The 255,509-nt window shown below is 34.5% G+C and overlaps 1 protein-coding gene and 1 non-coding gene across 16 annotated transcripts; one reads left to right on the top strand and one right to left on the bottom strand.

Annotated features, from left to right (window-relative positions):
- The first annotated feature begins 93,048 nt into the window (after positions 1-93,048).
- On the top strand, positions 93,049-202,211 carry Csnk1g3 (casein kinase 1 gamma 3). 15 transcript variants are annotated; one of them, XM_078048310.1, is made up of 15 exons: positions 93,049-93,433; positions 119,084-119,509; positions 127,114-127,154; positions 131,326-131,395; positions 145,289-145,437; positions 147,152-147,386; positions 166,014-166,099; positions 166,227-166,311; positions 168,201-168,349; positions 169,753-169,848; positions 179,655-179,750; positions 186,182-186,288; positions 186,803-186,826; positions 194,592-194,659; positions 195,852-202,211. In XM_078048310.1, exons 2-14 carry the CDS (start codon positions 119,332-119,334, stop codon positions 194,638-194,640), a joined length of 1,365 nt encoding a protein of 454 aa, XP_077904436.1. In that variant the 5' UTR covers positions 93,049-93,433; positions 119,084-119,331; the 3' UTR covers positions 194,641-194,659; positions 195,852-202,211. The 15 variants fall into 15 exon arrangements, with proteins under 15 accessions (XP_077904436.1, XP_077904437.1, XP_077904430.1 ...); XM_078048289.1 differs by lacking the exon at positions 194,592-194,659 and adding an exon at positions 111,498-111,598 and having other exon boundaries at positions 93,052-93,433; XM_078048286.1 differs by lacking the exon at positions 194,592-194,659 and adding an exon at positions 111,498-111,681 and having other exon boundaries at positions 93,052-93,433.
- A 34,926-nt stretch (positions 202,212-237,137) lies between these two features.
- On the bottom strand, positions 237,138-237,270 carry LOC120885985 (small nucleolar RNA SNORA72). The gene has a single exon (XR_005728770.1). It is a non-coding gene; the product is annotated as a small nucleolar RNA SNORA72 (small nucleolar RNA).
- Between the last annotated feature and the right edge of the window lie 18,239 nt (positions 237,271-255,509).

The raw sequence follows: 255,509 nt of genomic DNA, 5'->3' as shown, positions 1-255,509 counted from the left end.
TTAGATAAGACTAGGAAATAAATTAACAATAAGGAAAGTACAAAGAGTGGTAGAAAACAGTGCTTTGCATTAAAACTGTAGACAGAGGGAGGCCCAAGCAATGAGACCAAAGGTTTCTAATGGAAAAGTACCCCAGGAGATCAGGGTTGAGGCTTTGCCATTTACAAGCTGGGTGACCATAGGCAAATCACTTTATCTCTTTCTGCCCTGGAGCTATAAAATAATAGCATACTTCTTAAATGTAGTAAATGATTTTGAGTTATCTCTTTATATGAATAATCTCAGGCCTTAAATAGTAACTACAAAAGAACCAAGAGTGCTTATCGATACATCTTGCTGTTTTTCTTTAGGATATCCGATTTAAAACCTAGATTACAAACCATTACAGCACACTAGAGAATAATAAATCATAAAAATCTGATGAATCATTAAAATAAGATGGTACAGCGCTTGCATAGAATGTGTGAGGCCATGGGTTCATTCCCAGCACCACTGAAAAACAAAAACAAAAAAATATAAATTAAGAAACTTTTTCACATAGTAAAATTTTGACATGGCTCCCTTTATACAGATTTCCTTCCCAAACAACATTATTTCTAAAATCATCTCTTCAGAGGTACTGAAAAGTCATCAACTTAATTTGCATGGTGTTTTATAGACTGTACAAAATTAATTATTTTAAATTTCCCATCTAGAAATGGAATTAAAATTCTATCATCATCTATATCTGTTATTCCATAATCTAATTTCTTTTCATATGCTATATTAAGCATCAGTAACTTCAGTTCTAGCATAAATCTTCACATTTTAGCTTAAACTCATGAGAGAAAATTTTATTATGGGTTTATAAAGTACCAATTATTGTTTCAAAATACATAAGAAAAACTAATAATATATGTAATTTTTATCTATTAGATGATGTGAGATTCATTGCCCTATAAACCTATAAGCATGCAAATTCAAACTGAATTCATTCAGTCAACATAATAGCTAATCATATTAGAACTATTTCTATAAGAACAAAACAAAGCATTTAGATTCCTTTAAAGCTTTTCTTTTTCTGTAGCTATTTTACCTTTTGGAGAAACAATTTACTTTGTATTGCCGCTATATTTTTTTGCTTATCAACAAATTCTTCCCAAGTATAATGGTATGCGCCTACAATCCCAGCAGCTCCGGAGGCTGAGAGAGGAGGATCACAACTTCCAGGCCAGCTTCAGCAACTTAGCATGACCCTGTCTCAAAATAAAAAATAAAAAAGGCTGAGGACGTGGCTCAGTGGTTAAGCACCCTTGGGTTCAATCCCTGCCATGAAAAAAATAAATAAAAGAAAAAGAAAAGAAGAGAGAGAGAGAGAGAGAGAGAGAGAGAGAGAGAGAGAGAGAGAGAGAGAGAGAGAGAAACAGCATCCATGGCCAACCACTGAGATACCTACCATGCATTGGACTGGGCTTATATGCTTCTTTCCCCTGTATGTACACAGACTCATACACACGTTTAGTAAAATTTAAAGCAAAGCCCCAGGGCAAACAAAATTATCATATTTATTGAATAACTGCTATTTGTAAATCATATTCCAGACTCTGATCTTCAAGAAATGCTTAGAAAACAGCTTCTCTTTAAAAGGAAGAATAAAACTTGTAAGTAATACTTACTGCTTAGTACCAAGATAACTTAGCCCTTTCAATCCAGGATCTGATATAATTAAGCTTGACAATTAATTTGCGTGCCTTTAATCTCTTGAGGAAGAGCCATAAACATCTATTGTAAGAGAGACAGTATCAAAAAGTCATAGACAGCTGAATTCCCAGTTCCATGACTTATTGTGACTTGGCCGAGTATTTACTCTCTGAGCCTTGCTTTTAAAAAAAAAAAAAAATCTATAAAATAGTTTTAATAGTCCTTACCTCATATGGTTTCTGTGAGGATTAATTGGGATTGTTTCTGTGAGGGTGCTAGGCCATGTTTTTATTGATATTGGAGAGGGACCATTTGTTTTGGTATTAGTTAAAGTAGTCAGATTCTTTGTATTCCTTCACCTTGGCCTATACTTACACCCTAGAAGTTATATCCCCTAAATAGCCCCTCTTCCTGACTTTCATGAAAGATTACAGTAGAGCCTCCCAAAGTCAAACACACCTGCAGGTCAGACAGGTGCTGGAAAAAAGTGATGTGGGCTGGGCAGGATCTGTACAGGATCTGTGTAGAAGTGGAAGACTACATCTTCCTAAGGGGCAACCCTTCTCTACTGCAGCTCCCAGGCAGTGAAAGCCAGGATTTCTGAATTTTTATACAAAGCTAGAAGTACAGATTGCCATATGAACTCACCAGCTTTTAAATGCTGGTAAAAGAATTTCAGTTTTAAAAACAATACTCCATACAGGTTAGTATCCTTAGCCCAAGTTCACTGAGGTAGTTATAGTAAGTGTTACTGAAGGGCGGAAAAAAGAGAGCAGTTAGGAAAAGAGAAAGCATTGCCTAAAACTAGGAAGAAAAGGGAAGAATGAGAGTGTGGTGGAGACTTCCATTCTACTTTGTGGCAGAACCATGGGGAGAGGCCAGAACAGCTACCAGACCCGTGGAATATCTACCAAAGTGAGATCTTGGAGCCCAATTTTTCATCCTTGGCACAGATTCCTATGCCTTAGTTTGACACAGAATCAACAAACTCAATAGACTTCAAGAAATCAGGTTGGCTTGGATATTGGAAAGTGTATGAGTGACCAGCAAAGCAAAACCTGGCAAGGTCTCCTCCATATTTGTTCTTTTTAAGAACGCCAGAACTTTTGAACAATACTATGTGTGTGGAGGGGAAACCCCAATGATCATCAAGATTAAATTTTCTGTTGACTGGAGCTTGGAATTGAGAACATATAGCTAGGCCAGGAAACTAGAGTAGAAATAGAGCACATTACTATTGTGGAGCAACAATGTTAATCAAAGATAATGAATGGTAACTATTAAAAGTTTGGTTTTTATTTAAAACAAATATGAAACCATTATATGGATACAGTAAACATTTGCATGATTTTTAGAGATGAAATATAATACCTTAAGGGAATTTCTTTGATTACATCTTCAATCTTCACCCTACCAAACCCTGACTGTGTCAACCCTGCCCTCTTCGGAAGGGGTCACTTCGTGGGCCTTTAAGAAGCTCATCACCTACATTCTTAAGCCAGATTCATATTTAAAGCTGTTTAGAATAGTCAAAGGAAATAACAGTATGTCTAACAGGAAATGATGTCTTATGTCCACATGATAATGCATGGGGTTGGAGAAGATTGAAATTATTATCCTAATTACATGTTGAAATCAATCATTGTTTTATAATGTTCGCATAGACATTATAGTTATTCCAGATGTATTCTTGGGGTGTTAATGATCACTAAGAGGCCACTTATAATTGCTGAGGATGGTAACAAAATATTTATGCTCTATAAATTGTTAGAAATGTTACTTTTTTTTTTTTACAAAGAAAATGTTCGAGATAGAACTGAACACAAGGCAAAACCAGTGATTTTTAAGTTTTTGGCTAAAATGTTCATCATCAACATTGACTGGCTTATCATAACATTAACCAGAAACATATACTATTCCAAAAATTGGTAAATGTAAATTCTATGACGTTAAAAATGTTTTACTTATTATCATATATCTTTAAGTGTCTTGAATAAATTTGTAGTAAAGACTTTGTAAATTCTTATCTGATAAATAAAAAAGCTAAATTTACAATGTTAGAAATATTGCTTCACTAGTGATAGACAGTAATACTGATATAATGCTTATATATGTAGAGTAATAATTAGATGCAGATCAAAAAAATGTTGCTGTGAGATAGGATCATTCCAACTGCTTGTGAGAAAATCACCAGCCATTCTCTGATACATTGATGAAAACACTGTAATCAGTTTAATTTCAGAAACTTTTAAAATAATATCAGAAGAAATTATTTATTGAATTAGAAGAGAAGAAAGTTGACAGTGGTGCTTTGGAAAAAGGCTTGAAGGTTAAGATGGCCATGAACAGATGATGTTGTAGGGATGTCTGGAATGAGGGTGAGGAGGTGAACTTTGTAAAGCACTGTATGTCTATTCTACAAATGTTAAGAGGGAACAAGGAAAATAGGAAACAGAGAGAGATATAATATTAAACTTCTGTGTTACTTTAGTGTTCTTCCTTGGCTGTCCCACAAGAAGCCTGACAATCAAAGAGGATCACTCCATTAGGGAGCAAGCTGGGGACTGGAAGAAAAGAAAGCAAGCAAAAAAGGGAAATTAAAGATTTTGACTTCTGCAGATTTTAAACCAATACCCATGGATACAATGAGAAATATTTTATAAATAGATATCTTAAAGGTAAGTATTCATCAGTTAATTCTAATAATTCTTATTTATGTAAATGAACATTGTATAAAGACATAGGATACTATAAGTTTCTGCCATCCAGACAGTGTTTATGAACAAATTGTTATTGCTATCAAGGAATATCAAAACACCAAAATTATGTCTAATCAGCAAATCCAAGTTAAAAATATGTTTTATTATTTGTTATTTTCCTGTTGGAAAATTTTAGCGTTGTTTAGATACAGTGCATCTCAAACCTTTATTGAAATTAACATGTCATTATGCTGCTAGCACAAGGGCCAATGAAATACAGTCTATTAATCAAGTTCCATTGAGGGGCACTTGTTTGTTTTACTCTCTATCCCCGGGATCTATGATTGGGTTGTGACACGATAGGCGTTAGATATATTTATTGGATGAGTGGAAAAACAATAATAGATTTTAACCCTTAAAAGGACAAGAAACCTAACTTGACATGATATGTTTGAGTAATATCCTCTATTACAAATTTATCAAAATAAGTAAATCATTTTTAGGAACAGTCACTTCTTCAAAATGTTACAATATAATTTTGTTATTTTTGGATAGTAGCTTTCTACTTTTGTCAAACTTTTAGGCTTCAATTTTTTGAATGTAGAAATTAGAAGTTTTTAAAGCCTGTCTATTTTTTTTTAAACTGGACCAACAGAACCATCTGGCAAGATTCCCAAGAGTTTCTTCAAATTTCAAATACCAAAATCCACATAGCTATCTATCCTGAAAAAAAAATTGACCTCTGAACTTACCCGAGGGAATGGAATAAATTTATCGGATATCTATTTTCAGTAGTGTTCACTGGTAATTTTTTTTTTAATTAAAGTAAGCTTCCAAGTTTCAGGAAAGCTGAGCAGACTTTTAAGGGCTTGAATTTGTTTCCATTTAAAGGGTATTAAATGGTATAACAAATGCATCTCTCAATGGACCCAGTTATCGTCCCATCCAAATCATCAGCTGAACACACTTCTAAGAGTAGCTCTCAGGGAGCACTCATTTTACACACTTAGCCAGGTAGTCAGGTTTCTCTTCTTATCCTTTCCCTCAGAGTGTTTCTGCCATGATCAATTAGCTTTCTCCCTTCCCAACCTGGTTCTCATGAGTCTGGGTCCCTAATGTTTGCATTTTGATATGAAAAGGTGGAACTTCATAGCAATTTATTGTATTCATTAACTTCAAATGCATCTAAATCAAGCATACTTTAATCTGATACTCGATAGAGAGACAAAATTATTCAAATAGTTTTCCTCTCCCCATCAATCTCTTAGATAAATCAACCATAGCTATTTTTGAAGACAATAACATAGTCAGATATATTTACTTCCATTAAAATTTCACTCATTGAGGGGCTAGGGATGTGGCTCAAGCGGTAGTGCTCTCGCCTGGCATGCTTGCGGCCTGGTTTCGATCCTCTGCACCACATACAAACAAAGATGTTGTGTCTGCCGAGAACTAAAAAAGAAATAAATATTTAAAAAATTCTCTCTCTCTCTCTCTCTCTCTTAAAAAAAAAAAAATTCACTCATTGAGATAACTTGTTTGCAAAATCTTCCTACCAAAACAAAAGTCTCATTGGATTGAAATATTTTAGATTTCTGAATGTAGAAACCACAAATTGGCTCATATTATTTGTTTAGCCCTTATCAGATACTACTTTTCATTCTAAAATCTCCAACATGAAACTCTACATACAAAAAGAAAAGAGTTGACTTAGTGCATTTTCCCTTAATTTAAGAGCTTTCTCTTTTGGTGTAGCTATTTCTTTTTCCTACTCTCTTGCATCAACGAAATTGAAACCAATTTAAATCTAGACGATCAATATTCAGCTAGCTTGAATACTTTATTCTCTCGGTAGCCACATGCTATTATAATATGTAAGAATGTATGAATCTAGGAAATTAAATATAAGTAAATAATGGAAGATGGCTGCGAAAATGCCTATGGATCTAAAGTCTCCAAAATAAATACTGCTGAGTTTAGAGGAGAAAAAGCAGAAACTCCAAAATAAGCATGTTTGAAGGGCAGAAGATTTGCTATCAAAGTGTAATACAGATGTTCAAAATTATCTTGAAACCTAAGTAATTTAAATAAAAACACACACTTTCAATGCAGTTACATTTTTCTCAGAAAATCTTGTGATTACCTTGCATCTGTTTTTCTACATCTTTTTTTGTGTGTTTGTTTTGTTTTTGTTTTCGGTACCAGGGATTGAACCCAGAGGCATTTAACCTCTGAGCCATATCCTCAGCCCACTTTATTTTTTATTTTGAGACAGGGTCCCATAAGTTGCTTAGGGCCTCACTAAGCTGCTGAGGCTAACTTTGAACTCAGATTTCTCCTGCTTCAGCCTCCCAAGTTTCTGAAATTATAGTTGTACGTCAATTTGCCTAGCAATTTCAAATCTTTTTAAAAAGGAACTCTGGGGCTAAGGTGGCTCAGTGTTAAAACACTTGTCTAGCAAGCATGAGGCCCTGGGTTCTTTCCCTAATACTATAAAAATAAATAAATAAGGAACTCATCTTTATCTTCATAGTTTTACTTCTATGCTTCTATTTTTATAAATTAATGTTGTCATTTTTAAGTATTTCAATAAATTTTAAGGAATGAATGATTCAAAAGGTTCCACTTAAAAGCACAAGTATTATTCTCTAGTTGTTAGAATTATTGAAATATTTCTTCAATGCATTTCTTCAATTTGATGATGTGATACATAAATTATTCACAAAGAAATGTATTTTAATTACTTCTTATCAGCATTGATATTTTAAGATTAGATCCCAAGGACATTACAGGTAAAATGTAGTTTAAGCACAAATCCTATTGTTGAGATTTGCTTTAAGATCTTTGGCATTTTGTGATTGCTGAAAGCCTTTATCTCCTATAACCTAACCATATAAGTATGCTGTATTTAATGGAAACTTTTAGAATTAATATTTAAGATGCTATTTAAAGCAATTAACTTAAATCGATAGTTATACAGACTAAGACAACTTCTCTTTTCCTATTCATTCCTACCTAAGAAGAAAACGGGTTCACACAAAAATCATGGTGTGATATGATAAATCTGTATTTTGAAGAATACTTCAATATTATCTATTATCAGTATTAGTATGCTGGTGACTGAAAGAAAGGAAAAATTTTTACCCCACCTGACTTACAGAATAAGGAAATGTTTGCCCTTGATACTTAAGAAGTAGGAAGGCTGTAGGCTTGGTGCAGCCCTTCAGGTCCCTCATTTGTGCCCTTCTCTTTGAGTTGTTTCATTGTGGGGTTGGCTTCCTCACTGGGGAGAGTGAGGGAATTTCACACTGGCCCTCATGCTCATTTCTGACCTAATCTTATGGCCAGAGGAATGCCAGAGCAGACTCACCTAACCCTAATTTCTAAACTAGTCATTAGGGCAGGGGGTTGAGATTACCTTTAACTTAATCAGACCCAGCTCTGAAGCTGGAGATGAAGTCACCATACCCTAAGGTACATAGGTTGTGGAGACAGGACGAAAGTTAGGATACAATGGGGGAGGTGGGGAGGGGGGGTTGGAGGCTGAGCCTCATTAACAATGTTTTGCAGAATTTAGTAAAGTTTTTTTTTAAAATCAGTAGAAGCTTGTGATTTTGATCTAAATATGCAACAAAAAGCAACAAAATATTGCAGAACAGTAATTATCAAAGTAGGGGATATCAGAAACATCTGTATTTTTATTCAAGTGAAATTCCCCTCCTCATTTAGATTTGTAACTACGAGTTCCTTCTCCCATTGAAAAGTAGTCATAGAAACCTTGTTGGATCCTTCAGGAATGACAGGGTTAAAAAGATTGAGAACTATTGCCATAGAAAATGCTTTGTAATGTAAAAGACCAAAATAAATGACTGGAAAGGAAAAAAAATAATGTATCTGGAGATTGATATTTCATCCTGGTTTCAGTCTCTTTTCACATGTTCTGTGTTAAAAAGTATTGTTTTTTAAATCACTTCAAGAAAAAAAATTAATTAACCTGGTGCTAAGGAAATCAACCAGACTTGTTATGCTTTGTTGACCCTGAACCACACCTCAGATGGTTTCATTTGGTGGGGAACAGCCCAGTGCTAACAGGCTGTCTTTTCCTTACAGGAGAGCAAAAGACATTCCTCAAAAGCCATGGCTTACAGTTGGCTCCATTTGGGGTGGTAAGGACTTCAACCTCAAAATATTTGAATATTTTTTTCCATGAACTATTTTACTTTTCTTTTTTTCAAATTTTAAAATATAAATCCCATGTAAAAAAATTAAGAACAGGTAGAAAATTATAAAGAATACAATTTAACAACCTTTATCTTCCAGCTAAAGGACTATTGATAATATGATAGCATTGTCTTCCAATTATGTATGAATCAATTATATATTTGTATAATGGTTTTTTTTAATTTTTTTTTATTGTTGGTCGTTCAAAACATTACACAGTTCTTAATACATCATCTTTCACAGTTTGATTCAAGTGGGTTATGAACTCCCAACTTTACCCCGTATACAGATTGCTGTATCACATCAGTTACCCTTCCATTGATTGACATATTGCTTTTCTGGTGTCTGATGTATTCTGCTGTCAGTCCTATTCTCTACTATCCCCCCTCCCCTCCCCTCCCCTCCCCTTTTCTCTCTCTACCCCTTCTACTGTAAATCATTTCTTCCATTTGTATTATCTTGTCTTACCCCTCCTTTCCTCTTATATATCATTCTCACTCCCTTTCCCTCCCACCTCTCATCCCTGTTTAATGTAAATCTTCTTCTCAAGCTCTTCGTCCCTACCCTGTCCTTGTTTACTCCCCTTATATCAAAGGGGTCATTTGGTATTTGTTTTTTAATGATTGACTAGCTTCACTTAGCATAATCTGCTCTAATGCCATCCATTTCCCTCCAAATTCTATGATTTTGTCGTTTCTTAATGCAGAGTAATACTCCATTGTGTATAAATGCCACATTTTTTTTATCCATTCATCTATTGAAGGGCATCTAGGTTGGTTCCACAATCTTGCTATCGTGAATTGTGCTGCTATGAACATCGATGCAGCAGTGTCCCTGTAGCATGCTCTTTTTAAGTCTTTAGGGAATAGACCGAGAAGGGGAATAGCTGGGTCAAATGGTGGTTCCATTCCCAGCTTTCCAAGAAATCTCCATACTGCTTTCCAAATTGGCTGCACCAATTTGCAGTCCCACCAGCAATGAACAAGAGTGCCCTTTTCCCCGCATCCTCTCCAGCACTTATTGTTGTTTGACTTCCTAATGGCTGCCAATCTTACTGGAGTGAGATGGTATCTTAGGGTAGTTTTGATTTGCATTTCTCTGACTGCTAGCGATGGTGAGCATTTCTTCATGTACTTATTGATTGATTGTATGTCCTCCTCTGAGAAGTGTCTATTCAGGTCCTTGGCCCATTTATTGATTGGGTTATTTGTTATCTTATTGTCTAATTTTTTGAGTTCTTTGTTTATACTAGTTATTAGGGCTCTATCTGAAGTGTGTGGATTAAAGATTTGTTCCCAGGATGTAGGCTCCCTATTTATCTCTCTTATTGTTTCTTTTGCTGAGAAAAAACTTTTTAGTTTGAGTAAGTCCCATTTGTTGATTCTAGTTGTTAACTCTTGCGCTATGGGTGTCCTATTGAGGAATTTGGGGCCCGATCCCACAGTATGTAGATCGTAGCCAACTTTTTCTTCTATCAGATGCCGTGTCTCTGATTTAATATCAAGCTCCTTGATCCATTTTGAGTTAACTTTTGTGCATGGCGAAGAGATAGGGATTCAGATTCATTTTGATGCAAATGGATTTCCAGTTTTCCCAGCACCATTTGTTGAAGATGCTATCCTTCCTCCATTGCATGCTTTTAGCCCCTTTATCAAATATAAGGTAGTTGTAGTTTTGTGGATTGGTTACTGTGTCCTCTATTTTGTACCATTGGTCCACCTGCCTGTTTTGGTACCAGTACCATGCTGTTTTTGTTACTATTGCTCTGTAGTATAGTTTGAAGTCTGGTATCGCTATACCGCCTGATTCACACTTCCTGCTTAGCATTGTTTTTGCTATTCTGGGTCTTTTATTATTCCAAATAAATTTCATGATTCTTTTATCTATTTCTACAAGAAATGCTGTTGGGATTTTGATTGGTATTGCATTGAACTTATAGAGAACTTTTGGTAATATCGCCATTTATTTATTTATTTATTTATTTTTTATTGGTTGTTCAAATCATTACAAGGCTCTTGACATATCATATTTCAAACATTAGTTTCAAGTGAGTTATGAACTCCCATTTTTACCCCAAATACAGATTGCAGAATCACATCGGTTACACATACACATTTTTGCATAATGCCATACTAGTAACTGTTGTATTCTGCTATCTTTCCTATCCTCTACTATCCCCCCTCCCCCCCATTTCTCTTTTTATCCCGTCTACTGTAATTCGTTTCTCTCCTTGTTTTTTTTCCCCCTTTCCCCTCACAACCTCTTATATGTAGTTTTTTATAACAATGAGAGTCTCTTTCCATTTCCATGCAATTCCCCTTTTCTCTCCCTTTCCCTCCCACCTCGTGTCTCTGTTTAATGTTAATATTTTCTTCCTGCTCTTCCTCCCTACTCTATTCTTAGTTGCTCTCATTATATCAAAGAAGACATCTGGTATTTGTTTTTTAGGGATTGGCTAGCTTCACTAAGCATAATCTGTTCTAGTGCCATCCATTTCCCTGCGAATTCCATGATTTTGTCATTTTTTAATGCAGAATAATACTCCATGGTGTATAAATGCCACATTTTTTTAATCCATTCATCCATTGAAGGGCATCTGGGTTGGTTCCACAGTCTAGCTATTGTGAATTGTGCTGCTGTGAACATCGATGTGGCAGTATCCCTGTAGTACGCTCTTTTAAGGTCTTCAGGGAATAGTCCGAGAAGGGCAATAGCTGGATCAAATGTTGGTTCCATTCCCAGCTTTCCCAGGAATCTCCATACTGCTTTCCAAATTGGTCGAACCAATTTGCAGTCCCACCAGCAATGTACAAGAGTACCGTTTTCCCCACATCCTCGCCAGCACTTGTTGTTGTTTGACTTCCTAATGGCTGCCAATCTTACTGGAGTGAGATGGTATCTTAGGGTGGTTTTGATTTGCATTTCTCTGACTGCTAGAGAAGGTGAGCATTTTTTCATGTACTTGTTGATTGATTGTATGTCCTCCTCTGAGAAGTGTCTGTTCAGGTCATTGGCCCATTTGTTGATTGGGTTATTTGTTGTCTTATTGTCTAATTTTTTGAGTTCTTTGTATACTCTGGATATTAGGGCTCTATCTGAAGTGTGAGGGGTAAATATTTGTTCCCATGATGTAGGCTCCCCATTTACTTCTCTTATTGTTTCTCTTGCTGTGAAAAAACTTTTTAGTTTAAGTAAGTCCCATTTGTTGATTCTTGCCATTAACTCTTGTGCTATGGGTGTCCTGTTAAGGAATTTGGAGCCCGACCCCACAATATGTAGATCAGAACCAACTTTTTCTTCTATCATATGCAGAGTCTCTGATTTGATATCCAGGTCCTTGATCCATTTTGAGTTAACTTTTGTGCATGGTGAGAGGAGGGGATTCAGTTTCATTTTGTTGCATATGGATTTCCAGTTTTCCCAACACCATTTGTTGAAGATGCTATCCTTCCTCCATTGCATGCTTTTAGCCCCTTTATCAAATATAAGATAGTTGTAACTTTGTGGATTAGTCTCTGTGTCCTCTATTCTATACCATTGGTCCACCCGCCTGTTCTGGTACCAGTACCATGCTGTTTTTGTTACTATTGCTCTGTAATATAGTTTGAAGTCTGGTATTGCTATACCACCTGATTCACACTTCCTGCTTAGAATTGCTTTTGCTATTCTGGGTCTTTTATTTTTCCATATGAATTTCATGATTGCTTTGTCTATTTCTACAAGCAATACCATTGGGATTTTGATTGGCATTGCATTAAACCTATAGAGAACTTTTGGTAATATCGCCATTTTGATGATGTTAGTTCTGCCTATCCATGAACAGGGTATATTTTTCCATCTCCTAAGATCTTCTTCTACTTCTCTTTTTAGAGTTCTGTAGTTTTCATTATATAAATCTTTCACCTCTTTTGTTAGGTTGATTCCCAAGTATTTTATTTTTTTTGAGGATATCGTGAATGGAGTGTTTTCCCTTATTTCCATTTCAGAAGTTTTGTCGCTGATATACAGAAATGCCTTTGATTTGTGTGTGTTGATTTTATATCCTGCCACTTTGCTGAATTCATTTATTAGTTCTAGTAGTTTTTTTGTAGACCCTTTTGGGTCTTCTAGATATATAATCATGTCATCCGCAAATAGTGATAATTTAAGCTCTTCTTTTCCAATTTTTATGCCTTTAATTTCTTTCGTTTGTCTAATTGCTCTGGCCAGTGTTTCGAGAACTATATTGAATAGAAGTGGTGATAGAGGACATCCCTGCCTTGTTCCAGATTTTAGAGGGAATGCCTTCAATTTTTCTCCATTCAGAATGATGCTAGCCTGGGGCTTAGCATAGATAGCTTTTACAATGTCAAGGTAAGTTCCTGTTATCCCTAGTTTTTCTAATGTTTTGAACATAAAGGGGTGCTGTATTTTGTCGAATGCTTTTTCTGCGTCTATCGAGATGATCATATGGTTCTTATTTTTAAGTCTATTGATATGGTGAATAATATTTATTGATTTCCGTATATTGAACCATCCTTGCATCCCAGGGATGAATCCTACTTGATCATGGTGCACAATTTTTTTGATGTGCCTTTGTATCCAATTCGCCAGAATTTTATTGAGGATTTTTGCATCTAGGTTCATCAGAGATATTGGTCTGTAGTTTTCTTTCTTTGATGTGTCTTTGTCTGGCTTCGGAATCAATGTGATGTTGGCCTCATAGAATGAATTTGGAAGAGCTCCCTCTTTTTCTATTTCCTGGAATAACTTGAAAAGTATTGGTATTAATTCTTCTTTAAAGGTTTTGTAAAACTCCGCTGTATACCCATCCGGTCCTGGGATTTTCTTGGTTGGTAATCTTTTGATTGCTTCTTCAATTTCATCCATTGATATTGGTCTGTTCAAATTGTGTGTGTCCTCCTGACTCAGTCTGGGCAAATCGTATGTCTTAAGGAATTTATCAATGTCTTCACTATCTTCTATTTTATTGGAGTATAGGTTTTCAAAATAATTTCTAATTGTCTTCTGTATTTCTGTAGCATCTGTTGTGATATTGCCTTTTTCATCCCTTATGTTAGTAATTTGATTTCTCTCTCTTCTTCTCTTCGTTAGTATGGCTAAGGGTCTGTCAATCTTGTTTATTTTTTCAAAGAACCAACTTTTAGTTTTGTTAATTTTTTCAATAGTTTCTTTTGTTTCAATTCCGTTGATTTCCGCTCTGATTTTAATTATTTCTTGCTTTCTGCTACATTTGCTATTGTTTTGCTCTTCCTTTTCTAGGGCTTTGAGATGAAGTGTGAGCTCATTTATTTGTTGGTTTTTCCTTTTTTTGAGGAATGACCTCCAGGCGATGAATTTCCCTCTTAAAACTGCTTTCATTGTGTCCCATAGATTCCGATAGGTTGTGTCTGTATTTTCATTTATCTCTAAGAATTTTTTGATTTCCTCCTTTATGTCTTCTGTAACCCTTTGATCGTTCAGTAACATATTGTTCATTTTCCATGTGATATTGAATTTTCCCTTCCTTCTTTTATCATTGATTTCCAGTTTCATTCCATTATGATCAGATAAAATGCATGGTATTATCTCCACCCCTTTATATTTACTGAGGGTTGCCCTATGGCATAATATATGGTCTATTTTTGAGAAGGATCCATGTGCTGCTGAGAAAAAATTATATCCTCTTGATGATGGTTGATATATTCTATATATGTCAGTTAAGTCTAGGTTATTGATTGTGGTATTGAGTTCTATAGTTTCTTTATTCAACTTTTGTTTGGAGGATCTGTCCAATGGTGAGAGAGGTGTGTTGAAGTCGCCCATAATTATTGTGTTGTGGTCTATTTGATTCTTGAACTTGAGGAGAATTTGTTTTATGAACTTCACAGCACCATTATTAGGTGCATAAATATTGATAATTGTTATATCTTGTTGTTTAATGGTTCCTTTTAACAGAATATAATGTCCTTCCTTATCCCTTTGGATTAATTTAGTCTTGAAGTCGATTTTATTCGATATGAGGATGGCCACACCTGCTTGCTTGCGAGGACCGTGTGCGTGATATATTTTTTCCCAACCTTTCACCTTCAGCCTGTGTATGTCTTTTCCAGTCAGGTGAATCTCCTGGAGGCAGCATATTGTTGGATTTGTTTTTTTAATCCATGTTACCAGCCTATGTCGCTTTATTGGAGTGTTTAAACCATTAATGTTTAGAGTTACTATTGATATATGGTTTGTTCTTCCAGCCATGTTTGATTATTTATCTCTTTTTTTTTTTTTTTCAATTTAGTTTGTTTCTCCATGATTTGCTTTCCCCCCTCTGTCTGTCTTTACTGAGGTACTTCCCACTGTTGGCTTTGGTTATTGTTTTTCATTTCTTCCTCGTGGAGTGTTTTGCTCAAGATGCTTTGCAATGCTGGTTTTCTGGCTGCAAATTCTTTTAGTTTTTGTTTATCGTGAAAGATTTTTATTTCGTTGTCGTACCTGAAGCTTAATTTTGCTGGATACAGGATTCTTGGTTGGCATCCATTGTCTTTCAGTGTTTGGAATATGTTGTTCCAGGATCTTCTTGCTTTCAGCGTCTGTGTTCAAAAATCCGTTGTTAACCTTATTGGTTTACCCCTGAATGTAATCTGTCTCCTTTCTCTTGTAGCTTTTAGTATTCTCTCTTTGTTCTGTATATTGGATATCTTCATAACAATGTGTCTTGGCGTTGGTCTACTGTGATTTTGTATGCTCGGTGTCCTGTATGCATCTACAATTTGTATATCTGTTTCCTTTTTTATTTCTGGAAAGTTTTCTGTAATTATTTCATTTAGTAAATTACTCATTCCCCTGGTTTCAATTTCTATCCCTTCCTCTATCCCAATGACTCTTAAATTTGGTTTTTTTATATTATCGCTTATCTCTTGTATGTTTCTCTCATGATTTTTAACCATCCTATCTGAGTTGGCTAGACTCTTTTCAAGTTGATATATTTTGTCTTCATTATCAGGCGTTCTGGCTTCTAGTTGCTCCACTCTATTAGTGATACTCTCATATGAGATTTTAATTTGGTTTATAATTTCTTTCATTTCTAAGATTACTGTTTGATTCTTTTTTATAGTCTCTATCTCCTGATATAGATGCTAACTTCTTCTTTTATCATTTTATGTAATTCCTTCTCAATGTGTTCTTTCGCTGCTTGAATTTGCTGTCTTGTGTCCTCTTTAAGGTTCCATTCCATCTGTCTAAGGTGTTCCCTGAGTTCTTTATATGACCACTTTTCTGATGACTCTATGTCGTTCTGAATATTTGGGTTGTCCTGTGTTGTTTGTACTCCTTTTCTTCCTTGCTTTTTCATACTGCTCATTTTGCTTTTTGTTCTGTTTGACTGTTGAGTTACTGTCTACTCCTATAAATTTATTTGATGCTTGGGAGGAAAGGTATTAGCCGGGAAGGGAAGAAATCACCAAAGAGAATGAGAGTAACCAGGTAGAATTCAAGGAAGGGGGAATAAGAGAATTGAAAAGAAATGGAAAGACAGAGGAAGAGAAGAAAGAGAAAGAAAAAATTGAAGATTTAAAAGAATTTAAAAAAAATAACAATAGTAATAATAGAGATGAGGATTAAAATTAAAAAATAAAATAAAATGAATTTTAAAAACACTTTTTTAAAAAAAACAGCAGCAACAACAACAACAACAACAAAAACCCAACCACAACATCCACAAAAAAAAAAAAAATTAATAAATGCAGTCTTAGAGTCCGATTCACTATTCTTCCATTAGGTGAAGCTGTGCCCACCAGGCTAAGCTTCTCTTCTTAGTAGGCAGGAGCCTGTCACTGTGCAGCAGCTTTTCCTCCCAGACTGGGCGGGTCTGCTCACCGGTAATGCTCACCACAATACTGGCTACACGCCAGGTCTGCTGCTCCTGTGTGCCCTGTTTTCATGGCCACCTGGGCACGCTCTCCCTGTTTGCCATTCCCTGGAATCCTAAGTTTGTAGGGCTTGGGGTTGAGGACCCGTGGCAAATTTGCTTGCCCTCTGGTAGTCACGCCCCCAGAAACTGGTGCAAGAGACCTCAGATGTTACCTCTGGTGGGAGCCGTAGCTGGGAGTTCCGTGCGGTGGGTCCCGCGCCACTCCTGATTCCCCCGTGCGGGCAGGGCTGTTCGAAGTGCCCAGTGGTCGGGACTATTTGTCCGTTTGCCGTGTGGTCGGGGCCCTTTGCAGAGCCCAGTGGGCAGGAGTTGTTCACAGGAGCGGGGTGGGGGTGGGGGTGGGGGGTCGTGTGGTTTGCAGCTCCGAACCGGCTGGGGGTGGGATGGGGAGGGTGGGGGTGTTGTTTGTAGCGCCAAACCGCCAGAGGCAGTTCACAGACTCAGGCCTGCGGGCCCAGTCCGGCCGCGGCCATTTGTATGTTCGTTGCAGTTCGCTGCAGTTCGCTGCAGTTCGGCAGCAGCCGGCTGGAATGTGTCCCTGATCCGCGTTGTTCCCGGCTGGGAGTGGGGTGGGGGTGTTGTTTGCAGCGCCAAACCGCCAGAGGCAGTTTCCAGACTCAGGCCTGCGGGGGGGCCCAGTCCGCCGCGGCCGTTCGGCTGGATTGTGTCCCTGATCCGCGTTGCTCCGAACCGGCTGGGGGTGGGGTGGGGGTGTTGTTTTCAGCGCCAAACCGCCAGAGGCAGTTCACAGACTCAGGCCTGCGAGGGCCCAGTCCGCCACGGCCGTTCGTACGTTTGCTGCAGTTCGCTGCCAATATCGCCATTTTGATGATGTTAGTTCTGCCTATCCATGAGCGGGGTATATTTCTCCATCTTCTAAGGTCTTCTTCTATGTCTTTCTTTAGGGTTCTGTAATTTTCATTATATAAATCTCTCACCTCTCTTGTTAGGTTGATTCCCAAGTATTTTATTTTTTGGGGGGATATTGTGAATGGAGTAGTTGTCCTCATTTCCGTTTCAGAGGATTTGTCGCTGATATACAGGAATGCCTTTGATTTATGCGTGTTGATCTTATATCCTGCCACTTTGCTGAATTCATTTATTAGCTCTAATAGCTTCTTTGTAGACCCTTTTGGGTCTGCTAGGTATAGGATCATATCATCTGCAAATAGTGATAATTTGAGTTCTTCTTTTCCTATTTTTATGCCTTTAATTTCTTTTGTCTGTCTAATTGCTCTGGCCAGTGTTTCAAGGACTATGTTGAACAGAAGTGGTGAGAGAGGGCATCCCTGTCTTGTACCAGATCTTAGAGGGAATGCCTTCAATTTTTCTCCATTCAGAATGATGCTGGCCTGTGGCTTATCATACATTGCTTTTACAATGTTGAGGTATGTTCCGGTTATCCCTAATTTTTCTAGAGTTTTGAACATAAAGTGATGCTGAACTTTGTCGAATGCTTTTTCTGCATCTATTGAGATGATCATATGGTTCTTATTTTTAAGTCTATTGATGTGGTGAATAACATTTATTGATTTCCATATATTGAACCAGCCTTGCATCCCAGGGATAAATCCTACTTGATCATGGTGTATAATTTTTTTGATATGTATTTGAATCTGATTTGCCAGAATTTTATTGAGGATTTTTGCGTCAAGGTTCATTAGAGATATTGGTCTGTAGTTTTCTTTCTTTGAAGTGTCTTTGTCTGGTTTCGGAATCAGGGTGATGTTGGCCTCGTAGAATGAATTTGGAAGTTCTCCCTCTTTTTCTATTTCCTGAAATAGCTTGAAAAGTATTGGTGTTAGTTCCTCTTTAAAGGTTTTGTAAAACTCTGCTGTATACCCATCCGGTCCTGGGCTTTTCTTAGTTGGTAATCTTTTGATGGTTTCTTCTATTTCCTCTATAGTTATTGGTCTGTTTAGGTTGTCTATATCCTCCTGACTCAATCTGGGCAGATCATAAGACTTAAGGAATTTATCTATGCCTTCACTGTCTTCTATTTTATTGGAGTATAAGGATTCAAAATAATTTCTGATTATCTTCTGTATTTCTGAAGTGTCTGTTGTGATATTGCCTTTTTCATCCCATATGTTAGTAATTTGAGTTCTCTCTCTTCTTCTCTTCGTTAGCATGGCTAAGGGCCTGTCAATTTTATTTATTTATTCAAAGAACCAACTTTTAGTTTTGTCAATTTTTTCAATTGTTTCTTTTGTTTCAATTTCATTAATTTCAGCTCTGATTTTAATTATTTCTTGCCTTCTACTTCTTTTGCTGTTGTTTTGCTCTTCTTTTTCTAGGATTTTGAGATGAAGTAAGAGATCATTTATTTGTTGGTTTTTTCTTTTTTTGAGGAATGAACTCCAAGCGATGAATTTTCCTCTTAGAACTGCTTTCAATGTGTCCCATAGATTCCGATATGTTGTGTCTGTGTTTTCATTTAACTCTAGGAAGTTTTTAATTTCCTCCTTGATGTCTTCTAAAACCCATTGATCATTCAGCATCCTATTGTTCATTCTCCAAGTGATGCTTGATTTTTCCTTCCTTCTTTTATCATTGATTTTCAGTTTTATTCCATTATGATCAGATAAGATGCATGGTATTATCTCTACCCCTTTATATTGTCTAAGAGTTGCCCTGTGACATAATATATGGTCTATTTTTGAGAAGGTTCCATGTGCTGCTGGGAAAAAGGTGTAACTACTTGATGTTGGGTGGTATAGTCTATATATGTCAATTAAGTCTAGGTTGTTAATTGTGTTATTGAGTTCTATAGTTTCCTTATTTAACTTTTGTTTGGAAGATCTGACCAGTGGTGAGAGAGGTGTGTTGAAGTCTCCCATGATTATTGTATGGTGATCTATTAGACTCTTGAACTTGAGAAGAGTTTGCTTGATGAACCAGCTGCACCATTATTTGGGGCATATATATTTATGATTGTTATGTCTTGTTGGTGTATGGTTCCCTTGAGCAGTATGAAGTGTCCTTCTTTATCCCTTTTGATTAACTTTGGCTTGAAATCTATTTTATTAGATATGAGTATGGACACTCCTGCTTGTTTCCGCAGTCCATATGAGTGGTATGATTTTTCCCAACCTTTCACCTTCAGTCTATGAATATCTTTTCCTATCAGATGCGTCTCCTGTAGGCAGCATATTGTTGGGTCTTGTTTTGTGATCCATTCTACTAGCCTGTGTCTCTTAATTGGTGAGTTTAAGCCATTAATATTTAGGGTTATTATTGAGATATGGTTTGTTCAAATCAATATTTGTTTTATTGATGTTACTAAACCTGATTTGTTATTCTCTTTGACTACTTTCCCCCCTTTACTGTCCTACCTCCCATTGTTGGTTTTCAATGTTATTGTCCATTTCCTCTTCCTGTAATGTTTTGCAAAGGATTTTTTGAAGAGATGGTTTTCTAGCTGTGAATTCTTTTAACTTTTGTTTATCGTGAAAGGTTTTAATTTCATCTTCTATCCTGAAGCTTAATTTCGCCGGATACACGATTCTTGGTTGGAACCCATTTTCTTTCAGTGTTTGAAATATGTTATTCCAGGATCTTCTAGCTTTCAGAGTCTGTGTTGAGAGATCAGCTGTTATCCTGATTGGTTTGCCCCTAAATGTAATCTGCTTTCTTTCTCTTGCAGCTTTTAAAATTCTCTCCTTATTCTGTATGTTGGACATCTTCATTATAATGTGTCTAGGTGTGGATCTCTTATGATTTTGCATATTCGGCGTCCTGTAGGCTTCTAGAATTTGGGATTCTGTCTCATTCTTCAAGTCTGCGAAGTTTTCTCGTATTATTTCACTGAATAGACTGTTTATTCCTTTGGTATGGAGCTCTGTGCCTTCCTGTATCCCAATGACTCTTAAATTTGGTCTTTTGATGTATAATGTTTTTAAATATTAGTGTTTAGCTGGGCATGGTGGCACACACCTGTTTAATTCCAATGGCTTGGGAGGCTGAGGCACGAGGATCACAATTCCAAAGCCAATCTCAGCAATTTAGCCTCTAAGCAACTTGGCGAGACACTCTCTTAAAATAAAAAATAAAAGGGCTGGAGATGTAGCTCAGTGGTGAAGTGCCCCTGGATTCAATCCCCAGTACCAAAAATAAATAAATAAGTAAATAAATAATAAAAAAATATATATATTTCTTTTTACCAGAAACCCTTTTTTGCAACCTGCTCTTTTCATTGAGATTACCATTAACATTTCCCCCTTATGTTAATAGTTTTTCTAAAACCATGACACAGTTGCACAAATAGATTGTTTGACCAATCTTGAGCGATATTTTACTCTTTGAGGTAAAATATTTTATAATTCCAGAATATCCAACACAAACAGAATCCTAGCCCCCTATTTGAGATATCCAAGCCCTGAAATTGGCAATCAATGAGAAATCCAGCAGAGGAGAAAGGAATGAAACTCCAAATTGTAAAATGAAAGTGTGACAAAGAAATCATTTTGGGGAAGAATTATGAGTCAGGTATGGGGATTTCCTGGGTTTTTCAATCTAAGGCAAAAATGTTGTTTTGTCTGTATGTGTTGACTCTAAACTGTTTATTAACTGCTCCTTTATTAAGATGAGGGCCTTACTAATGTTAGGGTTAGTACTGAAGTCAAAGAAGAAGGATGCAGAAAGTAAAGTCCTGCCCTGGGGGTAGATCTTTGCTGAGATGCTCCTTGTGGGAGTTTTCAGAATTAAAGTGGAAGGCAGTTCCTCCCCGCTTTGCCTCCTCATAGGCTCCCGTGGAAAAGGCACATCACCTGGGGAAGTAGATCATGGCTCTGGGAAACAAGCCTTGACCACAGTACTGAGAGTGGTAGCTCAGGGAGGAAATAGAAGTGACATTGCTCCAAAGAGTCCCCCTTACTGCACAATTCAAGACCAGTATTTCTGCTTATCCTGCATAGTAGAAAAGCATTTCTTAGACTTCACATCCTTTGTAAAGCACCTTCATAATTTTGCCATACCTGCTTCCCACCTGTGCTATCATTAATATTTTCCTTTGAATTGAATAATTTTAACATAAATCTTTCATATTAAATAAAATCATACTACTTACTATTTTAATTGGAAAACAGTATCACTTAACACAAATGGAAATGCAAGTTAACTTCATGAATAAAAAAAATAAAGAGAACAATAATAAGAACAAATTAGTTGAGGCTAGATGTTGTTGATTTCCAAAGGCTCTTGAGCTTTCAGCCTGATTTCTGTTTGTTTAAGAAAAGGAAAGATGTTCAAATGATGTTTTCCTTAATATGTTTATGTGTTGAATTATAGCAATTGATTTTCTAGCATTTATTTATTTCTTATTTACATATAACAGCGGAATTAATTACAATTCTTATTACATATCTAAAACACAATTTTTCATATCTCTGGTTGTATACATAGTATATTCACACCAATCCGTGTTTCCATACATGTACTTTAGATAATAATGATCATTAATTACCCCATGGTCCCTCCCTTTCCCTCCCACCCCTGTGTCCTATCTAGAGTTCATCTATTCCTCCCATGCTCCCTCTCCCTATCCCAGTATAATTTTTGCCCAAGAATTCTCTATGGTCTTGTGGCAAGGGACAGCTAAAAGTCAAACAAGAAATCTTCCAGCTTTTTGGTTCAAGGAATCAAGAAATAGACTTGCAAAGAAGCTACATTATAAGAAGAGAAATCCTGGGAAAGAATAAGTAATAAAAGCCTCCAAATCTACATATACTCTCACCCAAAGCCTTGACCAACTGTTGAACTGCATATACATGGGAAAGATTCTAGGGAGGTCAATGATAAATAGCAGCTATAAGACTAAAAGATCTGGGCAAGGATTTTAAATGTTGTCTATTCTATGGAACACAGTTTGGAGTTTGAGCTCAGCCAAGTTAACTACTTGCTTAAGCAAAAATAAACATTCTTCAAAGAAAAAAGAAAAGGAAAGAAGGGGTGGGGGCATGAATTAGCAAGTGTTAAAAGCATTAGGACAAACCCAAGAGTGTCCAAAGACTTCTTCAGAATTGCAAGGAAATTAAATCACTTTCACTATGTGGTTCAATGTTATTTATATCACCTAACTTCCTGTCTAGTGGTGAACACCCCTCTGCAACCAGAAGAGGCTGCCCTATGTAAAGGGAGAGGGAGCAGCCCCGAGTATTGTCCTAGGACAGCATTAAGAGCTATTCAGGAATTGAGGAGTTACCTCACTCTATAACTGAATACTATATTGGTCAGGCTGTGCTCACACATCTGGTGAAGTCTCCTGTTATGGAATGGATTGTATGTCCCCAAAATTCTTGTGTTAAAGTCCTAATGCCCAGTACCTCAGACTGTGACTATTTGGAGAAAGAGACTTTGAAAAGAGGTAATGAAATCAAAATGAGGTCATTAGGATAGTCCCTAATCCAGAATGTGTAGTGTTCTTAAAAAAGATTAAGACACAGAAGGAAGAGACATGACGAAAATCTATAAACCAAAAATCTATAAACAAGAGAAGTCTTAGAAGAAAACAAGCCTCTGGCACCTTGATCATGAACCTCTAACCTCCAGAATTGTAAGAAAATTAATTTCTGTTGTTTAAGCCCCTCAGTCTGTGGCACTTTGTAATGGCAGCCCTAGCTAAAACATGTGCATGGAACAAAATTCAGAAGAGACAGATTTTGTATAATTGCTTTGGTCTGGTTCCTGAAATGTTCTGGAGGCTCTAAAATCTACAGTTGAAAAACCAGCCTCTACCTCAGAGCAAGGCCTGCCTAAGGAAGGGACATGACCTTTGTCTTTGGAAAGACCCACAGATCACTCCTAGGCACATTCCCACCCTGCTAAGTTGTTTATCTACAAATAACAGGAGAGATCTGCTGCACCAGGTGTCCCTGACTTAGTCAGGCTAGGTGGGGATCCATAGCAACCCCCTAGCAGCCACCAATCAGCATGAGACAGGGAAATACCTGGGATGCCAGATGACCCTCCCAGTAGTTTATGATGGTTGATAACGTGTTGGGAAACCAACACGAACACCCCTCTTGGCTTAAACCAATCAGTTCAAATGAATCCCCGTCTTGTAGTAACCAATCACCCCTACCCAACTTGTTCCCGCCAGTGAATGTGCTAATCATGTTTTAGAGTTGTTATTTAATTTTCCCGTGGTGTGTGATGATTTGTTAAGAGATGCTATGATGTATGTGAGGTTCCTGCTTTCTCCAAAGAATGTATAAAACTGCTGCAAACCCTGGCCTCGGGGCCTCTCAGCGTCACCAGTTGCTGTGTGTGCGAGCGGAGGATGGAGCTAGCTCGCAATAAACACCTCTTTGTTGCTTACATCGAACTTGGGTCTCTGGTGGTCTTTTGGGGGTCCCAAATTCGAGTATAACACAGTCTGTGTGGAGATTGTTTGGACTTGGTGTCTTGGTGGTAATGAGTATTTCTAAGGCCCTTATTGGAAATTCTATATGGAGGGACACCCTGTAACTACATACAAAAGGCAGTTGTTCAAGTCAAGTGATTAAAGGCAATCCTGTTGGCATCAAAATGTAGGAACTTTAGTAATGGAAGCAACCCAGTGTTAAAAATGGAACCATGAATCTTACTGATAATGCCTTCAAAGGTGTGGCCCTTGCCACAAAAAATGCTTATCAAAAAATGATGCCCCAGAAAACCATAAAATTAACCATTATTGAGATGTTAATTGGTTTCCACCTGATAAACATCTGTCCCATTTTGCAAACTGAAAAGTGAGACCAGTCCAGGAACCTTGAGGGGTAGTTTGCCATCTACAGCAGTAGCAAGCTTCTGACATGGAACCTGATCTCTCCAGGAATGTTTCCCTCTAGCTTCCTTTGAATTGGAAGGACAGTCCAGTTAATAGTTTTGTCAATAACACAATCAAAGACTTATCTATACTCTGTTACTTGAAATTCCTTGAGAACTGAGACAGTACAGGACAGTACCTTGGAGATGCTGCTGCATGACCTAGGTGGTACAGTGGTGCAGGGAGAAATATCCACTCGGGCTCATGCCTGGGCTAGAGCCCTTCACACAAATCTGTAATTATGTTAGTCATTTTTCTTTTTAATTATTGTTTGTTTTTCTTACTAAGCCTTACTGAGGCCAAGAATTATATTGTTGACTACATTTTACTCAGCATCTAGCAGGGTTTGTGAAACATTATAAGATCAATAAAATGTTTTTGAAGCAATGACTAGGAGCTAAAGGCATAAGCTTTGGATATAGAACAACTAGATATAAATCCCTGTCATGTCACTCACAAGCTCTGTGACCTTGGGCAAGTAACTTAACCTTACTAGGCCTCAATTTCCTAATTAGTAAAATGGTTTTAGTAATAACTACTTCATAGTGTTCTTTAAGGATTCAAAGAACTAGCATAGCATCTGGCATAAAGTCCCTACTAATATTAATATCATTATAATAATTTGCTCTAAGACAACAGAAAAACTGAATGTTTCTTTTAATTGACAGTGAACGGACTATTGTTTGGGTAAACGGAGATAATGTATGTCAGTGCATTTTCTATGTTTTTCACTGAATGCTATATAGATTCCCATTTAAAAAATATATTTTACCACCAAAACACATAGTTGGAAATACATATGATGTTTGGCTGCAGTAGTTATCCACAGTGTTAGTTGCAGAGCAGGCTGAACAAATGTTAGCTGCAGGGTGAGCTGAACAATGACCCTCACCCTCTCCCATCTGGTTCCTTATGGCTTGTTTGCCTCAAGGCTGAACACTCAACCCCACTCAAGGTTGAACACTCGACCCCCACCTGTCTGGTGCCAGGGAAACCCACTAGTGACTCTGCCCTATCTGCCTGAAGGCAGAAGATGATACCCTTAGCAACTACTGTAAGGATCCAATCACTGTACGCCAACAAGGCAGCTTGAGACCCAAAGACCCATTAGATTTGGGCTATAAAAACTCTCTCCTGCCCCCCCTTGTTTTTGCTCCCCCCTCTCTTTCTTGTCTCTCACCTCTCTCTCTCTCTCTCTCTCTCTCTCTCTCTCTCTCTCTCTCTCTCTCTCTCTCTCTCTCTCTTTCTCTTCCTTCCCTGTTAATAAACACTGCCGCAATAAAGATCTCTTGGTCACTCCGAGTGTCGTGATCACTTTCCTTTCACAAATTTTAATTTTAGAATCTTAGTGTTCAAATACATTCCACCCATTTTATGCATAATCTATTCACAGTTCATTATGTAGACCAATCCAAACATTCATTAACAGCGTTCTATTATCAGGCTGGAAATGTAACTCAGTGATGGAAAGCATGTTTAACATGTGCAAAGTTCTGGGTTCAATCCCCAGCAAACACACACACACACACACACACACACACACACACGATCTATTACAGGATTAAAAGTATTTTAGCAAATGAAGACTATTTGCTGCAGTACACACCTATGATTCCAGAAACTCAGAAGGCTGAAATAAGAGGATTAAAAGTTCAAGGGCAACCTGAACAATTTAGTGAGACCCTGCCTCAAAAAAATACATACTTCAGTGTTGGGTACCTCTGGGTTCACTCTCCAGTACTTAAAGAAAAAAAAACAAAGACTACTATGCATTTAACAGAGCATTCTGTGTCTTTACTATTAATGGTTATATATGATAATATAAAAAGTAATAGGATAATGACATTAATACAAATAATTAGGAAAGTTTCAAATTATTACTGATTTATATAAACACCTTTTGTAAAGAAAAATGCAAATCTTTTAATCATCTGGAAGCAAATGATACTTTGGAATCATTGTAAAGGGTTGTAGTTAAAAAGGAAGCCTTACAAAATTTGAAGTGCTAGTGTAGCTCTAGAGTTATATGTAATGACAGTCAAGTTCCCATTTTGATTGTTATTTTTACAGACAAAAATAAAGATTTTATAAAAACATGATTTTATCTAGGAATCAAACTGTTACAAAGTGTCATCTTTATTCTTTTGATTATTTATCATATATGAGTCAAAAAAATTTATGTTCAGCCATGATAGTAAATTCACACCCACATAGACACCTACACTGTACATACAAACACATAATCACCTATTTTGAGTGGAGATTCACTATACTTCATGACAACTACCAACCATGTCTTTGTTTTCAAATAAGTTCTCTCAGAATTCCCAGAGTTTATAATATTTCTTCAAGGCACTGCTTTATTTTAAATAAATTGTGTCACACGCTTGTAGATATTTTTAGCTCACTTTCTTAAAGCCTCACAAAGCAGTAGAAACAAATATTCATCATATATGCTATGATGGAATACAAGAATGTGAGATAAAGCCCCCGCTCAGAAGGAGTTTACGATCTAATTAGAATTATCCTCATAAAACAAGGAGTAAATGTATAAAGAAGACAGGATTTTATATACATAAAAGTCACATTTTATTCTGATTTGATACAAAGGCTTGACACCTTCCACCTTATCTGTAAGAGGAAGAAAAAATTCACGCTTTATTTTTAATTTTGCATTACTTGTGTCTTGACCTGGATTCTATGCCTTCTAAGAGCAGAGTATACTTTGTGTCACAGACATACACATTCAGTAAAGAGATCATTCCTTCTACTCAAGGGAGGAGAAGAAAGCCAAATTATAGAATATGGTTTCTTTCTTCTTGAGATACGATTTTTTTTTAGATCCTAAAGTTTAAGAAATTCTGTTTTAAATCTGTTTATTGGTAACCTACAATTGGAACCTAAATATTTATTCACAGTGTTTATATATAAATTACCAGAATCCTCAATGAATTAAAAAAAATTTTATTGTATGTATTGGAAATAAACCTACACAAAATTAACAAAATATATACACAATGGCAGTAAATCTACATATGTTATATCTGATCTCTCTATATTTTTGTTCTGGAAAAGAAGGGAGGGAGGAACCTACTTATTTTCTAGGTTCTGAGAGAATTAGGAGAGCTTTTCCTTGCCTGAACATAACGTTCTTTAAAGCCCCCTGGAGGAAGGCAAAACCTGGAGATGAGTTGAGTAGGTGTCTGAATTCATGATGTTCTCCAGGAAACAATGGAAAAGCACTAATTTAGGGTGGCTTGCTCTCCCCAGAGTGATTTGGAGTACTTAATTAGAGTATAACTGGGGACACAGGTGGCTCCACATTTTCACAAAGGAGCATGCTGTTGTGCTAATTTACTTCCTTTCTTTTCTGTAAGTGACACAGACAGTAGACATCATCTACTGCCATTTTAGAGTGCAGCAAAAGAATTCATGTTACTAAATTCAAGATGTTACTAAAAACTAAAAACACTACACACGCATATAGAAATTAATTTTGTATATTCTTTGGTTTGCTTTGATTTTCACTGACAAATAATCCATTCTATCAGATAATGACTATCAAAAATAAGTGCCTTTTTATAACTCATCTTGAAAAGATCTTTTGAGAATAAACAGAGGAATGTTTTGAATCATTCTGTCCTAGCAATATTTTTTTTCTCAGGAGAATTCTAGTGATTTGCCATCCAGGGATAGGATTTAAAATTGGGGCTTCTGAATAGAAATGGTATAATAGATTTTTAAGTCAATGAAAAAAACATGCTGTATAGAAATATGGGAAAATGATAAAGTTCATACAAATGGCCAACAGGTAAACAAAAATATGCTAAAGATTTGTATATATGAATATAAACTATTTGTAAGTTTTGGAAATACATGGTTTGACTCAGGCTAGAAGCTCTATCTATCTATCTATCTATCTATCTATCTATCTATCTATCTATCTATCTATCTATCTATCTATCTATCCCCCTCCCCACACTGCCCCGGGGATTGAACCCATGCTTTACCAGTGAGCTACATCCCCAGTCCTTTATTCCTTTACTTTTTTATTTTGAGACTGGGTCTCACTAAATTGCTGAGTTGGCCTCAAACTTAAAATCTTCCTGCCTGAGCCTCCAAAGTTGCTGGAATTACAGGCATGTGCCACCATGCCTGGCAAGCTTAAGATTTAAAGAAATGTAAAAAGATAAAATTTTTACCTATAAGTATTTTTGTTGTTCTGTGTATTTATTCATTACATTGGTTTAGTGAGTTGGTTAGGAAATGAAGACTCTTCATTCAAAATAAAGTTGGTTTTTAGTATTAAGAATTGAAATCAGGAGCTGGAGATGTGGCTCAAGCCGTAGCGCTCTCGCCTGGCATGCCTGTGGCCTGGGTTCAATCCTCAGCACCACATACAAATAAAGATGTTGTGTCCGCCGAAAACTAAAAAAAATAAATAAATATTAAAAAATTCTCTCTCTCTCCTAAAAAAAAAAATAATTGAACTCAGGTCCTTTTACATACTAGATATGTGCTCTGTCACTGAGCTACATACTCAGCCCTAAATGAAGATTCTTTTGTAATATTGGTTGGCATATAGATTGGTACAAACATCTTGGGGGGGAACTTGGCAAAATATAGCAACCTCAGAAAAATACATAAGCTATAACTTAATTACACTATAGTACTAGTAATTTATGTCAAGGAGATAACAGAAATACTCAAGAATATTTTATAGGTATATAAAATTTGCATATCAAACCAAGAAATTAGAGTAATTTCTAATGAGCAAAAAAAAAAAAACACTAATGTTTGCTCGGTACAGGACTCATAAATTAGTTATGGTATAACCATGGAATGGAACACTATGCAGCCATCAAAATGATTATTGAGCTTAATATTTGACATAGAAAAATGTATGGAACACAATACAGATGTTACAAAACATATTATAATAAGACATATGTTGTATTATCCTAATTTTATGAACCTATATGTTGAAATATGCCTGAAAGTATGCTACCCAAAATATTCGCAGTGATTATTTTTGTGGTGAAATTTGTGTCATTCTTTTAAAATAATATTGTGAATATGTTTCTGCAATTGCTGAAAAATATTACAATGAGCACATTTTACTTTTATAGTTAAAACAAAAGGTAGTTGATCTGCCTTCATTTTCTGAAGTAACATTTCCTTTTTTATGACAGTGGGGACTCTTTTTTAAAAATTGGAAAACACCTCAGTTCCTTTACATTCTGCAGAGGAACATATGTGTTATAATTATTCAGTATTTTTAGTAAGTCAGTGTGAGTCTTTTGTATTTGAAGCTTTGTCTGACTAAGAGTAACCAGTTAAACAGGTGCGCTAGGCGGAGTAGACCATCTGTTTTTCTTTGTAGAAATTTTTTTTTTTTTTGAAGGGGATGAAAAAGGATTTTTAAAAATCTGTCCTCATTGACTGAAAAGCTAGAAAAAGAAAATTAATACTTTCCCAACAATCCAGTAATACCTTCTGTTGTTATTTTCAGCAAATGTATATAGAAACTACCAACAACTATGCACAAAGTTTTGGAAATACATGCTTTGACTCAGGCAAGAGTCTCAATGTGTACTTGCCAAAAAGATGTTAATTAGTACCTGAGGCTAAAGTGGAAACAGCCATAACATTAAGTTCTTTTCAGAAATTCCTACTTACTTCGATCAAAGCTTTGTTTTGTGCAAGAAAGGTTTGAGACTCTCTTGAGTCTGAAGTGAAGGAAGCCACTTCCTGTTCTGTTTTATTATTCTCTTTTGCATGAAGAGAAAATTACATTTGAGTCTCTAACAGGGAAGTTGGTAAGATTTCACAAAAGTGTTATATTTGCTCTTTATCTCTGAAAGTTTTTATTTATGTAGTGCTGGGTATTGAACCCACAGCCTACACACTACTGCCAGGAAGTGCTTACCACTGGCTACATCCCCAGCTCTATATTTGTTCTTAAAAAGGACCGCAAAGAACCAGGCATGGTGGTGCACACCCACAATCCCAGCAACTCAGAAGGCTGAGGTAGGAGGATCATAATTAGTGACCACCATCAGCAATTTAGCAAGGTCCTGCCTCAAAATTAAAATTTTTCAAAAAGTGTTGGAGATGTAGCTCCGAGATAGGATTTCCCTGGTTTTAATCCCTAGTACCAAAACAAACAAAAAATCCTTCCAATCTCTATATAAATGGTTATAGAAACTTTACTCACAATTAACTAGGTGAATGCATAAACTAACTGTGGTGCATCTATATAATGATAAAAAAAAAGCTATCAAATTTTGAAAAGATAGGGGGAAACTTGAATGCATATCTTAAATGCACATCTGAAAAAGCTATATACCTTTATGATTTTAACTGCCTGACATGTTGGAAAAGGTGAAAGTATGGAAATGGTAAAAAGGTCGATGGTTGCCAGGCACTTGGGGTGGGTTAGGTAAGGAAGGAATGGATGGATAGGTGGACCACACAGTAGATTTTAGGACAATGAAACTATTCTGTATGGATCTTAATGTTGGATACATGCCATTATGCATTTGTCAAAACCCCTAAAATGTACAACACAAAGAGGTTAACCCGGTTTTAAACTATGGACTCTAGCTAATAATAATGTATAAATATTGGTTCATCAAATGTACTGTGCTAATGATAGATGTAAAACATTGGAGAAACTCTAGGCCTATGACTAAGCCCAGAAGGTTTTCTGGTGCAGGCCAATTGCTCCAGGATGCAGGGCTCATCTAAAAAGACAGCTTTAGTTTAATGCTCTGCTTTGGTCTACCAAAACTTAGATTCAGACCCATGCTATAGCCTGAAACTTCTAACCAATGTTCTTTCCTTATTTCTTCATTTTCCATGAGGATTTAGGCCCACACTGTGTTCTGGTGGCTCTCTGTCCCTACTGTTACTTCCTCCCCTTTATCCTTTACCTACTTCCCCTAATCTATTTTTTGCATATCTAATATCATTTGGCATCTGCTTCTCAGAGGACCTGAACTACCACAAAAACCCTCCAACATGTAGTCATTTTTAGCCTTGAAGTATAATTGTGCCAGTGAAGATTATAATGCTTACACCATTGCTTTTGTAAATTTAACCCTGATATATATGAATTGCATAATTCTTTCTGTGAAGATAAATTTGCAAGCCTTGTATAATTTTTAATTTGGGGAATAATTTGGGCTGGTTGTGGTTCATCATACAGTTTCAAAATAGACATTGAATCTTTGGAAGTTAAGTGTATCTCTCCTTTTCATTGGTATGAGGAACAGAAGTATGAGAGAGATTTCAGTATTTGTTTTCTCTCCTGTGCCACAAGGTGAGAAACATCCCATCCATATAAAAACAAATTCCCTTAATTACAAAAGTCATACTTTTTAACATTTTTAAAAAGTTTTTAATTTTGAAACAATTGTAGATTCACAGTAAGTTATAATAATAGTACAGAGGTACCCTGTGCATATGCAATTCAGCTTCCACTTAATAGTAACAAAGAACATAGAATTTTTAAAAAATATATTTATTTTTTAGTTGTAGTTGGACACAATATCTTTATTTTATTTATTTATTTGTATGTGGTGCTGAAGATCGAACTCAGGGCCTCGAACATGCAAGGCAAATGCTCTACCGCTGAGCCACAACCCCAGCCCCAGAACATAGACTTTTTATACAACAAATGTTTCAAGCTCTAGTCAATGGCCAACTTATTTTTAGATAAGAAAACCAGATACTTTTCTTTTTTTAAAATTATTGGTTGTTCAAAACATTACAAAGTTCTTGACATATCATATTTCATACATTAGATTCAAGTGGGTTATGAACTCCCATTTTTACCCCAAATACAGATTGCAGAATCACATCAGTTACACATCTACATTTTTGCATATTGCCATATTAGTAACTGTTGTATTCTGCTACCTTTCTATCCTCTACTATCCCCCCTCCAGATACTTTTCAATAATTTTAACAGTACTCTGAATTCACTCCACTTATCTAATGAAATTTTGGCTTTGTGGCATGCATCAGAATCAGTTGGAGTGCATGTTAAAGATTATTGGATTTCTACCCTAGAATCTCAGATTCAGTACATTTGAGTTGGAGCCCTAGAAGTTGCAGCTGTAATGAAGGGACCACACATTGAGAACAGAGAATGAAAACCACATTGCCTATGGCTGAAAAATTTCATATATTCAGAATATGAGGGGAAGCAACTCAGAACTAATTTTAGAATGGAAACACAACTGGTAAAAGTACTCATTTATTATCTCTATATGTGTGACAGAAACATCTTAAGAACAACCAAGTCTGTGTCCAGGGTAGGAAGGTTGTATCTTAAATTAAATTCCTGGAGAATGATTGTAATAAGGAAATTTAAAACCTAATCTGTTGAATTGCACTGTGCCTGAGGAAAAACAATATGGGTTAATATAGATTCTAGAAATGGAAATACTCCAAAGTAAAATTTATGGTTATTCGGCATTATCCAGAGAGAGAGCTCTTAGTAGTTGATAAGAATGATCAATCTGTACTATAACCAGAAGGGGTCATACACATGACATTCACGATTGAGAACAAATAGTTATGTCTTTGTTACACTTCATTTGCATATACCAGTGCCATTTATCTGGAAAACTTATGATCTACTTAGAAATTGTACTTTTAATATATATGAACAAAAATAGCATTATGGACTATATGCATGTGAATAGCATATGAGTTTTGTTTATCCTGTCTTAGAGCTGGTTCAACTCTAAAGACCCAGAGAATATAGCATTTCTGGTCCTGCAAGTACCAATACTTCTAAGGGCTTATTGTGATTTTTAACCTGGACACATCCCTCTATCTCCCATATATATGACAATAAAACCACTGTTTATGCATCCTGAAAAATAATCCACTTTTAAACATATGGATTGTTAAACTTATTTTCCAAACTTCAGAGAAGACACCATGATGTTTGCATGGTAATTACCAATGCCAGTATGGTCAAAAGCTGCAAGGATTCTGAGGTTTTTTGGTAGCTCACAAAATTATGCGGCCACAGTTTCCCTGAATACTGGAAGAAAAGATAAGACTCCTGGATCAGAGATGAAGGACAGCAATATCAGGAGCCAGAGAGTCAGAAATTTTGTTCTGGTTCCCTGAACACCAACTCTCATAGGACAACACAAATGGGGCTGGATGACAGCTGTAACACACTGTTGGTTGCATTATAGGAAAAGACCCTGAGCTTGAAGGGCCAGACTATTTGATGATGAGCAGGGAGGCACTGTCTTTGTCATCCTAGATATTTAAGCATGCCTGCCCACTGCTCCGGAGGCTGATACTGTGTCTTCTAGGACTGGAAGTGAACCTGCCCTTTACTCTGAAGGACAACACTATCTCTGTTTTTTCCACATCAGTTTACTGTAAAAACATCCTTGAGATTATCCAGAACAAAGAGCAGTTGCACTATGTGCAGAAATGTGAAAGGTACACGTAGAACTGTCTCCCAACAAGCAGACTGTATATTGCAACAATTATTAGTCCTGAAAACATTAACAGATTAATGGTTTTCTTCTAGAATCTCATCCCTCCATGGTTCTATTCATATAAATTCAAATTAGATAAAACCTATTACCCCATGTAGTATACTGTGTGGTTAAGTCATATTTGTCATAAGATATACACATACATTGTCTTTCAAATACTGTCTTTTTTTTCCTTTTAATATTTCTGCTTTTGTCATCATTACGAGTTTTCATAACGATCATTTGGTTTCTATTCTTCCCTCCACCAGAATTGTTAGAAATATTCTGATTCTGATTTATCTCTGCAAAATAAATCTACTAATCTAGAGTCATTCTTGAATCTTGGAAATTTCAAAAGGTTAGTAAAATGTTGTTTCATTATTACTGTGGTGGTTACAGTTTTCTTTTCCCTCTGCTTTCTTTGTCTTTGTTTATGTTATGCTACAAATATTTTTGATCCTTACTTGATAACTTGTACCAGACATGATGTCTCCTATCAGAGATCTGAGAATGCCTTGGAAAAGAAAATCTCTATTGTCTGTATATGCTAATTGGGACATATTGCTTTGTTTTCTAATGCGATGCAGAAATCATTTCATCTTGTTTAATTTTTGAAAAAGGATTTACCATTTTATGCAGAGTAAGAAATCAGTTATCTATTTAAGATAAAACAGGTAATCTTGATAAAATTCCCTGTCACATCTGGTTAAACTCTATGAGAAAATTGTAAGAATCATTTCTAATTTTTGCAGCTGTAATTGTCTATGGCAGATTCATTTGATGTGGATATTAAATTTGTAGGGAATGGAACACTCTTAACTTGAAGTCTGCTATCCTTTTATTATAAGCAGGCTGGCTCACTGTATGAATAAAAACAGTTTTAGCCTCTTCAGAAGCTCATTATTTTGAGGGGCAGGCTTTGGCTTGATAACTAGAACAGATTCTGGCACATGGCCAGCTTTGTCTCCTTTCTTCCAAGCATTCAGCGACTGACTACACCCAGAACCTTAATGTGGACGTTGCATTAGGGATCATCTACTTCCATTGATTTTGACCCCCTATGTGGTATAAATACACAGGAAAAACAGCAGATGACAGTGACAACAATCCCCCAAAGAAAAAAGTTTTCTTTGAGAAGTTTTGTCCTTTCTTCCCTTATGATAATGTCTTAGAATGTGTTCAAAAGACCCTGGTATGCCATCTGCATCACACCTGTGTTTGTGGTAAACTAGTAGCGGTTGGGAGCCAGCACTAGTTCAGCCTTGATTAGCTGAGGTGACTCAGCTAGTTGTTGGCAGTCAGGATTAAGGCCCACGTCTCTCCTCACATGTGTTTTTCAATATCTTGCCTCATGAGACATTGAGCAGATGCTTTGTTGTCCCTGGAGTGATCAAACCCCTGCTTCTATTTATGTCTGTGTTCTGGGTAGGACTTCATTTGATAAGCGAGTGAGCCCCAGACATGAAGTAGGCACTTTTCATTAATTCTTAAAGTGCATAAGGGTATTATTTAGTAAAATAGAGTTTGTTTTACCTAAAAGGGACTCTAGTGGCCTAGAATAATATGTACCTCTAAGTACATTAAATCAGAACTGAGTGCATCTGATAAAGAAATTAAATAATCCAAAAATTTTTGTTTCCTCAAGAATTATTAAAGAATCTACATTTGTCACTTGATAAAAATTTTGTCATGCTTTCTTCACAGTATTACCTCGGTGACTGTTAATGAGTCACTAGCTGGTTGCATATTCATTCATCTGTGTCACATACTTGTATCAAGTGACAGGAGCTTAAGAACAAAGACAAATCAAATATTTCCTCAAGTCGCTCAACATCTAGAAAAGAAAAAAATATATAAGCAGAAAGTCATTTGACTTGAGTAGGAATATAAAATACAAAGCATGGTAAAATCTTTGCATTGTAAAATTCCTACTTTTACAACTAATGTAGAATCATACTATATTAAGATAATTATTGCTATTAATAGAAACCATAGCAAACAAATATGATTGGCTACTCGAAGTTAGCCAGCAATCTAGCTGTAAATCAACTACATTACAAAGTTTTTAGGACTAATTAATTTATAGTAAAAAGAAGAGCATTTACTCAGATTTATAAGAGCCAGATCATGTTCCTAAAATAAAATAGAAAATCTCTCTCTCTCTCTCTCTCATACACACACACACACACACACACACACACACACACACACCAAGACAGTGCACTAAAGGGGTAAAGAGTGAAATGAATGTGTATTAAGCTCTGGGGTGGGGGAAATGAAGGTTTTCAAATAGTGGGGAATACAAACTATTTTTATTCAGGGAATTCCTGATGAATAATGTTTATATACACAAATATGTATATCTGCTCTTTATACAGGCTCAGCAGAAGTACATTTGGCTACAGCTTGTGCATAATAATCTGAAGGCTAGCTGCAAAACCTTCTCTTCGTATCCCATTGATCTCTCACATACTGGTGAATAGGGATCCCTGGTTCACTGATGAACATACTGCCATACTTGTATTCACAGTTACTAATATGTCCTAAAGTATATATAACTCCAGTCCATGTCCCATCTGGTAGTGTTTCCAGTTTTGTGAATTTTATCTCCAAATCATCTTTAATAGAAAATGATGATGTTCAAAAGTATAGCAATAATTTGGACTGGAACTCTTTTTATCTCTGCTTTTAATAATATACAGTTTTATTTAACTGCAATGATCTGGGAATGTTGTCAGAATGTTTAATTTACATAGGAATTTATATATATTTGTATTACAGCAACGTCTAACAATGTGTCATTCAAGTATATTGCAGGAAAGGAGATGGATTAACTTGGTATGAAACAATTGGAAACAAAGGCTAAGGAAGGACCTTAAGAATGGAGACACTTGCTTACCACCAAGGTCAGACTCTACAGATAGCCATAGCAGCGTGAAGCCAAAAAGTAATTTCTACAGGTGGAGAGGTCCATTGTTCTTGTACAAACTTCAAAAGACTGCCATCAGCAGTCTGCAAACGGTTATGTTTATGTTTAAAATGTAATCTGCATAGAAAACCCAGGGTGTTTATTTTAACATAAAACCAGAATGTATAACGTAGGAAAGAGATATTATTTATAAGTTTTAAAAGAAAGAAGAAACCGGGCCTGGTGACTCATGCTGTAATCCAGGCGGCTCAGAAGGCTGAGACAGGAGGATTGTGAGTTCAAAGCCACCCTCAGAAACTCAGCCACCCTAAGCAACTCAGTGAGACCCTGTCTCTAACTAAATTACAAAATAGGGCTGGGGATGTGGCTCAGTTGTCAAGTGCCCCCGAATTCAATCCCCAGTACCCCTGCACCCCCCACACACAAAAAAAGAAAGAATAAAGCTGATAAAGAAACCACTGAAGTGGCTGTAGTTTGGTTGTTTTGACCCCCATGGATTTACGGGTAGGAAGCTTGGAACCCAGTGTGACAAAGTGAGAGGTGATGAGACCTTTATGATGTAGGGCTTAGTAGGAGGTAACAAGACTGGCCTATCATGTGATCTCTCTTCTCTCGTGAGCTCCTGCCACTGTGGTTCCATCCACCATAAGATGAAGTGGCTAAAGTATAGCAATCTCTCCAGAGTTGATGATTATGCTTCAAAAACTAAGCAAACCCTTTTTTCCTTATAATTATCTACCCTTAGTAATAATGTCAGAGTAGCAAATAAATAAATAAATAAATAACAAAACAAAGCAAAACAAATATCCAGTTATTCAGAGAATACAAATGTTTCTGTTTAGTCATCTCCTTTAAGTCATAGTGACTATAAGAATTTTTGAGTAGTTTTTCATTGCTAAGATCTAGAGTGCATAAGCCAATATTTACTGAGTCTCCTGAAAATGACAGAACTAATAAACAGCTTTATTAGGTTCACAATTTTAGAAAAGTTAACATCCTAGAACACCAAGCCATATTTGAGTATATGGAAAGGAGATAAATTATAATCCTTTTTAAAATCTCATGCAGCTAGAAACTGAGATACTGCACAGACCTGTAAACTTCATTATGGTATAACTAAGATGTCCATCAATGTAATATACCCACTGGCATTTACATTAAAGAGGGAGGAGAGGGAGAAGGAAAGGGAGGTGAAGGGACAAAATTCTATCCCTTAAAGTAAGCTCAGATATTTGCACTTAATGTTTCATATTATCTGATGACTTGACAGCTGTAATGGAGGAGACTGATTCCAACTTCATTTAGTATTTATCTTAGATTATTCTGTGTTCCCAACCACAGACTCAAATGGAAGCACCTTACAAAGTATTCCATGGCATAAGCATGTGTTGAAGCCAACCGGCCACTTTGTATATGAATAAGTCCCACCAAATGAATAATTTATTTATTGAGGGTTTTTTCCCCTTCAAAAGGCATAACAGATCTTTACCTGACTGTTTACACACACTCATTCAATTCATTCCAGTGACAAAGGCCAATCTTTTATCAGGTGATTACCTAGGGCATGAAGCACATGTATTATTACATGGACAGAGATTATTCTCCATGGAGCGAAAGGAGACCCATCTGGACAGTGAACCCTTGACCTAAGACTCATAAATACACTGCTGTTGCCAACTGAACTAGTTAGTAAGGGATAAAGCATTTTCAATTGGAAAATAAACCTGCTTGCTCAATTCTGTCTGCTGAATGTTATCATCAACACTTTTGTCCTAGTTTAAATAATTCTATCACTTTTGTACTTTGCTCAGAAAACTCTCATTTTCAGAGACTTAATAACCAAACACATTCGTGAACTGTGATTGGATTATTGTATCCTTGTTTGGAAAGAGTTTACAAAAGACATTTTGGAATAACTGGAGGAGTCATAAATAATTATATTTGGTGGATTACTATTATATGTATGAATTAGTGTTTTATTAATGATTTATAATATATAATTATAAAAACATAATATGTAATTTTACATGCAAATGTTCTTATTCTTAGAAATGACACTGAATATTTAGTGGTAAAGCATGATATCTATAACTTTTAAATAATACACAAACACACAGATATTGCAAATTAATAAGAAGGTGGTAGGTTTCTGGTTACTTATTATACCATTCTTTTAACTTTTCTATAGTTTTAAGAATTCTCAAAATAAAAAGTTGGGGAGTATAATTTATCTTTCCTATGTTAAGGCAGCTCGAAGAAAACACTCCAGGAAGCATCAAGGTTAAAAATTCAATATGGTAAAATGAAGATGAGAAGTCCTCCCAAGTTAGGTTTCAGAGGAAAGCAAAGTTGAATTTATTCATTCATTCAACAAATATTTATTGAATTTTTACTCTGTGCCATATAATGTGGGTATAAAATAATCAAGAACTCCTCTAGGAATTTGTAATTCAATAATAAACACAATTGTCAATTCTGTGTCCTACCTCTTTTCATTCCCTTCAACAACTATATGTAACCAGAATTTAATGCTCTGTAACTACTGCTGAAATCCTCCAGGTTTCATATTATATGTCACTTCCTGCAGGAAGATTTCTTTGACCTTCAAAGTCATTCCCTTGACAATACTATCTTCTCCTTCCCCTAGCTTTCAACTTATCAGACCATATTGTAACTGCCAACTTAACAGCCAAGGCAGTGCTTAAAAATTAGCATACTGTACTTTTCATTGCGAACTTTGGCAGTGCTGATAAGATAAGGATAATAATGTTGGCTGGAAATGCCAAATGGATATTGAAAGGGTATTTAGTTCTTTGTATATGGGTAATCTGAAAGTAATGATTATTATTACAATATGTTGTCACAGGGAAATTATCTAGTTAAGAATTCCAACAGAGACCAGAATGGAAATATATTAGCTGCCTTTTCTGTTTGGAATAATGATATCCTTAGGAACATATAGGAAGTCAAAATTTAATTTCAGTAGACCTGCCTAATATGCCTTTAAAATACACACACACACACACACACACACACACACACACACACACACTTAAAATAAAATAGAATAAGTGAAAAACTTCTAACCTGCTTGTCAACCTCAGTTTTATTTATTGAACTATTCAGTACAAAGCCTTTCCAGGTCCTCTGGCACTAGAAATAATTCTAATTATAGGACACTTCATGCCTTACTGTGTATCTTGTTACTGAGTGCTCTCTTCTCTTTTTTTCTTTCTCTTTCCCCTTCTGTCATGGATTATTAATGATGGCCAGCTGTGATTTATTAGCTGTCTTGCACAGTATTTCTTAAGTGTATCATTGACATTAGCTAATTGCCAATGCCATCACCCTGCCATAATCCCTGTCACACCGTTTTCCATTTAAACACTTGCTATTTTGCCTGACCTTCATTCATCACTGATCTCTTTTTAAAAACCAAATAAAATACAATGCTGTCTACTAGTCTCTATTTATAGGAGTGCTTTGATTCAGCACATTTAAAGTTGAAGTTGGACTTCCAGGAAGATCAAATATGCTACATGTTGTCACGCATGTACCTTTATTCTACTTAAAGCTTTAAAAAATCAACTAGTTTCCATAACATACCAATTGCTAAACTGAAGTGGTAATTCATTCTCATTTGAAAAAAAAAGGAGGAGTCACCCTGATTTGTAGCCTGGATCTTACATTTAGAGTGTTTGTGTCTGTCTACCCAGAATTTTGTTTTCTGACAATTCTAAATATCCATAGTTAATGATGTTAAGAATGACCAACTTGAAGATCTATAGGATTCTGAATATTACATTATAATCCATGCAATTTTATATGGAATACATTTGGTTGTTAAGCTCTTTTGAAATGTTATGTGTGTATAGTATTGGTGTACTAGAAAAATATTTTTAGCTGTTGTCATTAGTCTCTTTTTCTTTACAGAGGTCTTGTGTGAACAAGTGGTTGCTACATACTCTAGGCACCTTGACTCTTTCTTATTTAGGTATTTTTTCTGTGTGGGAATGAGTGAGTTATTTTCAGAATCAAGGGAAAAAATATAATGCATAGATAGAAAAATTGTTTCTCTCCAATTATAACTAGGAGAGTCTGATATTTAATTTTCCACTAACTACCCCTGTAGTTTAACAACAGTAAATGTGAACATTGCTTGTATTAACTTTAAGCAAGATTTCTATCTTACTTGTATATGCTCATGGTCCATCAGAGACTTGGCTCTTTTCCTTTGGAGGAACTGAGGCTCAAACTGTTCATGATCATGTATAAGCAATCATAGGACTTGGCCTTTAATCTTTTGTTTTCCTAATTAGTGATTATTTAGTAGGGCTTCTAGAAATCTATCCTTTTTATTATTCTATTTTATTATTAATATAGATATCACATTAGGTCTCCAGAACTTGTGCCTCTTAGAACTGAAAATTTGGATCCTTGGACCTGTATCTTTCAATTTCCCCCATGTTCCCTCTCCTTAGCTCCTGGCTATCACTGTTCTATTCTCTACTTCTATGAATTCAACCTTTTTAGGTACTTTAGATTTAGTGAGATCATACAGTGTTTGTCTATGTCTATCTTATTTTATTTAGCATAATGCCCTCTGGCTTCATCTATATTGTTGCAAATAACAGGATTTCCTTTTTTATGGTGGAATAATATTCTATCACATATATGTACCATAATTCCTTTGCCCATTCATCTGTTAATAGACATTTAGGGTGATTCTATATCTTGGCTATTATGAATAATGCTGAAATGAACCTGGAGTTGCAGATGTCTCTTCAGGATACTGATTTCATTTCCTCGGATATGCTATTACTATTTTTAATATTTGGAGGAAGCTCCATTCTTTTTTCATAATAGTTATATCAATTTTTATTCCCAGTGATATATAAAAGTTCTTTTTTTTCTTGACCCCTCTCAGTGACACTTGCTATCTCTTCTGTATTTCAGAATAGCCATACTAACTAGGTTGAGATGATATCCCTGGTCATTAGTGATATGGAGCATTTTGTCATATACCTGTTTGCTGTTTGTATATCTTTTTTTTTGAGAGAGAGAGAGAGACAGAGTTTTTAATATTTATTTTTCAGTTTTCGGTGGACACAACATCTCTATTTTATTTTTATGTGGTGCTGAGGATCGAACCCAGCGCCCGGCGCATGCCAGGCAAGCGCGATACCACTTGAGCCACATCCCCAGACCCATGTATATCTTTTCTGATAAATATTTATTTGGAATTTGTGCCCATTTTAATTAGGTTATTTGTATTTTTGTTACTGAGTTATATGAGTTTTTATATATTTTGGATGGTAACCTTTTATTGGATTTATGATTTGAAAATATTTTCTTACAGTCTATAGGTTGCCTTTTCATTCTGTTGATGAGTCCCTTGGATATTCAAAAGCTTTTTTGTTCCATGTGGTCTTATTTGTTTATATTTGCTTTCATTGTCCATGCTTTTGGGCTCATATTCAAAAAAATCACTTTCAAGACCCATGTCAATTAACTTTTCAAAACCCCATGTTTTCTTGTAGTTTTATGGTTTCAGAACTTAAGTTTAAGCCTTCAACCCATTTCAAGTTAATTTTTGTTTATAGTGTAGTACCTAGGTCCAATTTCATTCTTTTGCATGTGGGTATGTAGTTTCCCCAGCATCACTTATTAAAGAGACTTTCTTTTTCCCATTTTTGTATCCTTGACATCTTTGTCAAAAATCAAACCATTGGTTCCCGACTTACAATGTTTCAAATTTATGGTTTCTTGACATTACAAGGATGAAAAATCATGTTTATTCAGTAGAATCCATATATTGAATTTTGATATTTGATCTTTTCCTAGGTTAATATTTTGTGGTACAAGACTTTCTCATGGAGGTGGGTAGCACCAGTGAGCTGAAGCTCCCATTTGGCCACATCATCACAGGGAGAAACAATCAATACTCTTCAGTGTATTCTGTTGCTAAGCTATGATGTTTACTAGGTTAGGTCTTTTACTTATGATATTTTCAACATACAGTGGGTTTATCAGGAAATAATACCATCAACAATGTCCTCATCTCTATATGCATGAACTTATTTCTGGGCTCTCTACTGTCTTCCATTAGTCTATTATTTATTTTATGCTATACAAATACATTCTTTAATCTAAATGCCATTAATATATCCAGGAAAATTGAATTAAGACCAGCAACTCTTGCTGACTAATCCAAGAAAAGAACATGCAACTTTTTACAAAATTTTGGGTGTTGGGAATTGAACCCAGGTTCTCTCATGCATGCTAAGCACTTGCTCTAACGCTAAACTCTATCTACAGCCCTGAAACATGGTCTTTAATTTAGATTTTATTGTTTCAAAATAAACTTAATAATTCCAAAGTTGTTGATTAAAATTGTTAAGAGATTAAACAGAACCAAAATGGTTTGCTTGACTTTTTTGACTCAAAGATTATTATGTCTTTTCTAGTAACAGAAATGTGGTTAAATTTAAACATTTAGTTGTATGTGTCAACTTTACTAGGTGAAGGATATCCAGAAGGTTTGTAAAATATTATTTCTGGGTGCATCTGTGAGGGTGTTTCTGGAAGAGATTGGCATTTGAATAAGACTAAATGCAGATGATCTACCCTTACCATGGTTGTGTACCAATTTGTTGAGGGCCCAGGTTGAGCAAAAAAGTAGAGAAAGTATGTATTTGCTTATTCTTCTGGAGCTGAGACATCCAACTTCTGTCATTTGAATAATATCTCTAGGTTCTCAAGTTGGGGATGGGGGACTTATACCAGTAACCCCATATCTCCCATCCAGGTTTGTAGGCCTTCAGCCTCTGACTGAGAGTTATATCATTGATTCTCTTTTTATTGAGACCACTGTTCTTGGTCTGAATTTCTTAGTAGCTTCCTTGGTCCTTCAGTTTGCAGTGATATATCATGGGAAGTCCCAGCCTCCATAGTTACATGAACTAATTTTCATAATAAATCCATCACCTATCATTTATCTACTCCTCCATATATCTATTCATCCTATTCATTTTATTTCTCTGAAGAATCCTAATTAATAAAAAAAAGTTTTGCTCTGAATAGAAAGTTCAGAAAATAAAAAGGAAAAAATATTAATTCATCTGTAATCTTTCTTGATTTCCAGAAATAACCTCTAATAATATTTTGAATTGTGTCTTTCCAATCATCTGTTTTACATCCTCATAGCACTAGACATTTCCTCCTTTGTAGTAATAGTTATCATGCTTGAAATATTAGTTTAATGTTTTCTTTTCCTATAGACTATGATCTTTGGGAAGAAGGACTACCCCTGCCTTATGCACTGCTGTACCCAAAGTGCCTAGTATAGTATCTGGCCCATAACAGGTAGTCAGCAAATATTGGCCTTAGATAGATGGCTGCTTTCTATGCACTTATATATGCATAGAAACTCTGTAAAATAACATTTTACATACATTTTTGCTTCCAAAAATAGTACTTTGTAGTACATGTAGCATGCATTTCAAATAAAAATCTGTTTCATGCATATTTTATCGTTTTATTTCTGGTGATACAATGATTGATATCTTACTCCACTTTACTTTGTAAAATAATAAATCTTCAAGTAAACACTTCACAACATTGTACATATTCCAAGCCAGATCACACTCATATAGTAAGAAATCAATAGAGGCAAGTGTGTATATCTATCAGAAAACATTTATCTAAATATTGATAATGCTATAGTGGCTTTTCCAAATTTATTGTACAGCACCACATCTCTTTAATTTGTGACAGTTTTTCTAGGAAAGCACTTAAATTGCAATGCTCCCATGAGAATAACCGAATCTTTGTTTTTAAAGAAGATAAGGAACTAGAACAGAACAAACTGCTAGCCTACTCAGAGGAGAGGAAGTCTCCTAAGAAAATTTAAAACCAATGCAAATTTATAATAGGGACAGGTATTTTATTGTGGAAAAAACTGAAATATAATCTTATCCCATGCCCAGTAACTACATACTCTGAGAATATCTGATGCCTGTATTCATTAAATTTGATGCCTGCATTCCTCTATAATTTCTCATAAGGTTGGCAAGAACTCATTCATCAACAAGTATGATCAGCATCTCTTTTTGACCCCTTTTTAAATTATAATCTACAGAAGTCACTGTGCTAGACACATTCTAATTGCTTTCATCTTCTTCACTTTTGGTATTTTATATTAGTTCTTCTCTTACCTATCTGGCCATGTTTTTCTTTTCTTTTCTTTCTTTCTTTTTTCCTTCTTTCTTTATTTTTTAAAATTAGGCTGGTTGTTCTTTCTTTGTTCTGTAAATATTGGTGGTCTTCCATTTTCTCATACTATGAACTTTCTTCAGGCAGTCTCATACACTTTTATACTTTCTATTATAGAATTCCTCTAAACTGTCTAATATCCTGGTTTTGTCTCCTTCCATTCTCTGAAATTTTTATTACTGAGTTTACTTTTCCTCTCTATCCCAAGCTAGGCTTTCATCCTAGATTATGTGATATCCTGATGGTCCACCTAACATCTGCTTCACACATTTCCTGTGACCATTATCATCCCACCTCAGCCACCTACTCCAATGGTCATTCCTTAAAAATAACTAAGCATTCTGTGCTTGGACCAAATTTTCTTTTTCTCATTTCTTTTTAACTATACTCTCATAAGTTTTTCTAAGCCTCTCAGTTCTCTTGTCCATTGACTTTTTAATCTGTCTTCTGGTAACACTTTGATTTCACTTCCTTTTTAATACAGCTTACTTACTATAATCCAATACTTCAATTCTCTTCCTAATATTTTAAACTCCTTTGCCCAATTGTTCCTATGTTCTATCTCCTGGAATGCTACTAACCCTAAAGGAATCTTTTGTTTGCCTTCACTAAATCCACTCAGGCTCTGACATCTGCTGAGAAAATCCCGCATTATACAGGTTGCCGTAGATTCTTGACTATAACCTTCACACGACCTACAAAAATGTTTGTTACTTAGCCAACACTCCAGTTCTTCACCGTGAGTACTCCAAAATGTCCCATTATTCTCACAATCTGATTCAATCTGTATTAGTCAGGGTTTGCCAGAGGAACACAATCAAAAGAGAAGATATTGAGAGATGAAACAGACCAAATTACTGCCATATTATGTTCACGTACAAATATATGGCAACAAATCCCACCATTATGTATAATTATAATGCACCAATAAAAATGAAAAAAAAATGAACACACACACTTATTTATAAGAGGGGATTTATTAGATTGGATTATATTATATATATGATTATATATTATATATATATTATTTGGAGGGGTGAAGTTGAAGTATGCTGAGCAGAAGCCTGATTAGATTATTGTGAGGAACAAATGTGAGAAGAGGAAATGGATTATCAAGAGTATATTAATAGGGGCTGGGGATGTGGCTCAAGTGGTAGCACGCTCACCTAGCATGCGTGCGGCCCGGGTTAGATCTTCAGCACCACATACAAACAAAGATGTTGTGTCCGCTGAAAACTAATAAATAAATAAATATTAAAAAAGAGTATATTAATATTTCTAATTTGGTTATAAAGAAGAAAAAGATGGCTACTTCAAGAAGAAGAAAGGTCTTTAGGGGTTTAATTTTACTTTGGATATGTCTGTATATGAATATTTTAGAGAGAGAAAGAGTAAAGGAAAGAAAAATGTATTTGCAAAGATACAGAGAAAAGGAAGAAATAGAACTTATATCTGGAAATTTCACTTTGGTTAGGTATACATAGGGGAAAAAAAAAGATTCTTCCCTATGCCAGAGGGAAATAAGTCACAAGATTGGCACATACAATAATTGGTAGAGTGCCTGCCTTGTATGCACAATCCCCAGCACCACAAAAAAAAAAAGAACAAATTGCAAAAATATAGGAATGAACATATTCATAGCAGAGTTATTTATAGTAAAATATTTGGAAAAAATCATTCATTTCAATAAATTGTATGGTTTGGTTTGAGGGAGAGACTGAGTGATGAACTAGGAGGATGTAATTTATAAACTAAAGTTTGCAAGTTACAAGAGACATTTCCAGAGAAGTCTTTTACTTTGTAATTAGACCAATAGAGACAATTAGGACTAGGGAAAAACTAAATGGCTTCAAACCTACCTATATGTGCATCATCACTACTACATTTGGAAATAAAAGGACTAGTGCTGTAGTTCAGTGTCAGAGATGATGTTTTTCTGCCTCAATGAAGCAGAAAACAAAGATCAGAAGATGCAAGGCAATGGGTGAAATGGAGAAACTGACCAATACCCAGATGCTATCATGCTGGCTCCATTTTGTGGCTTTTTTCCCTAAAAGGTTCTCAGAATATCAAATGTATGCACATTCAAGTGTAATTCCAGAATTACTATCCATTTCTGTCTCTCAACAGAAAGAAAAGGGAGTAATAATGCCTACCACTGATGAAGGTGTGGGAAAATGAGCAACATATTCAGAGAATGAATCAGAAAACCTTTGTGCAGCCTGGCAAAAAGTATCAAAATTATTTTCTTAGGATGAATTCCATCTCTAGAAATTATTATAAAGAATGTATTGCAGGGGGCTAGGGAATAATAGCTCAGTTGGTAGAGTGCCTGCCTTGTATGCACAATCCCCAGCACCACAAAAAAAAAGAACAAATTGCAAAAATATAGGAATGAACATATTCATAGCAGAGTTATTTATAGTAAAATATTTGGAAAAAATCATTCATTTCAATTATTTGAGAAATAAATAAATCAAGTATGGTATATCCATCCATACATACAAGAAAATTTCATGGAGTTTTTTTTTAATTGTCAACAGACCTTTATATATTTATATGTGGTGCTGAGAAATTGAACCCAGTGCCTCACACATGCTAGGCAAGCGCTCTACCACTGAGCCACAGCTCCATCCCTCATGGAGATTTTCAAAAAGCCAAAAGCAAAGATAACAATTTATGTGTCAACATAGAAAGATACAAAGATATTAACAATTTAGGCAAAATATATTACCAAATGATATATATAGTATGTATGATTTCATATATAAAAACACTTATTTACTCACACATAATAAAATCTGAAAAGAGACAGATTTTTAAAAATTGCAAGACAATATAATCAAGTGTTAAGTACAAACTGTCTAGTTTAGTTTTGCTTGTTCATATTTTCAAATTATTTCGTTATTGATATATATCTTTTATAAGGAAAAAATTATTTTTAATCTTAAAAATCCAAAACTAAATAACTTGGGATAATATGTACCAATGTTCCTTTCCATCTGCATGTATAATGAGATATCTATTTAAAAAAAGGAAAATAAATTGAAAATTTGGAGCTATAAGAGTAAATGAAAAGACACTACAGGTTTTTTTTTTTCTTCTTCTTAATGTAATACGGTGCTCAAAGGTTTTCTAGAGACTTGAAAGTGTTAATGCACCTCTCTAAGTACCCAATACAAAATAAGATACAACACATTGAAATGGTCTTTCAAAATTGAATAGATATCTCAATAAAATCCAACTAATGCAGCCTCTTCCAGAGTTGAGATTAAGAACACATTTTTGGTTTAATTTGTTATATATGACAAGAGAATGCATTATAATTCATATTACATGTATAGAACACAATTTTTCAAATCTCTAGTTGTACACAAAGTAGAGTCATATCCTTCATGTCTTCATATATATACTTAGGGTAATAATGACCATTGCATTCCACCTTCTTTCCTATCCCTATCTCCCCTCTTTTCCCCTCCCTCCCCTTTTCCCCTTTGCCCTATCTAGAGTTCATTTAATACTCCCCCCACTCCCGTAGCATATTATGAATCATCATCCTTAAATCAGAGAAATCATTCAGCATTTGGGTTTTGTTTGGATTGGCTAATTTCACTTAGCATTATATTCTCCAGCCCCTTTTACCTGCAAATGCCATGATTTTATTCTCTTTTCATGCAGAATAATATTCCATGTGTATATATGCTACATTTTCTTTATCCATTCATCTACTGAAGGGCATCTGCGTTGGTTCCAAAGTTTAGATATTGTGAATTGTTCTGCTATAAACATTGATGTGGCCGTGTCCCTGTAGTATGCTGTTTTAAGTCCTTTGGGTAGAAACTAAGACCTGAGATAACTGGGTCAAATGGTGGTTCCATTACCAGTTTTTCAAGGAATGTCCATACTGCTTTCCATATTGGCTGCATCAATTTGCAGTCCCACGAGCAATGTGTGAGTGTGCCTTTTTCCCCACATTCTCGCCAACACTTATTGTTGGTTGTTTTATTAATAGCTGCCATTCTGACTGGAGTGAGATGATATCTTATAGTAGCTTTGATTTGCATTTCTCCAATTGCTAGAGATGTTAAACATTTTTTCATATATTTGTTGATTGATTGTATATCATCTTCTGAGAAGGGTCTATTCAGTTCCTTGGTCCATTTATTTATTGGGTTATTTGTTTTTTTTTGGTGTTAAGACTTTTTAGCTCTTTATATATTTTAGAGATTAGTGCTCTATCTGACATGCATATGGTAAGAATTTGTTCCCAATTAGAGGCTCTCTATTCACCTCACTGATTGTTTCTTTTGCTGAGAAGAAGCTTTTTAGTTTGAATCCATCCCATTTATTGATTAAGAACACATTTTTTTTAGAGTGGTTCTTGGTCCATATCAGATCATTCTTTTAGGAATTGAAATATTTCCATGATGGACTCAGTTTAATTTAGAACTCTTGAGAACTCAGTACATAATGTACCAGTGGAAGTGCCCTTTGCTTAGTATAATCACTGAAATAAATGATGAAAACTAATTATATAATAATATGATCAGGGGGCATTCTGAACATCAGTCATTTTAAAATGCTGAACATATGAAATAATGATAATATCAATAGTAAAAGTAAAATTATAGTTGCTATAAAGTAATGCAAATACACAGCTCTTAAGAGTCTGCTAAAATTGATACAAGGAAAAATGTTATCTTAGTTTGGGCTGCTATAACATATGCCACAGACTGGGTGGCTTAAACAACAAACATTTATTTCTCATGTTTCTGAGGCTGGAAGTCTGACATCAGGGTGCCAGCATAGTTAGGGTGTTGGTAGGGGGTCTAGTTATGGCCTCACATGGCCTTCCTTGATGCATGCCCTCAGGGAGATCATGTACCTCTTTTCCACATTCATGATTTCATTAAATGTAATTACTTTCCAAAACCTCACCCTCCAAATGCCATCACAGTGCGCTTCAACACAGGAATTTGGTTGAGGGGGGTGAGAGAGGCAGGGTGCAGGGATACAAACATTCAGTTCATAGCAAATGTCAGCATAACTTACAAAAACAGCATGTCTTCTTAGTCATATTAATGCTGGTTACATATTAACTGATGCCATTATTTTCATGAAGAAAAAATAAAACCGGATCAATTAAAGTTGGGTACTGAACCTGAATACCTAGAAGCAAGGAGACATCAGAAAGCAAACTTGGCAATACCCACTTGGTGGGTTCAGTGGCTAGGAGATGCTCAAACCCCAAGGCTGCTCTTTGGGTCCCTGTGGCATGTGATCTTATTTTGCAGGCTGATAAATCAAATTACTGCAGGATGATGTCATTAGGCATTTAAACACTACAATTCTCACTCTTCCCCTATCAACCATCACCACCCCTTTCTTTCATTCCATGTTCACTAAATAGCTTCTGATTGTGAAGTGCTTTCCCACGCAGATTTCCTGCAGGGAAGGAATGTGCTGCTGTTGCAGACTTAACAGTCCATGGCATCGCTACATTTCTCTTCTTAGCTAGTTGTCGTTCTCATTTATACAAGCCACTCTTTTGAGCTCAGCTGATGTATTTTAGATATCTAGAAACTAAATATAGTTTAGGAATGCTAACCAAATAGGGTGAAATTTTCAGACTGTTTTACTCATTCATAGAAATTGGTTCCTTTCTGACAGCCTTCTCCTTCCTCCCAGATTCTGCCCTCCTCATGGGTGATTTAAACATCCATATGGCTGTTTCACCAATGTTCAGCCTCTTGGATATTTAACATGCACATATTCTATTAACATTTCTTTTATTCTGCTTCAGTCACCTGCTCCCATGGCCATACCCTGGATCTCATTACCACTTAAAACTGTTTTATGCTGCAGATCACTAATTCAGTTATTTGACTACAATACAGGTTTCTCATGGATTCTTGTTGTCATTTTCTAAAGTTTTTTTTTAAACTCAGTCACACTTTTTTATGATAAAAATACCTAACATACATTTTTTAAAAAAAATATTTTTAGTTGTAGATGGGCACAATATCTTTATTTTGTTTATTTAGTTTTATGTGGTGCTGGGGATAGAACCCAGGACCTCACACATGCTAAGCAAGCACTCTACCACTGAGCTACAACTCCAGCCCTCTAAACATAAAATTTACCATTCTGTTTTTAAGCATATAGTTTAGTGGAATTAGGTATATTCACATTGTGCAATCATACATCTTCAGAACTCTTGTTATCTTGCAAAACCAAAACTCCATGCCATTAAACCATAACTCCTCATTCCTTTCTCCCTTCAGTGCTTGGCAACTACCATTCTATTTTCTGTCTCTGTGAACTTGACTACTTAGGATGTCTCATAAATGGAATCATCTAGTGTTTGTCCTTTTATGATTGGCTTCTTTTGCTTAGCACAATGCCCTCAAGTTTCATTTATGTGATACCATGTGGCAGAACTTCCATCATTTTTAAGGTTGAACAATATCCCATTGTGTGTACATGCCATCTTTTGTTAATCCATTCATCTGTTGATGGACACTTAAGTAGCTTTACCTATTGTAAATAATGCTGCTATGAAGATGGATGTACTCATTCATGTTTCTTGTTAAGCTGAGAGACTCTATAACTAAGTTGATTATGAACAAAACCAGTACTAAAATGATTCCTCAAATATTTGCCATATATCTTCCAACTTTAGTTTTTCTGAAAATGGAAGTGATAATTCACATCTAACTTGTAATAGTACTTTTTTAACTAAGCTGTTTTTTACTTGTAAAATGATGTTCACTAATGGGGTATGCTATCAATGAATGCAAGTACTTGATTAATGCTGCCTAGCTAACCTGTGTTTATGGAACACCCAAAGATATGTGAGGTATCACACTCAGAAGGTGCAGACTAATAATACTGATACCAGTGGAGTATCCAGGTGGGGTCCAGTTTCTTGGTGTCCTGAACAAAGAATTGAGACAAGACACACAGAAGTAACAGGCAAAGCACAGATTTACTGGAAAGGGAAGGTAAAGATAACACTCCATAAAGTATAGCAGCATAGCTGAGCAAGAGAAAGTGGCTCTAGGCCCTCATTCTTGGTTAAGTCTTGCCCTATATGATGAGTTATGACTCTCTCTCCTTTCTGTATGAATTTGTTTGAAGACCTTGACCCATTTGTTCCCAATGTTCCTTTATTTTTTGCCTATTTAGAATACAGAAACTGTGGTAGGAATTGCTATGGGAGATAAGCTATCATGGGTGGGAGTTGTCATAGTGATGGGACCTTTCCTAAACAGGGACATGATGACTCATTCATCTTATAATCCAGCTGGCATTTTTTTTTTGTATCCTGTCTGCCATCTTGATATCCCTAAATTCTTACTTTAATATGGCTTTCAAATATAGTTCTTTGAAGGCTTTCTAAGTATTTGCATGACCAACTCCTCTTGTTTAGGTACAGGGGAGAATTTTATTTTCCTATTCTCCCTGAAGTTAGGGAAGGCCAAGAGATGAGTTCTGCTGAATAAAATTTCAAAAAGAAGTGTATGTGTTCACCTCTTTTAGTGAAGCAGTGTGGGTTTGCTTCTATGCCAAGGCTCTCTCTTCTTCTGCTCATCAACTAAGGAGGTGACTTGTTTCAGGTGGCATAGATATAGGATGATAAAACTGCTAACAGTCACTGAGGAGCTGCATGGAAGGCATTTGCCCCAGAGAGTTGCCCAGAACCTCAATAGACTTTTTGTTAAGCAATAAACAAACCATGAAAAATGGGATTCTTTGCTTTTGCAATGTGATCTCACCTATCCTGACTAATAGTGAAGTATTTAAGTAAATTTTGGGTTGATACACATTTGTGAACCATGCTTCTATGAAAATGATATTGCTGATTTAGATAAATTCCCCAAATATATTGACTTTAAAAAATTAGGTACAGAATATAATGCATAGCATACTGCCATTTGTATAAAATATAAATAAATATACATGCAATGAATGCCTGTCCACATACACAAAAACTTGGTAAGAATGACTATTTCTGGAAATAGGAAAGGAGGACAAACTAGCTAGATATGAAGTATTTTTCACTGTCAGATTTTTTCCCCTCTATATGCATAAGTTATCTGGAAATAATTAAATAAGTAAATATTAAAAGCTTCAATGAAAGTGGAAATTAATCCAGTGTTCAGATGATCAGAAAGTAAAGAATAAATTTGAGATATCAAGTGGATCCATAAGTACAAGAATTTTTGCCTCTTTTGCTTGTTAATGGGAGGTGTGTACTAATTGAACAAAATATCAGTTCTCATTATGCTGAAAAAAATTTTCGTCCTTTGAAATTTTCATGTGTCCAGAAGTAGGTAATGTCTTTTGTATGTAATTAAATTTAATAAAATGATTCCCTTATTTTTGTTTTGGCATACTAAGATAGTGATACCCCATTTCAAAAAAAATTTAATTAAAATAATAAAAGAATATGTTTTAATAAAAGATAAATTCAAACAACAAAAATATTGAGTCAAATTCAATGATTTGGAGTTGGCCAAGAATTAAATGATTGTGAATGAAAGATATGTATGAGTTGATAGCTACCTAGAAAAAAAAAAAGGTAAGCTGTTTTATAATTCAGAAATCACTTTATAGAAAATAATTTTGGCTTTAAGGTATGACAGCCTGTATATAGCTGTTCCTGAATTTTGTTTAGAGTGCTTTGATTAGAAGGATCCAGACCATAGCACTCATTTGTTTCAAGTTGCCATATATTTTGCCTAATAGATCTGTTTTGATCTTTGTCTTGTGATTTGGTAGAATTTGTACTGATAGAAATAACATTACTTACAGGAACAATTTTCCTACTTTTTCTAGAGAATTTTGAAGAAAAGGGAAGATTTTTTTCAACCTTGTAGACCCGTGGTAGTTCTATCATGAGTCATACAACATTTTCTAATTTCTCAACAATGAAAAAGGAAAATGAATTGCTTGGTGTGTGTGTGTGTGTGTATACAGCCCATCTCTGCCTCCAAATAAAGGTGATGAGAGTACTAAGGTAACTCAATGAAACTAAAGCAATCACCTTTCTTCTTCACAGGCAAAAGTAGCCCAGTGACCCAGAAAGGAATATGGGGGCATACCCTGGTGGCAGAGCTCTGCCTCCCAGCAACTATGCTCTGGGCATAAGTGCAGGCAAGAACCTATCCGATTCTATTGAAGATTAGGTTTGCCAGTAGCCACTTTCTGGGCTGAAATTAGGAGGCTTTAACTTTCTAAGCTGCCACTTATAACTCAGACTCCCTTCCCTGGCTCAGAAGGTTTCTGACTAGTGCCTGGTCCTGCATGGCCTCTTACCTTCAGACTGTTCACTCAGGCATCTTTTGTGGACACATTTCTCCTTCAGAATCTTTCCCCCTAACCCTTCAACTTTTTTTTCAAGTATTTTTTAAAAATTTTGGATAGACACAATACCTTCATTTTATTTATTTATTTTTATGTGGTGCTGAGGATCAAACCCAGTGCCTCACACGTGCAAGGCAAGCACTCTACCAACTGAGCTACAGCCCCACCCAACCCTTCAACTTTCATACTTATCCTTGCTTACCCAGCACCTGACTTCATTCATAATTTTTTTTTGTAGTCTTTGACACCCCTTGCCCATTATCATTTAAACTCACTCCTTTGATTATGCTACTTCTGACTGCTAAGGGAAAATATTTCACCTTGCTCTGCTCAGCCTCTACCTCCTCCTTGGCTTCTGCAGGCAACACCCTGCAACATACCCTAATCCCTTGGAAGGAATCTAGACAAGCATATAGGATATTTCAAGACAATGAATGTATCCAGGAAGTTATATAACTAGTCACCTCCAGTATGGAGAGGAAATATGACAGCTAACTTGTCATTGCACTTGTCAGTGTTATGTGATATTCTTCCCTCAGAAGCTAAACATGACTTCAATAAATTATAAGATTGTCAAAATTCTTTTGCAGCACTAGAATTGTGTTGCATTGAAACAAGGCTGTTTTAAGCCTAAAATTCTTTCATAGAATCAGATAATTTTTTACAAAAAAGATTTTTCTTTTATTTCACTCCTAGGTTGACAATTATTTTTATAAATAGACCACACATTAATTATAGTGACATTAGATGGTTGACTTTTTAAGTTGTCTTCTATGTATGTGTGTGAGGAGGGGATGGCTTCCAGCATCTTAAAAGATTTGAGCAAAATTCTTCATTCTATAATCCCCTCTGTTACAGAAGCCACAAAAGCCAGATATCCCGTCTTCACGTTCCTGGAAACTCTCATTCAGACATGTGACCAAGACTCTGTTCATGAGCAATTTTCCTGTACAGATACAAGAACATTAGAAAATCATTCGTGTGCTGTTTTATTTGAGAGATTTATCTTAAAAAGAACTTTTCTCATGCTCCATCCTCATTGACTTGTAACAATAATCAAGTCCAAGCATGTTTTGGGGGAGATTACCAGGCTATAAACAGAAGGAAATGTACAATATGATAAAAGATTAGCATGATTAGGAGGAATCCTAGATATCCCTTGTGTAGCATCTATACACTGCCTCAGTCCCCTAACTTTTTACATTACATTTACCATGAATAGTTGGAATCCATTCCCTCAAACATCTGTGCAACAGGGACTTTACAAGTTTCTGTAGTGCCTTTATGTAAATCAGGAAAGGAAGTATCTTTCAAAATACTTCACCGATATTTGTCAGAATGTTATTTTACTGATTTTATTAGAAAAAAGAGACTTCTCTGATTTAAACCAAAAATTATCATAAAATATGCAAGTACAAGGTTCCATAATGTAAGCAGCACACCTTTTTTTGTGGCAGACATGACCATCACCCCCTCCTTAGCCTGTTTTCCAATAGTATGTGGAAATCAAAGAGCTAGTTTGAGGTCACTGCTTCTAACTCGGTAGAACCATAAGGTTAATTTTTTTTTTTTTTGAGAGAGAGAGAGAGAGAGAGAGAGAGAGAGAGAGAAAGAGAGAGAGAGAGAGAGGAGAGAAAGAATTTTAATATTTATTTTTTAGTTTTCAGTGGACACAACATCTTTGTTTGTATGTGGTGCTGAGGATCGAACCCGGGCCGCACACATGCCAGGCGAGCGCGCTACTGCTTGAGCCAATCCCCAGCTCAGAACCATAAGTTTTTTTTATCAGATGAAAGAAATCTTTGAGTACCAAAATTCTAATTTAGCAGAGACTAAATAAAGAAGGGAAAGAAGATCATTAGGTTGAATAGAAAGAGGTTCTATCTCCATTTAATTTTACACCCATTATAATAGTTCTTTCTGTGTGCATTCATTCTGAATGTTTGTGTCTCTCCAACACTAATATGCTGAAACCTACCCACCAAAATGATGGTATGAAGAGTGAAGCTTTTGGGAGCTGACTTGGTACTCATATAAGCAAAAATTGAACAGATATGTGTTCTTTGTCCCTTACATATGAGGACACAGAAAGAAGTTCCCAACTACTAAGCACAACAAAGTCTCATCAGACACTGAACCTGCAGGCATATTGACCTTGGACTTCCCAACCTCCAGAACTGTGAGAAATAAGTTTCTGTTGTATATAAATTACCCATTTTAAGGTATTTTTGTTAGAATAACCTGAACTAAGACTCTATAGGTGAAAGAACACCAAATACTTGTCTCTGATTCAAAGCTTCCATGCTTTGGATATTTTAAGTTTGTCCCCAAAGGTTCAGTTGTTGAAGTCTGTTTCCTCAGTAGGGTGGAGGAACCTATAAGAAACAGAGCCTGGTGGAAGGTTCTTGAGTTTGTGGGACTTTGTCTTGTTCCTTGACTCATGATGGGTTTTACTCTGTCACATGCTCTGCCATGATGTGCTGCTTTGCCACAGGCCTAATGCAGCAAGGCTAGTTGATCAGGGAGTAGAACTTTCAAAACTATGAGCTAAATCCTAATACCAGATTTTAAACTATACAAAAACAGCATGGTATTGGCACCAAAATAGACATGTAGACCAATGGTACAGAATAAAAGAGATAAACCCACATAAATATGGTTATTTCATACTAGACAAAGGTGCCAGAAACATACATTGGATAAAAGATAGCCTCTTCAACAAATGGTACTAGGAGAACTGGAAATCCATCTGCAGCAAAATAAAATTAAACCCCTATCTCTCACCCTGCACAAAAATCAATTTAAAGTGAATCAAAAACTTAGGCACTAGAACAGAGATCCTGCAGCTAATAGAAGAAAAAGTAGGACCAAATCTCTACCATGTTGGCTTCTTAGGAACTTCCTTAATCAGACTCCTAATACACAAGGAGTAAAATCAAGAATCAATAAATGAGATGGACTGAAACTAAAAAACTTCTTCTCAGCAAAGAAAACAATAACATGAAGAGAGAGCCTAAAGAATGGGATAAAATCTTTACCACATACACGTCAAATAGAGTACTAATCTCCAGGATATATAAAGAACTCAAAAAAACTAACATCAAAAACCCCAAATAACCCAATCAATAAATGGGCCAAGGAAGTGAACAAACACTTCACAGAGGAAGAAATACAATCAATCAACAAACATGAAAAAATGACCCTTATCTCTAGCAATTAGAGAAATGCAAATCAAAACTACTCTAAGATTTCATCTCACTCCAGTCAGAGTGCAATTATCAAGAATACAAGTAAAGTTTTGGTGAGAATGTGGGGATTGAAAACTGGTGCAACCAATTTGGAAAGCAGTTTGGAGATTCCTCAGAAAACTTGGAATGGAACCACCATTTGACCCAGTTATCCCACTCCTCAGTTTATACCCAAAGGACTTAAAATCAGCATATGACAGTGACACAGCCACATCAATGTATATAATGTATTGTGAGCTCACAATAGCTAAACTATGAACCAACCCAGATGCCTTTCAACAGATGAATGGATAAAGAAAATGTGGTACATATACATAGTAGAATATTACTCTGCCTTAAAGAAGAATGAAATTATGGTATTTTCAGGTAAATGGATTGAGAAAGAGAATATCATGCTTAAAGTAAAATAAGCCAAACCCCCAAACCCAAAGGCCAAATGTCTTCTCTGATAAGTGAAACTAATCCATAATGGGGGCGGAGGAATGAAGGAATTTTGAATTGTGCACAGGGGAGTGAGAGAAGGGGAGGCAATGTGGGGATCGGAAGGATGGTGGAATGAGATAGACATTGTTACCTATATACATGTATGATTACACTACTAGTATGACTCTGCACCATGTTCAGCCAGTGGAAGGAGAAGTTGTGCTCAATTTGTGTACAATGTGCCAAAATGCATTCTGCTGCCATGTATAACTAATTAGAACAAATTTTAAAAAAAATTATGAGCCAAAATAAACATTTTCTCTTTATGAGTTAATTACCTCAAGTATTTTTCATAGTAATGGAAAGCTGAGTATGCAAAGATTTAATGTCTTCTCTGATGGGTTTTGGCTTTGCTTTAGGCTGATTAGTCCCTTCTACTTCCTGATTCCTTCCTTTTGCAACAGAAATGTTTATCCTGTCCCTATCCCACTATTGTATCTTAGAAGTATATAACTTTTTTTTAAATAGAGGCTCACAGCTGAAACAGTTTGTCTTGCATCTCAGAGAAGACTTTTGACTTGGACTTAGCAAGATTTGGGGAATATTGGAGATGGAATGAGTGTATTTTTCATTGTGAGAGGAACATGAATATTTGTGTCCAGGGATGGAATACTGTGGTTTTAGTTTGTCCCCAAGTGTTCATGTGTTGGGATCTTGGTTCTTACAGAGACAATGTTGGGAGGTAGAATCTTTTTAAAAATATTTTTTATAAGTTGATGGACCTTTATTTTTTTTCACTTATTTATATGTAGTGCTAAGAACCAAACCCAGAGCCTCACACATGCTAGGTAAGCGCTCTACCACTGGGTCACAAACCCAGCTCCGGGAGGTAGAATCCTTAAGAGATAGTGTTCAGTGAAATATTATTGCTGGCCCATCCCCTTGTTCTAGATTCTTGATTTATGGTGTGATATTTTCCTCCCACATCTCTGCTCCCATGGTGATGTCATCAGTTGTGAGATCCCTACACAGTCAAGCTAATAGGCATTTTGTTCTTGAATCTTTAGAACTGTTAGCTAAATAAGACAATTTTTCTTTATAAAATTAGCCTATTTCAGTTATTTGGCTACAGTAACAACAATGGACTAATTCAGGAGCACACATTGTGTCTACAGAAGAACACTCCAGCCTGGAAAGATATTGTTCCCAAGCTACATAGCTGAATGTGCAATAGGCATGCTACGAAGGCAAATTCTTTCAAGTTTGGAGTATAGTATGCTTGTGATTCCACAGATATCAGTATATTGCTTTATTTTGCTATAAAGTAAATGGATCAAAAGTAATATTCATTAAATCCATAGATGATGATGCTTGTAGATACATCACATTTAGAAAAAGCAAATTTAAACTTAAAATAAATGTTCATTCCAATAATAATCCAAAACCTCCCCTTCATGAAAAAAATTTAATCAGCCTCATATCAAGCATCCATCTGGTTCCCATGGAGTTGATTATCACATTGGAGATTCATGTCTGATCACTGCAGTTGTCAAGTTTGACACTCAGCAGTGGCAATACCAGGTAACCATTGGTTAGGGGAAGTCCATAAACTTGAGTCCATGCATAGTTAAATTTATCTCAGTGTGACAAATTTTTATAAGCTTATCAAACATAAGAGTATCTTTACAAGTGTCCAACTTTATTGCAAATCTCTTTTATTTATTTTTTACCAGGACCAAATAGCAACCAAAAGCCATTCCCCAAAAAGAGAATTATTACTTGGCCGAGGGGATGTGCTTCCACTCAAATACCTTAGGAACCTCTGCTGTGATGAATTTCCACAGGGTTTAGATGGTATTCCAAATTAGCTACAAAATCTTGTGAATCCTGTTGGATTCACTAGGTCACAAAAATGAAGTAGCAGAGGCTGCCTGCTGTGATGCGTAGAACCTTTTCTAGTCCAAGGTTGTGTAGTCAAAGCTTGAAGCCATTGGGTTATTGTGTAAATGAATCAAAGACTCACATCCATATTATTCGTTGCTTCCAAAATCCAATGAAGTCTATGAAGTGTTATGTTTCTTTCTGTAAGGGTACTTGGTGCAAGGTAGAGTAACTCATCCTTTGTATTGAAGAGGTTATCCCTATGGGCTTCAAACAGATGAAAGGTGCTGAGGGCCATTGCCAAGTAGGAATGACGCATCGAAAAGGCCCATCTAAAGTCACTGCTACTTTCTAGTCCTGGGTATTATCAGCATTATACAATAATGTAGTGGACTAGCATGATGTCCTATGAAATGATGAGACAACAGAGTACTCTATAGACTAAATTATGGCAAAGAGCTCAAGAGTTGTAATCATTAGACAAATATACTTCCTACTTTTTCCTGCCAATTGAAAGTAAATTTCTTTTGATACACTTTATTTTTTGAAATAGCATTTGTCAGATCAATAGAAAAACACCCAAAATTAATTTTATTTGCTCTAGTAAAGAAATTATATCTGGATTGCCCACTATGATTTGAAAAACAAATTAAGTTTATGACAATCAGTTGGATGAGAATGTTTATGAAACATAATCTGAGTCTAAATTCTGCTTAGGTCAAACAAGCTACTTCTGTATCTTTTTAAGTTTTGCAAGATGGCATTTAACCTTGCATCTGTTCCCAACCTCTCTCAGCTTCCTCTCCATTATAATATGGATTTTGATTTACTCTTCTGACAGGGAGGGGGAATTCTAAATTTTCTTTGATTCTTCCTATCACAATAGGTATGTCAACAATACAGATTATTATCAAAACCAGGACATTTTTATAGTAAAAAAAAAAAGGAATTCTAGGGCTGGGAATGTAGCTCAGTGATAGGCCACTTACCTAGCATGTGCAAGACCTTGGGTTCATCCTCAGAATTGCAAAATAAGTACATATACACATACATACATATGTACATTAAATAAGGAAAAAAAATGAAAAGGAATACTAGCAACAATTATGCTGGAAAAGCAGACAAAACTGTCACTCCAGGAGTCAGGAATCCAGTGTGAGGATTTGGTCATTTGCTGAGGTTAACTATACTGATAATACATTTAGGACTCAGGAAAATAACCATTACATAAATTTAGGAACACACTGGACTTCCATGAGTCACAGTTCTATACAATATGTGATCTTCTTTAAGCCTCTGTTTTAACCAGTAAACCACCTTGATAACTTATCTTCACCACCTGGAATTATTATTAGCACAGAGCCTGTAGCCAATAATTCCTGAAAGGTCTGAGAATTTCCCTGTCCTCAATGCACAATTATTCTGGTAAAAAATTACAATTTTTTGGTGGAAGTTTAGAAAGAGTATTTGTAATTACAGCATACTTTTGTAAATGTATCCAGCCTTCTCTAGATGCTCTGGGGATGTCCCTGCATGGACCCAGGTCTGGGAATTAAAAGCTTGACTCTGTTGTGGTAACTCAAGGCAGTCCTTCCAATCTAGAGGGCTGCTGAGTTATATTAGTCAAATAGGACCTCTATGGGATGTTCCCCAGGGAATCTAATTAGAGACCTGATGACAGTCAGGATTAGTGAAGTCAGATACTTGTTTGATAATTTCCTCAGGAAAGCCACTACCAGGTGTTCAAAGAAGGCAGAAACAACCATATCCCAAAAGAAAAAAGAAGCTACCTGATGAATCGTTTAGTTTCTTCCAAATATCCCTATTCCAGTTTTTTTTTTCCTATTCCAGTTTTTAAAAATCCACTTTTTAGTAACTGCTTTAATTTTCATGAGACCAAAAACAACAACAACAACAAAACACTATGGATTCAATTAACAATATTCCTGAACACACTGTATTAAATTTTGAGTTTGACTTTTGGCTATTTTAGCCTAGAAACATAAGAGATAAAATATTTTGTGTATATTTACTTGGTTTTTAAAAGTAAGTCTATTGCCATTCACTAACTTCAAGCTGTCTGCTACCAAATGATGCAACTGCTCTACCAACCTTCCTTGATCTCCTTTTCCTAAGATTTATTGTACATACCAGGAACTTTAGAGAGTAAAAGGAGATGCTAATGAAAATTATGCTGGCATAAGAAGTATAAAATATCAGAGGAATAAAACATAACAACTGTATTTATGCTTTCTATATTGTCTTATGGCATTAACCATGAAGCTGCTCAAAATCTTATCTTCAATGGGCATTCATTGTAGATTACCAGAAACAATAATTGAATTAAATTTTAATGACTGTATCACCAGAATAGCATGCTTTCATAACAGTTTAATTTTATTTTATTTAAGCCTATGCATATTAAATATAACAATCCCTTTTTTCTTTTATTACTATTGAAATCTCTTTCTTATAATTGCTTATCTTGCCAATGTCTTATCAGTCAGAGTTCTTAGTATCAAATGATTCCTGAAAGAGAGTGTTGGATCTCCTAAATTCTCAGAAAATAACTGTTTGCTTCAGAAATTGGCATATTCTGGAGTGTTTTGAAAATCTAATGTGGGGCCATCTGGCACAGTGGTATCTGACACCAACACCAGGTCTACCAGGTATTGACTCACAACAGCCTTTTCAGTTTTATTATTGACATCTAATTACTATCATGTGCACTAATGGACTTTAGCCTATTAAAAAAATTTACAATAAGCATTTGCCTTCCACATTAATGACCAGATACTACTCAGTCATTTAAATGAGTGTTTTAATCAAGGCAATGTATTTGTGTAATTTGCAGAGTTAATTGTGTAGTTTAGAGCTAAGCCTTTATTTTAATGCCCAGAATAAATAGGTAATTCTGGTGCATATGAACAGACTATAATAATGCCAGTGGAATGGCAAATGTGGCAAAAACAATCATTTTTATGCTTTGGAGGAAAAGGGATCCAGGGCCAATCCTCTAGCTTTAGGACAGAAATTTGTTTAATCAATAAAGGAATTAGATTAGTTGAACTATAATTTCCAGTTCCATTATTCTATGAGTCTATAAAATACCAGCATGGAATTGCATATCATTCAATGTTAGAAAAGAATAGTTACTTTAGTCCATTAAAATGCATATGCCTACAAAGTTTTTTTCTTTTCTTTAGTTTTTTGTTTTTTCCTGCTAGCGAAAGAGGTGGGTTGAAGGGAGAAGAGGGCATTCCATGCTTTGGCAGAAGGTGATCTGTGTAGGATTGGTTCAGAAAATTATTCTGTCATCAGTTTGGAAGATTCTGAAAAGAGGAACATGACCAACTATGCTGGGATACAAGGAGCCATCTGCACGGACACTTCAGAGTTCAGTAGGATGTAGTACTGGTGGCTCACTCCTTTTTGACATGGAGTGCCCACTCATATGGCAAGTTGAATTTCAGGTCTTTGACATTACCATTTGCAACAAGGTACACATTTCCTATATGGTTACAAGAGGTTTTGTTTTGTGAGAATAAATGTGGCCTATGCTCCAAATATTGTGCTTCAGAAGATTAAATACTAAATTTTCATATTACTACTTTGAAGTGTCTTTTGAAAATTGCTTAAGTGACCCATCAATACCAAATAGTGATGACTTTCCTTTGGACTTAAGGCTTATCAAACAATGAATGTTCCCCAGAAAAAGTATTTTTAAAAGATGCTGAAGAGGGCCTGGGGATGTGGCTCAAGCGGTAATGCGCTCCCCTGGCATGCGCCGGGCACTGGGTTCGATCCTCAGCACAACATAAAAATGAAATAAAGATGTTGTGTCCACCGAAAACTGAACAATAAATATTAAAAATCTCTCTCTCTCTCTCTCTTCTCTCTCTCTCTCTCTCTTCTCTCTCTCTCAAAAAAAAAGATGTTGAAGAAAAGAAATACTGAAAAGCAGATGTCTTAAAAACACTGTGTGACTTATAGGCAGACAGGGTTCACCTTCTACCATCTTTATTTTTTGTGCATGTATGGATTTGATTAATTACCATGAAAAACAATACTGTAAAATCAGGAAAGTAGAGATTTGTTCTTTGAAAGTCATTTTTTATTGAATTTCTTGAAGTTATGAAACTCTACTTTTAATCAAATAAAACTCTAATTGTATTTTCTTTTATTTGGAATCCAGTTTTCCCAGTTGAAAATTTGGGCTTGGGCTGGGGATGTGGCTCAAGCAGTAGCGCGCTCACCTGGCATGCGTGTGGCCCGGGTTCCATCCTCAGTACCACATACAAACAAAAGACATTGTGTCCGCCGAAAACTGAAAAATAAATATTAAAATTCTCTCTCTCTTTCTCTCTCTCTCTCTCTCAAAAAAAAAAGAAAGAAAGAAAAAAGAAAAGAAAAGAAAAAAGAAAATTTGGGCTTTGATCTTAACCTGTGAATTACTCAACATAATCCTGAACATGTTCAATTTTATAAGAAATCACTGTGATCCATTCTGGAATGAATTTCCCCAGGGCTTCTTTAATGGCCTGTGTTTTAATGCATATTAGTTTTAAAATTTTCCAATTTGATCAATTCCTTTTAAATTTGAATGAGATTCCACTTTCCCACATGTACTCAGATAATCTATTGACTCACCATCAGTGGAGCATGCACTTTGAGCAGGTCTTGCAGTAATGGTGGTATGAATCCACCCAGACCCAGACACTCATCTGACTATTGCTGTGAATACAGATGCTCCTGATTAGCTAAGTTACAGGTCTGGACTTTCACTATGGAACAGAGTGAAACCTGGAACTTTGCACTGGGCATACTCTCAGGCTGAAGCATGTGGTACCAACTTCTGGCCGGCAGATTAACCAACAGCAATTACTTTCATTTCTGAAGAATATCCAGGCTTTCACTCTCTTGTTTCCTCTTCTATGTCCTTAGACTGGAATTGTTTTATTTGCTAATATTTCCTAGCTTAGGTTGAGTTTCAAGCCAAGGACATTACTGCAAGCGTAGCAAGAATAGAAAATCAATACCTTATTGATTGCCAGTGAAAATGGCTATGAATAACTTCAGTTACCTCTTTCTAGTTTAAGGACCATTGTTCTATCTTCCCCATTTATGGATCTCTGAGTTTTTATAATGAAAATGTTAACACTGAAAGACCTAGAAAAAACTTTTCATGTCTGTTCAAAGTTTGTAAATTCTAAAACAGTTGCTTTAAAAAAAAATCTTTCAACCTTGACCTAAAAAGGTTTATTTTCCTTTTTAGCTTTTTAATATCATTTTCTTGGTCACATCACTAACAAAGTGTTTATGCTTAGACTGATCTAATTTAAAGTAAAAATATTTGCCAGTCTATAATATTTTCACTTAACTTCATTATATAAAAAACTATATTGTTTGTATGATAATGTATTTATTAAAAGTCTTTCCCCTCCCTCAAGGGTCAAGGACCAAACCCAGGACCTTCTTTCATGTGTTAAGCAAGCACACTGCCATTGAGTTAAATTTTCAACCCCATATTTATTTTAGATATGACATTTCTTTCAGACATTGAACATGGAAGAGAATATTTAGCTAACTATAACATAAACATATTTCATAGAGAGCTTGGTTAATGCTTAAACATTTTGGAGCTTAAGAAAATTTATTCATTAGGTATCAGAACAGAGGGTGGAAGAAAGTAAGTTAAAAGAGTCTGCCTGACTTTGTAGGATCAGGAAGAAATATGATTCTGCATATAGAGAGCAGCTCTTTGGGTGTCTACAAATTGCAGACTCAGGGACATTGATTCTGACTCTGCCTTTGGGAAGGCTGATTCTGATAAGAACTGGAATCTTGCTGTCATTTTTGATACTGACTCACTTATGACACTGTGGTTGCAAGCAACAGAAGTGACCTCAGCTAATTTTAATGAAAGAAATGCAACACAGGTGCATGGATATTTCCAGAATTCAAAAAATTTTGAAGACCCAGACTTCAGAAAGGACAGGAACCTAAAACAGCTTTGGCAATCTAAGTGTCCATTCAAGTCCAGACTCAGGAATGAAACAGTATCAGTTATTTTCCATTTCTTCCTTTAACATTCAAATTCTGGGAGAGAGAATATACAATTGATTTAGCTAAGGTCCTAAGCCTAAGGTGAACAAGGCATTTGAACATATGGCTCTACCTATATTAATGGCAAATGGGGAGGGGTCTCAGAGAGAAACTAGGAAATGAGCTATTACCAGAAGAAGAGCTGGGAAAACAAGCAAACCAATAAATAAGAGATATCCAGTATAGGCAGTATTGGGGATTGGCTTACTTGGCATAGCAGTATTTTTCTCACCCTAACATTTCAGGGTGAGAATGTGTTATTCCTTGTCCCAAAATCCTCCTCTCTCCATAACCATACAGTCTTGACACTATCCTCAGCCCTATCCAATCCTCTCCATTATAGACTCACCATCCCCTTGGAAAGTATGTGAAAAACCAAGTTCAGCTCTAAGAGGACTGCAGATTAAGGAGCTCTTACTTGGTTTAGGCTGTGCCTTATGAGTTAGTTCTAGATAGGTTCTACTTTATTCTTGAGATCGAGTCTCCTTGTTTCTGAAACTTTAGTTCTAGTGATTGGAAACTATTCTTGTCTCCTGGATCTGACTTGGATTAGGACTCTGCTTTGCTGCTTGCTTGTCCCTCATCCTCACTAAGTCTTGGATGCCTTCCTAAACATCTAATATATGCCTGGTGCCCTGGTGCCTATTACAAATTATTCCTGAGGTATTCTGCCTGATTTCTTCCAGCATAATGTTTTGTCTGTAAAACTGCTTTTGATATACCTGGTGGGATCCTGCTGATGCCCACTGATTTTCTGCCAAAAATTTGCTTTTTAAAAAATTTATTTATTCTAATTTGTTTTACATGACAGCAGAATGCATTTCAATTCATAGTACACATACAGAGCACAATTTTTCATGTCTCTGGTACACAAAGTAGAGTCATACCATTTGTGTCTTCATACATGTAGTTAGGATAACGATGTCCATCTCATTCCACCATCTTTCCTACCTCCATGCCCTCTCCCTTCTCCTCCCTCCCCTTTGCCATATCCAAAGTTCTTCCATTCCTCCCATGCTCCTCCCTTCACCCCCAATATGGATCAGCATCCACATATAAGAGAAAACATTCGGCATTTGGTTTGGGGATTGGCTTACTTGGCATAGCATGATATTCTCCAACTCTATCCTAATCCAAGTCAGATCCACAAATGCCATGATTTTATTCTCTTTTAATGCTGAGTAATATTCTATTGTGTATATATATCACAGGTTTTTTTTTTTTTACCATTCATCTATTGAAGGACACCTAGGTTGGTTCCACATTTTAGCTATTGTGAATCGTGCTGCTATAAACATTGATGTGGCTTCGTCACTGTAGTATGCTGTTTTTAAGTCCTTTGGGTATAAACTGGGATAGCTGGGTCAAATGGAGGTTCCATTCCAAGTTTTCTAAGGAATCTCCATACTGCTTTCAAGATTGGATGCACCAATTTGCATTTCCACCAGCAATGTATGAGTGTGCCTTTTTTTCTACATCCTTGCCAACACTATTGTTGTTTGTTTTCTTCATAGCTGCCATTATGATTGGAGTGAGATGAAATCTTAGAGTGGCTTGGATTTGCATTTTCTCCAATTGCTAGAGATATTGAACATTTTTTCATATATTTGTTGACTGATTACATATCATCTTCTGAGAAGTATCTGTTCAGTTCCTTGGCCCATTTATTGATTGGGTTATTTGGGTTTTTTTGTGTGTGTGTTAAGTTTTTTGAGTTCTTTATATATCCTAGAGATTAGTGCTCTATTTGATGAATATGTGGTAAAGATTTGCTCCCATTCTGTGGGCACCTCACCTCACTGATTATTTATTTTGCTGAGGAGAAACTTTTTAGTTTGAATCCATCCCATTTATTGATTCTTGATTTCATTTCTTGCACCATAGGAGTCTTATTAAGGACAAGATGGAGATTTGGGCTTATTTTTTATTCTATTAGACACAGAATCTCTGGTTAAATTTGTAGGTCCTTGGTCCACTTTGAGTTGAGTTTTTTGTATGGTGAGAGATAAGGGCTTAATATCATTTTGCAGCATATGTATTTCCAGTTTTTCTAGTACCATTTGTTGAAGAAGCTATCTTTTCTCCAATGTATGTTATTGTCACCTTTGTCTAATATGAGGTAACTGCATTTGTGTGGGTTTGTCTCTGTGTCTCTGTGTCCTCTATTAATTAAGACAATATTACTATTGGTCTACAAGTCTATTTTGGTGCCAAATACCATGCCGTTTTTGTTACTATCATTCTATTGTATACTTTAAGGTCTGGTGTACTGATGCCACCTGCTTCGCTCTTCTTCTTTTATTTTTAATTTTTTTTTTTTTTAGTTTTCGGCGGACACAACATCTTTGTATGTGGTGCTGAGGATGAACCTGGGCTGCACGGATGCCAGTTGAGCGCGCTACCTACCGCTTGAGCCACATCCCCAGCCCCTTGCTTCACTCTTCTTGATACAGATTGCTTTGCCTATTCTGGATCTCTTATTTTTCCAGATTAATTTCATCATTGCTTTTTCTATTTCTCTGAGGAATGTCATTAGGTTGTTGATTTGAATTGCATTAAATCTAAATAGTGCTTCTGGTACTATGGTCATTTTGAAAATATTAATTCTGCCTATCCAAGAACAAGAGAGATCTTTCCAACTTCTAAGGTCTTCTTTAATTTCTTTAGCATTCTGTAGTTTTCATTGTAGAGGTCTTTCACATCTTTCATTAAGTTAATTCCCAAGTATTTATTTATTTACTTATTTACTTGTTAAGACTATTGTAGGGGTAGTGTTTCTAGTTTCTCTTTCAGAGGATTTGTTACTGGTGTACAGAAACTCCTTTGATTTGTGGGTGTTGATTTTATATTCTGCTACTTTGATGAATTCATTTATTAGTTCTAGAAGTTTTCTGTGGAATTTTTTGCATCCTCTATGTATAGAATTATGTCATTGAAAATAGTGATAGCTTGAGTTCTTCTTTTCCTATCTGTATACCTTTAATTTCTTTCATCTGTCTAATTGTTCTGGCTAGAGTTTCAAGAACAGAAGTGGTGAAAGAGGGCATACTTGTCTTGTTCCAGTTTTTAGAGAGAATGCTTTCAATTTTTCTTCATTTAGAATGATGTTGGCCTGAGACTTAGTATAGATAGCTTTTACAATGTCCCTATTACCCCTAGTTTTTCTAGTGTTTTGATCATGAAGGGGTGCTGTATTTTCTCAAATACTTTTTCTGCATCTATTGAGATGATTATATGATTCCTATCTAAGTGTACTGATGTGATGAATTACATTCATTGATTTCTGTATGTTGAATCAACCTTGCATCCCTGAGATGAACCCCAGTTGATCATGGTACATTATCTTTTTGATATGTTTTTGAATTCCATTTGCCAGAATTTTATTGAGAATTTTTGCATCCATGTTCATTACAGATATTTATTTAAAGTTTTATTTCTTTGATGTGTCTTTGTCTGGTTTGGGAATCAGGGTGATATTGCCCTCATAGAATGAGTTTGGAAGTGTTACCTCTTTTTTATTTCATGAAATAATTTGAGGAGTATGGATTTTAGTTCTTTGAAGGTCTTGTATAACTCAGCTGTATATCCATCTGGTCCTGGGCTTTTCTTGGTTGGTAGGCTTCTGTGGCATACAGTATTGTGGTTGACAGCTATCTCCAGACCCTGTGTGGTGTCCCCAGGTGCAGGCTACCATGTGTAGGGGACTATGGTAGTGGTTGCAGTGTCCCAAGATGGAGGTGACCAGAGGAGCCCCATGTTGGTAGATGGGGATCCACATGGAGTGGCAGCTGAAGGTCCTTTGCATGTGCAGCAGCCAGGTGTCCTATGTGGGAGCAGTGGTTAGGATTCCTGCATGGATGGGTGGGCAGGAGTCCTTCACAGGATCTTCTGCCAGCATTCCTGCTCAGGCACCCAGAGGTCCTGCGTTGATGCTGAGGCCTGGATTCTTATGTGGGCATGGAGATTGTGATCCCTGTGAAGAAGCCTTTGTTGGGAGTCCTCTAATAACTCACAAAGAATCAATATTTCCACTACTTGAATCCCAGCTTATGGAGTGACACAGAATGCAGCCTCCCTCTAGGCCGCCATCTTGCATCCCCGCTCCAAATTCTCTCTTTTTGGCATTCAGAAATACCTCTTTATGTGGTTCTAATTCATCCAGTATTCCCATTTAGTTTTTAACTTTGAAGTTTATTTCAGTAAACATTATATAGATATAAAATCTTTCTAATACTATATCTAAAATTTAAAGACATTTAAAATAATGACCTGCAGTGCAGCTACCACCCACTTTAATAAACAGAATATCTCTTTCTTGCTTTTTTCACTTTGTTATCTTCCTGTACTCAGCCTCATAATTGGCACAATGTAGGTGCTCAATAAATGTTTGTGGAAGTTGTAGAAGCAAGGTTTAGTAGCCTACCCAGTCTTTCTTAACAAAACTTTGATCTAAAAATAGCATTTAAGCCAGGTGTGGTAGCAACTGCATACAATCCCACTAGTGGGAGGCAGAGAGAGAGAGAGAGAGAGAGAGAGAGAGAGAGATATTAAAAAAGGGCGGGGGCTGGGAAATGTAGCTCAGTGGCTACAATCCCCAGTTCCACAAACACCCAACCCCCCAAAACCATTTAAGTATTGCATGTGCAGTGAAACAAGCTTTAAGATTGCTGTTCTGATACTTACAGCCAATAATCATAGTTGAACACAAGGTTCATGGAACAATATAATGGTGTCAGGTTGCTTTTTTGTATAATTTAAAACCCTTAGTCTGTGTCTGTTCTAATAAGATATTCTATCATTTTCTTCTCCCTAATTCCAATGCTCTGTTTCAGGCTGGCTTCTGTGTTTGTAAGTGGGTGGAGAAAATACTTCAGATTCAGCCTGAAGCAATGAGGGGGAGCTCTTGGTGTGAACACTGAATGTGCAATCCCCACACCCACCCCATGATCTCTGCCCACAGTGGGCTATCGCATTATGAGTGTGGGGAATATTATATATATGTTGGCAGACAAAATCATACTCATAAGTCAGTTCATTTCAGTTTAAGTGGATATTACAAGTGAATTGCCACCTACATCTGAAATTTCCTGGTTCTTATAGTACTAGTTCCCACCCCCCCAAAAAAAATCCCTTTCTACTAACAATAAAAACTGTTCAGATTTTCAACAATTGTGACATTGTCTTATAAAGTTCACTAAGAGCCTTTGCAAATCCAATTTAAGAGAAACTCTATAAATATGCACAACATTGCTCTCCATTAGAAAAAAACAACAACAGAATTTAACACATCAGACTCTAAGGAGGACATAATAAGTACTTTAACTTTCGCTATGTGGGGGTTGATTCTGTAGTGGCTGAGTGGCTCAGAATATTGAAAGAGCAGTATTTCTCTGTGTGGGTGGTGGGTGGGAAGGAGTGTCTCATATGCAAGCAGCTAAGAGGCAAAAATGTTTGTGGTTGCAAAGCAGGGGAAGACATTTGTAAAGCTTATGCGTATAAAACAATCACATATAGACTTTGCATGCATTAAAGCAAGGGTCAGTAACCTAGAGTCCAGAGTCTAGCTCTGGCTCACTTAAGAGTTCTTCATGATTCACTGTGTAGCTTTTACTAGTCCAAACTAGATCTGGCCAGACACGGATTGGCATTGTTTTGTAACTTCCCTTTTTCTATATGTACCTGGGGCCTAACCAAAATGTTTATCACTCAACTCTATCACAGTTTCCTGAATTTAGCCTTTATGTGATGAAGTCACTTGATATTATGATGGAAAAATCTCAGATTTTGTCATTCTCATAAAAGATGATTTTCTAGGCATTTTAAACACTACTTGTCATTGGATTTTTTTTTTTTTTTTTTGTGTGTGTGTGTGTGTGTGTGGAGCAGGGTAAAAGGGGAGTAGATATCACTCCATTAAAAAGCAATTTGAATTCTGGAGGTCATTTTTAAGTGAGAATAATCTGAAGATGGAACAACTGTCATTAAAAAAAAAACAATCAAATAACTTTTAAATATAAAAGTAGCTTGAAAATGTATGGAGGTGAGGAAAAGGAGGGTTGAACAATGAGAATACCCTAGGAAAAAGACAAAACTGTTTGGAAAAAAGATGATTTGGCAAGACAAGTCAACTTACTCATGGAAGCAATGGGGACAATCATCTTCAGAGTTTTATCTCAGGGGATCAGAAAAGATTTGTCTGCAATGAAATTCTCACCTACTATAGTAGTTCATTTTGTGCTGCTATGAAAAAAATACCTAAGAATGTGTAATTATAAGGAAATAAGTTTATTTTGGCTCACAATTTTAGAGACTAGTAAGTTCAAGACATGCTAGCACATCTGTTCAGATTCTGGCAAAGGCCTTGCACTGTTTCAACTCATAGCAGAAAGGAGGTAAGTGCATATGAAAGAGAGAGAACACAGGGTGGACTTGCTTTAGGAGGCCTGGCTCTTGAGTCACTACTCTGTTCTATTGAGAATAAGAATTCACCCATGAGAAAGGACTTGATCCTCATTAGGGCTCTGGCCCCATGACCCAGATGCTTCCCCAAGAAGCTGTACTCCCCATGTTATGCTCGAATTTGGGACCCTCCAAAACCACCAGAGACCAAGATCTATGTAAGCTGCAAAGAGGTGTTTATTGTGAGCTAGCTCTGTCCTCTGCATGCACACAGCAACTGGTGATGCTGAGAGGCCCAGATCCCAGGGTTTGCAGCAGTTTTATACACTCTTTGAGGAAGGCAGGAACTTCACATACATCATAGCATCTCTTAGCAAATCATTACTCAAAAATCAAACAACAACTCTTAACATTGATTAGCACATTCACTGGCGGGAACAAGTTGGGTAAGGGTGATTGGTTAGTACAAGAGGGGGATTCATTTGAACTGATTGGTTTAAGCCACCAGGGGAGTACGTGCTGAACTACATGGCTTCCCAACATGTTATCAACCACCATAAACTACTGGGAGGATCATCTGGCATCCCAGGTATTTTCCCTGTCTCCTGATTGTGGTTGCTAGGGGGTTGCTATGGGTCCTCACCCAGCCTGACTGAGACAGGGACACCTGACTCTGCAGATCTCTCCTGTTATTTGTAGATAAACAACTCAGCAGGGTGGGTATGTGCCTAGGAGTGCTCTATGGGTTTTTCCAAGGACAAGGGTCATACCCCCTTCCTTGGGCAGGCTTTGCTCTGAGGTGGAGGCTGGTTTTTCACCCACCATTGCATAAGGTTCCAACACAAGAACTTTTGGGGTACACACCCAAGCCATGTCATTTATTTTTTAAGATTACTACTTGATATCCCTATAGGAAACATTCCCGGGGTCAAGGAGTAAAGGTTGTATCATGATATAACAGTGTCATGATATAAGTTGTAAACATCCCTAGTAATGGTAATGACCATTTGAGTTATTACCAATGATTAATTGTTTTTATTTAATATCTAAAGAAATGAGAGTTCAATGACAATTAAGAAGAGGTCATTTTGGAGCATAAAGTATGAGAGCATTGGGCTAGAGTAGGAAAGATGGGAGGGATTCCAATGGGTTAGGGAAAGTAGAAGTAAAAATAGTGGGAACAGTGGTCCTGGGGAAGAAAAGATATTTAAATCACATTTTCCCCCTAGGGGAAAACTTTTAGTTTTCTAAAATTAGGATAGGGGTGATGTTTTATACTATCTGGTTATGTTAGTTATCTTTCTGTCCCTTTAACAAATGCTTGATGGGGCTGGGGTTGTGGCTCAGTGGTAAAGTGCTTGCCTAGCCTGAGCAGGACCCAGGTTCGATTCTCAGCACCACATAAAAATAAAGGCATTGTGTTGTGTCCATTTATACCTAAAAATAAATAAATAAATAATTTTTTTTTTAAATGCCTGAGATAATCAACTCATAAAGAGAAAAGATTTATTTGGCTCACCGTTTTAGAATTTTCAGTCCATTATCAGTTGTTTTGGGCCTGTGATAGCAAATCAAGGTGGGAGCACAGAGCAGAGTAAAGTCACTCACCTCTTGGCCAGGAAGGAAAAAAACAAAGAGGAAGAAGAGGATGAGATAAGATATCCACAATCCTCTTTGAAGGCACACCCTTAATGGTTAGAAGATCTCCCAAGTGGCCCCACCTCTTAAAGGTGGGGACAAAGTCTTTAACACATGGGCCTTTGGGGAATATTTCACATCTAGACTATAGCACTGGTAGTCTTTCCAAATGCCTGTTACAATGTAAAGTAGTAAGAACACAAGCTTTAGAATTCAGATTTAAGGCTGTGGATGTGGCTCAAGCGGTAGCGCACTCGCGGGGCATGTGTGCGGCCCAGGTTCGATTCCCAGCACCACATACCAACAAAGATGTTGTGTCTGCCGAGAACTAAAAAATAAATATTAAAAATTCTCTCTCTCTCTCCTCTCTCACTCTCTCTTAAAAAAAAAAAAAGAGTTCAGATTTAATTTTAAGCCGCCTTCCACCTCAGACAGGTTAAGTTCTCCATACCTAACTTAAGCACAATATATCTGGTGGATGTACTGGTTGCCTACCCAGCATTTAGTTCCCTTGTCTTTTTTCCTAAGAAAATCTTACCTATACTAGCCAGTGGCCAGTGGCAGTTCAGAAAAGTTCAAATCCAACCCAGCTGTAAAATTGGATTTGATGGCTTCATTCTACAAGCATGTGATCAAATTTAAGCTAATGCTGTATAGAGCAATATTTTTGGTGGTGGTGAGGGGGACCTTTTTCAATATGCATTAACTCTCCTAAGACATCTACTGTAAGAAATATTCTCTGTCTGCGTGTATGCTGGTGTGCTAATGTGAGTCTTCGAATGACCGTAGCCATTGCTACCATGAAGGAAAACAACTGAAATTGAATTTGACTTATAAAAGAGGATAAAAATGAGAAAATTGAAGAGGAATTTAGGCAGGGCAGCACTGGAATTTTACTAGAAAACCTTACCTACTACTGAACTTATTAGTATATGAGTCAAAAAATTCCCTTTATTACTTAAGCTAGGTTTTGATTTAGGTTTTTTTGTTATTTTCAACTAAATCATTGCTAGCCAATGCATAAATCTCAAATAGGTTTTGTGATGTTCATGGCCTAGCACAGTGCTTGGTATATAAATAATAGTTTGAAAAACATTTCTCCAGGCTGGGCATGTGGCTCAAGCAGTAATGCACTCTCCTGGCACGCGTGGGGCACTGGGTTTGATCCTCACAACCACATAAAATAAAATAAAGATATTGTGTCCACCGAAAACTGAAAAGTAAATATTAAAAAATTTAAAAAAGGAAAACATTTCTGTATTAGTCTTTTTAAAAAATTAATTTAATAACTAGTGAACTCCTATTGTGTCATTATGAATAAGACATGACACTAAGTTCTAGAACTATAAAGATAAATAAGACTGGATCCTTGCTCTTAAGGAGTTCACAAAACACTGACTAGTTTGTTTCCAATAATATCTTGGGTACACTAGAAAAACAGAAGCAGAAGTAACTGGATTCTTTCACCTGGAATAGAAAGTTTTGTTAAATCGAACTTAAAAGGCTAATTTTTTTTTCTTTTAAAGAGAGAGGTGAGAGAGAGACAGAGAGAATTTTTAATATTTACTTTTTAGTTTTTGGCGGACACAACATCTTTGTTTGTATGTGGTGCTGAGGATCGAACCCGGCCCGCATGAATGCCAGGCAAGCGCGCTACCACTTGAGCCACATCCCCAGCTCAAAAAGGCTAATTTTGAACCTAATATTGACTTCAGTGTTAGGTTACCTGAGTATATTAATATTGATGATACTAAGTAGAGCAACCCAATCATTTGTTAGAACTGAAAAATGGTGGATAGTCAATGTTTGACAGATTTTTAATTATGTGTTTTACTTTTCATAGAATTCCAACAACTGTTAGGATTCTTCTTAATATCATTTAAAAATAGAAACATTCTTCTTTTGTTAACAAAAATAGTCTAAGTTAAGGAGTGTAGCTCAGTGACAGAGCACTTGCCAAGCACAAGTAAGGCCCAGGGTTCATTCCATAGCACTCCACCCCTCCACCAAAAAAAAGTCTAGGAAATACAATACAACTTCCACTATATCCTATTTGGACAACTTTCATATGACTCAAAAGAACCTGCAGAACTGCCATTACCCAGAAGCTTTTTTTGAAGACTTCTAGTCAAACTGCTACTGTTGCTAGCAGTTTCTTGAATGGGAGAGTTATTTTAGAGTCAAAAATACAGTTGCTATTTTGAGCATTTTCTTAAGGATAGTAATATTCATCAGTAAATCTTACTTAAAATTCTTTTGGCTTTTATAGTGATTTAGATTTCCTCCTAATAGTTTTGGTAACACTAGCTAATATATTGTTATGAATTCATCTAAAGTTAGAAATTTTAATATATGCCACTTCTTACACTAGTATCATAATAAATTTGGTATGTTGGCATAATATAAATTTGCAAATTAATAATAGTAATTTTTGCAAAGAGGAGCACTAACGAGATTGATTAGTCAACGAAACTGAAGTCATGATGAAGAATGCATCAAAAAGGATTTTAAAACTTACTAGTGATAAAGTAACTGTTCTGGTTTCAAAAATACCAAGCCTAGGACACAAAATCATATTCCTATTATTTCAGTGAAATTCACCTCAGCCAATTAATGTACTATTCTTTCTAAGAATCTCAAATGATAAATGCTGGCCTATTTAATGAAATGTCAATCAGGAAATTTCAATAAATATAATCTCTTTTAACTTTCACAGGCAGAAATTGATCAATAACGTGGGTAGGGAACTGAAGTAATTCTTCTTCAAGGTAGGAAAAATTAACCATGTCTTCAGGAACTAATATATCTTTTCTCTAAACACTGATTAAAAAGAAAAGAAGGAGGGGGCTGAGGATAAAGTTCAGTCGGTAGAGTGCTTGCCTTGCCTGCACAGGCCCTGGGTTCAATCCCCAGGTCTGCCAAAAAAAAAAAAAAAAAACAGAAAGAAAGAAAAGGAGTCTGGAATGGGGGTGCACACCAGTGATTCCAGTGGCTCAGGAGGCTGAGTCAAGAAGATCACACCTGTGATTCTAGCTGCTCAGGAGGCTGCGGCAGGAGGATCACAAGTTCAAAGACAGGCTCAGCAAAAGTGAGGCACTAAGCACCTCAGTGAGACCCTGTCTCTAAATAAAATACAAAATAGGACTGGGGATGTGGCTTAGTTGGTTGAATGCTCCTGAATTCAATCCTTAGAACCCGCCCCCGCAAAAGAAGGAAGACAAGGAACAAATACACATTATTGCTTGTCACCACCTGATCTTGCTCTATGGGGGATGAATAGTAAATGTTCTATGCTTGTCCAATAGTTCAAGATATTGTTTGATTGAAGAGTTTAATTGCTCCTCAAGTCTCACAATTTTTTCACAATCCACATAATAAAGAGATATTAAAAACATTGTTTTACATTAAAAATTTGAAGCAGAGAGGTAATTATCAAGAAAAGACAAGATGGCCAGTAGCTATTACAAAGAACTTTTTGCCCATTGTTTCATGTTGTTGGGTTTTGTTTTTGCAGTATCAGCTTGAGGTCAATTCCAATGACATATGGTTCTGTCTCCTCATCTTCATATTAAATCTTTGGTCATTTATACAAAATTCAAGTAATTTAAGACCCTTGGGAAAAGAGTGAGTCCTTGGATTTCTGATTAAAAGTGAAGGTCACTTTCAATCTGGAAAGGTGGTACAGACCTATTTTTTTTTCCTGATCCTCTCCACTAAACACAACTATAAGCATGAATATAATGGAAATGAAAATTGAAGAACTGCAGGATGTGATTAGAAGACGCAAGCTGGTTTGGGCCCACAGGAATGTAGAAATAGCTCACTGGCAGGGTATGTTATGTGCTGAGAGCCTTAGCTAAGTAAGAATGACGCATGGCATGACCCAGGTCATTTGCAATGACATTGCATGAAAGGTGACCTTGCTCAAGGACCAGGGTGGATCCGGGTTTAGGGCGGATCAGGGTTTTTATGCCCTTTCACACACAGAAGAAGGTAACTCATACTCAGGGTGACTTTCAACCTAGCAAGAGAAGACAGCACTAGAAGGTTTATTTCTTTCTTAGATCACGTTCAAATCCTTCTGACAGCATAAGATGAGCCTCACATCACCAGTAAGGGGGCTGAACTGGGAACTTTGTGGAAATAAGTGATCAGAGGAAGCATATTCCTTCTCTACTGGGCCTGAGATTTCCCTTTTCCATTGAGATACCAAGGTAGGCAGGCATAACTACCAGAAGAGACCGAGAATTGTTGTCGGAAATCCCATTTGTCCCCATAGGCTTGAGACTCCCCTCACTTGCCCAGAAACACTAGAGTGGAATGTGGAGAGAGAGCATGAGTGGTAACTTTTTAAAAGATGAATTTATATTGATTTTATATAATCTCTTCCTGAAAATAGAAGAAGACACTCCCCAACTTCTTTTAAAAGGTCAGCATTAACCCAAATGGCAAAACCAGACTGAGTACTAGACAGCAAACAAACAAAAAAAAAATCAAAAGATAAAAACTATAGACATAGATTTAAAAAATGTTCAACAAAATATTAGCAAACTATTCCCAAAATGTATTTAAATGAGTGGCATTTATTCCAATTATGAAAAGCTGGATATATATATTTAAAAATCAATCAAATTGATGTAATCTATCATAACAACAAACTAAAGGAGAAAATTATAGGGTTATATTAATTGATGCAGAAAAAACAGTAAATAAACTCCCACACCTGTTTATGAAAAAGACTCTCAGAAAACTAGGAATAGAGATGAATTACCACAACTTGATAATGAATATCTACAAAACCCCCCTACAACTAACATTATACTAAATGGGAACAAGGCAAGGATATCCACTCATACAATTCTTAATCAAAACGGCACTGGATGTTCTAACCACTGCAATAAGGCAGAAAAAGAAACAAAAGCGTAATGTTAAAAAAAATAAATAAAACTTTTTTCATTTGCAAATGACATGACCTGATTGTCTACACAAAAAATACCAACCATGAGAAAGTCTGTCTGATAGTGAGCTATGGTTTATACAAGTACAATAAATTGCTTACAGTTTACAAAGCACTCAACATGGTTGGTTCATTTGATCTTTATGACAACCCTATGAAGCAGGTTTTATTATTGTTCTCAGTTCACAGGTGTGGGAACTGAGGCACAAATGGTTTTATTTATTTATTTATTTATAGCAGACTATTCCCAAAATGTATTTAAATGAGTGGCATTTAAATAGTAAGCCCAAGCCTACCAATGATAGAACTGAAAAATAAACTTAGGTCTTCAATCTCTAACTTCTTCTTCTTCTACTATATCATGTTTCAGAAAGAAAAGTGAACTAAGATTGGTATACAGGCTAAGTTTGTTTGCATTGTGCTTTAGTCTGTTTTGTACAGATAAGACAGAATGCCCGAGACTGTATAATTCATAATGATCAGAGACTTATTTCTATGATTCTGCAGGCTGGAAAGTCCAAGGCTGTGGGACCCACATGTGGTGAGGGATTTTTCTCTGCATCATCCCATGGTGGAAAGCACAAGGGCATGCATACACGTGAGAGGAATAGGGCTGAACTCATCCTTATATCAGGAATCTACCCCCATGATAACTAGTCTGCTTTCACCGTAATATCATGAATTCATTTATAAGGGTTGCCCTCATGACTTCATCATCTGTTGAATCCACAGCACCACAGTCTATATTGGGGATTAAGTTTCTAACATATGAACTTTGTGGGGACAGCAGACTGGAAAATTTGGGCTTGAGAAGGGTAAAGAATGTGAACCGGCACTCCAACAAGGGGTAATATGGTTCTAAGCAACCAGGGAACAAAAAGATGAAATCAGGTACCTAAGTTGGGAGTTCGAAGAAGTAAAACAAGAATGTTAGAAGAAAGACTAGAAATTGTTCCCAAGGCAAAGCTGCCAATTTGGGGAAAAAAAAAAAAAAAAGGAGAAAGAGAGAAAGTGAATTCTGAATATCAGTTCAGCCTCAGGGAGTTGCTTGGTGGACGCTTTAGGCATTTATGAGGCTATTCTCAACCAGGAAAATAGAAAACACCCTAGGTATTTCCTTTTTTTTATTCTTATTTTTTGTAGTTATAGATGGACAGAATACCTTTATTTTATTTGTTTATTTTTATGTAGTGCTAAGAATCAAACCTAGTGTCTCACACGTGCTAGGCAAGCGCTCTGCCACTGAGAGCTACAACACTAGCCCAACTCTAGGTATTTCTAACACAGATGACTTAGTGAAGTGATTTTTTAAATATAAAAGGGATTTTAAGACAAAAATGTTTTAAATAAAATAATATTATAAGTTTATAGGATAAGATAGGGAAAGTGAGATCCAGAAATTAATAATTGTAATAAGCTGCTCCTAAATAGAGTACTAACTCTTTTCAAGGGTCACCTTAGCAATTCATATCCTTCAGGATAATTGAGTGGTTTGTTTAAGCGTTGGAGGAGAACAGGAAAAGTGAGTAAATAGGTCAGAGAGAAAGTATGCTTGGGATTTTGTTCCAGTGTAGGTTTGTGAGACCTATTATGTAGATGATTTGAACCAAGGAGTGATCTTGTAATTGGATCAGATTCTGGGATTAAATTGGACTTAATTTCAGAACATTTAGATCTGACACTGCTTCCAAAGGCTAAGGGATTCTTTGCTTTCTGTGATTTATTTCCAGTATCTTGACCAAGCCACTCATCCAATCTGAGAGCACATGAAACTCTTCAGGATGGACTTCAAAGTCATCCAAGAATCTGTAGTTTGTAAAAAGAGATGGAATTAAGGGTGAAAAAAATTCCATGTACTTCACTAGAAATCAATAAAACTTTACTCTGAAAAGGATGTGGATCTGGGAGCTTTTTGTAGGATAATGTGGTTGAATGAATTTGCATTTTGGGCAATTCAGAAACAATATTACTAAATATGTGTGTTTGTGTTTATTTGTACGTGTTGGGGATGGTTGTGGATGAATAACATAAAAATTAACCCACAAGAAAATAACTACCTATTTACGTACTATATGATAGATATGGTTACATATACATATATTTATATAAACTATATAATATAAACTATATATTATATAAATACATATTATATTACCCATATACATATTTAGATAGCTAAAAACTTTAATGATATCCTTTTTGACTGCTGCACCCCAAACTGGATTTTAGTTCAGGCTAGCTCAACAATATGATGGCAGCCTCACACCACATAAAAGTATCCATAAAACATATAATCTGCTTGCAGTCAGTAGAAAGACATGGGAAACCAGTAGTCCCGAGACCACAGCAAGGAGATCATAAAGAAGGAAAATACATTTAAGACAAAAAAGGAGGACAAAAATTAGAACTTTGGTCTGGCAGGAGGGTCTGTATCATGCCAGGCCATTTTAAAATACATTATGACATTCAGGAGCATGGGTTTGGCAAACCACAATAACTTCATTTTAGTCATGTTCTTTAGACTTGAGATCTGGCAAGATTTAAATTGGCTCTTACATTTTCACCTCAGACTTTTCTGGCTGTTGGAATCCCCATTGCTTTTATTTACATATGAAAACTCTGTATTAAGTGGGGGAAACTTCTAAAAAGGAGAAAAGTCCAGATATAACTGAAAAATCTTAGAAACTTAACATACTTCCAAGTTTTTAGCTTCCCAACTTCTGTTTCTCCAAGTTTCCCAACACAATGGGTAAGATGAAATACTCAGAAGAGAATGTGGCACTCACAAAGTGAATACAATAAGGAAGATGGGTGGCAGTTTTCTCCCTTTCCACAACAAAATCACAAACCTTACTTGGAAGGCAGCCTAGATGGGTAGCACAAAATCATCAGAGAAAAGGCTTCATCCTCAACGTGGACTGGAATGACAGGGAACTTAACTTAATATTTGATAGTCTTTATTTAGTCTACTGAAGCCTATTCTCCTGAGAAGGTATTGACTTTAAGAAAAATGGTCTCTCTCTCTCTTTCTCTCTCTCACACACAAACACACATAATCACACACACACACACACACACACACACACACACACATGTTCACATACATTAATTAAAGCATATTCTCAGCACCTCCATTATTCCATTATCTCTTCTGGTCCTAGTCACCATGTGATATATACACTATTACAATAGCTGCCTAACTGGCTGCCCTGGTAATCCAATCTCTTCATAGTAGTCAGAGATCTTTAGATTTGAAATCCGATTATATCAAGCTGCTACTTAAATTACCCAGTGGCTCACAAATGTACTTAATTACTTGGATTCTGAAGATAAAATAATGTATATAAAAGTATTTCATATAATGCCTGCATATAGTAGACACTCAACAGTGTTAGCATTGCTATCATATTTCCTAAATGGATAATTGATAGTTATTATAGACAAAAAAAAGAAAGGAGGACAAAAATTAGAACTTTTGTTCTAAATTTTTGTTCTTTTAAGTCTTTTTCCCCCAGTACCACGGATTGAACCCAGAGCCTTGCTCATTTTAGGAAAGTGCTCTACCACTGAGCTACACCCCCAGTCCATAATTCTGTTTTTAGTTACTAGTGGTTGTTTCATTTGTATTGCTTGGAAGAATCATTAACATTGCTAAATAAACGAGTCCTTGCTACTGCACATGTTATAGAAATATATGTGCCCATGTAAAAAGCAGATTCTTATGCAAAGGGTTACCTACCAGTGTTTCTTTTTTGTTTGTTTTCTCTGACCAAAATACTTTAATGTAATAGCACATTTCTTCCAATTCAGATATTGGCCTCTTTGTACCTCAGTTTTGGCTGATCTAGAAGACAAATGCATTTCTCCTTCAGATGCCTCTCAGGAAGCCCCAATGTAAAATTCAGGAGTGCCACATTTAGGTCAGACTAATCTAAATATACTCTCCAAAGTTTTAAAAAAACCCAACGATTTTCATGGGATGTGCTAAATAGTTAGACAAACAGACACTAATTTATTTCACATATTTTCTAAATTTTAGTTCAAAGAAATCAAAAGAATCAAGACAGTTTACAAAATACATACATATAATTATAAGATAAAAATAAAAGAGGAGGGGAGACTAAATAAAACAAGAGTATACCAGACTTTATTAACTAAAGTGTACATTATAAGGTACATGGACTATCTAGAGATAAACAATAAAGTTGGCTTTAGGCTTCCTAGCAATCAGCATCATAAATAATACAGTAAACAATTTGGTATCTGTAAGATTAAAACAAATCAGCTCTTTAAAAGAAAAATAATTATTTTTGGTGTTGCAATTTAAAAAGAACTTCTTCTTTGTGTCCTCATGTCAAAGATTTGGTGTACTACAGTAAATACAATTAAAAAATATTCCTATAGGGATTACTATAATGAGTTTCACAGAGTTGGTTCTTTTGCTCCTCAATGTAAGCAGTTAAAACAGAAATGCACAATTGGTAAATCAAGTCGATGCAAGGAGTAAAGTTTTTCTGGGACAGTGAAGGAAACACAAAATCAGATGGGCCAAATATAGCTCACTAAATGTAACATAAATTTGAAAGTATCTGCAGAAACAGAGGGCAGCATATGTTTTAGAAAATCCCACAAAATACTTTTTAAACTAAATTTTTAGTAAGTGTAGTGTGGCAAGGTCATTTAAAATTATACATTCAAGCACTTCTTTTGCTAATTAATGACAGACCCATTAATTAGACTGGCACCATTTTATAAAAGCTAGGTTTAATCAGGACATGTTAGAACAGACACTAATTTCAAGCAATATAACTTCCTAAGGAATCCTCAAGGATAAAGTGGTTGAAAGAAGTACCTGGACCTCTAAGCACTTAAAAGTTATATTTACTAAAAATAATAATTAATAACTATTTGTCTATATATGTGGCTGAAAGATCAAGTATATTACTGAGCAAATTATGTATAATAATGGTCCTTTAGCTTAAAGAACTAGTCATTCTTTGGGACTTGACATTCGGAACAAGAATTTATTAAAATTTTTCTGACTACAGTCTATAGTAATTCTCTGACTGATGTTATTTCCTGCGGGTGCTTTAATCTTGAAGCTGTATTTGAAAGAAATAGGTCCTAAAGAGTTTTCCTCAGGAGGTTGTCCTTTTACATCTCTCTCTCTCTCTCTCTCTCTCTCTCTCTCTCACACACACACACACACACACACACACACACACACACACACACTTGGAATTTATTTAATTCAGTTTGGCATAAATCACTAATTTAGGATCCCTCTTTCTCTCCCTGTTCCTTTGACTGAACAGGTTAAACAGGTAAAGTGTAGTAAGTAATCCCTTACTGATGATGCATGCCAGGGTGTCCTTATTTACAACATGAAAAGCTGTGCAAATACACAGACTTTGGAGTCAGACATATTTTTATATAAATCCCAGTGTGTCATTTATTAGCTGAATGACCTGAACATTTTGCTTAAACTCTGAGTCTTACTTTTCTTGCCTAAGAGGAAAATGATATGTACCTATGATAATTAAAAGAGATGCTATCTAGAAAATGCTTGAAATTCCTCAATTAGGAATTTCAGTAGTTTTTTGTTTTATTCTATTCCATTTACCATTACACAAGGCCTCTAGGAAATTATAATTTAATTATCCTAAGAGCCAGATGTGATATTTCTAGGTATTAATACTTATCTCAGCATCTAGGGTTAGACTCTACCCTTTTAAAAATGTAAAGCCCTTCTATTTGACATGGTACCTGTGGTAGGTAGGCTACCCCTGCCCCCAAGATGTCTATAATCCCCAGAAATTGTGAGTATATATGATATTGCATAGAAAGGGGAATTTTGTATTAAGGGTTTTGAAACAGAGAGATTATCCTGGATTATCCTGGTGGGCTCAATGTAATCACAAGCATCCTGATAAATAAAAGAGGGAGGCAGGATAGTGAGAGTCAAAGGAGATGTGATGACAGCAGCAGAATCTAGAGTCATGTGATGCTGGCTTTGAAGATGGAAAGAGGAATGGAGGAAGCCTCTAGAAGCTGGAAAATGCAAGCAAATGAATTCTTTCCTTAAGCCTTCAAGAAGGAATAGTACCCTGCTAACCCTGGGCTTTTAGATCAGTGGGAACCATTTTGGACTTCTGATTGCTAGACCTATAATAAATGTATTGTTTTAAGTCATTAAGTTTGGGACAAGTTGTTATAGCAGCAATAGGAAAGTACTGTAGTGTCATATTCTGTTTGGAGTCTGAAATGTGGAGGCTAAAAGTATTTATTGCAACTGAGTTGGGCTTGCCTCAGCCTTTTTAGTAGATAGAGCTAGGAAATACCTGAGTTCATATTATACTTCCAGTTCAAATTCAAGACTATAGATTGTTTAGTTGGTCTCTCTTTTTATTTATATCAACATCTGAGACAGCATAATTAGAATATACCATAATTTTTCATTTTGCTTTATCCCATAGTACACACATAACAATCTCAGAAAAAAAATCAAAATCAACATTACTACCAACAATATGACTAATGAAAAGTCAAAAAGATTATTTTTTGCAATTTTTAAAAATCTTTCAATATATCCCACTAGGGATATACAAAATCACTACATTTTAAAGTCACTCAGAATTATGACCCTTAAAAAAACTTTATATTTGCAGGATCAGATAATCATTCTTTCTCTTTATTTACCAATTATAACACTAGTGCCTGCTACATAATTGTCTTGCTTTAGTCTATACTTTAGTCTGTTGAGTTTAATAATAATTATTATTTGTTATCACTTAACCAAATACAGTTGAGCTTTCTGATACCTAGAAAAGAACTCTACAACCAGCTTCTTTATTGAGACCTAGATTATGATTCTGTATAGAGTACCTTGTTTAATACCACTGATAGATTTCTAGTGAGTTAATGTCTGATTTAAAGACTTAGAGGAGGAAGCTGAAGACTATATCTTCATCTTGTAGCCCAAATATTCCACAACTGGATTCTTTTTAATACTCTTAAAACTAAAACTAATTTGATTAAGCAGCTTACAAAAACAAGTGCTACCCCATCATCAAGTACTCAAATGGTTGTAGTAACTTTATTACACAGAATTTATTCCATAGTAAAAAGACCAGTTGATTTTTCTTTGCTGATATGTGTAAACAAGATTAGAAGAACATAGGTAATATGTTTAAAGGAAATGGAATATAGGACCATCGTGGATTTTATTATTATGACAAATACACATTAATATGTATTAAAGTAACAGTTTTAGAAAGCAGCAAGTATTGGCATTTGGTTGAAATATGTTCTCAGATCAGGTCGCTCAAGCTGGCAGAACACAAAGCATTAAGTCACAGTCCAAAGGGTTAGGTCTGCAATTGGCAGGGTTTCAGCAAGAAGCTGAGGTAGAGCTGCCTAGTGACAGCAGGCAGCTGTGCTAAAATACAAAGGTTTGGCAAGGTGTAACCAGCTTTGTCAATTAGGAGAACACAAACTGAAGCCAGAGTAGTCTCACAACAGTGAGACAGTCAGAGATTATATTAGAGCAAAGCCAGAAAAGTGGAGCAAGGTTGAACTAAGGTTTTGAATTCAAGCATCTACTTAGAAACAGCTAGACCATGCAAAGAAAGGATATTTATAAGAGAAGAGACACAAAGGTGAGCTGAACTAAAAGCAAAAAATAAAGCCTGGTATTCAGTATTCTTCTGTTGCAAACAACAGAAATATATTTTTGGGCGGTGTAAGCAAAAGATAATTTTAATGATAGACAAGTGGGGTCTCAGAGAACTGACAGAAGCTGAAAGACCTTGTCTAGGCAGAATCCAAAATGGTCCAGAGATTGTGTAGAATCATACCCACTGTTCTGTGGAAGAAACTATGTAGTCAAGGTGCTGGTCTTGGGATGTATTTTTTTTTAAAGAGAGAATTTTTAATATTTTTATTTTTAGTTATCAGCGGACACAACATCTTTGTTTGTACGTGGTGCTGCGGATCGAACTCGCGCATACCAGGCAAGTGCGCTACCACTTGAGCCACATCCCCAGCCCCTCTTGGGATGTATTGCCATTCTGTTTATAGTTTCCAAGTTCCTCAGCTCAATATTCAAATGTGGTGGGAGAGAGGAGGGAGGAAATGGAGAAGGGGGGAGAGAGAGAGAGAGAGAGAGAGAATGAATATGAATGAAAATTAAATTGGCATTGTTTAGACAATGTGTCTCCCATTATTCCTTCCCTACCTTATACCACAGTTATAGAAGGTGGGGCTCCTGGCCAAAGAACAGAGTGAAATGGAGGAAATTCAACTAAAGGAAATCTGAATGCTATCAGGAAAAATAAACAGACACTGGACAGCCAATATCCCACAAATGTCCATATACACTTGATAAATTGGTGATAATAGGGCCTGAAACAAATTCAAATGTCTTGCTTTAGAACTATAAATCCAATTCTAAGTCTTTAGATTCAAAGCCAGGAAGCAGCTTGAGTTCTAATATTTTCAGCTTCTGATAACCAATCATGTTGGATTGGAAAACAGATTCCTAGTAGTTACAGTATCATATAACAACAATTTATTTAGTGCTTACTCTTTTCCAGATACTGTGATAAGCATATTACAAATGTATTATTACATTTAATCTTCCTGATATCAATATGAGATAGGCATCATTGCCTCATTTTACAGATGAACTGTTTCACTTTAAAGATAAACTACTTAAGAAGTTTGTGCAAAGAAGGAGCATAGATGTACACTGGAAAGTGGTATAATCTTAATTATAGCATAAGTAGAAAGCAAACTAAAAGGAAGTGATGGTTCTAACTGAAATATCCTCTTGTATCAATTTTAACTTCTGTGGACCTTGTGATTTTGTTCAGTTAGATGTAGAATCAATGTCATGACAGAAATAGGTGGAAGAATGAAAGCACACCAGAAATTTAGTGGTAAAAATTCCTGTACTTCCCTCTGGTGAAGAGAGGGAAGAAGTTATGACCAACCATGACCACATATAATAGAGACTAAAGAAACATAACTAGACAAAGTGGCTGACTTCCCTGTTTACTGTCCAAAGGGCACATGAAGTTCAGCTATGGCTTAGGCAAGCTTTGGCACTGTTGTCCTATTAAGCACAAGGATATAATAATCCAGTAATCCTGAGTAGTGGATGATGATTGAAGAAGTTTACCAGTTTGAAGGTAATCCATCATTGCAGACCCCATTCAGTGAAGTGGTATCTAATCACAACTAGAACTAGTGAAAACTTTTCCAAATCAAGTTTATATCTTCTCTGCATTGTTTGGCGGTTTGGGAAAGGCTGCAGTTTCAATTAGGAAAGGAAACCAAAGGAAATTTCAGTGCTACAGATTTGGAAACATTAGGGAGATAGATGAGTACAAAGCTTGAAATCTACCTTTAAGAAAGAGCATGTATTTGGCACTTTACATCTTCAGCCAGAGGACTGCATGGTTCTTATAGATGGGTACTGATAAGACTTAGTCACTCAGATTTGGTTCATGAGCTGAGATAAACTCCAGAGGTGGATATACAGGAAGACATACTTATGGGAGCAGAAGATAAGGAGACAGGGAATGGATCAGGTACTAGTCATTATGACTATCTCCAAATTTTAGATTAGTGTATTACCCAGAATTCAAAGGATTCTTGAAACCATCAAGAAAAAAAATAACATCTTTGGCTAACTCTTCCATTATCATAAAACAAAATTCTTTGGATAGCCAATCTTGCTTAAAAGCTGCCAAAATCAGGTCTGCTAATGGAAAAAAACAAAAAAATTAAATTGCCTAGCTAGAGATTTAGCCACTTTTTTCTTGGCAAGGTATTGTCATACTTTAGTGTTTATAGTTTTTCTCTTTAGAGATTCTTTTTTATTGAAGTTCTTTCTCTTAAGAATGTGTTCTTTCCCTCTATGAGGTTTTAATATTGTCCACAAGTGATCTTCCCTTATTAAAACCCTTCTAATCTTTACTTTCTTTTTTATTTATAGTTGATTAACTCTCTACATGAGAAGTATTCCTTTGAGGAATGCTATGGACTGAATTTTTGTCTTCCCCAATTTTACATTTTTGAACCCTTAAACCCGAATACAATGCTATGTGGAGATGGGGCTTTGGAGAGGTAATTAGGTTTAGCTGAGATCAGGGGCCCTCAAGGTGAGATTAAGGTGAAGCTGAGAAGAATCATTTGTCTCTCTATGCCCACACACTGAGGAAAGACCATGTGAGGCCATGAGGAGAAAGTTCTCCCCAGAATTTGACCTGACTAGCACCCTGATCTCAAACTTCCATGCTCTAGAACTGTGAGAAAACTAACTTCTATTGTTTAAGCAACTCAGTCTGTTATATTTTGTTATGGAAGCCTCTTTTAGTCCATTTTTCATTCATATAATAGAATACTGAAGATTAAATAATTTATATAGAAAAGAGGTTTATTCTGGCTCACAGTTCTGGAGGCTGGAACTCTAAGATCAGGTGGCTGAATCTGGTGGGGGCCTTATGGTGCTTCATTTCCATGGCTGAAAGTGGAAAGGCAAGCAAGTATATATGAGGGAGAATGAGGAGTAGACTTGGTTTATAACAACTCATTCTCCACAAGAGAGGACTCACTCATGCAAGGAAGATATTAATCCATGCATGAGGGCTCTGCCCCCATGACCCAAATATCTCCTGCTAGCTGCCACTTCCCAACCCTGTTTTATGAGGAATCAAGGTTCCAAGATATGAACTTTTAGGGGACACACCCGTACTGTGGCACAGTCCAAACAAAGACAAGAAGTCCTAAAAGAGGGATTTTATCAAACATTTCTGGAAATCATTATTGTAAAATATAATAAAGCCTCAGAAAATTTTGATTTGTTTACATTAATTTCCCACCTACTAAATTCTTAAAATCATTCTTTTAAGGATGACATAAACCAGGGTCTTGACTTTCTAGGTGTACTTATGATTTATTTGAACAAAAGTTTGCTAAGTAATACCTTCCCCCAAACCCAATCAAGCTGCTGTAGGTGACTGGCTTTCTCCCAAAATCCTTCCTGTCACTGCCCTTGATTGCAGGTTTGACTTGGGAAGAAGTTACTAAAATATGTTGTTCTCCTCCCAGTCCCTGCCTACTGTTACAATGTCTCACTTTGTATCCTTCCTCCTTCTACTTGACCATTTACTTTTTCTTAATTATACCCTTCTTCCAGGTACTTTACCTTAAGTAAAACATTGAAAAAGAAAAAAGATAGTATACTTGGGTAGTGCCTCAGGCCCTACCCTATGTTACCAAGTAAATCACTGAAGTCAGGATTACTATTAAGGTTAAAATATTTGGAAGAAAATGAATGTTTCATCTGTTTTTACTTTGACAAGTTTTAGTAAATATTTTATCTTTCATGCTTAAAATCTTAGTCAAACTGTCCCATTTCTTTATTTCTTCCACTAAAAAATTCATTGCTTACAGAGAAGGGGAAATGACCAGCTTTACTTTTCACAAAATCTATATGCCATTCTCCCTCAAACAAAGCAAAGCATTTGTAGAACATGAAAAGAAAGCTTCTGTCAAAAGAAAAATCTGACAAATGCAAGCTTCCAGTATGTTATAAAACACTAAAACAGCATAAACACATAGATTTATGATACAACAGTAATGAAAAATATTAATAGACTATAAATACCTGAAGAGTGGAAATGCCTGGAAACTTGGGATGACAACACACGAACTATTTAATTTGTGATATAACAGATGAAAAATAATAAATTGCCTACTTATTTTGAGCCATCATATTAGAAAACAAAGGTTTTTAGTTGAGATGTCTGTGGTTTGGCTTTTCCTTCACTGATATAAGCCATTTTCATATTGTCAATTTTTTCTTATAATACAATGAACTTGAAAATTTATTGCTTCCTAGCTAGGTTACTTTCCAATTTTAATCTAGGAGTTTCTAGGCCGAATTTTAACCAAAAATCTTTACTGAAGTTATTAAAAAATACAAACATTTATTCTCATCCATATTTAATTTAAAAATGATTTGAAACTGACCAAATTAATTATGCAAATGTATGAGTATGTAACAATGAATCCCACTATTATGTATAATTATAATGTATTGTAAAATAAGTAAAAATATATTACTTGATTGTATATATTTATACTTGCATTTCTTAAACACTTAACAAAACTTAGTGAGGTTTGTATTCTTTATCTAAACTGGTTTTTTTGAGGCAGACAGAATAAAATGGTTTGTTGGGAGCTGAGGACAATAATATTTAAATGTTCATGTATTTGACAATAGAATATCCTGTATTGCAGACACTTCTTATTCATTTAGTGAGATAAGGTTAACTTTATTTTTTGTCTAGTATTGGGTCCTGGAATATATCAGAAACTTTGGGATATATCATTTGACCAGGCATATTATTCCCACATCTGAACATGTATAAATCTGAGCCGCCCCCCCCCCCCCCCCAGTGGTAGGAGCAAGTTCAGGGCCTTGCACATGCTAAGCAAGCACTGTAACACCCAGCAGTCCTCTTGCCTACTTCTAAATCTCTTATACAAAAATGGTGTGTTAAGCATGAAGCAGTGCTCTTATCATCATTGCTCTTCTACAAGTGGTGATACTAGTCAGTTCTTAACTTTCAGTATGGGGAAGAATGTGAGAAGACAAGGGTAAAAAATTCACGGTTATACTATAAAACATAAAAAACAAACAACAACAAAAACAACAAAACATTGAAAACTGAAAAATAAATATTAAAAAATTCAAAAAAACAAAAACAAAACAAAACAAAACAACAAACCAAAACAAAACAACAACAACAAAAACTCCAAAACACCCTGGCATCTTTCCATACATTAACAATCTAATCAGTTTTTCAAAGGAGGGACAGGAAAGATAAATCCTCAATTATTTTAACATGCATTTGTTTCACTGGAGCCTTTGAGAGAAAGGAGGAGCAAAACATATACACAAAACACAAGTCTTCTGTTATATTGAGTGTATCAAGAGTATAACAATGCTTGATAAACAAATTCACATCTTTAAACATAGCAGTAGGCCATGCTTTTGCTTTGCACAGACCATAATGCCTAATTTTTGAAAGAATTTCAAACATACGTGATAGAAAGACTAACAATTCAGAAAATTATAGTTTTAGAGTTCTCTGCAGTGCCTTCTTGATGGGTCAATTTCTATAGGGGCCTTTCACTATGACCTATCTCCATTCCAACTACAAAGGAGGAAGGAATGTAATCTAATCAGCTCTTTGTATGTGGACAAAGTGAACTGGAAAGTAAAGTGAGAAAACATAAGTTTCAGTTTGTGCTCTATATCTTGATGACTTCTGACAAGACTCTGGGAACTCTAGGTTTATTTGAAAATCACCATAATACCTACCACACTCAATAGTTCAGAGGACTACCTCAATTCACAAAATATCTCCAATTTAGAGACAGCAAATGAGATGAAATGGAAGCCGCAATTCATTTTTCTAAGCAGCTGAACCCCTAATATGGCACTGGGGTCAGAAAGAAGTGGGAGAAAATGTCAACCCAGTGATGTCATCCTTCATTTCCTGGCCCTAAGATTCTCTGGCATCTGGAGGGATGTCTCGGCACACCTGAAAAAGCCTTGGTACCTGATTTGGCACAAAGGCGCCCTTAAGGCTTTCTGGCTTGTTCAATTTTTGGTAGGTCTAAACCTTCTCAACCTCAGGAGTGCTCACGGTCTGAAGCACAAAAACATACTCGCACCTACTACTGCTCCTCATTCTCGCTACGCACCGCTCGCGCGAAGGTGGAGACAGGGAGTGGTTAAGGTTTTATAAAGCTTGCCAGCCAATGAGTGCGCGGCCTCCCTTCCGGTTGGCGATCCGACCAATCCTAGCCGTTCGGTGAAATCTTCGGCTCTACTCGGCTCCATTCGCTGATGCGGGCAGCTCGAGGGGCCGCCACCGCTAGGGAGACGCTTTCCTTTTTAATTTTTTTTTTCCATGTGTTCACTTCCGGGTCCGGCGCCGATCCGGATGCTCGAGGCAGAAGGATGTTTGACCTCCGGATAAGTGAGGTGCCGCTGTGCATTCATTCCCGACTGCATCGGTGGCGACAGCAGCGGCCCGGGCGGCGACTCTCCGGCCAGCGGCGGCGGTAGGAAGCACTGGCTGTAGTGCTGAGACCTAGTCCGAGCCGGGCCGAGCTGCCTTACCTCCCTCGCTCGTTCCTTCCCCCCTACCTCGCTCGATCCCTCCCTGCGTGGTTTGCTTTCCTCCTCCGGCCGCCGGCGGGTGTGATGTGCCGTCGCAGCTGCCCCCGTCGCCGCTGACTATCGGAGTGGAGGCGCCGCCCGCGCCCGGGACCGACCCCGCCACTCGCGGCCGCGCCTCTGAGGTAAAGCCCCCTCCGCGGTGCTCGGCTGGCTGGCCCGGCCCGGTTGCAGGCTCGGCGCGGCCGCGGGTTCCTGCCTCCCGGGTGGGGCTGAGTGGGCTGGGGTCCTGGGAAGGCTGGGGAGGGCTGCGGCGGGGGCGGCGCCGCGGACGGGGGCGCGGGAAGAGTAGGCGAGGACCCGGGCGGGCGGCGCGGGCCGGAGGGGCCGCGGCCGCGGGATGAGGGTGCCGAGGTGGCCGCGGGCGGCGGGGCCGGGCTAGGTGCAAAAGTTGCCCGAGTGGTGCGGCGCGTGCGGAGACGCCTGGGAGGTAGGCGAGCTGGCTTTAGGTGGAGGCTTCTTTTAGAAGGGGTTTTGAGGAGGTGAATGCAGTCCCCGGTGCTGCTTGCTGTGACCACAGAATTACCTTCGGAATGGGGGCTTTGGATAAGAGGAAGACAAGGATCTGGGGAAGGAGGTGGCAGAGGCCATCATTCAGTTCGGGGATAAACTTCCCGTGGCGGGGGGGAGTGTTTGTTTTAAAGGAGGGGGCAGGGATTTACCTATTTGATTGAGCTTTCGACTTAGCTCCAAACTTAACCAAGGCATTAGTCAAAAGGCAACAAAATTACTGTTGGTTACTGTTACGGGGCTGGTTTGTTTGTTTATTCCTCATGCACGGGAAGAGGCACACAGAAGAGTCGTTTCTGTGGGTCTACATCCCCACATTTGTTGTCAGCAGTGTGGTGATGGAAATGTGTGTGTGTGTGCTTGTGGGGTGGGGGTAGTTAGGCCTGTGTCATGATCATTCCAGTTCTCCCACCTCAGGCTTCAGGAAAGAAGGAAAAGTTAATGGGCGAGAGTCAGTCTGTGTGGGAGATAGCTACTGTTGCTACACTGTGCGAATTAGTTTTAACTCTGTTGTGATGAGTGCCCAGGTTGTTCAGCCAGTGGCCCTTTTTAAGTTGGGTAATAACTTATACTTAAAAATGGAAAATGAAAAACCTGCTTATTTTTGATAAATTAAGAAAATAAGTCATTTACTTCTTTTACTCTTGTAATTATTTCTTGTGATTGTTAGTGACTTGATTATAGATAGTAAGAGATATTGCCGGGCTGGGGTTGTGGCTCAGTGGTAGAGTGCTCTTCTAGCATGTGCACCATAAAATATAGGTATTGTGTTCATCTACAACTAAAAATAAATAAATAAATAAATACATACATACATAAATAAAAAAGAGATGTTCAACTATAAAATGGAATACTTAATGAAATAAAACCCCCTAATTTTAAAGTCATATGTGTTTCTTTGAAGAATATTGAAGTTTCCCATATATAAATACATCGTGGAAGAAAAATATCACACAAATTATTATAAGAATAATTTAGAATTAAAAAGATGTGAGACTGGTTTAAGAAAACATTTCTCTCTCTCTCACACACACACACACACACACATCAGATCTGATATGTGATATTCTCAGTAACTTTTTTCTTTGAATATGCTTAATATTTTATATTATTTCCAAACTTTGCTCCAGCTGTTTCCTGAGTTCAGATAAATTATCTTCATATTTTTTGTTATGACCTTTATAGTTTGCACAAAAGATGAAAATTATGTTTATAGACATTGGAAGAAAGATGTTATAAAATACATTGTGTGGTTTTGGCATGGATACTTAACAGAATGTACAGATACTTTTGCTTTAAGTGAGCTTGCATTTCAGGATATGCATCAGGTAGGAGTAGTTTTTATTAGAAGAAGGGAGAGAGATTCGTTTTACTGTTGACATAAATAAGACTTTCTGCAGAGATTTTTGAGAGATTATTTTAGCAATGATTTATTTTGTTCATTGACCTGCTATTTGTCAGCTTAAACATTTATGAATTATGTAATTATTGACATTTTGGTCATCATTCGGTTTGCAAGCAATAACAATATATCAACAAAATCTTCAAAATGAAAGTCATTTATTTCTTCAAATAAAGTACTGGGATTAGAATCAAGGAATAATTTAATTCAACCCTCACCTTTGCTACATGTAAGAGTGATGTGTGTGCGTGTGTGTGTGTGTGTGTGTGTGTGTGTGTGAGAGAGAGAGAGAGAGAGAGAGAGAGAGAGAGAAAGAGAGACAGAGAGAGAGAAATAAATTTTTGACTGGGGAATTACAATGAATGAATACACTGCATTTGGACCTTAAAATATTTTAAAAGGCAAAATGAGGGGTGGCGGTATTTATTATTCCTTTAGATCAGGAGAGCAGCCTGATCATAGGCATGTGATTGGGTGTTATAAGACCTGTTGAGCTGGACATAAGGTTGCTGTACCAGGAGGTCCTGTGGAAGAGGAAGCTATGAAAATAGGTGGAGATCAGGCCATGGAAGTCCAGAATGCCTTGTATTTAAAAATGAGTCAGTTCAAGGCGTGAATGTTTTGTGAATATGTTCTATACTGATAGTAGTTAGGTCAATAAGGCTATTTAAGTTTAACGAAAAAAATTATAACAAAATAGTCAACTTGCTATCATTCATGCTATTGGAGGAAAGCAGAAATGTGTATGATCTAAAAATTTATGCATTTTTTTTCTATTTCTTTACTTACATTTGTATATGGGTGTGCCTGGTAATCTGATAATTGGTTCTATGTGAAATAAATCCAGATTGTAAAAATGTGACTCAGAAAGAAATGGGAAGCTCTTCAGTTACTCTCGGTGTCCCCTCTGATCCATCCTGCAGTCTCCATGGAGGGAATACACCATTATTCTGTTTTTTGTTTTTTTCTTTTTCATATACACGCCCCACCTCCTTTCCCGCCCAGTGATAGCTTAATTTTGAAGGGCTTCCAAAATAGTGTATCAGCTGAATAGAGGGAATACTGAAATATTAACTAGCAAAATATAGGTCATTGGGTAGTTCTAGCACTGTTAGTACATTTGAAAGTGAGATTTATTAGGGATAGAATGAAATGTAAAGAATTTATACAAGAAAACAACTGTAACAGTGGGATGATAAAATGAGAAACTGCCACAGTTCCAGGTAAACATATATGAGGTTTTTAGTCATCTTAAATATAAGATGACCCTAAAATAATTGAACCCCAAACTTAATCATTATCAAAGGAATGCTTAAAAATCACCCTTGCAACACCAGTTTCTGAGTTTATTTAGAGTCAGATTCAGAGGAAGTTCTTTGGATTTTCCCTCTAAGCATTAAAAACGGACTTATATTGTAACTGAATTTGTGTTACCTTAAACTTCTCTGAAAAATAGTAACACCTGTTACAATGTGTTTTAAGCCAGGCTTTGTGTTGAGACCATAAATGATACAGTTAAGAGCTCTAAGTTGCATGGTATAACTCCCATTTTTGAGAGTAGGAAGTAATTTTTTAGAATTGAACCTGTTGAAGACCCAGCTTGGGAGTAGCAGAATGAATATTTGAATTCTCTTTTTCTTTCTTTCTTTCCTCCTGACTTTATATCTTAAACTGGTTTGTTTCTGAAGCAGTTGGTACTTTGTGGTATTACTTGATAGTGTTAGTATATCTATTGGTTTGTCACAATATAGTTTCTTGGAAGTGGTAATTTTGAGGGTATCTGTCTTTTCCTAATTGTAGAGATTCTGTCGTATGGTTCCAGTAACTTAAACTATCTCAAAACATACTCCTATGATAGTCTGTAGAAAAGAACCATACTTGGGATATGTAGAAATCAAGTATATATTATCCACTAATGTGAAGTGACTTTGGAGGGCCTCTAACTACTCAGAAAATATGAAAGGAGAGAGATACAGAATGAGAGAGATACTTGTGGAGGGTAAATCAGAGTGGAGGCTGCTTTTTATAGTTCCCTTCTCAAAGTTGGAATCTTAAAATTGTTCATGTTTGAAGTTCCCTCCTATTATGGGACTTGAGGAGGCCACACACTCATTTGTTCTTTATTAAGAGATTGATTATATTTTCTCCTTCCATTCTTTATCATTTTGGAATTCTTACCAATGAACTTAAAGTGTTTGTGCATTTGGGAGATGAGACATACTTTTTAATCATTTTCTTCCCTAATGATGTATTATAGAGTTATAAGTAAATTTAATGAAAATTTATGGCTTGATCATGTCCACATTTTTTATAATTCAATGGAATTAAATAAAATCTCATATTATTTTTTTTTAAATTTTAATGCTTTTTTCCCTCTAGTAATATTAGATCTGAAGCTGAGCTCAAATTTACTGCATTTATTTAGATGACTTAGTGTTATCTGAAAGTATTTTCTTTAGCTGATAGCTACATTTTGGAGTGAGCAGAGGCAGATTATTGAGAGACTGACTCTGCCATTATGTTCTTTATCAAGATTCGGAAGATTCATATAAAGTGCCAAAAATATGATGCTTTTTACATCTTCCTTCATTTCAGAAGTTGCTGATGTATGTGAATTGTTGCAGGGTTGATTGGTAGGTAGAATAACCAAAGACTCATTCATTATAGGGAAGGTCTCTTAGCTGAACTCTCTTTAACCCATTCATGAGATTAAATGATACTCTTATTTCTCTCTATAGAATTAACTGATTGATGTCGCAGGTGGCGCATGCCTGTAATCCCAGCGAGTTGGGAGGGTGAGGCAGGAGGATATTGAGTTCAAAGCCAACCTCAGCAATTTATTGAAGCCCTGTCTCTAAGTAAAATATATATAAAAAAGGGCTGGGGATGTTGCTCAGTTGTAAGCACCACTGGGTTCAACCCCCCTCGTAAAAAAAAAAACAAAACCCAAAACCAAAAAACTGATTGGAGATTATGCTATATTGAGTGGCAGTAAACTACTCTCTGGGTTTGCTCTTGAAAATTTATTCCCATTAGTTATTATGTATTTATCAAGAATGATTTGTGTTTGTACTCAACAAACTGTTAGTGGCAATTACAATTGATATTATTAAATAGTGTAATGAAACATTGTTCAGCAAACCCTGAAGGTGTTTGTATCAGAATCAATTGGTTGTTTTGAAAACAGGTGAATAGCTAAAATCAGCTATAATGAAAATAGGCGAGGGTAACATAATTTTAAATGATTGGGAAAAAGAAAACCAAATAATCTAAAAAGATGCTCCAATAAAATTGCTATTTAAGTGTTTTTAAGATGTCTTTCCACATTTAAGAAATGGAAACTGGAAATCACAGGTAATGTACTATGGGTGTGGATTTTGCAAGAAAAGTAAAACAACTTCCATCCAGTAGATTGGTACTTGAAGAGGAGATCTTGGCTCTGTATTATAAGATTACTTTGTGAATGTACCTTATTTTATTTTAGTAGCAATAAAATGTTTAGGGTGTGTAGATTTTTAAAAGACTTCCTTTTAACACTAACTTAAGAACTCTTAGTTAATAATTTATTAAAGAAGTGTCTCCAAAAGTATTGTCTTTCTTAGTTTACACTCCTAGTTTACACTTAGAGATTTGTTTATTAGTATCTTCTTTTGAAAAAGTAATAGATTCTGTTATTATTGAATCTACCAGAGATTTCTTCCTTAGAGTGAATTATCTGGTTAAGTGATCAGTCTGATTTGCCTATATTTTCTCATATGGTCCCTGATCTGATTTCATATGGAATATCAACTTTTATACAGCATCAGCATTGGGGAAGAGCCTTTTAATAAATTTGATATCTCCTTAACCTAGGCAGGGACTTCTGGGGTAAAATTGTTAGAGGAGATTGTTTTTGAAAGAGAAAATGCCATATCTTTGTAAGAGAAAATGCCATATCTTTGTTATGTATCAGGACAACTAGAGATCTGTGAAAAGCATGCTGGTCTAATAGCTTACAGTAGCTTCCTCCTGATTTGTCTAGCTTAGCCCAAGTGGAAAGGAGAACTCAGAGTTGAAAAAGGAGGTCCAGGATGGGGAAGGAGAGGTATGTAGAACATGCTTTTATCTGGGTTTCACAACACTACAATGGGTGAAATGCAGTAGTTACTAAAATGGAACATTGAAATAAAGAGGTAGAGTGAGAGGTGAGAGGCTTCAGAGTTGTGGTCTGCCTGTTTTTCTTGGCTCTGCTGTTCTGTCCATTGGATTCTTCCTTAGACTGGCAGCAAGATCCCATTTAGAATCCATTGACCAGAGGAAGGCATAGTGTTTTTCCTCCTATGTCCATCTGTGTTTTTTTTACTATCTCTCTCTCTCTCTGTTTTTGCAAAAGTGAGGAAATCTTCTGCAGAAGCCTACCAGTATATTTTTTCCCTTTATATTTTATTGACCAGTTATGACAAGGGAGATAGGCTTGTTTCTACTAATCAGGATATATCCCCTGTAATTGGTGATGTTGTCACATTTCCCTGAATTACATGGTAGAGGGAGGATATTTTAAAAATAGTGAGAAGGAATAATGTGGGAGAAATGGATGTTAGGTAATCAATAGTGACCATTATATCTATTTGTTTTGAGATTGAAAATAAATAATGCATATGAATGTACTTTGAACTCTAAAGTGTTGTATTGATATAATGGATGAAAGGTAACTGGTAGAAAGCTAATTCCATATGGGTATCTTAAATATGCTCAGGTCTGAATATTTTCAGAGCTAAAAACAGCGCTAGCTTTTTAATAGACTTTGAGTCAATAAAATAGATTATCTAAATTGTAGGATTATATATTCCCCCTCCCCGGAATTCATAAATTATTTTAATTTAAAATAAAAGTTTGTAGATATAAACTTGTTTCATTTTTTTCAGAGTTGCTATCTGTCCTCCTTGTTGAAAAATTGCCCACATCTTTGATCTCATTAGATTACTTTGTTCCTCATACAAAGTGAGGAACAACAAGTATATTGAGGAAATGAGAGGTTGTCTTCAGATAAATTTGAAATTAAGGAGTCTCAGTAAGATAGGAAAGAATGGTTTTTATCTATTTTGAGAGCCCCAGAATTTAGTAGAGGATTCAGGAGGCATAGGAGGAACACAGAATTTTGGAATTGAGGTGAATCGTAGGAAGGTTGAATGAAATGCTCAAGTAACACATTTGATTATTAGAACTCTTGCATGCTAATTGCTAGTGTAGTGTACTTTCTGATCAAGAAGTGGGAGTCCATAAAAGTATTCCTGTCTACATTGCAAATTTGCTCAGAATCATGGACTCCTACGTAAATCAGTTGGACAACCAATTTTAGTACAGATACCTGTGTTCTCAGGCTTAGAAAATATTGAGCTAGAGCTAGAGGATTTTTTTTTTTCTTTCAAAGAGAAACAAGCAAACAGATTTTTATGTCCCCTCAAGTGGAGAACAACAATAACAACATAGAGAAACACACACTAAATAATCTCAAATCTGATCTTGGAAATTCATACATTTGAATCAATTGGGGTATAATTTCTTATTTTTCTGATTGTACAGATTGCAGAATCACATTGGTCATACAGTCACCTATATACATACAGCAATCATAATGTCTATTCTGCTGCCAAGATCATTGTAATGTCATGTGTAGCTAATAAAAATAAATAAATAAAAAAAAACTAAAGTAAAAAAACCCTCAAATCTGACCTGCTTTAATGAAATGGCAAAAGCAGAATGAGCTAAGACCAATTTTTATATTTTTACTTTAAAGAAAATTATCTTGAACATTCTTTTACCTTCAACATATGTAAAGGAAAGAAATATATACATGCATATATATATATGTGTGTATGGTTATAAATATATAGAGTAAATCCATTTTCTGGAAGAATATTTATGTTAATGATAGTATTTATAAATGGGGAGATTTGGGATGATTTGTTGCTTTCAAACTTTTTGTGTCTCTCTGTATTTGGATTTTCAGCTATGCTTATACATTTTTTTCTACTATCAGAAAAAATAATAATGTAGATTTTTTGAGGAAAGAAAATAGATTCTCAGTGGGGTATGTTTTCTACCAAATTACACTATAACATATAATTTGCTTTCACTGAATAATATGTTGAATAAAATGCTCATTTAATGCATTGATACTTTGTAATTTTATTTATTCTGAAAATTGAATTTATTAAAATTATTTACCTTAAAGTTTTAGATTGAAATAGGTTGTGTGATACTTTTGGGTACAAGTGTACTTTGTAAAAGTAGTGAATTTCTGAATATTTTGAAATTATAAGTTGTGTTTTTTTTTCTTTTAAACTTACTTGGTTTTGACTTCAGGTAGTACTCAAAGGAGTGTATTAGAATGTGATATATTAGAGTTAAGATTATATTCAGAATTTCCTTTGGTAAAAGGGAAGTGAAAAAAAATTTTCTCCCCTGATACCCAGTCTATGTCATGTTTATTTTCTATTTCTGTGAAGTACTTATTCTAGCAATGAATAATGTACTTTCAAGTAGTAGGCAAATATGTAATGTAATGAAGAAAAACAGATAATTCATGGTATTCTGTTTAGTTTTATGATGTGCAAATATATGGCTATGGTATTTTACTTTATTACAAAAGTAGCCTGGCATCATTTTGGAAATGAAACTGGTAGGTATCAGTTGTAGGTGACATTCAAAAAAACTGATAAGTACATGTAAATTTTTATAAAAATTTTATTTTTTACGTATATTACAAGGATTGGAAAACAGTAAGACTTACCTCACCCCAAAAATGTAAATCTTAAAGATGTGGAATTTTGTGATACCAATTTTCATTGAAGAAATTGGTAGATTACTTATTGATTTCTTTTTCTGCCATATTAGTGCCAGGACATATTGTAGCTAATATATCTTTATATAATTGAGATTCTACAAATGTCTGTGGTTAATAAAGTATCAAAATATAATCAATTCTTTAAAATTATTTGAATATTTTCTGATCATCAATTAAATGTTGATTAGCTGGAATTTGTATTGTGTATTTGTTTATTATCATATGCTTTGCTATTTATTTTAATAGGTTATTATGAGTGAGGGTTGTGTTCTGAAGACTGAAGAAAAAAATCCTGAGTATTTGGGAATGCAAATATCAAACAAATAAAAATGAACTTTACTATATGGATTAATTTAAAAATTTCCAATCAAAATATGGTGTGTGTGTATGTGTATGTATGTACAGGTATATGTATATACATATATATATGCTTGTGACAGCAAGGAATTGAAGAAAATGGGCAGTTTTAAAGATAACCATTGCCGTCTTGTGTATGGGCTTGGGAATGCCAACATTTTCTTAATAGAAAAGAGAAAGGTTTGAGAGACGGTGGAACCTACTCAGGCTAATTTATTTTTTTAAAATTTTTTTTCATGCTAATTTATATTTGAATCTGGGGATAGGGCCAGCACATTGGTAAATTTTAAATTTTCTAGAAATTATTACAGTTTACTGCAGGGTTGAAAATTACTGATTACTGATTTCTTCTCTCTATATACAACTTGTAGCTATTTTTTCTTTCTTTTAAAAAAGACTTCCTTTTATTTTTAAGCTATCTTTTAAAACTGGCATGAGGTGTAAAGATGACAGAAAAAATGCATGTAGTAGCTAGAGGACTAGGGTAAGAAGTGACATTTCTCATAGTTATTTATTTATTTATTTATTTAACTTTGCATCCTTAGTGAGGCTGCTATTTTCATTGTACATTATTAATTTTTGGTAGGCATAGTTTGACTATTTCTAAGGTTTGGAAAGTTTGATAAAAGGAAATTTTTTTAAGAATAAATCAAGGCATTGGGCTGGGGATGTGGCTCAAGCAGTAACGTGCTGGCCTGGCATGCGTGGAGCGCTGGGTTTGATCCTCAGCACCACATAAAAATAAACTAACGATGTTGTGTCCACTGAAAAACTAAAAAATAAGTATTAAAAAGTTCTCTCTCTTTAAAAAAAATTAATAAATCAAGGCATCAATTCGATGCCCCTGGAAATCTTGAGACCTAAGTAATAAAAACTTATCTTTAAAGTTACTCTAAATTACAAGGAAGCAAGAATTTTTTGCTAATTAAAAGTTATTTATTTTAAGCTCTGTGTCATATTTAGTGATTCAGTTGAATTTTGTTTTTCATGAAACATCAGGACAGAGGAAACTAATGGTTATTTACTAGAATTGCACTTCTGCTTTACCTTTTTTATACCATTGTTGATGAGGACCTGTCTCTTTTTTTCTTCAGTAGAAATATTTTACTTCAGAAATAGTATATTATGTTGCTTATTGTATATTGTCTATATTATGTATAGTCAGTAAATGTATATATATAAATACACCATGATAATAGAGTTTTGTAGGTTTATTTTGACATTTATGACAAATCGAGATCCTTTTTGTGACTCATTTGGTGCTGTTTCCTGGGTCAGGAACATTTCTACCAGTTATAGCATTTTTCCTCTGACAAAATGGGAGCAAGCCATTTTATGATTAATTCAATATGTTCAATTCAACTTAAGAAATATTTTTTGAATGGTGGCAAATTCGGATTTGAGAGTTCTACAGATTGCAAGGGTTAGCTTTCTGAAAGTTTCCTGAGAAGAAACTTGTGGTTTATAAATTTAACTTTATGTAAGATTTAGAGAACATGTTATTAATGAACCTGTGGAAAACTTTTAGATTATTTTGAGTTTACCAAAACAGCACAATAAAATCAGCACATGATAAAAATAATGAGTTCTATTCTACAGGACCATAATTTCTTATTAATAATCCTAGCATCCAGATTTTTTGGTATACTTGACACAAATCATTTTTTTCCATGAAATCTATTTTGAACTGTTGTCTTGCTTTCATGTATTTGTAGGTTTTACTGCAAAAATACCAAATTTTGATTATAATGCATGTCCCAGACTTCTCTGTTTCATCCCAGCCTTCACTGAGTATATACTCATACTAATATCTATCAAAAATCCCCAGACTTTCTGAATTCCAAGACATGTTTGATTGTAAAAACTTTGGGAAACTGTGTACTTATATTAATTTCCATGTATCCCTCAATAGAAACTACTTAGCATCTTACTTCTCTGTGACAATTTTAATAAGATGCTAGTAATTTTGTTTGTTTTCTTGTAATTATATACATATCAAGAGGCATATTACTTTAATCTGTGTTAGTTTCTTTAACAGTTATTGAAAGCTTTTCCATTTCTTTCCTGACATTAAGTTGTTAGCACTGAATTTGTGGGCCCCACTGTGGTCTCAGAAGCACAGTGTAATTAGGGTGTTTAAGATGGAAAATGTTTCATGTAATTTTGGCATAACTGAGTATTCTTCAAATGCTGTCTTTAGTCCTTCAGTTATATAATTTTCTTTCTGTACATGCTACAGCACCTGCAGGTAACTCCCCCCACCTGCCTTTTTAAAACATATCTTGGCTTCCCCCCCCCTTTTTTTTTAATAACAGAAAGAAGCAGGGGCGTGGTTGTAGTGCTTCTGTTTTAGTTTCTGTGAACTTCCTTATTTTGTTTTTAAGACTTCATTGCAAAAATCTTTACACCTATTCTTCTGGCTTTTTTTTTTTTTTTTCCATTTTAAGCTTTTAGTTCCTATTTGCTTTCCAATACATTTCACCCCTGCCCCCACCCACTTCTCTCCTTCTCTACCCCAATTAGTATTGCTCAAGAAAAGAAACTTCAAATTGTGGTATTTTGTATCAGAAAAATTTCCAGTTTATTGGAAAGGTAACAGAAATAAGTCTGCCTTGAAATTCTATTTAGTGCATATTATACTTATGGCTGGTTTAAACCATATGATTAATGTCAGGGATTGTGCTTGTCTTGTTTGTATTTGTATTTACTGTGTTTAGCATATGGTAGGCCTTCAGTGGTCATGTATTTGTTGGATGAATGGATTAATTATTTCATCTTTTTTATTAGGAGAATTTAAATATGGAAGAACTTTGATTAAATGCTTTCTGAGACACCAAGTTCCTTCCAAACCAGTTTAGTTTGCATTGTCACAATTGTATGAGACAGATCTCAAGCAAGTAAATTGACCCCAATTTAAATGAAATAATAAATACAAGAATCTGACTTAAGATATTTAGGCTTAAAAGTAGAAACATTTTTATAGACAAATGTTAAATGGCAGAAGTTGAAATTAAATGCATATTGGCTAGCCAGAAAATCTAGTTAAAGGAAATATTCATTTTTTTTTTAGCAATTTCATTAATAATGATTTTGTTTTTAAGATTTTTATATTGGCTTTTTTCTTAGTTCTGCTTTTAAGTTTACACACACTAAAATTCACTCTTCCCATAATCCAGATACAAAACTGCTCCGTCACCATTCCCCTGAATTCCCTTAGGCTTTGTAGTCAAATCCTACTCCTACTCCTACTCCTTCTCCTACTCCTACTCCTAGTTCCTAAAGACCACTGATCTGTTTTTCTTCCTATAATTTTGTCTCTGCCAGAAATAAATCTGCCCTGAAATTCTGCTTAGTGCATAATATACTTATGGCTAGTTTAAACCATATGATTAATGTCGAGGTGTGTAGCCCTATGAATCTGACTTCTTTTAAATAATGTAAAACTTTTGAGATTCATCCATATAATGCATGTGTCAGTCAGTCTCTTTATTGTTGAGTAATATTCCATTGTGTGGATGTATCTCAGAATGTTTTTCCCATCACTGTTTAAGCACTTGTTTCCAGTTTGTGGTGATTCCAAATAAAATTACCATAAACATTTGTGTGTAGGTTTTGGTGAGCTTAAGTTTTCATTTCTGTTGGATAAATTCCTAGAATAGGAGTTGTTGGGGCATATGTCAAGTGTATGTTTAACTCTGAGAATTTGTTAGGTTGTATACTTGCAATATCATGACAATAACATAATTGTAAATATAATTGGTGTAAATATTATTGGTGTAGATTTGTTAGAGAATGACTTAGGGGAGCCTCATTTTTCAGTGAATGCAATCCTCAGTATATATAGAGCTGTTCTTTCTTGTTCAAGTAATATAGCTATGATCTCCATGGAAAAAACTATGCTGTTAACCCTAGGGAGGTTTAAGGTATCTCTGGATTTATTCTCTGTCTCTGTCTTCAGGCTATCACACTTTAAAGAAATATGCTCTTGATTTAGGCTGGGCAGAAGGAAATCTTATTGTACTTTCTATTTGTTTCTGTCACTTGTTGCACATTTCATTCTAGAATTTTATAGTTGTTAACTTAATTGTAATTGAAAATCTTTTATACTAAGTCTATTTTGTGATGAGAACTGACAATATTAGCTTTGTAATTAAAGTACCTAAACATGAATACCCTTCTACGAACCTTGTAAATTTGTGACCTTTGCCTATACTGGGATATTATTTGTAGTTATATATTATAAGTGAGCTTAGTTAGGCATAAGTTATAATGCTGTAAGGTGTTTTTCAACAGAACCATACATAAAACAATGAATTATGTATTGATTGGTTTATGAAAATCTTGTGACCAAAGAGGCTGGCAGGAACCTAAACTTGTATTTTTCCTAGGAGCAGTAGTTCAGTGTTTGATTTTTCTGTTTGTAATGCCTTTATAGAAGATAACTACTGTGAATCAGCTGTTTTTGATCAGCTGAGGAACAGAAGAATATAATTTTTAATTTACCTAAAAGTGTACTTCAAAGGTTGTGGGTCATGGTGGTACTTAGCTCAGTAAGAGTCTTGATGAGATTTTTTTTTGATGAGAGTCTCCTGCCCCAAACCAGGGATTGAACATAGGGGTGTTTAACCACTGAGCCAAAGCCACGGTCCTTTTAATTTTTAATTTTTTATTTTGTGATGATCTTGTGAAGTTTCTTAGGGTCTCACTAAGTTGCTGAGACTGGCTTTTAACTTATGGTCCTCCTGCTTCAACCTTCTGAGCTGCTGGGATTATAGGCATGTGCCACTGCACCCAGCTAGATGAGATCTCTTTGAGGGCAAGTTCACTGCTGTATTTCTACCAAATATGCCTATTTCTAGTGCATGGTTAATACTCAGTAAATATTTGTATTTAGTGAATGAAAGTTATGCCCCCAAATGATCATGATTTTCCCTGGTGGCTTTCAGCTTATATTATTATTATTATTAGTAGTAGTAGTAGTAATAGTAGTAGTAGTAGTAGTAGTGGGGATTGAACCTTGGGCTTTGCCCATGCTAGGAAGGTACTTTACCACTGAGCTATGTCCCAGTCCTTTAAAAAAAATATTTTGAGACAGAATCTTGCTAAATTGCCCAGGTTAATCTGAAACTTGTTATGCTCTTGCTTCAGACTCCCATGTAGCTGGGATAACAGACATGCACCACCATACAAGTTTTTTGTTTTTTTTTTTAAATCATTGCTGTGATTAGGGTTTGCAGTCCAGTTGTGATTATAGACAGTGAGATGATTTGCTCATATCAGTTGGTTTGGTGAATATTTTAATAATACAAATTTGGGCCTTGATTATCCTTGTCAGTCTTCTTTTTTATTTTTGTACTGGAGTTTGAATCCAGGGGTGCTTTCCCTTTTTATTTTTTGTTTTAGACAGGGTCATGCTAAGTTTCTTAGGGCATTGTTAAGTTGCCCAGGTTGGCTTTGAACTTGGGATCCTCTGCCTCAGCCTCCCAAGCCACGTCTCTGGGATTATAGGCATGCACCATTGAGTCTGGCTGATTCTTGTCATTCTTAAGCGGGCAGGAGGTAAAGGTGTTCTGTGTTTCTCTAGGTGAACATATAATAAATACTTAGGATCCTGGCATTCTTACACTAAGTATTCTGTCTCTTTCCATCTCTTGAGACACATGAACTGTGATACAGGTTTGAGTGTATAAATTCACTTATGAAATTGAAAATAGAAGACACAAAAGACATTTTGAAGACTTATGAAACAATCATTTTCTAGTATATTAATTGGCTTTCTCTTACTATAATGAAATATCTGAGGCTGGGTACTTTTATAAAGAAGAGATGTTTATTTAGCTTACAGTTCTGGAAGTTCAATTGCATGGTGTCAACAGGAGCTTGGCCTTGGTGAGGACTTCATGGCTGATGACAACATGGGATACACATATATGAAAGGGAAAGGTCACATAGTGAGCCAAGAAGTCACTCTCCTGAGAACTAACTTGACCTTTTCCAACCCCTAATGACCTAAAGACCTTCTTACTCAGACTTATCTCTTAAAGTCCTCTGAACATTTTCACACTGGGCATCAAAATTCTAACACATACACCCCCTGGGGGGCACACTTAAACCATAACTAAATCTTGGCACTTAAACCATACCTAACCTTTCTAGTTACTAGAAATAATCAGACCTGGATAATTAGAATAATAATTTCATTAGACTTATAGTAATATTTATATTTATTGAGGAAATTTAGGTTTTCATAAAGTTTCTCATTGAAAAATAACCTTAATTGTAACTAACAGTATGTTTTGATACTCCTACATTTTATAGTAGCTCTAACCATGGAACCATGTTTTGACCCAAACCTATAGAAATGTATTTTGCATTGTGACCAGTGATACACATACCTTCATTTAAAGAACTGAAAATCCCATTAAACATGACTTATCTTTATTACATATGTGTACTGTTTTCTTTTCTATTAGATACTGTGTCATTTAAAAAACCGTTGCTTAGGACCCATTAAATTGTTTTAATGAGTTCTGATCCAGTTTGGAGAATACTAATAGAATTGGGTGTTAAAAATTTAAAGGCTAGAAATTTCTGGATCTTGATAGGAATGTACAGGGACATTGCTGGCATTCAGTTTCAAAAATATAAACTGTTGTAGATGATAGTTACTAAATCTTTCTGAGATAAAGAAAGCTTTTGTAGTATGTAATTACAGAAATTGATCTTTATTTTGACATTACAGTTAATGATTTAGCTTTTAAAAATAAGTGTTTATTCTTTTCTTAGACAACCACAGTTGAGCTAATGCCAGAAACCAGTAACTGGGACACTTGCTGCTAATAGAAGCATGTGATGTAAGGGCTAGCCATCACATCACAAATATCCTTACTCATCTAAATTTTGGAGAAGCCTGAAGACATGTATTGTAATATAATTTTTATGAGACTGAATAAAGCATTTGACATACTGAATGAGACATTTTATGTACTAAATATGGAGTTTTTCATTTGAGATAATAAAACTGAGGGGAATCAACACTGTGATGAGTAACATTTGAATGTAAAATTTGATTTTTAAAATTTTATTTGTTGCAATTTTGCATCTGCAAAGAATATTGTATAATATACTAAACATGAAGTTACCCATAGAAAATTTTAATGCTTAATATGCAGGTGCATGTAACAGTATTCTATTTATTCCAACAGTATTTTGGAAGCTAGGTCTTGGTGTTTTTCTTATGAGGTAGAACATACTAGACTGACTTACCTAGCTATAGATTTTTACTATACTAGTTTCAGCCTTAAGGAGATCATTTGGCTCTGTAAAGTCTTAAATTATTGGCTCATGCAGATTAGAGAATCTGATTTTCTGTTTTCTGTTTTGAAGATTCATCAGTGGTCATCAAATTAGAAGTATGCCAGTGGCCCACATTTCTCCTCATATAATCAGATTATGTCTAATGTTTTCTGTATATAGAAGCACATATTTTATCTTTATTAGTGGATGTTGCTATATCAAAATTGAAATTATTTATGAAAGCAAAGTAATTGATTTCATATTTGTTAATTTATTCTTGAGGATAATTTCCTTTTGATGAATTCCCTGTCTTTTTAATATAGATACTTAAATGTCAGAATAATTTTAGAATTGAATATGTTACATATTTTATTACTATTTATGCACAGTTTGTAGCTTAATGCACATTAACTAAATACATGTTTATTATCTTTAATAGTAGAAGGATTAAGATTTCAATTAAAGAGACAAAAATCTCTACAAATTAAAATATTATTAAACAGTATAAATAATCATTTAAATTATGTTAAAATAAATTGTAAGCAAGGCATGGTTCTGTGAAACTTCTTTCAATAATTTTTATTTCTATGGATGCCTGAGTTTCAAGCTTTTTTAGAAAATTTTTTTGTGATGTTTGAATTGAAAGCTTCTTTGAAGCAGATATTAGTTTATATTATTGATTGCATCTGCAGATATCATATAATAGTAGGATTCTTTATTAGTCTTTTAACAGATCTTTTTAGTGGAATTTAAATAAACACTCTGAATTTTATATCCAGTTGTTTTTTTTTTTTTTTTAAAAACAAGGGGATTTCTCTTTTTTTAATATTCATTTTTTAGTTTTAGGTGGGCATAATATCTTTATTTTTATGTGGTGCTGAGGATTGAACCCAGTGCCTCATGCATGCTAGGCAAGCACTCTACCACTGAGCCACAACCCAAGCCCTATATTCAATTGTATTCTATTTTTGTTTGACCACTAGAAAGTACAGAAATAAATATGTTTTGTCTGGATACCAAACTTTATAGTATATAATGAGATCATCTTACTTATAACATTATTTTACTTCCTTCCTTATTTCTTAAATCTGTTTTTTAGTCCTTTATTTGGTATGTTTATTTTATGTGGCTCTAAAAACTTCTTTTTTAAAAAATAAGGTTGAATGTTAAACAAATACAAATGTTACCTGGTTTTAAGGAAGATTTTTTTTTCTAAGAATGTATTATTTATTCATTTATTTATTGTCAGGCTGGATCAAACCCAGGGCTTTGTGCATGATAGGCAAGTACTTTACCACTGAGCTATATTTCTAGCTGTAATTCTAAGAATGTATTTATAACGCAATTTAGTGAGAAAATAACAGTATACTTTTCAGTTATTCTTAACTTTCTTAGGATCATGAAATCTTTTTTTTTTTATACTGGGGATTGAATCCAGTAGTGCTTTATCATTCAGCTACATCTACAGCACTTTTAATTTCTTGAGACAGGTTCTCATTAATTTTCTTAAGGCCTTCCTAAATTGCTGTGGCTGGTCTCAAACTTGCAATCCTTCTGCCTCAGCCTCCTGAGTTGCTGGGATTACAGGCCTATTTGCCATTGTGCTGGAAGGATCATATCTTCTGAAACCTGTGGATCTATTTTGAAAATGCCCAGGGTTGGCTAGGGGGTCATGTTAGGTTAAGAATTCCACAATTGTCCCCACTATGGCTGGACTCTTTTTTTTGGAACTGGGTTTGAACTCAGGGGCACTCAAACACTGATCCACATCTCTCGCCCTATTTTGTGTTTTATTTAGAGACAGGATCTCACTGAGTTGCTGAGCACTTCACCATTGCTGTGGCTGGCTTTGAACTCGCGATCCTCCTGTCTCAGCCTCCCAAGTCTCTGGGATTATAGGTGTGTGCCACTGCGCCAGGCTGAACCTTACTTTTTATTCAAAATAAGCAAACAAAAATAAAAACACAAACTGATTTGTAGAGGTATGTAATATTTTACTGTTTAGTCATTTGAAGTATCGTGTTTTGACAGTATTTTAAAGGTATTTTTTAGGATTAATTTACTGGTTGATAGTAGAATTAATATACTTAAATTAATACCTATATATGGAAGAAATTAAAATAATACAGAAGGATATATAAATAATAGTCTTACCTCATATCTCCAATTTTTGATTTATTTCAGTATATATAACCAGTTTTAATAATTTGTTTAAAATACTTAGCGTGGTTATTTTCATAATTCTAAATTATGTGCTCTCTTTTCTCTTTGATAATATGTTAAATCTAACATTATCTTAAATCAGTTATCTTTTTTAATGATGAGATTTTTAGCTCACATTCCCCATTTTGTATTTTGTCTTTAAATGTTTGGGCAGTTACTTTCCTTTTAACACTTTAAATAGTGTTCTTTTATCTGTTTCTGGTTCCAGTTAAGTTTTTACATTTTCTCTTAACTTGGTACTATGCAAGATAGAGATATTCTTGTCCTATCCTTACTATACCTTATCTTTGTTCTATTAACAGCTAAACTTCTGTTATTTGTACTGTTATTGTTACACTGTTATGATGGGCAAAATTTATATTCTTTTCTAGGACATTTATCTTGCCTTTTTTTTTTTTTTTTGATAAGATTTATTTTGAAAGTTGAAAACCAGTTATCTGTGCTTACATTACTATAGTTAGCTTTTGGAACCAAGTAGTACATAACACTAGGTTTACTTTTCTTTCCTACTTAGAATTCTGTAGCCCATTTTTGCCCCTGCTCAGGAGAATTTTCTTTAATGATTTTTCTCTGCTTAGGAGAACTAGAGCAGGATACAAAATTTGGAATTTGAGTATGAGAAAAGATGATGTTTTACCTTGAATAAGACTCAGTCTTAGAGGAACCATGTTGGAAAAGCCTATGTGACAGGAACTTTAGGAAATGGTGAGAAAATGTAGGCAACCTGTGACAACTGAGGGTTGCCTCTGACAGCCAACAAAAAGCTGGGGCCCTCAATTACACAATGCAAGGTCATGAATTCTTTCCACAATCTGAAGGAGATTGGAAGAGGGTATTTTCCCACTTGAGCCACCTAAGGAGAATGAGCTCTAGCCAGTACCTTGAGTATAGCCTGAGCAGATGACTCAGCTAATCTGTGTCCAGGTTTCTCATCTGTGGAGACTATGAGATAATAAATATGTACTGTTTCAAATTTCTGAGTTTGTAGTAATTTGTTACACAGCACTGGAACTGATAAATTTATTCATATTCAAGTATATTACATTCTTTGGCATAGTTGTTTTTGTGTAGAAAACATAATGCTTTCCCATCTAATTTGATAACAAGCCACACCTCACTATGCTTTAAGATCATGATAGTCAAAAAGTCCACTTTTCTTTTCTGGTTTTGACATGATGAGTTTGCATTGGTACAAAATAAATACAGTGTAATGATATGGCAATATGTGTGGCACTGTAAACACTGTCAAATTATAACTGTGCCACTGCAGTTTATGGTGCTCTGAGCAGCAGTGTGAGGTGATAATAGCACCACATAGGGTTTGTCATAACTACTCAGTTCTGCTCTTGGATGAAAACAGTCATAACTACATATAAAATGTATCAGCAAGGCTTCATTTCTGTGTAGCTTTATTGATGAACACTAACATTTAAATGTCTTTTTAAAATATTTATTCTTTAGTTGGACACAGTAGTTTTATTTTATTTATTTTTATGTGGTGCTGAGGATTGAACCCAGGGCCTCAAACGTGTTACGTGAGCACTCTACTGCTGAGCCACAACCCCAGCCCATATATCTTATAAGTTTCACATGTCACAAAATGTTATTTCCTTAGTTTGAATGCTGTACAAGAATAGGAATGGGGAGGAGTGAGCCTACAGACTATAGTTTGCTGACTTCTGTTATGTACAGACTTGAAGTGATACTGTTTGATAGATACTGTGATAGGGAAAGTACTAGCACTGTTTGAGATTCATCATAAAAAATGGTTTAATTAAAATCTAATTTGTTAAAAATATTTTTTAAAATAAAAATACCTATTACTAGTTTATGAATAGTTAGGTGAATGTGCTGAACTGAATGGAGTAAAATTGGAAATGACTTAAATTTCTCACTAACCACCATTGTCATATATATTCTTTGATTTTTCTCCCTTCCCTACCCATGAATGATATCCTAGTCAAATTCCATTGATTTTTTTTGCCATGTATATTTATAAGAATAGTTCAGCTTTGGCAGTAGACTCATTTTCAGGCATTAAGATGACTTTTTTCATTTTTGAAATTCAATTTTAAGGTAATCTTTTCTTCCTGCCTTTTTCTCACTACTTCCCAGTTTCACAGTTGACCTTGGGCCCTGGGCCCTTTTTTAGGAAAGAGAATTAGGGGCTATTTCTTGACTCTTTACCCAACTCATTATGTTTCCCCTTGTTCATGTTGTGTAGATAGGGTAGGGTATCAAAGGGAAGGGCCATATACCCTTCATTTTTTAAATAGGCTCTTAAATGCTATTTCTATTGTTGGGCAGTTTTGGTTCTTCAGAGGCTTTTATGGGCCTCTATGTAAAACCAACCAATCTACAAGTATATCTACATATAACTGTATGCATACACAAGCATTACAAAAAAGGTCTATAGTATATATACCAAACTGAAAGTAATGTTTATCTCTGAGAAGGGGTGAATTGAGAGACATGGGTGTGAGCATCCCAAGGAATATTTTTTTTTGCGGGGGGAGGGGGAGTACTGGGGATTGAACTCAGGGGCACTAGATCACTGAGCCACATCCTTAGCCCTATTTTATATCTTACTTAGAGACAGGATCTCACTGAGTTGCTTAGCGCCGCCTCACTTTTGTTGAGGCTGGCTTTGAACTCGCAATCCTTCTGTCTTAGCCTCTTAGCTGCTGGGATTATAGGCATGTGTCACTGCTCCTGGCCCCAAGGAATATTTTTGCTTCATTTGTGTTACTTAATTTTCTGTTACATGTAGAATGTGCCTTTGAATATTTCATTAATTAAACATATATGAAAAGCTATGTATTGAAAATAATGTGAAAATTCACCATAAGAAAATTATTTCCTTCTAAGTTAAAGAAATAAAAGAGTTCTTTTTTTTTTAACTTCTAAATTAAAATACTGATATGTTCAGAAACTTTAAAAAAAAAAGCTGCATTTTTAGGTTAAGTTTTATGGTAAAGGTCTGGTGCATTTTGAGATAATAATGTTCAGTTTCTTTTTTTGGGGTGGGGGGGACTGGGGATTGAACCCAGGGGAGCTTAACCACTGAGCCACATCTCAAGCCTTTTAAAACATTTTATCTAGAGACAGGGTCTTGCTGAGTGGCTGTGACTTTGCTAAATTGTGATCCTTTTGACTTAGCATCCTGAGCCTTTGGGATTACAGATGTGCGCCATCCCTGGCATTTAGTGTTTAGTTTTATATGTGTAAATGGGTACTTATTTTTAAAAATTATATTTGGAGTGTAATTGGATGTAATTTTTCTATTTCACCCAAGTTATGAAATTTAGTGGCCACAATAGCCCTTTATTATTTTAATATAATTTGTAGGATCTTTTTGCTGTCTCCATGTATCCTTCTTATTGGTAATTTGTATATTCTGTTTTTATTCTTGATCATTTTTGCTGATAGTTACCAGTTTTATTCACCTTTTTCTAAAGGATACAGTTGTGGCTTTATTTATTTTGTCCTTTTGCAGCCTGTTTTCAATTTTATTGATTTTTGCACTTTGGATAATTTCTCTGAATATTGAGAAAGGTTCATTGACACTTTCTTCTGCTTTATCTCATATGTTGTTTAGTGTATCCAGTGAAAGTATTTCATATATGTTTCTTTTAATTCTAGGGTGTGTTAATCAGCTTTTTATTACTGTGACAATATACAAGAGAAAATCAACTTGAGGGAAGATTTATTTTAATTCATGATTTCAGACTGTGTTCATGTGGCTCCATTATTATGGGCTTTTGGTGAGGCAGAACGTCATGTCAGGGAGCATGGAGTGGAACACAACTGCTCACCTCAGTGGTTGGAAGCAGAGAGAAAGAAAGGTGGAGAGGGGTTAGGGATAAGATATACTTTACTGGGGCATACACCCCAGTGAGCTACTTCCTTCAACTAGACCTGATTTCCTACTGTTTCCACCATCTTTCAGGAGTCCATTCAATTATGAATCCATTAGTGGGGTCGATCCTTTGATGAGATAGAGTCTTATGATCCAGAGACCCACCTCTGAACATTGCTGCAATTGGGGACCAAGCTTTCAAACATCTGAGCCTTTGTGGGACATTTCAGATCTCAACTATAACAAATGGTTTCAATTTTTTTTTTTTTAAGGTTTGGTATTTCTGTTATCTGTTGAGAATTTTTGTTTTCACTCATTAAGATTATATTTTATTATAAGTCAATGGGCTATTAATAATAGTTGTTAAAATTCTTTAATTTATGTCTTGTTTGCTTTTTTCTAGCTTCTTAAGGGGGAAATCTAGTTGATTAAAAACTACTTCTTTTCTAATGTTAGCATTCAAGCTTCTAATTTCCCTCTAAGCACTGCTTTGGCTGGAAATTATAAACTTTATGTATTTATTTATTTGGTACTGGGGATTGAACTCAGGGGCACTCAACCACTGAGCCACATCCCCAGCCCTTTATTGTATTTTACTTAGAGGCAGTGTCTCACTGAGTTGCTTAATGCCTCACTGTTGCTGAGGCTGGCTTTGAATTCATGATCCTCTTGCTTCAGCCTCCTGATCCGCTGGGATTATAGGTGTACACCACTGTGCCCAGCTTGCAAACGATAAACTTTAATGTTTTCTTTTATTATTATTATGTTAGAATTGTTTTCAGTTTTCTTTATTATTTCTTTTTCAACTTATGAAAAAGTATGTTTAATTATTTAAAAGTATGTTTAATTTTCAAATATTCTTGATTTCTAGATATCATATTGTTACTGATTTCTAATTTAATTCTGTTTTGATCAAAAGTACTCTAATATTTTAATTATTTGAGACTGGATATGATTTCTCTTGGTAGACATTTAAAGGAAATTTTATTTGTGGTTTTGGAAATTTTATCAATGTCTCTCAGTTCAATAGTTGATGATATTTAGATCTACTGTATACATACTGCTAGTTTTGTCTTTTATCTGTTACCAAAAGAATGGTGTTAAAATTTTTTACTATAGTTGTCTTTTTTCTCTTTAGTTTTGTTTTCTTTGCTTCATTTTCTTATACATATTTCTATGATTTTTATGTCTTTATTGAGTTGATATTAATACCATGAAGGGATACTACTGTGTAACCTCATCTCATTCTTCCTTTAACTTTGTCATAGCCATTTTCCTCTAGGAGTTTCAAAATGTTCCTGCATGTATGTGTAGCCAAGCTTTCTGCCATACTTCTCTTTATGGGGCACTCAGGGGCACTGTGTGAAATTCCTACTGTGAAATTGCCTCCCTTTGGTGCCATGTCCTGCAAATTCCACTACAACTGCTCCAAGCTCTGTTCTGTGATCTTGTGTGCTAAACCTTACCTCCTTGCTTTGTGTTCAGGAAATTCTCAATAGGCTGCTTGGTGGACTCACTTTCTGTCACAGTATATACTGATACCTGAAAACAGATCCTTCCTGTGTTTTATATAGTTAAAGTTGCTTATAACAGGAAGAATTGTTTACTATCAGTTAATGTGTTATGGCTAGAAGCAGAGGTCTCATTCAGCTTTACATGTAGTGAACAGAAATTTACAGTTTCACCTACAAATAAAAAAAATATGGCAAACAAAACATTAAAAATAGATTGTTAGAACTTATTGCAAATTTGGTGGTTGCTGAAAATTAACCGGGTAACACTTTTTGTTTCAATTTTTGTTATATCTGCATTGTATAATCAATTTCAGAGACAGGAATTAGTCCTTGGTATTGTTTTTTTTTAAATAATTTTTTAGTTGTAGATGAACACAATATCTTTATTTATTTTTATTTGTGGCTGAGGATTGAATCCAGTGTCTCACACACGAGAGACAAGCACTTTACCATTGAGCTACAACCCCAGCCCTTGTTGTCTTTTTTTAATTAGTGACTATCTTTTGAAGTCAAAACCTTTTTTTTAATTGCAAAGAATAGAAGACCACTCAGATTGTTCAAAGAGGAGTAGGGAGATCATGTAGTAAGGTTGCAGATTTACCACATGATCGAGGTACATTTGAGGGCTGAAATTTCTAAATAAGATGAATGGGACAGAATTTTATAAAAGACTTGAACATTTTATTTATATATTAGAAAATAACTGACTTCTCCATTTTGTAAGGTTGATGCTTGTCAGCATTTCTTAGCCTTGTGGGGGAGAATATATATATTTGTGTATATGTATGTATGTATATATTGGTGCCAGGGATTGAACCTAGCTGTACTTAACCCCTGAGTCACATCCCAAGCCCTTTTTAAATATTTTATTTAGAGACAGGGTCTCACTGAGTTGTTTGGGGCCTCACTAAGTTGCTGAGGCTGACATTGAATTCATGATCCTCCTTCTTCAGCCTCCCTAGCCACTGGGATTATAAGGGCATGTGCCATTTTAAGACCTGGTTCAAATGATATTTTCAAATTGTTTTCCTTGAGACATAGCAAGAATGTTTTTGTCTTTTCAGTCTTATGCTCTTTTCCTGTATATACAGGACAATAAATATTTGAATTAATAAGACCAAATGAATATATATTTGAAGATTGAAGTTATTAAGTATATGAACATGGAAAGATACTTTTCTTAAGATATTTTACTACATCAGACACTAGAAAGGCAATATGTCAATCAATGGAAGGGTAACTGATGTGATACAGCAATCTGTATACGGGGTAAAGTTGGGAGTTCATAACCCGCTTGAATCAAACTGTGAAATATGATGTATTAAGAACTATGTAATGTTTTGAACGACCAACAATAAAAAAAATAAAAAAAAAGATATTTTACTAATTTTCAAAATGTATTCTGTCTTGCTTCTTTTAAATAGAAACTATTTCTTAATTTCCTGGAATTTTTTAAAAAACTTTTTTTCCCTCTAATTAAGGTGATTTCAAGTTGAAAGGTCTGTTATTGAATGTATATTTTTGGTGAAACAGTTTCTTTTGCTCCTTTTTAATTTTTTAAAAGTAACTGAATCCCTGATTTCTTTGTTGTTTTTTGTTTTTGTGATTTCTTTGGTATTAAAGTATGGAAATAAAGGATAATGACTAATTTAGGAATCTACTGTGATTTGATTTTAATGGGCATCAACAAATAGAAATACATCATTGCCTGAGCAGTTGTTATTTATTTCCCAAACACACATTTTAAAATTTTATTAGTTGACTAATTGTCTTTTCTTAATGTTCTAGCTGTTCATTGATATCAGCTTACATCACTGAGAAGATAATTTTGAAGACATGTTTTGTTGAAAAGACAACTGAGAAAGATTTTACGAATGGGATGAACACGCTCCAGTTGATTGACTACCTACTGCAATTTGAATGTTAACGTTACCCGCCTGGTACAGTTACCTAGTGATGTACCTATTCTCACAATACCCTATTTCAGCGTGCTTGTCTTGATTAAAGAATTCAAAGTGGAGTACCGAAAACTTGATATGGATAATAAAAAGAAAGACAAGGACAAATCAGATGATAGAATGGCACGACCTAGTGGCCGATCAGGGCACAACACTCGAGGAACTGGGTCTTCATCATCTGGAGTTTTAATGGTTGGACCTAACTTTAGAGTTGGAAAAAAAATTGGATGTGGCAATTTTGGAGAATTACGATTAGGTAAGACTGTTTTATTTATTTCATTATGTGAAGAGCATTTTTTAAAAATGGAGGTTACTTTTTAATGAAAAGGATTTAGTCATCTAAGTTTTTAGTTACTTAATTGGATTATGTTGATTTAAAGAATATGTTGAAAATTTCTTATGTGCTGATATTTTCATTTGTAAGGAAATCTCTGTTGAGATTAACCCTTCTTATTTCTTAAGGATCTGAGAATACAAGAAAGTAGCTTTTAAAGGCCTAGCAGATTGAAATAGCTGCCAGGAAGGCTTTTGAGTATGTTCTTTGGACTATATTATTTAGTTTCCTTTTTCATATTTCAAAATATTTAATATCTAATCACTTTAAGACCATGTATGTGACTAAAATGAAAGTTAATATACTGAAATGTATGTATTTAACAATGTAATGAAATTTACATTGTTGTAATTAAATTTTTTTCTTTCCACTCTTTTCCTCCCCTCTCCCCTGCCCAGGTATGTCTGGGGTGAGACTCAGGAGTCCATATTGACAAAGGATTCACAGAATTGGCTTAGGTTTTTGTAGTTAGGCAATTTTTAGAATTGGTGGTCTAACTGAACTTTGTAACTCTACATTTGGGAAAATTGAGACTCAGAGAAAGTTACTTGCCAGATTTCATCCAGAAATTTAATGACAGTTCTCAGGATGAAAATCTAAGTCTTTTATTTCTTAGTACTGCAGAGGTAATCGCCGACTCGATTGAAGAGAAACAAGGACGTGGCATGGTTATGTAAGAGTCAGTATGGAGGGACATTGAGGACCCTGGTCAATGGATCACCAAGAGTGGGAGCTTTAGAAATTAAAAAAAGAAAATTCTTGCTTGATGATTTTCCTTAGATCCAACCCTGCTTCTAGAAATAAATCCAGTTGTGTTTATCTACTCAACTACTTCTTATAATCTTATAAAACATTCTAATTTGTAGTGACTCTTTAATATCATAGTTTTGTGTTGTTAATGTACTTTAAATATTTGAATTAAGCAAGCTAATAAAAAGGCAGTGACATACTTTATACATAGCTATAACATGATGTGGCTGGCAGACTTGAATTTCATAGGGAATCAAATACTTGAAGGAGTAAATGTTTACATTTTATTTCTTGAGACATGTTAAATTAGATGCTTTGAAATTCTTAAACTGTTTCTGAGTTAGAAAAACCAGATTATTTCCTTGAAGTCTAATTTTGAGCAATATCCATTTAATTCTTAACACTTATAATGCACTAGAAAAATATAAAAATGGTTCCTGCCAATTTGGAGCATATAAGTCATTTTAACCACTCAAGGGCCTCAAATTCTTCATAATTGGATTATTTCCACTTTCAGGTTATTGTGAGGGTTGAATATAGATGATAGTGTAAAAGGAACAGCATTATATTTGAATATTCTTTGTCCATTTAAAAATATCTTTATTTTGTTTATTTGTTTTTATGTGGTGCTGAGGATCGAACCCAGTGCTTCACATGTGCAAGGCACAAGTGCTCTGCCACAGTGCCAATAATCCCCGCCCTCTTTGGCCATTTTTGAGGAAAATTGTTTCATGTCATTTTTTTTCAAGATAACCATACACACATATACATTTATACACTACATACACATTTTTTGTGTGTGTGTGTATGTATGTGTTTGTGTATATTCACACAAAACAAATCCAGGGGACCATATTGCCCAAGACAATATGAGAAACTATAAGAACCATATACTGAAACTGTACTGTGTATTGTAAAAAGCAGCAAAACACGCCTTTCTTTTGCAGTCCATGAATAAACAGGACTAGAAATAAGAAGACTTCTTAGTACATCTATTTATATATGTAATCTATCTATAAGTATTAATTGTATATATACATGTGTGATATTTATATATTTAGCATGTATATCTATGTGTCTCAGTTTTATGTATATGTATATAAACATATATATATATATACACACCTGTATATGTGTGTGTGTGTGTGTGTGTGTGTGAACACACAACAGACATCAACTAATGATTTTATCCTTCCTTATTCATAGACTATACTAAAGGGGCATTATACTTCTAGCTTCAAATCCCCAAATGTTTTTCTATTTTGAAAAAGTTATAAGCAATATTCTTTCTGTACTTGGATAAACAGTTTCTAATGTTAAAAGTTGGTTTGGATTCTAAAAATACTTAAAAAAAACACAGTAATAGGCTCATCTTGATTATTCTTAGTATTGAATTTTTTGTGATTGGTATTGGATAAGAAAAAAAGTATAAAGTAAACTTTTTGGGCTGGACAGTTAGTAATTTCTATTTTGGTAGAAGACTATCTCTCATGTTGTAGAGCATTAAAACCTTCAGAACTCTTGGGCACCAAAAAAGAGTTGGCAATCCTATACACAATGCAGAATATCCCTCCTTGCCTAAATGCCTCAAGGAAAGGCAGTCTTGCACACTGTTGTAAATGATTCTTGTAGGTAATTAGTTTTTTAAAAAAAGAATCATGAGATTTAAAAAAAAGTTATATCTTAAAAAATCTTTTATATTGAAATAAATAAATGTGTTAAGCATTTTTATCAGTATTTTTTATTTTAAATGATGTGTTGGTATATATTTGTGATTTCTTTTTTCTTTTTCCTTTTTTTTTTTTTTTTGGTACTGAGAATTGAATCTAGTGGCTAGTGGCACTCTACCACTGAGCTACATTCCTAGGCCTGTTCATGTTTTTATTTTGAGACTGGGTTTCACTAAATTGCTGAGGTTGGCCCTGAACTTGAAATATTCCTGCCTTAGCCTACGGAGTTACTGGGATTCCAGGTGTGCCTGGCTTGTGGTTTCATTTATGTGTTGGTGGTAAGGCTTGCAATATGTATTGGTAGATGTATTTTTTAGCTTAGGTAGTGAATGGAAACCATTAGAATTTTTTTTTTCATAGACTCTGAATGAGATTAATCATAGCAAGCATATAATCATAGTAAGGTTGTATTGTATAATTTTTATTTTTCTGTGTTTTTGTGAGTTTTGAACATTTTCAAAGCCTTTCTAGCTAGGGAAAGACTGCCCCTCTGGCTGTTAGTCAGTTTTTAAAGATAGCAAAGGACTCAGCTGGGAGAATAATGCCTTTGATAATGTAAACTAACCAACCCATTGCCTTGTCTTCTCTATCTGGCCTATACACCCAAGAGGCAGTATTTCTCTGCTTTGATCATCTAGAGCCAGCAACCATGCAAGTAGAGAGCACCCTTAAAGCCCAAAAGTCACTGGAATTATGGAGAGTAGCCAATTCTAAATTGTTTACCCTGCCTTGTCTTACCTTTCTCTTGACAATTCCAATAAAGGCCTTGGGCTAACCTCTCCTTTTGCTCCTGTCTTCTGCCACCTAACCCCAGCCTAGTGCTTTTCCTGTGACTACATGGTATGCAGTGTGACTCCTTAAGACTTGTGAGTATAGTGAACTTTGTTTACCTGAGCCTCTCCTGTGTTTTGTTGTAGTTGCACTTAATTATCATATAAAAGAATACGAACAAGGATGTTTTATGTTGCTTTATGAATTATCGTATCTGAAAAAATATATTGTAACTTTTGACATAATTAAGTTTTCCATGGGATTTTTCATAACTTCTTTTATTAATGTTTGTTTCTCCTCTTATTCATATGTAGTTTTTAAATTTTCCTTATTTTAATGTTTGTGTTTGAGAATTGTTTTATTGAAAATTCTACTGGCCTTCTAAGATATATCAACTACATAGGCAGATTTGGGTGAATTCATCATTTTTATGTTTATTGGTTTTTCTGTTGCTAACTAAAGCTCATTATAAATCTTAGATGGGTGAAAGGGGCAGGGAGGGGGCATGGGGTTAGAAATGATAGTGGAATGTGATGGTCATCATTATCCAAAGTACATGTATGAAGACATTAATTGCTGTGAATATGCTTTGTATACAACCAGAGATATGAAAAATTGTGTTCTATATGTGTAACATGAATTATAATGCATTCTGCTGTCATATAAATTTTAAAAAATTATTAATAAAAAAGACTTAAAAACATAATAACTAAATAATTGATTATGATGCTGTGACCAAAAAAATCCCCAAATATAATGGATTTAAGCACTTAATTTCTTCTTTCCCATTACATAGATTAGAGGGCGAGCACTCAAAGCTGTTAGGGTACCTCTGCATCCTTAATATGTGGCTTTGGTGTCTGTGTAAGGTGATTGTTGTGGTTGTTGACTTCTTGCATCCAGCCAGCTAGCCAGCCAGGAAGTTAGAAGAAAAAGATTGAGGAATATGTGCATCAATTCCTGGAAGTGGGGAGTGACATACCTACTGTCCACTGATATGCAGAACTTAGTCACATGGACACACTAAACTGAAAGAAAGGCTGGGAAATGTAGTCTGTAGTAGGGTAGTCATTCTCAAGTTTGGGCATTTTATTATTATGGAAAGAATAGAATGGATGTTGGTGGATACCTTTAGTTCCTGTTATAAACATTTATGCAGTTTCTGAAGAATATAGTTTTCTATAATAATTACCATCCTAGCACCACAATATTGGTAAAACTATCTTTTCAATTCAATGTGACAGAAAGCACTATTGGAAATGTCTTTTGAAACGGAATTAAAACTAATTAACTAGCACAAGTCTACTTGGGAGCCTTCTTTTAATGGGATTCTTTCAATATGTGTATTTCCTCCCTCTCACACCATATACACATACACATAGTTTATGTGCATCATTTGTTTATTCATGCTTCCAAACAAATATTGATTGAACACTATATGAAACCATGGCTATGGTAGGTGACAAAAATGCTTTTATATTGTTTAATATTTGTTAATGTTTATAACTGTGACCCACTCCTCCAATTTCAGCAGAATGTCCAGTGTTCGAAAACAGATGATGCTTTTAGGATTTAATGCTTTCTGCTCTGAGCAAAAAGATACATGCTAGACCATGTAAAAGCCAACAAACACAATAGTTTTGGAAGTATTTGGTATATTTTGGTTCTTTGGGATCTGTGTTTAATATAACTTCTTTTTTTTTTCAAAGAGAGAGAGGAGAGAGAGAGAGAGAGAGAGAGAGAGAGAGAGAGAGAGAGAGAGAGAGAGAATTTTTAATATTTATTTTTAAGTTCTCGGTGGACACAACATCTTTGTTGGTATGTGGTGCTGAGGATCGAACCCGGGCCGCACGCATGCCAGGGGAGCCGATTGAGCCACATCCCCAGCCCTAATATAACTTCTTGTAAGCTCTTTTTTTCCCTGTGTACTTGTAAATAAACATAATATAAAAAAATCGTGAAAAGATAATATCTTGAAAGAAATGCAAATTTCATCAAGAACCAGGATTGTTCATTTGTTAATTAGATGCCAGTCTTTGAGATTAAGTTCCTTATTTTATTGTTATTTACTATAAGCTTACTTGAGGAAAACTAAAATTTCATGCATAATACATTCTTGAAAATGTATATGAAGACATCTAGAGTGCTACCTTGGGTAAGAATATTAAATATTCTCTAATATTTAAAAAATGTTTATATGGGTTCAGTGAGTATATAAATAGAGTTTAAGGTTTACCACTTTTGGTATGTTTATTTATAAAGTTCCACCTTTGTGCCAGATATATGGAATTTATGAGACTTCTGCTACTCAGCATTAGTACCAATGTATGATTTTTTTCTCTTTGCTTTTACTTATTTTTATACAATAAGGACAAAATTTAGAAAAATATTATAATACTTGTATGAAAAATGTTGAACAAAGGTGGATATATATCTGAAGCTGATATTTTCTTAGAAATTTTACTACCTTTCATTGCTGCTGTATGAAAGGAGATTGAGTATTATGCAGAAAAATGTGTCTATGGAAATCGATGATTATCTACTCTGTACTCAGTAGCAAATATGACTGGAGCCAGTTACTTTCACAGTTAAAAAGATAAATCTATCATTTTTGTATCCTTTATTACAAGAAAAAATATTGGAAATTCAGATATCACATGTGATACTGTTATTTTTATTCTTTTAAATGTACTTGTAAAGGTATACATTAATTTGTATATTAGATTATTTTCATGTACTATTACTTCCAAATTCTCCATAGTATTATCCTTAGGCTACAGATTTTGACCCATTGGAATTTTTTAGATTATGGCCAATGCCAAAGTGTACTGCAGTTTTTTTAGAATTTTCTGTATGCTAATGATGTTAAGTCTCTACTTTAGTTCGTCATTTACGTTTTCTTTGCATATAATAAAGTTTTTCATCATTCAACCAAATCTATATAAAACCTATTGATTTTTAAAATATCTTCTTATGCTTAGAAAGTCTTCCATATATTGGGATGGCAAATATTTTTTCTTGTCTAAGGTTATATTTTTTGGAGTTAATTTGGTCATAAGACGAAGTGCTAATAACCCCTTTTTCTCAAAGTGTTGTTAACTAGTTTTTCAGAGCCGATTACTGAATAATATTTTTCTTTTTTTGTTGTAGTTTTAATATAGATCTTTTTCTTTATATTAATAAGATTAAATATGAGTCTCAATAAGATTATATCACATAATAATGAAGGTTTTAAAATGAGATGATGGATAGGAAAGGAATTTTATATTTCTGTTTTTATATAGAAGCGATACTTTAAAAAATTTATTTAGCATGCATTGATTATTGATTACTCTCTAAATTGTTTACAGGGCTGGGTGCAAGTGGCACATACCTGTAATCCCAGCAACTCGGGAGGATGAGGCAGGATTGAGAGTTCAAAGCCAGCCTCAGCAACTTAGACCATAAACAACTTACTGAGACCCTGTCTCAGAATGAAAAATAAAAAGAGCAAGGGATGTGGCTCATGTGGCTCAGTAGTAATGTGCCCCTAGCTTCAACCCCCAGTGCAAAAACAAAACAAAAAACAAAACAAAAAATTGTCTAAAATATTACAACAAAATCAGAATCTTTCTATTTTTGTAAGTGGGTAACATGTTTATTAGTATCACTTTCTACTCAATATGTGATATGCTAAATATATTATTGAGTTGATTAATTAAAATATTTTCTTGTTGAGGTGTTTTTGCTTAATAGTTAAGGCTTTTTACTTCATTTAAATGTATTATTTTCTCCAGAATTGTGAGAAAACAAATTTTTATTCTTTATATAAAAAAACCCATAATGTATTATTTCCCTTTTCCTTCCCAGAGTACAATTTATATATCTTTAAAAATTTTGTTAACAATAGAATTTTATCCAGTCATGATGAAGAATGAAATTTTTTAATTTGCAGTAAAATGGACAAGAACTTGAGAATATAATGTTAAGATAAATAAGCCAAACTCAGAAAGTCAAGAATTGTAAGTTTTCTCTCACATGTGAAAACTAAAAAGGAAAAAGGAATTGAAGGGGGGTAGAGGAATCTCAGTAGAGGAAAAGGGACCAGGGAGAGGGAGGAGGGGAGGGAAAGAAGAAATACTAGGGAGTGATATTGGCCAAATTATATAGTTATATTGTGTGTAGGTATGAATATGTAACAACAAATCCCACCATTAATTTCAAGCATAGTACACCAATAAAAATATAGAAAAATGTTTTTAGCAGAAACTGATATTTTTTTCTTTCTTTTTCAAGGGAAAAATTTATACACGAATGAATATGTGGCAATTAAGCTGGTAAGTTCATATATCTTGCTTTTCCTTAATTATTTCCTTGTTTATGTTTTAATTATGTTTCATTTTCATATCATTTATAATTTGGGTGTTTATTTGAAAGGGAAAAATAATATGCATAGTCTGCTTTTTTCATTACTAAAATGCTAATATCATCGTGACCTTCAAGTACATGATTGATCTGTGTAGAATGTTAGTGTTTCTCTGTGCTTCACAAACTAAGTCCTTTTACTTTGGCAACTTTACCGAATAAATTTTGGCTCTATATTTTTTTTTTCTTTTAGTTATAGATGAACCCAATACCTTTATTTTATTTTATTTTATTTTTTGTGGTGCTAAGGATTGAACTCAGTGCCTCACGCATACTAGGCAAGTGCTCTACTACTGAGCCACAACTCCAGCCCAATTTTCACCCAATTTTTAATTTAAGGTAGCATTTTTAATTAGATAAAAATTAGAAAGCAAGATTTCTCTTCCTGATTCAAACATTTGGACAAAACAAATGTGTCCTTAAGTATTCAGAATTACATTCTTTGAAAACATACTTTCAAGTAAGCTTCTGAAATTTTTTCTATTGACATTTTATAAATCAGGTAAAGCTGGCTATTGTTTGACTTTTAGGGTTCAGAAATGCTTGACATGGCTGTAGGATAGCAGGGAAAACTGGCTCCCATGGGACTAGTCTGGGTTGGTTTGTTGTTTTTGAGGCAGGACCTCATGACATTGCCTATGCTGTCCTTGCACCCATGATTCTCCTAGTATCTCCAAGTATCTGAGATGACAGGAATGCACTACCTTATGTGACTTCATGGGACGGTTCTGAAGTCCTGAATGTGCTGCTATAATAGTTAGAGGATGGATCTCTTTGGAAGAATTGGGGCCTAGGAATTATTTTTATAAGCCATACTTTGCTCTTCTATCTGACTTGCCACCCACGTTTCCCTGAGGCTTAGCATGGCTTGGTTTTTGGTCTGCTTGCCTTTGCCAATCTTGTCTCTGCCGATATAATTTGTATTATTAGGGTGATATGAAACTAATATATAAAGAGAGACTTTTTGAGGAAGAGGCAAGTAGGAGGAATTAGAATAACTTTTGAGATGAAGTAGAAAACTCCTATTTAGTGTGTCTTTGTGAGTATAGACCAAATTTCACTGTAAGAAATACTGTTTATTTTCACTTGAAAATAAAGATGTATAGTAGACTATGGCACCATAAGGAGAGATTGGCTGGTTGATATTTGGCATTTGTTTTGATAAGTTCACTTTGATTTCAAGTTTATTCCTTGGCATTATATTAGAAAATCTTATTTTAGTTAGTTAATTAATTAATTAAATTTTGTGTTACTGGGTATTGAATTCAGCAATCCAGCACTCTACCACTGAGTTATATACACCCTAGCACCTATCACATAAAATCTGATTAGGTCATTATACCAAGATTGTTTCTGTTTCTAGAGTTGGATTTACAATCTCACAGTTAATTTCTCAGAAATGAAAATATTCAGCAGGGTTTATTTCTAATTTATAATGACATATTTTATTATTATGTGTGCAAAGTGCTTAAATTAGTATAAACAATGTTTCCTTCCTGTAGGCTGATCTACATAGAAAACTAAATTAAAACTTAAAGTTTCCTCATGAGCATGAAATCAGTACACAGAAGAGGAGTTACTATATGTGAATCATAGTGAGGAGGCCCAGGATACAGGAGCTGGACAGTAACTGAATGGACCCTATTGATTTTTCTTTCTTTGGAATTCTTCCTTTCCATGTTCAAGGCCAATGTTCTTGAGTCTAGACATTTTATGGTTTTGGGTTTGAGGGGGTAGAGTGTAAGTATAGAAGTATGGCCTGTATTCTGTGTTACTGATGCAGCATCCTGTAGTGAGTAGCTGCATTCAAGAAAATATGTCCTGTATGTCAATCATTTTAATCAGCTAGACCAAGGCAGCTAAACCATGTGTCAAAGCAGGAGCCACTGCTCTAGGCAACTTTCCTTGTCTATTTCAGTCATCAAGTAGTGACCTTAGATCATTTATTTTTTAGATTTGGTACTTGTTTGTTTTCTTTATACCTCTCATGCCTTAGCAACCATTTGTTCTGTCATTTTTAAGTCTTCTTACTCATACATACAAGCATTGCTTTTTAGTTTATTTTGTGGCATATCACCATCCCTTTAATTATGTTATTTCCTTTAAAAAATTTTGTCTATTTTTAAAGCACAGCAATCAGCTTTACATATAATAATTTATCAGAATACTTGGTGGTAACGGGGAATGTGTTTAGAATCTATGTCTTTAGTATTTTGAGGTTGAAGTATGGTATTTAGTCATGCTTTCCTCAAGCTTATCCAAAAAATATACTGGGAGGACAGAAAAATCTTCACATAAATTGTTTAGACCATAGTTTGGTATTTCTATGTACATTTTTTTTTATATATAATGGTATCCTAGTTCATGCCGATAGTTTGTTTTCAAATAATTTTTCAATTTGACCTTGTCCATCACCCTCAGAGATTTTGCACATATATAACGACTGGTTGTGCATGAATAATGAAAATGTCACCCTGTTGTAAAGGGACTTTTGCTATGTGATGGTATAATAAAATTTTATTGCTAGTTAAGTACTGGAATCTAGTTGATCAAGTCAGTTATGTGTCTTTATTTTTTACCTAGGGGATATTGTATGTAATTTCACTTATGATTGCATAAATTGGCATCTTTTAAAAATTTGTTCTTTTTACATACACATGACAGTAGAGTGTATTTTTGACATATTATACATACATAGAGTATGACTTAGTTCTAACTAGGATTTCATTCTTGTTGTTGTACATGATGTGCAGTTTCACTGGTGGTTTTTTCATATATGAATATAGGAAAGTTGTGTTCAATTCATTCTACTGTCTTTCCTATTCCCATTCCCCCTATCTTCCCTTTATTCCTCTTTGTCTAATCCAGTGAATTTCTACCTTTTCTATACTGTTATTGTGTGTTGGCATCCACCTATCAAAGAGAACATTTGGCCTTTGATTTTTGAGATTGGCTTGTTTCACTTAGCATGATAGTCTCCAGATCTATTCATAAATGGGCATCTTGTACATTTTAAGATTACATATTTTCAGATTGTTATCTGAAGAATTACAGATAATAAGGTACTATGTAGAAGGCGCTGTTTTAAGCTCATTGTATGTATCTGTTACCTTGTTATACTTTCCTATTGGTTCTTGCTTAAATTTCCTGTATAATTATGACAGTTTTCTTTTTCTTATAGATATTTTCACATTTAAGGTTGTATATAGTATCCAAAAGTTTAGTTACTTCTGTTTATGTTGCTTCTGTCTGTGAGCATATGTGTATAGGGATAATCTTAAAAAACATTGATTAAAAAGTCTGATTTATAAAACATTGATTTTTTTAACAGTTTATTATATACACGTATAATATCATTTAGATGAAATCCAACAATAGGCAAAACTAACCCCAGGGTGATAAAAATAAAATAGTCTCTTTGGAAAGATTATTTACATATTCTGTAGATCATTTGTTATGTTGATTATAGGAGAATATGTAATTAACAAAACTAATAGATCTATCACTTAAAAGCTCTGTTTTATTATATGTAATTTTAAAAAAATTTTGAAAATATGTTAACTATCAACATTTTTCATATTACCATCTTTGCTCTTTCTTACCTCTTTTGGGGGGAAGGGGATGTTGGGAATTGAACCCAGGGCCTCATTCATTTATGCTAAGCACATGCTCTATCACTGAGGTACACTCTCAACTCCTCATGCTTTTCATTGTCTTCATGTTAACTTAGAACCTTTACATCAGATATACATAGTTCAGAGCTGAATTTCTGGGAGAGAAATAGTGTAAGGGCCAACATTTCCTTAGTCATGAATGTTCAGTGTATATTTTTTCCAGGGTCAAATAGTTGAACGTAATAGAATTCCCTAATGCTTGATCTAATAGCTACATACCATTTATATATTTATGGATGACATCAGTTAATTTTACTTTGAACATGGTGTTGATTTTTATACAGATATAATTTTAGAGAAAAATGCCTAGTAGAATATATAAGAGTTGACACCAAAGTTTATAACATTTGGAATTGGGGCCTACTGATCTCTTAACTTAAATGTCTTTGTTCATTTGTTTTTTGATTAGGAGCCTATGAAATCCAGAGCACCACAGCTACATTTGGAATACAGATTCTACAAGCAGTTAGGATCTGGAGGTAAAGAATAATACATTAATTAAAGAATTTGAAATAAAATTGAATTGCATGATAGTCATTCTTGAGATTCAAAGAATAGTATTTTAAATTTGATTTAGTCATTTCTTGAGGGGCCAAGGTTGTGGCTTAGTGGTAGAGTGCTTGCCTAACTGCATGAAGGTACTGGGTTTGATCCCCGGCACCACATAAAAAAAAAATAATAATAATAAAAACAAATAAAATAGAGGTATTGTGTCCATCTACAACTAAAAAAAAAAAAAAATTAAAAAAAGAGTCATTTCTTGGAGGCTGTGCTTACCAGACATTGTCTTATTATAGTCTGAAAGGCCCTTATTTATTTTAAATAGAAAATTGGGAGCTTTTCGTTGGTGTTAGCACAGATTGAGAATATTATAAAAAAATTGAGAATATAAAATACATATAGCTTCCATATTCTTAGCCTTTTGAGCAATATTATAGCTATTGAAGTTTATTGTGGTCTTGTAATAGACTGAAAAATAGTACCATTAAAGATAGTCATATGATAATCCCTGGAACCTGTAAGTGTTACCATATGGCAAAGAGTTTGTAGACATGATTTTTTTATAACTTTTTTTTTTTTTTTTGAGAGAGAGAGAGAAAGAGAATTTTTTTAATATTTATTTTTTAGTTTTCGGTGGACACAACATCTTTGTTTGTATGTGGTGCTGAGGATCGAACCCAGGCCTCATGCATGCCAGGCGAGCGCGCTACCGCTTGAGCCACATCCCCAGCCTGACTTGATTAAATTAAGGATTTTGAGATGGAAAGATTTTGGATTATCTGGGCAAGTCCTAAGTGCAATCACAAACAACATCCTTGGAAGAGAAAGGCAGAGAGTCATTTTATATACACAGAAAAGTAGAGGGCAATGTGACCATGAGGGAAAGATGGACTGATACTTCCATAAATCAGGGAATGCTTGTAGCTATGAAGTCTTTCTTGCAAGAGGCATCTAGGATTATCTCCTGGAGCCTATAAAGAGAGCGTGGCCTTGCCAGCCCCTTAAGACTGATTTCAGACTTATGCTATCTAGATTTTCAAAGAATACATTTCTATTGTTTTAAGCCATCAGTGTTTTATTAATTGTCACAGTAACTGAGAAACTAACAGAAGTGTATTTTTATATAAACTTTGGATTCAAGTGAAAATGAATATTTTGTGTCATAGGAAAAAATTAATGGAAACATTTTGTACTGTACCTTATATTTCTTCTGTTAAAGCTTTTCACAGCTCTAGTTTTGTGTACTCTTATTCTTTTAATCATAATAAATTTACTTGTACAGTTTTTTTTTTAATAATGTAGGTAGGGCGTTTAGTTTCCCCAGATTTAATAAAATGGAATTTTTATGTATTGTTATTATTTTTATCATGCATTCTTTTGTAAGCTTGTTTACATTATTATTATTATTATTATTATTATTTTATCATGTATTGTTTTGTAAATTCATAGAGCTGTCTATTTCTTCATATAGTACAGAGATTTGTGTTTTTTTTTTTTATAAGAGTAAAACTTTACAAATGGGTCATTGCAGGGACAACAAGTTTAAAATTTTGTGTTAAAGCATCTAATACTATAAACAACAACAACAACAACTACTACTACTACTACTACTTCTCTTCCTCCTTCTCCTTTTTTTTTCCCCCCACTTAAGTTCTTGTGGTACTGGGGATTAAATTCAGGGCCAAGCACTTGCTAGGCAAGTACTCTATCACTGAGCATCCCCTACCCAACAATAGGCTTTGTATAATGCATTTTTAAGTCTGATACAAACAGGCCTTTGTTAGCTTTCCATGACAGAACACCTGAGGTAATTAATTTATAGGGAGGAAAGATTTATTTTGTTTCATGGTTTCAGTCTATGGTCAGTTGACCCTGATGTTTTGGGTCTGTGCCAGTAGTAATATATCATGGCAGGAGTATATCCATGGAGGAATTCTGTTCTGCTTCTGGTAGCTTGGATTCAAAGAGAGAGGGAGGAAGGGGCCAGGTCCTAAATCTCCTTTAAGGGCACATCTCTGCTGACTTAACTTTCTTCTACTAGGCCCCATGGCAGAGGTTTTACCATCTTTCAATAGTGCCACAGGCTAGCAACTAAACCTTTAATAGATGGGCTTTTGGAAGACACTCTACATCCACATGGTAGCAGGACCTCGGTTACCAGAATTAACACTGACAAATGAGTTTTAAGTTATGGCGATTAAACTAATTGTATGTAAATCCATACATGTTAATTAGGACTGTCAGGTAAGAAGTAGAAAAGAAGAAAACAACACAAATTTATTGACATATATGCTGAAAATTCCAGGAAATAACCTACAATATGCGACATTGCTTTATCCAGGGTTTCAAACACCGTCATCAGTATCTTGACTGCTTATGATTTACTGTTCTTTGTATGTATAAGCTCCACTGTCTGGTTGCCTCTGCTTAAAGATGGCAAAGGTAGCCATCATAGACTAGGCTTAGCAATTATAAAAACATCCTTTTTTTTCTAAAAATTCTCCAGCAAAAGTGCTAGGACTAAATTTTACTGTTTTATATTGAGTCCCATTCTTCTTTTGTTTGAGTCACTATGAATTTGATTGCCCAAAGTGAGGTTATGTGCACATCCCAGGAACTACCTGGACCTTAGGAACTGAGATTGGGAACAATGGTTGTCTATTGGGAAATTGAGGTGTTGTTAGAAGGCAGATTGGGTACTATGAAGATAAAAACACATAGTTCTATCTATTAAAGAAGTAGAACTTTTATTTAGAAAATGGTTTAATTTGATAAGAATAAATAAGTCAATTTGGAATTTAGTTGTATTGAGTAATAAAAGTATACTTTTAGTATCTTAAAATAATTCACCCATTTTAACTTTAAATTATGTCAGAGGTTGTTATAATAAAAATTAAACATACATTTATATATCTTTTTGCAGTCACATACCATAGGACTACTGTGTAGCACAGGTGCAGGTACCACCCTTTATTGGGTAGCTTTTATACTTAAGGAGGTTTCCTGCTGCCATGGTATTATTTCTGTAGATTGAAATGTGAATTGTATTGCCAGAAGATGTGTATCATAGTGGCTGTGAAACTATGATAAATGTGATATTTTTAAATATTTCATGAGTCACATGAATTTTGAGTATTTTTTTTAATTTATATCAGTTGTGAAGTTTAAAAGAAAAAACAAAAAACACTTTTACGTACCCATGTGAACCTTATAGAAAAACAAGAGTGCTTAATTGGGAGAACTGGTGACTGAAACAATTTTATTTTGGAATTGATAGCTGGAATGATTATATTTTCAGATTGTTCTTAATCATATATGAGCCTTTTTAAGCAATTTCAACCTATAAATCATGCAGTATAATATTTAATTTTGATAACTTGCTTGTTAGCATTGTCTTTAAAAATATATTAAAGTTATACTTAATTAATATGCAGAATATATAAATAATTCCTAAACTTAACAAAAGTAGAACCAATTCAATTAAAAAATGGGTAAGGAACTTTAACTCAGCATCACTAATAAATAAGGAAATGCAACTCAGAATCTTATTGAGATGCCACTTCACCCACTTCAGTATAGCAACTAAACAAACAAAACTAAAACCAGAAAATAGCAGTATTAGTGTGGATGTGGAGAAATTGGAATTCTTGTACATTAATGGTGGGAATTATAAAATGGTGCAGCCATCATGGAAAACTGGTGGTTCCTCAGTAAATTAAACAGAATACCATTTGATTTAGAAATTCCACTTCTGGATACGTATATAAAAGAATTGAAAGCAGGGACTGCAACAGATAACTGTACACCCATGTTCACAGCAGTATTGCAGTAGCCAAAAGCTGTAAGCAAGTCAGATATCTGTTATAGAAAAAATGTGGTGCATAATTTCTGTCGAATATTATTCAACCTTAAAAAGGAAAGGAAGTTTTGAGACATGTTACAATATAGATGCACCTTAAGGATGTTGTGCTGAATGGCAGAGGCCGGTCAGAAAAAGCCAAATACTCTGATTCCACTTTCTTGAGGTACCTAAGTAGACAGATGCATACAGATAGAAATTATAATGGTAGAGCTTATGGGAGAATAAAAATGGAAATTATTGTTTAAAGGGTGTTTTAGTTTAAGATGATGAAAAATTTCTGGAGATTGATAATGGTGATAGTTACATAACAATGTGAATGTACTTAGTGCCACTGAACTGTACATTTAAAATGATTAGAATGATAAAATTATGTTATGGATTTTGCCATAATAAAGCATAAATTAAAAGGAAAGATTTATTTAGAATTATTTTGTGAGGTATCTGTGAAAAAGTAATTTGTCTGGTTCTGTCTGGGTTTTAGTCCTCCTGTAAGTTCGTGTGTCTAATTTTCCTTTCACCTAGCATCCCTGGAAACATCCCTCTTTTTTTTTTTTGTTTACTGAATCTGTTATATATGATCAAAAGTTTGTTTTCAGTGTGCGTATGAAGGAGTGACTTACATTACTTAGCTTTAGCTAAGGATGAGAATATTGTTTTATCCCATTTTCACTTTCTGTGATAGCAAATTTTTTTGTAATATTTATTTATTTTTTCTTAGTTCTCCGCGGACACAACATCTTCGTTTGTATGTGGTGCTGAGGATCGAACCCGGGTCGCACGCTCGCTAGGCGAGCGCGCTACCGCTTGAGCCACATCCCCAGCCCTGTGATAGCAAATTTAATGTACTAAATAATCTTGTTTTCTCACATCTACTTAGCTTTCCCTAAGTAAAATGAAATTCTAGATTTGGGAATCATCAGCACCGAGATGGTTTTGAAAGCAAAGGGAATGTACAAGATCTCTTTGGGAGAGTACAGGGATGGATAAGAGTAAAGGATTGAGGACGAAGCTGTGGGGTCCATTGCGTTGGGTAGGAATGATTTGACTGTTAGTTACAAAAATTGTGATCCAAGTAGCTTAAACAAATAAAGGATATTACATAAGAAAATAAATAAGGAGTTGTGGGGCAGGCAATTGTAGGATTGGCATAACTGCTCAGCCTCCTATCCTTTGTGTGTAACTTTCTTCTTACAATCCAAGATCTTTTGTAATAAGAGTGAGGGAAGAGAGGATCAAATGAACATCTGTATAAAGACAAGTTCCAATTCTTTGTCTCCTTTATGCACAAATGTCCCTACTGGAATCAGAAGTTCAGTGTACCTAGAATTGAACTCTTATCTTCTTTTCACCTTTCAGTGATTTTCCTCTTTTCCAATAGACCTGTTTGGTCTTCTGGATTACCAAATTTTATGAGTTGCACACCCATTCAAGCCGAAATGTTAGTCTCTTCAGTGATTTTGGCCTGTTGGGATAGTCAAAATGTTCTGTCTCAGAATCCCTCTTGATTTCATTCTCTTCTTTTTGTCCCCATTGTCACTTTCATTTGAATTGACTTCCTTTTGTACATCTAACCTTCTTCTTCCTTACACCTCTTCATAGGAGTTCATCATTTAGCATAGAGACCAAATTTCTTCCTCTTTCTACTATCTACTTTTTAGTTGCATTCAATTTATTATTATTTGAATAATATTATTTCACATGTCTATATTCTCCTTTCTGGAATATCTTTCTTTCCCAGTGACTTCCTTCCTTCTTTAACCCTGAGCTAAATGTCACTCAGTTTGAAGTGCATTTGCTGACATCTGTTTGTTGCTCTTCAGAAAAGAGACTTTTACTTTGATCAGATATTATTTTAAATGTACTTTTATTTTTCTTTTATCATATGTTACTATTTGTTTATGTTGAGGACAGTGATAATGATATGTTCACCTTTTTCTTCTTGGAACTGAGCAAAATGAATACCAATTGTAGGTCCTTGGTAAATAGTTGTAATAATAAATTGTTAAATGAGGAAAATAGATGTCTTTTTTTCATTATGTGTGAATTTGTGATATATAATCTCCAGATTTCCTATAGCCTTGTCACATCTGCGATCATATGTTTAAAACTTGATTTCTTAACCTTAGTGTGAAATTGCTATATTATTAAATTTGAGTTTATTTTAGTTTTGGATAAGTAATACCATTTCAAGTCTTTATTTATTTAAACTGATTTTTTTGTATTATCTTATAATTAGGTACATTTAATTCTTGATTTTAGTGAACTAGAGATAGAAGAAAATTAATACTAATATTTAAATTAATGGAAATGGTAAGCCAAGGTAATATGCAGAAGGTTTTATAATAAAATTTTATAAAAAATTTATTAAAGTTTATATAGACTTTTCTGGACTGTACCATTCAGCCATCTAAAGAATTCACTTTCCAGAGAAAGATTTTAATTGTTACAAATTTTTATTTGCTTAAAATGCATTTGAATTATTGATGTTACATGAAAATGCATGGAAATATTTTAAGATTTTATGGGAAAGTTTGTTATGAAGATCTGTGAGTCTGAGTAGTGCTTGTTTATATTAACTTATTTTTTTGACATCAGAAAGTAGGCTGTATGGCAGAAACTTGTCAATTAATTCCTTTTTAAAAATATTTATTCTTAAGTTTTAGGTGAACACAATATCTTTATTTATGTGGTGCTGAGGATGGAACTTAGTGCCTCCTGCATGCTAGGCGAGCACTCTACCACTGAGCCACAACCCCAGCCCTAATTAATTCCTTTTTATCATAGGAAGTAAAATAACTTTTTCTGTTATAGTTACTTCTTATCTGAAAAAGTAAAGATTCTTAGCAAATCTTTGACTATAGAAATGATATTAAAAATATTCCTCAAGATCATGCAGACAAGGCTGGGTGTGGTGGTACACACATGTAATCCCAGAGGCTTGGGAGGTTGAGGCAGGAGGATTGTGAGTTCAGAGCCAGCCTTGGCAACTTAGTGAGGCCCTAAGCAACTCTGTGAGACCCTCTCTCTAAATAAAATACAAAAAAAGGGCTGGGGATGTGGTTTGATGTTAAGCACCTGGTTTTAATCCCTGGTACCCCACCCCTTCCCCCCAAAAGATCATGCAAACATTAAATCATAATTTCTTAAGTTATTAGCCTGACTTTTTGAGGGGTTCTTGAACTGTATAGTTCAAAACAATGATTAAATGATAGCAGCAGTGGCTGTTTTTAAAATTGTAACTTTATAGTATTTCCTTCTCAGAGCTGTTAGAAAAACCTCTCTTCCTTTTTTACACAGGCTCCACTCCCCCTTGATTTGTGTCTTGCTAAAAATGTGAGGATTTTTGTGTATCTTACATGTTTTACTTTGATTCCATCCCTACATGTTTTGGACGCCTCTAGTTAATTTTTTTTAAGACTCTTTACTTCTTTCTGTTAATTCCATAATTGTTTTAATCAGCTTTTTCATTGCTGTGACTGAAAACCAGACCAGCACAACTATAGTGGGGAGGAAAAGTTTATTTAGGGATTTAGTTTCAGAGGTCTTAGTTCATAGACAGCTGGCTCCAATTTTTAGGGCTTGAGGGAAGGCAGAACATCATGGCAGAAGAATGTGGCAGAGGAAGCAGCTCACATGATGATCAGAAGGCAGAGAGAGGTACTCAACTGGCCAGATACAAAATATGTACCTCAAAGCCACGCCCCAATGCCCCAGCTCCTCCAGCCACACCCCCCCTGTCTTCAGTTACCACTCAGTTAATTCCATCAGGTGATCAATTCACTGATTGAATTAATGTTGTCATAACCTGATCATTTCTTCTCTGAACCTTCATGCATTGTCAAGATAATCATAATCAAGATCATAATAATAATGTATGGAAATTTTATCAAATTACTTACTTTTGAGAAGGATTGTGGGTAATAATTCAAGCCTTATAAACATTTTGAATAATACCTAAAATTCATTTTGTTCAGCATTGCATGATCAAATTTCTCAGACCACTTTATAAAAATTTTGTTGTCTCTCTGTATCTTATAAGATTCTGTGTGATAAAACAAAAGAAATATTGTAAAAAGCATGAAAGTAAGTGATTTATTGGAATAATGCCTATTGTATTTTAGTATTACTAAAAATCATGAAGAATACTATATGGGTGGGTTAGTCATTGTATAAATGTACTCAACCTAGATAACCAATATTTATGTAGCAAATTTTTAAGAGTTCCTTTGTCTTAGTTGTCACATTTTGAAAATGGGTAATATTTCTAATTCTTTGTTGGGGTCTGTATAGGAATTTCTGTAAGTTTTGTTGCTAAAATTGACGAATTTATAGGTAAATATACATGTTTATTGTTACTATGGTACTAGCATCATAGTAAAGAATATGAAGTTTTCCTGTCAAAGTTGTAGTTTACAGAGAATGTATACATTTAAAGAATGCCATGTATTGTCAATAAGAAAGAAGTTTGGTTTATATGATATAGTCATTAAGACTATAATATGTGTTGTGTGGTAGGTGTTATATTTTTCAGTAATTTACCAAGAAGAATCTTAAAAAAATAAACCATGCTTTTTAACAGGGTATCTAAATTGTAATGAGGGACTTAACTTTTCTTAAATACTGAATTATTTTAAAAAAATTAATGCAATATTAAAAAGATAGAATGTATAAAACCATGAAAAATATGGTAATTTCATATTTATTTTTGCATTAGATGTACTTTTGCATGTTGCAAGAAAAAATGGCTTATAACATTGTGCATTGGAGTTGTATAAGAATAATAGTCATTTTTTTCCATAATTATTTAGTCCCAAAAGGATAATAAACTAAATTCTTTTTAATTTTTGCAGTATTACACTTTTACTTGTTTGTAAGTGATGTTATTTTTTATCTTTGAATTTTAGAATAATTTCTAAATGTATAAATAGAATTTTCACAGAAATGATGTTGCTTATTTCTCCAGTAAGAAGACTTGATTTCTTTTATTTGGGGTAATTGGTAAAATTTTATAACTACATGTAGGTATTGTATTATTTTAACAAAAGGATTCTTGCCAAGTCTATAACTCACTGTACCTATTTGTTCATATCTGCACTTACAGCTAGGACAACAGTTCTCAAAAATTTGGGTCTCAGATTTTTTAAATTTTATCTTATTATTTATTTATTTATATTGGGGATTTAACCCAGGGGTACTTTACCGTTGAGCTGCATCCCTAGTTCTTTTCATTTTTTTGAAGACAGGGAGGGTCTCACTGTTACTGAAAGCCTCACTAAATTGCTGAGGCTTGGTGAATTTATACACATACTTACACACACACATAACATTAAAATATCTTATTTAAAAAGTAATACCTGATTGTATTTTGAATAACACATTTAATCAGTAGTATTATAAGATGTAAATAGCAGCAGTTTGTTCTTCACAGTTATCTCTGAAGACAGTTAAAATTGTATTCCACAGGATAGGTTTGGCATAATTCATTTATATAATTAGTCTAGCATTGGTGGATATTTAGGTAATTGCCAGTTCTTTTTTTCAACTCCAAGGAACAATACAGCTTGAAAATCATTGTGTGCATACTCTTGCTTATTTTGAAAAGCACAGGAAAATTTCCCTTCAAACCTAATTCATATTCTCACCAGCACTTCAACCCATGATTTGTCAACCTTGATTAATAAGTCTTTAAATTATGTATACTGTTTGGTACTATACTAAAACTTGAAAATGGGAGTTTCTTACAAGTGAGTTATAATGTAGAGTGAGAAGCCTTATCAAAAAATTTTTTCTACTTATATTAAAATCCATTGTACTTTGGACCACTTATCTATGCATGTAACTTATGTGCATTGTCTTTTGGAAGATACTGGTTCACTGAGTTATGCATATATTTCAAATATTGATGTTTTATTACTCAAATCAAAATAGTTAATATCATTACAGTTTCATCAGAACAAGTTTGTAAGTTGGGAAGCTGTCAAAGCTACTTTGGCAGATAAAAATTTTGCACAACTCTAATTATTGCTTGAAAGCTTGAATATTATTAGCTATTATTGGTAACAAATAATTTTGTTGACATCTTCCTTGAAGTAATAGGGTCTCTTTGTCCATCCTCTCTTTATTTTTTTCTTTTAGGTCCTGGAGAGTGAAACCAGGGCTTTGCATTTATTAGGCAAGTGCTCTACCTCTAAGCTACATCCCCAACCCTCTTTGTTCATTCTCAAGCATACTTTCTATTTGTTTTATTGCACTTGTCAGGGGACACAGGATACACAGCAGGATAGTGTAATGATCTTAATTGGCTTTATTTTTGATTCCAGAGTCCTGTAATAATTTCCTTAAAACAGAATAAAGTGTTCTGAAGAGCTGAGCAGAAGAGTTGGGTTTTATAGAAGAGAAAGGCTGAAAAAAAGCAGAAACAAAGGACAAAAAGTAGATTGATCATTTCAAAGTTATTTATTTATTTATTTTTGGTAGGGCTTTGGGGACAGAGAGACAGAACAATAGAAACATAACTGGTTAACACCAGATTACTGAGCCAGGTGCAGTAGCATACACCTGTAATCCTAGCTACTCTGCAGGTTGGAAGCTGTGGAAGGAGGATCGTGAATTTGATGCCAAACATGGACCATTTGGGGAGACCCTGTCTCAAAATAAAATTTTAAAAAGGTCTGGGGATGTTGCTTAGTGGTAGAGTGCTTGCCTGTTAACATGCCAAGCCCTGTGTTCAATCCCTAGAATAGCAAAACAAAAACCCTGAGGTTACTTTATGCTGCTGCTTTTTTTTTTTTAAGGTTTAAAGCAGAGGGAACTTCATTATCATTATCATGATGATTGAAACTAGCCTTTGAGACATTTGGTTGTTCTCTCTCATTTTTCCTGTTTTTTTAAAAGTTCAGATAAATAGCTTGATTTCCTTTAGTGATGTTGAACTTTAGCACGGGTGACTCCATTTTGACTTTTAGTAAATTCATTTGGGGTCTGTTGCAGGAGTCTGACCTCCAAATAGTGGCCCCCTGTACTTTTTATTTAAAGCACCATTGAATTAAAATAGTGAAATCTCTAAGTGGTTTTCCATTTTTTTGGAATCTTTAAAAACATTTGAAAAAAATTCAGTCATTTAAAAAAGTTTATTATATTTATCTATAGTTACCTTATTCAGAGATCATTTTTCAGTCACTTTTTTAGGAAATAAATGGTGACTTAGAAGGAATTAGCGAATCCCTATGACAGTCCTTTCATGGAAGAACTTCAAAACCTGTTAATTTTAAATTCTACATATAATTGTAGCAAGCTTTGATAATCTGGTTTCCTTGTACCTGCAGATCAGAAGCAACAAACTAAAGAGTGGAAATGAGTTATTAGAGGTTGTTAAATTGATAGCATAAAAACTGAATACTTCCAGTGGCATGGAGGGGGAGAAAAAGCATTGTGGAAAGAATTTTAAAGGCTTGATAGCCAAGAGCTGTTGAAAAGTTCTAGTAGTTGAGTGCTGTTTATAAGTTTTAATTATGAGTTTCAGCTCTTAATGTATATACATAGTAAAAATAAGCTATCAGAATTGGAATAAACTTTAGTGAGCCTCTCACTGTTTCTGAAACTTTTCTGTGCATTTTCACACTTGAGGGGTGGATTTGACACATATGATGAGACTGGCTATTGTAGGAGTGACTTATACTAAGATTGTGGTTCCAGGTGCTAAGGGAAAATGGGACAAAGTATGGGATTTGTGTGTGTGCATGTGTATGTGTATGTGTGTAAATGTGTTTGTGTGTTTGCAGAGGTATTGACAAATACACATGGGAACATATCAGTGTTTCAGTTTCTGAAGAGGGGATTATGTGTATAGCTTGAACTTGTTTCCTCTATCCCTGCTGTGCAGTATTGTCTCTCTTTCTAGCCCCCAGATGTTGTGCTGCCTAAATCATGTTCACATTGAAATATAGTAGTCTTATCCAGACTACCACTACAGGCCAACTTGAGAGGTTGAGTGGCAAGCCAGGCACACAGCTGAATTGGAGAACATCAGGCTAGACTTAGAACCTAGTTGTCCTGGTTTCTATTTTGGTGTGTTCTATTCTGGTGCTGCAGTAATTTATATTCAAAATGATAGGGTCATCAACAAGAATTTATTCATGTTTCCCAAATTTCTTATTAAAAAGAAAGGGAAGTTTTAGAAATTATATTTTAGAAAGATTTTTTTCCCTTTTAAAGTTACTGGGAAAAAATTATTTGAAATTTTTTCAGACATTTGTGGTAGAGGAACTTCATTTTTCTTGTGATAAATAAATAGATAAATGAATTGTTAAGGTAAATTGATTACTTGTTATATGTTAGATTATTGGAAATCTGCTCTTAAAATACAGGTGAATTCTGGGCATTTAGGCTTTATGTTTGGAGTGTGTGTTATTTTGTATGGCTGCACAATGAATTATTACTAACTCAGTATCTTAAAACAAGGGACTTTTTTATATCACAATTTTCATGGGCCAGGAGTCCAGGCATGGCCTAGCTGGATTGTCAGTTTAAGGTGAGAGCGTGGCCTATGATCTGATATGGAACTCAGTTCTAAGCCTGTTGTTTGATTTTTTATTTAATCCAAAATATTTTTATTGCTATATTAGCAGTGGATTTTTTTTGTATGTTTCTAAGGGCCACAAAAAACTAGATTGAAGGAACAAATCAAATTGAAGTCCTAGATTAAAATGTTTGGTTTAAAGAATTTTCTATAACAAATTTTATGTTTAGGTTTGAAAAGTTATGTAACCTTTCATGAAAATATCATGAAGGATTTTTCTGCACTATTCTAAATGTTTTCCCTAAGGAAAAAAAATTAAAATATCTAAAGTATATTAGATTAAGATTACAAGATATCTTAGATATCTCTATATCATAGATCTTTTGAACATGCATCTTTTTACAGAATTAATCATATACAAAAATGTTTATTTCATTATGGACCATAAAGAAATGAGTTGGTGACAACTATCCTTTGTACAACAACATTATCAATTCACTTCAGCCACAAGTATGTCCTTGATATGTGTAAAAGAAATAGGTTCATTTACCCCTCATCAAAACTTATACAGATTTACTTAGAAGTAAAGATGAAGGTGTAGAAATGTGAAATATGTTGTGTAATTTTTTTTTCAAACAACATTCTAAGAAGCTTGATGGTTTTTGCTAGAATTCGGCTTCTCATTGCTATAGGATCAAGGCCCTCAGTTGCTAGAGGCTTTTCCCTGGCATATGACTCTTTCCACAACAATATGGTTTGCTTTTTTAAGGCCAACAGGAGTGGTTTACTTTCTTAAGGCCATCAGGAGAGCCTCTCTCTGTTCCTTTTAATATCTATGATTCTAGAGCTTTTTAAAGGATTAACCTGATTAGGCCAGACTTATCAAGATACTCTGCCTTTTGATGTCAACTGATAGGGACATTAATTTTATTCATGTTGTGTGTGTGTGTGTGTGTGTGTGTGTGTGTGATTGTGTGTGTGTGTCTATGTATAGAAATAAGCAAACTTAACCTAGCTAGAATATTAGAGTGAAATCCTAGAAATCATGCCACATTCAAAGGAAGAGTACTTGTACACCAGATGTTGGGAATCTGGTGGGTCATTTTAGCAGTCTGTCTGTCACAGGGTTATTAAAGATAGTAGTGACTCTCTTGTTCAATAAAAATGGATTTTTTCCTATGTTCTGAGCATTCTCTAGGCCATGGAAATATAAAACTAGGAAAACCTAATGTATGAGATGGTGGAGAGACAGACAATAAAGTATTATTTATAATGTCATTCAGTAATTTTCAATGTGAACACTGAAAGAGAAGGTATAGGAAGGGTGTAGAAGTTCAATCAGGAAAAGTTTACTGAATATCTGGAAAAAATAAAGATACTGCTATAGTTCTTGAAAGTATAAAATTAAAAAAATTGTTTATTGATTTCCTAGGAAGAAAGGCTTAATAGTTAAGATGATGAAATTCTTAAATGACTTTTCTTTTCCTGTAGATGGTATACCTCAAGTTTACTATTTTGGCCCTTGTGGTAAATACAATGCTATGGTGCTGGAACTGCTGGGACCTAGTTTGGAAGACTTGTTTGACTTGTGTGACAGAACTTTTTCTCTTAAAACAGTTCTCATGATAGCTATACAACTGGTAAGTAAAGCAGGGTGTTTTGGAGTTGTTTGAAAAGTTATGTGTTTTGTTAGTTACAAATTTTAAATGAAAATTTATATTAAAGTTTTGTGACATTATTTTGAGAGCATTTGATTCACCTAACACAAATGTTTCTACTTTCATATGGCCTTTCTAGAATGGCTATAACTTAAAATAACTGTCAAGTGCATTTATTTGTATGAAAATTGGTATCTTTAAGAACAGAATGCTTACTTTGTTAGTTGTTTGTGGTACTTTTTCTTGTTTAAGGTGAATACTGAATTAGTACCCTCAGAAAATGGATTTTGGGTAATAAATTTTAATGAATTAATAAGAAATAAACTATTAAGTGTCTTACTGATTATTTAAATTTCAGGGAATGTATGGGAAAACAATTCAGAGGATGATATTGAGACAGTTTTGAAATAAATGCCAATATTAGTATGCTGTAATAGTCTTAAAATTGTTTTCTGTTTGACTTATTAGTTCTACTTCTACAAATTTATCATATGGAAGTGTTCAGATGTATTTAAAGTTTGATGTGCAAAGATTGGTACTAAAAAATGGGAACAACACAAATGTGCAAAATTAACAAGATAAGTTGGGTAAATTGTTAATAGCCATAAAATAATATGCAGTTAAAGCATGTACTAACAGAATGTTTATGACCTGGAATATGCTCATATGTATTGTTAATGAAAAGCTTGGATCTTGGAATATTATGTCTTATACAATCCAAAGTAATAAACAAACTAGAATGGGCTGTGTGACTGTATATTTGCATTGCATTGTTAACCATGATCCTTATTAAATGAAAGGTTTTTAAATTTTCTTATTTGTAGTGTTTTATTTTGTGATAGTTTGTATATTAAATATTATTTGAGGGCCTATAAAACAGTTAATATAAATGTAATATATTATTAGATTTGGATTCCAAAATTTTCTAGTTTCAAGATTTTATTTTTAAGTGTTTAATACCTAGGAAAACAAAAACATTATATAAATGTTATATAAAAGAAATACTAAATGTTGCTTGACTTTATTGTTGTTTTTATTGAACAATTTAAACACTTGCATTTCTTTAGTATAATTATAAAAATTGCTTGATTATTATAGCCAGATGCAGTGGCTCATGCCTATAATTCCAGATGCTTGGGAGGTTGAGGTGGGAGGATTGAAAGTTCAGGGTCAGCCTGGGAAAATTTAGAAGACCCTGTCTCAAAAAATAAAAATGGCTGGGGGAGTAGCTCAGTGGGAGAGTGACCCTGGGTGTGTTCTTCAGTACCAGGAGAAAAACAAAAGTTGCCCTCTTATTGAACTGAGGAAGAATAGTGCAGCCTTAGGGGTATGTCTGTTAATACTTAGTTCAAGTTTTTTTTTTTTTTTTTAATCAGTAAAGCTTTTTGATTTTATGAGACAGTATCCTCTGTTAATGTTGATTGAGTTAAACTTGCTGATATGAAAAGAATTCATAAAATTTGAACACTTTCATTCATCAGTGACCATAATAGTAAGGGCAAACATTTAAAATCATAATTGGTTATATATATGTACATTTGAGTAATTATAGACATATCTTGCTTTTAAAGTGTTGAAATAATTTATTTTTTTTGTTTTCATTGTGATTATTCTGTCTTGCCTCTATCTCTATCATTTTTTCTTATGTTAATCAAAACCTAAAATAAAATTCCTCTTCTTTATTTCTTTAACCCAGATTTCTCGAATGGAATATGTTCATTCAAAGAACTTGATATACAGAGATGTAAAACCTGAGAACTTCTTAATAGGACGACCAGGAAACAAAACCCAGCAAGTTATTCATATAATAGATTTTGGTTTGGCAAAGGAATACATTGATCCAGAGACAAAGAAACATATACCCTACAGAGAACACAAGAGCCTTACAGGAACAGCTAGATATATGAGCATAAACACACATTTAGGAAAAGGTATGTGTACCTTTAGTAAGTATGGATGTTTGAATTCAGCAGCTGTGCTCACAATATATTTATGTTTGTTATTATGGTTCCTTTCTTTGCTATTTACCATAGTTTGTATTGTGATTTTCACTTATCATGTACAATTAAAGTTTACTTTCATGTATATTGTAATAATACTTTTAAAATAAGTGCCATAGAGTATAAATGAATGACAGATTTTGTTACATTCATTTTGTCTCTTTTCTACCCTGTAACTTGAGGTGTTCAACTTGGATACAGTTAGGGGTCTACATATATACATATGATTATTCTATTAAAGAATATGAGTAAATGCCTACTTTTAATTGAATTTGTTGCATATGAAATTTTTTATTAAGACTGTAGCTTTTCTATATGGCTATCTAGGGAAGCAGCAAGCATATCCTCTAGAGGGGCAGAACTGGCTTCTAATGCTGGCTTAACTATATCCTAATTATATGACTTCTGCTAAGTTCTTAAACTTTTTAAGGGAATATCTTATTTGTAAGAAGAGTAAAAATTATTACTAACATTTCACTGTTTTTGTAGTTTTTCTTTTTCTTGGTGTAGTATCTAGTATCATAATTAAATAATTTGTTATATCACCAGTCTTTTCACCTGGAGTATTCCTTGGACTTTCTTTAAGTTATTTTTGAGGAATGCAGGCTATTTTAGAATGTTCTCAATTTGGGTCTGTTTTTCTCTATAATTAGGTTTTGGTATGCACTTTTATTACAAATACAGAAGTGGTGTGCTCTCAGTGTATCAAGTTGGGGCTCAGGATCTAATCATAATGCAACTAGTTCTAAGTAGCTTTAATCACTTCCTTAGGGTGATATCTGATGAGTTTATCCACTAAAAGCTTCTTATTTTCACTTTGTAATTAAACACTATTTTCAAATAAACTTTGAGATTATGTAAATATGTTCTTTATCAAACTTTTAAAAAATATTTTTTAATTGTAGATATACACATACCTTTATTTATTTATCTTTTTATGTGGTGCTGAGGATCAACCCAGTGCCTCTCCCATGCTAAGGAGTGCTCTATCACCGAGCCACAACCCCAGCTCCAAACTTCTACCCACATTTAGCATGTATTGATAATTTTCTGTCCTTCCTTGCATATTTAATAATTGACATTTGAATATAAGTACAAACTTTTCCTTTTCCCTCATTTATTGATTTATATCTGTATGGACTTATGAGTTCTTATTTAATGTGTTATGTGTCAAATGCATTATGATCATTATTTATTTTGATTGTCTCAGATTTGGCCACTGGTTGCTCCTTAAAGCTGGTTCCTCTTTTCATGTTCTCATGATTCTTTGAGCATTTCCTTACTTTCTGGTTGCAAAAAATACTTCCAGATTCATCTTGTGGTTTCTCTGCTCTAACCTCATCATGAACCATTTCTCTAAGAAGTTCTAGTTCCTTTTATTGAATAACGGTAGTATTTAGAAACCAAAATTTGTCTCCTGAATATGCTCATTGCTATGGTTTGTTTTTTGCTGATAGGCTCTTTTTGAAGCAGAACTAAGAATTATTGTGTGTAAATGTGTACATGTACATATACATATACACAAATATGCCTACATATATATATGACATATATATATATTTTAATACCTATTAAAAATGTCAAGTTTATACTGATACTTCTGGTTTTAATTTATCACAATAAAGTAGTTTTACCCAACCATATTTATAATTCTTTTTCCTTTTCTATATTTGTATTTTCCTTTGTTAACAGACTCATACACTGATATTTAGAGGCCTACTATACTCAGAGAGTAGCTTCAAATAGCCAAATGACATTACTTTGTAAAGCAAGTTTACTAGGACTATAACATTTGTAATTCTTATTTTATTGAAGAGTGCTTCTTAAAATTGAAGTAAAATTTATATGGAGTACAGTACACAATGTCTGAGTGTATAATTTGAGAGTACTGATGAAAATATATGCCATGTAACCCCCAACCCTATCAAGATTTAGAACATTATCATCACCCTGAAGACTTCCTTCTTATTTCTTTTCAATCCCTGCCTTCTCCAGAAGCAACCACTGCGCTGATTTCTCTCACCATAAATTAGTTTTGCTGATTCTATTATGTCATGTAATTGGAATCACTTGGCTTCTTGCTCAGTATAATCTTTGTGAGATTCATATTTTTCTAAGTATCAGTAGTTTGTTCATTTCAATGCTGAGTAGTAGTCGATGGCAGGAACATACTACATCCATTCTAATATTGTTGGATAGTTGGATTATTAACAGTTTTATGACTATTATGAGTAAAATTGTAGGCATTCTTGCCGATCTTTTTGTGGGCGTATGTTCTGTTAGAATTGTTGGATGGTATGATAAATGTAGTTTAGGTTTATAAGAAACTCAGGGGCTAGGGTTGTGGCTCTTTGGTAGAGTGCTTGTTTAGAACATGTGAGGCAGTGGGTTTCATGCTCCACATCATGTAAAAAAAATAAAATATTAAAAAATAGAATGTTTAAAAAAAAGAAGAAAAAGGAAACTCAATCAGATCCTTATATTTTCACCAGCAGCGAATGAGAGTGCTTCCCATTTTTTATAGCATTTGGCAGTTAGTCTTTCTCATTTAAGCACCAATGGATGTTTGGTATTTTATTTCCCCATGTTTAACGTTTTAGAGCTCTGTTTCATGTGTTTATTGGTCATTTGTATATCTATTTTGAATTTTTTGTATATATCTTTTGTTTATCATTTTGTTGTTGATTTATAGGAGTTCCTTATATGTTTACAAGTCCTTTGTCAAATATAAGTGTGGTAGGAATCTTTGTATATTCTAGATAGAAGTCTTGTCAAGTATAGGCATTGTGAATATTTCTTCCAATAAACCAGTCAGTGTGTATCCATAATCATTGTTCAAAAATGCCTTACAATATAAAAGCAGATTTGACAGGACTTTTAGTAATCATCTAATCCAGCTTCTAATTTCTTATCTTAGCATCTCTAACCATCCGCCCTATGATCACTTAACTATATACTGCATATATATATGTCTTTGTTTTAAAAATCATCTTTCCTGACAGTCTGCCTGATAGTAGGCTCATGGTATTTTTTCTTTGAAATGCCTGAAAAATTAAATTTGTCTTTCTTCATAAAAAGTACGTTTTAAACACCTAAAATTATAAACATAATTTTTATTCAGATGATATTTTTGGTGAGTTCCTTTTAATAGCAAACTTTCCTGGTAGATTTAAAATATAGTTGGGTAGACATATAAATTTCAGGATTGTGCCTTCTATTAAAACCAGGCACACCTTTATTTGTGTGTGCAGTGTGTGAGAAATTTTCATTTCATGGAAGTTGTTAACAGACTATTTTATAGCAAGTAACAAAGGTTCACCACTGTTTTATTGTGAGACATGAAGTCACAACTTCCTTATGGCCTAATGTTCTTTATCTGAACAATGGTAAGTGTAATACCATTCTATTTGTAGAAATGGCAAAGCCAGTCTGATTTGTTTGTCCTTGTTGGTAAAAGCCTTCAGAGCTTGGGAAATGGCATCTAACTGATGCAATAATCTTTCTTTGCTCCTCTTTCAGGAAGAAAACAAAAAAATGATTTCTTTGGCAAGTATTACAAACAACAAAAGCTTTGATATTTACTTTTCCTCTCTTATAAAAGTCTTGCTTCTCAGTTTCTGTGTAGGTGGAGGAAATGGGTAATATTAATAGAGAAAAATGTTTGTTTGCTAGATTACATGAATTCCTTTTGAAAATAAATGAAGAGTAAGGTAAAGTGGTATGAGTTTAGGTGCTGAAGAGTTAAAGCATATTATAAGTTTGAGGTGCCTGTCATATGGAATATTTTGTGGTATTTTAAAATTTTGAATATATTGCATTGAGAGCAGTAATTAAAAAGAAAAAGGAACAGAGAAAATATGACTTTACTTTGTACATTTCTAACTTCTGCCTTTCCTGCTTTGTCTGGGCTTTGATGATTACTTTTAAAACCTTATTCATTCATTCATACATTTTAGGGCACTTCTTTGCTTTCATGAACTTTTCAAAATAAAGAAATTGGTCACAGGAACATTATATGGGTTTATAACTATTTTTCCTTTTTGAATATTGATGCAGTATCATATTTAAATACGGAAAAGATGTTCCTAATATGGAAAAATAGAATAAAATTGCATTGTAGGATTTATTATCTTTTTCTTGTATCTATTGATCATAAGGAGGCAATTTATGTTCAGAAGGCAGATGTGATTCATGTTTATATATGCGTTCATCGTTGGTTAAGTCACTAAGACTATATGTGGATTTCACATAGTCTACATATGAAAACTTTTTTAAAAAAATATTATCACATTGAACTGTTTTTTGTGTTTTGTGTGATGTTCCTTTTTAAAGACATCTTTTTAAAAACTGCTTTGAACTTCACTTTATAATCTTTCTTTGGATAATTCTCTCTCTCCCTTTTATATCTTTTGTTAAAGTCATTTGAGATTAAGCAAATACTGTATAGTAAGAGGTCTTGAAATGAAATTCAAGTCTTTTATTTTTTAAAGTATTGTTGATTAATCAAGAGTAAAGAGTATGATTTGAGAAGTACATTAGAAGCTGCTTTGTAAATATTAGTAAGAAAAGTTTGTATTCTATAGAAGCTGCTTTGTAAATATTAGTAAAAAAAGTTTGTATTCTATAGAAGAATATATTTCAACCTTCTGAGTAGGGGAGAGGAATCACAGAATTATTCTGTTATAAAAGCATCTTATTTCCATACTTCATTTTGTGATGTAATTATTTTAATTTAATTTCTAGGTGAATTGTCCAAATTCCTGAGACCTGTTCTGTATGCTGCAAGGGTTTTAACAGCATAGAAACACATTTACATTTACAATTATATTTTAATAGTTTAAAAATGTACTGCATGATTCCTTGCTCTTTTAAACAAAGTATGATAAACATAAATGATATTTTATTATTATTTCAGGATAAACAATTTTTACGTGATTGCTGTTTTATATATTAATAACTTGAAATCTGTTGAAGAATATTCGGATACATATTTTTATCTACATAAATTTAGAGAAAATGTTATTTGTATTTTGTAACATAAATTTTTTTTGGTGAGGTTTTTTTTCTGTCTTCCACTATATTTTCTTGTACTTTTTTGTAATATGTACATATTCCTACTTCTGGCAGCAATATGTATTTCTCTTTTGATATGCTTCTTTTAACCTGGTAGCCCTGCTTACTGAAATTATATCTAAATTAATAAAAGTAAATGTCAAGAAAGAACTTCTTTAAGAATTAAGTGAATGCATGTACTGGATTCAGTTGCTCAGACAACTCTTATTTTTAAATTCTCTTGATATTGCTATGTTAAGTGTTTGGATTAGTGAGCTGTTTGCTGCATGTTGTTTTGAATTAATTTATTCTTTTCCCTTTTACATTTATGTTCTCATATTTTAAAAAACTCATCTTTATTGAGTTATTTTGAAAAATGTAAGCCTAGTGAATCTTACAGAAGATGTATTTCTGGGTCCAGGGGAAAAAAATTTAGTATTTTAGAAATATAAGTAAAAGTTTTACTTGCATATAGTAATTTTTATATAGTAATGACTTATATTTTCTTCAAAGAGAAATTTTTGTTGTCTTTCAGCTTCATTGTTTGTATTGGTATAAATAAGTTTTTTTTAGCAAGTATAATGTGTATAGTAGAAATTTTCCAGCTTATAAGTGAGGCATTTGGTATATTTTTTTTTGACAGAGATAAATTTAAGTTTATGAAAAAAGGAATATTTTTCTGTTGAATATTGAATTAAAATTTCAACTGAAATGGAACGTTATAAGCAATTGAGAAATGAAATCATATTTAAAAAGAGAAAAATTAAGTTGAGCTGTGAAAATAGAATTTTTAAAAAGAAAATCACTGTACAAGGTTTGCAGTAAACATTTGCTTGATTGTTGGACTTGACTTTGCTTTCTGAAATTAAAAAAGCCCACACTGGTAGGCTAAAACCCTGTACTTCATTTATTAAGTATATATTAGACACTTACTGATTTTTTCTTCTTACTTAGGATTACCAACATCTACTTTCAGTGAAGTTATAATTTGAAAAGATCAGGTATTGAAGCACGGACATATATTAAGCCCATATGTATTGGTTATGTTTATGTGGTACATATATTTTTAAAGAGCAAACTTTTAATTGGCTTTCTATATTACTTTAAAATTGAACCTATGAAAAGACTTTTAAATTATACCTATTATAAAGCAAATTGTCTCTTTTTCATTTCTTCACCCGCTGCTCATAGCAAGAGTCCCTATAATGATTCTTGGCTTTGAGGAAAACATCCATCTTCAAACAGGACTTTTCAGTTAAGCAATTTAAAAAAATGTGAACAGAGTTTAATAAGGGCCAGATTACCTTTGAGAGATCTTTTTCATGTAGGAGACCTGAGGGGGTATTTTTAAGTTACTGTGTTTCAAAGAGAAAGCTTTCCTACCACCTCTATTCCTTATTACCTACTGAAATTTATTTTCAGATATGTTAGTTGATGAAAGAACACAAAGAAAGGGATTATGATGTTAAAGAATATTTTGGAATGAATTACAGTAGTAGGTTTACTTTACTAGCTTATATTATGGCTTAAAATTTTAAATGCCTTGAAGGTTATAAGACTAATACTATTCTTTGATATGACTAAAGCGGCCAGATCACCTTATTAACTGGCCTTGTTGGCAACTGTGGTAACTAAAGTCTATCTTGGATGGAATTCAAAGAGGAATTGCATTTTATACTGAGTTCCTTTCCTTAACAAAGAGTCTTGCTGTAGAGCACAATATGCTTGTATATATTTTTTAGGACTTTTCAGTTATATCATATAAATTTAAAAACACATACCTTAGTCATATATGATGTTATATGTATCATACATATGATATAACTTAAAAGTCTTCATAGTTGGGAAATTTTATATGTATGTAAATACCTCCTATAGGATGTAATATACATCCATCCTATATAAATGTGTGTATATATACTTATGGGATACATAAGCTATATTCTACATATATTATATATTAATAAATTTATACCTATATATTACTTTGAAGGTTATGATGTTATCTGGGTTTTAATCTTTGAGAAAGTTTTGAATTATAAACCATATTTTGTTAATTGATAGCTAGTCACATTTTTTTCTTGATGCAGTTTTGGTAATTTATAGCTTTCAAAGTATTTGTTTATCTCAGTTGTTGAATATATTGGCATAATGTTGGTTCATAATATTCTTTATCATTCTATTAATATCTGTAGAATCTGCTCTGATGCTCTGTCTTTTGCTCCTATTATTGGTAATTTTTGCTTTTTTCTTTTCACCTAGTAAGAGGGTTAATAATTTTATTGAAGTTTTCAAATAACTAGCTTTTGTTTTTATTGCCTTTTTTTTCTTTTCTTTTCTTTTCTCTTGTTACTGGGAATTGAATCAAGGGGTATTCTACCAACAAACTACTATATCCCAGCCCTTTCTTTTTCTTTTCTTATTTATTTTTTTAAAGATTGTACTTTTTCCTCATAGTTTTTGAGTGGTGCATTATAGTTGTACACAATGGTGAGATTTGTTGGTACATATTTATACATGCACACAACATAGGATAAAATTTGGCCAATTACATTCCCCAATATTTCCCCTTACCCTCCTCTCCTTCCTTCCTTTCCTCTATTATACTGATCTTCCTTCGATTTTCATAATCCCCTTGGTCCCCACCCCTTTCTTTTCCTTTCTCATCTTTAGCTTCCACATATGAGAGAAAACATGTAGCCTTTGAACTTCTGAGTTTGCTTATTTCACATAACATCATGTTCTCAAGTTCTATCCATTTACCTGCAAATGACATAATTTCATTTTTTTATGGCTGAATAAAAATGTGTATATATACCACATTTTCTTCATCTATTCATCCATTAATGGACACCAAGGTTCAGTCCTATTTATTTATTTAAATTTTATTTTTAATTAATTTATTTATTCTAATTTGTAATAAAGGAAGCAGAATGCATTTCCACTCATAATACACATATAGAGTACAAGTTTTCATTTTTCCAGTTGTACACAAATAGAGTCACACTATTTGTATCTTTATACATGTACTTAAGATAATGATGTCCATCTCATTCCACCATCTTTCCTACCCCAACACCTCTTCCCTTCTCCTCCCTCCCCTTTGCCATATCCAGAGTTTCTCCATTTCTCCCATGCTCCTCTCCCACCTCCATTATGGATCAGCATCCACATTTTAGAGAAAACATTCTGTCTTTGTTTGGGGATTGGCTTTCTTGACTTAGCATGCTATTCTCCAACTCCATCCATTTACCTGCAAATGCCATGATTTTATTCTCTTTTAATGCTGAGTAATATTCCATTGTGTATATATATCACAGTTTCTTTGTCCATTCATCTATTGAAGGGCATCTAGGTTGGTTCCACAATTTAGCTATTATGAAATGTGCTGCTAAAAAACCCATGTGGCTACGTCATTGTATTATGCTGTTTTTCAGTCCTTTAGGTATAAACCAAGGCCTGGGATAGCTGAGTCAAATGGTGGTTCCATTCTAAGCCTTCCAAGTAATTTCCATACTGCTTTCCAGATTGGTTGCACCAATTTGCATTCCCACCAGCAATGTATTAATGTGCCCTTTTCCCCATATCCTCACCAACACGTATTGTTTTTTGTTTTCTTCATAGCTGACATTATGATGGAGTGAGATGAAATATTAGAGTAGTTTTGATTTGCATTTCTCTAATTGTTGAACATTTTTTCATGTTTGTTGATCAATTGTATTTTATCTTCTAAGAAGTGTCTGTCCTATTCCTTGGCCCATTTATTGATTGGGTTATTTGTTTTTTTGGTGTTACGTTTTTGAGTTCTTTATATATATCTTAGAGATTAGTGCTGTATCTGATGTGCATGTGGTAAAAATTTTCTCCCGTTCTGTAGGTTCTCTCTTCATCTCAGATTGTTTCTTTTGCTGAGTAGAAGCTTTTCAGTTGGAATCCATCCCATGTATTAATTCTTGGTTTTATTTCTTGTGCTATAGGAGTCTTATTAAGGAAGTCAGGGTTTAATCCAACATGATGAAGATTTGGGCCTACTTTTTCTTCTGTTAGGCACAAGGTCTCTCTGGTCTAATTCCTAGATCCTTGATCCACTTTGAGTTGAGTATTGTGCCTGGTGAGAGATAGGGGCTTAATTTCATTTTGTTGCATATGGATTTTCAGTTTTCCCAGCACCATTTGTTGAAGAGGCTATCTTTTCTTCAATGTATGTCTTTGGCATCTTTGTCTAGGGTGAGATAACTGTATTTATGTGGGATTGTCTCTGTGTCATCTGTTCTGTACTATTTGTCTACATGTCTATTTTGGTGCCAATACATGCCATTTTGTTACTAGTGCTCTGTAGTATAGTTTAAGGTCTTGTATAGTGATGCCACCTGCTTCACTCTTCTTGATAAGGATTGCTTTAGCTATTCTGGGTCTCTTTTTTTTTTCCAGATGAATTTCATGATTGTTTTTTCAATTTCTATGAGGAATGTCATTGGGATTTTGATTGGAATTGCATAAATCTGTATAGTGCTTCTGGTAGTATGGTCATTTTGACGATATTAATTCTGCCTATCCAAGAGCAAGGTAGATCTTTCAATCTTCTAAGGTTTTCTTTAATTTCTTTAGTGTTCTGTAGTTTTCATTGCAGAGGTCTTTTACCTCTTTTGTTGATTCCTAAGTATTTTATTTTATTTTTTTATTGAGGCCATTGTAGGGGTAATTTTCCTAGTTTCTCTTTCAGAGGATTTGTCACTGGTGTACAGAAATGCCTTTGATTTATGGGTATTGATTTTATATCCTGCTACTTTGGTGAATTCATTTATTAGTTCTAGAAGTTTTCTAGTGGAATTGTTTTTGGATCCTCTAGGTATAGAATCATGTCATCAACAAATAGTGATAGCTTGAGTTCTTCTTTTCCTATCCATATCCTTTTAATTTCTTTCTAATTGCTCTGGCTACAGTTTCAAGAATTATGTTAAATAGAAGTGGTGAAAGAGGGCATCCTTGTCTTGTTACAGTTTTTAGAGGGAATGCTTTTCAATTTTTCTTCATTTAGAATGATGTTGGCCTGGGACTTGGCATAGATAGCTTTTACAACATTGAGATATATTCCTGTTATCCCTAGTTTTTCTAGTGCTTTGAACATGACAGGGTGCTACAGTTTCTCAAATGCTTTTTATGCATCTATTGAGATGATCATGTGATTCTTATCTTTAAGTATATTGAGGGGATGAATTACATTTATTGATTTCTGTACATTGGACCCACCTTGCATCTGTGGGATGAACCCCACTTAATCTTAATGCCCTGTCTTTTTAATATGTTTTTATATTCGATTTGCCAGATTGTATTGAGAATTTTTGCATCTATGTTCATTAGAGATATTGGTCTGAAGTTTTCTTTCTTTGATGTGTCTTTGTCTGGTTTTGGAATCAGGGTGATATTGGCCTCATAGAATGAATTTGGAAGTTTTCCCTCTTTTTCTATTTAATGGAATAATTTGAGGAGTATGGGTATTAGTTTGTCTTTGAAGGTCTTGTAGAACTCAGCTGTGTAACCATCTGGTTCTGGGCTTTTCTTGGTGGGTAGGCTTCTGATGGCGTCTTCTATTTCATTGCTTGAAATTGATCTGTTTAACTTGTGTACTTCATCCTGACTCAATATGGGCAAATTATTATGACTCTAGAAATTTGTCGATGTCTTTGATATTTTTTATTATATTGGAGTACAGGTTTTCAAAATAATTTCTAATTATCTTCTGCATTTCTATAGTGTCTGTTGTGGTATTTCCTTTTCATCATAGATTTTAGTAATTTGGATTTTCTTTCCTGGTCTTTGTTAGCATGGCTAAGGATTTATCAATTTTATTTATTTTTTCAAAGAACCAACTTTTTGTTTTGTCTATTTTTTCAATTTGTTTGTTTCGTTTCATTGGCTCTGATTATTATTTTCTGTCTCCCACTGCTTTTGGAGTTGGTATGTTATTCTTTTTCTAGAGATGTAATGTTAGGTCGTTTATTTGTTGACCTTTTCTTCTTTTAAGGAATGAAATACATGCAGAGAGCTTTCATCTTAGTACTGCCTTTATAGTGTCCCAGAGATTTTGATATGTTATATCAATGTTCTCATTGACCTCTAAGAGTTTTTTAATATCCTCTTTGATGTCTTCTGCAATGCATTATTCATTCAGTAGCATGTTATTAAGTCTCCAGGTGTTGGAGTAGCTTCTATTTTTTATCATTTATTTCTAATTTCATTCCATTATGTTCTGATAGAATGCAGGGTAGTATCTCTACTTTTTTGTATTTGCTAAGACTTGCTTTATAGCATAATATATGATCTATTTTAGAGAAGGATCCATGTGCTGCTGAGAAGAAAGTGTATTCACTCGTTGATGGATGAAATATTCTATTAAGTCTAAGATATTGATTGTATTATTGAGTTCTATGGTTTTTCTGTTTAGCTTTTGTATAGATCTATGCAGTGGTGAAAGAGGTGTGCTTAAGTCATCCAGAATTGTTTTGTTGTGGTCTATTTGACTCTTAAAATTGAGAACAGTTTGTTTGATGAATGTAAATGCTCCATTGTTTGGGGCATATATATTTATAATTGTTATGTCTTGTTGATGTATGTTTCCCTTAAAAAGTATGAAATGTCCTTCTTTATCCCTTTTGATTAACTTTGACTTGAAGTCTACTTTATTTGATATGAGGATGGAAACCCCTGCTTATTTTCACAGTCCATGTGAGTGGTATGTTTTGTCTCAACCTTTCACTTTTAGTTTGTGGCTCTTTTCCTATGAAATGAGTGTCTTTTTTAAAATCCAATCTGCTAGTCAATGTCTTTTGATTGGTGAGGTTAGGCCATAAACATTCAGGGTTATTATTGAGACATGATTTGTATTCCCAGCCATTTTTGTTTATTTTTGATATTTGACTTGGTTTCTCATTTGATTGGTTTTTCCTTTAGTGTAGTACCTCCCTTTGCCGATTTTCATTTTCTTTTCATGCAATATTTTTCCAAGGATGTTCTGTATTGTAGGCTTTCTAGTTGCAAATTCTTTTAACTTTTGTTTATCATTGAAGGTTTTTATTATGTCATCAAATGCTTAATTTTTCTAGATATGAAATTCTTGAATGGCATCCGTTTTCTTTCAGAACTTAGTAAAAATTCCAGGATCTTCTATCTTTTAGCATCTGATTTGAGAAATCTGTAGATATTCTAATTGGTTCCCCCTCCCCAACGTAATCTGATTTATTTCTCTTGTGGCTTTTTTAATTCTCTCCTTATTCTGGATGCTAGGCATTTTCATTTTATAATGTGCCTCAATGTAGATCTGTTGTGATTTTGTACGTTTAGTGTCCTAGAAGCCTCTTGTATTTGATTTTCCAGTTCATTCTGGAAATTTTTCTGATATTACTTTATTGAATAGATTGTTCTTCCTTTGGTTTGAAACTCTATGCCTTCCTCTATCTGAATAATTCTTTTTTAAAATTTTTTTAATTTTCAGTGGACACAACATCTTTATTTTACTTTTATGTGGTGCTGAGGATTGAACCCAGCAGCCTGCGCATGCCAGGCGAGCGTGCTACCACTTGAGCCACATCCCCAGCCCTATTTATTTATTTATTTATTTTTTAGATGTAGTTGGACACAATACCTTTATTTTCTTTATATGTGGTGCTGAGGATCGAACCCAGGGCACTGCACGTGCTAGGCAAGCGCTCTACCGCTGAGCCACAACCCCAGCCTCCCTGAATAATTCTTAAATTTGGTCTTTTTATATTATCCCATAATTCTTGAATGTTCAGCTCATGATTTCTTACTTTCTTCACTGTGTGGTCAAGTTTATTTTCAAGATTATATATTTCGTCTTCATTGTCTGAGGTTTTGTCTTCAAAATGATCTAATCTGTTAGTGAGGCTTTCTTGAATTTTTAATTTGGTTTATTGTTTCCTTCATTTCAGGAATTTCTGTTTTTTTAAAGAACCTTTATCTTCATATTGAAGTAATCTTTTGCTTCCTGTATTTGCTTTTGTAGCTCTTTATTGAAATGATCTTTTGTTGCCTGCATTTGCTCTCTTATATGATCCTTTAATTTACAGAATATTTTAATTATGTGCATCATGAACTCCTTCTCTGTCATTTCTTCTGTTGTGCTGGCCGGGATTTCTGATAATGTAGTGTCTTTGTTTGTTTTGGGCACTTTATTCCCTTGTTTTTTCATATTGTTTGTGGTCTTCCTTTCTAGCGCTTCAGGTCTGAGTTGTCACAGTTTTTACCACGTAGGCGTATAGTGTCCAATACCTCTTCTTTCAGGGGGAGATCAATAGTAACAGATCCCAATACAAACAATATCTAGCCTTAAAAAAGCTCCTATCAAGACGTTTATAGTTTTGTCACAGTATATAGAAATGTTGAGTTCAATTATTATCTACAATAAAAATAGTAGATTTGCAAAGGTGTCTACAGTTTCTGATGGTTGACAAAGAGAGAACTGGGGTGTAGGATGGGGTGTAGAATGAGATGTTAAGGAGGTAGGATATAGAGCATATACAGTTATTAGATCTTAGGAAGCATGAAAGAGGAATCTAAAAATGTTGACTATTAGCAGGTTAAAAGAAAGAACGTGATTTTGGGGAAACAAGTAAGTGGGGGAGACAATAGAGAAAGTAAACAAACATAAAAATTAAGAAAAATAAAAAATGCTAAAATAATATGCAACACAACTGTAATATACTATTCAGGCCTCCAAGTCCTTGGTATCCTAATTCATGAAAAGTAATTGGTTTCACAAATGTTGGGGATGTGAGGGTGAGAGATGAGATAGAGAAAAGAAAGAAAGAAAAAAGAGGAAAGAAACAAAACATTTCAAAGGAAAATACAAGGTTTGTTTTTGTTGGAATTCAGTTTTTTTCCTGCTTCCCTTTTCATCCAATAGGCGAGGTTTTCTGTTGTTTGCTGGTATTTTCACTCTCAGGATGGTTAGATTATTAGGGTAGCAGGGTTGGTCTTGGGGACAGAGCTCTTGCAGGTGGGGTATAGCACTTGCTGGTCCCCAGTGGGAGACTGCACCCCAAGGATCTCCTTTGGGGCCTGCTGGTGTGATGTGGGTACCTGGTCTTCTTATCTCCTTGTATCTCCTGTAGACCTCAAATTCCTGGTCTCTAATTTAGTCTCTAAACTGTATATCCCTCACCCCCTCCCTTTCTACCTCCCATTCCAGAACCTTCTCTCTGGAGGTCTTTTGGGCTACTCTCTGGGGGTTGCACACTGTTATGGAGAGCTCTTTTGTATTGGGCAATTCAGGGCCAGGCTTTGTGAGCTGCAGTGGGCTGTGTAGCCACAAGCACTGTGCCCGGTTATTGATTGCTGGGGAGAGGAGAAAGTTGGGGACTATAGGTACCTTGATAATGCTTCTAAGCCCCTGTCAGTGTTCCTAGCTGGAAGTTGCCCCAAATAAAGATGGAGACAAAGGTGTCCCAAGATGTAGGCAGCTGCTTTTAGCAATGGGGTGTCAGGTTGGGTCAGGTCGGGTGGTGATGTAGCTCTGTGGTGTGCAGTGTTGGCTGCCTCCAGACCCTGTCCAGTATCCCCAGGTGCAGACTACTACGTGTAGGGAAGTATGGTATTGGTTGCAGTATCCCAAGATGGAGGCGACCAGGAGAGCCCCAGGTTGGTTGATGGGGCTCCACACTGGAGTTGTGGTGGGAAGTCCTGTGTGGGAGCTACTGTAGAATTCCTGTTTGGGTTTATAGCCAGGGGTCCTGCACTGACATTGAGTCCTGTGGACCTGTGCGGGCAGTAGCTGTCGGGTCCTCTAATAACTTGTAGAGAAATAGTATTCCTACTGCTTGAATCCTAGGTCACAGAGCAACAAAGAATGCAGACTCCCTGTAGCCCTTCCAGTTATTTATTTATTTATTTATTTATTTATTTATTTATTTATTTATTTATTTATTTATTTATTTATGAGACAGGGTCTTGTTAGGTCACTGAGACTGGAGTTGAACTTGCAATCCTCTGCCTGAGCCTCCTGAGTCACTGGGAGTAAAGGCGAGCATCATCATGTCTGGCTTCATTTTTCCTATTGATTGTCTGTGTTTTGGTTGTTAATTTTCTCTTTTATTGTTATTTTCTCCTTTCTTTTACTTATTTTCGATAGTAATGATAGGAATACAGACATAGATAAGTGGTTCAGAATATAAAGTCCTAAAATTGACCATAGACAGGTCAATTGATTTGTGAGAATGATGCTGAAGCAACTCAAGGAAAAAGAATAGTCTTGTCAATAAGCAGTATAAGTAGGTCTCAACATTGGAAAACATGAATCTAAACTTTCACCCCACACTACAAGCAAAACAAAATTAAAACCAAAAACCTTCAAAATGGATAATTTGAAATGTAACAACCAAAACTGTAAAACTAATAGAAGAAATAATAGGAGAAAATATAATATATATTATAATAAATAATTATGTTTATATATTATATAATTATAATCTGGAGAGTAGTCAGAGTTCTTATTGGACATAAAAGAGCATGAATACTAAGAGAAACTTCATACATTGAACTTCATTAAAATGTAAAACTTCTTTTAAAGATGCATTAAGAATACACCAATGAGGGGCTGGGGTTGTGGCTCAGCGGCAGAGCGCTTGCCTAACACATGCAGGGCCCTGGGTTTGATCCTCAGCACCACATATAAATAAATAGATAGATAGGTATGTAGATAGATAGATAGATAGATAAAGGTGTTTTGTCCAACTACAATTGAAAAGTAAATATTTTTTTAAAAAATACAACAATGAAAAGTAATCTGTAGTCTCAAAAAGTATTTGTGAAATTTCATCTGAAAATGACTTGTATCTACAGTATAACAAGAACTATTACAAGTTTATATCAAGTAATCTAATTTTCTTTTTTAAAAAATATTTTATTGTTGATGGATCTTTATCATATGTATGTGTGTGTGTATGTATGTATGTATGTATTTATTTATTTATATGCAGTGCTGAGGATTGAACCCAGTGCCTCACACATGCTGGGCAAGCGCTCTACCACTGAGCCACAACCCCAGCCTTTCTAATTTTCAAAATGAGCAAAATACTTGAACAAACACTTCACAAAAAGATGATGAGTAGTAACAATGAAACATCAGTCACCAATGAAATGTGAATTAAATCACAATAAGCTAATATTTCACAGCTATTAACATGCCTAAAATTTTAAAAACCAAGTACATTAAATGTTGTATAAGCTTTAAAGCAACTGAAATTCTTGTATGTTATTGGGCATATGAAATGACACATCTCTTTAGAAAACAGTTCTGTGGCGCTGGGGCTGTAGCTCAATGGTAGAGCGCTTGCCTAGCATGCGTAAGGTACTTTGTTCGATTCTCAGTACCATATATAAATAAATGAACAAAATAAAATCCCATCAATGTTTAAAAAAAATTTAAAAAAACAGTTCTGTATTTTCTTATAAATGTAAACCTACATTTTCCATAAGATGCCATGATACTGTGCCTAACACCCATACATAAATACTCACCTCATAATTTCACCCATGAAAATATATATCCACACAAAAAATTTTGTAAGAATATCTTTAAGAGCTTTTTTCCACAGTAGCTTCAAACTGGAAGCTCCTCAGAGGCGATCAGTAATAAATAGTTAAATATATTGTGCTGTACTATTCAGCAGAAGTTCACTGGATTAAACAAAGGGGAATAGGAAAGACAGTACACTGAATCAGAAATAACTTTCCTATGTTTTCACACAACCAATGAAACTCCACATCATGTACAACCACAGGAATAGGATCCCAATTAGAATAATTTATAGTCCATGTGTGTATAATATGACAAAATATACTCTAATGTCATATATATCTAAAAAGAACAAATAATAAAAATTTAAAAATATATTAAATGGGCCTGGGGGTGGGGAGTAAAGAACTACTGAAGCATGGAATACCATGAATGACTCATGAAAACATATTGAGTGAAAGAATTTAAACATGAGTCTATCCTGTATGATTCCATTAATGTAAAACTCTATAAAAAATAAAATCTAATTTATAATGACAAAAGCAGATAAGTGGTAGCCTGAGGCTGGAGATTGTAGGTGAGAAGGAGATTAACAAAGAGTATTTACAGTATTAGTAATGCTTCTTGACTGTGGTTGTAGTTATGCAGGTGTAGAAATTTAGCCAATTTTACTCTTATCATGCAAATTATGGTTTAGTCAAAGGGGTCTCTTTTCTAGTGGTTATCAAATCTGGCTATACTTTAGAATCATGTACATACTGAGCTTTAAAAATGCACATTTCTCCACTTTAGACCCAAGGAATCAGTGTCCAGCTGTAGGCCTTCTCATGAGTTTTTGAAAAGTTTCAGAGATTATTTTTATTTTCAGCTGGAGTTCAGAAATATTTTTTGATGGTATGACTTTTCATTCTTATGATTCTCAACCTAAAATCCCAGAGCCTGCTATGTACCAGCCATCATACTTGGTTTTGAGAATGATGAGCAAGAGAGACATGCTCTTTTACAATGTGTAGTCTGGTGGGAGGATGGACATTGATTAAATAATAACAAAAATATGTATCTTTAAACCTTAGCAGATGTTGTAGATATCATATATAGAATGTTATGATAGTGCATGGTAAAAATTAAAGTGTTTTTTCTGATCTTACTTCAGAGCCATACTTGAAAAAGTGCTTTTCTGAAAGCACTTAGTATTGCTTACATAGTATGATTATTCATTTGTATAAAATATTTTGCATGCAAACATCTCTTCACCAAAGTATTTTTCTCTCTCATTATTTGTCAGCATCTTGTATTATCTTAAAACATTAAGAAATCTTTAATATTTAACTTTAGGGACAAAACATTGAAATGTCATCAATAAATATCTATAAGTATCTAAGTCAGTCTGTGATTATCATTCAGCTCTGTGCTATCCAACATTTTGTTACTGAAACAAAAACAACCATTTGAATATGACAGTTTGTTCTACTAGTATTGTTTTGGTTGTAGTGGAAGAGTTGTTAATGTTGGTCAAACACAATTGTTTTCTCAAATATATTACACATAATACTAATTGTGTTTAATAATGGGGAGTATTGGGATGGAAATTTTGAACTCATGCAAGTTTAGGAAATGGAGGGTAAAATAAATTTAATAAAGTTAAAGAACCTTTAATATGTCACATTTGAAATCTTTAACATGACTCTCTTTGGCCATGGAACCCCTTTTCTCTTGGCTTGTATTTTCATGAATACATACCTAAGCAGCTAAAAAAATCTACAATAGCGTTTAACAAGTTATAATGGCATATTTAAAAATTACACAATAATATTTATGTAAAAGCCTCTTAGACATGGTACTAGATCTGTATTTTGTATTTATATATTGAACTTTTGGAAATGAGTTTACACATATTTAAAAAAATCAGTTCTTCATTCTTGCATCCTTAACTAATAGAGAAAAGTGAAATTTATGTTTCTCTTCTATTTTAGAACAAAGTAGAAGAGATGATTTAGAAGCTTTAGGTCATATGTTCATGTATTTTCTGAGAGGCAGTCTTCCTTGGCAAGGCTTAAAGGTAATTGTTTTTATATTTCCTTATTGAATTTTATAAAATATTAATATATATATATATATTAAGTCCTGTTTTTCTAACCTAATAATTTGAAAATTACAACATTCTTAAGATTTTTTTTCCATTTTAGGCTGACACATTAAAAGAGAGATATCAGAAAATTGGAGATACAAAACGAGCTACACCAATAGAAGTGTTATGTGAAAATTTTCCAGGTAATAAATAATGCTAATTGATAAATGTGTTTCTACACAGAAAACCATAAGTGATTCATTTTGGCTGCTAAAGTTTATAGATAAATTTTTTTCATGCCTTGAAAAAGGTGAGCAATTTGTGATTTAAAAGTTGTCAACAATTGATGCATGGGCCACAGGGACAGTTTGTGTATTTGCTTTTGCAAGATGATATTAACAGAAGAAAATTTCCTTGATTAATAATATTAACGAATACCAGCTGAAGTAGTATTTTTTAGTGGCATACTTTTATTAAGTTAAAAATACTTGCTAAGCAATGCTAAAGTTTTAAGTGTAAAGTTTTAGTGTACAGTGTTAGTCGCATACTTCTCAGTGTCAGGTTCAAAATTTTAGTTTCAAAGTAGTACTTGATTTAGTTTTCAAAGTACAGTAAAATCTTACTGACTTTACTAGCTTTAGGCTAATTTTATATTGGAGAGCTGTATACATTTATGCAAGTACTGTTTTTCCTGGTAGATTTATGGCAACTCTAATTAAACTAACAAAAATTTAAAGTTTCTAAATCAGTTGAGAAATAAGAATAATTTATTAATAATGTACTGAAATACCTACTGTGATTTGTGCAGCAATATTAAGTGAAAAGAACTGAATTTGAAGATACAAGAACTGAGTTCCTGTCTCACTCCAATATTAACTGGTTCTCCCCTACAATGCTGGGATTATTATTGTGGTGATAATTTCAATATAATTTGAGCCTTTTTAAAAGCATGCTTATTATTCATTGTCAGCAAACTTCAATTATGTTTTTTCTTTCTTGCTGTAACCTATAGAAATGGAAAATTAAGTAAACATTGGTTGGTGCAATTTAGGTGTAGGCAGATTGGCTGACTGTCTTTATAAAATTCAGAATGGAAAATGGAGGCAATTAAGTAATTTAGCTAAGTGATTAGCCAGAAAGTGGAATAGTGAGAGTCACTGTGTGATGAAGGTCACCTGGCACCACTATTGTTGCCTGTTGGGCTGGGATGTGTAGCATTCTTTTACTGACTGCCTGTGAATTGTAGCAGAAAAGCAACTAGGTCTCCATGTCAGAGGTAGGAGAAAATTGATATCCCATCGTCTCTATAGTCATTTTCTGTACTCTTGAGGGGTGATACTAATTTTTACTATTTACTCACTATTTTGCCTGTTGCTTTGTATGTCTTCCTTCTCACTTCTTTTCCTCCTGGAAAATATGACCTTTAAAAAAATGTGTACCTAATACATTTGGGATTTATATTGACATGCTGAGATTTGTATATAATTGAATAATAGTGCTCATCTGACCAGAAATTAAGTGAAGACTTATACTCTGCTCTTGTGTTTTATATTTGAGGTGGTTTTTTAGCCTTTTTAGCTCAGTTGGTTAAAATACCACTCATAGCCAAGGTTAGGAATTTGAATCCCCTATTGGTCAATTTGTGTATGTTACTGATTCTAAAGGAAATCCAGCAATCTGGTGCAAATGCTTTCATATAAGTAAGTTCCCACCAATGTTTAAAATAAATGTTTAAATTGATGCTAAGTATGATGCTATATAAAGATTAAGTAATTATGCATTATTAAGCTGCTAATTTAGCATCTATGGCTCAAGATTTCTATTAAAAATATTATAAAGTAGAACATTTATCTTTGCTAATAAAATGAAGCAAAAATAGTGGTTAAACTTCTCACTTATCTTTTGTCCTTATTTCCTTTCTTCTTCTCTCTTTTTTATTTTGTTGTCATCAAACTCAGAAAATTTTAAATTGAAATATAATTTGCTACATTTTTTCATGTTTTTACAATACAGTGTGCTTTTAGACATTTAAAAGAATCTTATTGTTGAATGTTTTATAAAAATGTAGTCAGAATGTTTTTTTCTTTTCTAGAAGAAATGGCAACATATCTTCGTTATGTAAGAAGGTTAGATTTTTTTGAAAAGCCAGATTATGACTACCTAAGAAAGCTTTTTACTGACTTATTTGATCGAAAAGGATATATGTTTGATTATGAATATGACTGGATTGGTAAACAGTTGGTGAGTATGGTATATAGTAAAACATTATTTATAGTATTTATTTTCTTTTTAACAGCAGTACGGGATCCTTCAGTTTAGAAGAGTTCAGAAAAAGTAATTTTTAAAGAGGATTCATTTTGTTTCCCATTTTGGGACATTTCTTAGGTGACATTATGTTATTCCTTACATTTTGTGAAAGTCCTATGTTTGGACTACCTGCTTTTTCGAGCAATGAATTATTTTTGACTTTTCATCCTGATTTGGTTCTTAATATCAAGTCTGGTTTTTTGTGTGTTTTTTTTTTTAACAGTACCAGGGATTGAATCCAGAGGTACTTTACCACTGAGCTATATATCCCAAGCCTTTTTAATTTTTTGAGTCAGCGTCTGGCTTAGCTGCTCAGGCAGGCTTTGAACATGCCAAGGCTGGCCTCAAATTTGTGATCCTCCTGCCTTAGCCTCCTGAGTTGGTGGAATTATAGGCGTGTGTCACTGCCCCAGATTCAGATATACTTTTTTGTATAATATATTTTCATGATTAGCTTACTGTGTAATACATTGAAATTTGAGGGCTTTTGAAAAATTTCAAACATTGAAAATAAGTGATTTTGTTAGTTTTATTTAAAAAAATTATTCCTTTAATTTTATTAAAATAATTTATTCTGTTTATGCATTAAAATAAATTTTCATTTTTGTTAAAAAACTAACCTAAAAGTTATGACATCATTATAAGTACTTTTTAAAAAAAGATATGTTTATTTAGTTGTAGATAAACAGAATACCTTTATTTTATTTATTTATTTTTATGTGATACTGAGGATTGAACCAGTGCCTTACACATGCTAGGCAAGCACTCTGAGCTACATGCAAGCAACTGAGCTACAACCTCAACCCCTTGAAGATCTTTTGTGGATATAAAAATTAATATTTTAATATAAAATATATTTATATTTAGTGCAATATATTATATATAAATTAATATTTTTAAAATATTTATTTTTTATATTTTAGGTGGACACAGTATCTTTATTTTATTTTTATGTGATGCTGAGGATCGAACCCAGTGCCTCACACATGCCAGACGAGCACGCTACTACTTGAGCCATATCCCCAGCCCCCCAAAATTAATATTTTAAGAAGCATTTATTTTATTTTTTTTAGTTGTAGAAGAACATGAATACCTATATTTTATTTATTTTTGTGTGGCACTGAGGATTGAACTCAGTGCTTCACACATGCTTGGCAAGTGCTTTACCACTGAGCCACAACCCCAGCTCTGCATTTAAATATTTAAAAAAAATTTTAAATAGTACTTATGTTCCCTTTTATTTTTTTTTTTTGATCCTTTTAAGTGGCTAAAGAAACGATTTTAAAAGAGATTTCTAAAGTAGTCTATATCAATACCATTTGTTATTATTGTTGTAGCCTACTCCAGTGGGAGCAGTTCAGCAAGATCCTGCTCTATCATCAAACAGAGAAGCACATCAACACAGAGATAAGATGCAACAATCCAAAAATCAGGTTTGATGCCCTTTTTAGTTATACTTATCTTAATTTGTTTCAACATTGAAATGCATACTTTTTGTCCAATAGATAAAATGTTATACATATAAACATTGAAGGTTGATAAATTATTTCTCCTAGTTTTCAGTATTAATTTAATAATAATATTAAAATTCTTAATTGTAAATTCCTGATTAATGGTATAAATTTAATATAGTTTTGAGCCATATTTGATACTCTATTAGTATAGAAATTTTTGATATCTTATGGGAATGGATTATAATACCATTTGATCTTTCTAACTGTAGTTTAGTTCAATAAATTATTCACTGAGTTTCTGCTGTTTAAAGCATTTTTTCCTTATTTTTTTAAATTAATTTTTTAAATTTATATATGACAGTGGAATGCATTACAATTCTTATTACACATACACAGCACAATTTTTCATATCTCTGGTTATATACAAAGTATATTCCCACCAATTTGTGTCTTCATACATGTACTTTGGATAATAATGATCATCACATTCCACCATCATTTCTAACCTCATGCCCAATCCCTTCCCCTGCAACCCCTCTGCCCTATCTAGAGTTTGTCTATTCCTCCCATGCTCCATCTCCCTACCCCACTATGAATCAGCCTGCTTATATCAGAGAAAACATTTGGTATTTGGTTTTTTGGGATTGGCTAACTTCACTTAGCAGTATCTTCTCTAACTCCATCCATTTACCTGCAAATGCCATGGTTTTATTCTCTTTTGTTACTGAGTAATATTCCATTGTTGTATGTATGCCACATTTTTTAATCCATTCATTTATTGAAGGGCATCTAGGTTGGTTCCACAGTTTAGCTATTGTGAATTGTGTTGCTATAAACATTGATGTGGCTGTGTCCCTGTCGTATGCTGTTTTTAAGTCCTTTGGGTATAGACCGAGGAGAGGGATAGCTGGGTTAAATGGTGGTTGCATTCCCAATTTTCCAAGAAATCTCCATACTGCTTTCCATATTGGCTGTCCCAATTTGCAGTCCCACTAGCAGTATATGAGTATACCTTTTCCCCCACATCCTCACCAACATTTATTGTTGTTTGTCTTCATAATAGTTGCCGTTCTGAATGAAATAAGATGAAATCTTAGAGTGGTTTTGATTTGCATTTCTCTAATTGCTAGTGATGATGAACATTTTTTCATATATTTGTTGATTGATTGTATATCCTCTTCTGAGAAGTGTCTGTTCAGGTCCTTGGCCCGTTGTTGATTGGGTTATTTGTTTTTTTGGTGTTTAACTTTTTGAGTTCTTTATATACTCTAGAGATTAGTCTCTATTTATCTGATGTGTGAGGGGTAGAGATTGGCTCCCAAGATGTAAGCTCTCTCTTTACCTCCCAGATTGTTTCTTTTGCTGAGAAGAAACTTTTTAGTTTGAGTCCATCCCATTTATTTATTTATTGTTTAATATTTATTTTTAAATTTCAGATGGACACAATATCTTTATTTATTTTTTTAAATTTTTATGTGGTGCTGAGGATCAAACCCAGTGCATCATGCATGCCAGGCGAGCACTCTACTGCTGAGCCACAACCCCAGCCCCATCCCATTTATTGATTCTTGATTTTAATTCTTATGCCAAAGGAGTCTTATTAAGGAAGTTGGGGCCTAATCCCCCATGATGGAGATTAGGGCCTGCTTTTTATCCTATTAGACACAGGGTCTCTGGTTTTATTCCTAAGTCCTTGATCTATTTTGAGTTGAGTTTTGTGCCTGGAGAGAGATATGGGTTTAATTTCATTTTGTTCAGTTTTCCCAGCACTATTTGTTGAAGAGACTATCTTTTTTCCAATGCATGTTTTTGGCACCTTAGTCTAATATAAGATAATTGTAATTTTGTGGGTTAGTCTCTGTGTCCTCTATTCTGTACCATTGGTCTACCAGTCTGTTTTGGTGCCAATACCATGCTGTTTTTGTTACTATTGCTCTGTAATATAGGTCTGGTATAGTGATGCCACGTGCTTCACTCTTCCTGCTAAGGATTGCTTTAGCTATTCTGGATATCTTGTTTTTTCAGATGAATTTCATGATTGCTTTTTCCATTTCTATGAAGAATGTCATTGATTTTGATAGAATTGTATTAAATCTGTGTAGTGCTTTTGGAAGTATGGTCATTTGATAATATTAATTCTGCCTATCCAAGAGCAAGGTAGATCTTTTCATCTTCTGAGGTCTTCTTTGACTCTTTAGGGTTCTGTAATATTTATTATATAGATCTTTCACCTCTTTCATTAAGTTGATTCCCAAGTATTTTTTTTTTTTTTTTGAGGCTATTGTAAATGGAGTAGTTTTTCTTGTTTCCCTTTCTGAGGATTTGTCACTGATATACAGAAATGCCTTTGATTTATGGGTGTTGATTTTTTTTTTTTTGAGATTTTTTTTTTAATATTTATTTTTTAGTTTTCGGCGGACACAACATCTTTGTTTATATGTGGTGCTGAGGATCGAACCCAGGCCGCACGCATGCCAGGCGAGCGCGCTACCGCTTGAACCACATCCTCAGCCCTGGGTGTTGATTTTATATCCTGGTACTTTGCTGAATTCATTTACTAGTTCTAGAAGTTTTCTGGTGGAACTTTTAGGGTCTTCTAGGTATAGAATCACATCATCAGCAAATAGTGCTAATTTGAGTTTTTTTCCTGTGTGTATCCCTTTTTCTTTTGTCTGTCTAATTCCTCTGGCCAGTGTTTCAAGAACTATGTTAAATAGAAGTGGTGATAGAGGGCATCCCTATCTTGTTCTAGTTTTTAGAGGGACTGCCAACATCAACCAGGCCATGATGTTGGCGTGGGGCTTAGCATAGATATCCTTTATGATGTTGAGATATGTTTCTGTTATCCCTAGTTTTTCTAGTGTTTTGAACATAAAGGGGTGCTGTATTTTGTCAAGTGCTTTTTCTGCATCTATTGGGATTATCATATGATTCTTATCTTTAAGTCTGTTGATATGATGAATTACATTTACTGATTTCCATATGTTGAACCAACCTTGCATCTCTGGGATGAATCCCACTTGATCCTAGTGCTCAATCTTTTTGATATGTTTTTGTATACGATTTGCCAGAATTTGAGAATTTTTTATCTATGTTCATTAGAGATATTGGTCTGAAGTTTTCTTTTCTTTTCTTTTTTTTTTTGATGTGTCTTTGCCTGGTTTTGGAATAGAGTGATATTGGCCTCATAGAATGAGTTTAGAAATGCTGCCTCTTTTTCTATTTCCTGAAATAAATTGGAGAGTATTGGTATTAGTTTTTCTTTAAAGCTCTTGTAGAATTCGGCTGTGTATCTGTCTGGTCCTGGACTTTACTTGGTTGGTAGACTTTTGATGGCATCTGCTATTTCGTTACTTGAAATTGATCTGTTTAACTTGTGTGTATCATCCTGATTCAATTTGAGCAAATTATATGACTCTAGAAAATTTGTTGATGCCTTTGACATTTTCTATTTTATTGGAGTAAAAGTTTTCAAAATAATTTCTAGTTATCTTCTGTATTTCTATAGTTATCTTCTGTATTGCTGTGATATTTCCTTTTTCATCATGTATGTTAGTGATTTGAGTTTTATCTCTCCCCATTTTTAGCATGGCTAAGGGTCTGTCAATTTTATTTATTTTTTCAAAGAACCAACTTTGTGTTCTGTCAATTTTTTTCAGTTGTTTCTTTTGTTTCAATTTCATCTCTGATTTTAATTATTTCCTGTTTTCTGCTGCTTTTGGTGTTGATTTGTTGTTATTTTTCTAGGGCTTTGAGATGTAATGTTAAGTCATTTTTTTGATTTTTTTCTTCTTTTAAGGAATGAACTCCATGCAATGAACTTTCCTCTTAGAACTGCTTTTCATAGTGTCCCAGAGATTTCGATATGTTGTATCTGTGTTCTCATTCACCTCTAAAATTTTTTTAATCTCCTTCTTGATGTCTTCTGTAACCCATTGTTCATTCAGTAGCATATTACTTAGAGTTCAGGTGTTGGAGTGGATTTCTTATTTTATCATTGATTTCTAATTTTATTCCATTATAGTCTGATAGAATGCAGGGTAGTATCTCTACTTTTTTATGTTTGCTAAGAGTTGCTTTGCGGCATATTATATGGTCTATTTTAGAGAAGGATCCATGTGCTACTGAGAAGAAAGTGTATTCTCTCGTTGAAGGATGAAATAGACTATATATGTCAGTTAAATCTAAGTTATTGATTGTTAATTATTGAGTTCTGTAGTTATTTTGTTCAGCTTTTGTTTGGAAGATTTATCTAGTGATGAAAGAGGTGTGTTAAAATCACCCAAAATTATTGTGTTGTGGTCTATTTGACTCTTGAACTTGAGAAGAGTTTGTTTGATGAACATAGATGCTTTATTGTTTTGGGTATATATATTTATAATTGTTAAGTCTTGTTGGTGTATGGTTCCTTGGAGCAGTATATAGTGTCCTTCTTTATCCTTTTTGATTGATTTTAGTTTGAAGTCGGCTTTATTTAATATGAGGATGAAAAGCCCTGCTTCCTTCTGCAGTCTGTGTTGAGTGGTATGATTTTACTCAACTCTTCACCTTCAGTCTGTGAATGTCTTTTTCTATGAGTCTCTTGGAGGTAGCATCTTTTTTTTTTTTTTTAATTCAATCTGCTAGTCTATGTCTTTTGATTGGTGAGTTTAGGACATTAACATTCAGGGTTCTTATTGAGACATGATTTGTATTCCCAGCCATTTTTATTTATTTTTCTTATTTAATGTGACTTCGTTTCTCCTCTGGTTAGATTTTCTTTAGTGTAATCCCTCCCTCTACTGATTTTCATTGTTGTTTTTCATTTCCTCTTCTTGGAATATTTTACTGAGGATGTTCTGTAGTTCCAGCTTTCTAATTGTAAATTCTTCTAACTTTTGTTTATCATGGAAGGTTTTTATTTCTTCATCAAATCTAAAGCTTAGTTTTGCTGGATATAAGATTCTTGGTTGGCATCCATTTTCTTTCAGAGAGCTTGATATATGTTGTTCCACAATCTCCTGGCTTTGGGGGTCTAGGTTGAAAAATCTGCTGAGATACAAATTGATCTTCCCCTATATGTGATCTGATTCTTCTCTTTTGCGTCTTTTAAGATTCTCTCCTTATGCTGTATGCTAGGCATTTTCATTATAATGTGCCTTGGTTTAGATATGTTGTAATTTTGTACATTTGGTGTCTTATAAGCCTCTAGTATTTGGTTTTCCAATTCGTTCTTCATGCTTGGGAAATTTTCTGATATTATCTCATTGAAGAGATTGTACATTCCTTTGGTTTGAAACTCTGTGCCTTCCTCTATCCCAATAACTCTTAGATTTGGGTTTTTGATGCTGTCCCATCATTCTTGGATGTTCTGTTTATGGTTTCTTACTATCTTCACTGTGTGATCAACTTTATTTTTCATATTATATACTTTGTCTTCATTATCTGACTTTCTTTCTTCCAAGTGATCTAATCTGTTGGTTGTGCTTTCTATTGAGTTTTTTATTTGATTCATTGTATCCTTCATTTCAAGGATTTCTGACTGTTTTTTTCCCCCTGAGTCTCTGTCTCTCTCTTGAAGTAATCTTTTGCTACCTGTATTTGCTCTCTTATCTCTATGTTGGAGTGATCATTCTTTAATTCACTGATCATTTTAATTATGAACCTTCTGAATTCCTTGTGGTATTTCATCAACTTCGCTGTCCATGGGTTCTGTTATTATAGTGTCTAATTTGTTTGGGGCACTTTTCTCCCCTGTTTTTTCATGTTATCTATGTGTCTTCCTTTCTTGCAGTGTGGATTTGAGATATTACAGTTTCTTCCCTATATTCTTGTAGTACCTGTGCAGATTGTCTGTACCTCACCTTGATATTGGGCTTCTAGACCCTGCTGGTGTCCCTCAATATATGCATCTAAAGGTGGTGGTGGCAATAGCCGAGGTAACTCGAGATAATAGTTAAGGTGCCCCAAGATGGAAGCAATGTCTTATAGAGATGGAGCTGAAAGGGTGGGCCTCACACTCCCTTTGGGATGCCTGCTCTGAGATACAGCTGTTTTTAGGCCCTGTCTGTTGTCAAAAAGTTATGGGCTACTGCATGGGGAAGGCTATGGCGGTGACTGTAGTATCCTAAGATGGAAGTGGGTTAGGCTTAGGCTCCAAGGTGGGTGAAGGGTGAACTCGGACCTACCCTGGACCTGGATCCTGCACAAGCTGTTGTGGACAGATCTGGGCCAGGCCTGGGCTCCTGGGGTAGTCTCCTGGTTGGAAGAGGTGGTCCTGTGCTGGAGACTGGGCTCCAGAGGGTGCCTGCCAATGGAGGGGTGGACCCAGGCCTACTGTGAGCCTGGACCCCACACAGGTGGGTGGATCTGGGATGCTGGGCTTGACGTTCCACGTAATCTACTGGTCGGAAGGGATAGACGTGTGGCAGAGGATGGGCTTCAGTGGCTGGCTGTCTCATGGGTGGAGGAGTGGACCAGGCTTACTGTGAGCCTGGGTCCTGAGTGGACTAATGTGGGTGCTCTGGGCTGGTCCTGGGCTCTCGTGGTAGTCTGCTGGTAGGAAGAGGTGGTCCTGTGCTGGAGGATAGGCTCTGGTGAGTATCTGCCCCACAGATGGAAGGGTGGGACTTGGGCCTGCTGTGAACCAGGATGCCATGCTGGCTGGTTTGGGCCTCCTTATTTCTTCAGAAATGCAGAGGTAAAGAAGACAGTTTAGTCTCTAAGAAATGATGTATTATAATACACCAATACAAATATGAAAAAAATTTAAAACTTTGAAAATGATGTAACAAGTGACCCTTAGAGCAGTATTTAGTTACGAGCTCATTCAGTCTCTGATAACAGACCAAAATGTGACTTGATCCTGGTAAAATCTCTCAAAGCCTCCTCTATAAAATGGAAATAATGAATGTTAATTCCTATTATATGCTTTTAGTAAATCTCAACTTTTGTGACTGGTATTACTGTTATCATGATTATTGTAATAAATGCACAAATAACTTCATTTGAAAGAGGAATAAGCTATATTGTGTGAAACCTATTAATAAAGTTCCATGGAGGGGTATGTGTATATGTGGGGATCATGTAAAAATTTTTATGGAAAGGGTGGCTTTTGAGATGGACCTGAAAATGAATGGGATTGTTAAAGGCAAATAATGGAATAGAATAAAGGCCTTTTGAGGTGAGTTAACAGTTAAAAAAACAGAAATTTAAAAATATAGAATTATAGAATTTGAAGAATAGCAAACAGTCCAGTTTTTAATCTTTTTTTTTTTTTTTTTTTGTAGTTGTAGATGGACAGCATGCCTTTTTATTTGCTTGTTCTTGTATGTGGTGCTAAAGATCAAACCCAGTTCCCCACATGTGCCAGGCAAGCACTCTGCCACTCAGCCCCAGCCCCGTCAAGTTTTTTTTATTTTATTTTATATTTTTAGTTATAGATGCACACAATATCTTTATTTTTATGAGGTGATGAGGATTGAACCCAGTGCCTCACATGTACTAAATAAGCACTGTACCACTGAGCTATAACCCCAGCCCCAAAAGAGTCCAGTTTGCATCAGAGAATAAGTTTGACAAAGGCATGGAGTATTGATTTAGAATGAGGAATTTACATTTGTTGGTTAAGGAAATGGAAAGCCGTTGAAATTTTTGAGCAATGTTTTTCATTTTTTTGTAAATGGAAGGTATATGAAAGCTATCTTTGTTTAAAAGTTTTGCTCTCACTTTGAGTAAAAGAGGATTTAGAAACTTACAGACCTTTTTAGAGAAAGATAGTGTGTTGTATTTTTTTTTACTTTTACATCTTTTATCTCATCAAGTTCAAGTGAGGGTTAAAATGAGATGAAAATTAAAGGACAGTAACTTTTATTAAAAATCATAATAGAAATGGCTCAGAAGTTGAGACTTAGAGTTTATGTTTTCTGAACTACAGTTTCTTGAGTGTAGTTGGAAGACTTTCAATAATTAATTATTCTCTAAATATCTCCCCTTGAATTATTTGGTATTATAATAAGTGAAACTCTTTGTTTACTATTGAATTAAATTATAATTTAAATATTTTATACTGTTTCTACATATTTCAGACATGGCTTATTTGTTAGATTATAAGCTCACTGAAGGTGGCAACTATATATGTGCAGTCCTCATTGCATTACATGTAGGGAGGTTATATATGTATATATAAAATGCAGATTATGCATATGGAATTTTTAGTAAATCTTTAGGATTTTACAATTGTATATAAAGTGTTAGGTATGTGTAGTTGTTTATTCTGAGTAAAGGGTGTATAACTTTTTATTACATTTTTAGAGAATTCTATGACCCTGTAATTTTGCCTGTTACCCTAGATATTTGTCTAAATTTGTAGTATCATTTTCATTTTTTCGTATTGTTTAGATTTGACTTCATTTAATTTGTTTCAAAATAAAATTAGAACCTGTTTAATTTTGGTTATGAATTTAGAGGGTTTAATAAAAGGACATTTTAGAATCATCATAAATCGTTTTGATGACATACTTAATGCCATGGAGTAATTTTGTACTATATAATTTAATTTAGGAAGTTGAGTGCCGGCGCATTTATTTATTCTACTTGAATTTAACATCTCTACCCCAATGGTTGCTTTGGTCACTCTTGCTTGGGCTTCTTTCTTCTAGTATGTTATACTTCGTACTTTGTAGGAAGGTTCTCCTAACTTTGGGTGAAAAAGAAAAGTGCACTGAAGACTTTAGAACATATGTACTTGTGGTGAGAAGCTAGGTAGATTTTTTGAAAAAGCAATAGGCACTGAGTTGCCATCCCTGATGTACTCCTTGTTAGTTTTGTGACCTTCAAAATGTTCAGTGTTTAATATCTTCATCTGTAAAATGGAGATGATATTATCCATCTCAAAATATGATGGCACATACAAAGTAACTAATGCAGAACCAAATATGTAAGGACTAAAATATTGTATTCTTGTCCCTCCTTATTCCAGGGCTGTATACATTTTCCTGAAATAAAAATATTGACTCCTATTAAAAAAAATTACTTTTAATTCTACTAGCAGGTTGTTACTAGACAGTGGTTATTGGCATATAGATTTGCAAGGGGATCTAAAAACGTTGAGAACTTTTGGCCTGTTTCATAGAAGTAGGCTCTTTGATGTGAACCAGATTAAAAAAAATAAGATGAAAAAAAGCAAGAGGATTCATATATGTAGATTTGTCATTTTTTTAAAAAAAGCATTTTATTATATTCCCATAGCATTTTATATAGTTATCCTCATTTTTAAAGTAACTTTTCTGTTTTTACTTATCATTCATACAATCAGAAATAGACTACTAAGCAAGAGGAAAAAATTTTCCAGGACCTTAATTAAAGAACTATTTTTTATATTTTAAGAACTATTTTTTACATTATTAAAAATAACTGCTCATGAGAAAACCAATGTGGACTTCTACTCTAAGAAAGTATACTGGATGGCCTTTTGTTGTACTTCTAATTTATTTGGAATGCTTTCTTGGGCATGCCGTTTTTACTTCCTTGGTTATTAAAATTTATTTATAAAGCTAGAGGATAGAGTCTTTGACCCCAAAGTCCTCTTACTGCTAAAATGTTATGGTTTTATTTTATTTTATTGATCATTACACAATTTAGCAAAAATCTCTCCACATTCCATGTGCAAAGGTAACTGCACCTGATTCAAAATAGTATTTTGAATTTCCTTTTGTGCATTTGCTTTATATATTATGAGGATGAGATGTTTAACATATTGGGTTTTTCTTCTTCCATGCATGCCACATGCATTAAATAAATGGCAGTCGGCAGACCACAGGGCAGCTTGGGACTCCCAGCAGGCAAATCCCCACCATTTGAGAGCTCACCTTGCAGCAGACAGACATGGTGGCTCGGTACAGGTATTTTCTGATTTTTGCATGAGTGATTATTCCCCAAATTTATACAACTAACCCTTTTTTTTTGGAACTCGTGGCATGATTTCATATCCTAATGGGAAGCTTGTTGCTGAATTCTATTAATAATTCTTTTCCTTTGTTATTTAACAAAAAGAATAGAAACAACAGCAAATTAACATAGTGTGGAAGACCACCAGGGATACTAAGATTTTTGCCTTTATTCATTTTTTGCAAATACATGCAATAATATTTAAGACATACTCATAACAGATTAGAAAAATGAACTATATTACTTGAAATATGTGTTAAACTTGATTTTTCAATAATTAGCTAATTCTTAATGTTTTAAGTAATAGAACACTTTAATATCTTTCCCATTCATTGATTTTGCCTCCTTCAAACTTAATTTTTAGATATCGAACTCTTAAAAATTCTTGTATCAGAATATACTTGGTGATTAACTAGTCAAATAAATATGATCCTGATTTTTATAATGGGATAGTTTGTTTGTATTTAGATAAAAAATTTTTCATGATAATTATTACCCTCAGTAAATTGTGTAGATTTTTACACAAATTTAAAGCAGTTCTTTATTTATGATTTATTCCTTTTCTCCCTTTTTTATACACTTAAGGACAGCGACTATAGTCTGCCCTCCCATGACCTCTAAATTTTTAATTATTTATGTGCATTGTAGAAATAGGAAAAGACAATGGAGTCACATATGTCTTTTAAAATGTTGTTTTAAGGTATTCTAAATGCTGGCTTAAAGAATATTTAAACAACACTTGTTATCTCAGTCCATTTCATTTTAGAGTCTATTTTTATTTTTTATTGATATATTTCTACTTGAATAATTTTCCTTTATAGTTTATCAATTTCGTATTTTTCTTAATATGTATTTAATCAGTTGAATTTATACTCCAAATTTTATTCTTTACTTAAATTCTAAAAATAATTTGATGATTAAATTTTATAAGCACTCATGTTTTAGAGCTAATTTTAAAGGTCATTTAAATAATGTAACCAACTATTTTTATAGAATTTTGTAGTGTGTAGAATTTTCAATATTGCATAGAAGTATTTGAATACTTCTAAAAAAGTCTAGAGTGAAAAACTCAGAGATAAGCAAGCCTGAATTGTAAAACTTTTTAACATCCTCAATTCATATCATTGGAAAAGCTAATTGAACAAATTATATTTAATTTACATACAAAAACTGCATCCAGTAAGTCTCTATATATGTTTGCACATTTCTAAGTTCATGTGTATGTATTATAGCAAGTGTTTTAGTCATTGTTCAGGAAAATCTGCAATAATTAAGGCACTGTTAGAAATCTTTTCTGCTGTTTTTGTACTGTTATTGCAAATTTATTTTCTTAGCTTCTTCTTACTCCTATATGATTCCCAAAGATGGCTCATTGTATCCATTTGGACTATCTAAGGGTGAATGAATTTGATTATGGCTCATACTTCATGTTTTTTTTTCCAATGTACTTTTCTTGTTTCTACTCATTTCTCTCTAAAACTTGTCTGCTTATAGAGACTCCATCTGACCTCATCCTAATATTCAATAACTGATTAATTTACTTATTAGAATTATAGTAATACATAAAACATATAAATAAAACAAGAAATTATGTACTATTTTTATTGACTTCATGAATATATTTTATATTATTATACTGACCTTATATAATAGACATTAAAGAAGTTAATAAAAATTTACTAACACCCTAAGTAGCATAATACCTGCATATATCCCAATGCAAAAATACTGAATTCATTTTTTAATTTATATCCTTCATATTTTTAGAATTATTTGGAATGTTATGATACTTGGGCTAGTAAAATTATAAATTAAAACTAATAATAAGAGGATAAATAAAAATAAAAAGTTTCTAAAATCTAAACTAATATTGAATATTATTGTTGATCATGGATGAAGGCAGAAAGGGAAACAATGTGTTTTTCCACTCTTGTTGTCTACTAAAGAGAAGAGATAAAGATTTTTTTCTGTGCTGGGAATCAAATCCAAGGCTTTGCACATGCTAGGCAAACACTCCATCACCAAGCTTCACTTCCCAGCACCCGAAAACTTTTTGCTAGTAAAAAAGTATGGAAGAAATTCGCTTTGAGATTCTTCATGGTCATTAAATTACCTGTTGAACCAAGATTCAGGGATTGACTTTTCTAGAAATACAATGGCCTTATATGACATTTAAGAAAGTGTTCTCAATAAATATTAAAGGCATATTTTATTGTTTGTCAAAAAAGACATTTCAATAAAAAAAATAGGTGGCTACTTGGTAATGAAATGTGATGCAGATTCAAGATACTCAGAAGCAGGAACAGCATGAAATGAAATAAGCCATTCTGAATCTGTGACTTTCTTCTCTGACCACTGCACTTTATTCCATAGAACTGATCATTGTCAATGCAGCACTTTAAAGTATTCCCGGCTGTTTAGTGTTAACATGGAGGGTGAAATCTCTCACAGTTTTTGACCTACAGAAAGTTCTGCAGATATTTGTTATTTCAGATGTGTTTTAATAGAAACTGAGGAGCAGAGTCTAAACTTGAAATCCCTGCCTTTCCAGAATTATATAACAGACCAGGCATGCAAGTTGCCAGATTGATGACATTGTGCTTATAAGCACAGTGACTGGAGTCAGATTGGGTTCAAATTTTGTGTCTCAAATTATTTATCAGTAAAAAGAGGATGTTAATAGTACATTTACATCTATCTCATGGTTTTATTGGTGAAATATAGTTTTAAAAAGTATTTAGCATGGAGACTGGGAATTAGTAGTAGATGAGTAGAATCTATTGTTTTTACAAAGTGTAAGAAACTTGACTAGTATTTTTATGCATCTCTGGGAAGTAAAGTATATAGAGGCACAGTCAAAAGAGCATGGTCAAATGGAATTTTTTTTTTTTGTAATTCTGTTTTCTTAGTGCAATCATATTAATTCACAACTATAACTATGAAATGTACCTACTACAGAGACTAAAGAATCATGGTCAAATATATGAAGATTTTATTTTGAATCTATTCTTGGTCTGTGTGTGTTTTGGAAAACAAAACAAAATCGATTGACTATTCCACCTGTGTTCCCCCTTAGAATCATTGGTAATGAATATGGCTGAGAAACAGACTTATCACATTCAGTTTTTTTAAAATCCTTATTCACAAAAGATCTCTATAAATGATTACTAGGTGCTAGGTATTGCTCTAGGCTCTTTCATGAAAGGAAGAATACAAAGATATGGTACCTATCTCCATGGAAATTTTAGTCAGTAGAGGAGGCTAATAAGTAGGCTGTGTAATATGTAGAGATGGCACCAAGTGCTAGGAATATAAATGGGAAAAGCACCTAACCTAGATTTAGTGGGTCGAAATTTCCCAGAAAAAGTGATAGCTAGGTAAATTGAGACCTAATGAATCTGCAGGAGTTAATCAGCTGAAGAAGGTAGAAGGGCTTAGGAGAACCGTGTACCAATCAGGCTGAGAAGACAACACATCATGGAGGTCATGGAGGATAGAGACATATTGAGTAATTGAATTCATTCTGCTACATGTTGAGAAATGAGAGAGGTAGGCAGGAAGCAAATCATGAAGGATATAATAGGTCCTCTAATTAAATTTGGACTTTATTCTAAAGATATTGAGTAGGGGCTAATATTGGTAGGGGCTAATTTGTTTCAATTATGTTTTCTAAAGACTGCTTTTGCTAGAGACTCGATTGAAGGGAGAAAAGTCTGAACCACAACTATCAAAAGTGTAATGGTGATGGAGATGAAGAGAATGAGAGCACTTGAAAAATAATTAGAAGGTGGAGTTTAGTTGGTTATGGGGCCTGAGGGGAAAGGAAGAGTTTAGTTATCTCTTTTTAATATGTTTCTACATATCCTGACAAATCAGATCTCTAAAATTAGTTTTAAATATATACTAGTGATAGATAGTGACAGTCTCTAATTCCATTGTAACTGTGCCTTTCACTGTAGCACAGTGCCGTTGAGCTCAGTGCTGCTTGAAAATCTAATCCTATGAATTTGGAGGGTGGGAAACTGAGCAGAAGGCATGTATTAAGGACACTACTGTACTGAAAAATCATGTTACATAGTAAATAGTGTACCTCATCATAGTTTTAGAATCTCTTGTTTGAAAGTCTTTAGTTTGAATGATAGGATTTTGAGCTCTTGGGGGAAGAAAGGAGTAGAATAAAAAATGATACAGAATAAATATTGTGCAACTTGATACTATTAAGAAAAATACAGGATAACATTAATTGTTGTAATAAGCAATCTGGTATTTTTGCAGTATACCATCAGAAATACAAATACATATGATGATAACAGAAAAATAATTGGACAAATATATCTTGCAGTTGTGAGAAAACATACATGTTGAAATGTCAGGACTAATATTTGTCATATCTCAGTTGGTTCTACATTACAGGAATTCTGAATGCTGACCTTTCTAAAACATTTCTAAAATTGGGTTTCAGCCTTCTCTATAAAATCTTTGAAAATAATAGAGTTACTAATGAGGAACAAAATTGAGTGACTGTTATAATCACATTTTTTAGCCATAGATTTCTGGGGAGCTGAAATTGTAAGAGAGATAATGGAAGGAGTATAGTGACCTGTGTAGTCACCTGCTTTTATATGTAAATAATTTTTAGTTCATCTCCTTTTAGTTTAGCTTAGGAAATTCATTTTCAGTTATCACTGGGGCAAAGCAGTATTATTAACTTATTTTGATATTCTTTTAATAATAACATTTAAAGTAACATCTTTAAGTGTTATTATAAATGTTATTTAAGATTTGAATGCTCAAAGAAAATTGTACTCTAATACCTTTGTAAGTAAAAGTTAAATTGAAAATTTGTTTGGTTTATTTTTGTTGAAAGTTCATTAAATTGTTCCTATACTCAGTGGTCATCTTTTGGGATATAATGAATATCAATTATAGCTTTAACTACAGTTTTTAAGACTATATGTAAGAAAGTTGGTTTCAAATAATATATGTGTAGCTTTAAACAAGTCCAGTAAACTCTTTGGAACTATGTCAGTTTTTAGTGTGCTTTAAAAAAAAAACTTTTAGAAAAAAACTGAGTACATAAGTAAAACATGTAATGTTTTAGTATCTCTAATACATTTGTTGGATTTGAGATCTGGTTAATTAACAGATTATATTGAGCCTCTACTGTGCACTTGGTAATGATGCTTGTATGAAATTAAATAGAAATTAGGAAGATAGTAGTATAAACAATTTGTATAAATTCATTATTTTTATGCAGTATAGTTGAAAATGTAGCTCAGTGGTAGAGTGCTTGCCTATAGTGCATGAAGCCTTGGGTTCAATCTTATCACCAGGTGGGGAAGAAGATTCATATTTGGAAATAAATTAATTTGCTTTTAAAAGTTATTGACCACAAAGATATTGTGACAAAAAGGTATTTAACATTGAAAGGAAGGGAAAGTGGTGTGAGATCAGAGAAAGTAGGCAAGTATCATGTCATGAGGGACTTTGCCAATGGAAAGGATATAGAATATAGATTTTTATAGAAAAAAGAATATAGAATATAGATTTTATAGAGGAAAGAATATAGATTTTTATTCTCAGTGAAATGGGAAGCCAATAGTTGGAGCATTTTAAGCAAGAAATACATCCAGTTGATTTACATCTTAAAAGGAGTACTGTGGTTGTTGTGTGGATAATACATTTTACTTGGAGGACAAGTAAAACCAGAAGACCAGTTAATAGGCTTTTACTCTTATTTACAAAGAAAACATGGTGGCTTGATAATAGGGCCTAGTAGTAATAGAACTGGGGAGATCTGATTAGGTATGGGGTATGTTTGGGGAGGATTTAACAGGACCTACTTATGTATTAGATGTGGGGGTTAATTCAAAGAGGAATCACGGTGTCCTATATTTGGGGCTTGAACAACTATGGAGATGAATAGAGTTGCCATTTCTTTAAATGGGCAATAAGTGATGGAGGCCTGAGCATGATTATAGATTGTAGTGAACCCATCAGAAGGGCAATATGAAAATTTTCAAGGAAAGTAACTCATGAGGTAGTGATGTACCAAAGAGAAGGGGTATACAAGAGGGAATTGATTGAGACATTAGTGGAGCAGTTAGCTTTCAAGCCCAGGAAGAGGAAGATAGAAGACAGAAATTTTAAGATAAGGGAAGTAAGTTGAAAATGCAAGTAGTATGACTTTATCTTCAGTAAAATGCTAAACTTATTACTATATTTGTTATGAACAGCTTCCTACTAATTGTTTTGTACTCTTCCTATTAACTTTCTAATTTAAGTATTTTAATCTTTACTTAGTGTATGTATATGTGTGTGTGTGTGTGTGTGTGTGTGTGTGTATGAGATATATATATATATATTTTTTTCTTTTTTTTAACAGGTTGTAAGTTCCACAAATGGAGAGTTAAACACAGATGACCCTACTGCAGGACGTTCAAATGCACCCATCACAGCCCCTACAGAAGTAGAAGTGATGGATGAAACCAAGTATGTATTCATTTTGCTTGTTTTAATAACTTCTTATACTATGCATGTTCGAGATTTATAGTCACATAAAATTATTTCAGAGAATTTTTCTTTCAAGGAATAAATGCATGCAAAACAAGTGGTGTGATTAATTATTTTAATCACTAAATTTAAAATAGTTTTATTCTAGTAAATATTTTAATAATAAAAAGTAGCTATTTAAGAATTGTGCTCATATTCTTATATATAAGTAATAATAAGTTTGTAGTTTTTAACATTTAGGATTGTTGCATGAAAGTTTATTCCTGTATCATTATTTTTTTTCCCGTAAGAATAAGAATCAGTTTTTTTCTAGAATGTTGCATGCTTTACTATTGGTTTTAAAAATATAAGTTATTATAATGCTGCTTGGAAAAATTAAGCATGAAAATAATGTGATCATTTCAGTGTGGGCTGTTTCTGATGATCTCTTTCTCTCTCTCTCTTTCTCTCTCTCTCCTTGTATTTTTTTTTTTTTCCGTGTGTGTGTATATAGCTGCCAGAAAGTGTTGAACATGTGGTGAGTTTTCAAGTATAGGCAGGCAGAAAATAGCTCCATTGACTATAATTTCAAAGATTTAGCACTGCTTTTTTTTTTTTCCCCTAAACAAACCTCTTAACTTAGAAGCTACAATTGGTAAAAGTTATTTGAAAATATTTGCTATCATTACCATTAGCTCTTTAGAAGCAAGAAATAATTGTTTGAGGAGCTCTTTTGCCTGCTACAACTGTTTTCCTCAAATGACATTAATTTTGGGGCACTTTTTAATTGCATAGATGGAATGTGAACACTGCTTTTGCTTATGCATTCGTTTTCTAACAATGGGTTTTTGTTACTTTACAACAGATATGTTTTTGAGTTAAGTTTTCTTTTTTCCTGTTTGTCATTATTAAATACACATAGCAGATTCCTCCTTCCCCCATAGTATCACTAAAATAGTATTTCACTTACTAACCAATTATCATCATCATTGCATACCATATTCTTGTTAAACTGTCATGAGAGAAAAATTTAGAAATCCTCTAAATAGTCCTGATAATCACCAACATTATGAAAAGTAATACCTTTATTAGTAGAAATAATATTGAATTTAAATTACATTCTGGCTTTTAGTTGTAATACTGTGCTTAAAATGCTTTTCTCAGTTTCAGGATAAATTTTGAGTCAGCATGGAGTGAATAAAGGAAATTGCTTAAAGTAGTGAATTTTGAAGCATTTTACTTATTCACTCTTTTTAATTATGTGCAAACATTACATACAATTTCTTAAAAAATGCTCATTTGTTGACTGTAAAATGAGACTACTTTTGTGGATATTTCTTTTTAAAGAGCACTTTAATTTCCATTTTAATCAGTTTTGACTCTAGAATTTATGGACACTGTGACTAAACATAAGAGTATTCAAGATATAATTAGTTAGTGATTTACTTTAAATAAAAAATAAAAATAGCAGCTTATGTATATGAATTTTAGATACCACCCTAAGAATACTTAGGAAAGTATAATGGCACTGTGGCAAGTTAGAATGTATTTATTCTTTGCAGTTAAATATGGATTGTAGAATCCTAATTTTTCCACTTATTTGTTACATTCTTTAAGCTTGTTTCTTTTTCTGTAAAATGATGCTAATAATATCTACCTTATAGGTTATTGAGAAAATTAAATGTGATAAAGTGCTGATGTTTTGTTTGGCACATGGCAGGTACTCAGTAGCTGTTATCATCCCTTTTTGTTTCTTCATTATCAGCTTCCAGTGGTCTTTCTCATCTGCATTCTTTCTAGTCTTGTGCCTGTTCCATCAATGTCCCATAATATTACTTCTATACACACCCTCTTCTCTGAAACTGACAATTTCTGTTCACATCATTCTAGAGACTTGCTTTCAATTAAATCTATTACATTTATCTGTTGGTTTATTCAACAGTTATACTATTAGATTTCAGAAATATCTGATACTGGGCTTGCTTTTAAGTAGGTTACAACTAACAGGAAAAATTGTAGTTGTTTTAGGATGTATCAGTATATTATACATATTATGAAAAAAGTATTAAAATCTTAGAATTTGTAAAGAAAAGACCACTTCCTGACTTGGATAATGATAGAATGCTTTATGAAGGTGGCTTTGAAGAATGGTGTAGTAATTTATTTAGTTGGTATGGGTGTTGTTGTGTGTGTTTATGGGTTCAGGTCTCATTTCTGTAGGCATTGGAGAATGAGATTGAAGAAAGTGATGGGAAAGCTATTCCTGAAGAAACTATTCTCAATTGCTTGGAGCATCGGGTCCAGATTTCTTGCCATGACACCAAAGCCCTTTTACATTTTCATAATCTGGCCCCTAACTTTTTTTTCTCCAGCCCCATTTTTCATTCTAAAGTCTATGTTCCATCGATTTGTTAAGTCTGCCTTTGTTATATTATTCTCTTTATGTACCTCTCACTTTCATGAATTTCATGAAATCAAGGCTTTTTTATCTTCACATCCCTAGTAGTCAAAATAGTGCATCTCAATATATTATTAGTACATAATTGACTAAGAAATGTGGTGTACCAGTGTGATGGAATGCCATCCAACAACCTAAAGAAGTGAAATTGAAAACATTTTTAGTGAAAGAAGCCGGACAAGAGGACACATGTTATGTGATTCTGTTTAAATATATTGTCAGTTTAGGCAAATATGCAGACAGGCACAGGAAGTAGATTAGTGGTTGCCTAAGGCAGAGAATAGGTGGGTGGGAGTGACTGCTAATTGATAATGGAATTTCTTTATAGTGGGACGAAAATGTTATGAAATTAGTGGTGATGACTGTGCAATGCTGGATGTACTATACAGTATTGCATTGTACATGTTAAAGGGTGAATTTTATGTTATGCAAATTATTCTTTAATAAAACTGTTAAGGGGGAGAAAAGGTAGCAATCTGTGATTTCAGTGAAAGTTTACTCTAGAAGGGTTCCAGGAATCCTTAGAACTTTTCTGCCTCTTCACTAAAAACTCTTCACATGTAAGGTTTTATCTTTCCTTTAATTAGGTTAGTTCTTAACATCTCTATAAGTTCCTTAATAAGTTCCTTTTATTCTCTTTTTCTATGATTAAGAAATCTAAGTATACTTTCCTTTCATAGATTAAATCATATGGCTGTCTTCCTTCTGTTACCATTTTGCAGAGAACCTGCTGGGAATCTGCCTAGAATTCTGTTTCAGAATTTCTTTCCTTTTTCTGATTGGCAAAGATCCTCTTACCTAGTCCCATTATTTAAAATGTATTCTCTGTTGGACATTTTAGCATTCTCAGGTTTCTTAAAATAGTACCTCATTGGGACACATAATTTCCAAATGACAGAAAATATTCTGTCCCCTCATGTATAAATTGGCTTCTTCATTAGTAAAGAGATTTTGCTTTATCTGTTTTAGGTGAGAATTTTGTTTCAAGGTCATACAAATGATAGCAAGCTCATCATTCCTTCCAGAAATTTAGAACAAGATTTCCTTTAGTTTAATTATTATTTTTTAGAAAGTAGGATACTATCTGTGTTTGTTTCTTCTACTTCTTTTCCCCCTACTAATATTCACTGAACAGATTATTGATGTTAGTAGATTATGAAGATATGTCAAGGCTTCCATAGCACCAGAGAGACAGAAAGTACATCAGTGACTTTCCTATAGTGTTTTCAACCCTAGTTTTGCATTATAATCACCTGGGGAGTTTGAAAATATACTTAGGTTATACATTCAGAGTTTCTGATTTAAGTAGTTTATCTGGGGGGAAATCTAATTATCAGTATTTTTAAAAAGTTTCCAGAGAGATTCTAAGGAACAACTGGCTTGAGAACCATTCATATAATGCAAGGCATTATGGGATTCACACTACAGTAGAGGGACAAAATGTTATTGGAATTTAGGGAACAGAGCATGTACTTCTAGCTGGGAAGATCAGAGAAATCTACATGATTAAGAGTACTTTTGGAACAGTTCTGAAAGACAAGCATAATTTTTTAAATTGGGTAGCTCAAAATAGATAAGCATATTTGACAAAGAGAATTAGTGGAAGGAGTCAGAGAGAAGAGGTTGAGCAGTGATGTGGGGCAAGGAAAAAATGGAGCAAGTTTGAGGAGTAACCCCTGTGAGTATAGAGACTATGAATACGTTAATGGAAACTGCAACTGGCTATGTGTCCAGTCCCAAAGGACTATGATAGCCAGGGAAGGAAATATGAACATTATATTTCTCACTACAAGAAAGCAAGCTGTGATTTAAATCTAGAAACAATACGATCCAATTGGACTTTAGGAAAATTAATCTGGCAGCAGTTAAGAGGCTCTGTCACTTCCTGAGGTTCATCAGATTGCAAAGAGTGGCTCAAAACTACAAATGAAGTTTTCCTGTGAAACTAGATAGATAATTTATATTTTGGGTTAGTAGTCTCTAATGATTAAACTGTTGTTTAAAAATTATATTAGGATGCCAGGTGTGGTGACATATGCCTGTAATCCCAGTGACTAGGGAGGTGAGGAAGGAGGATCACAAGTTTGAGGTCAGCCTCAGCTACTCAGTGAGACCTTATCTCAAAATATGAAAAGGACTGGGGATGTAGTTCAGTGGTAAAGCACTTGTGGATTCAATTCTGAGTACAAAAAAAAGAAAGAAAGAAAGGTATTAAGATGACAGTTTGGTCCATTTAGTTTCTAAGAGTTAAGGGCTTTGATAGTCTTTAAAATTATAAAGATTAACAAAACATGTTTCCTCAAGGACCATCTTAATAAGAAAGAGAAAGGCATTAAAATTATGGTACAAAATAATAAATAGTGTGTAACTTGTTTTAGGGAGAGGACAAATGGATTTTAAGTGCAAGGAAGAGCATTTGTAAAGATAAGGGAATATAAAAGTCCATATGGTATGTTCTAGTGCCTTGTTCTGTTCCTCCCTTCCTGCTTAATGCAACATGTGACTGAGAGGAGCATAGACATAAACTGGGAGCCAAATTTAAAGAGTATTGTGGACTTAATTCCTTAGCCAGTGTAGAACCATTGATGAGATTTAAGAGGAAAAGGGCATGGTTGTATTTATGATTGGGACACTGAATGGCAGATTGGCGAGTAGACTGCAAATTCCATTAAAAAACTAATCAATCACAGAAGCAGGATGAAAATTTCTGAACTAATCTAGCATGAGAAGATATAAAATACAAACAGGAAAATTTTTGCAAGTCTTCCAGACTGAGAGACTTGCCCATGGATAGAGAGGAAAAATTGGAGATGAGGATAGGCCTATATGTTCCTACCTGGAGTAGTGATGTGGATGGTTTTCCTGTCTAATCAGAATTCTTATTGTTTAATTGAGCAGTTCCTCATTTTTAAAAATCAAGAGATTCAAAGTTAGAAATATTACATTTAAAGTATTAAGGGAAAAATCCTTTGTTCAACAATTAAAGATTAGATGTCATAGAATATTTTCTGTATACTCATCAACGTAGGTCAGGAGAAACTAGATTCTGAAGTCTTAAGTGGGTAGGTTCTGGGAGGCACAAATAATCTTGGCTGAAGGATGAGCCAGTGAGTTGTTGTGGTAAGTAAGAGCTTCTGATCCAGATAGGAAATCATTTCAGTTTTGGGATGGGTTTGAGAGAAATAAGTGTATTACATAGATCCAGGCAAACAAAGCAAATTCTAGATGAGGAGAAAGGCAATGAACAGGGGGTAAATGTTGGTGCATTATCAATAGTTTGCCATCTATGTTTTCGTCATGGTTCAGGAATTTGATCCATTATGATTCTTGTTCCCTAATAGCATTTAAAGAAACAACCTTAGAATTCATCAGAAGAACTTAATATTTAATCCCAAAGGGTTTGGGAGTAGCTTTAAAGCTTTAGGCTAGCTACTGAATGGTGTCAGATAATGATTCTTCCTTGGGAGAATTGTTGGCTCAGTAGAACAACATAAGGAATAATAAAGAAGGAGCGGGGGGGAGGGGGGGGGAGACAGCATTGACAAGAACAGGATTTTAATGTTCGATAAGCTTAATCAGATTCCTCAGGTTAGTTGCCAATAGCCTATACCCAAAGAAACCCCAAGTGAGTATGAATTAATGAGTAAGAAATTACAAACAGCTAAGAGAGAAAATATATTTTAAAATTTACATGTATGGATAATTTTCTAATATCAGATAGTTGAATTTATTTATAAAATAATTTGCTCATATTATCTGTGAGAACTGTTATCTGTGCTAATTCCTAGAATCCTTGCTGTTATTATAGTAGTTATCCATATTAACTGGTGTTCACACCCTGCTTTCAACCATACCAAGGGCTAAAATTACTTTGATTTATCTCTCTCTCTCTCTCTCTCTCTCTCTCTCTCTCTCTCTCTATCTATCTATCTATCTATCTATCTATCTTAGAGAGATATATTTGCCTATGCTCATATAATTTGAAGGCATGGAACCATGTAGTATCTGCAGTTTCAGCGTATAGTATCAGACTGAAGCTCTTTTGGAAATGGACAAATAGAAGAAGTGACCCTGCTGTTACATTTAGGGAGCAGTGCTTCTTAACCTTGGGATTGAGACTCCTTTAAGAATCTGCTGCAAACCATTTTTCTCCAAAACAGAATATTTTAGGCACTACAATACCATTTTATGAGATTTTACTAGAGTTTGTGTTCCATGGCTTTGAACTGTAGAGTTAGAATATGCTTGAGCATTTTGACTAACTTCTAGAAATTAGTTGCATTTAGGAGAGAAAGCATTCTTTTATTTAACAAATATTAAATGAGTGTAAGCTTTATGCTAATTTGTTGGAATATATCTGTGAGCAAGTCCTTAGAAAGATTAAATTCTAATGTGAACGAATATTATGAATAAATCAAAGAATTTTAAAGTGGTAGTAAATAATTAGAGGAAAATAATACTGATGTAATAAAGTGATTGTATGAGAGTCGATTTCTGATTACTAACCACTAAAACTATAAATCAGCTGTTTTGGAAATTATTTTTAAGAAATTAGCCACAGATTAAAACACCATTTTCTTCTTATGTAATTATGTATTTTGAAATCTGTATGCATGAATGTTGGATACATTCATATCACATAAAGCAATGCTGCCCTCTGGTGGTAGTCATTTTAATAGCGGAGCAGTCCTTTGCAAATCTATTTTAAGAGGATTTTAGTGGGGTATCTTTCTGAAAAATCTAAGTCTTTGTTTAGATTGTTTTTGAACTTAAAGGCTACAACTAGAATACATCCATGACTCATATTTAGTCTCAAATAAATGCTTGGCATGGTTTTCTGTACTTGATAATACAAGTACAAGTATTTATACTATTTGAAAAAAGTTTATTTAAGAAATGGGAAGAACCTGGCTCAAAAACAATACTGGAAAAATAAACTAGGTAATGTGAATCACAAATACAAGTGTGGAAAATCTGGGACTTGAGCTTTTTCCTTAAAACTTGTATTACATTAAATTTCCTGTTCTAAAAGGCTTCCATATGTTAAAGTACCTTTTGAGTACAAAGTTTTTTAAAGAATGTTCTCTGGGATTTGAAATGACAAATAATAGTATTTAGGAACAATGAATATTATTAAAATAACTTTGTATTAAATAATGATTTTCCAATGAAATATGACCAGATTCTTAAATGTAATACTTTCAGTGTTTGGCCTTTCTTCTAAATACCCACCGCTCGCCATGTTTTGCTTCCTATCATATGGACATTTATTTCAGAGTAATAATTTTCATCTCATAAATTAAATTGGCTTTAATGTTTTGTTTTGCTTTTATATTTTAGAAAATTTATGTAACAGATTTGAGGAAGCACTAGATAGCTAAATTTAAAAAGAAATTTGACTTATTTTTCTAAATCCAGGAAAAATCTTTTTTTTTTTTCTTTTCTTCCAGTGGTAGCTTTTCTCTAGGCCCAGAACTGGGTAACTCATTGCAGGTTTTTGTGAAAAATTTAGCTAAGTGAGGTAAAAAGAATCTTTATGAATTTATAAAGATTCATAATTACATGTTTCTCATTGAATCTTTATAAATTGATAACACAATTTTGAATTATTTGTGTTCTATGATCTAGCCCTTATGTACTGTTTGGTACATTGTGTAACTTGGTTTCCAATATTCCATAGAAGTTCACAATCATGGCATAAATGACTTGAAATTATTTTAAACTAATGTTTATAGAGAGATTGTATAGTTTAATTGAATAGTGTTGATTTCTGTTAGCATTTATTTCACTGTAAGATAAAATGTCTTTAACAATTATTTTATTTCCATAATCTTTTGCTGGATAGGACACTTGAAGCTACCTGCATATCTATTATGCTTGGTTTGCAGATATGAATTAATATTCTCTTACAATGTGAGTTGATATGAATTACAAAACTGTTTTCATAAGATCATATTTTCTTTGAATCACAATTTTGAATTGACAGATTTTGGTGATGGAATCACCATGAACTTATTATATATGCTTTGCTTTTTTCAAAACTACATACATACACCACACTTCACTGGAAAATCCAAGGATAGCTAGCCATACATGCCCTATACCTTTAGTAAATTCAAACACAGGAATTAGAGGTGACTTTCAAAGGTTAAAAAAAAAAGAAAAATTGAAAGAACAGTGCCTCACTGTATATGGTAGGATATTCTGGTAGATTGACTTTCTTTTGAGTGTTAAAGGAGGAAAGAGCCATATCCTCATACCTGTATTTGAAAAATTTCCAGGCTTTTAGTTTGTACACATGTGCATATGCATATGTGTGTATATGTATGGTTTTCATTTTTATTTTTTGGATGAATCCTGATCAGCGATTCTTATTTAACTTTTATTTTATACCATTCTCAGCATTTTTCTACAGCAGCCATAATGTATTGCATCTTTTCATGACTAAGTTTAAATAGTTACCTTAAGGATTATATCTAGACTTTTCCCCTAGGGAATAAAAATCAAGACTATATTATTTTGAGTATCTATATTTTGAATTACAAAGCCGAATCACCTTTCTTTTTTCCAGTTTGTAAATATGATGGGAAATATTGATACATAGATGTTGGCTTTTTCTTTTGATCTTTGGAATCTGAACTGATTCTTAGTGAAAATGTGAAATCCCCAGTATTAGGATCATTATTGACTTTCTCAGTGGTGTCAACAATCAGATATAAATATCAAAGAGAAAGGGACAGACCTCTTAGGATGAACTTCATCATGAAAACGTGCCACTGTCAGATTATTGAGCATTCTAAATAACTTTGTCTGGGTCAGCTGGGATTCAGAATACCATAGCTTCTCAATTCTTGATGCGAAGCCATTTGAATTAAGTGGTTCCCTTTTATGTTACACAGCATGTCTTGCTATAACTAAAAGGCATGTTGATGAGACACAATAGTAATAACTCTGCCATAGTTTCACTAATATATGTGCTTCACTGGTGTGTTCACTTTCTTTTACTGGCCTGTTGCTTTTCATTACCACTTAAGATAATGTTGTATATTCAACCTTTGATAATTTTAGTACTTTCATAATAAAAGAATATTTCCTTTATCTGCAGGTGCTGCTGTTTTTTCAAACGAAGGAAAAGGAAAACTATACAACGCCACAAATGACTCTGGACACAGACAGATCATGGGGAGTTACTTACATGTTCATCTGCTGTCTTGTGATTAAAATCATCTCTGTAGTGACCACATATATTTTCAAGGACTCACTCTTAGAAACAAATATGTCATACTTTCATACTTCGTTTTGTGGTTGTCTTACATTCATATTTTTTTCTAATTTAACTTTTATGGAAGCTTTAAAGTTTTGTCAAAACATGAGTGCTTTGCCCATCAATGTATAGAATAGACCAATGAGGTGGTTTTGATGAATACAGTTCTATAGGACATTTTTCAGAAGCTCCTCTCCTGTTGTAGAAAACAGAGCAGTATCTTAAGTGTCAGCCAGTTAAATATACCTAATTTGATTTTTTTTATATCTTCTGTAAGAGGATAATCACCAGGAATTTTCTTCCCAGTGGATAATGCAACAGAGAAAACAGTTGCCCAAATGTTTTTAAAAAAGTTATTCCTTGAGAAGTTCATATTTTGTGACATCTGCATTGATTTCAGTATTACTGATGGTACTGTTATTCATGGATCATATTAACATTCTCTCTGTGAAATCATGGTACAGTCACTGCCCAGAGGTACTGAGAAAAAAGCTCTATGAGTTCAGCAGATGGTTTGGTAAAATGAATCACAATAAGTGCGGGAAATATGAGCTCTGCTTTTGTTGCACCGCTATGTGAAGTACAGTGTTGTAGGAGTGGCAAAAGCGCTTATTTTTTAAAAATGCAAAATATTTGTAAAATGTAACTTTATGCTTCCAGATAATAATGTATGTTAGATAGCAAGAAATGAATGCTTTGAGAAGTGACATGTTGGAATTTTCTTTCTTTTTTTTTTTTCTTAAATACACTAAGGAAAAGAAATAAATGTGAACCTCTTTGCAATGTATAAGGTTGAACCTAAGGAGATCCCACTGAAACCTACTGCTGAATGACTGACTGCATTCTCCCTCAAGCAGAAAACTTTGGATGTGCCATGCAATGGTGTCTTGTTTATTATTTTTGCTCTTTGATAAAAAAAAAAGACCCCCAGCAATAAAAACTGGGTCACTCTTTTTCCCTCTGTGCACATTAGTCTCTTGTATTCAACTTTGCTAGGTCTTGGAATTTTCCTACCCTTTAGTATAATTTTGATGATTGAAAAATATTTTGAAAGGATGGGTCAGGTACTTTGCCTCCATAGTCTTTTGAAGTGCCTGCATATGAACAAAGTAACAATTCTGTAAAAAAGGAAACCCATTCCACTTTTCAAGTATGCTTTGTTTTAAGCCATAAGGACACAGCTGTACTTTTGTCATGGTGTAGTAGCCCAAGTTTTCAAGAAGGTTTAAAACAAAGACTGGCTAGAAATTGATCAAATCTCATATTCACCTCTCATTTATAAAATTGTTACTTTCCATGCAGTCTCTTCTTTGTCTTTAAGTGTGTGCCTCCAGGCATGCTTATTTATTTTTATTATCTCAAGGTAACATTTAAAATGTGTATTAAAGTAAATAAATCCACATTTTTTTACTTCATTATTACATTTACAGAGATTTAATTGTACTTTATAATTTATTTTTCTTATTAGCCAAAATTTCAGTGCAGTGTTTGGTGATTAGGCACCCATATGAACACCACAAATCAGGACATTATTTATCACTATTACTCTAAAATCTCTGAATGATCTTTTCTTGATTTTAAAGACCTACTTTCACACTAGAAAACATTTGCTGTATAATTTGGTCAACAGTTTCCATTTCTGTTTCTTTGTTTACTGTCATGATGTCTTAAACTACAGGAGTCACTGAGTTTTTATTTTTGTTTGCTTTAAGTAAGGTAGATGGACGTTTTGGCCATTATAATGTGAAACCACTTCTTTCTTTACAGTATTTGACCAAATTTGTGTGTCTGTGATATTTGTAAATACATGTGATACCTGTATTTCTTATCATAAGCCTATTTAGTTTTATTCTCAGTAGGGTTTTTTGGACTGTACAGTGTTTATATGATCTGAACTCCTTATACATAAGAAGGTGTGTATAATAATCCAATTATGGACTTAAATATTTTAAAAGTATAAATACCCTTATTTGCTGCAAAGACCAGTGTGTTAGACATTTGCTTTTTAGCAATATTTTTAAGTGCTCCATTTTAATGCCAAGGAATAAGTCTTTTGGCAACACAAACTGGTCAATAATAGGTAATGCAGGTATGTTCAGGTGAAGCCAACGATGTTTTGCATTTTTATGCTTCTTTTCTGTCAACACTAATGAAGTCAACATTGCCTGAATGTCTGAATAATGAAACACATCCCTGTTTAAAAGTATGTAACTGAAAAAGAAATAAAAAAATAAAGGTAGTTTTTTTAAACTTGCTCTTTCCCCTTTCCTCTAATCACAGGTAAAATAATCCCATTCATTAAGAGAAATTTAAAAAATTCAATTGATTGAGCCTATTACATGTATGAAGCAAAATTAGTTAGAGGAATATGGTTTTGTTATTTTTTTTTTAATTTTGTTATTTTGATTTTGTTTTTGCTTCCTTTTGTTGGAATGCAATTGTAAGAAGCATATACCAGGAAGAATCTAAGCTTTGTTTTTAATTTTTTAAAAAAATTCTCTGAACTACTTAATAGAGTGCTTAGTTACAGCTGTCTTCTAAAAAACAAAAGGAAATAAACAGAATAATTTTATTCATTTTAGAGAATAAAATCATACTGTTATGTTCACAGAAATTCAGTATAACTAATCCAGTTTTAAGTGAATGACTTTAAAAATCCTTACAGATGATGGCAAGCACATATTCCTGTCAATAACTCAGTTTATCATGATGCTAGGTGCTTTAAAGATTTTTGACCAAAAAGGTATTGATGGTGCTGTATTTAATAAAAATTGCTACAGATAAGATGTGACAAAGCAGCACACACTCAGCCCGTGAATAGTGTGTCTGCTAAGCACCAGAGACATTAGGAAACAGAAAAATCTGAAGATGATGTATAACCTTTAAAAGGCCCTATTTAGAAAAATCTGACACAAGATTGGGGTTCCAATCTCAATGATTATGTATTTGTCTTGGTAAGAACATTTTGAATGGCAAGTGATAGAAGCTTATGCTTGCTTAAGCAATTGGGCTGTACATTATTTCATTTAATGCCAAAACCCAGTGGTAAAACTATCTTCAGATGGTTAATCCTAATGTTAAGATGAGAATCTTTTTCTCTATATCTCTTTGTGTAGCTTTCCATCTTGTTGTTTTCACTTCCCATATATGATGATAAAGTGGCCACCCAGTAGCTTGAGACATTTATTGTACCATATTAGAAAATAATAAACTAGTAACTAGTAAAAACAATAGAACATTTTCCCCAAGAGTTTCAATAGAATTCTGACACTCACACCCCTTGCCCACATTGGTTTACTACTTCACCATTGAGCCCCTTACTATGGATAAAAATCTGTTCTACCAATGTGTGAGATTGAGTCATGAATCCACCTTTAGAAGATGTTTAGTCTGAGAAATGAGGTTAAAAAAAGGAGCTACACAAAAGGAAATCAGGATATTATAATCAAAAGGAGAGTGATTAGTTATTGAGCAGGCAAAAATAAATAGGTAACCCCATCATACTAAAGGAAATAAAATACAGCATATAGGCAAATGTAATTGTTTTAAAATTGAAAACATTTTCCCAGAATTGTATAAACATGGATATATTATTAGAAGTCACATATAGTGAATGGGTACATCTGAAAAATGTTTGGGACTTAGGTGTAAAGGAAAGTTACAAGTATCTTATTTGGTATGTTTTGGTTTTTGTTTAGCTTTTCAGGGTTTTGGTGATAGAATTAGGTTAGAAGAGTTAAAAAGCACTTTAAAAAATTAGTAAAAATAAGTGTTATTATAAAAATTTGCCATTCTTCAGGATAACTAGTTTCTTTTCTCTGCTCACATTTGGACCCATGTAAGTTATTAGGAAATTTGCATCTTAAGAACACATGGCTTGTAACCAAAGAAAGGACTATATATAGAAGTATTTCAGGTAATATTTCTAAGATATGAAATTGGTTTTGTTAGAATAATTGTTTATAGGGATGTTTACTATACTGTAATTTAAATAAACATTCCTGCACTTCTCTGGACTAGAGGTTGGCAAACTACTTTTTAGGAAAGCTTATACTGTATGAACCAAGAGGTAAAATTGAAGCTTTTATATACTTAAGCAATGAGAGAGAAAACAAATTTCCACAAATATTTTACTGATGAAATTTAATAATATATATTAATACTTGAATACTTTTTTTGTATTTCAGGTAATTAAATTATTTTGAGGTGATAGTATGCCACTTAGTTGGGGTTTGAAATTGATGACAAATATTCATCTTTTAATGCTGATCTATAATGTCATTTTTCATATTTCATCTTTGAAATTTTTTTGCCACACAGACAGGTATTACCAAACTGTCATCAATTTTTGCATGTGTGACTTTGAGCATAGTAATCATTTGAAATGAATTTATAGAATTCTGCTGCATTCTCTTGATATTTACCATTTAGCATATCATTGTATTGTAGATTAATCACTTCCTATTGAAAGTTTGGTAGATTCTCTTTGATTGTACTGTTAAATGGGTTTTGCATTATGGAAATTTCCTGTGCAATTGCATTGAGTTCCAAAAATGTAGCTAGAAATGAGGTTGATATTGGAAAAGACATCCACAGCAAATTTGTGTGGGAATGTAGATCCATGTTCTTTTAACTTGATAGTATGGGAATTGTGCTAACCAGCTTGACATTACTCGTGATTTAAATAATATAAGTTTATCAAAATAACTTTTGCAGTGTAAGTCACATTAAAGTGCCATTTTTTTGTTGTAACATTAGGTTAGATTTATTAACACTATCAAGCCTGCAGCAAAAGTTTTAATTTCTAAAATTATTCAATGTTCGGTAATAGTAATTGAGGGTGACTAGTCTCAAACAAAAATTTCAGTCCTGTTCAGAGGTCAAAAAAATTACAATAAAACTTACTACTGCATTGAAAGTGGTAAATTTGGACAAATCATTATATTTAACTTCTATTTCTGACAAAATTTAATAGATCTAGTGATAGTTAATTAAGATTTACTAGTTCAAGAACATAATAGATTCAAATATTTTCCATATAATATTTGGTGATGCATAATACTATGAAAATCTACCAACTTTAGACATTCTACATTTTCATAGGCTTTGTAAATTTGTCTAACCTAGCTTTTCATACTCTACACATTTTTTTTACCACTATCAATTATAGCACATTTTAGGAGATTCCACTTCAGGTTGTACTGAATTAGTATTTTCTGGATTTCTTTGAAAATACTTTTCTTCTGCAGTTGTTCCATCTAGAGTATTCTTTAAAGCTAATTCTTGAGTCACTTCAATTTCAGCATTGACTTCTTAAGTTAGCAAAAACTGGGTAGTATTGGTGACATTTGTTAACTCATCAAAAGTCAAGGAAAACTATTTGATATCATTTGCTAATTTCATTGTTGTGACACCATGGGTTCCTAATGTATTCAAGAATATTCTTGCCAGGAAGCTAGTTATTTTGTCAGAAATAAGTTTATTTTCTGTGGACACACTTTCTGGCTGCTGCAATCAAGCATAATTAATATACTACTAGTAAACGGCTTTCATTGCTTGGCTAACAAATGAGTTCCTCACAAATTTACTTGGATTGTATCTTCATTCTCGTGTGTGTGTATGTGTGTGTGTATATGTGTGTGTGTGTGTGTGTGTGTGTGTGTGTGTGTGTGTTGGTTATGGTAGAGTGTGAATAAATTCTGTGATGAGATATGATATTTTGGTTTTCTTATTATTCAAACTGTTGGTTTCCTGTGAATTGGGAATACTGTAATGAGCACTTAATCTGGTAATTTTGAAATATATTCTTTTAGCATAGCTGAAGTATCATTGCATAATAAACATAATGCTTTGACATATAATTGTATAACAAAACAATCCACACTCCACTGTGCCTTAAAATTGCAACACTCAACAATCACTTTCCTTTACTTTTTTCTGACCTTATAAATATGCAGCAGTAATAAAAAGTAATAAGATGTATGTATGACAATATGTGTGGCACTTGAAATACTGTTGAATTATAGTCACTACTGAGATTTATAGTGTGTTGAAGAGCAGTGCAAAGCAATGAAAGTGCTACATATGGTCTCTGTCACAATTGTTCAACTCTGCTTTTGTACCATGAAAGCAGCCATAGACAATATGTAAACAAATGAGCATGGCTGTGTTCCAATAAAATTTTAATTATGGACACTGAAATTTGAATTTCATATAATTTTTATGTGTCATGAGATACTCTTGATATTTTTTTAATAATGTAAATATGTAAATACTATCCTTATCTCTTGGGCTGAGCAAATACAGGAGATGGGGCTGGATTGGCCTACAGACTGTAGTTTGCCAACCTCTGTTCTAGATCATTGTTGAAAAGATGTTTGAGATAAATTATTTTTTATATAATTAAATGAAATTACTTACCAAAAGATGAACTTTCTTCTCTATACAAAAGGAAGAAAGGTTTTAAAATTGTACCAAGAATTATAATTTTAAAGAAAAATGCACCATGAATGTATGGGAGTTAGAAATAAAGCAGAATGAGGTAAGTCTGACTCTTACATGAATTTAGATGTTGAAGCAGGGTGTAGACTTGGGAAGAACATGAATTTGGGGATTAAAAAAAAACGTAATCTGAATCCAACCTCTTCATAAAAACTAGCAAATTATTTGATTTCTTGGCCTAAGTTTTCTCACGTAAGTTAAGAGATAATGGCTACTTTGCAGAATGGCTTGGAGGATTAGAGACAATATTTTTAATAGCTCCTACTGTGAAGTACTTTTCTTAATTACCTTCACAATTTAAAACTGAACAACACCTTGATTTGTTATATAGTGCTATTGCCTTTTGAAACTTGGTATTTATTAACTTTATTTTAGATTGAAGCCATCATTTCTATTTAGTAGAAGTATTTGTGTCCTAATTCTAATTCTGTCAAATTATACATTGTCTATCTTTCCTCAATGACATTACTAAATTAAAAATGATTAATTTCATGTTTATTAATAAAAGTGAAAAATAGAAGGTGGCCAGAGCAAAGCACTTGGTCAAGCGAATGTAATCTTATGTCAAGGTCAATATCAATTTATTAAACCAATAACAATGTGTTCTCTTTATGATAGTCCTTCACTACTTGAATACCACTACCTATTTATCAGGTGCTCTGCTGAAATCCAGGTAAACTATTTATTTCCTTGACCTGCCATTCTTATTATCCCATTAAAAATTAGATTTTATTTTGACGTGACTTCTTTGTGAAACCATGTTTATTCCTATTTATTATTCCTAAAAATTATTACCATTTCTATTTCTAATGCTTATAAGTTGGCTTTTAACTAATTCTGTCTAATATTACATGAAATAAATGTTTACCAATCTGTAGCTCTATCATTCACTTTTTCTTTTAGAAAAAAATCAGAGTTTCATTTTCTGCTCTACTCTTTTTATCTTGTTTCCTTTAATACCTGCAGGGTTTCTAACTATGAAATTTATTCAGATCTGGAGACTTAATTGTTCTTTTTAAGTATCTGTACCTATGATGGCCTTTGTTTCCTTCTTCCCATAGTCCACCCCACTGCCACTTGAATATTATTTTTATTTTTTAAAAGACATTTTAAAAAGTCTGAGTCTTAATTTTCTTTGCTTGATACATAGTTTATAAAAATCTTTTGTTTGCTTTTTAAAATATCCCTACATAATTAGGAGGCATAAAATTTTTATAATTTCTCATATTCATCTGGTATTTAGACTAATTTCTTCAGGTGTTTTTAAAAGCTGAGCTTGTCAGATGAGACACCCTCTCCCTGACTTTTTTCCCCCAAGTTTCTCTTTCCTTTGGAATCATTTTTAATTGCAGAATGGAAGTCAGAGTTTTGAGTTCTCTTCCCTAGGTATTGTAGATCTTAAGATGCTTAAATTCAAGTGTTTGACCCTTTACTACAATTAGTCAATTCTACTTGTCTCTCTCTTTTTTTTTTTTTTTTTTTTTGTGGTACAAAGTAGTAGCTTCAATTTTTATTTTATTTCCTGGCTAGATTTTTGACATTTTCAGATGCCCTGCTTTAGTAGAATAAGTTAAATGAGAGATGCCTGGACAATTGGAGTTTGCTATCACTACTGCATTTTATGTTAAGTATTCTCTACTCTTTTTTTTGAACACCTTGTTTCAGACACTGGGTCATGTGCTTAAAAAACTGATTTCTTTTGTTTGACCTGATATTTTTGTAATACATTTTTCCTTTCTTGTTTGCCCAATGTTTTCCACAATGCCTCCTACTTGAAGGTACAGAATTTCTTCTCAAGAATATATTCTCCCAGTGCCCTTCTCTAATTCTCCTTTCTCACATGTGTTTTCTAGGCAGAAACTTCATTATGCCCAGTGTCAATGGCTCCTGTGTTATGCTTTCAGTGTTCTGTTTGTATCTCAGTCTTCTTGTTCATAGTTTTTGTTGGGGAAAAGTGTGAAGATTTCTTGATATTTCCAGACTTCTTGCTCAGTTCTCTTCAGTGAATCCCTTGGCCATCTCCAACCTAATAGTTTGTGTAACAAACATTTTTGTGGTTTTTCCTTTATATTTTCATCTCATCCTCATTCACTTGAAAAATCACTTTAACCTGTCCATTGTGATCTTACCATACGTTCATTCTAGTGAACTTCAATTATGCCTTGAAAATTAAAATTTCATTTTTAAACACTTAAGAGTAGAAAATCATTTTATTCTGGTTTCTTTATTGACTTTATTAGGAGGCTTTAGATGTTCTAGGTTAAGCTTTTTTCAATAAATTACAGAAAATTGTCAATTACAACTATTTTGTCCTCCACAGGAATATGGAATTCTTGGTGGCAACCCCAGCATTGGTAGATGCAGGGGGTTGGGGAGGGAGGCACCACTTGGTCACTCTCTTCCTCTGCACAGTGGGCCAGGGTCGCTCTCTATTATTTTTATTCTTGATGGCTGCCATCCTGACTGAAGTGAGATGAAGTCTCAGTGTAGTTTTGGTTGAACATTTTTTTTTCATATATTTGTTGGCTATTTGCATTTCTTTTGAAAAGTGTCTGTTTAGTTCATTTGTCCATTTATTAATTTTTTTGGTGTGAAGTTTTTTGAGTTCTTTATATATTCTAGCTATTAATGCTCTGTTGAGAGAGTAGTGAGCAAAGATTTTTCTCTCATTGTGTAGGTTTTCCTGTTGGGTATTTTTTTTTTTTACACAAGGGAGCTTATTATATTTACTCACATAATCATGGGAGTAATAGTCACCAAATATTTGCCTACAGGATGGCAACACTGGGAAACTGGTAACAGCTCAGTCCAAGAAGCTGGAAGCTTCACAATATGAGGAAGCAAATGAAACAGCTGTGGTCCAGGATAGAGGACTTAAATGATCCTGCTTTTTATCAAGTTTTGCAAAAAATATTTTTTTCTTGTTCTGAAAATTCTTGGTTTGGATTAGAAGTAATACCAATAAAGAGTAGGTTTCTACAGATCTCGAACATCACATCTCCATATAAAGTCTGCTGAGAAGAGTCCAGGCATGTCCATTCCTCTTCTGAAAATTCAATGACCACATCCCTTAATGTCAATGGTTTCTTTTCACTAGCTCAGTTGTCCATGTGCACAAAGCAACTGGTGATGCTGAGAGTCCCCGAGCCCAGGGTTTGCAGCAGTTTTATACGCTCTTTGGGGAAAGCAAGACTTCACATACATCATAGCATCACTTAGCAAACCATCACGCACATATCCTGGCTTTCAGTATGCTTATTTTCTTTCCCCCATAGTTTCTTTCAGCTCCTGTGTAGTTCAGAAACCTGGGGCTCCTGATTGAGGACTGAAATCATAGAAATGCGCTGTTGGGTATTTTTAATTGTTTGCTGTGCAGAAGCTTTTTGTTTTGATGCTATCCTATTTATTAATTCTTGGCATTATTTCTTGAGCTGTAGGGCTCCTACTGAAAAAAATCATTGTGTGTGCCTATATGCTGAAGTGTTGACCTTATATGTTCTAGGAATTGCATAGTTTCTAGTCTAATTCCTAGGTCTTTGATCCACTTTGAGTTGACTTTTGTGCAGTGAGAGATGAGGGTCTAGTCTTATTCTTCTACAAATTATAACCAGTCTTTCTACACCATTTGTTAAAAGGCTGTTTTTCCTCCAATGCATGTTGTTGGCACAATTGTCAAGAATCTGATGATTGTAGATGTGTGGGTTTGTCTCTGTTCTCTATTCTGAATCATTGGCCTATGCATCTGTTTTTATGCCTGTACCATGCAATATTTGTTACTATAGCTCTGTAGTATAATTTGAAGTCAGGTATTGTGATGCCTTCAGCCTTACATTTTTGGCTTAAAATTGCTTTGGCTATTCTGGATCTTTCATTCTTCCAAATGAATTTTAGAACTCTTTCTTGTAGTTCTGAGAAGAATTTTTATTATTTTTTTAATGGGGGTTACATTGACTCTCTATATTGCTTTTGGTAGTATGACCATTTTAACAAATTTATTCTGCCTTTCCATGAATATGGGAGATCTTTCCAACTTGTTGCATCTTTTTCAATTTCTTTATTCAATGTTCTATGATTTTCATTTTGTAAGTCTTTCACCTTCTTGATTTAATTTAATTTGGGATAAAAACAACTTGGTCATGATGTACAATCTACTTACTATGTTGTTGAATACAATTTGTTAATATTTTATTAAGGATTTTTGTATCCAAGTTCATCAAGTATATTGGTCTGTAGTTTCTTTCCTTGACATATGCTTATCTGGTTTTGGTACGAGGGTGACACTGGCTTCGTACAATGAATTTAGAAGTATTCATCCTTTCTGTTTCATGGAATAATTTGAAGAACATTGTAATTAGTTCTTTAAAGCCCTGATAGGTTCAGCTGAGAATCCATCTGGTCCTGGGCTTTTCTTTTTTGGAAGGATTTTTATGACTATTTCTATCTCATTGCTGGTTATTGGTTTGTGTAGGTTTTCTTGCCGCAGTCCGGCTGGCTGCAGCAAAATAATCAGGGGTGACGAATAACTTGTGTAGATTGATACAGCAGGAGTGGGAGCGGTTTATTGTGGGACAACAGAGGTATTTATACATTTTGCACAGCTTATCTTAATTAGCATAAACTAGATACAACAGTCAACCAATAAGGAACCTCCACACTTAATGGCTCACTTTTGTTACTTCTCAAACCACTCCCTCTGGCATTTTGCCAGGCATCATCCAGACTTGTTTACAAACTCTAACATTCCCCTGGCAAATGTTTGCCAGGTGTTATTTTGACTTGTTTACAGACTCTAACATTTTCTATGTCCTCTTAGTTCATTTTTTTACAAGTCATGTATCTAGAAATTTGTTCTAGGTTTTCAGAGTATAAGTTTTCAAAATAGTTCCTAATGATCATCTGTATTTCTGTGGTATCTGGTGATTCTCCTTTTTCATCTCTAATTTTTAATCAATTTGTACTTTTCTCTCTCTCTCTCTCTCTCTCTCTCTCTCTCTCTCTCTCTCTCTCTCTCTCGGTTAGTTTTAATGAAGGGCTTATCAATCTTGTTTATCTTTTCAAGGAACCAACTCTTTATTTCATCAATTCTTTGTATTGTTCTTTTATTTTCAATTTCATTAAGCCTGGCTCTCATCTTAATTATTTTATTCCTTATACCAGTTTAATATTGGTTTGTTCTTGTTTTTCAAGGAACTTGAGATGCATCATTAGGGTTTCTTTTTTTTTTTTTTTGTGGGGTGATCTTTCTGATTTTCTTATGTAGGCACTCATAGCTATAAAGTTTTCTCTTAAAACAAGCTTTACAGTGTCCCCAAGGTTTTGGTATATTGAATCACTATTCTTGTTTGATTATAAGAATTTTAAAATTTTTCCTCTAATTTAGTCTATCATCCATTCATCTTTCAAAAGTGTATTGTTCTATCTCTATGTGTTTATATAGTTTCTATAGATGTTTTCATGTTGATTTCTAATTTCACTCCATTATGATTGAATAAGATACAAGAGATTATATAATTTCCTTTTTGTATTTGCTAAAAAATGCTCTGAGGTTTAAAACATGGTTTATTTTGGAGATGGTTTCATGAGCAGTTGAGAAGAAAATGTATTAGGTTTTTCTTAGATAAAATATTTTATAGATGTTTGTTAAGTTTATTTGATTATAATATTTTCCAGATCTAAGAGTCTGTTGAATTTATGTCTGAATGACTTATCTATAGGTGACAGGTGTGTGGAAATCATTTGGTATTATTTTACTGGAGTCTATCTGAGTCCTTAATTTGAGTAGTGTCTGTTTTATGTAATTAGGTGCACCTATTTTGGGGCATAAATTTTTAGTATTGTTAAATTTTCTTGTTGGATTGTTCCATTTACCAGTATGAAATGACATTCTGTGTCTCTTCTGATAAATTTTGGTTTAAAGTGTTTTGTTGGCTCAATTTATATGATATATCAATTTCCATCCTTTCAATTTCAGTGTGTAGCTGTCTTTGCCTGTATTTGAGTATCTTGCAAACAACAGATAGATGGGTCCTGTTTTTTAATCCATCCTGTTAACCTCTTTTAATTGGAGAATTGAGGCCATTGCAATGTTATTACAGAGAGATGTTTTTTAGTTTCAGCCACTTAGATTTTTTTTTTAATGTTGGTCTTTTTTTCTAAACTTGGTCTAATTTCTCATTTGTTTAAATACTGTTCATTCATGAGTTCTGGGGCTTGTTTTTAATTTCTTCCACGTGAAGTCTTTCTTTAAGCGTTTTCTATAGTGCTGGCTGGGTAGGAAGGCATTCTTTTCACTTCGGCTGATCTTGGAAGATTTAGATTTCGTCTTTGATTCTGAAGGATAGTTTTGTTGGATACAGAAATCTTGGTTGACAGTTAATTTCTTCCAGGAGTTGGAATAAATCATTCCAAGGCTTCTTGACATTTGGAGTTTGTGCTGAAAAATTGGAAGTGATTCTGATTGGCCTCTAATGTGAACTTTCATGAGGATTTTAAAGTTCTATTCTTGTTCTGTATGTTTGGCTTTTTAATTATAATGTTTCATGAAGAGTTTTGTTTTGTATTTGTACTGGAGATTGAACCCAGGGTGCTTTACTACTGAACTACATCCCTTTTTTTTTTTTTTTTTTTTTTTTTTGAGATAGGGTCTCAATAATTTGCCTAGATCCTAAGTTGCTGAGGCTGGCCTTGAATTTGCAATCCTCCTATCTTAGCTTCCCAAACTGCTGGGAGCTGGGATTATAGGTATATATATGTGACTGCACCCAGCAAGAGGTTCTTTTCTGATCTTATCTAATTTGGAGTTCTGAATACCTCTTATATCTGGGTGCTCATCCCTTTTTCAAGGGCTGGAAATTTTTCTGTAATAGATTTTTCCATTTCCTTAACATGCCTCTCATGACCCTCTGCAGTTACAATGATATTTAAATTTGGCCTCTTAATGTTGTCCCAGAGTTTTTGTATATTCTGATCATGATTGGCCACTTTGTCTTCTAGCTCTGGGTTTCTGTTTTCAGCATGGTCTACTCTTTTAGAGACTTTCAACTGAAAATTTTATTTGATTTATTGTCTTTTATTTCCAAGATTTCTGTTTGGTTCTTTTTCATTGTCTCTATCTCCTTGTTGAAGTTCTCATTCATATCCTGTACTAACTTCCTTAATTCAATGTTGTTTTTCTGTGTTGTCTTAGAATTTATTGGTCATTTTTATAATCTTTTTTTGAGCTCTTTATCTGATATTTCATTTACTTCAATATCTTTGGGGTTGATTTCTGTGACTTATGAACTTTAGGAGGGTTTGTGTTACTTTGTTTTTTCATATTTCTTGTATTCCTGTGTTTGCTTTTGTGAATTTGTTGTAATGGATTTATTTTCCACTCTTAGTGTATGCCTTTTTAGGGCATGATCTTCTCTTGCCAAAGTGTCCTACTGTAATCTAGATTGAGATACCCTCATAATGTGCTATCCATAGTTTTTGAGTTTTTTTCTGGTTTTGCTGTAGGAGTGCATGTCTCTGAGTGTCCACCACTAACCATTCCTACTTGGGGCATGTCATTAGGGTTTTTTTTCCCCCCTCTTTGTTTCTTGTATTAAACATCACTAAAGTTTGAGGGTGGTTAATTTGTGTGTGGAGCAAGGTGTGCCAAATCTTGGATGGGTTACGTTCAACAGCAGGATCTCTATCTGTGAAGGTGTAATATCTCTGTATATTTCTAGCATTTCACAGAAAATGGGGAAATAAACAATGGCAACAATTGAAGCAAACAATGTATAGCCTTAAAATAAATACCCTCTGCTTATGAAGACATCTATAACACAAAAAACAGTAATGGTGGGGTCAATAATTGCCAACAGCAAAAACAAAAGTAACTGAACTAGATCTGGCATTAAAGTAAACAGCAGGTGTCATCCACAGTACTAATAGCTGCAATAATATGAATGGTGGGGTCAAGTGTTATATAAACCAGAGCTGGCAGTCACTGCTCAGTTGTAGAGGGCTTGCCTAGCACAGGTTAGGTACTGGCCCCAATTCTTACCACCCTTGACAGTTAAAAAGGTCCACTGACAGCTAAAATAATATTTTATATATAAACCAAATATTTCTAAAGTATTTTTAAATAATGGTAAAAATACAGTTCAGTAAGAGGGAAAAAAAAGGTCATAGGAAGGCAGAGGAAAGTTTAGAATGTTCAAAATGAAAGAAAATGTGGAAGAGATGTAGCAAGTGATGTTTATAAAGAATTAAGAGAAAAATAGGAAAAACTAAGTAAAGGGAGAGAGAGGGAGATAAAAGGAGAATTTGGCTGTTAGTGGGAGAAGAAAAGAAAGAGAAACAAGAAAAACAAAAATAAACCCAAACCCTAAGCCTTAAAAGACAAGGCAAGGAAAAGTAACTAGGATAAAATAACACTAAAAATGAAAAGAAAAAAGAAAACTATGTATATGTATATATATCCATGAACCATCAATCAGTACTGTAGAACACATCTCTCCTCAAAAAAAGTGAATTTAAGAAAAGAAGATTCTTAATGAAAATTGCAAGGATTATCTCCACTGAGGTTGTCAAAACAGTCCATGAGAATGAATGGTCACTGCCCATGCCCAACTATTTCTTCCATTTCTTCCTGAGTTATGTACTTAAAGCAAGGGCTGGGGATTGTTAATCCCTACCTCTTTTTGTGTTGCTGTCAGCTGGAGTGGCCAAACCCTATTTGGTTGTAATAACTCAATTTCTTTCTCCCCAGTATAAGGTAGAATGGAATGTGAAGTACTATTAATTGGAGTTTTTTTTTTTTTTTGTAGGGACAGAACAGACTGATGTACTTGCAGGGTGGGGCAAGTGAAGAGTTCTTAGCAGAATGTTTCAGTGGCTGGGGCTTCATTCTGATTAGGCCTTAGAGGCTTTGTTGTGGGGCATATGCTCTGGAGAGATTAGATCAACACACCCCTACAGCCAAGCAGATCTCTGCTGGGAATCTAAATTTCAGGAGCCTCCCAAGAATTCTCCTTCTGGAGCAGTGGGGTCAACCCTCCATGTATCCTGTTACTCGTGCATATGCCCATTCCAGGATTAGCCCCTGAGTGTATTCATAACTACCTATTTAGTTTTCCAAACCTCTTCAACTGGTATGTAAACTGCCAGACTCAAAAGGACAGTGAATTTCATTTTTTCTGAATTGTCATGATTACAATCTTTGCCTGCTTAATGTTCTGCCAGGTACTCTTGAGGCCAAGGGGTAGGCACTTGCCAGGATAGTATGGCAATGTTTTTTAGTATCTCTTGGGATCCTGCAGCAGCAATTGCAACTTGGCCTTAAGATGGCTCCTGCCTCAGCTCTCTGCTTACCAGTTGAGAATTACAGAGCACTTCTCAAACTTCAGTGTGCATGTAGCCTCCAGATGAGCTAAGTTTGGGCTGCTTTTCTGGTCTACAGTTTTCTCCATGCTAAATCTGTCTACTGTGTTTCTCTCTGTGTGTTATCCCTCCCCTCTGTGATGAACCAGTGCTGCTGCCACACCAACGTGGCTCCAATGTACTCTTTCTTGTTCTTTCTTCAGTGCACTTGAATTTCTGAGTCCCTAAGATCCTAAGACTGTCCGATAATGAATTTCAATAAATTCTTTCACCCACCTTGCTGAGAAGCAGTACTCTCACTGTTTGACTCCTGAGCCATGGAGCAACTAGAAGTCATGGAACCTTCCTCCAATCTGCCATTTTGAATCTTCTTCATATTTTAGTTCTCTGTGGTGGCTATACAAATTGATATTTCCCCCAATAATGTATAAGTCAAGATAACTGTACATCAATCCACAAGCTATGAAAGTCAGTCAATGAAAATACTCCATTGGCTATGCTTCTGAAAATGTGCTAGTCAAGACAGCCTTACTCCACTCTTCTAAAAGCAAGCAAATCAATGACCCCTATGCTTTTAGAGAGAGTCAACTGAACAACACTGGCTTTATTCTAGTGACATACGACACCCCACATATTTTATCAGCTTCTTTGATTTCCATAAACTCTGGCACCTTTCTTGATAGTCATTTATTACACTTTGCTCAATTACCATTTTGAATGTGCTATCTCTTTCCTTCTGTTACATTGAATGCCTAAGACAAATTTTGTTTAAAGATTTGGTTCAGCTTTTAAAAAAATGTTTAAAAACTGCTGCCCTAAATACTGTGAAATTTTGAATTTATTTCTTATGTGGTGCTTAAAAGAAAACTGAATACACTCTTCACTATCTACTTAATAGTATATTGACAGATTCCATCCAAATGAACTTAACAAATTCTGGGACCTGGATTAGCAATTCATATTTCAATTCATGGCCAAAACTATATACTTGCATATTTACTCCTTATGAAGTCCAGTTTGGCAAAGTTGGTTAAGCCTCAGTGGTACACATTTTAAAAAAGAAATGGCTGTAAGTTTTATGCTGAAGGTACATTTAGTATGAAACTGAGGCACACATTGTTAGTAATTTAAATTTCTGCAAGTAAGGTGTTTGTGGTGAGCAACAAATCGATTGGGAAATTGAATTTATTTTGTAAAACAAACAGTTCAAAGACTGCTGTGAAATATGGTAATGATTTCACTTGCTAAGTAGGTGTCAAAAATTCCCTTTCTCCTTTCTCTATCTCACCTGGGAGCAGTGGCCTCAGAGAGAGAACTGGATCATTCTTGCAAGAGACTAGTCACTGATTAGCTGTATTGCTCAATCTTTCTGGGCCTCAATTTCATCTCCATAAGGGAATGCATCTTTCAAGAAAACCAATGATGATTCTGTGAAGATGGTTCTCTTAGCCTTTTGCATCTTCACATAGTGTGCCAATGGAATGAAGTGATAAATTTGGAAAAGTTACTATCCTGACTCTGCTCAATTGGCCTCCTTCCTCACACTTAGGCTAGCACTTGCTGATCTTCTGGTAAATTCTTCCCTCAATAAATGAACACACCAAAGTCTTTCCAATCATAAAATGCAAGTAAAACACTTTCTTTGATCCAGCTGTCCCACCCAGTTATTCCACTTTCTTCTTTCCTACCAGCCAATTTTCTTAAAAAAGAAAAGCTATAATATTGTCCTATATTATGCCAGGCCCTAATCAATGGTAGCATGATTATACTACTATATGACCTCCTAGGCTCAACTTCCACCAGCTATGCTTTGGGAGACAAAAATTATGATAGTAAATGCTATAGTATTTAACTTCATTTGAAATTCAATTTTTAAAATTTTGTGTTTTGGGAGAACCTGTAGGTAAGTATGTATAAATGTGTGGAAAAATGAAAAAACTGTTAAAAGTCAGATGATGTAATGTTTCAGGGGATTATTGGCTAAAATCCTTTTCCTAACCAGGTCCCCAAGTTAATTAACAAGTTCTTTTTATAGGACAGTGAGTAAAAGTTTCATAACACCAAAGGACATATTGAGTCAGAAAGACATTTCAACATGTTCCCTTTAAATATTTTCATTAATGCATTTTAATTATACAGAAAATGGGTTTCATTGTGGCATATTCATACATGCATATGACACTTTTTTTAGAGAGAGAGAGAGAATTTTTTAATATTTATTTTTTAGTTTTCAGCGGACATAACATCTTTGTATGTAGTGCTGAGGATCGAACCTGGGCCGCACACATGCCAGGCGAGCGCACTACCGCTTGAGCCACATCCCCAGCCCCATATGACATACTTTGATTATATCTACCCCCATTATCCTCTCCCCATTTCCCCAGCCCCTTCTTCTTTAATAGTTTGCCTTCTACTTTCATATTCTTTCCCCCACCCTCTGCCCTGAACTCCATATAGGATCCTTTATATTTTACTTAAAAATAATATAAATGGATTGTTAGATATTAGTCTCATTAGTCTCTCAGTTCTTTGTTTGTGTGACATTCTTCCAGTTCTATTAAAAAGTATTGAGTGAAGACAGCCACATCAGAGTTTTGCCTATGGCTGAGCTCCATGATGTAGTCAAGTCAGTTAAACCTTTTTTATATACCTAAGATCATCAACAGAGATGACATTCAAGTCCAATTTTCTTTTTTACATTTAGGACACTGTGACATAGAAGAGATTTTGAATTATTTGGATTCTCTTTACAAGAAGTTTGGCTGAGAGAAAAGGAGAAAGAGGAATAAGTGGCTGGGATACTAGATTGAGGAGGGTGTTCTGTGTGTGTCCTTGGGATTGGTGGGGCTTGGTTGTGTCTGTTCACTGAGGGAAGAATCTATCAGTGAGGGAAAGCTAAAAACTACCAAAGTATGATGTGGAGGAAAGGAAATCCAGGGGTTGGGGGGGATGATCTGGGATTCCAAAGCAAGGGGAAAGTGGAAAGGAGAGGGGCTGCTCTGCTCAGATTTGAGCTTAGTAGATGTCGCTGTGGGACTGAGAAAGTGTTCAGGTGATTGCCTCTGGTGTCTTTGAGATGTAAGTGAGCCTCAGAGGAGGATGCTCACATTTCTATTCATCTGGGAGAAAATGCAACTCTCAAGAGTCTGGATATGGTTCTGAAAAATGTTAAAGCATAAGCATAATTAATTCAAACTTAGTTTTGTTATAATATCTGCTACCATGGCCTCCAATTTTCCTTTAGTTTCTGATATAAAATGATTAATAAATTTGTGTTAAAATGAAAGAAATCTTTCCCTTTTGGGGGTAAGAATCCATTTTTAAAATATAGCTTTATATAATAAATGTTTTATAAGTCAATTGCTCTTTTGAAGAGTCCTTGGTATTCTAAGATTCATTATGCATATCTAGCTGATGTTTCATGAATGTTCCATATTAATCATTCTATATTGTTTTGGGTATAGATGTGGAAATCTAGTTAGCTCAAGATCTAAAAATTTAGTTCAAATGCAACTCAACATTTCACTTTCAGATATGTATAGACCATAAATTGCAATTGCTATGAATTTACATTATGGGAGTTGCACATAAAGGATTAATTTTTTCTAAATCGGATGTTAACCAAAATGGAAACTCATAAAATTCATTGCTCCTGATTTAATTAATGAAAAAGTTAAAAAATAATTAAATAGTAGAGGTGAATGATTCAGATATCTTTGCATATTTATTGCTTAAATATATAAATTGAAATTTTCATTTTGCTTCATAACCAAACATTTTTTATATTTTAGTTGGCTAAGGGATTAGTCTATTTGCTGGTTTAGACACAGAAGAATAATTTTCTATTTTCAAGTATGTTTATGTGTCAATACATGTAGAGAATTTCCTTCTCTGGGGGGAAATCAGATTTTACTTATCTTTTCTTCCCTTTGTACTTTCACAGTATCTTTCCAGTGAATAAAATGTGTGTGATGCTAAATAGAAATAATATTTTCAATGGGGCTAGGATTGTGGCTTAGCGATAGAGCATTCACCCAGCACGTGCGAGGCCCTGTTTTCGATCCTTAGCACCACATTAAAAATAAATAAATAAAGGTATTGTGTTCATCTATAACTAAAAAATAAATATTAAAAAAAGAAATAGTACTTTCGGGGACCCAAAAGAATATGAATGTAGTTTAGTAACATTTCTCAATTGCTAATCAAAAGTTTTTCCTTCTAAACATTTTACCTTGAAAAATATTGTTGTCTGATTAAAAAAATATTCTTAGAAATAGGCAAACTCTTGCAGGTTTCCTCTATTTTTGAGCACAAATGTATAATTGAGAGCTATCCAACTTCTCACACACTGTCCCTATCTGTTATTGAGATCAAATTCACCTAACAAAAATTTAGCATTTGAGCTATTTTAAAATGTATAATCAGGGTTATTAAATATATTTATGATTCTATACAATTTACACTGCTGTCAAACTCCTAAACATATTCATCACCCCCAAAAGAAATCCTATACAATTAAGCAGTCACTTCCCAAAGCCCTCTATAATATAGCCCTCACCACCACTAATCTTTGAGTCTATTGGTTTGTCTCTTCTGGGCATTTCATGTGTAGGAAATCATAAATACAAAGCCCTTGGGACTGGCTTCTTTCAATCAGCATGTTTTCAAGGTTTCTACATGCAACTTTATTCCTTTTATGGCTGAATAACATTTCATTTTATAGATATACCACATTTCATTTATTCATTTACCAAATGAGGAATGCAAGGTTTGCAGTCATCTTTTGGCTATGGTGAATATTGATGGTATAAACATTTGTGTACAAGTTTTTGTGTGAACCTGTGTTTTCTTTTCTCTAAGGGTAAGATTGCTGGGCCTATGTCATAACTCTTTCTTTTACCAAATTGTGAAACTGGCAAACTTTTCCAAGGCCATAGCACTATTTTACATTTCTATCCCCAAGATATGAAGGTTCCAATCTCTCTACATTTTTGCCATCACTTTTCTTTTTTTTTAGTTTTAAAAAATATACTTTAAAATTATAGATATCTTAATAGGTGTGAAGTGGCTTCTCTTTGTACTTTTGGTTTGCATTTCCCTAATGACTACTGGTGTTGAACATCTTTTCTTGTGTTTTCTATCATTTGTATCACATTTAACATGATATTATAGTTATACTTCTGTATTTCAAGTTGAGATGGCTTTTTATTTCTCTTTTATTTTATTTTCTTGCTTGACCTGATGAGAACTTTGATGTAACATTGAGATAGAAGTGGTGAGAGCAGAAATACTTATCCTGTTCTTTATTTTGCAGGGAAGACCTTAGTATCTCATAACTAAGTATGATGTTAATTGGGAAAGTGCCCTTTTATTTCTAATTTGTTGAGTATTTTTATCATGAAACAGTGTTAAATTTTGCTAAATGTCTTTTTTTTGATGTTGTTGGTTGAGGTAATTATTTATTTATTTTGGTATATCACATTGATTGAGAACCACTTTTGGTCATAACACATAATCCTTCCAATATGCTATTAGATGTAGCTCCAAGTATTTTTTTTTTTTTTGGAGCTTTTGCATGTATAGGGACATTGGTCTGAACTTTGCCTAGGGTGTCTGATTTTTGTTTGATTTCAGTGTCGGGATAATATTGTCTTCATAGCATGAGTTAGCAAGTGCTCTTCTCTTTTCTGTTTTTTGAAAGAATTTGAGGAAGATTGGTATGTGTTCTTTAAACCCTTTGTAGAATTCACCTGAAATTTGGACTTTTCTTTGTTGAAAGTTGTTTTTATTTTTCCTGATTAATGATTTATTCTCTTTATTTCTTATAAGTCTGTTCAGACTTTCTATTTTTCTTTGGTCAGTTTCAATAGTTTGTATTTCTAGGCCTTGGTTAGCTTTACCTAGGTTATTTAATTTGTTGTTCGACAACTGCTTTAGTATTCTCTTATAATCCTTGTTGTATCTGTTAGGTTGGCAGTAATGTCTTTGATTTTATTCTTGATTTCAGGAGTTTGAGGTTGTGATTTATTATAAAGATCATTGATTATTTAGGAGCATATTGTTTAATTTCTAAATATTTGAGATTTATCCACACTTCCTTCTGTACTCAATTTCTAATTTCACTTTGCTGTGGCCCAAAAATATACTTTATATAATTTCAGTCTTTCAAAATTTATTACAACTTGTTTTGTGACTAAATATATGGTTTATCTTAAAGATTGCTCCATGAACACTTGAGAAAAATGTGTATTCCATTTTTTTTTTGGGTGGAGTGTCTTATATTGGTCAGTTTTTGCTTCATATATTTTTGGGATCTGTTATTAGATATATATGTTTACAATTGTATGTTGCTCGTAGATTGACATTTCTATCATTATATAACATCCTTCCTTTGTCTTAATGTATTTTTTTTCTGATACTAGTGTATCTACTGTAACTACTATTTGACTACCATTTGCATGGAATATCTTTATTTCCATCATTTCAACCTGTTTATTTTAATTGCCTAGCCTTTTTCTTAGGGTGACGAAGCAGAAGGCCACTTTCTTAGGACATGTGAATGTATTTGTCTGAGGTTGTTTAATATCTATTGATATTTCCTATTTCTCATTGAAAAGTTTTTGCTTAGCCCCTCATCTTCTCTATTTAGTGGTAAGAGACAACACATCTCTTCCTTATGTTGACTTATAAACTGTCTCCCTATTTTAAATTTGTGTCTCACCCATGAACCCTCCTTGCCTGGTGTCTCCAAAGGCCTAGCCTTTTGAGGGTTCTGCAGGATAAAAAGGCTTTCATTATTTATGGCTATTTAAACCTAAGAGTCATTCAACTAAATCAAATTCTTTCATCTTTCTTTTCTGTTCTATCAGTGTGTGTTAGTGTGTGTGTGTGTGTGTGTGAGAGAGAGAGAGAGAGAGAGGGAGAGAGAGAGAGAGAGAGATAAGTATGTGTGTTTATAGATATTTTAATATGAGGTCTCCCATATGAGTGAAATCTCAGGAAGGGAGTCTTCAACACATTTGGTTATCTTACAGTCTCTTTCCGGAAGTCACCAATGGTTGCAGCACAGCTCAAAACCAAACAAAGATCTCTCCAGTGTCAATGAGTCTTAATAAGATTATACCATCAATTACTGCCTTCAGATTTGAGAAGGAGTGTCCAAAACTTTCCCCTACTTTCTGAAGGAATAGAAACCATCACCATAGTCACTCCAATCAGAAACTGATTACTTCTGGGTCTTTCTCAAGACTCTGCCTGTAAGATGAGCAATGAGATAGTATTGGCCTCGATGGACAAAGTTAAAACTCTCCTGAGGCATCAATTTAAGTAGTAAAATTTGAAGACTCAAGGAAGAGAGATTCTGATTTTATGAAAGCTCTTAAACCCAGAAGCAAAAGTTTCACAAGTCACTGGGAAAGGGTAAGAGTCTATAGGAATGGGTCATCTTGTTACGAGCCATGACAAATGCAGAGGATTTCCTATACATGGGAAGTTTGAACTTTTGTCAGGGGTTGTTTAATATCTATTGAGATTTCCTATTTCCCATTGAAGAGTGTTTGCTTAGCTCCTCATCTTCTCTATTTGGTGGTAAGTTAAACCAGGAACTGCTGTTCCAAGTTTCTTGCTTTCTATGTCTTTGTTTTGAATCTGAAAATTTCAGTTTTGATCTCAAGGGAAAATGAATTATACTTCAGCTTTCTTTATTCGGATAGCTACGGATTCGGAATTAGGAAGCACATCTAGTTTCCCAGTTGCTTTACTTACTAGAAAATATTTTTAAAATGTAAATTTCATCTCTTTTCATCATTATTCCCCTCCCTAAAATGTGAAAATGAAGTAGGATAAGGTTTAAAAAAAATCTAACCGAAGTAGATACTTTTTTCTAACGTTATCCTTTCTACCTGTGTGGTGGCCTTCTAAGGACATAGTATTTATATATTTTTTATATTTTATTTCTTCTTGGTAGCATATTTTACTATGAACTATGAAGAAGTTCTAAATATAGTCAAATGGAAGAATTTTAAAAAGAAATAAAATTAAGTCTTGAGATTATTTGAATATCCAAATGCAGCAACTATATACAATTGGGCATATTTCCTTTCAGTTATCTTCTCACTTCTTTATTCCTTAGAGATTTAAAAAATACACAATACATTGTAATTTTTTTATGTTATTGTGTATTTAATAAGTATCAATTCAAAGTACAGTATAATGCTATTGATTGGATATGTTATCGTCTTCTTAACTCATTTTTTATTGTTTGATGAGTAAGTAATTTAAATATTTTGGGTTATAATTAATGATCTGATAAACATCTTTGTCCATAATAATTTGCACATATTTAGAATCACTTTACCCAGGTAAATATTTCCAGGAGTAAAGTTATTAGGAAAAATGTAGGTATACTTTGAAGACTCTTATCATATAAAGCAAGGTGCAGGAGTGATATCAATTTCATACCCATCAGAAATATTCAGTGCCCTCACAGCACCACTTTTTTCTGTGAACAGATGCCCTTCTCCCATGCAATTAAGTAACTAACCCATCTATTTTCTAAATGCTAGAACCCCCACTGGAGCCTGCCATTTCCTAAACTCAGACTTTCCCCTTTCACAATTCAAACATTCAGAAAACTGTCTGCTCAATTAATTAACAAAATGATGAATTAGACAGATTGGATTGTTTTTACTACTACCCCCTAGGCTTTAATTACTTGTCCAGTCTAATGTCTATTTCTAAATACAGACTTATTTATTTATCCTCCATTTACCAAGCTTCTTATAGAGTTCTACACACTCATGACTCCATTTGTCTCCAGGATTGCAGTTTAGCTACAGTACATCCCTCCCTCCCCATTCTACCAAAATTGTTCCCACTGAGATCATCAGTGACTGCTGTATCATGACACTTTATAGTTCTCCTTTCATTTGACCGTTGACCACTTCTGCCTTAAATGACATGATCATGCACTGAATTGGTTAAGCTAGAAATCTAGTAGCCAGTTATTCCTCATTTATCTGCTTCCCTCCTTATCCTATCTTTCACTGCTTCTCTGTTGCTCTGTCTCTTAAATATCTACCACACCATACCTGTCCATTTACCCTCATTCTCAGTGCCACTTTCTTAGATCAGAGTTCCTGGAGTTTTGCAATGTCAATAGATGCCTCTTTTACCCTTCTCCCCCATATATTTTTCATAATATAATCATGAATAATGTCTCCCACAACCATGGGGTGATGCATGCCTGTAGTTCCAGTTATTTGGGAAGCTGATGTAGGAGGATCATTTGAGCCCAGGAATTCAAGACCAACCTAGGCAACAGAGTGAGACTCTATCATGAAAACAAAAACCAAACAGTGATTCTTAAAGTGTGATGATATCAGACTAGCATCCTTAGTATCATCTGGGAGTGAGGAACCAGGAATCTATGCTTTAGCAAACCCAGGTAATTTTGGTGCTTATTAACATTTGCAAATTACTATTTTAGAATACTATATCAGAGTTATTTAAATTTCTTTGATGGAATGTGGATTTTGGGGATCTTCTACTTTAGTAAGTATTTCTATGGGCTTCAGTTAAGATACTGCCTGAAGTCCTCTTAAAACCTGATTGGGGAAAAATCCACATGTTTTTTAAGTTCACATGTTTCTTTTCAGGATTCAGATTTTCAAGAGCTGTTAGATTGATGTTCATGATAATCCAATAAGTTTTGGCTGAGTTTACCTTGTTTGTTTCCATGTGAGCTTCTTCAATATGGTGGCTAGAAGCTGAGAAAGATAATTTTCTAGCAAGAAAAAGTCAGAACAATTTGTACCCAAGCCATGAAACTAACATCCCCAATTTTGCGGAATTGTGTTCATTGGAAGCAAATCACAGATACAGCCCACACTTAGAGGAGGGAATTACACATGGGCATAAAGAGCAGGAAACAGAGATCTCTCAGTGTCATGTCAGAAGCTATCTCCCACACCATGGGGTAGATGTCAGACAAGAAGGAAGATCAAAGAGGAAATAACAAAGTCAAAGCTTGTCAGACACAGGAGAGAATGAATATAAACTTTGGGCACAGGAAAAGTGTCTTGATAAAAACATGGAGTCAAGATTCAGGTACTAGATCAAAATGGGTGTTTAGAATATGCCCTAATCTGAAAACACTATGGTTCTATTTATTTCCCATATTTGGCAATGCTTAGATATGTCAGATAGACTTAAAAGTACAGGAATTCCTCATTATCTAAGAATAATTGAAGCTAGGGGAAAAACACTTACATTGAATTGAATAAGATATATGCCAAAATTTTATAGTAAACAGGGACTTTTAAGAAGATTTATAGGTTTGGTGAGTCTTACTTTCAGAAATGAAGAATAGGCTGGGGATATAGCTCAGTTGGAAGAATGCTTGCCTCACATGTATAAGGCTCTGGGTTCAATCCCCAGCACTACCACAAAAAAAAGAATAAAAATTTAAAAATAATTTAATTTTTAAGCAAAGTTAAGTTATAATTATGTATATGCAAATCAAAATAGTAATTGTATTTTTTGTAGCAACATTTAATAAAATTGTATGATGGCAAAATATGACATTTTTCACTTTGATTTTATAGGATGCTCATAAAATCAGTTTTATAAAGTCTTTAGGAGGAGTTATTTTAACTTTTTGACATTTAATTTAAACCTTTTTCTTTGAAGTGTGAATCCTTGAGTTCTGTTTTTGACATGGCTGAATAAGCTCCTACTAGACCTGCCTTGCCCATGGATAACAACAATAAATTCTACCACTTAAATGTGAACAAAAGCTGAAAGGCATTCTAGGGTAGCCAACATCTGAAAGAAGGAATGGCACAGCATGAATTACCCATTTTCATGACTTAAAGTGTGAAAAATTCAAAATAGCTAAATTTCAAACTGAAAGCTTGTACCACTTCTTCCCAGGTACTAGATGAAAAGACTTCAAGAATCCACAGAGAATGTAAAACAAGGATGAAGCCTAGAAAGGCAACCCAAATTCCATGCATAATATCTGATAAAAATCTCTACATGACTCCTGACAATTCAAACAAAGGACAGATTTCAGCTAACGGTTAAAAAAGTGAAATTTGATCTGTCACATACAAGGCATAATTTGAGATTTGACTACGACCTTGGTAATTGGCTATTAAAATAACCAAGCAAGCAAGTGCAATGGTTTTCATCTTCAGCAGAATATAATAACATACAATCTCTACAATTTAACATTCACAGTGTCCAAGATATAATTCAAAATTACCCAAAATATTAAGAAAGAGGAAAGTTTTATTCATTCTTAAAAGTTAGTCAAAAGAAGCAAAATTCACAATAATTGCCCAAGTTTAAAATTTGTATATAGAATTTTCAGAGTGTCTATTATAGCTGGAGTCTAATATATAAAAACAAATATAATTGTAATACATACAAGGTAGAAAACCTCATGAAAGAAATATAACTTTAAAAACAATAAGTGAAAATTCCCAAACTGAAAAATATAGTGACTAAAATAAAAAACTTATTGGATAGGCACACAGCAGAAAGAAGTTAATATATGAAAGTCAGTGAACTTGAAGATAGAGTAATAGAAGTGATATAATTAGAAAAAAACAGGGAATAAAGATTTAAAAATATTAAATAGAGCCTCAGGCACTTGCTGGACAAAAGTAACACATTTAGTGTATGTAAAATTGGAGTTCAAGAAGATAAGAAAAGAGAATGGGGCTTAAAGTTACTTTAAAAAGTAATAACTAAAAATCTCCTATATTTGGTTAAAAGTCATAGCTTGACATATTCAAGAATTTCAGCAAACTCAAATAGAATTACACATGCATGGTTGTTTATTTCTTTTTCTTCTGTTTATTGACCCTACTCTAGAAAATATTTATTTCTTAACAGTTTTGGCTGTGATCTGAACAGTTTTCAATATTACCTTCATTAATATCATGATAACCTTTATTTTATTTTTTATTTTGAGACAGGGTCTCGCTCAGTGGCTTAAGGCTTAGCTAAGTTGCTGAGGCTGGCTTTGAACTTCCGATCCTCCTTTTTCAGCCTCATGAGTAACTTGTGCCACTGCTCCTGGGCAGGCTTTGTATTTTGTAGAAGTTGAAATTTTCATTTGTAATCATAGACCCTTTATTTGCACTGTACTGAGGACTATTATAAATAGTTAATGAAAAAATGACTTACAAACATGTTAGCAGATACATGAGGTAGACATTAGTGTTAGGTGGAAAGAAATGTTTGTGTAGGATCAAATTTTATTTCAGGAAGTCTTTTTTAAAATTATTTTTGAAGCTGTAGACAGATAGAATGCCTTTATTTTATTTGTTATGTGGTGCTAAGGATCAAACCCAGTCCCTCACACATGTTAGGCAAGCGCTCTGCCACAGAGCCACAACTCCAGCCTCTGTTTTGGGAAAATTGAAGTTGATCTTATAGCATCTACCCCCCTAGAGTCTCTACATTAAATGTGTTTCTGAAGCTCATGACTCTTCTTCCTGTTTTGAAAGTACAGCAAATGAAGACTGTAGTTCACTTAGAGAGTAGAAGGTCATTAAATTGCAATGATAGCCTAACAACTCTTTATTTACTTTTCACCAACTTGAGTGCACCACCATCATCTGCTCTAAAAGTGCACCTTTTTCTTTAACTACAAAATGCCTTCAGATGAACCTTTTCTTTGACTCACAAAAAATGCATCAGTGAATGGTACATCATTCTCATGTGAGCCATTTTCTAGGCCTTGATTTCTTTTTGGCTTAAATAAAGTTCATGTGAAATTATAACTCCATGTCCACTTTTGGAGCACTGAAACTTAATGAGTTAATACAAAGAATATAGTAAAGCTTTGTTTATGACCTGGAGATCTATTTCCATGAAATAAAATTTTCCTATTGAACTTGGCCGCAAAAGAATTATTTTGACTATGACCCTTGAGGCCCTTAGACATCGCCATGTATTTCTCACAGTTTATTTTAATTGTGCCTTCAAGGTAAAGCATCTACCCTCAAGTAAATGAGATCAGATTCTATGCTGAAGTAAAGTTCTAAAATTTTCCTAAACCTTGTTATATTTTTTTAGAATGTAATAATGACTACAATCTTTCTATCTTCAAGTCCATAAGACTGTTAGGCCCGTGACTAATAATTAACTCTTTGAAAAGGTGATGTAGCACAGCAGTGTAATATCATTTGACTCCATGTATTGTTCAAGTCTGTGGTTTCAGTTAGTCAAATATTTTATAATTTGCATCAACATTGCCTATAACTCAGCAGTAAGGACTTTTTACCTGGGATCCAGGGTCCCAGGATGTGTAGTTCAGTGCCTAACTTCTCTGTCTGCCTCTGCTTCCTGGAACTTTCAGACATCTTTTTAGTAATTCAAAAGCAATATATTCCAAGGATAGAAATCCAAATAGTACAGATGGTTGTGTGATGAAAGGAATGTCTCCTTCTGATGTTAGATATGCAGTTCACTAGTCCCTTTTCCCCAGGCAACCACCACGGTTCGATTTCTTGTATATCCTGCCTGGAAATGTACCCGCATTTAAGTCTAAACATACTGAATTTCACCTTGCCTTTTAATTTAAAAATAGACTGTAGAAATTGGTCTACATTAATACATATGTTACTTATTAGCAAATACATAATTCATAAGAATTCCTAGAATTGGAATTGTTAGATCAAAGGATATGTATGTTTATAAAGAATTTTTTGATTTATTTGGAATTTATTTTGATAAGAGGTAGGAATCTAAACAAATCCATTTCCAGATAGTTCTCCAGCACACCTTACTGACCAACACATCTGTCTCTCTCCCCACTGCTCCAAGACACAGCCGTTATAATATACTAAATTCCCATTATATATATATTATTAGTTCATTCTCTCTAATTGATTTCTTTATTCATTTTTTAAAATTATCATTGTTTTGGAATATATTTTAATATCTAATTAGGTTACTTAACTATGTTTTCATGTTTATTTTTGACCTAATAGGTAAAATTAATTTTTTGTATTCTAGTTTAAAAAATAATTCTGGAAGTTTTCTTTTTCTGGGATCACAATCTGTGGTATGGTTTATGAAGAGTTAAAATCATTATAGTATATAGTCTCACATAATAAACTATGCATATTATTTTAATTTTCTTGGTGATATCATTATTTATACATCTTTGTCTTTATATTCTAAAATAAGATTATCTCTATTGTTTAATCTTATCAACTTTAAAGATCCATTGATAATTTTCTTTGCAAAACTAGAAAAATACATGTTTTTAGATTCCTTTTTAATTTTATTTTTTTATTTTACTTTTTTTTTGTAGCTGTAGATGGATAGCATACCTTATTTTATTTGTTTATTTATTTATTTATTTTTGTAGTGCTGAGGATCAAATCTAGTGCCTCACACATACAAGGCAAATGCTCTGCCACTAAGCTACAGCCCCAACCCAACAAATTAATTTTGTTGTTCTTGTTGTTGTTGTTGCAGTGCTGGGGATTGAACCCAGGGTCTTATGCATTCAAGGCAAGCACTCTACCAACTGAGCTATATACCCAACCCCACATGTTTCCATTCCTTACACTATGTTTTTCTTTCATTCTTTCTCTGAATATTAATTAGATTGTTCTTTCAACCTATTCATGATTTATTACATATTTTATTCTTTCACTGCAATATCCAACCTTTATATTTGAGTGGATTAATTTACTTAATCATTTTTAAACTATGATTTTCTTAATTATTTTTGAATACCTTAATGTTTAAGAATTTGTTATTTGCTTTTGCTTGTGCAAAATAGCTCAACTAGGAATAAGATATTTACATATTATATTTGCTTTACTGTCTTATGGCAATTAAAGTTTTCATGGCAAACAAAATTATTCCTTATGTACCCATCTGTAGAGGAGAGTTGATATATTTTTTGTCATGGGTACTTACAGTATCTTTCAAGTCCATCTTTGAAATCTTGGACTTGAAAATTTTATTTTGGTTTTAGAGAGATACAATATGCCTTTTCAATGTTTTATTTTCTGGAAGTTTTTTTCTATTTTATCTTTTAGTAAACTTGTGTCTCATTTGCTTTGTTTCCTTTTCTAGCAACACTTTTGCATATTTTGGAATTCTTTTGTCTGTCATATTCTTTCATTTTTCCATATTTGTACAGTGTTTATTCTTTTCATTTTATTCTGCTCAGTTTCCTTGATGTGATTCTCCATATTCAGGACTTTGTTTTCAGTATGTCTGGATTTTTTGACATTTCTATGTTTTGTTCATTTAAATTATGATTTTATTTTCCTGTTTATTTTATTTCATTAGTTTTATAGAAAAGCTTTTTCCTACTTGACCTTTATTTGCCTCTTAAAAATATGTTTTTCTGGTGTAGTGTTTCTGGCCTTTTCTTTTCCTTTCCTTTTAGAAAAAAGAAAATTTGACTTTTTAGCCAAGGAGAAACACAGGGAACTCCTGTCCCAGAGACCGATTCTCCCTGCCATAGGGAACCAAGGGCTGTGTTTTTGGTTTTATTTGGATGTATTCTTTTTAAATATAAAAATATAGTAGTATGTATGATATTATAAGAAATATATATAAGCAATATACATGTATGATTTTTATATATTTATATATTTTTGTATCTATATATTCCATATGGTTTATTTCTAGTTGTTATTTATCTTAGAATTGGGACTTTTTTATTTTTTAAAGTAGGGAAGAATTATAATCATTTAGCAAGACTAAAGAAAACATGATCCTAGTGGGGGTATAACTCAGTAGTAGAGCACACACCTAGTGTACATAAGGCCCTGGATTGATCCTCACAACACACACACAGACACACACACGAAGAGACACTATAGCACAAGGTACATAAACACAATGGAATATTACTCAGCCTTAAAGAAGAATGAAATTATGGCATTTATAGGTAAATGGATGGAGCTAGAGAATTTCATTCTAAGTGAAATAAGATAAGCAGATACTGATCCATAATGGGGATAGCAGGGGAGAATGAGGAGACTTTGGATTGTGCAGAGAGGAGTGAGGGGAGGGGAGGGGAGATGAGGATGGGAAGGACAGTGGAATGATATAGACATTATTACCCCATATGCATGTATAATTATACTCCCGGTGTGACTCTGCACCAAGTTCAGCCAGAGGAAAGAGAAGTTATGCTCCATTTGTGTACAATGTGTCAAAATGCATTCTACTGTCAGGTATAACTAATTATAACAAGTTTAAAAAATACAAAATTAAAAAAGAAATAAGAGAGAATAAAAAAGAGGTAATGGTGGTGGTAGTAGTGGCAGTTGGGGATGTGGAACATTTAGCCAGCATGTGCGAGGACCTGGGTTTAATCCCAGCGCTGAAAAAAAAAAAGTCAAGAAAAATATGCTCCTTTGAAATAAGAGCATGGAGAAGAAGTGAGAAAGCCAAATAAAAATGATAAAATAGCAGAAAGAGAAAAATAGTGAACTGGTAGACCTCCATAAGAAATGGGAGAGAAAAAAAAACAAAAAAACAAAAAACAAACCCTAACAGGAATCAAGACAATGTAAGAGGAAACACAGTCAGTGATAAATACGACAGGTTTGAGAAATTACTTCTCAGTGGCACAGCTGTTTTTTTTTTTTAGAGCAAATGCAGTGAAGGGCTGCAAGAATGAGCTACCTTAGTATATTGCCTTTTTAGCCTTTATACCATGGAGAATAAACCCTGGTTTGTGGGTTAGGTGCTGCTCATATATGGCTGAATACCATTTGGAGTCATATTGAAAATTCCGATGTCAAAGAATTTCTGCATCATGATTTAGTGTTCCTCTCTTACGTTACCAAGAACTGCTTATTATCCTCCATCTTTATTCTCTCTGCCCATCCCAAAAGATGGATTTTTCTTTCAGTGTCAGTTTTTTCCTTTGCTTCATCTCTTTTGCCATAGTGTGTTGGCCAGGGACAGTGGTGTATGCCTGCAATCCCAGCAGCTCTGGAGGCTGAGGTGGAACAATTGCAAGTTCAAAGCCAGCCTCAGCAATTTATTGAGGCCTTAAGCAATTTAGTGAGACTCTGACTCAAAATGAAATATAAAAAGGGCTGGGAATGTGGCTTGGTGGTTAAGCACCACTGGGTTTAATCCCTGGTACCAAAACAAAAAACAAAACAAAAAAAAAACAAAACAAAACCAGCTATAGGAATTCTCATACAACCAGTCTTTGGCTTTCCAAGCTTGGAGCTGTTGACTTCATTCCTCAGCAGGTGAACTCAGCTGGAGATCTGAGTCATCCTGGCTCTGCTCTCACTTTTCTTTCCCAATGGGGGCTAACACTATCCTTGAAAAATTTCTTTAAATATGGCTCATCATTGAGGCTGTATGCATATCTACATTTATAGTTTGTAGTTATGATTTCTCTTCACATTATAGTTTATTTTGTTTTAAAGAGGAGAGCTTTTTGAGAAAGACATTCCTTTGGACAAAAATATTGCTCTCTCATTGTCATTCCTTCTGGAATGGAGATACTGAGTTAAAGACATGGCGACACTTTTAAGTCAGAAACATCTTAGCCTGAATTTATCTTCATCACATTATAAGGCCAAGGAAAGTCCAGGCAGTGGCAGCTGCGTATAGGGCGAAGCAGCTGATGCTGAAAGAGGTAATGCCTTGTAGACCCAGCACTGACTCATGGTGATAGCCACTGGTATCCTTCTCCAATGATGACTCTGAATGTCCTTGGCTCCTGATGCTATCTGATCAAGGGAGGATGTTAGGTCCATTCATTAATAAACCTGGAAATGGCAGTGCTGCCCATAGGTCAAGGATAAGCCCAAATGCCTACATTCCAATAGCTGGATATACCATAATTTATTACCAAATTCCTTTTGCTAGATATTTAATTCATTTTCTATTTTTATTTATTATAAATAAAGTTGAAAAATTCTTATATATAAAAAAGGCTAAGCCCAAGATATTCAGATGGTTTCCAAGTCACAGAAATACCTCCTACTACCTCAGCTTATAGTCTTTGATTGGACCACACCCATCAAATTCTGGGCCTTCTACAAAATATTTACTAAATGAATTAATGCTTTCATTATCTTCTGGGACTTTCAGTCAAGCTTTCACTCTGCCTGCTCATCTGGGAACCTGTTACTAAGCTTCTGTCGTCATATAACCTTCCTCTCTAGGTCTTTGTCTTCTCTTTTTCTGTCTGTAACTAGGGAATCGCCAGGGGATCTAAGGTCTATTTATTTAGTCAAGATGACCTCATTTTGAGTTCCTGGACTTAATTATATCTGCAAAGACCTTTTTTCCAATAAGCTCACCCTCAGGTTCTGGGAGCCACCAGTCAACCCACTACAATTGCAAAACACGTGTTGGATAATATTTTGATGTGTAACACAAATACATGTATATCAGTAATAAGATGGTGTACAAGAAATTTGTAAGCTGAGATTTATGGGAAATTCTCAGAAAGTTAGCTATAACTTCAGTTCTTTCTTGCACACTGATCTCAAATGTGACAGTGACTTGAGCAGTGGTAAAGGAAACGGAATGGACAACTGTAAGGCCATTTAAGTGCCCATCTCTGCAGAGAGTTGGGATTTTATTTGTTGCTGTGCTAATCCACAGATGGGATTCCCCTATGTTGATACTGCTTCCAACTCCATCTAAGTTTGCTCGTTCTCTTTGCCTTGTGCTTTGCTTGACCCTGTATGGTCCCAAATTTTGACATATACCTGGTTCTGTGAAACTTCCCCTCCGACACTTAGCCACCCTGTGGTGCTCCTTGTCTCGTTTTAGCACACTCTGTATTTTCAGTGAAGAAAATATTTCGAATTTTACAATTCTACTTAGGCTCATTTTGTGGCAATTCCATTAAAAAAGGAGTAAAACTAATAATCAATCATGGGGCACTCAACTTGTTAAATGCTGAACAGAGGAGTTTAGGAAGCCTACTTGGATTCATACGGCAAATGACTGGTAAAACTCAGTGTAGAACCAAGCAGTTACTATACCATAATGTTCCTTTGGAAAGTGGCCACTTAGACCAGGGCTGGATTCATGTTGTGCACTGTGTGCAAGTTTTATTAGAAATCCAATAAACAAATTGAGCATGGTGGCATATGCCTGTAATCCCAGTGACTCCAGAGACTGAGGCAGGAGGATCATGAGTTCAAAGCCAGCCTCAGCAACTTAGTGAGGCCCCATGCAACTTAGTGAGACCCTGTCACAAACAAACAAACAAAACACAATAAAAAAAGGGCTAGCAATGTAGCTTGGTGGTTAAGTGCCCCTGGGTTCAATCCCTGGTACAGAAAACAAAAAACAACAACAAAAAGAAATCCAATAAACAGTCTCTATGGGATCATCTGTCTCCTCGAACTTAGTGTAGAAAATCCAATAAATTATCTAAGGGATTAATTACTTGATTAAATAAGTCTTCAGAACTATTCTGTATAATTTCCTGACTTTTGATAAAAAGTCATTTTTAATGACTGTACATGTTACACAATTCATATAGGTTGTAGAGCATTAGAAATAACCTGTTCAGTTGAAAAGGCGTAGGAGAGGTGGCAGCAGAGAACCATGATGAAGACAGTAAGATGGGCAAGAGTGGAAGGCCCCGCCACAAACAGTAAGGAAAGTATTTAAATTATATGACACAGCCTAAAGACACAAAACATTTCATTTCCCTTTGCATGAAACTGGTTTGACCTTCACAGTTCTGAAATAACAGGAACTATTATTTCCCTGGTAACTGTACTGAATTTTAGTCTAGTAGTTAAGCAGAATGCTCAGCATGAATAAATATAGGTAGAAATTGTTAGGGAAGATTTCTATGAAGAATGCATGTTAAGCAGTAATATAAATGTAAGAGCTTACAGCAAAATGAAATTCATAATATAAAGGGCAAACCTGCCTAGGAGAGAATTTTAGGTAAACTATTGGGTTGAAAAACCGATTCCCATTTTGTTTTAATAGTTAGTAATGTAGGGTGGCTGAGGTGACGGGTTTCAGTTGAGTGGCTCGTGTAGCATTATCTTGTGCTTGATTCAGCAGAAACGTGTGTGACTTCTGTAGGACTATGACAAATGGCTGAATTCCCTCTTCTTGAATTCGAAATTAATGACTAAAAACATTATCAGCAAGGTAGGTTGTCAAAAAAAATAGTGTAGGTACTTTATCTAGAAATGGTATATATTTTTTTTCTTAGATAAACCCTGAGGATTTTATAGGATTGTTCAGGAGGAGAGATTTATGTAATTTTGAATTTAGCTATGGCATTAGCGAAAGACGACTGGAAAAAAAGAACCAGAGATGCTTATTTTTAAAAAAAAAAAAAATTTCCTGTGTGATTCCCTGAATTTGAAATATGCAATGAAGGCTTGTTCCTAATTTAAAAGACTAGCTGGGGTCACAGAACTTATGGGAAAACCAGAAGATCCCTAACATCATATCTAGATAGCATGAACCCTTAAAGGTTGCCAGCATCCTTTTAGGAATTATTTACAAAATGCATACATTTTGTTCTTACTAAATTTCATACTTAACAAGTTCATACATTTAGCCACATATATTGAGCCTCAAGTGTTTCCCAGCCACTCCATAGAGTTGTAGAGAAAAGAAGCATAGTTCCTACCCTTACAGCTGTTGAAGGGGTGGGCCTGTGAACATGGGGTTGCACCAGGCATAACTCTGGGTGATGAGGGAATGCAGAGGCTGCCAGAGAGCCCGGCTAGCTCCACATGACTCCATGAGAGTTGGAAGAAGGAAATTACTTCATCTCCTGACCTGATTCATCTTCTGTAAGATACTGGGAAACAACCATCCCATTCTTCAGGGTGATGGTAAGAATTATACTAGATCAGATATGTAAGGAAGTTTGAGCATGTGGGTACTCCATGGTTTTATTGTAATCATTGTAGATGGATTCTGTTCTCTCTCTTTGGGCTGAAATGCATGAATTTAAAAATATGAATAGAAAAAGTAAACTATTAGACCAGTTTAACTCTTAGGCCAGCTATTTAAAAATACTCAATTTAAATTATCAAGTTATCTGAACATGGAAAAGAAGAGATACGAATTAGTTTCCTATTACTGCTATAATAAATTACTACAAAATCTGTGGCTTTAAACAATACAGATGTATTACTTTCAGTTTTTCAAGTCAGAAGTCTGAAATCACTTTTACTGGGCTAAAATCAGGTAGAGGCAGGGCTGAGTTTTTCTGGAGATCAGGGGAGAATCTCTTCCTTATTTTTTCCAGCTTCTGGAAGCTGCTTATGTTCCTTGTCTTATCACTGCTTTACTCCAATGTCTGCCTCTAGGACCACATAAATTTTCCTCCCTTTGATCTCTTAACTTTCTTTTGAAGACACTTGTGATTACATTGGCTCACCTGGATAATCCAGGTTAATCATATCTCAAGATCCTTAACTTAGTCATATCTTCAAGGTTCCTTGTCATATAAAACAACACAGGTTCTGAGTGTTAGGGTGCAATCATCTTTGGGCCATTGTTCAGCCAACTGCAAGATATAAAAATCTAAAGAGGATATCTTTGCTTATGGGAAGACTATAACAGTTTTCATTGTCCACAACACTTGTTTGAGCCACTGCATATAGATGGGGCTGGCTTAGAAAAAGAAATGCCTACTAGGAACATTGAGGTATTCACCTCCACCATAGTCAAGCTGAGAAAACCAATGAGAAGTCTCAGTGGTTGGCTTTGAATTCAGGCTCCTGTCCCATCCTCACACGTATTTCATCTGTTAACTGCTATTAGACGATATTTCTCAACTTCAATAAATTTATACCACAGCCATGTTGTGGGCAAAGTATTAACAGAATGACAGAACACTAAAAACCCTGGGTAACAGCTGAATTCAATGCAGATACTATTTGAGAACTGTTCATTTGTGCTGAAGGAAAGCTTGTGTTGACTATGATGGAGGAAGTGAAACAAACGTGGCAGAGATGTATTTGTTCTGTAACACTCAAGTGCAAGACATGTCATATTGCTTTATTTTTCTAAATCAAATTCAAGCTAAGTCCCTGTACACATAGGTTAGCAAGATACCCAATGTTAGTTATGATTGGAAAGGCCGCCCCCTGCCCTTTGAAAACTCAATCTGGCCAAAAATCTGGGGTGAGGGCTCTGGTCTTCTTTGAGCATGCTCCACCAGACCCTGCTCACTGTCTCTTGCCCACTTGGAACATTTAACTGTGGGTGGATCTGCTGTTCAGAGCCATCATTTCCATTATGAACAACAAAATCAGTGGAAAATTTTCTGTAGTACCTAAGGCCAGCTCCTATGAGTAATTTTTGTCATGCTCAACCCCACCAGGACACTGTGTTGGAAAGGAAATAGTGGTCTCTTCTGAACAAGAACCAGAGCCATTTCCCCCAACTTAGAGCTTTCCAATTATTTTCTAGTCCACCCCCAACCTCATCCCTTAGAACAAAACCCCATTTCCTTTTCAAGCCCTTGAATTCTTTTGCTCTTGGAATGTACGAGATACTATGTGTGTGAGGACGCTTGGCACACATAGGAATCCATGCTATCATTATGATCATTGTTTGCCACTTTCCTTAGGAATTCAGAACAAAAGCTTCTTAACTCCCCCTGGGAGAGGGGAAATCCTCCGAAGTATGAACACAAAGTCCAGCTGGATTTCTCATTTTTGTGTGATGAGCTATATGAAATTAAGGCATAGGTAATTTCTCTAGCATGTGATTCCACTAAGACAGTTAATGGCTTAAAGATGAATTGTTCACCCTGGGCACATCAAGGAGAGAATGTGTTAGTTCACTGTTTATCATTTTTTCCCCATGTCTTTGCTTTCATTCCTTCTGTAGCCACCTCCTCCTTTAAGTACACAATTCATGTCAGCTATCCTAGCAGATAACAAGGAAAATGATGTTCCCTGGTAACGTCACAGGTAACACTCAAAGATATGCACTTCAAAAGTTTAGGTAGGGTTCAGCTACTTGTGACAGCAGGGTGAATAACTGTGGTCATTTTACTAGAAGAACCTAAGAGAGAGCAGCTTCTCTTGGTGATATATATATATATTTTTTAAATTGGCTTGAGCTCTTATCCCACACCTGGTGGATCGACTCTAGTGATTAGAGTGAATCCATTTTCAAATGTTATAGTTTACATATTAATTCTAGGAGCTTATGATTAGGTATATTTAACTTTATTTATTCAATTTTAGTTAAAATTCTATTTACTCAAGTCAGGTGAATGCATTTTTTCTTCCTTTTAGGCACTGAATGTAGATTTTGATATTTTCTGCTGAGATTTTCTTACTAGTGTGTCCAGTCTTATGGGATCCTGTCTTCTGTTGAGCTTGCCGCTTTCCTGTGAAAATATCCCTGGACCATGTCCTGGTAGCTTCCTGTTTGGTTCTAAGTTGTTACCTAGATTGTCATCTTTGGTCATCACCTCCTCAGTAGGAAGAACTGACACCCCCAGGTTGGTGGAGAATGAGATAGATAGCCATTCCCATTGTCCTGTGATCCTGTAGCATCAGAAACAGCTAAAAATTTCTATGAGTTTTATAGTTGCTCCGAGTTGCTTGGAATAAAATGGGGTACCTTTTACTACAGGACTTGAAAGTGGCTTTCTGGAAGTTCTTAGACCACATGAGAAGATTTTTGAATCATTGAAGCATATTGTGAAAATCATGCAAATGTGAAAGAATATAAAACTCAATGGGTTACCACCAGCTTTCAGACAGTCCTGTTTCTTTTCTCTAGAATAAAAAAGTGACTTGAGTCACTGAATAAAAGTAATTTAGCAGAAATTCTGCTAAGAAAAAAAAAAAAAGGTAGCAGTGTTTTTGTAAAAGCCACCCTGCAACACAGATTTTTTTAAAAAAATAATCTCCAAAAAGTTGAGAATAGGTTTATCTAAATTCTTAGTTTATAATGACTTATTAGTATGAATATTGTGGAAAAGTTTTTTAAAAGGTGGGAAATGTTGTTGCATTAATGTTGAATGAGGCAGTGAGGTATGTTGAGATTGGGCTGTTGCTTACCATGATAGCTTACTGAATTTTGATTTTGAATCGTGGGTGGTATACCTTATTTAGGCAGCAGTGGGCTTCACTGTCCTCACCAAAAAAGAGAGTCTACAGCTTATTGAGTCTCCGGCTCCTCCTTGACCAGAAGTTACTGGTCTTTCTGTTTATTTACTGGTCTATTTTTACCATTTTTAAAAAAACCTTTTAGAATCATCCTATGATACAGAAAAAAATTTCCTCTTTTGGTCTATTTTGAAGGGATTCAATATATACATAAAGGATATTTTTTTCTTCTTTGACATTCAGTGGTATTCTTTATTTTTATTTATTATTATTATTGTTATTATTATTATCTGGGTACTGGGGATTTAACCCCGGGGTACTTTACCACTAAGCCTAATTCCTAGCCCCCATTTTTTTTTTAATTTTTAAATTTTGAGATAGAGTCTCACTAAGTTGCTTAGGGCAAGTTACTGAGGCTGGCTTTGAACTTGTGATCCTACTGACTCAGCCTCCCAAGTTGCTGGGATTACAGGCATGCCTCACCACTCCCAGCTACATTTAGTGTTTTGATGACATCTTTTGAAGACTTAAAACTTGTTGCTTTTTAATTACATGCATCTAGTGTTTAATACTTTTTATTTGTGATATGGCCTGAGATGCTCTTAAGTTTCCACGTGTTCACATATGGAATCATGGTTTAAGGTGCTCCACTTTAGGATCCAACATTGTTTGACTCCCTTTCTAAGAGGTGCCAAGATGAATGTGCTCCCACTTTATCTTCCCTTCCCACTTCTCCCTACCTCATGTTACCTAAAGTGAATTTTATTACTATTTCTAAATTGCTGTGGTGTGTAACATTTACATTTTGTTCTACTTATACTTCTTATGCTTGGATAGTGTCTCTTCAGTGGTTTCTCCATTCACCTCTGATTATATACTATAGTAGTTCTCTTAAAGAAGATCTCATAGAAATTATGACCCTAATTGCTTCTATATTTCATATTACTTTTTTTCTAGAAAATAAAAACAGTAATTTTACAATACATTTTTTGGCAACTGGTAGTAACAAAATTTTCGTATTTTGTTTACATGTTCTTTAGACAAGTCTGCAACTTAGCATTGATTATTTGCAAGTTATTCTACTAGCTATATTGTCATTTGTCAAAAGGTGGATCAAGATAATATAGAATCATAGTCATAATATGGTCATACAGAATGATCATATTATAAATCAGATTGGATTTATCACCAGCATTTATAAAACCAGACCCAGGGAAAGAACTACATCTGGGGACATTATGTATGGTCTTAATATAGTGAATATTTAGCCTGTCCTGATTACTACAAAAATCATATTACTTTTATATTTGAAATAATTTGTTTAATTTGTACATTCTTGGTTTTTATTTTTCCCTTCCTTGAAGACTTGATAGACATTGCTCTCTTGCCTTTTCTAGTGTTTTTTTTTTGTAAAGTTTGAGTTCAGCCAGATTTGATTTAAAAAAAATTAATTTTTTTCCACACATTTTTTTATTGGTGCATTTGAGTTGTACATAATCATGGGATTTGTTAACACATTTGTACATGCACACAATACACAGCATAACATAATTTGGCCCATGTCACTACCAGCAAATTTTATTCTTTTACAGAGGAAAATTCTTTCTTGTCCCCCACAGTTAGCTTTACCGGGTTACATGCTCGGTACTATAGGAAATTCCCCTGATAAAAGTGTACATATAATCTATACATTCGATTTTTCCCTTTGTTTTGGGACAATTTTCTTTTATTTTACCTTTGAATATCTACTCTATTATAGCTCTTAGGAATGTCAGTTATGCACCACTGGGTTTCCTTTGGCTCTAATAGTAATTTTCCCTCGATACCTTAAGAATTTTTTTTAGTTTTGTGTTTTTCAGAAATGGCTTATTTTTCCTCCTGTTGATGCCTCTAATGTAGCCTTTATTTATCTAATATTTTTATTTTTCTCTTATATATATTATTTTGACTCTGACATGTCACTTTTGATTACCTGAATTTTCTAATCTTTTCCCTTGAGTCCTATTATGTCTTGTCTGAACTCATTTCAGACGTTCATAATTAATATTCCTTTTATTTAAAGAATACATTTTGTGTGTGTGTACCAGAGTTGTGTATTAATTTTTTTGCCTGATTTTTTATAGTCTTGTGTATTTTTATGTCTGTTTTCTGTTTGCCATATTCTTTTCTTTAGGTTCCACCCTGATTTACCCACACAGCTCTCTTGAACAGCTGGTATAGCTGTGTGCTTTCTTACTCAGCCTGGCAATATCTGTTTCTCTGTGGTATGAAACAAGGCTTACTGAGGGTTGTACCAACTCCATGCTCAACCAAGTTGGCCTCTCTGGCAAAGGGTGATTCGGTTAGTCTTGCCAAATTCCCCACTGTGATAAATGTCTTACTTGGTTTACACCCCACTGAGCTCATGCCCCTCAAGGACCCCCCCTGTACTGAACAGCAGTTGTGGTTTAGCATTGTGGTTGTGTCTTCATATGTTGTGGTTTGGGGAGGTGGTTGTTTCTTAGCATATTGTCTACTGTTATGTAACAAACCACTCAAAATTACTTAAATCAACCACAGTTTAATACTTCGCCTAATTCTGTTGGTGGGCTGGCTGGTTTTGCTTGTCCCACCTGCAAGTTTGTTTTTATGGCTGTGGTCAGGTGGTGGCTCAACAGGAATGGCTGCATCTGAATAATATAATGCTGTCTTCACTATCCACGTTGTCTTTCACGCTGAGTCTTCACAGCATGGTAACCTCAGTGCTCCAAGAGGAAGAGCAGCTGCAAGGTCCCCGATTGCTGAGGCCAGGAGGACACATAGTATGGCTTCTGCTACATTCCATTGGTCAAATCAAGTCAAGGGACCAGTCCAATTTCAAGGGATGGCGAAGTCACATTGTGAAAGAGTGTGAATCCACAATAGAAGGAATAACTGTGCCTTTCTTTGGGCCAAAAATCTACTACACCTTAGTTCGTGTTTTGACTTATATTTTTCCGCCTTGCTTTTGTTTGGTTTCATGCCAAAGGAACAGAAAAATTTACACTGTTGCCTTCAACAGGAAGTCAGATTATTAATAGTTTTAAAGGCGATGAATAGTAAAAGAAAACTCAATATTGTTACACCTGCTTTCTAATGACTTAGCACCTTTTGTTTTTCATCTTTAAAGCCCATGAGATAGAACTTAAGAAGTGCCTCTACTGTGTGTAATCAGCAGCTCCCAGCCCTAGAGCAAGGATTCTGAGACCTAAAATGGAGCCTCACATTCCACACAGTACAAGGTAATGCATTTTGGATTGTAGTGCAGGAAGGCTGGCTTCTACTTTTGCTCTATTCCTAGATTTGAAATCTTAATAAAATAAGTTTACTTTAGTCTCTTATTTGTAAATTTTGGTAAAAAAAAGAGGTGGTTCTTAAACCATAAATTGACAGAAGGTCACCTGTGGGGTTTGTTGAAAATCCCATTCCTGTTCCCTTTCCCCCTTGAGACTCTGACTCAATGGGTCAATGAGAAGATCTGATTTTTTTTTTTAAGAGAGAGAGAGAGAGAGAGAGAGAGAGAGAGAGAGAGAGAGAGAGAGAGAGACAGAGAAAGAAAAATATATATATATATTAGATGGACACAACACAATGCCTTTATTTTTATGTGGTGCTGAGAATGAAACCTGGGTCCCCTGGTGCTAGGCGAGCGCTCTACCTCTGAGCCACAATCCCAGCCCGAGAAGATCTGATTTTTAAAAGAAACCCTTCAAGTGACGTTGTTGTAGGTGGTCAGTTGAGTATTCTGTGAGACTTTACACCACTAAAATATCAGAACTTTCTTCCAGCTTCCAAAACTCTATTAATCATGAGTGATATATTTAAAACGTTCCTTCACTGAGCCATGATTAGCTATTTAATTACCTGCATTGTTTAGAATGTCTTTAAGAATAAATACCCTAACTTGGACTCCATACTTTGAATTTGTAATTATGAAAGAAACACTGGTTTCTCAAGAAGATCATTAAAAACAATTATGTACTTCTGTGATTCTTACCTCTGTATCATACTTTAATTCTATCATGAAAAATAGAAATAAGTTAATATCAAAATGAATTATAGAGACATAGGGACAATATTTAGTGAGTTGCACAGAAGTCTTCCTCCATCATCTAATGTGTAAAAGCATCAGGTTATCCTTAGAGAAACCATTCCTCGTCCCTCAAACATACCCCATGGACTTCAAAGTTGGTTCTAATTCAGTTGACAACTTAATTTTTTTCCTACTGCAACTCTCTGTTTGGCCACTTGATGGCAGCATTTACTATGTGCTAACATTGAACTTTTTTTTTTTTTTCTTTTTTCTTTTTTTTTTCCCCCTCTAGGTTGTTCAGCCTCGTTTAACATTGGTGGTGGAAAAGATTGATAGCAATGCAAATGTATTTATAACCACGAGAGATAGTCACCTTCCACCCCAATTAGCCTTTGCATTGATTTACTGAGGAAAAACATCTATTACTGAAAAAGTCTTACAGATTAGTGTTGCATTATTTTGTTACAGTTGAAATATCTGCTGGAAAAGTGATCTCACAGATCTCTAACCAAAAATGTTCTTTCTCAATAATTAAAAAAATAAAAAGATGTATCATTGAGAATGCAGCTCTGCTTTAGAACTATGTGCCAGTTTTTTCCCCTTAAAGCTATACACTTAGTTATTTGAATACTTTTTTTAATAATGAGCTTGTGTCACATTTTAGATCTTTAAAAAGAGATTTATTCATGAGCTGTTGCTTGGATAAAGCCATTGATCTACCCCCCAAAAAATCTCATTTCTCAATTGCTTTGTGAGAACATAATTATGATCTGAACTAAAGTCTTTTTTTTTTTTAATATGAAAAAGCTACTGCTTCTTGAAATACATTTTGCCTCCCCAAAGAATGAAGCTGCAACTGAAACATTTCCCACAGAGAAAAACCTACCAGTAATGATTCTATAAACATCCTGGCAACCACTTTCTAAGGGAGGGTTCACTAAGACGACTCCTGTTTGAGATTTACATGGAGCACAAATTGGTAGGGATTTACAAGGCGGTTACAATTTAGTGCTTTTGGCTTGAAAGAAAGGAATTTTTTTTTTTCTTGTTGTTGTTTGGTTTTAACCAGTCCCTCTTCTCCCCTGGCCCCTTATTTCTCTTAAAATATGATGACATTTGGAAAAGTTTGGTGGCTTTTTGTTTTTTGAGCTGTTACTGGAGAAGATTCCCCATGTTGTAATTCACTGCTATTTGAATTTAGATGTCAGAGCAAGGTTAAAGTACTCAACAGCAGGGTTGTAAAAGAGGCTCTGCTGGGGCCACCAGGCCTACACCAATGGCAAGAGAGTAGCATTGGGAAGTCTCGGACAGCAAGTTTATATAAATATCTTTGTGGATGTATATAAATATTCTGGGGAGGCGATTCCAGCTCTGCTATTTTCACAGGCTCAGCTCTATTTTCCTGGGCTTTGTGTATGTTTACTTATATACAATTGTGCATTTCCTTCTGTTTATTTGAGTCTTCTGGGCCTATGTGAGGAGACTCAAGTGCCCTAGGAATTCTTCTTATAGCTCCTCTTATGCCAGTTTAAAAAATATTTTTATAGCAAAAGCAGTGCAAATTTAATTCAGAAATCTTCAAAATTATGGATAAGTGAAGAGCAAATAAAAGCACATATCTCGCCATGCTATTGTTAAAGTCTTCTTGTATATAAGTGTGTATATAAGTATATATATGTCTTTTTGTATTACATATAGACACAAAAAATATGTATATATAGTCTTCTCTATAAAAATATGTAGGTAAAATAGAAATCCAAATACAAATATATATTATAAAAATTGGAACATAATTAGTGTGTATAAGTTTTCCTAATCTACCTGAGTATAATTTTTATTGCTACAAAATTTGATTACATTTCTTTTCTTTTTGACAAAAGCACACTTTCATTTTTCTCATTATGAGAAACACTCTCTGGCTGAGACTCCTAGAAAACAGACCTTTAAATGATACCATGATATTCAACCACTGGGTCTGATGATTGTATACATATGGGAATTCATAGAGGACCCAGTTCCAGGTGGCCTGATGACAATGTGGGATACTTTAAAAAATTGTATAGAAAGGTGAAGTCTAGATGTGACAGGCATCATTTCTGATATATTCAGTCTCAGATGAAATCAACATGGAAAAGAAAAAGGAAATAATGGCTTTGACAGCTTTTCCAATCTGCAGCATTTGCTGTCTGCAAAATCCTGTTAAATTCTAGCCAGCAGTTGAGGAAGGAAAAGCTTAAGTGAATGCACTGAAAGGGGCTGGCTGTCTTTTGTGGAGTGCTTTGTTTCCAATTTGCTTGGTGCTCTGAAATATCGAGTGTCCAGAGCACAATGCAGTCCCCCTCACTGGTGATGAAAGACATTGTGAACTTCTTACACATAAATGCCAAATGCCCAGTAAAACAGCCTCTAGAGCAGCTCTTTCACCACTCAGTGGGGTGTGTGTGTGTGTGTGTGTGTGTGTGTGTGTGTGTGCGCACTCACATGTGCGTGTGCACACCTACATGCATGTACCTTTGTGCGTAGAGTCCACGTATACTGATATTCTGGATATGCAGTCCAATAGAGCATGGCTCCCAGAACTGGGCCTCACATGTGCTTATCTGAATGTAGGGATCTCATCTGACTATACTGAAGCCTACTGCATTATCCTCAGCTGGGTCTCATTTAAGGCAGAACACAAAGGTCTCAGAAAAAAGAAGGAAGCAGAGATGTGCTTGTGGTTTAGTCTGAGGCTAGGAGTAGAGAAAATGTGGAAATGATTCAGGGCCTTCTACCTACCATAACATTTTAGAAATCTCTTTAATTTCTAAAGTGAACTTAGGATCTGTAAAGTTTGCCCATTGGGCTTCATAAGCCCTGTAGCCTAGAGAGTTTTTCTATATGTAGAATACCTGAGTGCTGTGCTAGATTTATTGTTTTGTTTTATGTATTGTTTTGCCATTTGCACAAGTTGAACTCCTGTGAAATTTTTATCTATTCAATAAAAAAAAATTACCCAGAGAGTTGAAATTGGCATTGATTTTTAATTTATATAGAAGTTATTACAAATATATATCAGTGTCAATTAAAACAGTTTCATTGCATACTATGTATAGGAAATCAAATTTCATAATTACATTTAGCAGGTGGGCAGCAGTGCTGGTTTCAGAGTTTAAAGGTCATTGATGATTAGGCTCTGAGTTTAAATTAAATTGTTACATTTTTTTCCCTCTCCTTCTTGACTTCAAATGTGAGAGATGGAAAGTACTGGTGTGAGTTAACCTTACCTAGCAAAAGAAGTATCAAGGGGCTGGGGTTGTAGTTCAGTGGTAGAGCACCTGCCTGGCACATGTGAGGCACTGGGTTCGATCTTCAGCACCACATAAAAATAAATAAACAAAATAAAGATATCTTGTCCATCTATGACTAAATAGAAGTGTTAAGACTTGTTTTTTTGTTTGCCTTCTTTGTTGTACCCCCTTCTCCAAAATTCCAAAGATAACTTGAAAGTAAACATGCCATTGTGTCAACAGTGACAACAATAATCCCAATAGTAAACGATATGCATAAAAAAATACAAGTGGGAACTTTGGCTCTCATTTACAAAACTGACATGAATAAAAATAGTCAGTTCCCTTTCTTCATCATGTGGCAACTCAGTGTTCTCAAATTCATGTTTCCCTTGTTAAGGTCGCTTTGTGAGATTCTTCCTGTGAATTCTGTTTCTCCCCTTGCACTTCCTGTTCTCCATCCTCCCTTCTTCACTACCATTCCTACTTAGTGTGTAGTTTTGGGAAATTCTGATCCTTTTCTTGAGTCTTACCAGTAAGGGGGGAAAAGTTCATTCTCAGGCTGTAATCAGTAATTTGAGCGAGTTCTGGTTCTCATTGTGTCATCTTTTATGTGTCAATTCTCCAGGCCAAGAATTCCTGCAACGTGAGTGCAATGCAGTATTCGATTTCTATGATCACTTTAAACACTAAATCTATGGTTTTAATTTTAGTTTTAGTGTGCCTATAAAAAATTTCAGAAAGAGTTCCCTTGGATTTGTATCTTTTTTTCATTTTTTAAAATAAGGAAACAACAAAAAAACAAAAAACAACTCACCTAGTAAGTGTATGCAGGGCTTTCTCTACAAGAATGTATTTTATTATTGTAAGTAGAAATGATGTTTTTGTTTTCTTAGAGAATGTGATTTATCCCTCCTGGTTATGACAATCAAAAATGTTTCTTTTTTTTTTTTTTTTTTTAAAGAGAGAGTGAGAGAGGGGGACAGAGAGAGAGAGAGAGTTTTAACATTTATTTATTTATTTATTTTTCTTAGTTCTCGGCGGACACAACATCTTTGTTGGTATGTGGTGCTGCTGAGGATCGAACCCGGGCCGCACGCATGCTAGGCGAGCGCGCTACCGCTTGAGCCACATCCCCAGCCCCATCAAAAATGTTTCTTGACAGACCTTAGGGAGACTGTTACTTGTCATGATGTGGTGACTAATGGAATATACATGTTGCATAGACAACTCAGAGCTAATTTGGGCCTTCTAGAAATGTGTTAATTTGTTTTCTGTTGCCATAACAAAGTACTTGAGGTTGGGTAATGTATAAATAAAAAAGTTTTATTTAACTAAGGTCTTTGGAGGTTCAAAGTCCAAGATCAGGTGGCCCCATTTTTTTTTTTTTTTTAGCCTCTAGTGAGTGGCATAATGGTGAGAGAGCATGTGAGAGGGAGAAATCATCTGGTGAGACAGAAAGAGATATTTTGAGGCCAACTTGCTTTTTCATAAGGACCCACTCTTGGGGGAACTAACTGGCATCTCAAAAACTACCTTAGTTTGTTTTGAGGGTGATGCTTGCAGTGATCTAATTCCCTCCCGGAAGATTCCACCTCTTTAAGGTTTCACTGCCTCTCAACATTGCCACACCAGAAACCAAGCTTCCAGCACATGAATGTTTGGGGAAACATGCTCAAATCATATCCAAGCCACAGTAAGTGTTTTTTCCTTCAGAGCCATCGCCACAGCCATGGGTGACTTAGGAGATGAGCAGGTTTGAGAGGGCTCAACAAAGGAAAAGACTTGTCATAAAAGCAAGGAAATCCCATTGGTCTGGAGTACTACCTACAAGTAAAAAACATTCTCAATCTGCTTTATGATATTTTGCATTTACATCTAGAGAAGAATCTTCACAACCAAAATGTTTCAAGTTCTCTAATAGAGAACAAAACCAAGAGCTGGTTTGAAAAGATTTATGACAGAGAAACCTCTATAAGACTGATAGAATGATCCAGAGAGAAGAAAGAAGAGACCAAAAAAAAAAAAAAATCAAAGTATCACAGAATAGGGTTTAAAACAATTAAATAAAGATATTCTGGAGAAATATGTGCATACAGTTGAAAGCAAAGATGAAGTAGGTGATTTTGTTAAAATGCCAAAATTGATAGAGGAGGAACAAATCCTGAGAAAAGCAGCAACGGTGGAGATGAAAGATCCCTCATTCACAGTCAGGAAATTCTGACTTAGAATACTTGATAAGAAGTATTTTACTAAAAATTTGTGTAATAAAATATCTCTATGTTATATACATCATTCTAGAAAAGAGAAAAAAAATGAAAGCCACCCAATTCATCTAGAAGCTACTATAACCTTGGTTACAAAACCAAATGAAAGTACAAGAAATTAAAATTTTAAGTCTACTTCACTTCTAAACCAAGACAATAAATTCTAAGTAAAATATTAATTAAGAGAATTTAACAGTCTAATAAAAATCTCCAAGAGCTCACACTTCATCTATTTAAATAGAATGAAAAAGCTTCCTTCTACACAAAAGAAAATACCTGGAATCCTAGAAAAAATGTATAACAAATCAACTTAATACATAACCAAACTCTAACAAAGTAAAATAAAATAGTTCAGATAAAAAATAGGGCGGGCAGAGATACTGAAAACCCGAGAAGTAAGCAGTAAGCTTAAGGTAATGCTGTGCCAGGGAGATGAATGCTGGTCTCACTAACTAAGGTACCTGGTCTTAATAGTCAAACAAAACAGGCCATGTGATGTGGGCAACTTGAAGTCAAGATGCTGAAAATTTAAACTTTCAAAGGGTTGTACCCTGGACAGAAGCAAAAAGTTTGTAGAAGAAAAAAATTCTTGAATAATTTTAACTATGGTCTGCTTTAATGCATGTATGCATTTTTGAAAAACTGACATAAAAATCAGACTTAATACCTCTGGAGTGCTTGAATAACATGTGTATAGTCACATAAACCAGGCCACAGTGAGTTCCTGCTAATAAAGCATCATTAGGAAGGAGATCATAACCTCCAAAATATGAACAGAGAGAAACATTTTATAAAGATACATTTTGTGAAGATTTAGACTAGAAGATTACCATATTTCAGATTCCAATGGACTTAAATGTCCTCTCTCCCAAAGTGGAAAGAAGATTAGAAGATGAGACAGAACATTGAAATAAGAAATACAGTCATTAAAATCATGACAGAGCTCCAAGAAGCAAAGAGGAGTAAAGTGCTGTAGAGGACACTTAAGGGCCGTGAAAATTATAAATGAGAAATCCAAATGAAATTAAGATTAAACAAAGGGTTCAGAATTCAAAAGAATTAGAGACAAAGCAGTAACTCTAAATAATAGATCAAAGTGATACAAAATAAGCATAATTGGAGACTTCAGAGAAGCCCCAAATAATAAACAGACATTTTGTGGCCTCAATTATTTATCATAATTTTACTTAAGCATGGATAAATATAAAACCATATGCCAACTCTCTCTGTATATAGACCTTATCCATTTATAAAGTAAAAATCATAAAGTTACCACAGACTATAAAAACAATGAAATTTTAATAAGTGGCATTAATATAATGAACACTTACATTTTTATAAATTTATAATTTAAGCATTTTTTCCCTAAAATCAGCCTATTTGTATCTCTGTATGAAAAGCTCTTTCCACGTAGCATGGAAAATAGTCCTGGACCTATGAATACGAAGCTATGTTCTAGTAAAGTTGTTGGACTTCAGAGATGAAGAGTCCCCTGGGCAGACAAGCAAAATGATGGAACCACTTACTATAGAGTCTCAGATTTTTCAACAGAAACATTGAATAGTCAGGCCTGCCCAGACCTTCGTGGCAGGCAGATGTCCAGCCTTGCAGACCCCACCTCACTGGAACCCATCTACCAACGTGGGGGTCCTGAGGCTGCCTTCATCTTGGGATACCGAAAACCCTGCCACAGCCCCCTTGATAGGAACCTTCCACCTGGGGTTACTGGACAGGGCCAGGAGACAGACACTCACCATAGCACCGCATGCCACAGTGCTGCATTTTTGAACAGGCCATCCAATGTCACCGCACAGCCTGCCATTGCTGCCCCATCTCTGAAAGCGGTTGCCTCCTTCTTGGGACACCTCCGTTGCCATATCGGGTTACTTCTGCTACTACTATTGCTATCTTTAGTTGGGCCAACTTCCATCTTGGGACACTGGCCAGGGCCTAGAAGTCCAACATTAAGGTACCTACCATCTCCCACCCCCCTCAACCCCCCCTCCTGCCACCAACAAGGCTCAGTTCTTACAGCAATGTGGCTGACCCACAGCTCTCAATGCCTTGTCCTGATCTGCCTGATATAAAACAACTCTCCATGACAGGCATGCAGATCATAGTGATTAACCCCCAGGACCTCTGGAGAGAGAGGTTCCTGATGGGGTAGTAGAAAGGGTGGGGGCGAGAGAGATACAGTTAAAGACTAAATTAGAGACCAGGAGAGAGATACAGTTAAAGACTAAATTAGAGACCAGGAATTGTGGGGTCCACAGGTGATGTAAGGGGCTACAACCAGGCACCCACATTATATGAGTGGACCCCAAAGAAGATTTCTGAGGTGCAGTCTTCCAACAGGGACCAGCAATTGCTATACCCCACCTCTAGGAGTTCTGCTTCCAGGACTAACCCTCTCACCCTGGTAACCTTCACCATCCTTAGGGTAGAGATACCAGCAAACTCTAGACAAACCCACCTATTGGATGAGAAAGGAAGAGAGAAGATATTAAACTCAAACAGAAAAACTCATTCAATTTTCCTTCGAGATTTTTTTTTCCTTCTTTCCCTCACCATCACATCCCCAACATTTGTGAAACCAAGTACTTTTCATGCATTAGGTTACTGAGGACTGGGATGTTTGAATAGTATAATACAGTTTTCATACTATTTTTTTCTTTTTCTGCTTTTCCTCCTCTCTCTATATTTTCCTCTGACTTATCTTTCTCCCAACAGTCTCTTTCTCTTTTCTCTTGCTAACAGCCAACTTCATTTGATTTCTCTTTCACACTTCCTATGATCTCTAATACCTCTGTATTCTCACCTCCTGCCGTACTAACATCTCATCCCACACCCCTTCCTGTCCACCATTAGAAGCAGAAGAACTTTTGCAAGTCTACTGCCTATATTATAGATAATAATTGAACACACCATTTGTGTACAAAAATTCTACAAAACTGTAAATGTCTTAATAGTGACTATTTGGTTTAAGGCTGCATGTTGTTTGCCTTGGGTCCTGTTAATTCTGATCTCCCCCTTAAAGGTGAGGTATTGGAAACCTGCAGGGACACTATAAGTGTATAGGGTAGAAGCTGTAATACCTTGGATCCATACTGCTAAAGGAGAAGATACATGAATCAAATAGACCACAACACAAAAATACTGGGTGACTTTAACAAACCTCTCTCACCACTGAATAGATCTTCCAAACAAACCCTAAACAACGAAACTATAGAACTCAATAATACAATAAATAATTTAGACTTAACAGACATACATAGAATATTTCATCCATCAACAAGTGAATACACTTTCTTCTTAGCAGCACATGAGTACTTCTCTAAAATAGACGAATGTTATGCCACAAAGCAACTCTTAGAAAAAAAAAGACATACTATCCTGCATTCTATCAGATCATAATGGAATAAACTAGGAATCAATGATAAAATAAAAAATAAAAGCTACTTCAACACCTGGAGACTAAATAATATGCTATTGAATTAACAATGGATAGCAGAAGACATTAGGGTGGAGATAAAAAAATTCTTAGAGGTAAATGAGAACACTGATACAATATATCAAAATCTCTAGGATACTATGAAAGCAGTGCTAAGAGGAAACTTCATTGCATTGAGTTTATGCATTAAAAGAATAAAATGTCAACAAATGAATGACCTCACATTACATCTCAAAGACGTAGGAAAGAAAGAGCAAATCAACACCAAAAGTAGTAGAAAGCAGGAAATAATTTCAGAGTTAAAATCAATGAAAGTGAAACAAAAGAAACAACTGAAAAAATTGACAAAATGAAAAGTTGGTTCTTTGAAGTAATAAATAAAACTGATAAACCCTTAGCCATTCTAATGAAGAGGAGAGAGAAAACTCAAATTACTAACATCCATGATGAAAAACGAAATATTACAACAGAAACTATAGAAATACAAAAAATAATTAGAAACTAATTGAATATATATACTCCAATAAAATAGAAAATCTTGAAAAAATCAACAAATTTCTAGACACATGATCTGCCCTAACTGAACCAGGAGGACACACACAATTGAAACAGATAAATTTTAAGCAATGAAATAGAAGATGACATGAAATTCCTACCAACCAAGAAAAGCCCAGGACCAGACTGATTCTCAGCTGAGTTCTACAAGACCTTCAAAGAAGAACTAATACTAATAATCCTCAAGTTATTCCATGAAATAGAAAAGGAGGGAACCCTTATGAACTTATTCTATGAGGCTAGTAACTCCCTAATACCAAAACCTGATAAAGACACATCAAGGAAAGAAAACTTCAGAACAAAATTTCTAATGAACACAGATGCAAAGCTTCTCAATAAAATTCTGGCAAATTGCATACAAAAACATATTAGGAAGATAGTGCACCCTTATCAAGTGGAGTTCATCCCAGGGATGCAAGGTTGGTTCAACATATGGAAATCAATAAACATACTTCATCACACCAATAGACAGATAAGAATCATATGATAATCTCAATGGATTCGGAAAAAGCATTTGACAAAATAAGGCACCTCTTCATGTTAAAAACACTAGAAAAACTAGAAATAATAGGATCATACCTCAACATTATAAAAGCTATCTATGATAAGTCCAAGGCCAACATCATTCTAAATGGAGAAAAATTGAAATCATTCCCTCTAAAAACTGGGACAAGACAGAAATGCCCTCTTTCACCATTTTTATTCAACATAGTCCTTGAAACTCTAGCCAGAGCTAGATGATGAAAAAAAAAAAAAGGATAGGAATAGGAAAAGAAGAACTCAAACTATCACTATTTGCTGACACAAATACTATTTGATTCTATACTTAGAGGACCCCAAAATTACTCCAGGAAACTTCTAGAACTCATAAATAAATTCAGCAAATAGCAGGATATAAAATCAACATCCATAAATCAAATGTATTTCTGTACATCAGTAATGAATCCTCTGAAAGAGAAATTAGGAAAACTATCCCATTCACAATAGTTTCAAACAAAACAAAAACCTTGGGAATCAACCTAACTAAAGTGAAAGTCCTTTACAGTGAAAACTACAGAACACTAAAGAAAGAAATTAAAGGAGACCTTAGAAGATGAAAAGATCATTCGTACTTTTGGACAGGCAGAATTAATATTGTCAAAATGTCCATACTGCCAAAAGAGTTATATAGATTTAATGCAATTCCAAATAAAATCCCAACAACATTCCTCATAGAAATAGAAAAATAAATCATGCAAATTCATTTGGAAAAATAAGAGACCCAGAATAGTCAAAGCAATCTTACCAAAAAAGAGTGAAGCAGGAGTCATCGCAATACCAGACCTTAATTATATTACAGAGCTATTGTAATGAAAATGCCATGGTATTGGCACCAAAATAGATATGTAGACTAATGTACAAAATAGAAGACACAGAGACAAACCCACTTAAATACAGTTACCTGATACTAGACAAAGGTGTCAAAAATATAAAGACAAAAGATATCCTCTTCAACAAATGGTGCATGGAAAACTGGAAATCCATATGCAGCAAAATGAAATTAAATCCATATCTCTCACCATGTACTAAACTCAACTCAAAGTGGATGAAGGACCTAGGAATTAGGCCAGAACCCTGTACTTAATATAAGAAAAAGCAGGCTCAAATCTTCATCATGTAGGCTTAAGATCTTACTTCCTTAACAATACTCCTAAAGTGCAAGAAATAAAATCAAGATTCAATAAATGGAATGGATTCAATCTAAAAAGCTTTTTCTCTGCAAGGAAACAATCAATAATGTGAATAGAGAGCCTACAGAATGGGAGAAAATCTTTATCACATGCACATTAGATGTATCACCGATATTCAGGATATATAAGTCACCCAAAAAACTCAACATCAAAAGAACAATAACTCAATCAATAAACAGGCCAAAGAACTGAGCAGACACTTCACAGAAGAAGATATTCAATTGATCAGCAAATATATGAAAAAATGTTCAACATCTCTAGCAATTAGAGAAATGTAAATCATAACTACTCTAAGATTTTGTCTCACTCCAGTCAGAATGGCAATTATCAAGAATACTAGTAACAGTAAGTATTGGAGAGGATGTGAGGGAAAAGGTACACTCATACATTGCTGGTGGCACTGCAAATTGGTGCAACCACTTTGGGAAGCAGTATGGAGGTTCCTTAGAAAACTTGAAATGAAACCACCATTTGATCCAGCTATCCTAGTCCTCAGTTTATTACCCAAAGAACTTAAAAATCAACATAATACAGTGTCACAGCCACATCAATGGTTATAGAAACTCAATTTACAATAGCTAAAGTGAAACCAACCTAGATGCCCTTCAATAGATGAATGGATAAAGAAACTGGTATATATACACAATGCAATATTAATCAGCATTAAAAGAGAACAAAATTATGGTATTTGCAGGTAAATGGGTGGAGTTGGAAAATATCATGCTAAGCAAAGTAAGCCAAACCCCCAAAACCACAGGTCAAATGTTTTCTCTTATATTTGGATGCTGATTCATGGGGTGGGAGAGCAAGAGAAGAGTGAGGAACTTTTGATTGGGTATAGGGGAAGGAAGAGAGGGGAGTGGGTATTGAGGTGAGAAGGATGGTGGAACGAGACAGATATTATTACCCCATGTACTGGTATGATCACACAAATGGTGTGACTCTACACATCATGTACAACCAGAGAAATGAAAAGTTGTGATCCATTTGTGTACATTGAGTGAAAATGCATTCTGTGTCGTATATAACTAATTAGAACGAATTTAAAAAAGAAAATACATAATCAAACTTGAAAATAAAAAAGTGAGAAATTTTTTTTTAGTAAAGCTGTTCTACAAACTGTAAAGGTTGTAGTTTTGAACTTCCAAAAGCTCAGGGATTATGATTCTGAAAGAAAACCTTTACTCAATTGAAAAATGCCTCCCGGGTGCAATTTATATATCTAACTACAAAAACAAATGTGGATTGGAATAATATGATTGTGTGTGTATATAAACACAAAAGCACACACAAACTCACTATTATTAATGTTGTAATGACACAAGTAGTAAAAATTGGAGGGGAAAAAGAAAGAGGTAACAGGAAAAGGCTTTATCTGTAATTGTTGTACTTAAATTTATAAATAGAATTATATACATGTTAAGTGATGAAGATAAACATGTAAAACATGCACACTAAAACTACAACTAGTTCTAAAAAATTAAAGAAAATCTATACACACAGTAAAACATCCTGTGTTTATTAATATTGTTGTGATAAAAACATTTACAAGGATATCTACAGAGTCAATAGTAATACTTATCAAAAATTCCCATTGACTTTTTAAAAAAATTTTCTCTTCTTTCCTTTTGTCAGAAGTGAAAAAGATTGTCCTAAAATTCATACATGATTGAAAGAAAGGTCTGAATAGCCAAAGCAACTTTGAATTTTTAAGAATAAATATGGAGATATTACACAGACAAACCAATATTAATGCCACTGGAATTCTGAAAAGACAGGAGAAAGGAAATAATGAAAAAAGGAACCACATGATATCAGGAAGAAAGAACACGGTCAGAAAAATATGGGTAAGCACAGTAGAAATAGTCCTTCTTTTCTTGGGTTTCCTAAAGTAAGCTTGATGGGGCAAAAATTAGGACAGTCTAATGTGGTTATAAATATATTTAGAGGAAATACTTATGACATTCACATAATAAGGTAGAGTCAGATGAAATTTCTATATTTCATTTGACCTGGTGAAATGACTATATGTGTGTGTATGAATAAATGAATGAATGAATGAATAATATAGAACTAAAAAAAAATCAAGCAACAAGATTTGATCAGCATATATAGAACATTCCACCTAACTATAGCAGAATATACATTTTTGTTTCAAATACCCATAGAACAAATCCAACAAATACTATAACCTGGACCATAACACAAATTTTGGCCCATCTAAAAGAATCAGAATTATACATTATGTTTTTTAATCCCAATGGAATCAAAGTAGAAATAAACAATTTCTGGTAAGAAAAGAATCTCCAGACCCTTGGAAAGTAAACAGAGTTTTCTAAATAATCCATGGGCCAAAGAAATAGGCTCTAATAAAAATACACATTTAATGAAATGAAAACAAAAGTACAACATATCAAAATTTGTGCGACACAGTTTAATCAGAATTGAGAGCACTAATTCATACTTTAGAAAACAGGAGAATTTCAAATCAATAATCTAGGCTCTTGTGTGAAAAGCTAGAAAAAAAAGAGAGAAAAATAAATCAAAGAGAGCAGAAGGAAGAAAAGAATAAAACACTAGAATCAATAAACTGAACACAAAAAAATAATGAAATAAAGATCAATAAAATTGACATACTTCTAGTAAGACTGGCTGGCTGTATTATGCAAGTTATCCAGAGAAATAGAGCCAGGGCAATACATTGAAAAAGGGAAATTAATTAGCTAATTAATTTAAAGGAATTGGCTTACATGATTTTGGAGACTGGCAATTCCAAAATCTGCAGAGTAGGCTGACAGGCTAGGGACCCAGGAAAGAGCCAATGTTGCAGTTCCAGTGTGAAGGCCTGGTGCTGGCAGGATTCCCTGTTGCTTAGGCAAGGTCATCTTTTGTTCTTCAGCTAATTGGTTGAAAACCATGCACATGATGGAGGCCAATCTGATTTACTCAAAGCCCACTAATTTAAATGTTAATTCCATCCCAAAACACACAGAAACGTCCAGAATTATGTTTGACCAAATATCTAGGCACCAGGGCCCAGCCATCAAGTTGATGTGTAAAATTGACCATCATGCTGACCAAAAAACAAACAAACAAAAACCCAAAAAACAGAGAGTAGACAGTGGACACAAATGATCATAATTAGTATAAAGCAAGAGATGTTGCTACAAATTCTATAGATATTAAAAAGATAATAAGGGGATATTTTGAACAATGTTTCACACATAAATTTGACATCTTTGATGAAATGCACCCACTTCTTTGATAGACACAAATTGACAACTCTCTCAACATGAAACAAATAATTTAATAGTCCTATATTAAACAAATTGAACTTATAAACTCCTAAAAAATTCAAATGAAAAAGCTTCTTCTCAGCAAAAGAAACAATCAATGGATGTGAAGAAAGAGCCTACAAAGTGGGAAAAGATCTTACCACTTGCACATCAGATAACTAATCTCCAGGATTTATAAAAATCTCAAAAAACTTAACACCAAAAAACCAAACAATCCAATCAATAAATTGCCTAGGAAGCTGAACAGACTCTTCTCAGAAGAAGTGATCAACAAATATATGAAAAATCAACAAGTGATCAACAAATATATGAAAAAAATGTTCAACATCTCTAGCAATTAGGAAAATGCAAATCACAACTACTTTAAGATTTCATCTCACTCCAGTCAGAATAGCAGTTATCAAAAATACTAGCAACATGGACTGGGGTTATAACTCGCTGGTAGAGCGCTTGCCTTGCATGCATGAGGCCCTGGGTTTGGTCCCTAGCACCACATAAAAGTAAACAAACATAAAGATATGTGTCCATCTACAACTAAAAATATATTTAAGAAAATACTAGCAACAATAAGTGTTGGAGATGATGTGGGGAAAAAGTTATACGTTGCTGGTGGGACTGCAAATGGGTGCAACTACTTTGGAAAGCAGTGTGAAGATTCCTCAGAAAAGTTGAAATGGAACTACCATTTGATCCAACTGTCTGGTCTATATCCAAAGGATTTAAAATCAGCATACTATAGTGACGCAGCCACATCCATGGTTATAGCAGCTCAATTTACAATAGCTAGATGCCCTTCAATAGATGAATGGATAAAGAAACTGTGGTATATATATACACAATGAAATATTAATCAGCATTAAAAGAGAACAAAATTTTGGTATTTTCAGGTAAATTGATGGAGTTGGAAAATATTATGCTAAACAAAGTAAGCCA

This window comes from Ictidomys tridecemlineatus, chromosome 1, assembly GCF_052094955.1.
Source record: "Ictidomys tridecemlineatus isolate mIctTri1 chromosome 1, mIctTri1.hap1, whole genome shotgun sequence".
NCBI lineage: Eukaryota > Metazoa > Chordata > Mammalia > Rodentia > Sciuridae > Ictidomys > Ictidomys tridecemlineatus.
Note: the sequence above shows the minus strand (reverse complement) of the source record. Positions and strands in the feature narration are given on the sequence as shown.

Bases quoted from the DNA above. Each gene is read 5' to 3' on its own strand.
- Csnk1g3 (XM_078048277.1), top strand. From the start codon at position 119,332: ATGGATAATAAAAAGAAAGACAAGGACAAATCAGATGATAGAATGGCA. The intron at 147,387-166,013 runs GTATGTGTACCT...CTTCTATTTTAG, and splicing joins AAACACACATTTAGGAAAAG to AACAAAGTAGAAGAGATGAT. The intron at 179,751-186,181 runs GTATTTTCTGAT...TTTTTTTAACAG, and splicing joins GACATGGTGGCTCGGTACAG to GTTGTAAGTTCCACAAATGG.